General features: G+C 44.1%; 2 protein-coding genes across 2 annotated transcripts; both read left to right on the top strand.

The window, feature by feature from the left end:
* The first annotated feature begins 51,648 nt into the window (after positions 1-51,648).
* Positions 51,649-52,947, top strand: LOC309886088 (protein SEC13 homolog). The gene has a single exon (XM_082776637.1). It carries the CDS (start codon positions 51,682-51,684, stop codon positions 52,642-52,644), a length of 963 nt encoding a protein of 320 aa, XP_082632763.1. The 5' UTR covers positions 51,649-51,681; the 3' UTR covers positions 52,645-52,947.
* A 10,091-nt stretch (positions 52,948-63,038) lies between these two features.
* Positions 63,039-277,094, top strand: GALNT17 (polypeptide N-acetylgalactosaminyltransferase 17). Its single transcript, XM_082776615.1, has 11 exons — positions 63,039-63,615; positions 121,081-121,264; positions 142,829-142,995; positions 151,507-151,681; positions 154,396-154,593; positions 199,094-199,211; positions 258,559-258,744; positions 262,050-262,187; positions 263,373-263,468; positions 272,979-273,146; positions 273,801-277,094. The coding sequence occupies exons 1-11, from the start codon at positions 63,378-63,380 to the stop codon at positions 273,927-273,929; spliced, it is 1,797 nt and encodes a 598-aa protein (XP_082632741.1). The 5' UTR covers positions 63,039-63,377; the 3' UTR covers positions 273,930-277,094.
* The last annotated feature ends 11,264 nt before the right edge of the window (positions 277,095-288,358 follow it).

The raw sequence follows: 288,358 nt of genomic DNA, 5'->3' as shown, positions 1-288,358 counted from the left end.
TGTGCTCAGCTTATGTTTTCAGACTGCATGTAGATGCCAAAAGCCTGTTGTTTTGGTATTTTATTTTCATCGCCTCTCCTTTTTGGGTATGTTTAACTTTAGCCTCTTTCAATCTTCCTGTTTTACTACTATCCCGCACATTCGTTTTATTCCACTCAGCTAATTGGATTAATGCACTTAGTGTATTTATTGCACAGTATTGATTTGATAATACCTCTCATACACTCTTCACCATAATCTCTTATTTTCTTTGGACAACACTAAATGCTTCTCCACCCCCACCTTTGCACTTAGACTTCATGTGTAAGATCACAGCAGTGATTAAACCCCCCTGAAGCTAATCATGCTCTGCCCTGCAGGCCTGGTGTGCCTGGCTGACTTCTCCGTAGCCTTCAGTGCTTAGGAAAGTGTTGGATAATGCTTTCAATAGCTGCTCAGTGCTGATGTAGGTGATCTCACAAAATTTGAGGCTTGTGTCTTTGCAAATGGTTAGTCACTTGAGTGCATAGCTTTGGTGCCTTTGGGGGAGGTTAAATACCTCAAATTTTTGCTTGCCTGTGCTTACTTTTCAATGTTCAAACTTCTGGCAAGAGCTCAGCATCCAAATTCCCTGATGACCTGTGAAAATCTCTGCCTAAGTGTCTAAAGCATGTAAGTCTAAAGCTTTCCTAGAGTCAAGAATTGTTTGCAACATGCAAAGTCTAATTCACCAGAATTATCAGTGGCTTTCCAGAAAGTATGGCAAAACAGAGCCTGTGTTGATTCCCTCTCTGTTGTTGTTTGACAGTCAGGTGCGTTTAAGTATGTGTGAGCTATGCAGAGTTTTCAGCTTCACGTGTATCTTTATTTTTATCCCCAGTTCCTGAAAAAAACACGTTCGTTATATAGACAGCACTCTAAAAACCTGAAATGGTGTGCTGGGCTGGACAGTGGTTTTCCCCAACTGAGCTAAGGCTTTCTTCTACCTCATCTGCCTTTGTGTGGCCATGCTGAGCGCAGCCGAGGCCTCGTGTGCTGCTGAGGCTGTCTGAGGCTGGTCCTGTGCAACGAGCTACTTGTACACAGGATCCTGGCAGTTCTCCCATCTCCTCCAAACAGCAGCATGATGATGAAATAGTTTGGTGCAGAAGGAATGGGTAGCAAAATGGTCTGCCTGCCCCTTTTTGGAGTTGATCTGACACGTTGGAAATAGGGTTTCCTCCGCTCAGAGAGGTTGTGTAGCCCAGAGCAGAGGTTAATGCTCTCTCAAGCAGAGAGCGTGCTCTCCAGGTGTAGGCAGTTTTATTTTCTGTCTCACTCTGCAGTTGTTGCTGTGTGTTAAAAGATATTTTCATTATACTAAGGCAGTTGTAAGACATTACCTCCATTTGACAGCCTTTACACCAGCTTGCTGCTCTCATCAAGCAGATGCATTTCTTTACTTTCAGTATCAACACGTCACTTGTCTGAGATCCAAAGCTGTGGCATGAGGAGAGGACCATCAGAAAATAACAGGCTGTGTACATGAGGTGTCTGGGAATGCTGTCACACAGGTACCAAAGGAAGGTGGGATTGTGAGGGGATTTTTGTGTGTGCGCTCTATATGACAATACATTGACTGCAATTTTAGGTTAAAAAGAAATCTTCTTGAAGCTAAAACTGCAACCCAGGACAGCAAGTTCCTTGGGGTAATTTGCTTGTGTTAGTGGGGAGTTAGAGCCCCTAACTCTCCCTGGAGACTGGCAGGGAGGTTGCTTTTTGTTGTTGTTGTTGTTTTTTAAGATAAGGCAGGGAAGAGAAGCCAGCAGTCTCCCAGGCAGTGTCGTACATCCTGTAGAAAAAGAAGCTGAGCCAAAGCAATCTCTCTAGAGACAGTTGCACGTTGGGTTTTTATAGCCTCATCTTCTACAGCTTATCCTGAGCCAGGCTCCCCCTGTATGAGGCTGTGACCTATTTAATTCCAGACCCAGGAGGGAGGTGAGTGCTGGGTTAGGGCAGTAGATTTGGGTTGTGCTGGGCTTGCTGCTCTGTGTTCCCATGTGCCCTTCTGCTTTCATGAAGCAATTCAGGTAGCACTTCATCTTGAAAGCTCAGCATTGGTGCGTTTTTTACATACAGCAGACAAATACCTCATCAGTGCTTTGAGGTGCTGCCATGAGTTGGTTTCGTGACAACTTTGAGGAAAGAAACATTTGGGATGCTTTTTTTTTTTTTTTTGCTTTAAAATGTTGCTTGAGAAAAAGTAACTTCCAAGTGAGTTTCTGCTGTCTGTAATGCTTCTTCCAGCTTCTCTCCAACTCTAGGGCAGGCTGTCAACAATTATCTGTCGCTTTCTTTCTTTTTCTTCCTCCAAAGCATTTTCCAGGTTAACTTCCTTCCCCCTCCCTTTTTGCAGGATACCTGTTCTCTGGGAGCCCCGTGCAATACTCGGCACAGCCTCAGCACCTGGAGGAGGGCAGTGGGACTGGGGCTGGGTGAGCTCACAGCAACAGCTGGCTGGGGGTGATTGCTGGTGATTTCCACGCAGCCTGGGGACAGGGGTTAGCAACCAGTCCTTTTGCATTTGGGGGGCTGGAGCTGTGCCTTCGGGGCAGGAGTTGCCAGGCAGTGAGGGTGTGTTGCAAAGAGAAGGGCCTGGGGAACTGTGTGGTGCTTTGAAAGGCAGGAGGGCATCATTAGGTCAGATGGTGCATGAGCTGGCTTTTTTGGAGCAGTGGTGGATGTATTTAAGACAGACCATTTGAAAAAGGCTGAAACTCCTGTCTAGGACCAAGTAGAGGCCTAAGAAAGGTAGGGCAGGGTGCCTTCTGTCTGTTACCATCAAAAAAAGGCTAATGCCTGAAATAACTCTGATTTTCATCCAGAGTGAGTGTAAATACATTTCTAATTGGGTTGGGTTTGCTGTCTGACTTGAGCTCTGTCACCATATAGGGCAGGAGAGTAGTGGCCTCTGTTAGAGCTGATGGGAATGAAGGGTTTTGAGTGTGTGAGATAGCTTGTCTTTTAATAGGGTTGCTTCCTTTTGAGCTGGGAAGAAAGCAAATATTAGCTGCTGCTTCAACAGCTTAAGCATATCTGAAGACATTTTGCAACATCTCATTTCATGTCCCCTATAGCCTTGCACGGTATCAGTACTGCTGTCATCATCAGGTGCTGGATGATTGGAAGTGTTAGCAGTGGAGCTACTTTAATGCTGAAAAGCGAGGTGTCAGACCCTGCAGCGCAACGCATGACAAATGGCTTCTGCTAAAGCAGGCTCTTCAAGTTAAAGCTAAGGGACCTTGGCCCTTTATTTTAGGATGAGCTTGGACATGTGGCACTAATTTTAGTTGTAGTTGTGTGCAGTTACTAGTGTAACGGCAGATGAAACCATTTTGTTTTAGGAAATTTCCAGTTTTCTATGCTGTAATCCACAATGATGCAAGTCTGAGGAAACGGGTTATTCAACACAACAAAACCCTGTCTGATGAGAGTTTTCTTAGGAGCTCTAGCTCCCAAGCTAGATTACAAAGGAGGAAGACGTGCTATTGTAGCCATGCTCCCATGAGAGCACCTGTATGATCCTTGTTTTCTATTGACCACAACTGTAACCTGCAGAACTCTGCACAGAAATAATCCTACTGTAAGCTGCTTTTGATGCCAAGAGATGATTCTCAAATTGTGCAACTCCCTGTTTTCTATTCAAAGATTGTGCCTGAGTTGTCTTTCTGCATTTGATCCACTGAACCTTTCTCTTTTGTTTCTTTTTTTTTTTTTTTTTTTTTTTTTTTTTTTTTTTACCAGTTTCTGTTGCTTTTCTACTATGTGCTTCAGAGACCGAAAATAGCTACACTGCTGAGAATGAGTGGGGAGGCAGAAAAGCAGCAGGAAAAATTGCTAGCTGTATCTGCCTAACCTTAGCCATTATTTGACAAAATAAACCTTTTTCACTTCCTTCCCTTGTGACAATTTATCTCTGACCAAAGTTTTGCTTTTATTTCTTTATTAATAAATCTATTTACCCCTTAGTGAAGAGGATTACTTACTACTCTAATTTGCTAATTCTTCACACCTTTTTTTTTAGCAGTGTCATAGCCGATAGCCTGTTGTTTATGGGAGGCCCAGCCTTGGGCTGCAGCTAGCTCCTGAGCTGTGAACAAATGTTTTTCTAGTCTGGGAACTGTCTTAAAACAGCAGTGCAATGCTTATGAAATGGGAGTATGAGCTAATTTATAACATACTGTTCTTCTGTTGTGAGGAAGTAAATACTTTGCAAGGCAACCGAGCACCTCCAACCGGCTCAGCTGCCTGCATCCGATGTGTGTAGCTGTGGGTGGAAGTTCTGGTGGTGTTTCTGAGCAGCGTGCAAACAGGCTTGTTACTGCTTAGCTATATTCACATCACTGGGTAGAAATAAGTCTTTGTCAAACCGCATTGCTTTGTAGTGGCTGACCTTGTTTTAAAACCTGAACTTACAAAATAGATTTTGTTTCTGACAGTAGTTTCTCGGCAAGTTAAATCATGCTCCGCAAGTATCTGGGGGGCGGGAACATCCTCTTGTAAAATTTAGTATTGGCCTGTTTAAGGAGAGTACCACTTCAGCTCAGCAGAACCAGCAGAAGAGAGCCTTTGAGGTGCTTAATCAAGGGATTGGTATCAGCTTTTGGGAAACAAAACAACCATGCATTCGCATTAAATAAATATAATTGAAAAGCTGCAGTACTGTATATTTTTGGTATACTTTGCCTGTAAAATGTCTTGAAGTTTGATGCAAGCTCTTGAGGAGTATTTACCAGAGAATGCATTCCCCATATAATGAGTTGTCTCATGGCTTCAGTTAGGTTAGATGGAAATACAGAAGCCCTTAAATAGGAGAAGTGGCTGGGGACGCTGACCTGCCAGGGCATGCTGCTGGATAAGTTAGGCTGACAGTTGTCTTTGTGCCGCCTGTGGTTTGTGTGTAAGTCTAGCACCAGACTGTCTAAGCAACATAAAACTGATTATGATTTTAAGAGCCATGAAAAATGTATTAAGAGACAGGTTATAACAAAAATTGAAAAGTTTACATAAATGGAAGTGTCTGGTTGCACAAAAATAACAGCTAACAGGTGGTTAGTACTAACAAGGTAAATAGAAATAAATTATGGTTTGGATGCAGTGCTGTTGCCTTGTTGAAGATACCTAGCAATTTAATAAGCTCCAGGAACAAATTCCTAAGGGCTCGGTCCTGCATTGCACTCTGCAAATGGATTTAATTGAATTGTAATGAGGCTAGTTATGGACAACTGTTCCACTTACACACAGCTTATTGCAGGATTAGGTTTAAACTCCTCAGTACAACATATGTTAGAGTGTTACTTTAAAATTAAAAATTTCAAGCTTTGGGGTGGGCTTGTGGTCTTCAAAACCTAGGAGGTTGACAATATACTAAAAATGGTGGCATGCTTTGTGTTCCTGTTATAAGCAAGGAACTTCATTAATAAAGAATATGTTCGTACATCCTTAAATATTAATAGCCAAACTTATGCCTGTGAGAGAGATCATTCTGAACAAGATGATTTTTTTATTCCTGGAAGTGTTTGCACATTGACAGTTTTAAAAGAGCAACAAACACCTCCAAATATTTGTTTAGAAATAAAATTGGCTATAGGGCTGACTAATGTTGTTGAGGATTGGGATCCAATTGTGTGACATATCAAAGGAGACTGGCAAGCTCAATTCCCTGAATGGGAGCTTTGAGGGAAGAAGCGGTCCCACAGTGGCAACTTGTGCCACACAATACAATTTTCATCCTGAGATGTTTTCTCTGGAGGTGAGAGAAGCATGTTTTAGTAAAATGTATGATTTCATCATCTTTTAGGTGGAAAGCAGGCAAAGTCTGAGGCTTCTATAGGAAGGATGAGCTGAAGTCATTTAACCTGCATCCTGCACATCAAATTATTTTCTTCTCACTGCAAAGTATTTGTCCACTTCTAATTAACTTCCTCTCAGGCTTATGTATAAACCTGTGCTGAAATATAACACTATAATTACTGCCCAACTGTTTTTAAATAGGTAAAAATGACCTATCAATACATTATAAACAGAGATAACTGAATATTTTATTAATGTTTTCTGAAAGCGTCAATTATTTCTATTTGGATATCAATTAGTTTGCTTTTAAACAGAATTCAGAGTAGTAGCATTCAATTCACTTACTCTAAATTAGATGGCAGTATGTTTCACTTAATATAAATTGTGTGTGATTACTTACAATCAGTTTAAATCGATAAGTTTGTGATGGATTTTTACCCTGTGCTGTGGTTTCCCAGTAATAAATCCCTTGTTTAGTCCAGAAGGCATCGCTTCTTTTGGCAGCTTTCCACGCATTTCAGTAATGAGTATTGGATAGGCACAGTTTTAACAAATCAGCGTTTAAGAAAAAAAAGTCCCTGTAGAGGATAAATGCATTAAAAAAAATCAATTTAACTCAACTAGCCCCAATTCAAATGAATAGAATACTCAGCTTTAAGAATCTTAAGAGACTGTTCCGTGTGGCAGGTACTTGTACATGTCCTGGCCTAATAATTTTAAATTTATTAACCAAAATGCTTTGTCTGTAATTGAAGGGTTGGAAACTGCTGTAACTTTACAAAACTCGTGGAGGGTAGGTGCAGAACGTTATTTTAGTTTGCTTAATTGAGTCACAAGCTGGGGTGACTTGTTCCTGAGGTTTCTGTCTTTACCCCACAAGAGAAGGTTAATGTGAACCAGAGGAGTTGTTCTGGAAAAATTGCATCGAGGTCACAGAACATAATAAAAGACAATCCTCTAATCTCCAAAACTGCTTGTTTGGATTTGGGTTTTAATGGGAGTAGGGAAAAGAGCTCCAAAATCATTGGTAAGGCAGCAGGCACTTATGGATGGTGATGCCCTGGCTTTTGTGGATGACTTTGAGTGATAGCTGGCTGGTGAGATGGGTAGGAAAGCTGCTTGTGATCTCCTACATGATGAAGGAAGACAAGGGCACTAGTGGTGATGGAGCACAGTGAAAGCCAGCCTGGCTGTGGCACTGCACTGGCAGGAATGACAGCCTCCATCCTCCCGTACTGTTGAAAATCCTGGTGGAAAATCTGTTGGTCTACAGCATATACTCAATTTAATCACATGGGAATGGCTTTGGTAATTAATTGAACTAGAATGCAGAAATCAATTTTCGTCTTTCTGGAATGGAAAGCTGCTTCTAGGCCAGGAAGCTGTTCCCCATCTCTCCTCTGAGCTCTATTCTCAGACTCATTTATGCTGTAGTGTGAATATACGTATGCTCAGTCTTTCTCCCATTTCATGCTTCAGCTCCTGGTTATAAAAGGCACACACTAACAGAGTGTTGCTTCCCAAGCCTGAGCAGACTTCATGAAGCAGTTCTTAGAAGAAATAAAGCATGGAAATGAATTAGTGAAATTCTGAGCTTCAAAGACCACCAAAAAAGCCAGGCAGGGCTGAGCACTGCAAGGTCAGGCAGTTGGGAGGCAATAATGTTGTGAAGATCTGCAGGAAGAGAGCAATGCAGTATAAATCACCTGGTTGTTTTGGTGTTAGCACAGTGGGTTAAGGATAACTTGGATAAAACCTCTGAACTTTAATGCAAGCATCAGGGCTGAAAATGTGCCAGCGTTGGAGGCTCCTCTGAGGAACAGGTAACTGTTGAACCAGCTGTGCCAAGACTGCATGGACAACTTTCTGGGAAACGCTGTGAACCCGCTGAGCCTTTCCCTAGGATAAAACTGCAGCTTTCTGCTGCAGTGCCCCGAGTGACAGCCTGGGCCATTGGCTAACAGGCCGTCAGGGGAGGCATGCGCTCTGCAGCAGCAAGCCCCATGCAGGTGCCTCTGGGCTGGCCGTGTTTCACCAGCTGGCTGCTGTTCCTTTGTATGCAATCGGTCCATTTTTCATGCTATTCTTGAGCACTTGCGTCCTTTAGGAAGCAGGTGGCAATCATGGAGCTCCTGCAGCCAGGAGGGTGGTGAAGGGACATTTAACAGCATGGGTTGCCTTTTGTTTTTAAGGGATCTGCTGGCTGCCTTGGCAAGAAATAGAAACTGTTCGTGGCTATTTCTCTACAGCAGAACAAAGTGTGCTGGGTTGTACATTCTGGTCCTTCATCTGTTTTCCCTGGGATGGCGCAGGGGTTCTTAGCGTTTGTTAATAGACTAACCTACAATCTCCACATATGTGCTCTGTGTGTTTGTGCCAGGCTTATGCCCCCAGCCTTCCTCCTGCTGCTTTTTCAGAAATATGTTATTAGTCCCTCAACACGAAGGATTATTTTTTATCTGGGCTACCTAAGTGCTCTAATTTGTAAAGTAATTTCTCCTGAATTCAGGTCTTGCATCAAGGCTAACGCCAAAAGAGCTATTCAAGGTGTGCATGCATGTGTATAATTTTATGCTTTTAATTCATTTGATTTAGCTGAGGCTATTAGATTCCTGTTGTTCACAGTATGGCTGACTATTTGTAGACTACATAAATTAAATATTCCTTTCCTGGTACTGTGTAACTTAACAATTAAAACTACCTAATAATATTCTCCCATATAATTCCGTCACATGCTCTTTAATCTCAGAAATACTTCACAGGGATAAGGTGCAATGAACCCCCAGCCCCTCTGCCCCAATTTTTCCTTAAATGGCCCAAAGTTGTATTGCACTCTGATCCAACTGCCTAACAAACGTGATGGCTGAGCTAATAAAGTCACAAAGACCAAATCTGTAGTCAATTCTTCCCATGCAATGACTTCACTAACCTTTTTTTTTTTTCTTTTTTTTTTTTTTTTTTTTCCCACTGTACAGACTTACTGGCCAGCAAAGAACAACATCAAAACTTGTGTGTCACATTTTTGGGATCTAAGATTACTTCAGACTCAGTCATTTTCTTTGTAATGAGGATGGATCCTCTTCCCAATAGCAATTCTCCTGGACTCTGTTATAATACAATTTGTATTTATTCTTTAGGTGAACCATTTTAATTTATTTTTGGTGAATAGCTTAATGATAACCAGCTAATGAGACGACTGCGCATGTTGAGAATGCTTGTTCCGATAGGAATTGTGACTTTGTGTGATACCGTTTTTTCTATCCTGCTTTGTTTGTGTGCCAAATGGTAGTTGTGTACCATGCTCACCTCTCATGCTGTTTTTCAAAAGCTTCTGATGGTGGACACCACACATGAATGCTAGCTGAATCTGTATGTATTCTATCATTTGTGGAATTAATATGAAAAATAGATATATATATGCAAACTAATCTTTTCTGTATATCCATTGGAACTTTAAATTTAGGGGGAAAACGTTTGTCCACGTTATTGTCACCAGTCCTCTCATGTTAAAAGATTTGTTGCATCTTTCTGTTACTTCTAAATCTAGAAAGCTACCTAGATTTGGAGGGTGTACTTTTCGCCTTAAAAACAGGGATGTGGTAGACTAGACCAAACTGCCTATTTGCAAGGAACACCTCTGGAGGAGCTGTAGTCAATGCCCAAAGGTCTGGTACAGTATTTCTTCCTTCTGGCTGCATGTACTAAGGAATTGTCTTTCCATTTCAGGCTGCCTGCAAATCTGTCTTCTCAGGCTGCTGCACTGGTGTTTCAGAGCGGAGAAAACTTCCTATCCTGGACACTTGCAAAGGATTTGTTTTTTCTAAAGTTTCAGTAGGAGTGATTAATTGCTTTGTAACAGGCCATAATATGGACATGTGCTCTTAGGTAGTCATCTTTCTCACTCGTGTACAGTAACCATCAGAAAACTTCTCTTCGTGTCCAAGACTATTCACGGGGAGCTAACAAGCTTGCTCTCCCACTCATAAACTTCAATTGCAACATCGCTTGTGAGACGTGAAAAGTGCCCCACAGCCTGTATCTCATGGCTTCTGTGAGCCAGGGCACGAGGAGGTTTGTGTCCAGCTTGCAGTGTGCGTGGCAGGGAGTCAGTCACTTCCACTCGAATGGAAACTGGTTTTGAAAAATACTTGCCCGAGAGCAAAGCTGAAAGTAATTATAGCACATGAGACCAAAGTTGGAACCGTTGCTGATAGGCAATGAAAAATGACTGTCTGTTGAAGACAGTGCCCATCCTTTTCTCTTTATCACAGTGTCTGGTTTACAGTCACTTGGCTGTAATTGCAGCACTTAGTATTTCTCAGTGTTGGAGCCTTTCAGGTGTCATTCCGTCAGTGCCATAACTACTGGACTTCTTGACCTGTGCTTTAAAGCCCCTCTTGAGGTGTTGCAAGGCGATAGCTTAGGGAAGAAATATGTTCATTATTACTCCTTTTTTCTCTGCTTATGGAATCCACAGCAATTGCACAATAGCAACTGATAAGGAGCCCTGTGATCTTAAGTGGAGTTGCAGTGAGGTACACAAGCCTGTCGCGGTGGTGCCTAAGGGTTTGCAGTTACTTTCAGCATGTTTACTGCATCCAAAGCAGGCCAGATGAAAATGGATTCTTGTGATGGGTAGTGACCAGGCTGCCATCTTTGCTTTTTTTTTTGGTGTTGCTCAAGACCGTTTGCCAGTGCATCACAGTTCAACATGCTATTTTTCTTCCTGTGCCTTTTAGGCAAGTATCTGAGCCAATGCCTGCAAAAAGTTTTGCATAAGGCTGTTAGCAAAATTCCTACCCGTAGCCACCTACGCTCCTGCTGAAGCCTCTGGCTGAGCAATCCTGCTGTCTTCGGTAGGAAAGGCAGCAGCTACAGACTGCAGCTGAATCCTGAGAGGTAACAAGCCTGCAGTCAGGCTGTGATCCCCAGCAGAAGCAGTTAGTAAACTCATCACCCAGGAAGGATATGTGTGCTTAGTGGGTGCAGGATGCCCTGAACAGTGGGGCATAGGTCTCCTCTCCCACATCCCTTTGCAAACTGGTGTGGAACAGTATTTCTGGCACATTGTTAAACACTTTGAGATGCAAGGCTGGTCCTTTGCTCTTTAAAGCTGCTTTGTGTGAACAGACTGTATGCTTTCTCCTGGCCCTTGCATGTGGCTTGAAACATGCAGATGGTTCTGGTGGAGGTACGCTTGAACACGTTGAGATTAGCCCCTTGGAAGTCTGATTTCTCCATGCCTTTTAGAGCAGCGGTTCTTTCCAAGGATTCATTAGTATGCTGCTGTGTCACCTCCCAAATGCTTTTCGTCTTTGGGTAGCAGTGCCCATTACTACAGGCTTGCCGAACATCTCAGATCTTTGCCGTTGTTACAGCTGATCCATATTCCTATGGATGATTTTGCATTTCAGTGTTGTGAAATTTCAGAGGGGACTCAACTTGCCTTCTGCTCATTAGTTGTTTCTGGAGACATCCCTGCTGATGTATACTGAACTCTGACAGGTAATAGGGCTGCAATCAGAGGAGGCAAAAAAGTGTTCTCTGCAAAAACTCTTCCTCCCCTTGTTCTCCTTTCTCCAAGAAAAGGTACATGAGCTGGAGGATGCTGAATCCGAAGAGCAGAAGGTGTTGGGTCCTGCTCACCTCCCCAGGAGAATGGGGAGTGACAGGTTTAAACTCCCTATTGCTCTCCTGGCTTGCTGCAAGAGTTGTGTGCGACCTTGTGTCAGAGGCATGGGAATCCACCCAAATCCTGCACGTCTGTGCATGTGACAAGTAGTGTTCTTTAACCTTGGCTTGGTGTGAAGGCAAACTGCCTGAAGAAAGAACTGGAGTCAGAGGAGAAGGAAGCATTGCTCCACCAGAAACTGGGAGGTCTTTACTTGCTGCTCTTATTTTTATGCTTTACAAAGAATGAACAGGGAGAGCGTAAGACTCCACTCATAAATAAAATCCTTTACGTAGTTTGCAAACTCAGGCAATTACATTTGTGTTCAATTAATGTTAAGCCACTGAAGATTCAGTGCAAGTGCATTCAAATTTCCCCTTCTCCAGTCTAAAACCATTTATCTCAAGTGAGACCCGGAGGTAGCCTCTTGTGAACGTACCCGCTGGTTAACAAGTAATCTGCTAAAGAAAATAAGTGCTTCTTTTACAACAGTATTTTAAAGATTTCTGTATGTGCTTTCTTGTGAAAAAGTGTTTTCTGCAAGGATCTTGTGGTTCCTTTGGCAAGAGGTGACTTGACAAACTTGCTGTCCCTGTAAACAAAACAGCTATGTTTCAAAACTGAAGTCTTTTGATCCGTGTAGAAGGGATGGATTTCCCCCCCTACACACAATTGCATTCTTAGGTTAAGTTGCAAGTCTAGTGAATGAATCAAAGAGTTGGCTTTAACAAGTCCCTATCTTTAAAAAAAAAAAAAAAAAAAAAAAAAAAAAGGAGGGGGGAAGCATTGGGATGAGATTTATGACATTTCTTCTCCCCCTCCATCTCTTGTTGTGAAGGTGATAGTATTAAATTCATGTTGTCAAAACATTTGACCAGTGCCTTGGCCTCTGTGTATCTAATGACCAGTGAACTTGAGTTGAATGTGGAAGCTTACAGAAGCTTAGGTGGGAGCTTGTAGGTTAGCTACAAGACAGAGCTGCTTTTCATAATGGTTGTATGCTCAAATAATTTTTTATTTTATTTTTTTTGCCACTGCTATGCTTCTTGACGTTTTGCAGCTTGCATCCTCTCTCTGCCCTCTGACTTAGAAAAAGGATTGTCTGCATGGTTTCTGCTGTGGTATGTTTTCATTTCAATTGCAAGTGGCTATTAGTATTCCACAAATAACCATTCAGGCACTTGGGTTTCTAAGCAAAAGGAGAACTTAAAACAAGAATGAATGTGATATTTAAGATAGATGTTTTCAGGAAAGCTTATGGGTTGTGCCCAGAGACTGCCAGACTTCCTTAGTGACCTGGGTTGATTCTCTGATTGTCTCCCAATGGTTTTACGTGCAGTTTTTCTCTTTGTAACAAGGACAGATCATCAAACTTGTGTTGTATTCTTATTTCCCTCACCACCCTCCCCCCTAACACCACCACCATTAGGCACAGGGAGATTTTCTATTGCTTAATTACCTAAAAGCAAACTGGAATTAAGTGCTTTTTCCTGAAGGAGTTGGGGTAGCTTGTACCCTTGGGGACTTCAGGAGCTCAGGGTGCTAGGAGGGAGCCCACTGTTCCTCTTAGGCTGTGGCACTTGGTAACCATCCCTTGGCTCTGTCCTGTGGCTTTCTCCTCAGCCTTGTCTTCTGACTCTAGTTCATCCGTGTCGAATAACCATGGCTAAAGCTGAATTGCCGAATCCTGGGGACTGCAGCGGAGTTGGTACGTAGCAGCTAACTCCTCGGAGAAGAGGAGCAGTTGGTGCTCGCCATGGCTGAGTGCATCTGAAGAACATAAAGGAATTTGGGATGCACAGACTGTAATGTCTTTCATCTTGCTAGTGTATTACCCTACAGGATCCTTTCTGGGAGCTTTGAAATTTTTCACGATTAAATGGAGCTCTCAAGTGACCTATTCACTTGTCCTCCCGTTCCTGTGAGGGAGGGAGTCTTGGATCACTGGACTGTTAGCACAAGGACATTTTTAATGCAGAGAAGTTGTTTGTTGTGTTTTCTTTCTATTTTTCTAATAGTTGAATTGGGCTGGTTCCAGCCCAAATTTATAACAAAGCCCTTCTGTATGTTTTGAAGGGCTGAAAGCATAATCACTACTTTCTCATTTAAATTCTAAAATTACCTTTCAAATCTTACCTTTGTCATTTCTTTTGTAAAAGTCTTCTCTGGCCTTTTGAGGGATGAGCAAACACAGTTTCAGTACTGTGATTTCTGTAAAAGGCTATAAACGACTCCCTGTGCTCTTAACACAAAATTTACATAATCCCAAACCACACTATTGAAAGAGTAACTTCTAACCACTTAACTACATTTAACTTTTGTAAAGTTGGATTGGTGTCTAGGGAGTCTTGGGGGCTGTGGTTTGCTTGTTTGTTCTTCATGGATTACATTATTTTTAGAGCTGTGTTGGGGCAAAAGAGAGCAGGGTGCCTGTCTGCCTTTATTCGCCTCGGTTGATCCTGTCCAAGAGAGATGCTCCCTCCATGGAGAGTCGCAGCACTCAGCTGGGAAAGACCAAGGTGCATGGCAAGCACCCCACGAGCTGCAGCGAGGGGAATGGGGAGCAGGCCCACAACCCAGCCTCAGAGATGGAGCACCAATTCCTAGAGAAGACTGAAAAGGTGGCAAGGAGAGAGGGGCCCCTCAGTTTGCCCCTGCCTCCCCTTCCACGTTTGCCCAGGAATGGTGATACTTGTTCCATACCTTTTATTTTGATTTGTCGCACTCAGTGCATCTGCATTTTTGCTGTTACAGAATTTAACCTGCTTTGGTTTGTGTTATCCAGGTAGCTCTGGAGATTCAACACTCTTTTCTGTCTTCACTTTAAAGGAAAGGTGTAGGCAGATCTCCCAGCTGCAGTTGATGCAGGATACTGTCACATAAATCAGAGCGTCAGAACATGCTCACTATGGAGGAAGGTCTGCTTTTTGATTATACTACCTTATTACCAAATATATTGCTCAAAGGCAAGTGTGGGGAGCCTTTCCCTTGCTAAAGGCTACGTAGACCTTTCAGATAACTTTGACAAGCTATACATTAAAACTCACAGTTGTGGTTTTTACCCTTTATGTTACCGTTGAACGATTTTGCTGTGGGCTTTCTGAAATAAGTAGCAAGCTGTAGTCAGCCAGAGGGTTGCAGATTCACCACATAGGCTTGACAGACTAATAAGCATTCTCTTAATAGTGTCTAAGAGCTGATTCTGCTGGAACTGCAGTGTCATTTCTCAACCTGAAGTCAGGTACTTCCAGACATGCCTGCCATGCTTTCCCAGCTGTGTTAGCCACAGCAGAGCAGCCACACCTTGTTGGCAATGTTGATAACTGAGGGAATGTCTTATAGGGGGATGGCCAGGTATTTTTCTGGTCCTTAACAGCCACTCAAGCTATGTCTTAAGGAGAAGAGAGGTTGTTAATGCACACATGCATCAGAATTTTGAAGCTGGGAAAAGGAAAAATTACCTTGTGAATAGAAACTAAGTGTGGCAGCTATCCTGTGGGCTGTGTGAATCCTTTTGAAAGAAATTTGGAGGGGGAGGAGGGCAGGCAAAGGAGTCTTGAGTGAAAACAAAAGGCTTCAGATATGTCAGATCTTTCCCATTGATGGTTAAGTGAATGAGGTACTGAAATGACTTGTCTTTGGAGGTAGTGTAGTCTTCATCATGGGAGGCTGCTAAGGTCAAGTTGGGTAAATGCCTTTGAGGAAAGGTGTGGGTTGCTGCTGATCCTGTCTGAGGCAGGGGGACCAAGGAGGAAACTTCTCTACCTACTTCCTTCCTTAGTATCCTGGGGCTTGCAACTCTGGAAAGTAGCAGTGGCCTAATCTTCTTTGCAACTTCAGAAAGTAGCAGGGGTATCTTCTTCACGATACACGGTGACCCAAACCCTCAGCATTTTTCCTAAAGAGTATTTTGAACAATGGCAATATGGTGCTTGCAGCAACTGGTGCTTCAGTGGTGAAGGAGTGCTGGCCGAAGGTCAGCAGCGCTGCTTGCTTTTGGAGAACAGTGCTGGGGAAATATGTTTCAGGATCTAAAACTGTGAAAGGACTTCTCTACTTGTTTGTTTTGTCAGTTTGCAGCTTGTTAGAAAGCTTGTTAGGAAGGAGTAGGTTACGGGTGAGGTCTCTAAGTGTTATGTTGGAGCTTACCTCCCTCAAAGTTTGAGGGAGAAGTGTCCCTCACGTTACTAGTGACTTGTATAAAGGAGTGCGAGAGTATGAAAACACTAATGAAAGTATATAATGGCTTTTGCAGACAATTAAGCAGGAGATAGCTTTTTAGCTCTGGAGAGAGTAAACAACTGGAAAATTATGGTCATTGGACAGCAAGAAATCTATTTTTTTGTCATTACTGTGTATTGAAGAGATCAGTAAATGACTGTTTAAACCTTGATCAGTCACCAGCCCACACAGGATCTCTTTCTTCTTCATTTAATTTCATTGCTGAGATTGACAGGTTCAAATATGAACAGCTTTAAGTATGTGATCACTCCCATCTCGAGGATTTGCCTGGCTTTTTAGTTTTCAAATCTCATTTCAGAATACATTGCATTAAATGACATGAAATTACCAAGCACTTTAATTACTTTTTTTGTTGTTGTTGAACAAACTGTTTTTATCTGTTGCTATTGCTTACAGACTCTGTGGCACAGCAAAACATAATAGTTTGCTGGTATAATGCCCTGTTCCCTAATTGCATTATGCTTCAGGATGTGAAGTTACTCAGCTACAGCTACTGAGGGATGCGCAGCACAACTTCCAGTGCCAGCACTAGCACTGGGTAAGACTCTTTCTTTGGAAATATCTCCAAATCTGCAGAGTATGGGAGGGCCAGCTGTGTGTCTTCAGTTTCTTTTGCAGGAGAGAAGCTGATCATTGATTTGGAAGTGAAGATGAATGGGTTGTATTATACTTTTAGGTGTTGCTTCTAATATTGTCAATGATGACTTGCTGCTGATGTAAAGTTTTGTAACCCAGGAAGGAGAGAGGAACAAAGGCAGGACAAAATGGAGTGAAGGATAAATTTACAAAGCTTCTAATAAAAAGAATGGTGATGAGGAAAGAATTGTTGTTTCTAATTGGAACGGACAGTGGGATCTTCCCATACGAATTACCATATCTAATTGACTTGTAGCAGAGTGCTTGCTGTGGTTTTCCTGCAGTGGTGTTGCTAGGAAATGTTGCTAGGCAACTATTCAATGACTGAACCGACCTTTAAGATAAATATATGTATTTTTTCCCAATTTTGATGTTGGAGAGCAAACCTCTATTTTGTGTCTTGTGCTGGCCTTTCTTTGGGTGGTAGGAGCTATTTGGGCATGGGGATTTCTTAAATAACAGTCGGCTTAAGATTTGGCAGAGCTGTTTTGCAGGCACAACCTTTATGTGTAACGTTTTTAGGAGCTCAATTTCTTCCTTGTAGCATGAGCAGCAAAAGTTAGTAAATAATGTTTTGAATAATTTATCTGATTAATTTTGTGTTTTTTATTAAATAAATCATTGCAGAAACATTCTTCCCGGCTACACGGGGACAGGCAGGGTGACAGGAGAGCACAAGATGACTTGGTGCAGTCTGACAAACAGGAATTTAAAGGTTCTCATGTTGACTAGGCCTTCTAATAATAAGACTGGTGGCAGAGCACAAAACACAGTCGGGACCTACTGGGAGTGTTTTCTTTTCGCCAGCTGTCTTTGAAGCAAATCCCTTTGTTTATTACCATGTTTGAATGAATTATTCTCTTAATTTTTGGAATGCTTTTGCTGCTACAAAGTGAATTACTGCATTTCTTCCTCCAGAGGAACAGTTTGAATAGTCTCTGAGCTTCATAATTTTAAAAGTAGCTCTAGTTACAGACAACTTGTAGAAAGCTACAGAGATATTCTGGGTTTTTCCTTGGCTAAGGATGAAGTTTCAAAATGCTGAGGCTTGCCGAGTGAGCACTGAATGCCAGCCTGTATGGAGTCCTATATGGTGTCGCATCAGAGAACTGATACAAGGGTTGCAGCGTCTGCTCCTCTGACATGCACAGATATCTTTGAAGCCGTTGGGATCAGGTGTGCTGTCCCTCGCCAGCACAAAGCCGCGAGGAGGAGGAGGATCCTGAAAGCAGAGGCAGAGCAAGTTGGTTTGTTGCTAGGAACTGGATGGTGCTGCTCCCTCTTGCATCCCCTCGAGTAGCACAGTGGGAGGCTGAAAGAAGAGGGTAGAAGGCAAGGGAAAGCACAGACCACCTGCAAGTGCCTCTGAGGAGGGAAAAGGGAAAGCAGCCAATGTCTGCAGGGGAAGCAGGTTTTGCTCGGCTGATGCCCAGCAGCCCTACCCCATCACACACCATATGGCTCTGCCCCCTTCTCTTCTCCCACAGACCCTGACAGAGCTGTGAACAAGGATATTCACTCCCCACCTCTAAACTTCTGGGTAACTTCGCAGCTGTCCCGGATGCATGTGCAAGCAGTCTTGGAGGATGCTGGCTTGATTTCCAGGCCCCCGCTGTGTTTTTTTTTTTTTTTTTTTTTTAAGGAAGGGGCTATGGGCACAGTACATGGGTGAACAAGAGTCCGGAGAACTCTCCCTTGTGCTGTCTGTCTTCCTTTGTCAGCCTCATCGAACTTCAGATCTCCCCTTCCAAATGTATTGCCTCCCTCCCCTGTATACATGCTATGTTGTAAAGGGAACTGATTTCTCTCAGTGTGTTGTAGAGGCACCCTGCTGGTGCGTTGCCTGTTTTGAAATAAACCCAGATATCCACCACTGTCTAAATTAAACTAGATTTGTTCCAAGCTTTACATTATCTGATACAGATTACCCAGTGCTTGCCTCTACTGTGCTTGCTGCCAAGGAGGTTGTCCTCAGGTTTTGCTTTTCCAGGCATTTCAACCGATCTGTCCCTCACTACAAAAGAGATGGACTCTTCCTGATGGAGATTTATCCATCCTTTGCACGACATCTGTCATGGTGGAGGGATTTGTTTTCTCCCCTGGTTGTAGCTAGGTCAGAGTATCTGTGTCCGAGCAGAGCAGTGGAAATGAGAATGAGACTGCCGGGGAGGAGGAGGACAGTCTTGCAGTGAATACTTCCGCAATAATTCCTGAAAGAAGGCAGTTTCTGCAGCACTCGAGGTGTGGTAGGTATTCCTGCTACATGTAGCAAGGACTTGGGATGATTAGCATGGAATTGAATTTTGTGTTAATCTAAGGCAGCAGTAGGGTGCAGAACCAACTAGCAGATGATTTCATTCTGTCTCATCCCTTAAATAACAAGAGAGCTTCAGCCCAAGGTTGAAGCGGGACCCTCACTCCTGTGTGGTCGTGGGAAGGAGTCAGCGCAATGACTGGCCTTGGTATGGGAGCAGAATTCAGGTTCTGTGAGGCAACCCAGGGCTTTACTTACGTTGAGGCAGAGGCTGGCTTATTAGCATTTGTTTTTGTCCTTACTTTATGCTGTATGCCTAGGAGCAACAGTTCTTGTCAATTTGGCCAGAATGGAAGTATGAGTGGATGGTGACAGGGGATTTAGTAGACATTGTAACACCAATTTTTTTAAACATAATCACATTTAGTAGCCTTCTGATTACAAAAAGAAATGAATATAGTATTCACTTTGAATGTAAAGATGGACTTTCCTTATTTCTTGTTTGGCGAAAGTATCACAGATGATTGTAACACCCTGTAGAGACTAAAGGCTTAAGTTTCTGTAGAAAGTCTAGAGTTTGCAAATACTGAACTCTTGGTATATGTTTAGTCACAATGAAATTAGTGACTTTAAACTTTTTAAAAACTTAATTTGGAGGAGAGAGGTCTTCATTAGCTTTCACTGTAGAACGCCAGTCAGTTCTTAAGCGCTTTAGCAAGCATTTATCATTGCTTTCAAAAAACCTACGGAAACGTAGTTATTTGAGATTTTGGCTTAAATACCCATTTAATACATAGACATTACTTGGAAGTAAAGCATTAATATGTATTAGGCTTTGCAGTGTTAAGTAGACTCACTACAACATCCCTCAGTCCTTCCTGCAGGCTACTGTCCTCTAAAATAGTGTGCTGTTGTGGAGAAATTACTATTAATTGAAAACATCAAAAATGAGTAGCTTGTGTAGCTGTGAGAAGGATTCAAAATTCTACAGCTTGCCATAGACTACCCCAGCTTTCAGAATATATTGATTTCACAGCATTAAACAGTATATGTGGTGTCAGGTCATAGATGGAGAATGTGTAGAATGAATAATTTACCACCTAGAGAGAGCGAGCCTGTCTACAGGAATAATAAGAAAAACAGCCTTGTGAACTGAGACTCTGATCTCAAAGCTGAGAGCTTTCTTGGAAGTGGGAGCATCTGATGTTGAAAGACCTCTGGAGGTTTGTATGTGAGAAATTCTGCGCAGCAAGCAGGAAGAAATGAATCTCTCATTTTGTGGTTTCCCTTCCCTGCATGAAAAGATAAGCTCTACAGATGCATCTTTGACCTGGACAAGGCTTCACATTGTCCTCCTTGGAGGAGGCAGGCTGGGGTTAAGGTTCAAACCCTCATGTGAACCCTCAGGTTCAAAACTGCCTCATGTGGTCCTGGGGCTTGGCTGCAGCCACAGGGTTAGGCAAGGGGAGATGGATTAGTTGCACATCAGGGGAAAGCCCTCATGGAAGGACTGCCTCGTATTTAACTCCTTCAGGTTTTGAGGTGCAGGTTTGTTGCCACAAGCACCTGGATGGCTGTTACAGAATTTGCTCTTGTTTCTTGTCAGTTGGGTTAAAGGATGAATCCATCTGGAGTAGTGGAATACCTAGCACAGCTAGTCAGACCTGAGGATCATTTCACAAAAAAATGAGTACAGTGGATTTTTCTGGTTCTGTAGAAACATTGAAAGTTGGTACCCATGCAGAACTTCAGCAACAGAGGTGCTTTTCCACGAACCTTCTCGCATTGTTAGCAAGGCTGCTTTCCAAGAGAGGTTTTGGACCGTTTTCTTGTACTAATTTAATTGATATTGTTAATTAAAAGAAGGCAGTTCCTCTGTCCTTCTCCTTCACCCAGAGCATACATACTCCACCTCCCCACACCATTCCTTTTGCTAATAGGACAGTACAAAAAGAATAAAAACAAGGCAAGTGGTAACTGGCAACAATTAACATACCTTTCAAGTAAACAAGCAAGCTCTCACTTAGTATGATAAGTGAAGGAGGAAAGCAGAAGTTGATAAACCATGAAATGAGGATATTTTTCTACAAGTAGACTAGGTATGGAAAAAGATCTGTCAGTAAAACATTCCTTCCCTCTTTTCTGCTCTGTCTCAAAGCCTCCCTTTGCTTGGACTTATGTGGACGGTTGTGCTGCAGAGGGTGTTGTGTCTTAGCCAAATGACCAAAATTGAGGAATATGTGGATGTGGGCTCATATCCTGTTCCACTATTTTTCATGAGCACAAAGTTTCATGTCGCTGGGCCATTAGTTCCCCTCTCTCTGTGAAAAGGGGGTAACCTCACGTGGCAGTTCAGATGCAGACCTTCAGGAAATGTATAGAAAGAGACTTCCAAAACCCAGCAGGCTGTATTTGAATCTCTGGCTAGGATCCCAATACAACTAACTTTTTGACACTTTCTATCTGCAATTGCACTCAAATGCTCATGTCTCTTCTGAAAGCCAGCTTACACAGGGAAATTAAAATATGTGCTGTGAAACTCTCTGGGATGTTTAGAAGTGCTAATAGATATTAGTTGCACTGAATGGGTCAGTTTTTGGTTTTCCAAAATTAACACCACCACACTTTATGTTGACTTGTGTCTTAATTTAAGGCACAAATTCATCACAGCACAGATTCTTCATTGCAATTACTATTATCAGTGTAAAAATGGAGAGTCCAGTGTTCTTCTTAGTTCACCTGAACGGTAAATGTGAAGCAAAGCTCCAGTAAATTGAAGTTCTAAGTTAAATTAGGATCAAGAAAAGGTTTTTACTTGATTAACTTGTGCAAGCTGTAGAGGGTGTTAATGTAGATGACAGATTGTGCTATTTGCTTGTGGGGCTGTAATCAGATAACCTGTAAGCAAATGAAAGTCCTTACTGACTTCAACAGTTAGTGCCCTCCTTACTGTCCCCATTGTTTCCTCTTGCACCTTTCAGAAGCTTGTAATGTCCCTATAAAAATGTTTTTGTACTATTTGAAAAAGGTGGTGCTAATTCTACTGCTGCTTAACAAATGAAGAAAGCTCTTTTTCCATAATGGCTGCAGATTTTTAATTAGAGGCAAAGGTATCGCCACTGCTTGTTGCACGAAGGGTTGGAGCAGTACTTCACTTTCCTTATCCTCTTGTGTTACAAGAGGGGTAAGAATGTAGTGTAATATGAAGGCAGATCTACAGGAGCTGAAGCTGGAGAATTATGCGCGTGCCTTGGTACAAATGATAAGAGCCTCAGGTTGTACCAGCTCAGCGGGAAGAGTCCTGACTGTGCCGCGGGTGATACAGCAAGAAGGTGATATTTGAGAAGACTATTCTCAAAGCACCATTCTGTGAAGTACTACCTTGCATCAGGCACGTCAAATTTTGCAGTTTCCCATTCACTTCAGAAATCCTTGCTTTCTGAATTTCTTTACTACATTGTGCTTTTCCGAGCCACTTTTTCCATTTTCCTTTACGGGTTTGTTTCTCTAACTGGGAATAAGTAGTTTAACTTCAGGTTTTGTTAGTAAACAAACCACATGGAAAACTAGCATTTCCCAGTGGGAAAAACTCAAGAGCTAGTATCTGCACTAACCCCTTGCTCTTAAAAACATTCCCCAAGAAAGCAAGCAAATGATTCTCTGCAACTGCATTTTTCCTGATCAGCAGGAAACTGATCGTGCAACTGTGGCAAATTTTTTCAGTCCAAGAGACTGAAGATGCCTGAACTTGTGATTCCTTAGGTGACCCAGAAAGAATGTGGGTCTACGTGTATCTTTGCAGGGTAGGTGACATGGAGAAAACAAGAAGGGACCTATATCTGATTTACACCCGCTGCTTTGTGATGAGAGCACTTTGTTCTAGAGGTAATTGTGTGGGAGGGGATGCAAGTTCGGAAGGCCATGCGGGTAGCTTTAATTCTCATCTTCTTGGGCCACAAGAGGTTACAAACAGGTTTGGTTTGTCGCTACTAAGCTCAGCCCCAGCCCTCTTCCCATACTAGTTCTGAACCCCTGCAGCTCTATTCAGCCCTTTCCGTTCTCTTTCCTTGTGCCCATACCTTGAAGAACGTCTGTGCAAAGCCTGGCTGTTCCCACCTTGATACTCAGTAGTAAGATCTTGCCCTGAGCCCTTTGAAAATACTGGAGAAGGGAGAGCTGTGCTAGGGCAGACCTGTGCAAAGTATCCCACCAGGTTACGGCTGTGCTACCAGCTGCAGAGCTGTAGTGGCTTTGCTGGCTGGGAGCCCCCTGGGATGTACCAAGAAGCTATGCTGGCTCTACTGCCTGTGCTTAGATACTCAAACCCTGACTTCCCCCATCACACAGCGGGACTACTGAAGTACTTGCAAGAAAGCACAAAGTTGCCTCTTCATTCAGCCTTGGACCTGGGGCAGCCTACATTGCATCAGGAAGGTGTGTTCTGAAATTAAAACAAGCATGCGATACGTTTGATAGGCTTCATGAGTTTAATGCCTCTTGACAAACTGAATTCATCATGATAGTAAAATACTGGAGTTACTAGGCAATTAAATTGTTTTAGTTTCTAGGCAGGGTACTTAGTGAACATATTTGCCCGATACTGTGTTTTAATACCAGATAAAATTATTTCCTGCCAAAATTTTTTTAAATGTGGGAAGCTAGAAAATATCTTTAAGCCTAAAAGTGTTGTTTAAGAATTCATGAAAGAATATTGGAAAAATGCTGCAGAACATATTGCTAACTCTGCTTTCCTTTTTAAGGGAGAAATCTTGTTAGTTAGAAGACCAAGTATTCATTTTTCTGTTAAAAATTAAACAGGGCTTTCTGCAAGAAGAGAGATTTCTGGTTTTAGAAATCCATGCTGAAGCATATCAAATACATTGGTTAAAACTCAGAAACTGCCTATAAGCCTCTAGCTCTAACATCTGTTCAAGAATGAATAGAACAAAGAAAACATAATGGCTGTGAACAATATGAGGGAGATAGTATTCTTTCTCTTCTGAATAGGATTGTTTGTACCACAGTCACTACAGTAACATTTGAACGCTTCCCAGTAGTAAATTAAATAATGGGACTAACATCGGTGTTCTCTTATCTACTTTCAGACTGTAAAGAATTCATCTGGCTTGCACAAGTGGCTATCTTTGTTCCTATGGCCACACACAAGGTGGTTGCATATCGCGTTACTGGCAGTCAGGACTCTTCGAAACAGCCTTTATCTGCCCATTTGCTTTTGATACAGTTGTTCACAGCACTGCGGTGATAAGTGAAGAACAAACACGTTGAGCCTGTACAGTTCAGAAAACACGCAGGACATGGGAGGTTGCTTGAATACAAGTCTGCCCGCAGCAGCATCTGGCTCTCACCTGAGCAATGTCTTCTAGAATGAACCTCTAAGTGATACAGGAGGGCTTCCACATGCTTCATGCCAGAGCTTCTCATCAGTATAGATCCTTGCATACAGCTGAGTAGAAGGAAGAGGACAAAGTCTGTACTAAAATTCTCCGTATGCTGTAATGAGATACCTACAGTTATGTTTGACTGCAAGGGGGAAAAAAGCTTTGAAAAGTGAAGGAGAATGATTACACTGTCACCAGCAGTTTTTTCCTTCTAACCTCAGGGATGGAAGCGGTCTAATGACCCCCTAATGTCTTCAGTAATCTACTGAAATATGTCAATAGTATATAGAGATGTTGCAGAACCAATTTACCATTGTTTAAGTGCACTGTGGGACAGTAAGAAGTTCACAAAGCTATTTTTTTTGATTGCTTTCTGTTTAATCCCCAGGGAGAAACTTCAATGACCTGCATCTGCAGTGGGTGTAATACTTTGTCATAACACATTGTAGTCATATTTTTGAGTCTGTACAGATAAATATTTTAGGAAGCATAACTAAGGAAGTTGAATATTTTTTCTTGTCCACAAGGGACTCTTTGGCCTCTGGAGAGGATGCTTCCTGGGTTAAAAATGAGACATTCTTTGGTTGTATTTGGCTAAAGTTCATTGCATAGACTCTGTGACTTGCTTATGAATTAGCATGAAAATTAATCTCCTTCTTAAGAGGATATATAGATTAGGGGAAGCTTGAAAGATTATTATATCCTGTTTGAGAACACACCAATTGAATAGAGCTTAATATTTTTCATCACCATACATTTCTATCTGGCATTAGCATAATATACCTGTATAGTACTTAAGAATCTATTACTTTATTACTGAAGAGCATTCACATGTTTACTGCAATGTTTCAAACCATCACTTTTAGCTGTGGGTAAAAGTACAATTTAATGCAGTTGTATTTTTGACTGAAGGCAGGTGAATATATTGCTAATAAAGTCTGTTGTACCAGTACATCTCTCTTTGAGAATCATCTTGGGGTGAAGTTCCTGTATTAAAGGCCGTAGCCACACAAATGAGCTGTGGATAGAGAAAATGGTGCATCTCTGTTAATGAGGGAAGATTGGCTGCTTTGCTTTATGGATGAACGGGGGCTTTCTCTTAGGTTACGTTAATTGAGGATAAATGGACAGACTTATGCCTGTAACTATGAAAAATTTAAGCCATTTCTATTTAACCTCTATCATCTTGTGCTCCATTATTTGTTGCTTCTTTTGGTATAGTCAAAACAATGTCCACAGAAAACAGAATGGCTCAAAGTACACTCAGGAAATGTTGAGACTGTATTGTTTTTTTCCTTTTCTTTCTCAATACCTAACTAAAATATTAGTTACCATCCTGTTCTGACTTCATCTTGTAAGTAAGGGTTTGTGTAGCTGGGAATCTGCAGATGTTGGGAAAGCAACCTTTAGAATATTTTAGGATTTGTTTTCCTTTTTAAAATCATAAACAATGTTAGTGTTGATCTATGTGGCCTCAGATTTTTTTTAAACCTAAATTGTTGCATTGGCTACTAATTACAGAATACTCAAAAATAAATTAGTAAGCCCTCTGTAAAATTACATCAGAAGCAACATTATTTCCCATAACATTAATAAGCACTTTTTGGGTGTGATTTATTTTTGCAACAATTACTGTAAAGTCTCCTGGAAGATGTATTTCTGTGTAGTTAATGTAATATACGTGTATGCAGTTTTCCATTTTAGTGCCTATTGATTGCTTCATTTTTCATCTATATTAGGCTATTCATATAATTTCCTTCAGGCTTTCAGAAATGGCAGACATCAAGGGAAAATTTTAGTGGTAATGCCCTATGGAAAATGCAAAAAAGCAAATAGATGAGTCTCAACGAAAGGATTGAGTTCAAGTGCACTTGTATTGTGAGAATTTAAACTGCCTTTCAACCTTTTAGAGATCTGAAAGTATTTTATTGAAGCAACTTTGCTTTCATGTATTTTACGGCGAGATGAATTCTAATTGTGAGTGGAATGCGCATGTAAGAGAAGTGTGTCCGTTCTGTTCTCTTTGGCAATCCGTAAGTTCAAAAGGTGAAGGTTAATGTTTCTCAGTAATGAGTTTCGTCTGAAAACTTAAGTTCAAGTTATGAGTAGCTCATGAAATGTATTGTAGATGAAGAGTCCCTCAAATTCAGACTTGCTACCTTAAATGCCCAAGTTTGTAAGGCATCCTGGTACCGGAATATAAGAGAAGGTAAAAATTCTACTAGTATCCAATATTTGTGCACTTAAAAACAATAATAAAAAAGGCATACAAATCCTTATAACTAATTATAATTAATTGGTTCCTCTCTGCTTTCACCTCTCACAGGCTCCCCACAGCAGCGTGTTCAGAGGGGACACGTTCCGTTTTCAGTTCAGGTGGTGTAATGGTGGTTTGGACTTACAGAAATGAATTTATCTTCACTGCACCGAATAAGGTAATTAAGTAACTTCTCATTAGTGTATCTTTAGTGCCACAGTATGTAGCTGTTTATAATGCAGTTTGAGATAATGTAGTTAATTTATGGTACAGTGGCAGTTGTAGCCCTAACTGTTTGCTGTTTTAATGGTAACTTGTGTTTTTACAATAACTTCACAATGAAAAGGGTCAGGCAGCAGATTTGGCTGAAATTGAAGAGCTTAGGATCAAAGTTAGAGTAAAGGAGCTGACACCTAATCTTTTAAGACAACATTGATCTGCTGAGATTGTAGGCGTTAATTAGAGGCACGGGTAAGAACTACTAACAAACTCATGCACAGCTCCAGAGAAATCTCTCCATCCTAAATTAGGTCTATGTGGCCAGTCGCTTCCTGAGGAGAGAATTGGGTGATTCACCCAAACTCTTACGGGAAGTGCCATAATTTCAATTGATGAAGGTAGGAGAGAGAAAACCAATGTATCCAGGTTCAGCTCTTCACCTCTATAAACATTGTCAGTTTTGTCACAGAGAACAGTAGCATCAGAATTGATAAACTAGTGTACCAATATGAATGTATGATTTTCAGAGGGGCTAATAAAGGAGTCAACAGATACCCAGTAAACATTTTTAGAGGGATTTGCAAACCTGACTTCTTAGCTGACTTTGAAAAACCTAGTAGCATTAAGTTTTCTGTATTGAAGACTTTTGCAAGTTATGTGGACGAAGTGTTGTGCCTTTTTTCACTTGATGCATTTTTAGTGCACATAGCAAAATGTTTTAAAGAGGTGTTTCCTTGAGAAGAGTAATTTGGAGGTTATATTTATGCTGTTCCAGAAAGGTCAGCTTCAGAACTCCCTTGTGAGATTAAACATGGGGTCAGGAACAGGTATTAAACAAATTATATAAAAGGCAGAAGTTCAGCAGTCTCTTCTTTGAATTCCTTTACAGCTCTTGGGTGAGCACTGTGTCGTGCTTGTGATATGGCACTGTGCTTTCTACCTTTGCTGTAACCTCTACTTCAAATTCAGATAAGTCTTCCAAGGCCACGAGCTCCAACTGTCTCAAGGGAGGAAAGGCTTCTAGCACTGAACCCTTTCAACTGAAAAATACGTATATGTCTATATTTATATGTCTTTTTTATAATTATTTTTATTGCGACCGTGAAAGCTTCTTTTCCAACCTGATCTTCCATTGGCCCAACAGACTCTCTAACAAGGATCTGTCTGCACAGAATCATAGAATCACAGACAGGTTTGGGTTGGAAGGGACCTTACAGCTCATCCAGTTCCAACCCACTGCCATGGGCAGGGATGTCACCCACCAGGTCAGGTTGCCCAGGGACCCATCCAAACTGGCCTTGAAAACTTCAGGAAAGGGGCATCCACAACTTGTTTGAAGGGTTTGTTATTGGATGTTACAACTTTTGCAAGTTGTTTCTCAAAGCATTTTTGGCCTCTTTTGTGTTACCTCTACTGTCAGTCTGCCGGAGTAGCATACACTATTTTCTCTTTGGGGTACAATTTCATTTTCTTGAACCTTCCATGTAGTGTTTTTATGTGACTTCTCTGCCATCTGCAAGGATCTTGCTCTTTCTGAGTGTGCTTCTGAGGTTTATGGAGTTTTTCTGAATGTATTTCAAGCTGCTTGATTGCAAAAAGTATTTTTTGCTTTTGTTATTCCAAGGTGGGCCATGAATTTAAACACACAGCAGTCCATGGGCCAAAGTTGAACATGAACAGGAATGAAAACTGTGTCCTCAGTGCTGGCCGGGGCCAAGTCAAGAGTTGATTTTCATGTGGTTCACTAATCAACCACCTTGTGAAACAGTCATAAATGGTACTGAAAAAATGGGTGTTGGCATTGTGCCAACATGCTATGTCAGACATTTATTTGACATTCATTTGTATGTATTTGACATTATTGTATGACATTTATTTGATGCATATGGGGGTATCCGATTCTCCCATTACAGCTGTGTTTGTTGCTACCGTGTTTCTCTGTTGTCCCTGAACACTCCAAAATTGTGGCTGCTCTCAGCAACATGCAGCTGAGAATATTGATCTGTTCTTATATTTTTCTTTTAATGCCTGGAAGGTGCTATTGTATACATTCCTTTGTGTTGAGAACAGCCACCTGGGACAACTGTCTGTCCAGCTCTTCATACGATGCAGCCTCATCAAGCAGACACTTGTGTGCATAAAGCAACTGCATTGGATTACCAGCTTTCTATACCTGAATACCTCTTTTCCTCATATACACCATGCATTTTAAGAGCAAGCTCATATAAAGCACTAGATGTCCTCAGGAAAAGAGATCTTTTGAAAGACTGAAAGATGAGGCCTTGCAGAACACGTTTCGTATGTAACAACCTTGAAACCCTGGTTAAAGCTATTGGGAAATCCTCACTCCTTGAGTGGTTTTTGCCATGCTCATGATGTGGATAACAACCAACCTTTTTAGTGTCATTGACTCTTCAAATGTTCTGCTGCATGAATGTGCCAATTCCAACTGCACAGACCATGCTTCTGCTCCCTAAACTCTCATCCATTCTTGTCCTTTGGTGGGGCTAAGGAGCTTCATGATTTGATTTATTTGGCCATTTTTAAGCAAGTTTCTTAGAGTAGCACACACACATGCTGTTCTACATTTTTCTGGGGGTGTCATAAAAATAAAGAAGGGATTTTTCCCAGGGAGAAAACAAGCTCAGAAGACCTGAAGATAGGAATATTTAATTACCACACTGCTTATGGCTTGACATAACCCACTAACATTTTCATTGACTTCGTCAAAGTGAGTACAAGTAACAACTGCAACTTTGGCTGTTTTTCTAAGTAGCTGAAGTTATGAAAGCCTGCCTAGCATCTTCCTACACTATGGTCTGTGGCAGTTTCTTTACTGGGAGAATATAACCTTATATTTCCCTTGAGCAGGGAAAAGTTGCTGAAGTAAATTTGTTGAGATAAATCTCAAATGTTTTGGTGATGAGTTTGAAAGGGGCACTAAAGCGGAAGGCAAGAAATGGAAAATTAAGAAGGCAAGCTATGTCATCCATGAGCTGACTGCTTTCAGGAGGACGAAGACTTTTTTTTTGTAGCATACCACAGAAGTTTTGTACAGACGCAGATTCAGGCAAAAAGCAGAGCAATTCAAAGATCATCTGTCTCTTCCAGTGATAATAATTTCTTAGCTTTTATATCTTTTGTATCTCCGTGAATCTAAAAGCACTTACAAGGAAATTGATATAATTTTTCTCCATTAGCCTGTGGTCAACTAATAGCTGCACTAGAAATTGAACTTGAGTGCTGGGTTGTCAGTCCAGTGAAGCACACTGGTACTGGGGCTTCTGCCAAGCTCAGGAGAGGCGACTCCTGACTGTCAGAAGTAGTTATGGCACTGAACTTAGCTGGCTTGTATTGCTGTAAACCTCCTGTTCTGAAACACAGGTGGGTCAATATATGGGGTGTATGCAGTGTGCTACTCCTGCTCCGCCTCAACTTATGCGCCAATTTGTTCAGAATTTTGAACTGGGCAAAATGGTAAGGAAAGCAAGTTTTTTACAAGACCTTCTGGTGGCTGTTCTGATTTGTTTTGGGAAGTGAGCAACCCTTGTAAACGTTTGTCTCAGTATTATTATAGCTATCCAATGATAACGAGTGAAAAACCCTGATTTCTTTTAATCTCCTGAATCCATTGTTATCAGATGAATTCTTTTTATAGGTCCCAAATTTATTCAGGAGATTCGTAAGGAAACCCTTGTAGCTATAGTTGAAATCCTATATGTCTGAAGCATAGGCTGGTTGTTTTTTAAAGAAATAAAATACAACACTAGGAAGCTAGTAAAACAGCAATTTCAATACATCAGAGAGTGGTGCAGTGACTACAGGCTGATTAGCTATTTCTCGTCTTCCGGATCAAATTACTTGCATGTAAGTAAATCATATCTGAATCCCCAAAACAGGTTTTGATATTATCAGTGGATTTAGGCAACTCCAAATGCTTGTAATAAGCATGATGAAGCAGGTATTCTATCTTTACCCAAGGAGCAGATTAAAACTTACCCTAGGTATGTGCAATAACATAAATGTATGTCATATCTGGTTTACTTTTATATCTTCTTACTCCCGTTGACAACAAGAGTCAGATGTACCAGATATGCTTAATCTGGAAAAGTGTCAGCACTATCATTTTTTTTCTGCTTTCATATTTCCTGCACTTCTGGAACTCTAGCCTGCTGATCTGATTTCTCCTGGCTATACTTTTCTGTGTATTCTTTTTCCTATTTCTCTTACTTTGTGCAACTCACTGTATATAATATGCCTATACCTTTACATAGCTCTTCTCAGAGGAAAAGAAACTACAATAGGAAATGAAGTCTGGTAGGTGGAATGAAAGTAGAAATAACGTACCTCGTGTTTGTGACTGTAGGCTACTTCGTGGTAGATCTGTGTTTATTTTAGAAGTGTCTTAGTTACTGTTAGCTCTTCTATGTTTTAAGAAATTTACTAATGCTTTTCATATAGTAAATGGAATGATAACATCATATGGGTTTAAAAACAATTGGAAGAAAAGCCACTGTTTCATACTGAAAACATTTTAAACTAATAAAAAAAATCTAAATCAGAAAAAACAGTTGAGAACAAATGACACTTTTTGAGAGGAAAAACTTGTAATTTAAAATACTGAATTCAGAATCTCTCCTGCTCTACGTTTCCTGTGAGAGTCTTGATTTCCAGGTTATTGATTATTTGGAGGTTGGTGTATCATAATCTCTGCTCATGGAATATATTCTACTTTGTGCAGTTTGAATTAAATCTCCCATGTAAGTGAATGGGCACACTCATCGTAAGTCTACCAAATAAATCCCTCGGGACTGATTTTATAGTAGCCCTCTGGAGGGATGCATGAAGGTGACGTCTGCCAAGGTTGAGGTATTGCAATACTACATGTTGTTAGGTGGTTTGGCCAGAGAGTAAAACCTCCCTACTCTGTCTCCATGGTGTTACTCTGAGATGTTGTTTCAGAAAACATTTGCAAGGAGTTGTATTCTGGAAGGTGGGTGATAGCCAAAACCATGAGTATGAGAAGGCGTTGTAAGGTGGAGCTGGGGATCTTTCATTGGTGGAAACAGACCTTGAATTTATGCTTAAGAAACGTAAGTGAATGAGGAAGAGGTCAAGGTCCAGTTCCTCCTGTAGGAGGACACCATTCAGGAATCGAAAGCAGATCTTGGTGTAAATCTGTGGGAGGGACTGATCTCATGTCTATGGAGAGAAGGAATAGTCTTTAGTGCAGAGGGACTGGAACTTGCATAAAGATGCAAGGTGCAGAGAGCATCAAGCTGAAAGGGTACAACTTAAGAGTGTGTGTGAGACCATCAGTTCAGCTGTGTTGTTTGGGCAAGTTGAGCCAGGGCTGCAAAAGCAGTGAAGGCACAGGGCTCTCTGGATTTTACTACAGAAAACCTCTGCAATGCAACCACACATCTGATCACTTCTACCAACACTGCATGTTCTTATGGTCCTTGAAATGAACCAAAAGTGAAAAGAAATGTATTTTTTTCCTCTCTGACCTACCAACCCCCCTGTTTTTTGTTGTTGTTGTTGTTTTTTTTTTTTTTCTCTTCATACTGGAACTAGTACTAAATAATTGAAATTGAAATCATGATGAAAAGTGAGACTGCATTATTTTAAGGACCAAGCTATTTGTTTCTGAATGGAGAGGAGAGGGTGGAGATTTGAGGAGAGTTTCCTGTTATGCTGGTTTCTAATAAAGTAAAACTGAATGTTTACATAAGGTAAAGGAACCAGAGAAGTCTTAATTCTGGTATTCTGTTTGAAAACCAAGTTCTTGTGTTAATTAAACCTCTGCAGAGCAAACCTTATGTATGACATTTGGTATTACAGATGGCATGGACTGGCTTCCTAAATCTCTGGTTTGAATCATTACTCCTATGCAGTTTATGGTGGGCCAACCATGCATGGGATTCTTGACAAGGATAAACCCAGCTGGCTCATATTAGCAGAAGCCAACATTTATTTCAGTCAGCTATTGAGTGATAGTCCTTTCAATGTTGCTCTCGTTGCCAAGTCTACTTTCCAAAACTCCTGTGGACATTGCTGAATATTGTCGGGACCAGTGATTTTTAACACTCCTGCGACTGTCTCTCTTCTCTTACCCTTACTTTCCAAGTGCAAAACTGTTTTCTTCATCATCTAGGAGAAGCGTTTCAGCTGAATTCATACAAGAAATCTGGGAAACTCTTCCCGTTTTTTCTGAAAAAGCTGTATTCCAGATGTTGCAGGATGGATTTGTGAAAGGGAGAGTATTTGGATGCAGATGACGTGTGTGTGTGTGTTTGGTGTTTTTTGTTTTTTTTTAAGCAGTTGAAAGAAGTCAATGAACAAGAATGCAGAATTTCAGCTCATAAGAATAAGGCATTGAAGTGTGTCCAGGATCTGTGGGTCAAGAGGCAAACATGGTGAACTTCTGCATATAATAGGTACTTCTGTACTTCATCTGTCCTGCAATGTGAACTGTACATTGTGCAAGGAGCACCAAAGCATGTGCAGTGACATCAGGGAGGAAAACAACCAGGGAGGGAGAGTAAACCTGTTTATGTTGAAATACGTTGAACAACTGGCATTTACTTGAGCGTATTGAACTGCAGCCTGATTTTGTTCCAGAAGACCCCATCTGGCTGAGAACTTGTAAGCAGTCCTGTTACATCTTCTGATCTTGCTCCTGGCTGATTAATCTTACTGAAGAGTAAGAGGTGTGTACGGGAAAAAAACAAACTTGAGGAAAAAAAAAAATAAAAATGTTTCTACGGTAACCCTGAGAAATCTCTTTAAAAGGAATTTGTTTCCTGTTTGACCCTCATCTGTGAGTACATTTGGATTTCGTTGTGCATACAAAATATCTGGTGGTTGCATTTCAAACACATCCTCTGTAGAACCACTGGAAATGTAAACAAGGTGCCAAAAGCTGAACTGCAGAGGGTGTGTGAGGAATCTCTCAGCCTGGGGACATGAACTCGTTCTGCTAATCAGAGGAACAGGACTGCATCCATTATCGCAAATTCCAGTCTCCCTTCTATCCACAGAAGAGCTGCAGAGCCCATAACAGGCAGGATGATTAAACTTTCTTTTTCTTTTTTTTTTTCTTTTTTTTTTTTTTCAGTCATTGACCCATTCTTGCTCTTTACCATAATACTGGAGTATCCCAAAGTTTCTGTGTATAAAGCTCAAGTCATTTTAGAGGAAAAAAGCCATATTACAGTATCTATCTAAGATATAAGATTTCTATCATTACAGAAATGATAGCATCAGTGACCTTGAATAGAAACCTTAAGGTGGCAACTGGTTGCGTTGTTCTGTTTGCCAGACAACCGCCCCCACGACCACTCCATACAGAGCTATTGTGGCCAGTTTTGCAAATAATGTGCAAAAACTCTTGTGCTTGGTGGGAGGGGGCGTCAGTATGTGTCAGAACTGAATGCGTCACCTAAGTGAATGCTTCTGGATCCACTTGGTTGTGCTTCTCTGTAAAGTGTTTACATAAGTGCACCCAAAATAAATTCATCACTGTGAAGTTACTGTAATTGAGAAGATGGTCAGAGAAGAGTAGCTAAGAAATTAGCAGGAACCTGAAGGATTTGATTAATAAGGAAAATTGCTAGAAGGTGCTGAGGGTGACGGAGGAAGGGATGGAACATAATACACTATAAATATTTGACGAACAAAAATATGGAGAGGAATTATTCAAGACAGAAACAAGGTGAAACTGGAGAGGTATGAAATAAATGCAAGGAAGAAGAAAGTTCTTGACAGCAAGATGTTTCAGGCTGTGTACACAGTAACCCTGAGGGACACATGACCAATAGCATGTCTGAAAACTAAATTGAATAGACAAAGAACAACAACCTATAGCGGGCAGCCCTTTTATGGAAAGGCAGAAGGAGGTGATAAGTGACTCAGACATTTGTGGCAAGATTAAGTACAGATAGCATGGCCAGCTCTCTGATATTTTGAAGTTAAAGCATCATGTAGGCGTGCAAATGGGAACAAGACAGTCAAGCAGTCTAGTGCGTAGACCTTGTGGAAGGGAAAAGCTGAAAGCTGTTAGTCCTGTGATTTCTAGGGGGGGGGGGAAATCTGACTGTCAGTACAGCTTCTAATTTCATCTTGAATTAATGAAACATACCTCTGTTGCACCAAGAAATGGATTTTTAATACCTACAACTGTGTGTTAGACCTGTTCCAGTTGTTCTAGAGTGACACAGCTGCTGGAGGTATGTGAGAATTCCTGAAACCATGTTGCAGGAGGAACCTTGTGCTTGTGTCTCTTGGTTTTGCTGTAGGGTAGTCTAACAACTGTTTGCTGTCTGCACAGCATGCTTAACAGAGAGCACATTCTCAAAGCAACTGAAACAACTTCAAAAGGCAAACCAGTCAGTTTGCTATGTAGGCACACAACAAGGTTTTCTATGGCACGTCAAAGTGCTTAACTTCTTTTAAATGATCTCCACCCCTGGATGGGAAATCAGAGCTCCCATCAGCTAGAGACAGACTCCTGCTGCCCTGAAGAGCCACGTCTCTACTCCTCCCTCCTTCAACCACCTCCTTTCATTTAATTTCATGCTATCAAGTAGCATAAAATGAAATGGATAATCCCAGGGCTCTGTGATGTGTGTTTATATTACAGTGTTCCTTAGTTCTCAAGAATCTTCTGCAGGAACACATCCCAGTAGATCTGTATAGCTTGTCTTCAGTATTTAGTATAAATTCAATACTGTCCACAAGAAAGATCACTTACAACACTCACATTGTATTTTTACTTTCAGTGAAGCTGAAGTCACGTCTTTTATTTATACGAGCATGTTATTATCTATAACCTAATAAAGATGCAAAATGCATGAAATCAATTACCTACAGGCTTAAGAAATGTACATACATGATTTTTTTTTTTGTTTTGCTTTCACATTTGTTGAATACAAACCTTGTATTAGTTTGAATGTGAAAAGTCAGCTGACTCCTGTATGAAAATGAGTTTTGTCTTCCCTCTTTACCATGAGCTAGTTTTAAAATACTTTTTAATCCAGCTAGAAAATTCACTTAATTAATAAAATTTTCAAATTATAAGGCTTATTAAAAATCCTTTGTGCTCTAAGAGCTTATTAGTTTTAAGAACCTTATTTTCAAGATAACTTTCAACTACATAAAAGGATTTTAATTTTAAAAAGAGTTTTATTTCTGTTTTTCATTAATTTGTAGCTTGAGACAAAGTGTGGAAAGCATTTAATCCAACAGAGCATTTCAAAATATGACTAAGCCTATAGTTTTTTATGACATGCAGAAAACATTGTCTGCTTATTTTGCAGTATGTTGTGCAAAATACTGAGAGCTCTGTCTATACATACCCAATCAAAATAGGTCTGGTAGGAATAAGCTTTTCCTGCTGTCTAGCTGTCAACCAGATTTCCATAATGTTTGTTGCTGTTGAAAGCCCTTTCTGAACTGCCTATAGCCTTAGGAATGCAAATAGCGGTAATGGAAAGCAATCAGAAAAGTTTTTACTGGAGTCCTTTTGTTTTTTTGGATGGTCTTTTTTGTTGGTTAGGATTTTTTGTTTGTTTGTACTGACCATGAGCATAATGCATGTTCTTTAACTTTGCTGACAAAATAAGCATAAATGAGTCAGAAAACTATCTGGAGATCCATCCTGTGAGCAAGTCATGTGTGAAGGGTTGCTAACGCTACTGCGCTGGTCTTGTTAAGATTTCTGTACAATGCAAGTCAGACGGGTTGTATTGCTGGCTGGTTAATTAGCCTCTTATTGCACGGGATGAACGAGCAGAGTCAGTTTGGTCTCTAGGAGCTTTCTGCTAACCCCTGGTTACCTGCAGCCAAAAGAACCCCATTTGTTTCCCAGAGTGAGGGTGCTCACTTCATAGGAGCCTCATTGTCCTACTTCTTGTGTAAACCTCCTCACGTTTCTTATAGATTCCTTACCAGATTTTTGCAGGTTGTATCTCTCCAGACGGAGCATCTCAGCCCAAGCAGAAGGAACTGCTGCCTGTCCATCCGGTGAGCAGACCTCGTGTGCAATGAGAGATGTTACAGTCTCTTACTAGCCCCTTCTTCAGAGCCGTGTGGCATGGTTTTGGGGTACCTGTAGCACAGTGAGGATGAGGCCAATGTGCCTTCTAACTGCAAGAGTCTTTTAATGAAATCCTTTAAAACCTGGATGTCTAATGTATTGGGACAGAGCACCTGAGCAATGTTTAAATTTAAGGAAGCAAATTCTTGCTTCCATAGGCTTCACTGGGACTTCTTCCATGTGTTGATTTCAGTGAATACTTAAGCGATGAGTTAAGGGATTGGAAACTGGAGCTCTTGTGCCAAACAGTATAGCATTGAGCCCCAAAGACAGCTGGCAATCCTAAAACCCAGAAGGGTTTATTTTTACAATTAAAAAGTCAAAAGCTCCTGAATAATGTATGTGGTTAAAACAATTGTGCACATTCAAAATGCCAGTTAATCACAGAAAGAATCAGGCTGTGTACTATACTTTAATGTTCACCATTGGGAAAACTGGGGAGGGAGGGGAAAGGCTACTTCTGTTCACACAGCAACAGCAGCTGTACTTGGCTGGGGCAGAGGCTTGTGCTATGAGATCATTCTGGAAAACAAAATTAGTAATGGATCAAAGTTGTAAAGTTGTGATCTGACCTATGGTTGTGTCACCAAGAGTTTTCAAGGGAAGTGCATTGAAGTGTGCTTTTAGATGCTCATCGTCTAATGACAGACAGAATAAAGAGTAATTCATTAAGGAAAGGACAAATACAACATGACATATGCCACACCACTCAATTCCCAGTAGATAGCCAGAAAAATGTTTAAATTTAGATCTTAAAATCCAAAATGGATTTAAAACGGGTTTCTAAAAGGCAGTGAGGGTATGTGTATTGGTGTTCTTAAGTGGGATACAACATGCTGGGATGATCAAAGTTTTTATGTCAATCAGGCTCTGTACTGGTTGAACACATCAACTGTAACAATGATACTGATCTTGTAGACCTACAGCTAGACAAGTTCGGGGAGTTACTTGTTTTGTGTGGTGGTTATTTTGTTTGTTTTGTTGGGGGGGGGGGCATCCTTCATGGCAGCTACCTTTGTACTCCAACTGGGAACAACTTCAGTAGATCTTCTTAAAGCTTTAAAAAATCTTAGGGCTGTCTGAAACTGAGGAACCCCACAGCTGCGGATGCTGTCTCCCAGTACAGCTGGAGGCAGCGAAGACTACAGGGATTAAGAGAAAAATCTCTCTGGGACCTTGCGTCTTGTAAAAAACAAACAAGCCAAAAAAAAAGGTTATAAGTGACTTTTCCAGTATTTGACTAAAAGTCCTGTGGCACAGCAGAGAGTTGTCATGGATACTCTGACTCTAGGATGCTATAAATCTCATCTTTCATTGCATTTATAATATCTTCAGCACTTTTAAATCTGCTTTCAGTGCCATTACAAAGCTACATCAAAGTAGATGGTACAGTGCTATAGGAATAACTTATTCTCCTCAGGCATAGTGAGGGCTGTGTTGTGTAAAGAACTCCCATAGTGCCAATGAGCCATCACCTAAGCACCATTATGACACTCTTTTAATATAAAGAAAGGTAAAATTTTTCGTAGTTTGAGTAGAGATCCCTTACTGCTATAGATGTGTGACTGCCTTTTTTTTTGTCTAAGTGTTCTGTATTCCCTCATCTGAGGTGAGCTATTTTGGATACGTGACGTCGGTTGATGAGCATGAGACCTGCAACTCCAGTGCTGTTTGGTGTGTTTGGGAAGCTGGGGAAGTGTTAGGATGAAAAGTTGATTCCTTCGTTGTTTTTGTTTATTGTAAGGATGTGGGGAGAAATTTTCTGTGGGTTAAAGTTGCAAACTGGAGAGCATAAGAAGTTGAAAATAAGAACCCTTCTTAACCTGCCTTGGATTTGGAGTGGGTCTATATTTAATAGCCTGGCAGGCTCTGTTAATTGCCAATTAGTGCAATAGATCTCTATGCATCTCTCTAGAATTAATTTAAGCTGGGATCAAAAGAAGAGGCCAGGTGAATAGAGGATGGGTCCTGAAAGGCGACTTCTTCCATTTGTCCTTAACTATTATTTGTACAAGCTGAGAGGAACAATAAAAGCTGTTATTTCTAATAAGCAGATATGAGGAAAATGGATGAAGTCTTTCAGAAAACTTTCATGCTAGATCTTAGTAAAATCCTTAAGCTAACTCTCCAAATGAAGAAGCAGTGAAGTGCGCCAGTATTCACATAGGACTCCCTCTTTTAGCGTTACCAATAATGGATTGTAACTTCTGTGAGAGCATGGTATGATTCTTTGTTGGCTTGAGTTTAGTGGGTAGGTACCCAATGAAGGTCTGATTGGAAAAAAAAAAAAAAAAAAAAGTGCTAATAATAATGCCTTCAGGCTGCAGTTAGTATACACTAATTAATCTGTGACTGGAGGTGCTGTTCACATTGAGCTCTGCCTCTCTGTAGTAAAGAAACATGCCTTGCTTGTCGTTGGCTGCCATGATGGCCTCTGCCATTGCCTGTAACTCTATAATGTGCACGTCCCGAGTCAGAGCAGGCCTGGGGGCAAATACCTGGGGGCAGGTCATACCTGACGGGTTCACATCCTGTCCCACGACAGTCACGGCACACCACAGACTGGTCTAAGAACAAAGATGTCTGTGTGAGGGTTAAAACTGCAGAAGAGCTGCAGACAAATTCAGAAGAGAGTTGTCTGCAGGGGAGGACTCCATTCCTGATTCGGAGAGGATGACCACATTGTTTCTAAGAAAGAAAACAGAGGGGATGAGTTGGTACATTTTCCTGATGAAAGTGCACACCACACTGACATCTTCTGCCTCATCCTGGCCCCGAGCTAAGCGCTACAGGCACAGAAGGCTATGACCCTTCTCTTTGGTCTGTCTGTTCTTAGCTCTGGGAAGTGAATCCAGTGACAGCACGTCCCTACAGAAAAGATTAAGAACAAATACAGCCTCCTCCAGAGCTGTGCTTCAAGGTCTTGTCCAGGACCTGTTAGAGCAGATAAGAAATTTTCTAGTTGCCTTTACTGCGTTAGGTGCTTATTTTATATATGCAATGCATTTTTGCAGGAGCCCTCCATTACCTCTAGCTTCGTCTTGGTTTTAGCTGTGGTGTTCATTATATTATATCCTACCCAAGTCAAATCCAGTACTAGTTTGTCTCACCTTTTATGCAGAGTATTATTCAATCATTCTTTGTGAAGTGAAGATGAGCAATAATATAATATCAGAGATGATTAAGCAAGGGGTAAACCTTCATTTCATGCTGTCAAAAAAAAAATCCTGTTTGCACTTTTGAACTTTTAAGTACATAAATACAGGAAGTTAGCATTTCTTTCGATCAATATCTGAATTGGATGATTTTTTATTTTTTTTTTTTTTGTGGCTGAGATGTACTAAATTGCATCAAAGAATTCATCTGTGCCATAAAATCAAAAATAATGGGTTTTTGAAAACGCTCATTGAAAATGGTCTGGTCTTACTTGGAACAGTAGTAATAAATACTGTAAGCCACACATCACACTAGGGGATCCGACAGACCCATTAGAACAAAAGACATTTGAGAGTGCTTTGCCATATGTTTCCTTCAGAACAGAATATCTCCAGCTGGGAGGGACCCACAAGGATCATCCACTCAGGTTGGTACCAGTAGGACAATGGTGCTTCCTAATGGATCAGATCAACCTCTTGCAGGTGCTGGCATTATCCATGGGGACAAACCAATGTAAAGACCCAATATTCTTCTGTAAAGAAAGAGAAAACTTTCAAAAAAATAGTAACCTTTATAAAACAGTTTTGTAGGTTTGAGGGGTTACTGCATTCTTGAATATCCAGGAGAAGCTGTAAAGCTGCCCTCATGATGGGGTTGAAAACGTGGTTATGGTAAATCTCTACTTCAGTGGATTTCCAATCATTAGCTTCAGCCTCAGGTAGACTAACCGTTCAAGGAGAATAAATCAAAAATGCTTAAAAGTTTCAGATATGCTGATAGCAACACCTACCTTCTGCATAGTAAAAACATCAAAAGGGAAAAGCAGGCTTGATAATAATGAAGTTTGGGAACTTAAGAAATTACAGAGGTCACTTCAGATCCCATTGGCCCCTGAGCAAAACTGTTTCAAGGCATTTTAGTTCTTTGACCTTCTTTGTACATATTTGAATGCCACAGCTTTTTACCTAAAGCATTCAAAAGAAGATTAAATAACTTTTTAACATCTGCTGTGTTCATAGTGTGTAGGAAGAGCTATCAATTTTGGTTGCTGTTAAGATGGGTGGGTTTTTACTTGATTTGGAGAAGGTGTTTAAACATACTTTATCTTATGTTTGTGTGTTCTATTATAGTCTGAAAATGGGGAAAAAATAGCTTGCTTTAATTTGGTGACTTTCATTTAAAAGGAAATAAATGCTTTAAAAACAAAGCAAACCACATCTAGAGGTCAGTTCTCTCGCAGGCATGAACAACAGCATCTGTTTAACAGCAAGCAGCAGCTCTACGTGCTGGTGTAGTGTAGGAATATGTCAACACAAAAGAACACTGGGAAAAAATAGAGGATAAAAATACAGAATATTTGTTTGAGCTCTTGAGTGCAACTAATATGTAGCAATTGTGTGAGGAACGATGAACTCCTACTAAGCTTTGTCTGCTTTTCTAGTTTTATATCTTGCCTATACCTTGTGCAACTCAGAGAGGTGATTTTGCTCAGGATGAAGCTGCTCAGGGTAGAAAGCGCTCCCAGGGCATCAGGACATTGTTGCAAAATCGTCAGCTCTTGTCCTCATGGGGGACTTCAACTTCCCAGACATATCCTGGAAACACAACACAGCCCAGAGAAAGCAATCTAGGAGGTTTCTGGAGAGCGTGGAAGATAGCTTCCTGACACGGCTGGTTAGTGAGCCTACCAGGGGAGGTGCCCTGCTAGACCTTCTGTTCACAGAGAGGGACTGGTGGGAGATGCTGTGGCCGGGAGCTGTCTTGGGCAGAGTTAGCATGAAATGGCGGAGTTTTCTATTCTTGGTGAAGTCCAGGAAGGCTGCGCACTCCTCAAGAAGGAGATCTTAAAGGCTCAGGAGCGGTCTGTCCCCACGTGCCCAAAGACAAGCCAGCATGGAAGAAGACCGGCCTGGCTGAACAGAGAGTTGTGGCTAGAGATTAGGGGAAAAAAAAAAAAAGAGCGTTTATGATCTATGGAAAAGAGGGAAGGGCACTCAGAAGAACTATAAGGATGTTATAAGGATGTGTAGGGACAAAATTAGAAAGGCCAAAGCTCATCTGGAGCTCAATCTGGCTACTGCTGTTAAAGACAAGAGAAAATGTTTTTATAAATGCATTAACATGAAAGGGAGGACTAAGGGAATCTCCATCCTTTACTGGATGCGGGGGAAAACTTAGTGAGGAGTCTTTACCGGCAAGAGCAGTTGTTCTCTGGATACCCAGTATGCTGAGCTGGTGGAAGGGGATGGGGAGCAGGATGTGGCCCTCACAATCCACAAGGAAATGGTTGGTGACCTGCTACAGCACTTAGATGTATGCAAGTTGATGGGGCCAGATGGGATCCACCTGAGGGTACTGAGAGAACTGGCGGAGGAGCTTGCCAAGCTGCTTTCAATCATTTATCGGCAGTCCTGTCTATCAGGGGAGGTCCCAGTTGACTGGCGGCTAGCAAATGTGATGCCCATCTACAAGAAGGGCCGGAGGGCAGACCTGGGAAACTATGGGCCTGTCAGTTTGACCTCAGTGCCAGGGAAGCTCATGGAGCAGATTATCTTGAGAGTCATCATGCAGCACTTGCAGGGCAAGCAGGCGATCAGGCCCAGTCAGCATGGGTTTATGAAAGGCAGGTCATGCCTGACGAACCTGATCTCCTTCTATGACAAAGTGACGCGCTGGGTGGATGAGGGAAAGGCTGTGGATGTGGTCTACCTTGACTTCAGCTAGGCTTTTGACACCATTTCCTGCAGCATTCTCCTCAAGAAACTGGCTGCTTGTGGCATGGACTGGTTTACGCTTTGTTGGGTTAGAAACTGGCTGGATAGCCGGGCCCAAAGAGTTGTGGTGAATGGAGTCAAATCCGGTTGGAGGCTGGTCACTAGTGGCGTCCCCCAGGGCTCGGTGCTGGGGCCGGTCCTCTTTAATATCTTCATCGATGATCTGGACGAGGGCATTGAGTGCACCCTCAGTAAGTTCACAGATGACACCAAGTTAGGTGCGTGCATCAATCTGCTCGAGGCTAGGAAGGCTCTGCAGGAGGATCTGGATAGGCTGCACCGATGGGCTGAGGTCAACTGCATGAAGTTTAACAAGGCCAAGTGCCGGGTCCTGCACCTGGGGCGCAATAACCCCAAGCAGAGCTACAGGCTGCGAGATGAATGGTTGCTACAAGAAGGACATGGAGGTGCTTGAGCGGGTCCAGAGAAGGGCGACGAAGCTGGTGAGGGGCCTGGAGAACAAGTCCTACGAGGAGCAGCTGAGGGAGCTGGGCTTGTTCAGCCTGGAGAAGAGGAGGCTCAGGGGTGACCTTATCGCTCTCTATGGGTACCTCAAGGGAGGCTGTAGCGAGGTGGGGGTTGGTCTGTTCTCCCACGTGCCTGGTGACAGGACGAGGGGGAATGGGTTTAAGTTGAGCCAGGGGAGTTTTAGGTTAGATGTTAGGAAGAACTTCTTCACTGAAAGGGTTGTGAGGCACTGGAACAGGCTGCCCAGGGAAGTGGTGGAGTCACCATCCCTGGAAGTCTTTAAAAGACGTTTAGATGTAGAGCTTAGGGGTTAGTGGGGACTGTTAGCGTTAGGTCAGAGGTTGGACTCGATGATCTTGCGGTCTCTTCCAACCTAGAAATTCTGTGATTCTGTGACTTGGCATGTCCATGCTCATCTCCATGGTGGCTACTGAGACTGGCTTCTCCTGGCCTGAACTGCTCAACTGCAAATGTTTCCTTGGGTATGAAGGAGAGAGAAGTGCCTCAAGAAGGGGTCCCAAATCTTTGGATGCACACTGTGCTTTGCTAGGCAGAAGGCTCCAGAGGGCTCGTCATTTGGGTACGGGAACTGTTCACAGGCACTTCTTGGCTGCACTCATCCGTGGCATTTTTGAGTCAACAAATAGCATGTAGTGAGGTGATGACTGCTTCTGAGGGACATTGATCAGAGACTGCTAATGAAAAAGGGCTTGACTGGATCAAGTAGCGAAGCGCAACTGCGACTCAGAGCTGGGGAATTTGTCAGCACCCAGAGACGGCTCGTAAGTAATGAGCACCAGGGCCCTGGAGAAAGGGGCTGGGCATGGGGCCAGGCGGTGTGGGTGAGAAGGTCTGAGGAGAGTCCAGAACAGCAGTCCTCAATTCCTTCCTATTCTCTTTTTTCATTTTTGGGGCTGTGCATGACCTCAGTCAGTAGAAAGCATCTGGCAGCACATAGCATTGAGGCTGGAGGGGAAGCCACCTGCACCTGACGGGACCGCTACCACGTCACTGGCTGTCTGGCCTAAAACAGAGCTCCCGATAGCATGATGCTGGTGACTTTTTGGTGTGACTTTGGCTCTGATCCAATGGAGGAGCTGGTGGGGTTTTCCCTCTAAGGCCTCTCATTCCAAACTCTAATCTGAATTCAGGGCTGTACTCTGCTCAATTTATGAATTCCACAGGGATCATCTCGTGGGACAGAAGAGCAGCAGACATCGAAGGAGAAATGGTGTTGTTTGCAGTACACTCTAGTGCTGCTAATTAGAACCAGTGTTGCAGCGCTCTGATTCCTTGATGTTCACATAAATTCCCACTTGGGTTTATAACCCAAGCTTCCTGCTTGAAATAGCCTCACAATGAGATCGGGAGAAACTCCTCTGGAGAAGTAAGTGCAGGTTTTTAAACTTCAGATGAAAAGCCTGTTGCTGAATCTCTTTATCCAAATTTTCCTCATCTTTAATAGCAAATTTAGCTGAGCACAGAATGCCGAGATTCACCCTGAGTTTTCAGGGATTCAGATTTGCTGTTTCTTGATGTACATTGCCTTACACAATCAATTAGCCTGTATTGAGCATTGATTTTTCTTCCTGTTTTATATTTACATGCCTTGCTCAGAGCTTGCGTCTGCTGGGATTAAGGAATTGCATCCTTGTGAAGTTATTCTGGTGATGAGGATAAAACTAAAGTTGAACAGCACTTGTTTTGTATCTGGGCTCTGATAACAGTGTTCTGTAAGTTAGAGCGGAGGTTGTCTCAGACAATCTGCATGCGCAGGATTCTTTTGCTGAGGAGCAGGAGGTTGACAAGTCTGTGACCAGCTGCTTTTGTACCCCACAGCTTCTGGGACAGGTTTCATGTGCAGCTGGATGGGACTTTGCATGCAGGCTTGAACTTCTTGGAATATCCTTACTGTCAGAGCCAGCAGGACTAATCATGCTTCCTCAGTTCTGTTTAATGAAGGTAGTGCATCAGAGTGCAGTGTGCTTTGTCCCACGGATAAAAGCTTTTACAGCTCAGCATATTTGCTAAGATCTCCACTACTCTCTCAGTAAGGAGATTAGTTGAGGAAATAGGTTTTGCTCCCTCAGGAACTGTGGTGCATTGCCAGTTTGTAAATACACAGATGCCATAAAAACAAAAAAAAATCCAAATATTTTATCAAGCTGTGATGTCTCAAACAAAGCTTTATATTCTAAAAAACTGTCTTTGTTACTGAAGACTTGGATCTTGCAAAAGTGAATGTGTATGATTTAATTTTTTTACAGGGCTACAGCTAAAGAGTTGTAAAATTCTAATGGTGTCTATTGTTAGCGTATTTGCAGGGGAAAAAAAAATAAAACACAACATAAAACATCCTTCTATTGTAAACTTTATGCTGTATTTTCTGGACTGTGCTAGTCACAGTATAACAGTCTTCAGAATAGAGAAAATAGGAACATAACCAACCCTTACAAACCTTTGTAATTGCACGTCTCCTTTTGCTTTAGCTCTTAGCTTGAGTGTCCCAGATGATTTGAATTCTTATGTTGGAGGAGAGTGATGCTGCCAGATATTTTAATGTAGCTTTATATTTGTCACATGAGATATTTGGCTCAGAGAAATTGATTCCACAGTTTTGTCTTACTCAAAAAAGGGAAAACGTGTAGCACTCTGAGTGCCATGAATAAGCTTGAATTATTTCATGCCTGAATTTTCTTTCAAACTATAGCGCAACAAACCGCCTTCTGCAGCAGTCTCCCTAAAACCTGATGGTAGGTTGGGCTGTTGACGCATGAGATGCCACCTGGTGCTGTGGTCTTCGGGACCTAATCCCCTGCATTTCTGCTCACTTCTCACATAGAAGTAGGTCACTGCTCAGTTGCTTCTGGCGGTGCTGTATTAGGTTCCATTGTTCACCTCATTTTTCTTTGAACTGAGGATAAAAGATATAATTTGCACTAATCTTCTAGAACTGATGCAAAATTCCAGTGCTGAGGCAGGACAAAATGAGGATACACGAATCTATGAGGAACTGTGATGCAAACGTGTCGGAGATTCCAGAGGTAATGTGAATTTAACAAACACGTTTTGCTGCCATCTGGCTAAAAAGGTCCCTGCTGCAGCTTTGACATAGGGTTGACTTCTTTGAGCTTTATTGCCTTTCTTTCTAATTACAAGCAGATACAGTATTGCGGAAATTCATGGACACGGTGGATGCCCAGAGAGTCCACCCAGCTTATTGCCTGCAGCCAGTATCTTGGTGCTGACTGCGTGCCCTGCCCGTGCTGCTGCACCATGTCCTGCAGCAGTGCCATTTGTCCCCACCTCCCAGGGACTGAGAGCGATCCTCCTGCCCTCTTGTCTCTCCCACTGGCTCAAAAAGCTCAAAAACTTTGGTTCACTGCTTTGTGAGAGGCCCGGCTGTTTCCTCCCACCCTCCCCGTCCTTACCCGGTTAAACAAAGCCAGACTCTCCTGGGAGCTGTGTTTAACAGTTCGCTCTGAGATCCTCGGCAGGAAACGTAGGTGGGGGGGAATGGAAAGCATCTTTCTATGCCTCACGATTTTAGAAGCCATAAATAATACAGTAGAACTTAAACTTTCTTGGAAAGCACTTTGTGTATGTAATCTGAGCATTCTTCACCCCATTTCTCATCTCTGGGAAGTATCCCATTTTCTTGCACATTTGTTGTTTTCCTTTGGCCTAAAGCCTGCCAGTGTGCAGCACCTTATTTAATGTGTAATTTAATTTAATAAAGGTCTTGTCAATTAATAAAGAAAACAACAACAAAACAGAAAATACGTTGGGATGATGATGAGTTATTCAAATTGTTGCCTTGTCCTTGTAGAGAGTCTGCCACTCAGACAAAGAAAATTTCTCAGGTTTGGTTTGGCCCCTTGGAGAAGAGTTTTGGCGAGGAGAATGAAGGAGGGTCTGCCAGCTGTGATGTGGTCTGCACTCCTGCTGTCGCTGTAGGACTCTCGGGAGACCTTGGCAAGTGGTTCAGAACTGAGGATCTGATATCCAAGATACCCCCTTTGGGCCGTCAGATTCATTAATGTTGTGGGCATGATCCCTTAATAAAAGTAGCAATATGAGGTAGTTTAATAGGTAATTAAACCTGATGAGCCAGGAGGAGGTCCCTTCCCATGCTGTGAAGTGCTCTGTGGCAGAAGGAAGCTATTCAAATCAGTCTGAGAGATGTAGGGTTTGCTGAGGCTCTGAGGGCAGTTCAGTGAGGACGCTGTATAGAGGACCACACAGCAGCTCTAGATGTTTAAGGGCATTACTATTTTGGACTTTTTGCATGGTTTGAGTGTATGTAAGCCACAGAGAGTGCAAGGTAGGCAAAGCATCAAATTAAAATTAAACAAAAATATTCACCCTCCTTGGACAAGTTAATGTGCACTAGACAAGTACATACATGAACTGTATGAACACCTCCCTTCAAATACTAGCCAAAACCATTTTCCCTGTGTATGGGCTATTTTTCTTCTTCTTGTTCTTTGCCTCTAGATTTGAGATGTGCTATAAGCTCTGGTTTGCTACAGGATTCCACGTGATATCAGAGCTGGAGTGCGAACCTGCAGGCTGCTGGAATAGGCATTGGATCTTTATGGGCTGAATCAGGTTCACTACAAAACAAGCCTCTTGCTGGCTGAAAAGTATGGCGTGCTCTGTAATAACCATGGAATTATGTGCATCCAGGATTTGGAAGAGAGCTAAAACTGCCAGTTTTAAAACACTGTAATTGCAACTTACCTTTAGTGTATGTTGTATTTCAGGTACATACAGAAGACTATGCTTTGCTTTTCTTATCCATGATGTGTTAAAAGTTACTATGTGTCTGCTACAGAGATACGAATGGGATTTCTCCCTAAGTAAACTGCTATCTAGTATAAAGAAAGATGTCAAATACTAGTCCACAACAAAAATGCAACTAATGGGTATCCAATGACTGCTTTTACTGTGTAGCTAGGCATCTTACATCTCATAGGCCATAAAACTGTTGTATTTTGTATCCATGCCTAGTACTGAAGGTGAGAGATGTTAGATTTCTCATCCTCCAATATTCTGTTTGAACATGCCTTTTATCCTTAGCCATACATCCAGCAAATGCAGAGCCCAGTAATGTTTTCATTTAAGGACCATATGGGAAGCATATGGGAAATTATCTCTCTGGTTGACCTGCCGTTTATTAATGATGCCTTATGAAATCTTTTTGTTCGTCTTTTTTTTTTTTTTTTTTTTGCCTTCCCTTGAAATTCAACTCCCCTCCCCTGAGCAAATTGATACCATTGTTTGTTTGCTAGGGAAATGAAAAAGATGTGTCTACTGAGGGTTAAACTTCAGTTTGGGGAATAAGCAGCAGTAGCAGATGAGATCCCTAATAAGGCTCTTGCTTCTGTGAAAGTGCCCTTGATGATGCAGATGGAAGGTAGATCAGTATGGAAAACATGACCTAGATGTTCTTTCTAAGCAGAATACTTGCATACACATACTTTATATATATATATTATGTTGTTCCAGGCATTGGTAGCTCTTTAAAGGAGCAACAAAAGCTCCTTATTTCAGAGAAATACCACATCAACAAGCTTATTTGCCTCAGTATAGTCCCCAGTGATTAAAGGTACACCTACAAGAAAAGCTGAAAGCTTTGCCTACAAGCCTTCCTCCTTGCTAATACAGCCGAAAGACCATTCATTATCCCACCCAAGGCAGAGTTTAAAAAACAGATTCTTTCCAGACTCATTGCACTGAAAGGGAGATATTCAGGCATGCTCTCGTTCAGCAGCAGAATCAGCTATACACTGAAATATTTTAGCATTTCAGCATGGGTTTCTCTGTAGGTTACTCATACTATACATGTATAGACTCTTCACACTTCCTGTGAGCAGTCAGTTATCTGCTTATTCAGAGATTTTGCAAAAAGCTGTTTTGAATTATGAGCATTTTAACAAGTCTAGTAGTCAAGGGATCACAGATAATTGATAAATTATAGACATGAATAGTTTGAATATGGATAGTTAACACTAGCTAGAGAATATCATTTATATAAATAGATCTATCGAGTTATTAGACTTCATGGTTTTAAAATAACCATTTACTAAACATCAACTTAGTTAAAATTAACTCCTTGTTGCCTCATTACATGGGGTAAGTCAAAGTTTATTTTCTGTTCCAGTTGAATCATAGTCCAATTTAATGTTGTGACCATGTAGCTGTTATCAGAAATAATCTCCTAAGCCAGAATGGAGCTAGATAAACAGCAAGACAACTCAGGCAGACTTGCACATATGATTACTGATGTGATTCAATTCAGTGAGCTACTGTAATGAAATTTTAAATACGGGGTTTAAGTAGGCTTGAGTTATATGCAGGTATTATCCCGGCCCTTTGCACAAGAATAAATAGTAACTTCACTGAATGATTAGCAGGCTATAATGTGTGCCTTCAGAATCTTACTGCGCTACTGAGGCTATCCACAGAAATAAAATGTATCTTTGCATGCAATCCACAAACAAATGGAAGAATTAAATCCAGTAAATAGTATTTGCTTATTCACTTAATCGTTCAATTTGAGTAACTTTTGTCTTCCACGTCACCAGTAAAAAGTTAACTCCAAAGCCCAGTACTTGGGATCCCAGTTTTCCCAGTAGACTTGTAGGAGATCTTGTCTAAGTGAATGGAGCTGCTGACCTTCAACAGGACTGTCTGCGCTCTTGGAGTCAGGTGTGGTAAGCATCAGGAGTCTCCATGTAGTAAGTTTTCTGTGTGTGGATCTTTGACTCAAAGAGGGAGAGACCAGGCCTTCCAACTGGTGGCTGCAACTGGTAAGCTTAAGACCTATGGTCTTTAATTCCAGTTATCTCAAGGGTTACTCAAACCAGAATTCAGAATAATTTGTATGTGGTTCCTCTCTCTATTAATCCTAAAAATTGATAGCTGTGTGCTGCTTTGAGCCTATTGAATTTAAGAAATTGAGTAGTTTCTTGTGATGCTGTCCATGATTGTTCCTTCATCTGTAGTGAACTACCTCTGGCAGCTTAGCAGCTAAACAAGCAAGTAGCTTTTCTGGTGGGTGGGCGTTTATTATTTATTTATTTATGCATATATGACACTTCCAAAATGATCTACTCAGTTTTTACCTAATGCAATTTTGTACAGGCATTAAAAAAAAAAACATCCACAGAATTTTTCTATTCAAGATTACAAATGCTCAGTTTGAAAGCAGGTTTCTGCTGTTTTATCCACAAAACAGATAGACAGTCGTATATGTTTGCTCAGAGCTATGCCACATCCGTCTCACTCTCCAAAGTCCCAGTCCCAGTGCCTTTCTTACCAGCTGGTACAAGAGAGGGCTTACAGCATCAGAGGTGGGGATGGCTAAAATTATTACAAAGAATCCTTCTTATTCCTTTGTGCCGTACTGTTTCCGAACACCAAAACAATGAATACTGAGAAGGAAAAATATGCATTAGCTGTCTTGTCTTATCTGGTGTGAATGTGCCCTGAAATAGTTGTGAGCAGCATTTATGAGCAGCCAAACATTGTGGTTTTTCTATGTGAATTCTGGAAACAGGAGATTGTTTCCCAGTGAGAGCAAAGCAGTTTGCAAAGCTGCTATTGGGATATGTTCAGCCTCTCAGGCCTGTGAATCTTGTTACTGCTTATTTACTAGACCTTTGTGGGTCATAATAGCTGTTCTTTCTTTCCAGAACTATCTCCTCCTTACCTCAAGTACTTTCTGTTTGAAATATTTATAATACTAGTGACAGCACCATGGAATGAGTCAGCTCCATGCTGCTTACACTTTGTTGAATGAAGGGATGCCAAAGGCATAATTTCTTCATCACTGAAACCTGTTTTTGACAAAACTTAGAATTCAGCTCCTCCTCATAGGTATGTATGTCTAACTGATTTAAAGCAAATACCAAAGACTCATAAAGATCAGAGGCACACCACTACGCTGATAGGTTGTGTGCACCAACGCTTGCAGGTGCAGGACCACAAGAGCAGCAGTGCTCTGGTTAATTATTCTGACACCTCCTTTCCTTAAATGGCTCTGAGATGAGAACATTTTTTAGGGGGAAAAACTAAATTGTTGCATACTGTAGGTTATTTGCCAAGGAAATACCAAAAATATTTTTCCTGTGAATATTATCCTTTCTGCAGTGATCACTCTACAGAAATGCAAATACACTGTCCAGGCCACAGACAAACCCATGTTGGAACAGCACTGCAGACGGTGCCTGGGCTTGGCCCCGCTGTTGGGGTTTATCGGCCCTTCTGTCCCAGCTCTGTTGCCCCTGGCAGGAGATTTGAGCATGTAGACGCAAGCTAGAAGCTTGCCTTAAGTCCTGATCACGTTTTCTGTTTCTCTGAGGTTGAGGAGCATAAAGATGACCTCACCCAAAATGTTCAACAACAGTATCTCTACCCTGTGAGAGGACAGCTCTTGCAATCCTCACCTGAATCACTTTCCATCTGTCTGGTCTCTTACACCTTCTTTCCCAGAAAATTTACCCTCTTCCTATTTTGTTTCATAACCCACATCCACTGGAAAGAAGAAAGGACAAGTCCAGCCTTTCATAAGGCTGGACTTTGGACATAAGTAAGGCTTCTTTCATAAGGCTGGACATTGGGAGCCCAGCGCCGTGCGGCTCTGTGCAGCGCCCCGCGCCCTGCCACGTCGGAGCTGCCGGCCGCAGACATGGTCTTCGTGATCAACACTGTGGACACCTCCCACGAGGACATGATCCATGAAGCTCAGATGGATTACTATGGCACCCGGTTAGCGACCTGCTCTTCAGACAGATCCGTAAAAATCTTTGATGTTTGGAATGGAGGGCAAATCCTCATCGCCGACCTAAGAGGGCATGAAGGTCCAGTGTGGCAAGTTGCCTGGGCTCATCCGATGTATGGAAATATCTTGGCTTCCTGTTCCTATGACAGGAAGGTCATTATCTGGAAGGAAGAAAATGGCACGTGGGAAAAGACATACGAGTACACGGGGCACGACTCGTCAGTGAACTCCGTCTGCTGGGCGCCACACGACTACGGATTGATACTGGCCTGCGGGAGCTCTGACGGAGCCATTTCGTTGTTGAGCTACACAGGTGACGGGCAATGGGAAGTCAAAAAGATCAGCAACGCACATACTATTGGATGTAACGCAGTTAGCTGGGCTCCTGCTGTTGTACCAGGCAGCCTTATAGAACAACCATCTGGTCAAAAACCAAACTACATCAAAAGGTTTGCATCTGGTGGCTGTGACAACCTTGTGAAGATCTGGAAAGAAGAAGACGGTCAGTGGAAAGAAGAGCAGAAGCTGGAGGCTCACAGTGGCTGGGTTCAAGACGTAGCCTGGGCTCCATCCATAGGTTTGCCAACAAGCACCATTGCTAGCTGCTCACAGGATGGCAGAGTGTTTATCTGGACGTGTGATGATGCCTCTGGAAATTCGTGGTCCCCAAAACTGCTGCACAAGTTCAATGATGTTGTCTGGCATGTGAGTTGGTCCATTACTGCAAATATTCTTGCAGTGTCCGGAGGAGACAATAAAGTCACACTATGGAAAGAAGCAGGAGATGGACTGTGGGCATGCATCAGCGATGTCAACAAGGGCCAAGGAGGAGTGTCTGCCGTTACAGAGGGGCAGCAGAATGAGCAGTGATGCAGGAGTGAGCAGTCCAGCAGCAGGAAGTGATCACTAATACCTGATTTGCAATGTTTCTTGACTCAGGTAAGAACTGGTTTTATCTAAACAGGATGTGAACTTGGGAAAAAGTTATCCAATTTTATGAGCACTCTATAACCAATGCTGGGAGGCTACAATGTGTTGATAATCAGCCTTAACTGACATTCCCTTAAATTAAAGGTGAATATCAGAGCAAAGTACTGTGCCTTGTGCTACTCCTTGGTGCTGTAAAAGTTGTACCCTGCCTTCTGGTTTAGGGATCAGATTTAATCGCATATGCTGGGGTCAGACTTCCCGCACTTGAGTAGGAGCAGGAGGAGGCAGGCTGTCACAGTGCCGATGCCTGAACCCTTCTGTGCACGGGGACGAGTGTTCTGGCCATTCAAGTGGGGGGGAGGGCTGGTGGAGTTACCAACAGGAGGTGATGTCCTGGCAGTAGTGAAGTGGTGCTTAGATCCTCCCGAAAATAACATGCTTTATGTGGGTATGTGAAAGTCTCCATGTTTTCCTGAAGATGAAAGGAATAGTGGAATGCATATGTATTTTGCTTTATGGTAATCTCAAACCTGGTTATTTAACCAACATCAACAAATCAAAATACAATTTGGAGGTTGGTTTGTTGTTGTTTTTTTTTTTTAGCCATACCACACTTCTGTACTGTACCTCAGGTTTTTGTTTAGATACCAACGGAGTAAAATCCTATTGCTTAAAAAAAAAAAAAAAAAAAAAAAAAAAAAAAAAACAACCCTGGAGAAGAGGAGGCTCAGGGGCGACCTTATCGCTCTCTATGGGTACCTCAAGGGAGGCTGTAGCGAGGTGGGGGTTGGCCTGTTCTCCCACGTGCCTGGTGACAGGACGAGGGGGAATGGGCTTAAGTTGAGCCAGGGGAGTTTTAGGTTAGATGTTAGGAAGAACTTCTTCACTGAAGGGGTTGTGAGGCACTGGAACAGGCTGCCCAGGGAAGTGGTGGAGTCACCATCCCTGGAAGTCTTCAAAAGACGTTTAGATGTAGAGCTTAGGGATATGGTTTAGTGGGGACTGCTAGCGTTAGGTCAGAGGTTGGACTCGATGATCTTGAGGTCTCTTCCAACCTAGAAATTCTGTGATTCTGTGATAAAGGCTGGGGAAAGAAAAAGGTAGGAAACAGAAACAAGTTCAGGCTTTGGCTTTACATGTGAGAATCGCAAACTGTATTTCATCCTTGCATACCTCAAACACTTTTTTCCCTGTCCCAGCATCCCTCATCAGACCTGCCATTCCTGTGGCAAAGCCCTTCAGAAATAGCCAGGCCCTTTAGGATTAATAGGTGTGCTTTAGTGTTTCCATCTGCAGAATGTATATTGCTCATATCTGGAGGTTATGGTCAGTGCTGATGGTTCTAAAGCTCCTTCAAGATATGATGCAATATAAAAATGCAAAAGCTATTTATGGCTTACTTTTTTATATGTAATATTTACCACTTTCCCCTGCCTTTTCATGTAGCGTAACAAACAGTGTTCTGCTTCCTAAAAAATGTGTGGTAAATCAATTGCTCAACAGTTTTTCAAATATTCTTACTTAATGTTAGCTTTTATATGCAGATTTTGGAAACTGTGTAAAATGTGCCTTAAATGGCAGAATAAAATAAATACCAGGGCTCTTACAGCTTTTTTCCCCCTGCTTTCAATGCTGAATTGCCAAACAATTTCAGTGTTTTATAGCCTGTTGCCCCAAATCAAATTCTGTGTTGCTTTTGGTTTAAGGGCTAATAGCTTTTTGAAATATATTAGTGCTTTCTGGTGACAGATCTAAGATTAGCTGTTTATCCATAGTTCCAAGAGGTATTCTGTAATCCTGTGCCACAGTAAACTTTATGAGGAATTTTACAAGCTTTCACGAGTGCATTGTGTTTTTGAAATGCTAAAAAAGCAGTTCAGGAGAGAAGAAACCAAAGCACTGTGGGGTCTCCATCTGATGTTCCCCTGGTCTTTCAGGTGCAGCATTGCTAGCGAGGGGGGAAGGACTGCACAGCATACAGTGAGGAAGGAAACCAGCAAGCCTAAAGCTTTAAGCGCTGCATAACTGGTTTACTAGAAGCATATAGGCCTTATAATTAACAGCAAGCATGGAATAACTCTTCCTTCAGCCAGTAGTTGGCAAGGCAGCAAAGCTTGAGCATGCACTCAGTAGCAGTAGCGCTCAGAGAACGATGTCCCTTCACTGTTTTTTTTTTTTTTTTTTTCACTTAATGGGATTTTTGAGGCAGTGTGAAGACCTCTGGTCTGTACACAGTACTCTGCTGCAGTGCCTCAAGCAGGTGGTTAAGGCAGGGTGAGGACGAGGCAATGCGCTTCTGGGGCAGGGGCACTTCCCTGGGGCTGAGCACAGCTGTGTTTCTCTGCAAACTGGGGGTGCAGTTTGAATGAAGCACGCCATCTCCTTATGCTTCATTCTCCTTCTGCACTGAGTGACAGGCAAATACGCAGGCACTATGATAACACAGATCGAGAGAGACTCGGATAGTCTCTCATAGACTTTTTCCTTAAAAAAAATATTCCTCTCTGGAAGATCTTCAGTCCTTTGGGGATGCATTTCAGAAGCAGGGACTAGTATATAATTCGTTCTCTGCTTCCTTAAAGATGTCATCTTTCACCCACAACAAATGCTATTGCAGGGGAGAAAACAGAAAATAGTTGGCCATTCTTCTGAAATGAAAGCAGCAATCTTCTAAGCTGAAAACAATTGCTTCAGGGGAACTCAATAACTGCTTGGACCATATGAAAACAGGCAGTTTGTATCAAGATCAGTAACTGTGTTATCAGGCTGGAGCTACTGGTGGAGATGTTTGCATCTAACCCCAAGCAGCAGCTGGAATGGTGCTTCAGCAGGGCATGGGTGGTCTATGTTTGGTGACAGAGAAGATAGCTTGAATCATGCTTTCATAACCAGGGAGAAAATAACAGACTGTTTTGAGCACTAGCTTTCGTTTGGTGGAGCAAGTTGTAGTTTTTACTCAGCATGGATGAGCCTGACTAGAAAGCACAAGTCAGCCAAAAGTGACTTGGGCTGTCCCCAGTCTCCTACAGCAGCTTCATCTGGACGTTAAACAAGAGGAGGAGGAGGTGGCAGGTTTTGCCCTGAATGACTTGCCAGCTGAGAATAATTGGAATAAAAAGGCAACTCCTACCTGAAAAGAGCTGCTTTAAGGAGCCTCCACCCTGGGTTTTGCACTTTTGTAGCATCTACCTCCCAAAATCCCCACCCAAGGCCAGAGATGGGGAATATTCTGGCAGCATTACTGAGCTGAGGGTTTCAGTGTGCTTCTCAGGGCTGCTTAACAACAAGAAGATACAAACAGAAAATGTAACTTTGTGCAGTATTTCTGCAAGAGGACAGACCTGCCCAAGATCTCCCTTTCCCCGTAGGCACCAGCTTTTCAGAACTGCTCAGTGTGTTGGGATTTATGTGAAAAGTGGAGTTCTGAAAATCTAGCCTCAGTTTAATGCCTGTCTGGTCCATGACTACCCTGAAAAATCACCTTGCCCAATGGATACCCAGTGAATCAACAAGAAGTCTGGAATAAAACCTGTTTGTGTATTTTTTTCCCACTCTGACTTTCATTGCATCCCACAGTGAAACAGTACCTTGTACTTATCTATGAGGAATTGCTGAGACGTGCACTTGGTATGTTTTTAAAAAGTGCTTCAACAAAACATTTATTTTGTTCCAGGGAATCTGTATATGAAAAGGCTTTGTGATAGGAGGGGATTCAGTTAATTAATTCAAAATATAAACATACATGTGTCTGTTTCTTGACCTACTTACGCTTCTAAACATTAGAACTGCTTTGAAGTATTTCTTTGCTGGGATGTAGACCTCTTGAAATTTTTATGAGAAGTATCTTTTAAATTCTGTAACAAGAACTTTTACTAATCTTTATCAGTGAGATTTAATTAGGGTGATACAGTACACACATTGACATTCATTAAGCAGTGTTGCAATTTGTGGTACCTCTTTATTGGGAGGTTTACATTTTTTAAGGTTATAATACTGGGTATTACTTCCAGATGGTCAGCCACCATTCATAGTCGCAGCAGGATAAAAGCTGCCATAACATGCCTGTAACATAGCTGAAGCACAAATTCAGTGCAAGAGATATCTTAATTATCTAAAAAAGAATTACACAGAAAAGACTTAAAGAAACAAGTTATCTGTGTGCACTGCCTTGTAAAATTCCCAGTATTTTTTTTTGTTGCTTTTTGTTTAAGATGACACTATTTTTGACTTCAATGGATGGAGAAATACGTTAGATAAGGATGAAAAGGCAGGTGTTGGTTTCCCGTTCATACCTGTGTCTGCCCCATGTCCAAGTCTCGAGTGATGCATCCTCAGCGCAGCCTCTGTGCCTCCTGCCCTGTGTGGCTCTTGGTACTAAACATTCTTGGTTTGAGCCTGGCCAGGTTGTTTTTAACATCTCTTAATTTTCTTGAGAATTTAGAGCCCATTTTTAAAGATCTTCAGGTATCTTTTTGTTTGCACATGTAACATGAAGAAATAATAGTATTTCCTACCTCAAATGACGGAGTATGAGGTGGTTAGGTGCTGTAATAACATTGGCAATGTTTGTTATCTAGTATAATACAGAGAAGTAAATGGGGATTCTTTTCTGGTCACACAAAAAGCCAATTTTGTGTTTTAAATGACTTTTTTATTTTTTTTTCCCTATGCTTTGTCAAAATTTCAATGAACTTGCTCTTCTCCCTTCCTCTCTTTTTTTTTGAGAAAGAAGCTGAACCTTTTGAAACCAACTTTAATAAGAAAATTATGTAGGAGTTAGCATTCAGAGTGATGACCAGAATCTGAAATGCAAAGCAGCAAAACAAAAGAATATTTGAGCTATAAGCTATGATTTTGCCTTTTCTGAGTGAGCCCTTTCATTTCTAAATTCAGTTCAAGATTTGAAGCCATTCTAGAAACTTCAGGAGTGCTGATCCTGGAAGATACTTATTGATAATCCTTGCAAAGATCTCGTTTTAATATCCTTGAGGGAACTATAAAGCAACCTCATAAGCTAAAAGCACAATATGTTGCTTGTTTTTCACAGCATTTCACTGATGTGTCAGTGATGAGCTGTCCATGCTCACAGTCTGAACTTAAAAAATCATGAAATATGAATAGAATCATTGTAATGTAGAACTAAATGTGTTTCCAAACTTTGAGGATGAAACAGGGGAGAGCTACTTCTGTGCATTAGCTAGCCATTCTTGTGGAGGAAAATCATAAGGCTGGAGATAAAGGGCTCACTCCTTAGCATTAAATACATGCTTAAGTTACTGCCAAAAATGAATCCAGAAGGAGCACACAATGTACCATCAACTTTTTGTATTAGCTTCTAAAGAGATTTATTTATTTAGTTATGTATGTATGTATGTATGTATGTATTTATTTATTTATTTCCCCCCCCCCCACCAAGTGCTTACTCATTTTGTGAGATCGGGCCTCACGTGATCAGTGAAATTTAACACTGTCACTGACCCTTGCTATTCCGGCACTACTGCATTTTCTGGGCCAGCATTTGGACTGCAGTTCCCCACAGAACAGCTTTATGCTTTGGGTCAACAGCTACAATTCCCGAACTGAGTGCATGCTGTGGGCATCTTACAGCAAGCTTTTAGCATTTCACGGGGCAGATTCCTGCATGGTGAAGACACCAGTGTGGAAAATAAAGAAGACATAAGTGATAGGGATGCTTGAATTCATCTGACCTGTCTCGAGGGAGGAGTCGCTTGGTAGTTTCAGACAGCAGAGAAATAAAATTACGTAATCAGGAATTCTCAAATGTTTGAGAGAAAAATGAAAGGCTGGCAATCTCTTTGCATCACCTGAAGCCTGCAAACAAAGAAGAAACCCAAATGTGTTAACAAATACTCTAGGCAGATTTTGAAGGAGAATCTCATGGCTTTAAATGGAAGCCTTGTTATTAGTATTTTTTATTCTCTTGAAGATCATGGTTCTTGTGGTGATTCAAAGTCACAGTGGGTCAAATGAATTCTTCTAAGACAACCCAAATGTCTGCTTTCTTATGCCACAAATGTAGACATTTAGGCTTCCCGTGTGGGTGCAAAGCATCCTGGTGACACCCTCAGTCTGCCGGCCTCTGGGAGCAGATGGGAGAGGACTGAGCTGGAGCTGAGAGGAGATGCCTGTGCTGCCTGCCCTGGAGAACATAATGCTGGCAGTGGCTCCAGTAAGTAGCATGAAAATGGATTTTTCTGTGGAGCGGCAGAGACGCCAGGGATGTACAAAGAGTCTGCCTAGCAGACATGGCATTGCACTGCCGTTACATACTTTTAAAGTGATTTGGATGAGATAACCTCTGCAAACTAAGTTATTTTTGTATTTTTAATTCTTCTTGTAACTAGCAGCTACCGTTCGCTGTATTTTAAGGAGCGGAGATTTTAGCTAAAGGATTACTATGTCGTTAATCAATCTATTGAATATTCATGATTTAGTGGATTTTTCCCCCACAGAAGGAGAGAAGTAATTATTTTGGCTAGCACTTGAAAAGCGTGTTTAGTGTTGATAGAAACTCTTCTGTACTAGGCAAAAATAGAAATTTTTCAGACATGCAAACTGATCTTTTCTCCCTGATACCAATAAATAACCTTTAGTTCTTTTTTCTGTTTTGTAATATTCAATGCCTTTTTTTTTTTTTTTTTTTTTTGGTAAGTAAGGAATGGACTTAAGTAAGGAAAGTGCACAAACTGAGGAAGAAAAGGGGGAAAAAAAAGGAAACAACCTCCAGTGAAGGTTGAGCTAGTCTTTATTGAAACCCTGATTTAGAGAGTGGGGTCTTGACAGCCATTTTCACATTTACTGTACACTAACACTTTGCATAGACATTTACATTTTCTTAAGTCTCTTGCTGTGATGCAAATCTTAAACACTGGTTGGTGGAGTGTGTGAGGCTTGTTACTGTAAAAGCAGCGAATAAAACTCTCTAAGACTTACTTTGAAATCTTAGAAAGTGGGCATTCTTTATTATCAAAGCTGTAGTGTTGGAGACACGGGGATTGCTCCGCCAAAGTGTCTGCCTTATCAATGCTGACCAAACAGCCTTAGAATCACAAGGTTTACATGTTCATTACATTCATGGAATTATTTACAGATGTTCCTGCTATCTGTGCAGACTCAACGAATTGAGTCAGTGGTCCTGATGGTCATTGAGGCCTCTTCACCTTTGCCTGCTGGCTAGCCCTGAGCTTGGTTTTTGCTTTTGCTTCCTTAAATGTTATTTTGCTGATGTGCCAACTCCAGTTGAGTTATGCACACTGCTCCATTTCCTTTTTATTTTCCATCTCCAAGGTCAATCAACCACATGTTGCAGCCCTTCCACTGCTTCCTTAGGTTATTAGCACTTAACTACATTGAACGTAAAGCACAAAAATTCCTTACTAGGCAGGACGTATAGTACAAGGGTTTCTCTATTATCCCTATCAATTCCTTCCTATCAGTATTATTCAGGCCAAGAGATCTGTCCGTACCAGGCTGTTCTCAAGACTTTTATGACACAAAGCATATTTTCTGGTGTCCTACTGGTGTACATCTTCAGTATATTTTGTCCTTATCAGTTTATGCTCTGTAAAGCATACTGCTTTCTCCCATGTGGGGAAGCATAAAGGTATCTGCTGGCAGATATTACTGCAACTCAATGATGCAGATAGCTTTAGGCTATTTGGAAATATGGTAGAGTTGGCCAACTCTTGTGCAGAGCATGCTAGCAGTTGTTACTCCAGAGAGCTTAAAGGCATGTAATGATAGCTGCTAATTCTTTGGAGTTTGAGCCCTAGCAGTTTCTAGGATCTTGATCATCAGACCAGAAGTGATTGGCTCTAGAAAGCTGAGCAAAGTGAGGTGGCTCCCTGTGAATAAAGCAAGGGCAAACTCAAACTGTTGCTGCTGGTAAGAAGTAGAAAGGTCCTGTGAAACGTGTAATGTTGCAAACCAGTTAGGGAGAGGAGAGATCAGTTTTTTTGTAAGGTGTCCCCCTGTCCCCACTGCTTCCCAAAAGGCCAATGCTGATTCACATTAGGAGTTTTGCGTAGGCAAAGAATGTGCCCAGTTGCACCTCTTCCCCGGAGGCCAGCAGGAGAAAACCTCTCTCCTGTGTAATGGAGATGCTTTGCAGGTGGGCTGGCTGAATGTCCCAGATGATGGCTGTTTGTCAACTAACACAGCTTCAAAGTCTGTACTGTTCAGTTCTGCCTTTTATATAAAGAAAAGCAGCAACAATAACAGATACCTGGGAAAGTCTTTGAAAATCATCCTCGATACGAGTGGCATTGTTGAATGTGGGTATTCTTAATTATTTACAGCTCATGCTGTTTCCCAAACAATATATAACTTCAATTTATTTTTCATACAGGTCTTTAGATTTATTTATTTTGTCCTGGCACACCACGTGCTGTCCACAGACCCACCATAAGGTGGGTTGTGGCTTTCTTCTTCCATCCCTGCTTTGTCTGGGGACTTACTTGTGCTCCTTTCAGAAGGGGGATGGTAAAAAATGCTCTCCTTCTCCTTTAGCTAACTGAAACCCTCAAATTCAGTCTGTGCTTGCAGATTGAATTGTCCAAGGGGGGCAGTCTAGAAAACAAATGTGAAAATGGGAAGGTTATTGCTTTAGTCAAGCAGCTTTACAAAGCCTTTTATAATACCAGCTTGGGTTCCTTGGACTTGAGCTGCAAGGATTTTAGCAAGGTAAGAGTTAATGTTTCTTTTGTGTCAGTTGCATGGGGTGGTTTTTATTTTTCATTTTTATTTTTTTGGGGGGAGTTTTTTTTTTTCCCCATTAGGGTCGTATTATATAACAGCAATGTGCCAAAATTTCTTAAATCTGTTTTTTTACAACCAGTGTTTTATAATTAAAATAGATCTTGCTGTTCCTTTGTAATGCAACAACGCTTAATTCAGTGGGAGCACTGTGTAATGAAGGACTTGCAGGAATGGACTCTACATCCAATACTGCTTTAAAATAAGCAGCAGGTAGTTTTCTGTTTATTTCTGAATATTCTGTGTCCTATTTCTGTTTTATTTCTCAATATATCTGCCTCCTGACAGTCTAGAGACTATGTGGCCTTGCTTTTTGGTAAACAACTCTGCAAAGTTGCTTTTTGTTTTTGTGCATTTTTTACATTGCTATTATTGATAGAGGGAAAAATAGTATCAGTAGACAGCTGTGGAGATTAAACTCTTACGCTTACCATGTGCCAAAACACCCCAGACAACCCCCATACCTGCAGGTGTAATGGTAAGCTTCCCCTCAGTGCCAGCAAAAAGCTTTCATGGTTTTCATGAACATCTGGGGTAGAGGAAGCTTCATATCATTAAAATCATTCACAGTTTTACCCTCTTTACCCTCTCAGGTGAAAGCCCTGTAAATGCGAGCATGGATGACTGACCAACTGCCTTATTTCAACATGTCTACAAGAACTGTGCCTGACTCCCTTTTCTTTGGGATTGTAGCAGCATCCTGGATCTTAAGGTAGAAACCATGAAAGGTTGCACGTACAGTAAGAACTAAGTTTAAACTCCCAATCCTTTAAAACAATTTTAGTTTTTTTTTTTCCTTGGCATTATTTTTCCCCTTTTTTAATTATGGCTGGAAGGTGAGAGGGGGTATTCTTGCACCTCGAGAAGGTGCCTTGTATGATCCAATGAGTCAGTGTTCGAGCTTCTAATCCATTTTCATGTCATCCTTCTGAAAAGCAGGGCTGACTGTGGCAAACTGATAAAGCTCTAACGAGAGAGGCTTACTGCAGCTGTTCTGGTAGTAGCTGCCCTCTCGGATGAGAACTTTCAATATTCTGGCACCGAAATGCTGGATTTGAATTCCTGTTTGGGGTATTTAGCATTACAGCAATGTAAACCTGGGAGCGTAGGAGATAGGAGCTGACCACCTCGGTGCTTGATGCAGGATGTTTGGGGAAGGCAGCACGGTCTGCAGCTCGTGGCTAAACGCTGGCGTGGGCTCAGCCTCCATCCGTGTGGGACACAAGCCCAACAGCCAAGCTGAGGCAGGGACCCCGAGTCGGGCCGGGGGCGCCTGAACCCCCCCCAGCACGGAAACTTTCCGAGCATCCTCTGCGCATCCCAAGCAGCCGGGGCAGGCCGGGGGGGGGCTGTTTTGAGGGGGTAGGGGCACACGGACCCCTCCAGCGCGCCTCGCCGCCAGGCCCGGCCCGGGGCCGCTCCCCCGAGCGTGCGCTGAGAGGGGCGGGGGCCGCTCCGCGACCGCCCCCCGCTCCCCGCTCCCCGCCCCGCCGCGCTGCGGCCGGGAGGCGGCGGCTGCGGCCGGGGAGGGCCCGAGAGAGGGGCCGGGAGGAGCCGTGCGGGAGCGGGGAGGGAGCGGGAGGAGCCGCGAGGGGCCGCCAGGGCCATGCCCCCCCCGCCCCGCACCGCGCCGCCGGCGGAGGCAGGCGCGGCGCTGCCGCAGGGCGCCCTGCGCCGGGCATGAAGTTACGGCGGAGCGGGGCGGGCGGCGCCTCCCCCGGGCGGCCGTAGCCCCGGGGCGGGCTCGGCACAGCCTCGGCAGCCGCCCCGCAGCGCGGTGCCGGTGGCGGAGCCGTGCCGGAGCCGAGCGATGTGCGCGCCGCGGCCGGCACCTGCCGCCCCGCTCCCCTAGCGCCTGCTGGCAGCGCGGCGGCTGGAGGTGCCCCTCGGGAAGTTTGATGGCTTCTTTGCGGAGAGTCAAAGTCCTGCTGGTGTTAAACTTGATCGCGGTGGCCGGCTTCGTCCTCTTCCTGGCCAAGTGCAGACCCATCACGGCCAAGAGCGGCGACTCCTTCCACGACGTCCATCCCCGGGCAGAAGTGGTCAACTTGACAGCCCACGGCATCGGCTCCATCCAGGATGCGGTGCTGAAGAGGCTGTCCCTCCTGGAAGACATAGTCTACAGGCAGCTCAATGGTAGGAGCGCGTCTGCTTTCAATGCCGTTTGGGCACGGGTGGGAGTGTGAGCTGAGGCAGAGGGCGAGCGCGACGATTTTGTGAAGTTTCTGTGCTAGAACCGTGCCTTTTCCCGTGTTATCGTGAACATGGGGCTTCAGCTGACTGAATTGATTTGGTATCCGATTTCCAAGTTCTGTTCGTGTTAAAAGCTCGGAGTACCTTGCACAGGATGGGAGGAAAGCATAATAACATAATGCTGGCTTTCAGGTTTGTAGTACCGGCCAGGAAATTACAGTGTCATGATTTCTACATCAAATGAGAAGGGTGTTCAGTGGCCAAATACAGGGTTGGAGCAGCACGGCTTATATTGATTGAGGGAATGACTTTAACCACTGCCGAGCTGTCCTTTTTGGAAGGATCTTTTAAATGGCTAAAGCACATTGCGTTGTTGGAGTGCCGAAGGTCAGAAAGCAAATTGCTCTTTCTGTAATAAGTTAAGCAAACAATTCATTATTTCCTATGGCTTAGCCTTGACAGCTGCTAATTAAAACCTCAAGTAATGCTTCTCTTCATAGTGTAGCGAAGGGATTTCTATTAAAATCTCACCAGGTTCAGTAGTTGTGAAATGTAGAAAGGGAGTTTCAAAGATGCCGTGTGGGATAGAGAAACATGCTGTAAAGATGTAAGAAATCTAGGTGAGCTATCTAATTAAAACACTGACTGTGGAAGCTAATTTTTTTAAAAACTGTTCCCCGTGGATTCACAACTGGGAATGTGATCTCAATCAAGTCTTCCACTTCTTCCTTTGCATCTCTGTAGCTCTAAACGACTACCAGCTTTTGTATTGCAGAATTAGCAGAGTTAGTGTTCTTGGCAGTGGCAGTGTGATTCCCTCCCTGACTTTTGAATATGAAGCTAATGCATGATTCTGTGCTGCGTTCAGCTGAAAGCTGGCGTGCATTGTGTCTCTGTGCTGGATCGGAGCTATTGCTGCTTGCACTTCAGCACTGAGGATGTGAGGCAGGTGGGGGAATGCAGCGTACCCTTCCTGGTGTCTGATAGTTGTCTTGGTCAGCATCTGTGCTTTGTTGAAGGTGCTGTATGAAAGGAGAAGCACTCAGCAGAGTAGGGAAGTGTTATTTATACTTTTACTTTATGCACTTGCATGCAATGCCTGTCCTGCCCATGAGAACAGCTAGCACCACAAGATGTTGAGGCAGCGTTGTAGGGCGACAAACAAGGTGAAATGAAAGAACGGTAAGGGATAAGGTGGAGAAGTGTGTGTCATGTACAATGAAACTGAAACTCAGTGCTGGTGGATACTGCTCAGGGCAGAAGTTTCCAGGAAGGTTTTGGCACTTTACCTAAAAAGGGGTGATAGCTGCAGTTCAAGATAGGAGACCACATGCTGGGACTGTGGTATCGGACCTATAATCATGATGCCATCTACCATCCCCCAAATTCAGAGGCTAGTGAAATTATAAGCTAGTGCTCTTCTGTGGAGGTAAACAGGGGGGGGTCCCTGCTCTGATGTGCTCTGAGGGATGCTTTTGGAGCTAGCTGGTGTGCGAGCACAGCTCTGGATGTGCTGTGTTGGCGGGAGGCTGCTTAGTGCTGCGGAGCAGCCGTGCACCTGGAGAACAGGGGAGGCAGAGAGGTGCCAGATGCGTTGCCCGTATCGCAAAGGTTTTCTTAGGGCAGGTGGGAAGCTGAGCACATAAATGCGATGTCTTGCCTGGCCTCTGCATACTGGGGTGATTTATGGCATTGCTGATGAGTCTGGCTGAAAAATAGCTCTGGTGTAGCAGTTACATAACTTCGGGCCAAGTATATATTTGGTATGCGTGGTTTTTAGAAAAAGTACTATGTGCTCTGTTCCCCAAGTAATGTCTGTGTTGTGCTTCAGAAAGGCACGGAGTATGATGCAGGGGGGCTGTGTGAACCCCGTCAGCACCCCCAGCTCCGAAAGGATGCAGCCACAGCCAGGTGTGCTGAGACAGTCCGTGGGGTGGAGGATGCGGAGCAGCTGAACCAGCTTCCCCGCCAGGAGTTTGCTGAGCCCCCATCGGAGCTCGGTCTTCTCCTGGGTGCTTGTCGAACAGTTAAAGCTGAAATCCTAGTGTCTGTGTGAAGTGCGCAGATATGAGCTCATTTAATTTTTTCTCTTTTTAGGATAGGAAAGTAGCATGCTGGTGACAAGTGCCAAACAAAGCCCGCCATATGCTCTTCAACAAGTTCTCTACACAACGCGTCCACTGAGAGAATTTGTTCTGGTGCTTGAAGTTGTCTTTAGTTTTCAGTCTGACCTGTGGTTTAGCATGTATGAAATGTTTGAGTATCCTGTAGCATAGCACAGGGGAAGCCTGCAGCTCAGGGAGTGTTGGGAAATGTTTAGCCAAGGAGAGAAACTGAAACAGTTTGGGTGGAATCAGCTATGGATTTTTGTCTGTGTTATAGGACTTGGCTGGATTTCCGTGCAAGCTGAAGCCATCTTTAAAAAAGTGAATTTTTTTAAAGGCTGCAATTCTGTACAGATCAAATGAGCAATCTGATCATGCCATTGCTGTATTTTTAGGTTTTTGAATCGTGGTATAAAACACATCAGAAAGAACAGATCTCTCTTGTATGGCAACCCTCATTTTATATGTGCGCCTGTTTATTTCTGTAAGTGCTGGCTATAAAAGCAAGCTAAACAACACTATATGCCTCTGGTCTGGTAAAGGAATGATTTTACACAATCATTCCTTTTGAATGATGTTCCTCTGCATTGCCATTCTGGAAACAGCACCAGGACGGATCTTACTCCTCAGAGTAGATGCTCTTTGTGCACAAACAGCTGTCCCAAATGTGACCTGATCTGCTGCCCGCAGTGACATCTCATTTTCCTGGTGATACATCTTGCTGGTCTTTTAGTGTTTTATGGCTGCAGTTAGGTGGTTTTGTCATTGCACAGCTACGGGACGCTTGTTTCAGATGCTGGAGAAAAAGAACACTGTGGGAATACTGAACTGGGCTGGGGACTGGCGATTAATTGCATCAAATGTTGCCCTTGCTTAGTTTTTGCCGTGGAGTCATTCGTACAGAATCTGTGAGAAGACTTAGACCTGTGCAAATTTGTCTCTTTGCTCTTTTTTTTTTTTTTTTTTTGGCCTAAATCAGATTGAAAACTATACACACGCTTTGTTCTTTTAAAAAATTGGTTATTCCTCCTTAGTTCATTGCACAAGTCTTGTGTTTTTTGCCTCTCGATTTTCTGTTGTTTTTTGCTAGTCTCTCATCAGATGGCTTCCACGGTCACAAAGAAGTATGTGGGTGACCTTTGAATAGTCTATTGAAATGGAGGTTTTTGTTTGGGCACGCGCTTATCTCTGAATTCAGAGGATTTTTAATTTCTGTAGTCATTCTTTGGATGGAATTTTCTTGTTGAGCGGATGTTAACAGAAAGCTAATGAAGGTCTGAAAGGAACATTTGCATTTTATTTTGGGTATTAACCACAACTTGTCTTTTTGATACAAATATGGTTTTTTAAATTATTTATTTTTATTTTTTAATGGTAGCATTTAAATAAGTGTAAATTGTGTTCCATATTACCTCCAACTTCATGGAGATTCACACAAATGAACTTTCAGTTTGGGTCCTTGTTCACAAAGAGGGGGTCTCTGTGCCTATGTAAAAGGCAAGCTAGTTAGCTAGGGAGGAGCTGAAATAAAGACTCAGAAGAGTGCAGTCAGTATCTGCTGCAACCGTACGCCCCCTGAGAAGCGATGGGGTAAGGTTCTTTGATTTACCTACCTTGCCCCTCTGGGGCTATTGCTGAATCTCACTAATGACCAGGAAGAATTTGAGAAATGTGTTTGTAGGATACTGAAACCACAAAGGCAGGTCAAACTTCTTAACAAAAAATTGCTGAGTCCTGAGATCAGTGGCATATGTGATGAGTGACGTGATTTGAGGAAAGCTACAGCTTACCTGAAGAGACAGCTTACAAAGATTTTTCTTACTGTGAGATCCCTCTTGATGGGATGTGTTGCAGGGCGAGTAGCCGCTCACCTTCTCTCCTGCAAGCAAGAGCCGTGGGGGAATTGCCCAGCTAGCTTTGTTTGGCTGTTTCTTCTTCCTTGAGCTTTTGCATTTCTCTGCTCCGCTTCCCTTCATCCTCTTGAGGGTGAGCTCGATCCCAGCCTGGGTGTGCAAAAGGGAAATGTTCACAGCAGTGCAGGATGTGTTCACCCTGTGACAGAGAGGATAAGGGTGCTGTGTGCCCTTGGCAACGCCTGCCCAAGGTAGGAGGTGCGTTAGCAGGTTGGGTGTCGCCTGCCAAGATGCTGGTGGGATGGATATGGCCCATAAGCAGTTTCTCTTAAATGTGCAGGTTGCTGGTGTTGCACTGATGAATGTTCATGCCAGACACAAGGAAAGAGCCTGGATATGATTTTGTGTGTTAGTTGTTTTTTTTTTTTTTTTTTTTTTTTTTGTCTTGTCCCTTTCCCTCTGGGTCTGATCCTACACTAAAGTGGGCAGTCCACTTTTCTAAACCCTGCTTGCCAGATGCTCTTGAGGTCAATATAGGAACAGTGCAGTTATTGAGTAGTGCTGCCTATAGGAGAATGAGAATCGCAGAGGGGAGTACTCCAAATAAACCTGTTTTGCCTGTGGGGAAGCCATCACCCATGTCTGCCATTGCAAAGCACCCTGAGCAAATACAAGTAAATTAGTTCTGCTGCTCACGGGCTATCTGAGGTAGTTATTTAGCCGCCTCCTTGGTGTGCTGGGGTAAACGTCTGCATGGCTACTTGGGCCTTTTCAGCAGAGCTCTGGGTCATGGGTTGAAGCCTCCAAGAACTGTGAAGGCTGCGAAGTCCCCATCCAGTGCTTTTTGGCTGATGCACAGCAACAGCTAAACCTAGTGAGCAATCAGCTGCCTTGAACTCAGTTAGACAGGAATGATGTGGTATCTTTTGGAGGAGAGTGGAAAAAAACAAATTTCAATATCAAAGTTCTTTAATTTGTGCTAAATATTAGTAAGACAGAGAATGCTCTGAAAGGACACTGCTGACTCACCTGAAACCTGTCATTTAAGTTTTACTTTGTAAACTCCCAAGAGATGATGTACAAGATCAGAAGGAATAAAAGGTATTTGCAAATTGCTAAAAAACATCACTGGCATTGCTAGAGTGGCCAGCAATGAAGAAGTGCAGGAGTGGAGCTGGCCAGAAAATGGGTGAGCAGTTTTTTTTTGTTGTTGTTTTTCCCTGTGCACTCATGAAGTCCACAAAGTAAACTGCTGCTGTAGCAAATGTTAAAAGTTGAAGAGGAACTTCAAATTCTGTGTCAGTTAAATAAGCCTATGTTCATTTTTTTTAAACAAGCTTGCATCTGTGCTTTTGCACACAGAATTATTTGCACATGCTGAGATATGAACAAGTGCATGCCAGCAGCCTCCATGCACACAGATTGTGCTCTCGTCTGCTTATCCAATTAGGAAATTAACTTTGTGGGGGTTGCATATGGGCATGGAGGCAGATACTGAAACATAGCCTTTTGCGTGGTCTTACTATCCCTCTTGTGAAGTGGCACTTAATTAACTTAAAACACTTTAGAGATACGTGGATTTACTTCCCATAAGAATAAGATAATGCTTATCTTCTATAACACTTATCATCTTCAGAGTACATTACAAACTTAGCTAACTACCAAGTATAGAAAATTATATATGTAAATAAAGCAGATTAAAAGCTGTTCCATCAGCCGTTTAGTAGTATGTAGTAGTGTTACACCCATAGATTAGCAATATTAAAATTTCCTAACAGGTAGGTAATATATAACTAAAGCACTAAGAAATTCTCTGCAAGAGAATAAGCAGCTGAATGTAAAGAATAGAGAGTAGAGAAATGCTGTTTATAGGCAGAATGGGCCAAGCTTTAATCACGTTAATGAAATCATATCAAAATTGCTCTTCATAGGAGCACAGCCTTGCTGGGCAAAATCCTTTGATATAAGAAATGATGATGTAGAGATAAAGTATACAGTGATATGCTGTGGTGGATGTGAGTGTTGTATTAACTGATGGTTATCACACAGGATCTGATAGACTGTTTTCCCATTCTATTCCACTGCCATGATGTTTTTGAAGTAGAAACTAACTGTATCATTTTACATAGCCTTATATAGCAACCTGATAAAAAAATTACAGCTTTAATATCAATTGTATACCCAACAGATTTGGCTGTCATATTCTCCATTGTGAATAATGCAAATTATCCACATTTTGTACTTGCTTTTAAAAGTTATCAGCCTGAAATTGGTAACTGCTGGAGCGTGGTCTGCGGAGAGGGTCTTCGGGCACCTGAGAGCTGCTGCCTGTAAGTTATCCTTATCGGGTCCATGGAAATTGCATCCGATACTGATCAAAGAATGAATAAAACAATAAATACTCTTTGGAGAAATAATAGAGTTAAAAGATGAAGCTTCAGATAGTCACTTAGGAAGCATCTGGAAGCTGAGACGTTAACGTGACATTTAGTTTACAACCCAGCTGACTAGGAACTGATAGATAATTTTTGTTTTCGATAGTTGTTTGGCATCATCAACCGAATATTCACTGTCATTGGCAATGAATGAGTAATAAGCCACTAACACGTTTATCATGCAGAGACAACACAGGAATCATGAGATGCAACAGCAATGACTAGAAAATAGTGACAATGTTGGTATTTTATTCTTGCATATTAATTCATGTCTGCCTGACTGGAGAAATGGAACCTTAGCTCAATAATAAATTTTCCTAATGTACGTTAGATTTAGGCTACCAAATGAGTTACGAGAGCTTGCAGGGGTATATTTTTAAGGATACAAAAAAATCCAAAACAAAGCACAAAAAACAGGTGCTGCAATTATTATGTGAATTCCTATATTATTTCCCACCCTCAGCCCCAGTCAGTAGTGAGCTTAGTAAGAGACATTTGGAATTGGATGCACTTGGCAAAACATGGGCATGTAGTGACATTTCAGTGCCTGAAGGCATCCTGCCCGGCTTCCAGCTGCCACTCCAGAAGGGCACGACTCTGCTGTCGGTGGAGTGTCACATCTGCTGGGCTCACGCAGCATCTTGGATACCCCGAGGCCTTTCGAATGGCAGCAGGCATTGCTTAGACAACAGTCCCGCGCTTGTGCCTTGGAGATCTTCTGCTTTGATCAGAGAGGACAGACAGACGAAGCTGGCTTTAGGCGTACGCTGCCAATGCTCTTGGATTTTGGGGAGACCTTCTGCTGTGATGTTGGCCACCATTTTCTCTCATCACTTCTCTCCTGGCAAAAGTTGCACATTTCCTGTATGGAAATGCTGCACATAGTATGTGAGGAAAGCTGCTGGTTAGTAAGGCATAGCACAAAAGAGAACAGAAATGAGTGTTCTCAGGTAATTAAAAATGTTTTACTCATTTTGTGATTTATGCCACTAATCTTTATATAAAATTCAACAATCTGGTCCAGATGTTACGGCGGGCTGGCAGGCTGCTCACTCATAGCTCCTACAGATGTGCTTGGATCCTGGGGTAGGTGAGGACATTCTGCACGTCAAAATATTAAACTTAAAAGGGGGAAGTTTTCTGCAAGATGTTTGCATTGAAGTCTGTAAGCAGCTGTTCAAACTGAACGTGCACAGTATTGACCCTACCAATCAGTCAGCAGCAGCGATTCGACTTCAGTGATGTATCCTAGTGGTACAATATTATTTTCCCTAAACAGTTCTGGGAGTACTAGCAAGTGCATTCTAGCCCCCAATCCCCATGGTCAAATTTCTCCAGGAAATTGTCGAATGCTTTTACATTTTATTGCTACAAGCATGGCTAGCTCTGCCTATAAATCTAATAGCTTATCGACCCGCATTCTGACATTCACTGACAGTTATCTAAAAATAATGCGGTAATGATGCAACGAGAGCCCCACGCACCACGCTACGTTAAAGGAGAGTGCTATGCAGAGCCTCGCGCTGCTGACATTGAGCAATTACACGCTGTGCCTCCGATGCAGCCTCGTGGCTTTGATGCTTGCGTTGGTGGGGAGATGCAAAGTTATCTGAAGAAGAAAGACAATTCCCTGGAATCAGGAGTGAGTTGGATAAGATCACAGTGCTTGCCTTTTCCTATTAAAATAACCCTGATCTGTACTTGTCTGCATGTTACAGTGCGAGGAGTACCGGTTCCTAGGGTGCTGCCCTCCCTGGCTTTCACTCGGATGCCCAGTACCCACAGACCGTGAAGCTGTCGGGTATCTGCCGTATCACAGCACTTGTTTGGGCCTGCAGTAGGAAATGCCTGCAGTGTCACGGTAGCTGTAATACAACAGTGATATGATAACTCGTGGTGAATGGATTGTGTAAAATAGGGATCTTCCTGGGTTGCATAACCCAGGCTGTTCTGTAAGGACACTGCTCTACCCTGATAGAGAAATGGATGATCTCTCAAAAGCCGGGGCTGTGGCACGCAGAGTAACTCCCCGTGCCTTGTTGTACCTGGATACCTTATCGTAGTGCATGCAGTAAAATGACCTGCGTCACGTCAGCATTGCATGCTGAGGAATGGAGGGGGATCCTGAGTCCCTCTTCCCCTTGGCACCCTTGCCTTCTGTGCAAATGGGCATCTCGTGCCCTCCTCCCCACCTGCAGCTTCTACAGGGTGTGGGTGACAAGGCTGGGTGGGGGCGCAGGAGGGCTGTGTGCCAGCCTGCCCTGCGCTGCCTGCAGGCCCTGCAGCACCCCAGCTCCATCCCCCAGCGTCCGAACGGAGAAGAGTTGGGGAGAAAGCAGCAAAAAACTCGAAGGGTTTTCTTTTTTGCTCATGTCCTCTATGTAGCAGCGGTAGGGTCTTGTTGTGTTTGCAGGCAGAGGGAATCCAAATTGTTTCTCCTCGGCGTGTCTGAGTGCTGCTGAGATACAGAAAGCAGAAAACTGTTACAAGAGAAAAATCAACAGTGGATTAAGGTCCGCAGCCTCGGCTGAGTTATTTTGGATGTTACTTCAACCTGCAGAGGGAGTGAGCAGGCATGGGAGTTGAGTAAGTTACCTCACTGCTGGGAGACTTCATTTAACCTTTGTTTTATTTTTCATTTGCACGTGTAGCACTTCAGACAGTGTAACAGCCCTCCGTGGTTGTGCGTGTTCTCAGAGCATGAAGATGAAGTAAGAAGGTTAATATTAAGGTGAAACAATTAGAATTCCTTTCTGGGTCTTTGCCCACATTATACTTTAAATTAAATCATAAAAGCAATCGTGTTTGCACCAAATTACTAACTTTTTTTTTTTTTTCAAAACAATTACTTGATGGTACTCTCAAAAACACAAAGGAAAAAAAAGTGAAAATCCATTTAATGATAGTTAAAAGTTTGCATATATTCTGTTATTGTGTTTAAAATAACTTTTGTTGACCTTTAGCCTTTTTAGTGGAGTGTGCTGGAACGCTGAATGCTTTAAATAGGTCAGAACATAAAAACCCTATTCTGCTAGATTTTATTTCATTTTTTCATATTTGTGCTGACAAGACAATAACAGTAATAACCAATACACTTTTCTAGACCTGCAGTCAAGGCTGGGGCCATGTTGTGCTTTGCCCTTCGTAAGTGTAAACCGAATGCCATAATGCGAAATTTCAGTTCCCTTGAAGTTGTTACTCGTATAATTAGAAGGGACTGGTTTCACCATTAAGGGCACCAGGCATTCAGGAGAAGAGATGTACGTCTCAGTTTTGCCTCCAACTTTGTGTGATGCTGGACAAATCTCTTCGAATAACATGAGAAAAAATCTGCGAGGCAGGGGTTCAAGTTCTCTTATATATTGCTGAGCGCATGCCTCAAGGACAGAACAAGATGAAGAGTTTATATGTGGGAAATGGGATGAGAACAAAGAAAAATTGACCGATGTTGTGGTGGTTTTTAAATGCTCGCAATCGGCATTAAAGAGGTCGGAACAGAAAACATGAGAGAACAGAAGAGGCATTTGCCTTGCTTCCTATTCCTTCCCATAACAAATGACTGGAATTTAGCCTTGATTAAGGGGTTACCACTTGAGTGCATTAAGACCTCATTCAGTGGCTGGTTCACATCCCATATATTCAGTGCTATAAACCAGTGAGAAACAGGCCGTTCCCAAAGTGCTTATCATTCAGCAAGACAAATCATGCAATGGAATGAGGCAGAAGATGGGGGAGAATTAGACCTAATGTTGTGTTAATTCTCTCTGTTTTTTGGGTTTTGGTTTTTGGACTCCCAGCCCAAGGATCTCTATGGGCTTCGAGGACTGGGGAGGAGGGCAGGCAGCAGCGCCCATCTGACGGCTTCCTCAGGTTTCTGCCCCCAGGAGGCTGTCACAGAGGCCTCGGTCCAGAAGGATGAAACTGTCCACTGGGCATCATCCCCTAAAGGGATGCGTGGTGGCATCCCGGTTGTCAGAAGGTGTGGGGTATGGGATGCTGGTGATGGGGCCAGTGCTCATCAGGTAAGGCCGCTTTCATTGACCGTATGCAATGCCCAAGGGGGGACAGCTGTTTTTAAGCCCTGGAGGTGGAGGTCAGAAACAAAACTGCAAATGACATGAATGCTTAAAGGACTGGGGGAGGGTGAGCTGCTTCCTCTGACGCGAAGGGGTCGGTTCAAACACAGTGTGGTTTGGTTAGTGCTTGTGGTAGGAAGGGGCAGTGTGACAGTGTAGTTGTTCAGCTGATTTGTGGGCACGTGGAGAGCTTTTGTATGGAAATCTGCCCCTGTCCAGAGTGCTTGGAAGGTGGTTACTGGCCCTTCACAATGTTGTACATGAAAGGTGTTACTGGGGTCAGGTCATATTGACTTCAGTTGTCTTTGGATCAAGCGCTGAATCAATAAGCAACTTTCTGAGGGAGTTCAGTGTCTGTTCTGCACAGACATTAAAGGGGGATAGACAGTAACATGGGACTTTACACTTTCATCAGTCTTTTCTCAGGATGTTGCTCAACTTTCCAATACTAATTAATGCTGTGTTCCTTGTACACATTTCCTCCCTACTGATGCTGCCTGTTTGATCCAACATCAGACCTTGCAAATTAGAACCAGCTGCCAGGCTGCAAGGAGGAAAGAGGCAATGAATGGCAAGGAATGGAACTGTGACATCACATCCCAGCTTGAGGCATGCGGCATAATCTGTGGGTTTTGTGCAGCTGTATGGAAAGTCCTGAAATTCCTCTGAATGTCCAGCTCCAATTATAATTACTGGAACTGGATATCCAGAAATACCTGGCTCCAATTATAATTAATGGAACCAGATGCCCAGAGAAAGTCCTTCACTCCAAAGCCGCAGACCCAAGTGTAAGCATCTCTGTTAGCATCTTATTATGAGGCTGCCCAACCTTTCCCATACTGAGAAATTGCTTTTGTTTGTTAATTGTTTTTCCAATTAGGCTGAAGTGGTCAGATATTGTCAAGCTCCTGTTTATCTTTAATCTCAGCAAACTGGCACAGATGTTTCTGGAGATGATGTATGAAGAAAACGCATGCCATTGTTCTCGTGGAGGGACAGGAGGGACAAACGTCGTGCAAAGGGAAGAGGAGCAGATGGGCTGAACTGGCAGCCGTGAGAAATGGGGCTGAGCAGCCAGGGGAGCGGAGAAGGGGGGAGATCAGGAGGCTGACATGGGTCGGTGACGCAGAAATTGGTGGGGAGGAGGAGAGGAGGCATAAGACGAGGTGTCCAGGCAGGGAACAGCACCTGCCTGTGTGAGGATGCCAGGGGCATCTCTGTTTTTTACAGCAGTGTTTGGATGCAGCACGGTTGCTTGGGGGCTTTGTTACAAGTTGGGGAAAAATGGTGATTTGAAAAAAAAAAAAAAAAGTCTTATTTTCAACTAGATATCTCCTCTAAATTAAGTATAACTAAAAAGATAGGTTCCTTCCAGAAACATTAATACTAAATGTATTTTTGCAGGTTTCATGATTAAAGTGTTAGCATGGTAGAGTGTTCAGGAGATGTGTGGATATGAAGCTTGGGCAGGTATTATTAGCCATGTAAAGCAAAACAATACAGTCACTGTGGAGAAATTACGGGTTTTGTGCTGAAGCACATTTTTAACCTTTGTTTTTACTACTCTAAAAATGAAGCAGTTTGAGCATTAAGCCTACATTAAGAAACAAAGTGTATGCAGGCTGGATTTTCACGTCTGAATGTATGAAATGCTGGGCTATTAAAATCTGTTTTAACGATCTCTTTTCCCATAACTCCTAATATTTGCCATTTACTAATTATGATGTGCCTAAGTGTTTCTCATTTGTAGTACGTATTTTAAATACTGCAGCTGTCCTAGTTCCCAGCTAACTGCTGGTGATTTTTTTTTTAATTGAGTAGTATTGGCGATTTTTGCAGGTTGGCATTAAGTGTTCACCTTATACTGTTATTCCTTAGAAAGTTTGTGATATAAAGGTCCCCGGTGGAAGCAGACATAGTTGGACTTGGCAGTGGAGCAGCAGTGCTGGAGAGCACATAGATTTTCAGTGAGCATTGGTTTATGTCTTAAACTCATGCTGAGTCAGTGAGGGCATACCCGGGGGCGGTTGGAGTGAAGCAGTTCTGGATTTGGGATTTCCTGTTCTATTTATCTTTATTATTTTTTTTTTAATAGCTCTTAGGATTTTCCAACAAATTTGTAACAGGTGAAACGTGATGTGGAAGGTAGCAGCCAGAGCAGCAGCTTTGCAAGCTCCCCAAGCTGCCCATGGACACAAAAAAGGCAGGGTTTTCCTCATGGTCTGCATCAAGGGCCAGCGTGATTGGGGCTAAAGGTAGCAGGCAAACTAGTTACTGAGTTACCAATATTACTGAGGACGTTGACCTTAAATTCTGATGGACCTCTCTGCAAAACAAGGAGCCAAGAATGCAGGGAAAATGGAAAGTGATAGTAATAAAAAAATAAAATAAATAAATTTAAAAAAAAAGAAAAAGAAAAATAGGAAGCAGGGACCATACATGAAGGACAAGGGGGAAATATGCAATTCAGAACAATTTAGATATTCTGCAAGCAAGAAAAGCCCATTAGCTCAGCTGTCTGTCCTCCTTGCATTTCATTTTACCTGAATTTTACCTGTTTTTCCTTAATCCCATTTCTCGATCACCTTCACCAGAGGCAACTCCAGCTGTGATTTGACAGCTGCTACTGTCTTCTTCAGCGTGTGCTGCCAAAAATCCCAGCTGATTCTAGGGCTTAAGGCACAGTGCTGTCTATTTTCCGTATTTCTTCCTATTATAAAATGATATATTAATATTAATAATGTCCTTTCTAAATTCAAAAAACTCCAGGCCTTTTGCAATTATGTGGGTTTTTTTGAATGCCAGTCGTTGGGAGGTGCGTCCTGGCAGCAAGCACGGCAGCATGAGCATGCCCCAGAATAGAGGCAGTGCTTTGGGGCTGGGTGGGCAGGACTCACATTTGGAACCGATCCGTTAAAGTTTTAAGGAAGCTTGAATACAGGTGAAAGCTTTAGGTATAATCTGGATTTTTAGGATAGGCTGAATCTAAACCCTAACCATGGATGTCCTTATGGATGCGTGTGTGTCTGAGCTGTGCTGTTCAGACCTAGCTTTACATGCAAGGAGAGCTGGTCAGGCATTTTTCTGTGAAACAGATTTCAATGAAAAATGTCATTTCTCAAAACGGAGACTTTTCGAAGGGAATAGTACAGGTCCAGCCTTGAAATTCTGGTCAAAGAGCAGGAAGTCTCTTCCACAGCAACCAGTTAATGAGACCTGGGTTCTCGGTACCAGGTAGTAAATTCAGTTTCATTCAGAAACATGCAATAAGTGGATCCAGGAATGCTTTTGGTTCATCCAGACCCTGTAAGGGTGGTATGTGGGATCGCCCTTCTCTTGCGCTTTGTTTTTTTTTGGGGAGGAAAGCCATACACACGTTTTGGACGGGATCACTGCACACCATGGTCCTAGCAGCCAGGGACCTCAGTGCCACAGCGTACCTGGAGCCCTCCTGCCCCTGCTGCGGGCTTGTCCCAGTCCCTACCCTTGGGGAAAGGAGAGCTGAAAGCTGTCCCCAGCTGGGTCCCTTCGCATACCTTAGCCTATCTCTGCAGGAGACAAAACCGGCCCCTTCTGTGTTCTGTATGGGTGCACTGTGGAATGAGGCTATAGGAATCCCTGCAGCTGGTTAAGGATGTGCAGGAGGGAGAAGGGCTGCCCTGTGCCTGCTCGGCTGGAGGAGGAAGGCAGAGAGGAGCTGCACCAGGCGGGGTGTGTGTGTGGGACTGGGGGCAGCACTAACAAGGTGTAAAGAGGTGGCTCCCACCAACAGAATTTCTCTGCTTGAGCTCATCTTAAAAATCAAAGTCTAGGCAAGTAATTAGAGCTCTATTATCATTGCATGTTGTTACGGCGTGTTTCCGAGGAGTTGATCTGCAATGGATTTGTCAAGTTTGTTCCCTTCTGTCTGCTGTCCAGGCTGTGTTTTCAGTAGGCTCCCATGTGTCCATCTGACGGTCTGCCTGCAGGGTTGAGGTTCAGCATGTGAAGTTGAGTCCAGACTGTCGCTAGCCCATGCTGCTCCTCTGGGACACACAAATGTGTCCCTCAGGAGACAGGAAGCTGTTAATAGGAGTTGGATAGTGAAATGATGAGCTGCGTCCAGCCTTTGGGTTTATGTAGGGACTTGCACGATTTCCCTGATGGGAGACATCTTTTGCCTTATTTAGTTGGAACAGAAATATAAATATATATTTATACTCAGACCTACATACCTGTTGTGCTTGTCAGTTCTCCTGTTTTTTCACTTCACATCCAGTGAAATAATTGCATCTGATTTAAAAGAAAATAGGTGTGTGATGTGCTGTAGGGCCTTCTCATGCTGAATGTTACCAACCAGCCATAGCTCCTTCTGCACATGTTGGCAGTCCTCACGTGGCTGCTCAGCTTATTTCTTGCTTCCTAGCCATCGGCTCCCTTTCTGCTGCATTGAAGGCAAAATGCTGCTCCTGTTAGAGGCGGTATCTGACCTATAACTTCTTGCTCTCTCTTTCCTCCAAAAGGTTTTCTTCAAAAAAACAACAACAACCAACCAAACAAATAAACAAAAAAACATGAAGCGCACACACACACACAAAACAGCAACAAAAACCGCAACATTTTTATTTTTTGCTTGCTCCATCCTTTTTTCAAGCCTCCATGCTGAGTCTTGGCTTAAAACCTTGAGCTGAAACTCAAGAAGTTGAAATAAAGCTGATCTAGGAGTCTTCTGGCTGGATCAATGGAGCAAAAGAACAGGCTGAAGTTGCACAATTGTAAGTTAGAGCTTCGTGGAACGTGCTGTGTCAGGATCTTGTACCATGTGATTATCTTCAGAGGTGCACAAAGGCAAATGCTTTTCCAGTCTTAGGAAATTCCTTTATTCGTGAATTTTAAAACGCTGTTTTTTCTTTTTTAAATGCTGATATGGACATTCAAGTAATAATGAATTTCTTGTGGTTCATTTTCTTTAACTCATTTTTTTGATGTTATTAGATAAGTCCTTTCAGTATTTGCCTTCTGTGAGCACTGGAATTTCTTTTCATGCCTTTTGAGTTGCCCTTTCTGCAATTCGCATACTCAGTTGCTGGGAGCTTCCTGAAAGGAGCTGAGTGGCAGCAGCGGGGTGGGATTGCAGGACCTGGGGTGCCCTGAGGGAGCTCAGCTCCCCCCCTGGAGGTTCCTTGAGTGTTTAATGCAGATGAATTTAGAGGGTGCTGCTTGGTTCAATCACCACCACCATTTTCTGTGTATCTGTATAAGGACAGCTCAAACTGCTGGTTTTAAACCCTGTAAGCCTGTCTGGGTCATGAATTTGTCTGACAAGTGGATCCTGCCCAGTTCCCTCCATATGGGTGAGCTGGGAAAAGCCCGAGGAACCCCCTCTCATCATCACAGGTGCACACTGCATTGCTCCCAGGGGCTTTGGCAGGGTCAGGAGCAGGCTTGTCTTAGGTGCTTCGTTACTTGGCAATACGGATTGAAGGCTGGATGCTGAGATTAAAGAAATGGAAAGATAAGGTCTGATTTTCAAGCCAAAATCTGTATGAGCTGGGCTTCTCTCACATCAGTCCCTAGAGCATTCAGTCTAATTGGAGAGATTTTTTTCCCCTTGCTATGTCACTAAGGCCCTTTGTATTTCATGTGCGTTATGTTATGTCAGAGACTTGGATCTTCAGCTATGTACCAAATGCAGAACTAACTGTGTGGTAGATACCTGGCAAGCTTTCATTCATTTGTCACATTTCAGGGTTTTTCGACAAATAAATACGGTTTCATATTTATACCCATGCCAGGAATAAATCAAATTAGTTTGAAATTAGCTTTTGCTCTTACAATGGTTTGCACATTTCTAATACTAAGGAGATAAGGAAAGAAGAACAAACCTGCTTTGAAGACCAGCTGATTTCCATAGCAGGCAGAGTGACCTACTTAACAGGAGAGGGAGAGCGAGCTGAGTCAAAAATGGACTGCTTATTTATTTATATAATTTTAAAGTATCTGCGTCAGTGCTCCTCTGGCCGAGTCCTCTCCTGGCGCTCACCTGACAGAGCTGAAGAACTCGGAGCTGAAGAAATGTCATTTGTCCTTCAAGAGTTCTCTTTGTGTTAAAAGACTCGTGGTGCTGCCTGGGCAGAGCTGTGCAGCTCAGTGCAGAGGCACTTGGTAGCTGACAGGATTCAGATAGGGCTTTGGGGGAATGTGAATCAGTTTAACATTTGTAGGAAATCTATTCCATTGCTTCGCTTAAATGAGAAGGAGCAGCATGCCTTGCATTGGGGCTTTTATCCCGTGCTCTTGAAAACCACGCTTATTTGGGAATGTCCTTGTGGAGAGCTGCCAAGTGGCGCAGCAGATCTGGAGATCCCCCAGTAGATGGGCTGGAACAACAGATGGGTCGGGAGATGCATTAGCTTCTATTTTTACCCACTCCTTGTTGGTAGCCAGGAGAGGCATGAAGTTGTATGTATATATGTGCCATCAGATAAACAGAGAATACACAACTTGTGGCTTTTTATCTTAAAAGAGAGCTCCCTCTTTTCTCAGTCTGATTCAGAGCCGGTTCTGTCTTAGGAGGAGGTCTGGCAGCTCTGCGATGCATGTCTGGAAGGTTAGGGGCTGCTCGTGGGGCTGCAATAAGCAGTGTGAGCGTGCACAGCTGTAGCGCATTGCCCTGGCTCTAGTATGGGCATTCCTTTGGTGTAAAGTCAGCATAACGTGCACCCAGCCCAGAGTGACCGTGACTTGTATACCAGACAATGAAATGCATGAATTTCTGTGGGAAAAGGTGATTAGTCAGTACCAGGGATCTTATAACTAGCTGGAGAACCAACACTTATATTGGTTGCTGGAGGCTGTTGGCTGTGTCCTGCTCTCAGTATTTATTTACCCCACTGCAACCAGGCTGCCTTTATGGCTGTGCCAGCACCCACAGGTACTGGCTTGTGTTCTACAAGTTGTGTTTTGCATTGCTACACCTGCTGACAGTAGGCTCATTTGGCTCTTCCTGGTTCCATACTGAAAATGGAACGGCTTGGGTTGGGAGGGGCCTTACAGACCATCCAGTTCCCCAGCCACAGGTAGGAACACCTCCTGCTAGATCAGGTTGCCCAAGGCCCCATCCAGCCTGGCCTTGAGCACTTCAGGGATGGGGCATCCACAACCTGTGTGGGCAACTTCATTGTATCCAATCTAATCAATCTAATTGTATCCAATCTAATCCTACCCTTTTTCAGTTTTACTCATAACTTGATTTGCAGAGCCTGTGGAATTGTTCACGTATCTGGGACCTGAGTTGGGTACATCTCATGGATTACAAGAAACGGTGATGATCTGAGCTTTAAATGCTGCTAAATTGATTGATACTCTGCTCTTGCATTTAAAGGAACGAGATGTTCTGGTATGCAGAATGGGGAGGACAGATTGTTGGTCTGAGCTTGTGATTGAGACAGTCTTGACAGAGCTGTAGCAATAAAAATTTGTTCATTTATTCAGAGAAGATACTATAAAGTTTTCTTTGCTAACCCTGCGTAGTGGTAATATTTTATAAGAGCAATGTGTGCTTTGTCTTTGGCTGAAATATCTTCTTCCTTTTTCCCAACACTGGAGTTCAATGAGCTGAAAACTTCCCTGCCCTGTGGGCAGTTGCATTTCACTGGGGCCATATGTTGAGTTTGCAAAGCTCATTGGGAACTCAGCAGGATCTCTGAACCAAGTTAAAAATTAAGAACTGACGAGTAGGTGAGAAAAGACTGCTCGCAGCCACCTCAGGGTGTTCATGCTCCCATATCAGCTTTGCTCTACACAATTACTGTGCCCTGTTTCTTTTTTAATAGCACTTCTATTTCTGTGAGTCAAAACTCAGCTCCTTCTAAATTCCACTATTCACTAAGAACAGCAAATCTGAGAAGACTAGAGGAAGTCTTGTGGCCTGCTTTAAATGTTTTATATGTTTTAAGTTTCATGTAAATGAAAAAAGTGTATTGATCTGCTGCAGAGAAGAAAGCATTTCAAATCAAACTAACAGAGCAATGGAGAGAGCAACTACTCTGCCTAAAACACCGCCTGGTTGGCTGTTCCTCAGCCTGTCCCCGAGCTGCACTACGCGGGGGCTTCTTCGTGCTTTTCATTCTGTGAGAAGCAGACTCTGGACTTCATGATATGAAGAAGAACATTTGTCAAGACTCGTGAATCAAACGCTTTATTCCAGTGGGAACCCTTTGCAAGGAACAGCTAGGTTCTGTGGGAAGGGCAAAGTGACCTGCAAGCAGCTCAGCTGGCGGTGCATCTGGGAAGGGGCTGTGGCAGCAGCAGGAGGTGAGCAGCAGAGCCACGCATTCAGTGGCAGCAGGGGCTCGTCCCCCTTTGCAGTCCTGTGTTTGCAGGAGACCGTCATTTCCAGACTTGGCCAAGCTGAGGGACCACCTTCCCCAGGAACAAAAGAGTTCTTCCTGTTAGCTTTTAGCAAATCATAAACTTGCTAACTGATAACGTCTGAGACGCTCCCTGCTTCTGGTGTGGCGCAGTGTGTACCTTGCTTTCTGTGTATCTTGCTTTTCCTTTTTACCTACTTTTTTACCTAGATTTAGCACTACATCTGGCACATCCGCTCAGATCATCTACCTTGTTTCCAGGGTTCTAGTTATTTAAATTCTCTATACAATAAGCATTTTATTTTAATCTTTGCTCCCCCACTGCTCTGTATTTCTAGATTTACTGTACTCCATTTCTGAACTGGAATTGACTAGAGCTGCAGCTAATATTCTGCATGTGAGAGCAAGGTCTACAATAAGGAGAGATGATTTGGCCAGACATTGGCAAAATGGCATCAAGTGTTTGTAGTATGGTTAAGTGTAATTCCCATGATTGACGTTTAAATTGTGGACCACTGTCCTCAGATAGACAGTTTTTCATACCCTTGATTGAATGGTTCTTATTTTTCAAAGTCCTCCTCTTCTCACTGTCCTTCCTGCAGTGTCTTGGTGCTGCAGAAGGCAAGACTGGAGGATTCCTTTGGTCTCCCAGATTTTTGGGTTGCTTCACAGTATCTATAGAGTCTCAGTGCGTCAGAAAAGGAGGTAAGGTGCTTAAAGCTGAACACAAAATGACATGGATCATTTAAAGCTGCTTGTGGAACTTCTGACCATTAATTTTGTTAGTGTGAGAATCTAAGTTCTTAGGAGCAAATATTATCCACCCCCGAGGATGTGTCTTGCCTGTGTAGGTGGGGTTGCAGATGGATTTTATCCCTTTTCTCTGAATGTGCAAATTGTGGAAGTTTTGGAATTCTCTCTGAGCAGAATTTGGCAAGTCTGTGCTCGTTCCAGCCGCCGCTCTGCAGCTATTCCTCTTGCGCAGTGATCCTTGCAATTCAGTCTTTTCCAGTCTTGCTTGATGGACTCTCTTGTTTAATTTCAGAAACCAGTAAGGCTTTGATATATATATGTTTTTGGTAGCACTTGTACTTAATGTGTATGTCGATATGATGCACTTCAGATTTGTGTGTGCCGATGCTGCAGAGTATAAACTGCCCAAACTGAAACGTAAAACATAAGACGTTTTACAGCATAATTGTGTCACTAAAACAAGTTGCGTCTATGGTAAGAATGTAATGATTCCTCTCAGAACGATTTATTTTAATATAATATAAAAAAACAAACAAACATATACACACAACATTTAATAAGCTGAACTGTTGCAGAAATAATAAGGCAATGCTTTCTTAGCCATATAGCCATTTGTTTAAATACTAAAACAGGTTAATTTTAAATTAAAAAAAATATTTTCACAAGGTGCTTTATGTAATTCTGAAATGCCAACTAATTCCATGCATAGCCCTGTGTGGCCAGTTAGAGAGAGGTGTAGATTGGCGATTGATGTGACAGGGCTCAGGGCCACGTTCAGCATCTGTCTGTCCTTAGCAGCACAGATACCAGTACTGACATCAGCCAAACGCGTGGCCTCAAACCCGCAGGACTTAGGGCCTCAGGGTGCTCATGTCCAGGTGCAGGTTGCCCTTCTGAGCCCTGCTGGGGGGAAGCTGAGCCCTGGGCCACGTCCTTCACCCCACTTCGGTCAGGCATGGGCAGGGCTGAGCACAGACCACAGAATCACACAATCACAGAATTTCTAGGTTGGAAGAGACCTCAAGATCATCGAGTCCAACCTCTGACCTAACGCTAACAGTCCCCACTAAACCATATCCCTAAGCTCTACATCTAAACGTGTTTTGAAGACTTCCAGGGATGGTGACTCCACCACTTCCCTGGGCAGCCTGTTCCAATGCCTCACAACCCTTTCAGTGAAGAAGTTCTTCCTAACATCTAACCTAAAACTCCTCTGGCGCAACTTAAGCCCATTCCCCCTCGTCCTGTCACCAGGCACGTGGGAGAACAGGCCAACCCCCACCTCGCTACAGCCTCCCTTGAGGTACCTATAGAGAGCGATAAGGTCACCCCTGAGCCTCCTCTTCTCCAGTTTTTTTTTTTTTTTTTTTTTTTAAGCAATAAGATTTTATTCTGCTGGTATCTAAACAAAAACCTGAGGTACAGTACAGAAGTGTGGTATGGCTAAAAAAAAAAAAAACAACAAACCAACCTCCAAATTGTATTTTGATTTGTTGATGTTGGTTAAATAACCAGGTTTGAGATTACCATAAAGCAAAATACATATGCATTCCACTATTCCTTTCATCTTCAGGAAAACATGGAGACTTTCACATACCCACATAAAGCATGTTATTTTCGGGAGGATCTAAGCACCACTTCACTACTGCCAGGACATCACCTCCTGTTGGTAACTCCACCAGCTCTCCCCCCCACTTGAATGGCCAGAACACTCGTCCCCGTGCACAGAAGGGTTCAGGCATCGGCACTGTGACAGCCTGCGTCCTCCTGCTCCTACTCAAGTGCGGGAAGTCTGACCCCAGCATATGCGATTAAATCTGATCCCTAAACCAGAAGGCAGGGTACAACTTTTACAGCACCAAGGAGTAGCACAAGGCACAGTACTTTGCTCTGATATTCACCTTTAATTTAAGGGAATGTCAGTTAAGGCTGATTATCAACACATTGTAGCCTCCCAGCATTGGTTATAGAGTGCTCATAAAATTGGATAACTTTTTCCCAAGTTCACATCCTGTTTAGATAAAACCAGTTCTTACCTGAGTCAAGAAACATTGCAAATCAGGTATTAGTGATCACTTCCTGCTGCTGGACTGCTCACTCCTGCATCACTGCTCATTCTGCTGCCCCTCTGTAACGGCAGACACTCCTCCTTGGCCCTTGTTGACATCACTGATGCATGCCCACAGTCCATCTCCTGATTCTTTCCATAGTGTGACTTTATTGTCTCCTCCGGACACTGCAAGAATATTTGCAGTAATGGACCAACTCACATGCCAGTGCCACCCTGAGCTGCAGGAGGATTAATGGTCGCGGCTGCAGCTGTAACATGTTGGTCACAGGCCGTGGCTTGTTTTCATCTGCTCGCAAATCTGGTCTGACCCTTACAGTGCTGTTGGAGCCAGCAGGAGAATATATTGGGGAAGGAGGATGCGTGCTGCCTCCCAGCCCTGCAGGGGAGCCTCGTACCTCCTGCACGCCCAGCAGTAACACAGCCGGTGGGCAGCACTGTGCTTGCGCCGTGTGAAATGTTTGCAGGCAAGAGATCATTGCCCTAGTGGTGTCCGCACTGCCCAAGGAAGGAGTTGAAGAACTCATTCATGTTTGGCACTGAAAATGGTCATGAAAGACCAAATATTGTCCAAATAAAGCAGTTACCAAAATGGGATGTTTAGTACTCATCACGTGGAGATGTGAGAAGTGTCTCGTGTACGTCAGGATTCATTCTGGGAAAGGCTGGTCTGAAGGCAGGACTTGCAGATCAGTGCAGAGTTTGCCAACTGGAAGGTATCCTAAAAGGGAATCTAAAATCAAAGCTGTTTTACTGTTTGTTGTTACATATCTGTCTTCAAACAACTGGTAAATGAAGTCTGAAGTCTTGGATTTTAGTACGGTACCCTCTTGCCTTTAGCTGAAGGCAATTTGTTCTGGGTAATGGCTTCAGCTGGCTGGCAAACCATTTCCAAGGTCTTTCAGGTCCCTCAGCCGGCAGTGACCAACTCTCACAGTGCCCAGAACATTAATCTGAAGTCAAAGGTACCAAAGACATTATGGGACACTGTGAGTTGGTTTCATTTCACAGCTGAAAGCTGAGGCATTGGGGAGATGTCTCCTAGGGCTGTGATTTAATCTGTAATACAGCTATAATACACAGATGCGGGAAGAATAAATCTCCCCACATCACGACACTTGCTTGGGGTCAGCAGACTGCTTCTTTCTCACCATATTTTAATGCAGTTGTTTTGTTCCTGGTGAGGTTATGAAATACAAGGATTATGCTTTATGTTTTGAAACCTAAGCGCGTCCATTATCAGTTGCTCCATGTGGCCAGCAGTGGACAGACTGTGCTGAAGCCTGGTGGTAAATGCCCCAGAGTTTCTGTCCTCAGTATTTGGTAGCTGGCAAAGTTCAGCTCCAGGGAGGGAGAGTGCAAAGACAGTTGAGTAATGATGATGACAGTGTCCTTTTTGAGACATGTTTGTCCATGCCATAGGATAAAGACATTCCTATGGGCACAGTGATCCAAATAATAACAGCGGAGCTCTTGGATCCAGTTGTGAGCGATTGAACAGATGGGCCCTTGTGTGCAAACAGAGCGTTTTATGCGTTCGCTGGCACAGCAGCCACTGAGTCTGTTGTAGGAGTGGAGCTTCAGTAATGCCAGACCCTGTAAAAGCCCTGAAAAGCATGTTTTCTCGAGAAAATTAATTAACTAGTTGTTTTTTTTTTTCTTTCCAATACATGTAGACTTACAACTTGTGCTGTTACATGTAGAGGTTCTGCATCACTGAGCCTTATGATTTCTTCCCTCTTGCTCCTGTGATGCTCCTGTGGCTGCCTGGTGCTGAAGAGCAATGAAACCACCGTGCTGGTGCCCGTTGGACGCCCACCTCCGGCCTCCCCTGCCTGCAAGAACGTGCACTGCTTTCCTCGTGTGTATGCTAACGAAATATAGCAGCTTTCTGGAGCCATGGAGTGGATAAATAAATGCAAAATGACTAAAATACCTTATCTTGGAGTTTAAAAAGGATGGGTGCAACTGCTTTAAAAGGGTTTGTGAGTGGCTGCTGGCAACCTCAGAGCAAGGCTGTATCATGTGAACTAACGCTGTGCCAGCTGGTGCTGCTGGACAGGGCATAGCATCTGTACCACTGGAAGAGGGAGAAGGACATTTGTAAGGGTCCCATTTGTATCCCCAGGATACATTTAAAAGGGACATTTGTATCCCCAGCAAAATGGGGTTGGAGAGAACTTGTCTCTTAGGTGCGAGACGAGGATGCAGGTTTGGATTTTGAAGGCAGAGGAACTTACTGTGTTGTATTTGTGCTCTTAAAGCCTTCTAGACCGTGCACTTCGTGCTGCTTGACGGGTCCTTGCTCACGTGCCTTTCCAAAGAGATCGTGCGGCTGGTGTTACTACATGATCTGAGAGCCAGAAGAGGTGGCTAACAATTCAGTGCTTCCTGTTCAGACATGCAAATAAAGGGGCAAATACTTCAAGCAGCTCATTGCAATTTAGCTTTCCTGAAGGGTTAGGAAACTCAGAATGCTGCAATATATAGACCTTGAAGAAGAAAGGAAGTAGAGTATCTGGGATGCAGCAGCGCCCAAAATTCTCTCTGGTTTTGGAGGCAAAGTGATGAGGAGGGGTTTTGTTGTTTAGCTTTGTTTTTAGCACCCCCAGCTTGTGGCGCAGCACTGCTGGTAACAGGAATACAGCAGTGGCGGTGCAGCAGAGGTGGGATTTGACTCAGTGAAACACCCTGGAACCAGTGCTATCTCCCTGTTAAAAACAAAACAAAAATCCACCCTGCAGTTAACGACAAATGCCCATTCTGTATGAAATTACATGTAGAAACCTGTAAGAAAGAAAGAAAACCTGTGCTTAGGGTCTGTGAAATCAGGCCTTTATGTTTTTGAGTATCCTTAGTACCTGTTTTCCAAGTGATGCTCGATAGTTGCTTTCACTTGCTGAAATTTGTGGTCTGGCTGTAGCATACCTGAGAGCTTTCAGTCTGTACTAAGCCTGTGATAAGCAGCTTCCTTTTGGCAAGAGGTCTCTGCATTCCTCCCACTGCTCTCTCTTTACGGCTTAATTTCTTCTGCTTTGCCACAATTTGATTTTATTTTACGGCTTGCAGCATGAGGTCCCTGAATCGTTTGCGTCTGTTAAACAAACATCTATTTCTGGGATTGATGTTTTAATTTAATAAAACACCTTCTAATGGGGGTCAGCTGCAGCTGTGAATTTGTAATGAGCACTTGTTGGAAGCCCTGTCAAATGGCAGCGTGTAGCAGAGTGCATGCAAGGGTGTTTGTTCCAAGCCCCCGCAGGTGGGTGATTTGTTGGAGGGGCTTCCCGTGGCTCCCGTTCCTCACTGTGCTGCTTGTGTTGGATCAGCCGCTCGCACTAGTGCTGCCTGAGCCACCTTTCATGCAATCTCGGAGCCATACAGGACCAACATCTGTACAAAGAAAGTGGTAGCGGAAGCCCAGGTTTTGGATCTGGCTGGATATGGTTGCACATGGAAAGAGCACTTCTGTATGCCAAGGAGTTGGATGTTAAAGGAGGTGCTTCTAGGAGCTCAGCTAGGGGAGGCTCTTTTGTAATACACAAGGGAAATTGCTTTAAAATGGCCAAGAAAATTCAAGTTTGAATTACAGCAGTTGGAGCATGCAGAAACAAGCACTACTTTTGTGCCTAGTCTCTGGGAAGAGCCCCAGACCAACTGTTGTTGACTGCTATCTTGGCTGGTACAGGTCAGAAAGTCAGAGGTGCCTGAGAGCACATAGTGCTGGCTTGGGCTTATTGACCTGTTGCTTAGCATAAAACATTTTGTGATCATCTGTGAGGATTAGAAAAGCACCAAGACACAGACTGCTGGTCCAAGTCTTTAGGTAGAGAGAGTGTGTAAGCCAGCTCACAGGATTTTCGTCGAAGTCTGCAGCTAGTGATGTTAACTGGGGACTGGTTTTGTTTGCTAAAGCAGCACCAAGTGATTCCAGGCTTCTGGCTTTGTTCTTGGCCCTCAGGACATCAGGCGGAATGATCTTGTATAAATTATAGAAGATATATATATTAGTTTGTGGATTCTTTCAGAATGTCCTTTTCCATCTTTGCTAATCTCTAGTAAATCAGTGTTTTGGGAAAGAAAACAGAGGCATGAAAAATCTCATAGCAATGCGTTATTAATAAATTCTTCCTTAAGCCTTTCGTTTCATTTTTCACTTTAATGTGCTCTGTTCTACTGCCAGTCTTTGGTTAGCGTTTTTAAGTGTTATTCCTTTGCCAGAGGTTTCCAAATAGACCTGGGATGGAACATTAAGCATCTGATAAAATTTTGTGGTGCCCCACCGCCCCCCCACATAGAAAATTTGGACTTACTCCAGGTGGAAACAAACTTCTAATGAAAGCCAATGGGCTCTTTAATATTTTAATTTCTTTTTTATTTTTTTTTTCCCAAGAAATAATTTGCCTAACAATTATCCTGCCAGCTCTAACCAGGATATCCCTAGTGAGATTTGCAACCAGAATAACAAGTTAATTCTTATAGTAGTGCTGCCTTCTAGGTTATGAATTTCCCTATAACCTCTGATTTTATTGCAAGAGAGCTGTCAGGGATGCATTGGACAACAAAAGCTTTGATTGTCTGGGTTAAATTTCAACCGGCAGTTTTAATCAGTGAGGTTTTTCACTTGTAAAACCCACTGACTTACTGCAGTCAGTTGGTACAGGTGATGCATTGTGCTGTACCTACCCTGTTCCTGTTTCTTCTGCTGTTCTTCAAGAGGTCCGTCACTGGCTTATTTGTCCTTGATGAGCGGTGTTACACTTTAAATCTTTTTCTTCACTCTTCATGTCTTCCTTTTCCTTCCTATTTCTCTTGTTTTATTTTTTTCTTTCTTTCTGTTCTTTTTACTTCTCCCCTCTTTTTCCAACGATTATTGGAGTTGTGCTTTAGCACTGGTTTAGGGTTTATCACAGGGCTGAAACCTCAGCAAATTCACAACGGTACAAATCCTGCAGTGTTTGGGATCTGTATGTCTCCACAGGGCAGTTGGGGAGGAAGGAGAGGAGTGATGTGATGGGGAAGGTCTAGTAGAAGACCTCTGGATACAGGCAGGAAGACACTTGTCTTCCTGCCTGAAGGCAGAACCGAACTTGTCAACAAATGTCATAATTATTTTGATTGGTTTAGCTGTGTTGGTACCCCAAGTTACGTAAACGGGCCTGAAGGCTTAACGTTACCGTCTATTGACCACCCATGGGCACCTGTTCTCCTCTAAAAACGTTGTTGATAGCTTGCAGTGAGCATTATGTTCCACTTATGACTGGAGCTTTGCACATAAATAACTTGTTAAGAGCTGTGGGAAACCTCCTGTTGTAACCATGGTCCTCTGATTGCAGGGAGTTGACTCTTCCCTGCGTTTGCCTTGTATTTCTCTATTAAGGACATACGATTATCCTGTAGCAGGTGGCATTGCTGTGCAGAGAAATCTATGCTTGCTATCTCCAGCCTTAACCATTATCATGAGAAGAATAGATTTCTCCTCTTCTGTGTATTAAGGACATGTTGTGACTTTGTGGAATCACTGCAGGAGTAAATGATGTATGAAATGAGAAATCTCTGCTCAGCGCACACAGACACAGCCAGGGCTATAAAATGTTCAGCTCAGATGCAGCCAGAAAAATCTCTGAAGTATCCAATGTGAGCCCCAGTTCTTCCTCTGGTAAAGCCTGTTTCCACCACTGTTGGCTTAAATCTTTTCCTGGTGCCGTCACAAGTCTTGACTGATCATGACAGGGAGAGATGTCGAGGAGTTGGACTCGATGATCCTTGTGGGTCCCTTCCAGCTTGGGATGTTCTGCGATCCTCTGTCTGCTCCAAATGTGGAGACCTCACCACGTGCACATGACGTGACTGTTTTCCTTGAGGCTAGTAGTCAAGGACAGATGCTCCCTAGCTTGGGAGCTGTGGGCCCCACCTTCCTCATTTTCCCCAGGTGGCTGATCTGGACAAAGCTGGCAGATGTTACGTGCAACTCAGTCCAAGCGAGTCCTGGAAAGTTTTGCAGTTTCCTGGGTTTTATTGCCATGTGTGGATAAAGCCTAAGGGCTGAGGCTAAATCTGTATATTGACACGCAGCTGTCTTTCCTCTGGCTGCTGATCCTCCTCCTTTATCCCCCAGGAAAGCACGTGCTTCCCTTGCGGACAGCTTGCAGGGCAGGGCGAGAAGCCGATGGGTAAGCTCACTGCTCGGGCTGCTTTGGCGACCAGTGTCCAAGCTGTGCATGGAAAATCGAGCACTGCTGCCAGAGGGCTCAGTAAGGCACCACCTCCAGATACAGTGCTTGCTGACTTGATCTTATGAGTGTGTGAGGGGACGGCAGGTGACTCAGCTCAGACACAGTTTCTTTCACTGCTGTTACTGCTTTGCAGACTTATCCATATGTGCTCCTCTGGTGTCCGAGAGAGAGATGGGGCTTGTGGAGAAGAAAGAAGTACTGCAAGTGGTGACAGTCCTGCAGCTCAGGCCCTGTGTGCTCAGCCCTGCAACCACGGGAGGCAGCATGGGAAGGAAGGTGGTTACTAGAAAACATGCAGCAGTGATTTTGGGAAAACTTCAAAATTTACATTTCAAATCTAAGAAATTTTAAGGAAAAAATCTCAGAAGCAACTGTAGAAAACAAAAAAAGGTTCGCATCAAAAAAGGATGCAATATATTTTAATGGTTATTTCAGTGCTTTGGTGCATGGAAGAGACAAAAGTCATGTAGTTGTTACACTGAGAAGTGGCAGCAGCAGGAGTATGGAGCCCCTTGTAAGGTAGGTTCACTGAGCTAGAAATGTAGCACTGTATGTACCTTCTAAAATAAGCTCAGCTCCCTTTCTGGAAAAACAGATGCTTTGGTTCATTTTGAACCTGTAAGATCCTTGCAGATAATTCAGTTGGAGAACAATTTGGAATAATTCACGAAGGACGTTCTTCTTCCCATGTTTAACAATGAGGTAGAACAACTGAGAGAGAACTCCCTTGGCTTCATGCCAATAAGCTGCATCAGTGTTCCTGGGAGAGTGCCTGGAAGTTGCAAAAAATACATCATCTTCTTGGCCAAGGCTGGATGAGCTATCAGTTGAACAGAAAAAGAACATTTCTGTGCTGCTCTAAGTGGCTGCTTCTTCCTACTCTGGTGTTTGAGGTGAGCCCTTTCCCTTCTTCAGACTTCCCTTGTGACAGGCAGGTCGCAAGGCTGTAGGATGCTGCTGCTCTGCCTCACCCCAAGGCCCAGGATGGTGTGAGCGATTGCATCTTGCAGTGGCACTGACTGTGTCGCCTCCTGTCCAGCTGCCCTGCAGAGCCCTCTGGTTGCCATCGCGCCTCCCCTGCATCCTTCTGACCCTGGTCCCCAGTGGCAGACTCTCCTTGCTATGCCACATGGATGGGAGGCTGGGACGGAGCAGTGATAACTGCTGCTCCAGTGCCTCTTAACGTCACTTTTCTCTGTCAAAATGTTAGGTGTGGATAATGTGGGCACTGCTGGTTTTGGTGGTGCTTTCTTGCCACATTTGTCACGTGTGGGGAAAAATAGCCGTGTTCTGTGCCATCAGCTCCTTAGCTATCACCCTTACCAGGTCTCTGCCAGGGACAGATAAAGCTAGTGAGGGAAAAGAGGTGGTGGAAAAATATTTTTGTTGTTGTTGTTGACTCATGGATGCGGTCCTATGTGCTTTGCTGTGCTTTTTAGGCATGCCTGGTAAGCTATAAGAGCTTCTTCAGGGATTGCAGAATGATGTTCTTCTGAGACTTGTAGCAAGGGTACCTGCCAGTTCCTTCAAGGGTTTTCTTTAAAATCACAGATCTGTAGGATTTTCTGGTGAGAAGAGAGCTTTATGGAGAACTCATCTGGGGGCTTCCAGTAGGCTCTGTGAGAACATTTTAACATAGATCCTCCCACCATCTGATCTGTTATCAAGGACTGTTCTACAGCGATGCAAGCCTGGCTCTTCTGCCTTAGAGACTTTGGAAGTGTATCTGTCTGTGCATGCTTGTGTGGAGGTCAGTTGGTTTTCTGCGTGGCATGTGGTGCTCTTCATATTTTTGCAGTGCCCTTTCACCCTTGACCTTCTCTGCCTCTGTGGATTGAAAACAGCTAAGCTGCCTGTCCTCCAGCTGCTCCCGTCTGTGCCTGAGCACGTGCTCTAATGCTGTTGGGTGAAACCCAGTTTAAAACTTCCACACTTGTCCTTTGTGTTTCTCGGGGGAGACAGCTCTTGTGGGGCTTTTACCAGCACAGCAGCTACTTGTAGCTGTGTACTGCAAGAGCTTTTTCAAGATTGCTATATCCATGTCTCAGTTTTTTTCTACTCATTGCACACCGTAGTAGGGTTACTGTTGTGCTGAGACTTCTCACTGATGTTATGTAGCATTGGTAACATTTTATATTCCCCTTGCACCGCAATGCTCTGCAGAATTTTTTCAGTGTTATGAGTTTGTTCTGTGCTGGCAGAAATAGCAGCTCCATAACTCCTGATTAGTTTCTGACCATCCCTCTTTTAACCTTCCACTCAAACGTGGATTATTTTGGGTACCAGACAATGCAATGTACTGCAGTGACTAATTGAGCAGATGATATATGAGTAGATGGGGAGGTATCTGCCGTATGGAGTTCCACTAGCAATCTGCACCGACAGACCGCTGCGGCTGGCGGCACTGCTGGCATCTCCTATGCAGAAACGAGGTGCTCAGCCCCGGGCTGCCACACTGCTGGGGTGGCCTTTCTGGACCTGGTTAGCAGGTACGAGCACACCATCATTGATAACGTGCCAATTGTCAGGGCATTTACATTTTGAGTCTTTTTACTGTTTGCATTTTGTAATGCATGAATGCTAGAATCTTACAAAGTTTGCTACAAACAGAGAAAAAAGCTAAGTTTGCATAGCCTGATTTTTGTTGTTAGAGTATATTACAGCCCAAGTTGTTTTTCCTGGTAGACTCTGATCAATACGTCCCCCAGAGCAATGGCACTGAATTTCCTTGTCCTTTAACAAAAACTTAAGAAAGTCTAACTCGAGTCATGTAGAGTTAGCCAGGGGGAGATACCTGAGGACCTCCCTCTTGGGAAATACATTTTATTTTTCCCTGTGGTAGACCTCCAAAGGTCCCAGTGTAGTGAGCACAGCAACAGTGCACAGTGAAGTCTTTCTGAGGCTTTTAATTCAGTAGCTTTGCTTTTTTCTTTCTTTCTTTCTTCTGTTACAAACTTATGTGTATGAAAAACGATAATTAGCTGCTTTGGTTTAGACTTTCATCACAGTCTAATGGGTTTAGATGCATGTTTCATAATAAAATTCATAGATTGTGTTAAAAATACAACCACAGAACTTGACTGGGGTAATGTAGTAATGTTTGTAGAGAAATGTAATAAGCTTGTGGTAGAAACCACATGTGCCTGAAAGTTGCAGAGCATGGCTGTGAATGGGAGCCTCTCTGCCTGGATTTTGAACCGAGGAGGGGACGATCTCTCTCCTGGTTTCTGCGGAATGGTTCAATAAAGCTAATTTTGTGACATTGGACAGGACCTCTCCATCAGGGCAAACTGACAGCCCTGGAGGCTCAAAGCCCTCTTTAAATAATCCACAGAAGAAGCATTGCATGGTCTGTAATTGCAAAAGCTTCCCAAAGAAATTGATGTCTTTCATAAGTGTAGTTCACGGAGCCTCATTTTTTGTGTGTGTGCAGGCTTGCTTCACCTAATAAACCCAGCTGTGTGTTGTGCTATAATTGTAAATCCTGGAGATCAATGTATTTCTTTTCCGTTTAACAACTTGGGAATGAATGCAGCGCTGCACAAAAGGGGATGGTTAATGGTAGTGGTTAAGCAAGATGTTACAGGCAGGTGTGGTAGTTAGATAAGGCAGCAGTCCCATGGGAGAGTCTTGGTCCTGATTTATGCCATCCTCTGCCGGTAGCTAAACCTTGACTTTGTAATGAATGTCTGGGACATTTTGGGGCATTAAGAATTGGTTTTGTCTTTATTTTCAGGAGGGAAAAATGCATTTCACCCTTGTGCAAGGAGCATAGCATTTGAGCTTTTTTCCTTCCCTGTGGGGAAGGGAAGGAGGAGGCCAGCAGTTACCGCCCGTTGGGCAGCTCTCGTGCTGCATTTTGGTGTGTGCACCGGGACAGCCAGGCGGCGCGGCTGCCAGGAGGCTGCATCTGTTCCTCCTGACTTGCGTGCCAACTTCTCCTGGGAGCTCACACAGCTCCCTCTACCCTGCTCCTCTGAAGGAAGGCAGGATTTTTCAACCCACAGGAGATGATGATGTGCTCAGTGATCATTATCCTGTTAAATCTGTACCCTTTGATTCCTGGCTTGCCAGGCAAATGCGCCTCGCGGTGTTTCAGCCGCAGGCGTCCTTCCCCAGCTCCTCCGCCCCGTGTGAGCCCTCCTCAGCTTTCCTCCTTTGGCCACCTCCTGCGGGAGAGGTCTCCCACCAGCAGCACGTGCTGGCAGCCAGCCCTGGCTGTGTGAGGAAGGCTCCATGCCGGGGCGGGATGTCCTCGCTGGAGCTGGGGAAGGCTTTGGAGTCGGGAGCTGTGCTAACTAACGCTTCTGCGTTGTTTAAGGCTCAGGGAGCAAAAGCTGTGCACAGGGGCACTGAGCGAGGCTTGCGTGTTGCTAGATTTTCATATGGGGCTGTAACTGGATTAAATCGTTGGATACACAATTTAAATTCTGTCTGGTTTGCCTAATCTTCAGAAATCCTGGATAATGGTTTGTGTAAGTTTTCCATGCCCAGGGTAAGTGAGTATTTGGGGCATGTGCAGCTCCCCCTGTCCCAAGCAGTAGGCAGAGACCGCAGCTGAGAAGTGCTGCAGCCTGCACCTCCTGATTTGTTGTGCTGCTGTTAATGCTAATGTTGCACTGTTTACGTTAACATAATTACATTAACATAAACAAAATGTTTATATTAAAGTCACTGCAAGGGAATAATCATTCTCCTTTTCCTGTCTCACATCTCCATGTTGCACAGTCTTTTCATACCTTTTAACAATAACTTGTAGCAAAACAACAACAAAAAAACAGATCTGGAAAGTGCAACTGATAAGCAGTGAGATAACTCATGCTGGAGCAGGGATGGTGTCAGTCTTTCAGATACGTTTTTGAAAGCAAATGCTCCTGAATCTTGTTTTCTGCATAAAGAGATTCTCAAGGGGATGGCATCAGATGATCAATTCCAATTGAGAATCAAAGGGAATTAAAGAATAAATTTTTAAAAGAATTTGTGGTCCAAAGGCCAAATTTCATCAGAAATCAGTAAGACTTAGGCTTTTTACACAGTTCAGGCCTAGATAGTGGCATGTGCTTAAAATAAGTTCATTTTATCAGTAGGGCTTCTCAGCAGTGTATTAAGATAAAAAAAAAAAAAAGATGCACAAGTTTCTGCAGGAGTGCAATCCTACTGACTTTTGTAAAATTAAAGCATTTTATTTTCATGTCTTTGGAAATCTCTTCTTTAATCTCAAGGTGTAGGTTGAGGAGCCTAGCTTTAGCTATCCAGTATTAAAAATCTTGATCTAAAGCAAGTTTATTTTGCCTTCAGAAAGCAAGCTTTTCTTTCACTATATTGACCCCAACAGTTACAGTAATTATAATTAATATTAATAGTCTCTGATATTTTTTCTATCACTCTTTTCTACCACAGCAAGGGTTTTAATACATTTTCTAAAACATTTGCTCTGAGACGGAAGCTTGTATGTCAAGTTTCACCCTGGAGCAAATTCCTATTTTCAACTTGAAAATACAGATTTCAACAGAAATGCTGACAGCCTTCTAGCGGCACATCTCCCACAAGAGCGAGGGGGATAACGCATGAAGCTCTGGATCTTTTATGACGTTAATCTTTCTGAGAGAAGAAAGAGATTTGATAATCCAAGTACACCAGTCAGGAGCTGTTGGTCTCTTCTGTGTCTTGAAGATGAGCGTCAGGAAGTACCTAAGGCAGCCCATGTCTTTAGACTTGCCCACTAAATTATTTAGATATTATTTAGATATTCATATCTACTTTTGTACTGTATTACTTCTGCGAGTGCTAGAGAGACTGATTTATGTAGAACACTGAAACAAAAAGATGGTTTACAAAGTGGCCACTGGAAAGGGTACCTTTATTTGGTGCACCTTTTCCATCGTTACTGAGGTATCTTGTTAAAGGCTGCAGTTTTTATTTGCTGTCCTTACTGTTAAATTATTACTTCTTCTTTCATTTGACCTCGTTCAGGACAATTTGAGGTTTTTGCTTGTGTGTTTGTTTGTGTTTGCTGTTAATCCTGGCTCTTATATATATATATGTTTGAAGTTAAGTAAGTGCTTAATGGCTTTTGTACAGCAAAGTGTACGGCTTCTCTTGGACATGCAGCTCCAATCTGGGGGAGGGCTTTTTTATTTTTTAAATTGACTTTTGGGGGAAGATGTGTTGCATGCAATGGGAATATTCATGTTTTAAAAATGAAACACAAACATTACACCCAAGTAGCTGCTGAGCCAACGCTTCTGGCCCTGCTGCTGCAGAGGATCTATGTGTACTGACCTCTGTGTCCCCGTGGAAGGCCACTGGATGAATGGGATCCATCCAGACAGGCAGGAAAGCAGCTCAGGATGTGGGAAAAGGTTGTTTAAATTGAGTTAGAGAGGAAAAGCAGAGAGGATCGAGTGTGATACCTTGGGTAATGCAAGACCTTAGTGTGGCATGGCAAGAGTCTTCTGCAGCTTGTTGAAAAGCCTTGCCTTCTTTTAGACTGTAAACCTCACAGACTCTGCCAGTCCTCAGAGATGTCTGTATGCTCTTGGGTTTTCTTGCCTCCCTTTTCCCTCTTTCCTTTGACCAGAAGCAGAAAACAGAGCAGATGCAATAAAGCACTTCCATCCAAGTGAGCATTTGTGAGCTGGGAGTAAGCACGCAGCAGCCACCTGTGGCTCTGCTCCCCCTCCATGAATTATGCAGCTCTCTCCTTCAAAGCGCTCTCTTCCACACAAAAAATGGCTCCTGGGACGGTACTCGCCAGGATTTAGGTTTCCAGGAGCATCAGTGCAGTACCTTCCCTCAGACTTAAATTCACTTTAAAAATCCATTACAGGCCCTATTATCAAGGGCACCATTAAGCCTTTGTAGCATTCATCTCTTTGGTATATATGTTAAGTGGATGATCTGTTTCCAGACTAGCAGGTAGTATGACACCATATATCACAAAGCTGCAGATACATCTGTGCCAGCAGTTAGATACTTGGCTTGATTTGCTCAGATGCTGAGCACATGTAGTGTCCTTCGGTGCCAGATGTTGTCATGTGTCCAGGTAGATTTGGTATGAGCATTAAGCACAGTGGGGCAGATTGTGTTCTCCCATATAAAAAAAAATGTCAGTCCTTACTGGACAGAGAGGGTGTACGTTTCCAGGTATAAATTGCAGCAGGTACCAAACCCGTGGCTGTCTTCTAGCCAGCCATCAGACTTCTTTTCTGGCCTGTACAAATCTGCCCCAGCATTTGTTTGTCTTTCACTGGCAGCATAGCAGTGTTTTACTAAAGATCTACTAAAGCATCTCTTTAGCTTTAAGCTTGTTAATAGTCATAGTTTCATGACTTTTTCCATGCATAGGGAAAACCACAGTAGGCTACCAAAAGCACTAACTATCCCTTCAACTCTTATTATTATACTTTGGAGTAATTGCAGTTATTCCCTCAAACCTACGTATTTCTTAGAAAACCAAGGGCATGTCGTGAAGCTTTATAGAGTTCATCCACGTTGCCAGCAGGATTAGTTTTCTCCCTGCCAAAGGCTTTGTGCATCAGAGTCCTCTGGTTTGACCAGCTGAAGCATTCACACACATACTGTTTAGGCTGTAGGGTTCTGTGTGGTGGGGTGCTCGCTCACCCCTGTGCTCGCAGGGGACAAATGCAGGGTTGGCACCAGCACATAGGACCCCAGACCTTGATCTGAGAGATCTGCATTGAGGTTCTGGCACTGTCGCAGCCTGGGACAAGTCGGTGGTGTGTGCTGGGGATGTGCTGGGTGAGCGACAGCCAAAACTGCAGTGGTGCTGCACCTGTGCTGTGGCAATGAAACCAGGTTTGCATCCTGGCGAGAACGATGCTGTGCTGTGCCAAGAGGAGGTCCCTGCCCTTATGCATCACCAGGGCAGTAAATGGGTCCCCAGCTGCAAGGGTCAGGCACTGCAGGGGCTGCCAGGTTGCCCACTGGACTTCTTTTCTTGCCCTCCTGGTGTGGTGTGTTGGGGGAAGGATTATGAGGCATTAGGTTTGCTGCTGGACAAATCGGGGTTCTGCCACTTTCTGCTGGCATTCTCTGACCTTAGGGAAGTCGTTGGCCTCAGACCCTTGTAAATTAATGGTATTTTCAAATATGATTTAAGATGTAATAAAATCAGTGGAAATTGGAGTCTAAATACACTTAAAGACCTGGATATTGGTTCCTGTCTCAAAAATCTTGCAGGGTATGCAAACGGTCTCACATGCCTAAAACAGGGCTCTGTCTTGGCCAGAGGATGGGAAACTTTTGTATGTCTTTCTGTGCCACAGCTGGAAACATCCAGGTTATAAAAGAAATGGTTGGTAAGAAGAGAGATGATAGATTTTTTTTTGTCAGCCCGTATAGCCACCAGCTGGCTCTGTATGTATGCATTTTATATGCAGCACAATTCAGTATGGTCAGGCTTTTTGCTGTTTGCACTGAACTCCATTCAAGGTAAGAAATATATTTGTGTTGCCTCAGTGGGAAGGAAAATCTGTTGCTTCGAGGACGTAGGCTGCTTCAGTGTGCTGCGGCACGTGTGAGCATCATGCACCGACACAAGATGGAGTGGAAGCGAGTTAAGAGCTCCTGAGATGACAAATTTGCTGATGTACACCGGCTTCGAAACGTGCAGCTCGTGCTGTGAATGAGGCCAGGGTGTGTAACAGGTTGTGATGTGCTTCAGCAGTCTGATGAGGCGATGACATGGGAGATAACTTGGGATATAGTAATGTGCTTGGATCCGCTCCAGCACACATGCCTTCTTGCTTCTGTAGTGCCTTTTCTTTAATCTCCACACATTCTTCTCCTTCCTTATCTTAATCACGTCTTGCCGCCTTCGAAAAGCAGTGCTCTGATATTACTGGTATTTTATTTAGTATTTGTGCTAGCATTGCACCAGCTAGATCTGTTGTATGGTTTGTTTATTTTCAAGGGGTGCGCAGACGTGTTGAGATATTCGAAAAATAGCAGTTTTTCCAGAGAAAAAATCTCCCTATGAAATTGCTGATTTTCATTGCGAGTCCATTAAAGTGTCACTTAGTGGTGTGTGTTTTAGAGCAAAGGCTTTCTTCCTCTGCCATTGCGTATGATGTATTTAGATTTGCATTTTAAGATCTGAAATATTTGTGCCTCAAAGGACAAAGTCAAGAGGTCTGCAAGTAAATTTACTGTTGAGATAACATTGAAATAGGAAGAATGCCAGTGAGCTCTGGCAGGCACGTGTTGGGCCCCCGCTTGGAGGGTTTGCTTCAGCCTCCCCCTGGCTTTCTGTGCGAGCCCTGGGTGCTTACTGGTTCTTTTTACAGCCAAAGATGCTGAATCCAAAATTAAATACAAAGAAGCATAAATAGCCCTAATTCTTGCCTTTAATTATTATCATTGCTTATTACGGACTGGATGCCTGTGTCCCAGTGCTGTCACTTCTCCTCTCTGTCATCAGGCTGCTGTTGCAAGGGACAGCAGCAGCCCAACAATGGCCTTAACGCTGCTGTACTGCCGGTAGGCAACTCATCTTCCTAGAGTCCAGCGCTCACCACCTCAAGAATAAAGAAGGATCCTTAATTTTGTAGTGTCTTAACAGCTGAACATGTTTTGTAGCCAAGTTCTGTTGAGATGTACAGCAAGATGCAAGAAACCAGTGGTTCCTTTGCCTAGCTCTGTTGTTACACTGCTCGTTCCTCCATCGGGCTGCTGCTCTCGCTGCTCGGCGCCTGCCTCCAGCTTTTATGTGTGTGCGTGCTCCCGGGTGCTGCGAGTGCTCCTGCTCCAGCAGCTGGGGAACTGAAAAACTAAGGTTTGACTTTTCAGGGTGTGACTGATGCCGCCTCAGGTGGGAATGAGTTGGGTATCTGCTCAGCAACCTGCTGAGCTGCCCTACTGGGGAGCAGCAGCATGTGGATAACCTGAATGTTTTTGGGAGGGCAGCAGCTTTCGGACATCCACACCTTCCTAAAGGTCTGGCTTTGAGGCTGAAATTCTCCAGACTTGGCCTGGACTGTGCTTTGTTAATTTAGTGCATGGCTTTGTTAATTTAGTGCATGTATGCCTGTGGACTATTTCTTAGGCATAAACAGACGTAGTGAGCCTCCAGTCTGAAAGTGATTTAACCAACCCCTCTGTATTTCCATAGAAATAATAGAACACACAGAAATTAGAAAAAGGTTGTGGATTACTTGCCTCTAAGGATGTTAAGGTACAAGGGGGATTCTTGCTCTGCCTTTAGCTGGAATGATTGTGTGGGGTTTAAGAATAACCCCAGCCCATTGTGGTGCAAGACTCGTGCAGCTGCTTGGTGGTTTGGGGTGGTGACTGCACCAGCCGGCCGGGCTGCTGGGGGGGACTGGGAGAGGTCTGTTGGTGGGCTCTGCGCAGCACTGATGGAAGGGGTGATTAGACTGTCTTCCTTCTCAGACAGCTGCAGACAGCTCTAATGTGTTAGATAACATTGCCATTCAATAACTGCATGCTAATACAAACTCATCTATCTTCATTTACTATCCTGCTGCTGTGCTTTCCTTTTCTTTTCTCCTTTTATTAGTGTTTTGGTTGGTCGACATGATGATAGTTTATCAGCTCAGCAGGGGGAAGCCTCGGTGTTGCCTGGCTTGGGAGGGTGCAGCAGGGATGCCCGTGGTGTCAGGGAGCCCTTGAGTCAGCAGCACCATGCCTCTGCGTTACGCTGTTGCTGGTGGTAATAGTTAATTTAATTTGAGAGAGTTTTAAATCCATGCACCTGATCCTTTGTTCCTGCTAAAGAGCTTTGGGCTCTTCCAGGAACCTGGGCTCAGCTCAGCTGGCTGCATTCAGGTAGCAGATTTTCTACCTAAACCTCTGTGCAGAATCGCTAGGGATTTTTATCCCCCTTCTTTGCCAACAGGATGTTGCAGCTGCATGTTGTTACTTCCGTGTGGCTCTATGAAGCAGCCTGTTTGAAAGACTGGTATGTTAGAAGTAGGTTAAATTGAACTTTAGGGGACTCTTTTGGTAGACTGGGCCATGAGGTGTTCGCTAGCTGATGCCAGTGTATGGATGTTTTTTGAAATTAACATGATTGGATGTTGTTAGAATTTAACATGATAATAAACCACATGAACGGAAACATGATGTACTTATTTTAGACAGAGGAACAGTGAAGTGACTGTATTAGTCTGAATGTAGGATTAAACCTGAGGGAAAAAATGTGGCTGAGTTTTTTTCTTGGGCAGTGATTGGGATTACCTGAAAACTTTTACCAAAGTCTCAGAATTTCATCTGTCACTAATAGCAGGAAATAGGACTTAGCGCTTTATTGCTAGGTCTGGTATATCACGGGAGTAGACCATATGCATGTGTAATGATTTGCAGCTGTTTATTTTAATTTCATTTGACTAACGTATAGACTAACACAGAATTCACAAAGGCAGTTTTAATAAATGCCAGAAATATGCACAGCAGGGTTCTTCTGTTTTTACATAAACAGCAACTTACTTTCTGCAGACAATTACAGGCGTGTAACATATGGGGAATTATGGAATGAGGTCTGCAATTGCCCCGTATTTATTTCAGAATTCATATGGGAAGCATTTATCTTGCTTCGTTGTGGAGAGGCATGCCTGTGCAATCTGCTCTTTGGCACGAACACCAAGGGTCCTGCGTGGCCACTGTGCCGCCCCGTGGCTGACGCAGCCCACCCACAGCCCTGTGTTTGAAAAACGTTTCTGTAAGGGCTTTCAGAGTGGCAATTTCACTGCCTCATGAACTCCCAGTACGGTAAGAGGTAGATGATGCCTAGAAAAGTTACATTCATAAGCATAAAAGTCAAAGAATAAGAGTAAAGTGTGGTTACAGACACACAGTTTCAACTGGTCAGCCTACCCTGGGGAGCTACGTGAGCTTCTGTGACAGTGATACCAAGAAATCGGTACGTGTTGCTCCTCAGCCACTAATAAAAGTATCCTGCTGGTAATTCATGATGTACTTGCCTTTCCTTCCCCTCCTACCTCGTATAGCCCAGCCATGGTCAGCAGATGGGATTTTTTTTTTTTCCCCGTATGTGATGCATCTCTCGTCTCCAGCCTTGATTGCAGAGGGATGTTCATTTTATAAAACTCAGGCAGGTATTTTAAAATAAGTCAGTGGAGTGGCAGCCAGTGTTGGCTGGAGATGTGAATTTTGACATTACAGAAGATAAAGGCAGATCTGGGAAAACTCACTTTAGTCCCTGAAATCTAACAAATACAATAGTCAAATTGCATACATTTACCATTCTCAAATCCAGCATAGTTGGTGGTTACTGTTATTTTTATGTTTGCCGCTAGCACACAGAACCCTCAGACCAGGTTCAGATCCCTGTTGAGGCACACACCGAGAGATAAATTTGTACTGATTAACATCTTCCCAGAGTCTTGCAGTCACCTTAAATATATTGCATTTATTGCTGTTGTCATTAGCTATTTGTACCTAGGTAGTATTTAGGAAACCCAGTCATGTATCAAGATCCCATTGAGTTAGGCTCAGTACAAATAAACAATAAAATGACTCACACTGCTCCACAAACCTTACAGTTAATGACTTAACTAATTACTCTAATTAATCTGTGCAAAAATTGGAGAATTTGCCCTGAGACCTATTGAAAAATTAGTAAACACGTACTGTCCTTTCTTCTGTCATATATTCTCATCCTGAGGGTTTTATCTCTGCCCTTGATTATGTGGAAGCGCAAGAATAGCTGTGCTGGGATGTAGGAGTAGCCCCAGGTTCCCACTTAGCCTTTGTTTACTCGGAGGACCTTCCAGCATCCATGCATTTTTGAGCCAGGGAAAGTGAGCTGGTATTTAACAGTGCTCAGTGGATTGTCTTTGGATTTGCAGGGAATCTGCACATGTTGGCTGATGCAAGAACGAGGATTATTTTGGTTTGTGTGTGGAACATGTTGGCTTTCATTTCTCTTTGAAAAGGCTTGGTCCAGGAAGGATTTTTTATTTTTGAGGCTGGTCTAGTAGAGCACCTTGTTTCTTAGAAGAATGCATGTATCTCGAAGTGTGATAAATTATTTGGCCTAAAGGACATGATACTTTCCTTCTAAAGGTATCCTCTCAGCAATCTGACCTTTTAAAAATGATTTTTTTTTTAGTTACATATTTTGTGTTAGCTCATACTGTATGTGCCTTTCTTTCCAGCCTTATTTTGGAGCTTAAATCTTGGTTAGCAGAAACCCATTTATTGTACTGCATTTTTGTGCATCTTCTTCACTGTAGTGTACATCACTAAGCATCTGCATGCACATAGAAAAACTCTGATTTAAACCACCGCTTACCTGCCTGGGACCAAAATTAGGTTTGTACCTTCAAGAATTGATGACAGGTACAAGTAAGTAACAGTGGTGATTTGTCACTGAGAAAACGTTTCCTGTATCTGAAAGGAGACTCATTAACTATTCAGTCCCAAATGGAAGTGACCCTTAGTGAATTGCTCACAGTTATGGAGAGAAAAGGATCTGTCTTAAGGCTTTCTGTGGCAAGGTGAAGGAGTCTCTTCAAGTCAGACCACCATGACGGCATAGCAACTTAGGTTCAGTAGTTCAGATACTTTTTTTTAATCTGTAGAAGAAGGTATGGAGAGCAATTGCCAGTATTGCAGTGTCTTTGGGTGCTGTCATGCAGGCTCCAAGCCACGTACTCTTTTGCCCAGAGATTGTGACTTTGGTTTGTGAGGCATGTAATGTACTTTAACTCACACAAATTAATCTAATACTTTGCCTTGAAGTTCATGCAGAGCATAGGAAGGCATCGGCAGCATGTCAAGTTCACAGGTTCTTTCTGTGTTACGTCCGGAGAAAGCTTTCATGGGGTTCTGAAGTGAAACTCAGATTTCAGATTTCAAAGTCCTACAGTCTTTGTTTTAAGTCCATGTACATACCTGAATTGCATATTGATGCCAAGCACTGGCTTCTGAATGTATTTTACTTGGTGTTTTGGAGTCTGGATTTCTGATAGTGATATGTTTTGTCAATAATCTGAAAATGGAGTAAGACTATCTGGAGGAATATATACAGAGCAGCCTGAAATCACACTTAACATGGTTACACAGGAGAAAAGGTTTTGGTACCCAGGGTTATCTGCCCATAAACTTGCTGCAGAGGTGAGTGAGAGAGAGATGAGCTTATGAAGAAAAGGCTGAATATTGTCAGCAATTAGATACTTTAATAGCAGTGACCATCAGTTTTCCTCTCTCTCACAGGAAGGAGCTTTGTCATGTCAGTGTCATTGGAGGATGCTTCTGAGGACCTTGAACACATGTAGGGGTAACGTGCCCAAGATAAGGTTTAATCATGGTACAGAAAGCACAGGAAAAAGGAAAGGAAGGTCTGGGTGGCCAACAGGCAGGCTTCCTGGCTGGGCACCCAGGGCTGTGGTCTTGAAAGCCACTTGACCATGTAGACAAAAGAAAGATCTTGAGCTCAAAGTCATCTTGGCATTGCCAGGTTGTTAAAGTGGAAGCAGAGATGTGAACTTTTGTCATGATGCAAAAACTTGACACAGGAAAAGGAGACATGAAGAGCAGTTGCTTAGAATATTTTAGTCTTCGTCTTGCACTTTGAGAATATGTACTATATGCTAACAATTTAAGCCCAAAAGATGAGTTGGGAGAGCATCTTGCTCTTGCTTCCTGCTCAACATTTCTTATTCTCTTTGAATTTTAGATCCAAGTTGCTCTCGGGTGTTGTCAAAAGGTGGCATATCCTTAATAAGCAAACACAGGAAATGAATGTAATGCTTTTGTCTTTTCTCTTGACCTGCATCTGAAGCAGGAGCTATGTTTTGCTCATAAATAAATTATTTTCCCAAGGAGAATTCGATCTCTGTAAACTCACGGTGTGTGGGAGGCTTTGTCATGTCAAGAAGGAAGAAGAAAGTCACAGATTATTGAAGGACAACTTTGGGAAAGATTGGGGGGAAAACTGATGACCTCCAGGCCTTGTGTGCATCAGGGGAGAGTTGGGACTCTGTCCTGCTGGAGGAAGATGTCCCTCGTTTAGGTCCTCAGCTCCTTTTTCCTACCCAGAGCTCCCAGTAAGGTCTGGTTTTCATTCTTTTCCTTTCATTCATCTCCCAAGAATAGGATTCCTGATCTTTTAGGGGACAGTAAAGTACTACCTCCCTCTCCTGAGAGGAGGCATCTTTTTCATGGCATCTTTTCTACGGCACCTCCAGGACTTGTTTGAGCTGTGAAGGGATGGGGCTCAGGATTTGAAGGCTCAATGTCTACCGCAGCAACGTTTTCTACTGGGAATCTGAATCCATGGTAAGCCTGACCTGGAAAGGGAAAGAGCAGCTAGATGAGGCTGATGACCCTTAGCATCTTACAGCCACCTTTTATTCCCCGTAAGCCATTTAATTTGGTTAAGGTGAAGAGGGCAGACTTTGTGTGGTGGGTGTTAATTGGATTTCTCCCTTGATAGAGCAAGAGGAAGGTATAACGCACTGAGCGGTTGCAAGATACTTCCCAAATTGTTTAGGATGCTGAATTGGGAGATTAATTAAAATACAGCCTTAATATCCTGTTTTCTTGCTGCATTTCTAGAACAAGCAATGGCAAAAGGTATTTTTTTAATTTAATTTTTTACTGTGAGTGTCAACACAAAAGAATAGCTGATTTCTGTATGCTGGGTAGCAACAGGGTTACTCATTAGCACAGTTTTTAGGGGAGAATTAGTTTATGGTCATGGGCTCCCCTGGCAGACTCAGGGGCACAGCGCATGTGGCCCTGGGGACAGCGGGTACTTGGTGGGGGCTGCAGCCTTCCAGTGATGTGGTGTAGAAGGGAGACTGCCCTGATCAGCGGGGGCTTTGAGGGACAGAAATGAGGTGCCAAGAGGAGTGGGATGTAATAATAAATGCCTGTGTGCTAGAGGGCTTGGGGAATGGGAGAGAGCATTGAGTTGAGAGCTGTGTCTGCATGGGAAGCTGTGGCACCACACACGTGGCAGGGCTGTTCTTCCCAGAGAGAAGGTTTGGCAAAGACAATGCCTCAAGAGACCTCTCATTTGCCATCTGGGGACCAGAAAGAAGAGAACAGTGTCAAGTGTGCTCTGTGCTGACACTGCTGGCACTGGGTACGTCCCTGGCAATCTCTGCCATGGGGCAGGAGGCTTGCAGAGGCCTGTGGACACAGAATGCACCTCAGTGCCAGCTCTGTGTCTGGGGGCTTCTTGTTGTCGTCTTAATTGAATGCATTGCTCTTGAAAAAGGCTACAAACACTCTGCTTTTGCAACAAACATAATCCTGTCAAGCACTGTAAGGGTTGGGGCTGGCCCTCTGGATCCATCTGGTCCTTCCCAGTCACCGTGCTCCCTGTGGGCCTGCTCTCAGAGCGAGGTGGTCAAAACGCAGCCTTCGTGTGATCCGTACTTGGGTGTTACCTCGTGTTACCCTTCCTTTGGTGCTGGTTGCTCAAGAGGGGAGGGCCTCTGGAGGAAGGCATCCTTTCTTCTGGCTGGAGAATATGATTCGGCCTGTCCTAAGTCAAGTTCCTTTGCCCTTGGAACAGACCGTGCTCTGCAGGATTTGCTTTAGGATTTGGGTGGCTTTTACTGCAGTAAAGTAGGCCAGATTTTTGTTCTGGAGGCAGAAAATTTTCTAATTTCACAAGAGCTCAGATTCTGTCTCTAAACACTAATCTTTTCTAGCTAAGTCACCTTGAACAGATTATCTTTCATGTTTGATCATCTAGAAAATTAGTGAGGTATGCTTTCAGTTCTGTTCTCTTGGAGTACCAAACACAATGGGACCAAGATGCTGTTGTACCATATCCCCTCTGTTACCAAGTGGTTTACAAAATGAACAGGGACAGTCCTACTTCAGGTAGGATAAAATCAGAGTCTCATATTTAGTTCCCCCTCAGGGTGCTTTGAGCATTAATTATGTTTTTAAAGCACTTAGTGCCTATCATCAGAAGCTCTCTATAGAAACACAAAGTTAAACAGTCACATATCGGTGACCTCTTAGGAATTGTTCCCGATGTTGCACGGCATAACCATTCATAAATTCACATTAACAGCAGAGAGCAAGCTCCGGTTCTCCTTCTTTGAGACTCCTGTCAGGCAACACATTTAAGCTTATGCTTTACTTAAACACTTGAATAGTTTCCCCAAGTTTGCTAACTTGTGTTTGATAGGAAACTAATTAAGTCTATGCCTTCACCTTCACCTTTAGCAATACTGAGACTAAGTCATGATAGAGCAGTTCTAGCTTTGTATCTAAGAGGTGATGCTCATATGTTCATTACAATAACACATTACTTAAAATACCTTGGACTTACTAACAGCAGTATTACAGAGAATGCAGATGTGTACAAGAGCAGAGGCATCACAGTGGAGAATATTTCTCTCTGATGATCAAATTAACGCCTTTATTTCTGTTCTTAGATGTTGCAAGTCATAGTGTGTCACCCCTCTGACCTATTTGCAAAGCACAAACAGATGGGAAGAAATTTGAAAAGCAAAAGCACTCTCTGGGGTGTCCTGTGTGTCTGAGAGCACTGAATGCACACCAGTAAACCAACAATAAATTGTTTCGGTTGCTGAGTGAGAACAGCATCTGAGCACAGCCAGAGCAAGTATTATAAAAGAAATTAAATGCACTAAGCAAAACCCTGTAAAATAGACTTTCCTGACCTTAAAAAGTAAGTAGCAAGTTTATAGCTCAGTAAAAGGCAATTAGTGCAAAGAAGCACGTACACACTTGAAGATGCATGTATTAACCCTGAGTTTCTCCTTTTACAGATATGCTAACATAATAATTACATGTTGGCTTCACTGTGTTCTTTCTGTTTCGGGGAAAGCCCTCTGTGGGCAATGTCATCTCTAATACCTCAGTCTTTGCTAATTTAATGAGCAGGTTTATGGGTAGCCCAGGGAGGGATGATACTGAGTAGAGGGCCCCTGTAGAGAAACTTGGAAACATGCTGAGGACCTGTCTGAAAAGTGGTACAGTCCCTCATACCTTTTTGTCGCCGTTTCCCAGCTTTGTGGTTTGTCATCTCAGTGACATAAGTGCTCATGGGTTAAAAATAACCCCAGCACTCCCTGCCCTTCCTAAGAGAGAATTAGGGACAGAGGAGGAAGGCTCTTGGTTGACCTCATCAACTGTGGAGATTTTATAGCCTAATGCACTAGAGCAGTTCAGTTACTGACTCCAGTTTTCTGCCCTTTCCCTTTTTTGGCTCCCAGAGGCTCTGCAGAGGCGTTGCCTTGTGCGTGGGGCTGACACAGTTTGTGTGCTGAGTGTGTAACCTATCGCATAGTGACAATAACCGAAATGGAGTATCCACCTTTGTGCTTATGATGGCTATACTAAAGTGTGTTATTTCCTCATTTCATTCCTTACTAAGTGGCATCCTTTGTTCTCTTTATCAACAGACCTATCTGTAGAAGAAGGAAATGTTTTACAAAAAGGAGAACATGAGCATGCATTAAAGGAAACCACAAACACCAACAGCAAGTTATGGAAACATGATTTAGAAATAACAGATTCCTTGTGGCAATGAGAGTGCAGAATATGATTCTTAAGCTTTGAACGGGACTTAAAGAATGTTGGCTTGTGCTTCTGTGGGCTTTGTTCTCTTTGCACTTCCATAGTTTTTCCTCCGGTTCCTGGGGGTACCCTGCTGCGAGTGTGACTCTGGTCATGGTTTCTGTGGGGGCAAGGTGGATTTAAGAAATTCTTGGTTCTTTGTTCTTGGCTGCATGGTCCTGTCCTGGGACTGCAGCTTGGCACTTCTGGGACGTGCAAGAAGCAGCTCTGCCTGGATGCGAGAGGATTGTGATGGCGTGAGAATGGACTGCATTGCCCAGAGAAATTGAATTTTACACTGAAGCATAAAAGTAGCTACGCTGAGCCAAACAAAAGGCTCACCTGACCCTGGGTTTCTGGCAGTGGCTGGTAGGAGTGACTGCCGAGGGAGAATAGTTTGCAGAACGGCCCCACAAACCTCTGCAACAACACAAATGAGAGAGGTGATGATTTGCTGCTGAGGGCAGAAGAGTTTGGTAACTTCTTAAGCTGTCTTTACTAAGAGAGATGGTATAACGAGCAGTATATCCTAATTTTCCTTTGTGCTTTCTGATGCTTGGATTGGGTCTCAAAATAAATGAGAAGATCCCAACGTACTGCTCCTGCCATCTTTCCTGAGCAGGTCTTGCATGTAGCCCTGCCTACTGCCAGGCTGATTTCTGCACTGCTCGAATGGGAAAGCAAGATCATTTGTGCTGGCTTGTATTGCAATCTAGCTAGAAAGAATATAGTTACAGATAATTGCTTAATTCTTCACTCAAATGGGATCTTGGCTGATCAGTATAAATATGCTAGGTTGCTTTTACCCTTGATCTTTCTCATTCAAGCTTCTGTGTCCCCAGCTGTCTGATATGCACCGAGTCAGCCGGCATGTATGAGAATAGCTTGGGTGCTTCAGCAAAGTCCATCAAGCGCAGAATTGTACTTAGGTGTTTGCTGAATCAATACCCCATTAGGTGCAAGGACCAGGGGCCTTGTATTTCTTTTGAATGGTGATGTACCCTAAATTGATCTTTGAAGTTACTGGAATGGTATCAGGCTTTTCATGTGAGGTCCTGCCATGGTTTGTGTTGTATTACGTTGGTAAGCTACATACATAGACTCCTCTTATGATATTTCATCAGGCTTCAGATAGTTGTATGTTAACTCATTGCGGAAGTATTGCTGGACAAAACTTCTAGTGTTGCTCTTTAACCTCGCTGCTGCCATCTATGGAGAGAAGCCATGACACCATGTTCCTGGACAGAACATTGACTTCTTGCAGAGCATCTGTAATAGTATTTGTGTGCCTCGAGTTCCTTGTCCTGGAACCTCAGCAGGTAATTCCCACACAGGTGGTTTGCAGTGGAGCAGCCAGGCCTGCTCACATGTTGCTCACTTGGCCTTAATGGGGGAAAAATATACAAGTGTTACTTGCTTTCTAATTGCAACCTGAGCATGATGGTATTTTGTGATGTCTAAAGACAACTTAAAATAACAGCAAGGAGATTTCTTTAGATCATTTTAAGCACCTGATGGAAATCCATCCCTGTGTGTTGGTGGGGAAATGGTTGTGCCTGCATCCCAATAAGATCGAATCCTTGAAAGCAGGCCTTAGGCAGGGCTTAATAAAGTGAGCTCTCTGAAGCTCTTGAACATGGATGCAGTGTGTCTGGAGTCAGCAGTCTCTCTAAATGATCTTAGTGATGGTTTTGACCCTGATTTTTCTTTTTGTTATACATTGTGATCTACTACTACTTGTGTTGTTTTTTCCTCTCTCAAGTAAACTGCATGTATTTCCAGAATGTGATGGTCCCATGTGCTAGTCAGAGATATAAATTTGTGTTCGTGTCATAATGTGCAAGTGAGATCTCTACAGCACATTCTTTTCTGTGCTTTAGTGCAAATGCACTTCATCCATCCTCCTTTGCAGATCCATGTGTGTTATCTAGAAATGAGAGTCAGCTGCTGGTGCTGCATATGTCACTTTACTACTTGGCAACTGCCTCAAAGATATCGATACCTTGCCTGCAAAATGTACATTCCTTCTTACAACACATCTTGCACTCACTGATATAATGATGCAGCTTATTACAGCATATTTAATTCCAAAGAGCATTTTGAACTGCCTGTTACAGGAATCCCTCTTCCTCCAGCTGATTCAGGATGCTTTGGGTACAACCACAGCTGCTGAACACCATGTGCAGTGGGGCACATAGTGAAGGTGGGAAGAGCACAGGAAAGTCAGAGCCATCAGAAATCCCCACGTTCAGAGCAGCAGAGCATAACTGGTCAGTTTGAGACAAACCTTTAATAACCGCGAGTGATTGGCATCTTGGTTTGAGCCTTTCGTTTGAAAGGGGGGGCTCCCAGCAGCACGGCAGCTCCTGTGGTGGTTGTGTTAGTACAGGCATGGGAAGAGCATTGCTCTAATTAAGTTGCTAGGAGTGCTTCATACACGTCCTGGTTTTTCCTTAGGATATAAATCACCTCCAGTCTTGTCTTTTGTATCTGAATAAGATATTTATGCGTAAGTCTACTGTTTGTTCTCCCTGCTGAGATGCAGAAAGCTTTACTTAGCTGGGTCTCCTTGGTCTTCTGATTCTAATCCAGCTATGTTGCTAAATCCTGCCTTTTTTTTTCTTTTTTTTTTTTCTCCTCTCAACAAGTAACTTAAAAATGTGCAGCAGAATCATAGGCGCTAATATCTTTGGACTTTCAGGGAGCATAGATCTATGTCCAAGCTCTTCTACTAGTCCCAGGTTTTAGAATCAACTATATAATTCCTTTGAACTGAATGGCCTCAGCCAGCTGAAGGATTTCTGTCATTTTGTGCCTGAGGTGAATCTTGATCAGGAAATTCTTTTGCAGCCAGAACTTTGTAGTGTAATGGCCTAAACAGGGCAAGACTGGCTTTGAAATTCTCCTGATAACTGTATTCTCCTTGCAGCAGATGCCAGTCCTCCCTCTGGCTCTGAAGGTAATTTCGTGTGTTTCCATTTCCATATAGATAAGGAAACTTCAATTACCTGTATGTTTATGTGTGTGTATATATATATGTATATATATACACGTGTATAAATATATATTTATATTAAAACATTTCTAACCAGAATCAAAACTCTGTGCAGTCTGAATGTGATCTCTTCTCCTATCCTTTCTATTGAGTACAAGGTGGGAGGAAACCTTGGACATTGCCTTACTGCTTCTTTCATGATGTAATCTCAGCTGTGCTTAAATCATAGATGTCGATCCAACCTGTCATTACTACATTTAATAATAAGGAGCTGTGCCTGTCCTGGAAAGCCAGTTTTGGTGCTCGCGTAGCTGGGCTGCTGGGAAATGCATACAATTCTCACCCATCCAGCTGTCACGGTTACTTAAGTGAGCTCTTAATGGTCTATTGGACAAGCTTGTTTTAGTAAGAATTATTCAATTTTATCTACACAGGAGCTTTCTTATAGATTAAATATATTGGATTACAGGTAAAATATGCTGTGTTTTCAGTTTGTCTGTGCCTGGCTAAAATCCCTGTTTGCCAAGCGTGGGCCCAACAGAATTCATCTGCTGCTTTTTTGAGTTCACATTTGTCATTCAGTGTGAAGCCAGAGGTTTGAAATTTTCTTGAAGCCACCTTTTGCCAGTCATCATTTTTGTGTTTATCTCTGCAGTATACCAACAAATCATTTGCATGGCAAAGGACGCCAGACAGCTCTGTCGGATCATTGCAGCTGCTCTGAAGGAAATGTTCAGATGTGCTAAAATACATCTCACTGGAAAAGTACTGTCCAAATGGAAGTTGATAGCATTGATCCTTTAGCAAGGGGGATTTGTCAGAAGCCTGCTGCAGCATTTGATGTTGAGGATATACTGGCTTTTGATGAGTGGTCAGCCCTGGGAAAAACATACCCAACACGTACACTGAATAAAATCGTGGAGTGTTCAGGTGAATACTGATTTATTTTTTTTTTCCACTGGACTCTACTAAATACCATTTTAAGTTAATTTTTAAAATTTGTGTTGTTATTTTTTTTTCCAATAAAGTTATCTTCTGTCTTCTAATAGCTTTACTAGCACATTTGGTTTCCTTTGCAAGAGTTTAGGGATGCTTTGGGAAAGCAGTGAGAGCAGAGAGACGGTGATAGAGCCAGTTGTGTTTTGTGCTACCTGGACACCTTCTGCTGCCCCCGTACCGCACAGAGTTGTGTGCTGTGTAGGTGCGACCTGCAGTCAGACGAGTGGGCAATATTTAGTGTAATAAACAGCAAGTGTGAGCGAAGACTGAGTAAAAATTGTGTAAAAGCTGCTGCAGGGAGAAAGAAGAAAATGTATTGCCAGGTCTCAGCCTCCACCAAAGCTGAAAAGGAAAATTGGTGCCTGTTAGTCTGCCAATTAGCCTTATCTTTAATGAGTCCTCCTTTTAATAGGCTGTATTTGCAGCATTCAGCAAGTCAACACTAAAAACTTAAGCGGTTTTCCATAATTTCTAGCATTACCTATGACATTTGCCCTTTGGTGTCTATTCTGGTTTCTCGTAAAATACCCCTAAAAGCCTATTTGTTGTATCCTTTCTTTCCCTCTTCACCAAGAGGTCACACAGAAGAGCCGTATCAGCAGTGTGACACAGCACATACTAGGCCATTTACCTATTTTTTATTTATTATTTTCCTGAATCAGAAATTTCTTTTTAGGCTTCAAATCTCTGGCTGAAGTGAGGCCAGAAGTGCATGTCCCCGTGAGAGCCATTTAGGCTGGATGGTCTGTGGAGCTTAGTTTAGGAAGAGCTGTACTTTTCAAAGCCGTTTCCTTTAATTTTCTCTTTAGGCTTCCCTTATTTTCAGTTTCAGAGGGTTGTTTTTTTGTATTTATTTCTTCTTGAGAAGGGGTGACTTTGTGTCCTTTCTTGGTGAAGGTATAGCACGTGCCTTTAAATCCATACTGCATGTACTGTCTCATGTAGTGGGATGGCATAAACAAATGATGAAGGATGCAACTTACAGTTCTTGCCTTTTATTTGCCTTTTCAAAAATCTTTCCTATGTGATTTCCTCCCATCCTTTCCCTTCTCCACCTCCAGTGTTCAGGCTCAGGACCCCTGTTTTTCTGAAGAGACGTTCAATTTCAGATGCTTTTCTCTATTCCCTAGCCTTCTTAATGAAAGAAATTTCCTTGGCTTAAGTTTGTATAGGTAGGGTTAACATTTTCTTTCATCTAGGCTGACATGTAGCAAAATGCTTTTCCAACAAGCCTGCTGCCTGGGGAGCCTGTTTGGCTGGGCGCTTTATAAATGAAGGCTGTGTATCACATTATATTGTATTTTACCAAAGGTTTTCTCTATCCCTGAAAGCTCCTGTCTCCTTATGAAACATGCTGCCAGTTTAAGAAGGGAATAATATATTTACTGTAGCTGTACTCAGTCTAGGAATAATTTGGCTTCGGAGATTAAATTTTTATATCATCTTGAAGAAAACCAACTCTTTGTCAGCCCTCAGGGAATCCAGTGTCTGGCCTTTTCAGCAGGAGGGACTCAAATATTAGCAGATAAAAAAAAAAAAAAAAGACACCACTTATAACTTCTATTCCTGCAACATGAGCAATGCACTCCTATTGTTTCAAAGTTCAGATGTTTTAGGAGATTTTGAGAAAAATCGTCTTTTCATTTCTAAACTACTTGTTGGGTGAATGTGGCTTAAGGATGACTGAAGCTCAAAAGTGTTCAGAGCTCTGATCCATACCAGGCATCTAATCTAGATGCAGCCCATTACCATCTTATGAGCTTGCAAAATTCACTAGGGAGTCTCCAAAGATCAGGCTTTTTGTGGGGGCTTAATGCTGTTTATCGCTATAGATAGGCTGGAGCAGGCATCAGGAAAGATGTTTTGGCAGCAATTCAGCACTTCTGCTTTGGTGCCTGCCCAGAATGATAAAAGATTTGGTCTGTGACTTGGAAAGGGTTCTGACTGTTTTTACTTTTTAGCCCAATTCTTCAAGGAAATAAGCTGACGCGATCACGCTCTTGCTCTTTCTTGCTCTGTGTGTAATTTCTGGCACTGTGGGCCCATTTCAAGCAGGTTTGGCAGAGAGCTGGAAGTTTTAAAAGCGCAAAGATGCTGCAAGCACATTGCTAGTAAGAAGCCACAGCAAAAGGCTGTGCTGAAAACCAGCTCTGGACAGTTGTGTGTTGGGAGCGACCGGCTTCAGAGGCGATTTCGCCTCTGTTTCTGCATCACCAGAGGTGCTTAATCGTTCATTTGCAGCGTTACGCCATTTGAACATGGTACAAGAGATTGCTGGTCCTTCGAGAACCAAATGGTGTTTCCATGCAGGCTGTGAAGGGCAGACAGAAAACGAAAGAAGATGCATGTGCCACCGCCAGGAACCTGCACGTGTAGCTCTAAGCTCCTGAGCAGTTTGCTTGGTTCTGCTGGCTGGGAATCGGAGGGGTGTCCTGGGCTGTGCTGGCTGTGGTGACTTGGGAGCACAGTGACTAGGCACCGCAGGGAGGATTTGGGGTGTTTGCAGCCTCTCTGCCTTGGGAGAGCCTGAATCTGCTGACCCTGCACGTCGTGACCAGGATTTAGACCAGGCTGTTGTCCGTGCAAGCAGGGACTGGAAAAGCAATTCAGAGAGCAGCAGGGGAGACAGGGAGGAGGAAGATTTGGGGGACTGGACTAGATGATCTTTCAAGGTCCCTTCCAATCCTTAACATTCTGTGATTCTGTGAAGGAGAGCAAGGAGAGGAAGGGACACGGTTGCACACAGGAACCCTATCTGAAAGGTTTGCTCCTGGGAAACACAGGGGTGTTTCTGTGCACCTGGCTGTGGGTTAATGCAAATCCCAGGATGCTCTGTGCTGAGAAGCAGCTTTCTGTGGGCTGAGGCTGATTTCTGAAATTTTGTCAAAGATGCGTAAGGACTGTGGGATTGTGTCCTTTGTGCAGCCCTAAAACTGAATGAGTACAAGCAAATGAATGGATTGATGGGATGAGGGTTGCTCTAACAGTTTGTTTTCAGTCCTGCCTCTTCTGAGGCACCTTTTCAGCCCATTGGAAGCAAACTTCTTCCTCCTCTGTTTGGATGTGAATTATCTTTCTTGCCAGACATTACTTGAATCTTGCATCTCAGTGTCATAAACCAAAGTGGTACTCCAGCTGCACGGCTGAACCCTTCTGACAGCCTCAGCTGGAGGGTGACATGCTAACCAGCACACACACATACATGTAGATCCTCCCCCTTGCATTGCACTGGGGAGTTGTGACTGTCCCTGTGGATCTTTTTGCTGTTTTGGGTAGGGAGTGGCATTGGAAGAGAGGTGGCCTCGTGGCGTTGCTGTCCCCAGTGCATACGGATCGATTGCCTTCATTGATGCCTTTGGTTAAAGGACCCGGGTTTACCTCTGCTTACCGAGACAGGGTTCATAGTAGTAGAAGGGCTAAAGCAAGGAAATGTAACACGGAGAAGTTATACGCAGAAATAAGCTTCAGGGAATGTACTGAGTGAGTAGAGATAAATGTGTGCTGGTATGTTGGTGTGTTTATGCGTCTGCTTGTCTCGACCACAATCTTGGGAGAAAGCAGTTAATGGCATTATAAGCTTGTCAGTCAAAGCTGCTGAATATTAAGTCATGTCTTGGCCTTCCTCTGCAATAACAGGTGCTTCATTTTGCCAGGACCTGGAAGTCCCGGCAGAGCCTGCTACCTCGGGACAGCTGGGGACAGGGGGTGCAGCTGGGTCTGCTTTGCTCTGCCTGCACCCTGACTGCATTTTGGGAGAGGTGAAACACACACGTCCCCTTTTATATCTTTCTTCTGGAATAAGGCTACAGAGGGGAAGGGAAGGATGACATCCTTGTGCTCCCCAGCAGTTCCCACCCTGTCCTCCATGGTATACCATGCTGGTGGGTGAGGATGGAAGGTTTTGCTGGAGTGTGCCAAGTTCTTGCAGCCTGCAAATTTCAGTGCAGCCAGCCTGATTCCTTGGCAAAATGTCCTTGCTCCAGGCATCTCCTGCTGCTGCTGCTAATCCCAGCTCAGGTCGACCAGGCTGGGCAATGCAGGACGAGCTGGTATAACTTGCTCCTGTGGTTGTTGGTGTTTTGAATGCTGAGAGCCAGATTCTTCCCATCTCATTTCAGGTATTGTACTAAGGTAGCTGGGAGCCCAGTTACCTCAGTCAAGACACAGACGAGCACCTCTGGAGACTGGCTCAGGTCTGGTGGTGGATACATTAGCCTTGGAGGGATAGTCTTTCCCTGCTGACTTTGATTAGGGACCTCTGCGAGGGCTGCTACCTTACTCTGCGTTTAAAAAAATACAAACAGTTGATAATAACCTGGTTTTGGCTAGGATGGAGTTAATTTTCCTCCTAGTAGCTGGTATGGTGCTGTGTTTGGGATTTAGGATGAGAATAATGATACCACGCTGATGTTTCAGTTGTTGCAGAGCAGTGCTTACACCAAGCCAAGGACTTCTCAGCTTCTCGCTCTGCCCTGCCAGTGGGCAGGCTGGGGGTGCAGCAGGAGCTGGGAGGGGACAGACCCAGGACAGCCGACCCAAACTGGCCAAAGGGATGTCCCACGCCACAGGATGTCATGCTGAACAATTAGTATGGGGTGGCTGGGGGAGCGGCTGCTTGGGGCTAGGCTGGGCATTGCTCAGTGGGTGGTGAACAATTGCAGTGTGCATCACTTGCTTTGTACACTTTATCAGTAGTAGCACTATTAGCATTATTATTTGCCTTTCTTTTCTGTCCTAATAAACTCAACCCACAAGCTTTCTTTTTTTTTTTTTCCCTCCAGTTCTCTCCCCCATCCTGCTGAGGGTAGGTAGGGAAGGTGAGCAAAGGGCTGTGTGGTGCTGAGCTGGGTTAAACCTGCCTCAAACAGAGCGTGGTGCTGTGATGTTGGCAGCTCTGACAGCCCACAGGGTGGGAACCCCAGGGACTGCAGCCTCGTGCCCAGGCCCTGTGTCCACGGACCCTCTGCCAGCCCTCACCCAGCCCTGAAAGTCCCCTCTTCTGCTCAGCCCTTCTGGCCGCTGTGCAGTTCCAAAGCACCAGTAGCAAAAGCACCAGGAAGTGAGAAATCTGGTGAAACAAATGAAGAAAAGCAACATTAAGCTTTTAAAGCCGGCTGGTAGATTTTGAAGATACCTATAGTGGCAGTAAGGGCAGGCTTTGAAAGGATTTTATAGCTCTGTGTTACAGTCTTTCTGGCCAAGAAATATAATTGCCAGGCAGTGAGATGATTTCTTACAGATAGGTTTTGGTAGAAACATTTCATGGGGAAGATGAAGGAGGAGGAATTAAATTTATGAGCTGAATTCCATTGTAATGTATCTGTTAGTGATAAAACCCTCGGCTGAGCAACTAAGGAAGATGTTTTGTCTTCTTAGAGTAACAAGAAGCAGGACATGATCTGGGGTACTCTGCGGGAATTTGTGCATCGGCAGGTACTCTGTTCCTGAGTAGAAAAGGTGTTTTTGATAAAAGTAATAGACGTTTCAGAAAAATTGCCTTTTTCTGAAAATATTTTTTAAAAATATTGGTTTTGTTCTTTTGGAGTCCTTGTCTGAAACCCTGGACACTGCCACAAAAGGAAACTGGTGCCTTGTCTGTTTGGAAGTGAGCTGATCCTTCTCTTTCCCGCGGCTTGGGGTTAGGTTTGCAGAGCGGTCTGTTGGCCTTTTGCAGGCCCAAAGGCTTCCCCTTAACTGGCTTTCTTGGTGCACTCCTCTGGCTGTTGCTGAGCTTACAGATGGAAAAAGGCAGCTTGGGTATCTAATCCATCCCCATGTCACAGTCAGCTTCTCCTCGCAGTTGATTTGTTAGTACTGTCCTCGGATAAAATCTAATCAAGCCCCGTGCGGTCAGAGAGACTCCATCAACTCTCAGAAGCTCTCTAGCAGGGAGGGCTGTTTAGAGGTACCTTGTCAGAAGGAATAATAATAATTTCCATTCAAGTGTTTCAAACTGTGATTTATATTCATAGGTGATTTTCTTACTGCCTCGCAATACTGCTTTTTAAGGAAAATAGTGTTAAAATCTGTATTGTGTAAATGGTCAGGCAGCATTTGGTCTGGGGCAACAGAAATCCACAGCAGGTTTGGGAGCTGGGCCACACGCTTGGACAGCTGTGCCCAGGGAACAACCTGAATGTTGCTGTCTTTTCATAAATACCAGTGGTGAGGACAGTCTGTTCTGCTCTCAGAATCAGGACTCTGCTATTAAAACAAAAAGAAATATATTCTGGTGTCTTAATTAAAAAAAAAAAAAAAATCCATCACATTTTTTTTTTTTGACAAAGAAAAGTGTGAGTCTCTGCTAATGAAAAATATTCAAATTCCAGGTGTCCTGTGTAATAAATAATAACATGAGCATGAACTTGGCTTGCCACAATCAGCACCAAATCATCAATATAGCTTCTTTTTGTGCAGCTCATTTTGAACTTTACCTATTTCCTTGAGCTATGCAGATATAAATAAATAATTCCACTTGATAAAGGTCTGGGAATGCTATACTTTAAAAGATAAGAAAGCTTTGAGGGGAAATTGTTTTTAAATCCATAGCATTTGTATGCTGTTCACTGTTCATACCGAGCAAAAATTCATTCAGCTGGCAGTTAACCAACCCAATTTTATTCTTATTCTGTGTTCAACCTATCCTTCTCCTGGGGACATCTAACCTTATATGTAATTACATCTCGTAGAGTGGGAAGGAGGTCTAAATAACCTTCTGAACAACTAAATAAATGCACAGATCCCTAGGACAGGTTATCGGTTGGATGCAGGTGGTAGAGCATTGGTAACAGTAGGCCTGAGCTGTGAAGAATTTCAAAATTTGAGTCATTTTCCTTCCTACATTGGACCAAAAATCTAGAATTAGAAATATTTTCAGAAAACCAAAATAAAAAACTCTGGCTTTTCAGATTTTTTGTTTCTTCGTTGGCTTGGAAGTAACAGTGATGAATTTAACAGTGATGGTGGCTTTCTTTCTCTCGAGGTCTGTCCAAGTCACTTGGTCTCATTGAAGGCTATGGTGGACGTGGCAAAGGTGGGCTTCCAGCCACCCTGTCCCCTGAGGAGGAGGAGAAAGCTAAGGGACCCCATGAGAAATACGGCTACAACTCCTACCTCAGTGAGAAAATTTCACTGGATCGTTCCATACCAGATTATCGTCCAACCAAGTAAGTACCAGTTGGTTCATGAAGGAGGTGTTGCTCAAGAGCTAGGAGTGGTGGTTACCTTCATGTTCCTGGGCAAGACTGCTCTTCCCTGCTTGCTGTTTGCTGGGCAATGCTCAATAATGAGCAGCCAACACAGTTTGACTGAAATCAGGATTGTTCATAAAGACAATTTATCAGGGAAAAAAAAAAGAAAAGGCTGGTTTCTTCCCACTTTTCTTTCTCTCTCTCTCTCTCTCTCTCTCTCTCTCTCTCCCTATTTCCCTGAAGCAATATATTATTTTGGGTGGTAGTAATGTGGTCAGAAGCTCACATCTGCTCTCGTCAGCAAAGAGCTGTTCACTGAGCTATTGGCCTGTGGTGTTTATTACGCTGTAAAAGCGTGCCAGGACTCACCCTCCCTCCTCCCCTGTCAGCTCCTTCATGTCCCTGCAACACCTCTGGGGCTCTCCGGCTGCCTCTGCGCTCCTCCAAGCGCAGTCCTCCTGTGATGCTGCCTGGGGATCTCCTGTTGGGCTTCAGTTGTCCCCAAAGGGATGCTACGAGGCATGGGGCTGGAGCACTGTAACCCTCTTGAACTGCTGTGGCAGGAGGATGGCATGGGAAAAGGCTTAAAATACTGAGCAGAAAGAGTAACAGATATCTCCTGGCAGTGACACCGCTGCGCAGATGCCTGTGAAGGGATCCCAGTGGATTCAGTGGCAATATGCTCTCTATGCTATTTCACCAGAATGAACTTTTAAGGTGGTGATGATGATGATGATTACCTACTAAGCACCAACTCACTTTAAATGAGATGCCAAATCATTGTTAAGAGTGTGAGAGAAGACATACTGTAAGTTTATCTTCATGAAAGTTAATTTTAGATATGGCTAGTAAAGTGCTCCTCAAAATAGGAAAGTGTCAATTTGTTAAGGCTGGAGTGATAGCTCTGATTAAAAAAATAAATAAAAATAACACGACTGAGAGAGATTTAGATTCTGAAAAATACCTGTGTCATTAGGGTGGTGACAAAGCTATTGCTTGGCATCTGCAAACCACTGAAAATCATGCGGCAAGGGGATGCAGCTACATGTCTCCAGCATCCTGGCAAATTGTTAACGATGTGAGAGCATGGAGAGCTTTTGTTCCGTCACTTCTCTGCATGCTGCATGAATTTCAAGCAGCCACTCATAGTTTCCAAGGCTGTCAGCCACTGACAACAGAAATATTTGGATGAGTTTTCAAAGGAGTGGAGGCCCAGCCTCCAATTCTGCTGGTATGGTTTGTCTGGACAAAATGAATTGCAGGTAGAAATTGCACCTTTGGCTGTATGATATGCAAATCCCAGTACAATGACAAATCCTTGAAGTGAGACCTTCTCTAGCAGTTACCTGAGTCTGAGCTTCTTATTTTCATTTCTCATCCAGAACTCTGACTTCTAGCAGAGCCAGCATTACTTTGTGAGAATTAATTTGAGCATTAATGTTTTTTCAGATCTTCCAGGGAAGAAAAGGATTAATTCTGACATTTTTAGGTTTGCATTGTATTTTCCTCAGTACCACTATCAGTCATTTCATAGGAGGGTGGTGGAGAGGACAGAGCAGACACAGCAATTTATTAAATATGCATCGTTTTCGAGCTAGACTAATATTTCGGAGGAGAGAATTTGTGGGTACTGCAGTTGCATAACTTAGTGTATTTTATCTATGCAAGATCTTCAGGATGGTGTTTTGGTTATTACTGCTTTTTTATTTTAAGAGTTCAGTTGTCTTGGTGTTGTAAGAGAGCAGTTGGTCTGGTTGTGAAATAGGTTTTAATTTTGCTGGAAGATTTGAAAAGTTTCAGCTTTTTCTGCTTCTGACTTCAAGATCCATTCGCTATTTTGTGCATGCAATTTTATGGCTGATTTTATGAAGGGTTTAATGCAAACCATTTAAGTCAAGTATCCTGGTCTCTGATTAAAATAGATTCAAGTCAAAGGAAATTAGCCTAAATGGTTTTGAAATTGCAGCATTAGTGGGAAAAACTGTTGAAAACCCTCCAGCTGATAAGCATTACAAAGCATGTATTAGTTTTAAATATAATAGTGAGGCTTGTTTGGTTCCACTAAAGGCTGTTTGATGTCTGGAATGCCGATGGTCGCAGGCTGCTCCTAGCAGTGGCTGTCACTCTTGTGATTCTGTCCTTTTAATTTTCTCTTTTTTAAAACAAAAAGATGAATGAGATCGAGTGGTGCTCTCCTGAGTGCTGAGCTGTGCTGGGTCAGACCTCGTGGTTCTTTTTCCTGCCTCCTGTTTGTGACTGTGGCTAAAGTGAAGCGAGCTTTAGGGGGAAATGTGACACGTTTTATAATTGCACTGCATTTAAATACTCTGCACCTTGTGGTCAACATGGCTAAGGGGGGGTCAGAGACACATGTGTCCCTGCTCAGGGTGATCAGCAAGCAGACATTGGCAATGAAAAGGTATCACGAGTCTCAGCAAAGGGCCTTTCGAGTCCCTCCCAGAAGCAGTGGAAAGGACAGAGGCCACTGGCCCTGGAGGACATCCTCCAGGATTGCTGGGTTCGGGAGGGTGCTTCCAGAGAAGCTTTGGAGAAGGTAGGGTTCTTCCCTTCTTCCCTTTGTGATGTCTCATTTTAGTTGATCAGCAAATTGTGGCTGTAAAACGCAGTTTATTTTAGATAGTTTCTTTTACTTAAAAGCTGAGGCTGCTCATCTGGGCTGGAAGGTAAGAAATCTCCTCTGCTCTTCCCCCCTTGAGCAGTATTGGGCTTTACCTTGGAAGGCTTCCTGAAAAGGTGTTGCTGATTACATGGATATATGAAAAGTATGCGCAGTGCTAATACCACGAGGCAGTTGTGCCTGTAAGACCTTGAGCTGGTTGATGTTGGTGATCCTGGCCTTCTCCTGACTAGGAAGGGTTGTGTTGGGTGTGCAATGCAATGTGCTTTTGGAGTGAGTCAGGGAAGTATTCTGCTTTCCCCCCTCAAAGCTGCTTCTTTGGCTAAAGGAAATCAGGACTCGTATTTTGGGGCAAGGGGCCCTAAGTTTGAGTCAGTGGGGGTACAAGATGGGCATAAGCAATGTGTTTCTAGCTATCTTGGTTGTATTTTTGGACTTTAAGATGAGACTTACGCGTGTTCCAAAAGTACCTAAGGTGCTGCTGGTGGACTACAGAGCTTCTACACACATCTTCCAAAAATGAGCTGGAGATATTTTGTCTGTCCGTGTTTTCCTGCAAAAACTGGTGAGAATGGGGCTGGTCTGTGAGATTTCTGGTTGATCAATTCACAGCGTTTTCTGCCTGCCTGTGAAGGTTTTGGTGTGTGTGTATGTTAAGATGTGTTATGTTCTTTATTGGATGTGAGGCATATTTACATGGGATCCTACGGGCTGCTAATGTTCCCCACTTTGATACCAGATTTTACGCACCTCTATTTTTATTCTGTGTTATATGATTTAATGGGAGCCCCTCTTACATGTAGCAAGAGAACAAAAAATTGCTGCGTTAGATCAGCCTGGCAGTCCATCTTAACTAGTATCTAATCTCTGATAGTGGAATTACCAGATGCTTCAGGTTGAAGAAATCATATTAAGGAGAACTATGAAATAATCTGCCCATCTGGTGCGTTCTTCTCTCTTCTCTATCCTATCTAAAATAAATGTGAAGTTCTCATTATCGCTTTAAAAGTCTGCTCCTGTCTGGAATCCTGCTAAGCTCTGATTCAGTGGTGTTTTATGGCATTATGGGATTAAGGAGTAGATTTAAGAAAAATAATACCCACAATTGTGAGGACTATTGAATCATTGGGTGAAGATGATATATTCCTGCTGCTGCCAATCTCTGAGCAGCTGTTCTAATGCAAGCAAGCTTCAAGTCAACACAAGATATTAAAGTAAGGAAGAAAAACAGTGCAAGTGATGGGTAATTTCTTCAAGTTTAGTGTTCAGCAGTTTTGAGGGCTTCCTAGCTGGGAGCCCCTACCCCTTCCCACTGCCTGCCTTTAGTTCCTGTATGTGGCTCAGGCAGAGCATGGGAAAACATTGGGAGGTTAGGGGATGGTGGTACATAGGGAGCATGATCTGCTTTTGTTTTCTTCACAGCATGCAACTGGTAAAAGGTTTGTGTTTATTAGCTGGTCCACGTGGCCTTAGGGAAGTGTCCTGGGCAGAGCTCAACCATCACCGAGGCAGTTCCTGAAGATTAAACAGTTACATATTGCTGACTTGATTTTAATTTTTCCCAGTGGCGTGTCTGGGGGTTGAGTCAGAGCCATTACGCTCAAGTGTCTCAAGTGGCTGAATCACCCTTTTATTTTCGTAGCTGCCTTCCTTGGGAGCCTGGGAGCAATTGGGCTTTTTAGCACCATCTGGCTTCAACTGGTTTTATTGCCAGAGACTTCTGTGTAGCTCCTGGTTGAGGCTCTTTCTTTGAGTGGGGCACAGTGGGAAAGACAGAGTTATAAAGGAGACTTTGGGCTGTTCTCTCACAACTTAAAGGAACTAAGCCCATTCTTGACTTTATTTTTATTTAGCGATTGAACAGATTCTGGGGTGGAGAAACTGCTGTAGCAGGAGGCATTGCAGACTTTGAAGTCTTTGCACCTACGGAGAGCCCCTTGGCCTCTGCCGTGGGGGTTCCTTGGGTCTCAGCCTCCACTTAAGTTACAGAGGTGTTGAGAAACCAGACTTTTTTTTTAATACTCAAAATTGCATACAACTTTTGGAAAGTAGTGAATGTGGATATGACTTGGTTACATCAGGACTGTCCAGGAGCATGGGCCTTAGAGATCAGCAATTCAGTCCCTTGCCTGTGAGATCTGCATTTGTGTCTCTCTTATGCTGGACCCGAGATGCTCTGATCCTGGTCTGGATGCTGGCTGTCTCTGCCTCCCACAAAGATGCTGAGGTCAGCAGTGGTTTGTGCCACAAGGCTCAGCCAGGGCCAGGAAGGTCTGGAGGTTTCGTGTCCTACAGTATTTATTTATTTTCTTGTGAATAAAAGTAGGTCTCTGCCACTGTGGGAATAACTGAAATGACCAGGTTTTGCAGGTGCCTTGATCTCGGTTTTCTCTTTGTACCAAGATACTGGAATGTGATACTTACTCAGGATTTCTCATGATTTGGGCAGGAGACTGCCCTGTGCTTCATGCATCTGGCATCGTGTGTCTTAGCATTTCATTTCCTTTCAAACTGGAAAGCGTATGAGCTCCTTCAAGGTTTGCTTGAAACAAGTGTTTATTGCCTCTTTCCCCCCCCAGCTCCACTCCCTCCCCCCAAACGAGCATATTCTTCTTGTTAAGTGTGGCTGAGATCTGCAAATATTATTGTAGCACGTGAGAGAGCTCCTCACTGGTGGTTTCAAGTTTCTTTAGTAGCTGAAACATTTCTGGAGTCACACATTTGTGATATGATGCAAGTTGCTTAGTCATGCTTAGCCCTAGGGTGTTTAGCCAGGCTTGATGAAATGAGTCTGAGGAGAAGGACAGTGCTTAAAAGACGAAAACAAATTGTTTGAATTAACAATGGTGATGTTTGCTGAGAAATAGCAGTCCTTGCTGTATATTGCAGACCAAGGAGATCAAAAGAGCCCTTTCTTTTGTGTGCACAATACATTATCATAGCTTTTGCAAGGGGTTTCTTTTTTTCTTTTTCTTTTCTTGTGTTCCTGTCTACAAACAATAGCAAGGAAGAGGCAGGATGTATTAATTTTCTTCTTCAAGTAAGTGAAGGAAAAACTAGCAAGGAACCAAGGCCATATAAGAAGGAGAAAAGCCACGATGGTGTTTCAGATGAGAAGTCCTGCTTTAATGGTACATGGGAGTGTCTTAAAATATACTTTCATCTCTAGGGAAAACAATCAAACAAACAAAAACAAAACAAAAACAAACAAACTACAACAAAAAACAAACAAACAAATAATAAATAATAATAATAAAAAAAAAAAACAACACAGAAGAAGGGGGTGTATCTTCTCTCTTACTTGCAGCGCTGACACGGGCTGCTTAGAGAAGCTGTGGATGCCCCATCACTGGAGGTGTTCAAGGCCAGGTTGGTGAGGCCCTGCGCAACCTCACCTGGTGGGAGGTGTCCCTGCCTGTGGCAGGGGTTGGAACCGGGTGAGCTGTGAGGTCCCTTCCAGCCTGAGCCATTCTGATGCTAGATGCTTGTGGTCTGAACCATCACTGTGCGCAAAACTCTTGCCCTTGGCATTTTGTGGCTGCAGCATGGACAAAGTAACACATTCCAATGCTTGGAAAGATGCCTCCTGAACATCTTCTGAGAGAGAAAGTAAAGAAACCAAGTAGTGAGTGTCAATGTCAAGACTCTAGCCAAAAGGAACCATTCCTTATAACAGGGTTCTGCTTTGCTGTTCAGAGACTGTTTGCTGGATGTTTTCTACCCAAGCACACTGTCTTGCCAGGTCTGTCCCATCTCTGTGTGTTTCTAGGGCTCTGTGTTGCTTTACATGTCTTTAGCCTGCCAGGCTGCACGTGTTCCTTGTGCTCTCCAAAGGAATGCTTGAGATTGTGCCAGATCTGTCCCCTCTCTGATGTGAGGTTCACGGGCATAGGAAGATACCTGCAAATGCAGCAAATCCAGCTTCAGAGCTGAAAGGTCGTGGCTCTTCTTCCCCTGCTTCATCAGGTACGGGAGAGGTGAGGAGCAGGCACCCAGTCTGCACACAGCCTGGCACCACCTGTCCCTGGCTGTGCTGCATCTCCTGCGGGCCTTGGGGTGGGTTGCGCCAGGGAAAAGCCCCACATCTGCCTGCTTTATCCCTGCGTTGCTTTTCCAGCACTGATGCAAACCACTGCACTGTTGAATACATACTGATACTGATCTTTATTCTTTAGTGGTATCCCGGTACGTATGTATGCAGGGATTGGCTACTGGACTTCCAAAAGTCAAAGTGGAAAGAAGAAAAGTGTTTTTTTCTTGAAAACTGGGCAAGAGAAGTCTCTAAAGACATGCTTTTCTAGCTGTGCTTGGTGTTTGCTGGTTACTTTAACTTCCTACTGAAATGTTTGTTTTTACCTTTTATTCTGGATGTACATAGAGACACAGAACAACTTTGTTTTTCTTCTGAAGTAAAGATTCTTGCAGTAGGGTTTGTCTGACAGCTACATGTGCTCTGCATGAAGTCAGTGTCAAAAGCCTTTGGTGCTTAGAAGTCCCAAGCATCTTTTTTAACTTTATTGGTAAGAAAGTGCTTCTGGGAAAGTAACTCTGGAGTTGTTTAGTGGCTATTACGGGATTCTCTTAGTATCATTATTCTGCATCTGTGTAATCTAGAAACACCATGACCCTGGCTTTGTATACACAGTACCTGATTTTTTTTATGCAATGGATTCCACTAATTGTCATATTTCCCTTCCTGACTACAAAATTATTCCCCATTCTTCTGAGTTTGGAACATGATGCTTCAGGGAAGACTAATGTATGTGAAGTGTGCCATAAAACATTTACTGGTGTAAACATAAGTATTAAGCACATGCTTAGGAGGAGGATAGCATTAGTATAGTTTAACAAACAGCTTTTGCCCTCTTCTGAACTCCTGCACTGAAAAATACCTGCGTTAGGAATACTTCTGACTAAATCATACTTAGGGAAATAAGTAAACCAAATTAAGATTTGGATATGCTTCTTCTAAATTGCCTTCCAAAGGAAACAAAGCTTGTGTGTTTGTGCTACCAACCTGTCTGTCTTGCAGAGAGCTTTTCTGTTGCCTCAGGAGCTTCTGAATCAGTTGTATATGCACAGCCAAGGCAGGCAGAGGAATGAGTCAAGCATCGCTGTCTGCCAGCATTGGTCCTGAAGCCGTTTATTTAGTTCTCCAGCATCCAAGGCAGCGCAGTGTGTGTTCAGCTGGCTGGAAGGGCGCAGGGATGGGTGGCAGAGCCGAGTGACACGGGGAGCTGGGTGAGTCTGTCCTGCAGTCGACGGCATGTTTTGGAGGATGGTCAACCACAAAGCTTGAATCTGTTGAAATAATTTAAAAATTCATTATTTTTTTTCTCCTCCTCACTGTCCCTGAGTTGGGGCCATTCAATCAATCCTCCACTGAGGGTCTCCCAATGACTCTTTTTCTTCATTTATGTGAAATAGCTTGTGTGCATGGGGAGAGACGGGTAAGTGGATGTGACACTCATAATGGCTCTGGCTTTTATGTCCCTTAGACCTGTCTGAACCTAATAACTTTATTGCAAGAGCCTGTCACAAAAATAAATCCTATTCTGCACATCCTATTTTTCCAACTTAGGAGATCGTTTCTTGTTAGAACTTGCTGAGTAAGTAATGTGCACTTAAAATGTCTGTATGTACCTAAATATATAAATTGTAATGTATATTTTTGATACCCGCAGTTGTAAAAAATATAAAGCACAACATTTCTGAGAAATAGTTACTGGAAATAAGGTAGGAATTAAAAACAAAAAACCTTTCATGAAGAAATTCAATGAGTTTTAGAGGTTTAATGATCAGAAATTCAATTTATGAGAATCCTGTGTTCTGAATCTATAAGCATAAAACTGTACCAGACAGCGTTAGGTCTTTTAAAATTCTTGGGTAATAGAAAATGGTTTTCTGTTCCATGTACTTCATAGGGTAGATACAATTGATTTAATATTGATAATCTCTTTTGCAAGAAGACATGTGCAACTGAATCAGCAAAATAGGACCTAAAATAAGCAATCAATGAATGGAGCGTGATTAGGAAGTGGCATTTTGAATAGCAGTCTGAACACTTGCTTTCTTTTAAGCTCGTTCATAATCTTTACAAAAGCCAAATGAAGATCAATTCATTTCCTGGTGAAGCTTTATTTTTGTGAACGGAACTTGAATGAAGCTTGTTTGAAGTCAATAGCTTTAGTTTGTGGACTTATTTGTCATCAGTTCAGAAGGATATGGAAGTCTTTGTTTTTCTACTGAGATTTAAAGACTGAACCTGGTATGGATATATGAGTAAAAGCTGAGAAGCAGTAAATTTGGCTGGATTAAGGAAACTTGAGCATGCTTGAACCTGCCTGGATGCACACAATGTGTGTGCGGAGACAGCAGAAGATTGTAACATGATTTATAATGTATTGTGTTTTAGTCACGGTGCCTTGCAGCCCAATCCTCAGTAAATCATTCAATCCAATCAGTGCACCATTGATATATAAGAATTTACCTCCCAGGTTTTCAGCTGCATCGATACAAAGTACATAGCTGTTTTCTGTGGCAAGGCAGAGCATGTGCTGGGCTGGGAGAGGGTCTGTGAATATCTGCCGGCTGCAGGGACAAAAGAGAAGTCAAGTCTTGGATGTATATTAATTAATCTGTTGAATTTGGCTGTGCAGGTGGGATATGATTTTGTGTGTTAGGTTTTTATTGGCTCCCCATGAGACCTAAGACAAAAGTCAGACAGCATTCATGAGGTGAGGGAGAGAGGGAAGAAGACTCCTGAATCTTCTGGTTTTGTGGCTTTTGGGTGTTTGCTCATCTTTAGCAAATATCAGATGTGGCCCCAAATCTCTGATAATATATATAAATAAATGACAAGTGTGTATTGGTAAGGTGTGGACCATGTATCACTATATGTATTTCCAAACATGTTTACTTCCTTTTTGGTGTTTGCTCACAGCAAGTATATCATAGCCATTGCTGCCTGAAAATGTACCTAATAAGCTAGTCTGTATTTATGGCCTGAAGTTGCACTGTGCTTCTGTCTCCTTTGGGAGTTGTTGGTTGTGGCAGGGTGAGAAAGGAGCTGACTTCCAATGTGTTGGCCTTTAGATACTCCTGTTAGTTTTTCAGTTGCAGCAGCAAACAAATCTATAGTCTTAAATCATGTTGTTTGGGTTTAAGTAATAGTAAAAGACTTTTCCAAAGTGTCTGTGCTAGATAGCTGTGAACCTGTTGTCATTTGGATGTCTGTAGATAAAGGCAGGCATTTAATAGGCTTAGCAAAAAAAGAGAAAAGGTCTAATACCTAAACTATGGGGCACACTTGAAATTCCTCACTATACCGCCTCCAGCTCATAGTTAAAAATTACAGACAAGTTTTTTGATTCTTAACCCTGTAGCAGTTCAGGTTGTGTTTGGCTGTGTTGGGTTGGATTCCTCTCTGAGCTGCCTAGTAGGTATGCGAATGGCGTTGTGTTTTGTGCCCGCCTAAGCTGGATTACCTCTCTTCTGCATGCTTGGTCTCTGTGCCTGTCAGTTTTGTCTCCCAGTGTTGTCTCTCCTGTGTTTTCGTTGTGTGTGTGTGTGTGCTTTGTTTGGTTTTTTGTTTGTTTTCTCCCAGAGGAGAGTGCAGCAGGTAAGAGTATAAAATTCATCCAGGAGGAAATTTAACCACAGAACAGCAGTGGTGGTGTGTATTTTTATCTGTGGAACAGAGAGAAACTTCTGGCATGTTGGAGTGTATTCTTGGCCTCTTGTGCTTCTTGCAGCAGAAAACAATTATTTCATGAAAAACAAGACTATGGACAATGTGGCCAGTCATTGCTTTTGAACTCTGTCCCTAAACACCTCTCCAGTCTTCAAGAAGCTTCTTGCCCTCTCTGTGCTTAATGTCCACTGCCACTAACAGGGGACAGCAATATTTTTTAGCCAGTTAGTTGAATTCAGTTAACAGGTAACCAAAAATGGAATACAACTAGAAATGCAGACCTAAATCAACCTAATCCTTTATTTTACATCTCTTTGGTATTGCTTCTGACTTGCTTTTTTTCCCAGACCAAGTGACCTGTGTCTGTTACCCAGTGGTAGGTAACTGTAACCTCTGTGAGCAGTCTGTGCTGTGCGGAAGGTGGTGGTGCTGGCTCCAGCAGGCTCCTGCTGGGGCTGCAGAGCTCCCTCTGTTGAATTTTTCAGCATGCAGAAATTTGCCACGCAGGGCTGAGCAACACCCCTTTGCTGGACCTGGTCCAATTTTGACAGGTTATGTAAACTTAGGAGGTGATTTCTGTACATAACGGAAGAGGTTGGTTTAAAACCTCTTCATCTTGCCAGTTCATAAACCAGTTAGCAGAATGGAACTGCTATTACCCAGAAAAGTTATCTCTAAAAATCAGCTATTTCTTTTAAATTCATCACTTTTATACTACCTGTTAGAGCAGTAGCATTGTTCCACCCGGTGTTCAAGGCAGCACAAGTGTTAGCCACTTTTCTTATTCACTGCCCTAAGTACATGCAGTGGATGTCAAAATCTTGAGTTTCCATGAGATCTATTCTAGTAAGAAGCTCTGAAGGTAAGGCCATATAGGAAGGACTGAATATTAAATTTGGCGGGCAAGGCTTATGGCTGTGACAGTTCTATACCAATGTACCAAAGCAGAGCTGTGAAGCTGTTTGTGTAAGGCTGCTGGGTGCTTGCTGCCCCAAAGTTGCTGTCCTGAGAGATGCTGCCAGGGCTAGAATTCACTTCCCAGCAAGTGAACCCCAAAAGTAGCAGCATCAATTACACCTGACAGCAGGATAAACATACCTTGGAGAGAAGGGTGGAGTAAATTGTCCTTTGGCAATACCAGTGTCTCTGTGCTGACCTATCAGGAAGCTTTGACTTCTGCCTTAGTCTGAACGTCTCTTAATTAGCCATATCCAGTGTGGTGTCTGCGTGATCGGCTACATGAGCAGCTGACACCTCTAATAGAGGGTGTCAAAACATACACTGTTAATTCACAGTTTTACATTACTGCCTTTCATCTTGTGACCTCTGAGCACTTAGAAGCCTGTAATGCGAAGGTTGTGGTTGCCCCATTGTAGCAGAGTCAGCGTTCCCATGCTGGCTGGCACAGTGCTGCTCCTTCCTCAGTGGATGTGCAGGGGCTGCTCAGCACAGTGCTGGTGAAATCGAGAGCAGGCTTTGCTTTGGATCTGCACCCCACAGGAGGTCAGGGTGCTTCTCGCCTTGATGACATGATGCCTGTCTTTGTAAAACGCTATAGGCAACAATTTTCAAAGCCTGTTCCCTCAATCCATGCCTATTTTGACAATATTCAGCATTCAGCTCTGTTTGGAGTAGACCATTTTCAAACAAACTGACAAAAATCTTAATTTTTCTTCCTGTCTGTTGTGCATTGCCTGGGGTTACAGATAGGTCAACAGACTGGCAGAGCCAGTGCTGTGGGACCTGTGGGTTTTGTTGCTGAGTCCCACTTACCTCCTTTGGACTTGGGGTTCACCACCTAATTTCTTCATTCCCTCATTTAAAAAGAAGATATTATCAACTTTGAGTGGCATCAAGTACTGCTTGAATTATTGGTGTCTTAGCTAAGAGGAGAGCAAGCTCCTTCTCCTGAAGACTCAATGGACCTCAGAATCCCCAGTTCTGGGGATTTCCATGGTGTCCAGGGACATCCAGGCTTGGTCCCAAGGGCGATACATTTGCCTCCTTGCAATGTGGCCCCATGGGATGAAAGTACTGGTCTGTGTCTAGCCCTACCTTGTCATGCTGTATGTTGTCCTTGTGGGACTGATGAGGAGCAGGTCAAGAGCCCAGGGGCTCTAAGCAAGAAGCAGAGACAGTGGATGTCATTACCTGAACTATCCTGAAAAGTGTATACCTGGTGATAGGCACCCATAGGCTGCCTGCAGGACTGTAAGCCAAACTGCATTAACCTGCTGCTCTGACCCTGCTACACCAAAACAGTCCTGGTACCCTCTCTGGATAATGGGTCAAAATTTATAGCATGTTTTGTATGGGGACTGCTCTGACAGTGCAGCCTTGGGAACTAAAGGATCAGAGCTTCCTATGCACTGAGAGATGTATTGATGATTCTTTTAGTTGCAAGACAATGTTTGCTCCAGCTTGGCTTTACAAGAGCTTAGGAAAACAGCAATCTATGTGATAGTAATTTAGGGGAGAATTCCACTGAATGTGCAGAAATTCTAAACCAGTTTTATTTTATGCACCTTTGCTTTAATGTTGCAATTCCATATATCATTGTAGGAGACGTATTTAAAAATATACGAGCTTATTAAGTTGAACTCTCTCTTGTGCTGAACCACACTTTGTAGGAAAATCTACAAAATCCTGTAAAAGCTCTGCCAACATAGTTGAGTACTTTTGCAAGCCTAACTGTTTTTAAGGACCATAAGTAACAAGAATCATTTATTCTACTAATCAAAAGAATATTTGCCTATTTAAATATTCAAACCCTCAAGCCTTATACGAGAATGAAATGTCAGCAAGGGATAAGCACGTTAGCTGGATTTATTTTGTGTGATGGCCAGCAAAGAAATGATTAACAACTAACTTCAAGAGCCAGATTTGGGAACTACTTGGTGCTCAGAATTAAAAAATAGGGGAGGAAGAAAATCTAGCCACTCTAATATGTAGGAGAGGAAGACAGCTGTGAAAAAGCTATCATTGAGATCTTTTATGAAGAAGTGTGGTCTCCATAATCAAAACCACTAAAATCTTTGCCTACTTTGTCCCTCTCCATGGGCAAGTTGGAACAGGGTTGTGCCCATTTTGTGCAACCTTGCAACTAGCATGGATTTTCATGCCTACTTCTTTCTGTTCAGTTCGTGGCTATTTATTGTGGCTGATCATATACAAGAGATGGAGAGGGCCTAGAAGGGACCCCCATTAGTAGCTGCAGGGGTAACTTCATAGGATGCAGAAGCAACAGAGCCCTAAAAATGTGGGATGTTTTGCAGGCATGGGTGTTTGCCCTCCTCCTGATGTTGGCATCCCAGAAGGGCACGTAGAAGGGATGTGCTTTCTGGTCCTTTGTGTGGTGCAGGAGAATGGTGTGTTGAACAGACCTGAAGGGCATTTTTTCAGAGATGAGTAATGGTGTGGAGTCAAAGCTAATGATGGTGTAGCCATTAGATAGGTACGCTGGTGATCAATCAGCCTGAACAGCTGTCAAGGCTAACTTGGAGGGCTTCTGCTGCTGGGACCCTCTGCCTGTGGCAGCCACCACAGCGAGTCCAGCACTGGCTTGTGGCCATCGATGCATCCCTTAAGCTGAGAGCAGATCAGAGCTCCTTGTGCTTCCAATACTACCTTGTGTGATGCTGCCTAATGCTTTCCTGGGCCAGGCATTAGTCAGACCAATTAAATTGTTCAAACGTTGCAGGAAAGCAGCCTACTGTTACTGTGTTGACCTTTTCTTCAGTGTGTATTTTTCATACTTGACATCCATGCAGAGCAGAGCCTGCCTGTCCTGCGTGACAGCACACAGGCTGTGCGTGGCATCCTGTCCTTCTGTGCTGGAAGAGCAGGATGGGGAATGCTCCCCCTTTGGGCTGAGGGGAGGGTGCAAAGCAGTGGGCAGACCAGGGAGGGTTGAGCATCAGCAGAGAGAAAATAGGAAAAGAACTTACTCTAACGTGATAGAAAGGTCATACAGCAGACTTTTAAGTTCCTGGTCTGCTGGTAATTCATTTTTGGGCAGTTGCATGCATTCTTCTGCATCACCTCTTCGTCTGTCAAGTAGTGACTGTTCCTGCTGTGGTGGAAATGGGAAACTTAAAGCCAGCACCGCAGGTAAGTCTCCAAGTAGGGTGTGCTATTTTTCTCTTAATGTCAACAGTCACGTTGCACTGATGTTGAAAATCAATCGGAACTGATGTTAGCTGGTGCTGTCTTACAGGGTGGGACTCGTGTCATGGGGATTTTCAGCCTGTTAGTGGCCTTTCCCACTACACAAAGTATATAAAAAGTTTTGCTAGCTTGTCTTGGTTATTGAATGTATGACACTGTAAAACTCTCCTGTGCTTTGTGGGGCACTGAACAGGGATGCTTCTGTGCACAGAGGCGGCTGGCTGTCTCGGTGGTGGCAGTGGTGGCGTGGGGCAGGATGCGTGCCATGGCACGAGGTGAACGGATGCAGCGTGACTGCCCGAACGGTTCCCGTGCCTGGCACCAGCCATTCCTGGCAGGGTGAGCTCTGCCCTGCCTGCGACACGGGCTCAGGAGCTGCACCCTCCCTCTGCAGTTTGCAGTGGTGGCACCTGAGCCTGGCCCATGGTGGCTGGATTCCCTTTGCTGCCTTTCTGCCCCACGTATCTTTTGCCTTGAAGACTTGCCTGCCTGATGGTCTGCGCTGGGACACGATGCCCAGTGTGTTCCTGCCGGAGCATCGTGTGCCTGTTGGGCAGGCTTGCAGGTTTGTGTTGGATCAGGAACCACAACTGCAGCTTATTTGAAATCAAGGGTAGGCAAGTGGGGGGGCTGAGACCCCTGTACTGCACTGCCTCTGGCTTTCCCTCAATTTTTGCTGCTCTTCAGGTGCTGGTTAGCTGCGTGTTTAAAAAATAACAATGCAGCTTGGGGGAAGATGCAGTCATCTCTTAGCAGGCTTTGATGTGGCTTCTGCTGTCTGGCTTGGGCACTGTGGTCTTGCCCAGGACCCCTGTGTGGTGTTTGTCTTGTGCTGCAAGGCATGTGTGACTGCTTCCTTTTATGTGAAGGTTTTGGTTTTTGTTAGCATTTCTTAACACCTTCTCTTTGGCTTCACTCGCTGATGCACCTGCATCCCATACAGCGAAGATCTACCAAGTTGAGAGCAGGAAATGACCTTTGGAGAAGGGTTTGTGCTGATGAGGCTGTTGCAGAGATCAGCTTTGGGGCATTTGCAGCCCAAAGGGACAATAGGCAGATCCGTAAGAAGAAGCTCTGCGAATGCTCCAAAATGTGCCTGGGGTATTGCTGAGGTAGCACCAGCCTGGAGGAAAACAGCTCCTGGCAAAACTGTTGTGTCTGGTTCTGTACAACGCAAAACTGTCTCTCAAAGCAGATGGTGAGTGTTTTGCCCTTGTGTCTTAAGGCACAGGGGGTGTGAGGTTAGGTTTTTCTCTGCTTTCTTTAAAACTGTGGATTAAAAGCATCATCAGGGCTCCGTGTCTGCAGCAACAGATACTTTTCTTTCAGTGGTGGTTTTCCTAATATCTCTTTACCACCTGATATTCCCTCCAGCTCATCTGTGTCTTGATCTTGACAAAAACCTCTGCATTTTATTGCACCCCCATTGTGCAGTTGGAGAGATGGCTTCTGACAGCTCCAGGCTGGATGATCTGTGGTGCTTTACAGGCATGAGGAATGATTCATTAGAAATACATCATTAGGAAATTCAGGTTACTGATGGATCATTTTCAGACAGCCTGTTGAAGCCTACTTTTTGACTAGATCCAGGTATTACCCTTAAAACACTGGGCGTATTTGGGACCCAGGGCACATCCATCCAAAGCAGACTTTTCAGATTTATGGAGTTCTGCTTTCTCACTAGGAACGAGAACAGCTATACTTTCTGCTTAATGGTTTTTAATCTTCACTTAAAATTTTGGTAGGCATATTTATATATGGATTGGGGAGGAAGGACTCGGAGACAGTACAGCAGGGACAAATTAGGAAAAAATGATGGTCTTAATGATTTGAGGTTCTGTGCAAAATGGATGCATGTGCTGTCAGGAGTGGATGACTTGAGTGAGGCATATCGCAGAATGTAGCAGATAATTTCTAGAGTCAGTGATGAATACAGTCTTTGATGCAGCATCTGGGATTAGTGGTTACTGGATCTCAGCACTAGCAATATTTCTACTTTTGGTATCTGGAGAGCAAAATGCCCTGGGAGCAGAGTGAGCTGCAGGGCTGTCCAGCTGCTTCTGGACTTCTTCTGTGGGCTAATGTCTGCTACTAGTTTTTTCTGGAGTACAAAATGACAGTGCTGTTCTCCATGGTTAGGGGCTTTGAAAGAATATGATGTGTTATTGTCTTAAATTGTCGTGTTTCTTTTGTTACATTTTTTTGGTGAAAGGTGCTACCTGACGGTGCCTGCCATCCATAGGAGATGCACCATGTGCAGTATATCGAGTCACAGCATAGGCACAAAAATCTGCTGCTAGCTCTGTGCCAGCGTGGCTTAATCTGGAGCTGAAGGATCAGGCTGCTGTGACTGACGGGTGCCTGCTCTGCGCTAGGATCCAGGCGAGGTGTGCTGGTGGCGGTTTGTGCTGGGGCAGCAAAGGTGCAGAGACCGCCTGAGGTTGGTTGTCAGTCGCCTGAAAGCGGACAGCGTGACTCAAGGTGGTTGGTACAAGATAGAAATAGCTTTGTGCTCCAGGAGCCAGTTGATGTGTATTAATTAATAGAGTGGATCACGTTAAATCACAGAGCAGAGAAGCGTTTTGAAATGTCACTTGCCATCTTGTGGCCTCCCTGTGCTCCAGGAGTGCTTGCTGTGATTCCAGGTTATTTTTCTGCCGTGGGATCACGAAGCAGTAAATGACATGATATCCCTTTTCTGTCACCCAGACAGCCAATAAACATCCTAATCTCAGTTGCTGCACTGAAGAGTAGATTTACAGCTATGTGGTGGGCATAAAACAAATGATCAGAGGATTCAAAGGCAGCCTCCTGCAGCAGACAGGCCTAGTAGCAAAACGTGATTCTTTTTGTTTTGTTTTAAAATTTGCTGACTTGATTAATACAGCCTGACGTATGGCAAGCTGTTCGGCATAAACTCAGACATATTTTCCCTCCCCCCCATCTCCTCTCCTCATCCTTCATTTGTTTCTGAATGGCTTCTTGCATAAAGAAGTCACTGTGAAAGATACCCCCTGTAAATATGCTATATTTCATGTGCTTCCTTGTGTGTTCTCCTGATTGCAGAGTTAGGCTTTTGTGTAAAATAAAGATCTTGGATCCGAGAAAGATGCAAGTGTCCACAGTGAGGTGGTGTCAGGTTCTGTGCACCCATCTGCCTTCTTGCTGGACCAAGGATGGAGTAAAACCTCATTAAACCCCATTCTTCCGTACTTCAGGACAAGCAACACTTCCCAATCAAAGCTCAGAGAGGTCCGTAACTTAAGCCCCCGATGAGATACGTTAGTAAGACAAAACTTCCTGAGAGTTTTGTCAGCATGATTTAATGGGACATAGTCAAGCATGATTTAATGGGGCATAAAATGCCTCTTACTCTGATATCCCATTGATCTAAATGAGACACAAAACCGTAAGGGATCTGTTTCTTTTTGCTATTGATTCATGGCATTTTGATATAAATCCTGAAAGCAGGTTCCAAACTACATTTAACTGAGCAGAGCAGGATTTAGTGGGGAAAATGCCAGTGTGTAACCTGTGCTAATTAGTTTACAGGTGTTGGCAAGTAGCTGGTGTTGTGTGCTTTACCAGTCAAGTGTTTCTTACTTACCAAAGAGGGAAGTATGAGGGATTAACTGCAGTCTACTTGAATTTTCTCCAGTTTGTGCTGCTTTCTGAAGTAAAAGGCCAGGTATTGCCCTTTTGTAAACTGGCACAGTGCCTGTGTCTGGCAGCACTGCCTTGGGTCCGTAGGCTGATGTGCGCTCTGCTGCTGAGCACCTGGTACCGGGGGCACAGAAGTTTCTGAACCAGGCTTTTGGTAATGATGGAAAACTGGAAGTGGGCAAATGTCAGTTTAAGAAGAGGTGCTGGTCTTTAAGTCTATGAATTTCAATGGATTTCAGTACATGACACCAGCAAATGTATATTGTGTTCGTCTCGCCATTGTAATTTTTTTTTAAATGTAAAAGTTTTCACAATGCATGCAGTTGTTGCTTTGGAAATCCAGTTTTACTGGACTCAGAGTTGCTTGCAAGCAGACTGGCCAGGGTGTGAGCAGAGCATTAGAAACAAAACCTAGGATTGTCCTCCTAGAACACACGAGAAGCTGCAGAGGTCTCCCAGCCTGTGCAAAAATTGATTTCCTTTGGTGTTAGTTCAGCTTCTGAATAAGCTTGGAAAAACCTCAGCACAACAGGCTTATTCTAGAGCTTCTCCCTGTTGCTGGTTAGCCTCAAATCCCCCTGAGGATGTTCTCGAGTGTCACATTTATCTCATTAGTTGCAAGTCCCTGAAGAGACAAGCCCATGGTCTGGGCCAAGGATGGCAGCTGTGCCAGAATCGAGCTCTGGCTGTGTGTGTGTGTTCCCTTTTGTATAATTAGCCGGTCTTGAATCCTGAGTCTAGATGTATTTTGGCCTGGGAGCTGAATTTGGAGGGTGCTGTCTGGTGATTAGCTGAATGCTTTCTTACCAGAGGGTGATTGAGCAGGGGCAGGAGGGATGATACCTCAGATGTGGTCTGGTAGCCGGCACGTTGCTGAAAGGCATGGGCATGCCTGGGGACTTGTCCCTGAGCCCTTCGTCATTGCTCCTACTGGGACTCAGGCTTGGTGCTGGCTGGCTGTGCTGTTCCTCTATGTTTCACCTGAAACACTGAGCGCTGCAGAGTCCGAATCAGTCCCTTTTGTGTTTAAAATGCTTAGAAGACAAAACAAACCAGCTAAACCGCTTCCCATCTCTTGTAGTCATTATTCCTGCTGTTTTAACAAGTTCTCTGCTGACCCTTCTAATTATGTTTGCGATTGAGCTCTTCTCCCGCCTCCCTGGCCCCACGAGAGCACAGAAGCACCAGGTGTTCTCCTGCACGAGTGTTTGTCGACATGTCAGCTCGACAGTAATGAACCTCTGCGATGAAGCCTGGGGGCTGAAGTCCAATAGCACATGGCTGTGGGCAGAGAGCTTCCCTCAACCCAGCTGCTTTTTGCGCCAGAGGCCCGTGTGAGGAAGGCTGACAAACCAGAGGTTAATTTGTTTTCAAATTGCTGCCTTTCCCGTTCCTGTGGTCACAACCAAAGCCACCAGAGAGAGAGCGCAGTGTTTATGCGAAGCCTTTGCCTCATTCCTCCTGCCGATAGAGAACGATAGCTCTGCGCACACGAGCAGTGCGGGTATATGAGGTCCCCACTCCTTCCCTGACTTATCTCTTCTCCCCATATCTTTGCTTGCCTGTCCTTAGCAACCAGGTGAGGAGAACAGAGATAAGAGGAGTGCAGGGTGAATGCAAATCATCAGCACACGAACCTCATAGGGCTCGGTGTGAATTTTCCTCCAAACCACTTTGATCACAAACTGAGTTCTTTGTTCCCCAGAAGTGTGCACTGGGGGGAGGCTTTTCAGAGGTGTGCACTTGTTAAAAGGAAATACTTTTGATCCCATGACCACTATTCCTTCAGTTTAGCAGGTGTCAACATATACAGAAAGCAGATTTTTAATCTCATAGTCTGTTCAGTTCAACTTTTGTGCAAGGATTAAAGAATTGCCCCATTGTGACTGTTCATTCTTTTTAAAGAGAGATCTGCTTCTTGGAAGATACTTTTTGGCATTCAGTACGTTCTTGTTTGTAGAGAGCTTGGATTGCTTTAGGGTATGCAACAGTTAAATCAGGAAATACATCCTTGTTTTCATCCAGCATAGTTGTTTAACTAAAGATTCATAAAGAACCATGCTTCTGTTAAAATCTTCATCTTTAGCATCTCATTTTGGAGTCTAAAGAATGCCTGCAGTTGCCTAAGAAACGCCCAGTACAATTAAATACAGAGTCGTTGTTGGCGAGTCAATGAGCTTGAAGCTACGCCTGGATGTCGTTCCTGCGTTTGTTCTTTCTTTGCTTATCAGGGCAGGATTTACTTGGTAAACGCTCATTGTAATTCTACGAACTCTGCTAATGTTGCATGTCTAATCCAGCATGAATGGGGAGAGGGAGCAGCAAGGCTCATTTTCTTGTTCATCCTTTGCATGTATTTATTACAGGGAAAGATGGAGAATTTAAGTTGCTCAAAGTAGTTAAAGATCACCTGTTTGCTTTCTGCAAGTGCTTAATTAAGGCTAGGCTTTTATTTAGGGTGAAGCGTGGCATAAAACTTCATCTGCATCTCATTGGGAACTGCATGTACTCCTCAGAGAGCTCTGGGTTACCTGAAAGATCTCTTCTCCTTAGAGCTGCCACAATTCTGCTCCATGTATGTCCTCGGTTGTGATGCCTGGTGTACGCACATAACGTGAACCTGCTGCTTGCCAGGGATGAAGCTGGCTGGTAGGTGATATGGGAACACCTTCCACTTCTGTCTGGCTCTGATACGCAGAAATGTGCCTGAGTAGATGCCTAGCCACCAAAACGAAGCTCGAGTTAAGCAGTTACTCCTGTAACCCAAAGAAATGATTGCAAATCTTTGTTTTTAACTTACAGTGGCTGCGAAGTACAAAGACACCAATTCACAGCAGTGCTCTGCTGGGATACTCCAGAGACTGAAATGTATTCAGAAGAATCTATAAAGAGAGTTAAAACATTACTAAAACTATTTAACCAAGGGTCATTTTGTATTCATTTCATTCCAAGGCAAATGGGAAGAAAATTCACAAGTGTGGTTTAAGAACAAAACTAACTTCTGAGCAGCTGTTTAATCTTAGCACAGAACAGGAAGGTGAGGTTTCTCTTTAAATGAGGAAAGACTTTCTCTGTTCTAGCAGCTGCCTGTTGTTATGTGCCTACAGACATGCATGGACACACAAATGCAACCTGAATTAAGTGAACTGTGGCTTTGCACCCTGCCCTTGGTGCTCTCCCAGCCCAGAGGATGCTCTGTCACTGCTGTCTTCCTGGAGAGCACTGCTGAAGTTATGCCCAGGCACTAACACACACATTGTGCAAAGCAATGTAGTGTTGGCCCTTGTCCTTGCCATGTATTAAACATGTGCCTAGCTCTAAGTGCTGCAGCGTATGCTCTGCTAACCCCGTCTTTCTCTTTTTCTCCTTTGTGCTGCAGGTGCAAAGAGCTGAAATACGGCAAGGACCTACCCCAGATCTCCATTATCTTCATCTTCGTGAACGAAGCACTGTCGGTTATCCTGCGGTCGGTGCACAGCGCTGTTAATCATACACCAGCTCACCTGCTGAAGGAGATTATCCTTGTGGATGACAACAGTGATGAAGGTTAGTAGTGCTGGGATCTTGGATCTCCAAAACCCTCAGGAGGGTGTTTAACTTCTTCAAATCTCATGGAGGAGTTGTTTCCTTTGGCAGTGGTGATGCTGCAGGGAGGCATGTGGCCTGATACGATGTGGGTGCTAGCTAGCACACCGGTTCTACCCTGCCCTGTTTCTCCAGCTTTTGTAGCAAAAAAGCAATGGGATCAAACTGAAGTTAAAATCTGAAATAACTTTTAATTGGAAGCATTGTTGAAAACTAGAAGACTATAAAAAACGCAGGGTGTGACCTTAACTCTGTATTCACAGTAGCATCCACCAGTTCTGGTTTCAGGTGTATATTTATTTCCACTCGCAACACCTGGGTTGTTGCAGCAGTACACCTCTAAATGCTTATCATGGAGCCAAGGGACAAGACCCTGGAGACCATGTCTTATTTCTGCTTTGGCTCCTCACAGTGGTGTTAAACAAGACATCTTCCCCTCTGTGTGCCTCAGTTTCCTTATCGGTAAAATCAAGTCCCAGACTGTCTTTTTTTTATTTAATTATTTTTTAAAAGTCTGGGATCTGCAGAGATGCTGCTTCCTCTACAGAGGACGCTGCAGAGATGTTATATTTCCGTTGTGAGAAAGATGAGTAAAGAGGAGGGAATGAACACACTAAGACCTGTAATGGTTTTACTCATCTGGGAAGCTGAGCTCCATCACAACTGCGCTCTCACTCTCCCTCCTCAAAGGGAAAGGGGAAGAAAATATGATGGGGAAGAAAAACAGGGCTCACAGGTTGGAATAAGAACATGGAGATCACTCACCAGTTACTGTCACAGACAAAACAGGCTCAGCATAGGGTGATTATAGGCCCCTGCTCCTGGGTGGGCTCCTCTCCACGGGCTGCAGCTCCAGCCTGAGGCCTGCTCCTGTGGGGGCTCTCCATGGGCCGCAGCCTCCTCCAGGCCACATCCACCTGCTCCACCGGGGGCTCCTCCACCCATGGGGGGGCTGCAGCGTGGAGATCTGCTCCATGTGGGACCCATGGGCTGCAGGGGGACAGCCTGCTCCACCAGGGGCCTCTCCACAGGCTGCAGGGGAATTTCTACTGCGTGCCTAGAGCACCTCCTGCTGCACTGACCTTGGGGGCTGCAGGGCTGGCTCTTACTCCTTGCTTCCCAGCTGTTGTTGCACTGCAGTTTTCTTTTGCCCTTTCTTAAATCTGCTCTCAGAGAGGCGCAACCAGCCTTGCTCACTGGCTCATCTCTGGTCCCTTTAGAGCCAGATGAAACTGGCCCTTATCTAACATGGGGCAGTTTCTGGGCTCTTATTGCAGAAGCCACCCCTGCAGCCTCCCTGCTACCAAAACCTGGCCACGTAAACCCAATACAGACCCATGTAAGACAGGCCATGAAAAAATGTGGAGGAAGATGTTAGGTTTCCTGTGTTAGATACTTGTGTTTTGGTTCAACCTTCTTGCAATCTCACCGTCAAAATGCCTTCCCTTCTGGCTTTTGATAACGCAAATTTTCCAGAGGTTAAATGTCACATGGAAGCATTTTCAGACTTGAATTCTTCCCAGATCTGTTCTTCCAGTGTGCAGTTGGTATCACTTGAGCAGTTAAAATTTCACGAAGATCAGCAAATGGTTGTCACTTCGATTACTGCCACTTTCATTTACATTGCACGCTTCCAATATTATTTAAAAAAATAATAGACATGGGCTGTGGATTCTGTGATGAGAAGGGAAGAACAGGGAGTCTGAGAGGTTACTCGTCTGTCTGCAGTGAGATGAGATGGTACACAGCAAGCTACTCAAGCCTGCAAAAATAGGCACTCAAATCCCACAGTAATGAGCACCATAGAAAGCTGATGAATTATAATTACTAGTAGAAGAAACAGGAGGCCAGCTCCACAGCTGATGGAAATCACAGCAGCTCTAGTGCAGAAGCTAGGGTGATGCACACCAGTGAAGCTGTGGGGTTTCAGAGCTGGAACAATTCAAATAGTGAAGAGGAAACACAGGTGACCTGTTATTGCAGTATTTAGTATTGCCCAGTTTGAAATACCAAAATGAGATGCTGCTACTCAAAACTGAACCATGCCAATGGGGTGAAGAGAAGAGCTCTCTTTATTAGAGAACCCCTTGGTAATAATTACTGAGCTTTTGTACCCACTGCTATGCACAAAGAAATATGTTTCTGAACAGCCTCCACCAGCCATTCAGTATGCAGCACTAATATTGAGTCAAGGACTCTGGAGACACTCATGAAAGACATGAGACAGTGAAATGAATGCTTTCAAAAAGCTTCATCCCCTGAGTAAGCTGAGACTGCAGCTGGTGTTGAGGATGTGGAATGAAATCTCTTTATCCACCACTGAGGTTGCAAGCCAATGTTTTCCCTGGTGGCTTGCTGCAAGGGCTGTGGCAGTGCTGGGGGGGGTTTGGTGGTGGGGCTGGGTGGTGGCAGGGTGTTGACAGGACAGCACCACGATGGTGGCTAAAGCCTGGTGTGTGCTCGAGCACTCACAGCTGTGGGATTTCCTCTTTGTGCCTGTTTTAGCCGGGCTGACCAAGGTGCTTGGGTTGTGCCAGAGTGCCTTGTGGCACCCACCTGGCTGGGGAGGGAGATGCAGGTAGAGGAGCTACACTGAGGGAGCAGAAATGCCTACAATGTGTGCGGGAGCTAGGAAAAGCCAACCTCCTTATACACGGTGGTTGCATGCTCTGTGCATCCCACCAAGAGGGTGCATTGACTGCATCAGGAGTGTGAGCATCCAGAGTCCCTTGTGAAAGAGCAGGGTTTGACAGAATGTGAGCACCAAGGTGGTTCTATCCTTACAGACCTTCCTGGGGAAGTATAAAAGGAGAATGGGAGTAGGGAACAGTTTGAGGGAACCAGGCGATGCTGTTAGCCAGTAGGGTTAGTTAATAATGTCAGCACTACGCTGTTGTCTTTGTAGGCATCATGACAAATGAGATTTTTAAGGAGGGATTTGAGGAAGATAATGAGGTAACTTGGCAGATGTTTATGGAGAGCTCATCCCAAGCGTATAATAGTCTAGTTTTCTCCTGTAAAAGAAATGATGCAAACAAATACATATCTCTTGGACCTATGCGTTCATTGTCTGCATCTTCAAGGAGTTTCAATGACAGCAAAAAATTATTAATGGCAATAACGTTGTCACATAGTTCACACTAATGGTAGGAAATAATTGTGAGCAGCAATAGCAACATCTTGCAGTTCATACTTCGGATATTGCAAACAAAATCATTGTAATACATGGATTTATCTTCAATAGGAAAATAATTACAGGAAAATAGATTCTCATAAGCTGTAAGATTTAGCGATGGCTCCTGGAGAAGCAAGTGCTAGTGCCAAGCAGCAGGGGTGGGATTGCATGCGGGTGGCTTCCATTGAACGAGGTGAGGAGTTACTGGAGCCTTTTGGTGAGCAGCTGTGTCTGTTTGAGGGGTGGCTTCTGTGGGTGTACGGCTTGTCACAAAGCCTTTGGGCTCTGTTTTGTACACCAGGCAGGAGACTGACCTTCAGAGAGTGGGGTCTCAAAAGCAGTAGGAATATTAAAACCAGGTGGGCTCCTAGGAGCAACCTCTGGGCAAGTCACTGAAGACTTACGAGAACCTGTGGCTGTGGGCTGCAAGCCGGGGGGATGCGGGGTTCTGGTGCAGTTTTTGCTAGGAAATACTTCTCACAAACATAAAGAGGAAATAGAGGTTGGGAATATGTATAGGTAATGTAAGAGTAACATGTTTTCCCAACCCAAGTATTAAAAGACCCCTGGGATTTTCAAGTCAGCTTCAAGTTTTAAAATTAGTTGCAGGGATGGAGGTGAGATGTGTGTACTCTGCGCACCTCGGTCTGGCGTCTGCCCTTCAGGCAGCCCACTGAATGCTTACAGAGATGGGAGCAAAGCCTCTTGGTGTTTGGCAGTTTCAGACTGGAACAAACTGCTCCTGAAGGCTCCGTAGATGCTTTTTGCCCTCAGCTTTGTTGTAATGTGATTTGTACAACAACACTGCATAACTTAAAAGTATGCAGTGAGAGATTAAAAGTTAATAGATGTGGATGTTCTGATTCTTCCTATCTGAGCTGTAAATAGATAAAAGATAAGAACGTATTGTAACTGGAAGAAAATCCCTTCGTCAAGGAAGAAGCTTGTGGAGTTGTAGTTTGAGTCCTTTTCCCCCTAGAGCTGCACGTTATACTTTGTAAAGACTTTTTTTGGAGGTTGCTTTTGTTTGTGTTTGTTGTAGGGGTGTAATTACAAAGTGAGTGCACAGGTTGTGTTTCTGAGTGATAACATGTTTCGTAGGTTGTTGGAGGGATGCAGCAGCATGCCCCTGAGATGCTGCGTTATCTCACAGTTGCACACTTTGTCTGAGTCTGTTGCTTAATCAACACCTGTTTTTTTTTGCTGTCTGCCTTCTAATGTTTTTAATCTGGGATAATATCTCTTTGAAAAGCAAACCTTCTGGTATAAAAGAAAACCTTTGAATAAAAGTCTGCTTAGAGTAGCTGACTACACCCAGGTACACATGCTAGCGGTTGTAATTTGCCTCCGTGTGAAGTATTATTGGTGACTTGATGTATCACTGTCTGGTTTTGCAGCTGGTTTCAACACCAACAGCCGTGGTTTGTGTGCGCTCTCCCAGGAGCTGGCTCGCTTGCAGTGTGTGTGCATGTGTGTTGAGGTCAGTTTTTACCAGACTTGCAAGAAGCTGAGTCTTAGCTTTTCCTAGATATTGGCCTAATTATTCTAGTTGCTCAAACCTGAAGATGGATTGTTTAATTGCAGCTGACCTGGTGCCATCCCACTGACAATCAGGACTCAGGCTTTCAGTCCCTGCTGAGGTGGGAGGGGAGCAGCAAGCCTTGTTGGTTTGTCCCTATTTCTTTGGCTTTAGTCAGCCATAAAGTTAAGATCTGAAGGCACTTTGTGGGACCAGCTTGGCCTCTATCTCCATCCAAGAATTGGTTCACACACCTACTCCCTTTTCACAGTTTCATATTGAATATTTACATGCAAACATTGAAAGCTTCAGAGACTCGCCTGGATGTGAGTCTCACTGCCAAAATTTGCACCTTCATTTATTGACCACTGAAGGAGTTTCTTTTGTAGGTTGCTGTAGGATTCCAGCCCACAATAGCTTCAGCATTTCAGGCAAGCAAGAGCGCGGGGCAGAAGGGAGTGCTGGTGTTCCCATGGCACTGGAGCATTCCCAGCTCCGACCCAGGTGTCCCCCAGCCTGCAGTTTCTGATAACAGCCTTAGGCTCTGTGGACTTTTCCCACCTGGCTCAGCCTTGCAAACACTCCTGTGTTTTCCTTAGGGGCATAGAGGACACATGGTCCACTCCCTAGGCCTTGGTCTTTGCTCCTTTCTTTCTGTGCCACTGGGTAGTTCCCACCGTTGGTTCTGGGGGCTTTACTGGGGACAGGAATAGCAGCATGGAACATGGAGCAGTGGATGTTCCTTCAGTTGTTTCAGGGCTAATGTCCGTGGCATAGTCACTTCTAGTGGCATCAGGTGGTTCAATTTCTCTGGCAGGCCTGTTTCCCAGAAAGCTCATGTAGGTGACAAAATACTTTGCAATACGTAACATAAGTCATTATGGCTGACAGCTGAGCTTTTTTAATAGAGCAACAGGTCTATTGGATTCTACTTTCTTGGACTCGCCCTTCAGTGAAGATCAATACAGACAGATGGAGAACAAAAGGGAGGATTGAAATTGAACCTCCTGGCATTTTCAGTATGGTTTCTTTCTGCAAATCTTTCCCGTAAGTGGCTTGTGCAATGGCAAAGACCAAATGTTCACAAATGCCTCCATGTGCAAGTATTGATTGCATCTGTAACAACTGAGATTCAGGAATGATGTGGGTGTGTTGTGAAGGATGGCCCAGGTAGGCATCTGTGAAGGATGCATGGGATGCCATGAGATATATAAGAGAAAGGGGTATCCAACTTCCATTGCAGTGCTCAGCTGGGATCACATTGACAGATGTAGCCCCTGTAGATCCACCCATACAGATATCTCATGGGTTCGTGGGCTGCTTAGACACTCTTTTGATTAGGAGGAATGAAGCAGTGGTGTTTCTGAGCTGGATGTCATGCTAAAATTGTCATTGGTGCAGTATCTTGTGGACATGCTAATTTCCAGCAGTGTTGCTGTTGATGCTTTTCAGCACAGCCATGTCAGTCCTGCAGGGATGACTTGATACTCAAATGGGAATTTTGCAGAGCATTCCCAGAGAGTGGGATTTCACGCGTGGTCCCTGATACTGTTTTTTTCACACCTGAACTTCTGCACATGCTGAGAAACAACATCCAAAGCCCACCGTGCTGGCTGGATGCTGGGGAGATACCTCCTCATACCAAGGCAGATGTGCCACATGCTCATGGCCTGCTGTGCAACGTGCCCTCCTCCTGCAGAGCTGCTCACAAGTGCGAGAGGCTGCCTGAGGCTAACACAGGTGTGCAGCCGTCCTGTCGTGAGGGCTTACACAGGCACATGAGAAAAGCAAATTCTTGTCCAAGAAGGCAAGTGCTGAGGCAAAATGAGAGGGAAGCAGGGGAACTAGCCCAGAAATCTGTGCCAGGTTGTGCAGGAGGCCTATAGCACAAAGAGATGCCACGTTTCCCATGTCTGGTTAAAGCTTTTGTCTCCAAGCATTTCTCCACTTGGGAAGCAGTCCCTTAGGGATACTTGTTGTGGGCAGGGGAGGGCAACTCTGACCTCTGCTGATGGAGGTGCAAGGTTAAAATGATGCTCAGTCCCAAACATCTTCAGCATCCCTTCCTGGTCACAGGGGGTCCAGCCTTGTGATGTTTGACACGTGCACAGCTGTGCTGAACTGGCCTGTGTGCTCTGTACCTGTTGGCACCCAGCACCCCTTCAGGCAGGAGGAGGATGCAGCTATGGCTCCCCTGGGGGTTTCTGCCCATTACACAGCACCATGGGGTAGGCACCTCCCAGGCTCCACCTGTCACCACACTCAGGAGGTAAAGTTACAGTTCTTCCTGGCTCACTAGAGCTACACTCTCCTTCAAGCTGCTCATGAATGTTTTTCCTGTTTCCCATCAACGGGGTAAGCTTAGAACTTCAATTTTTTAAAATGTGTTTTAATTGTTCAATCTATTATAATGCTGTGGTCTGCAGTATTAATGACAAAACAGGTGAAAGGCTGGTACTGGACTTGTGGGGTTTCATATGCCAATGTCCCTGTCTCCTTAAAACCATTCAGAAGAGTTGTTGTCTCCATAAAACATTGGTTTTTCTCTGAGTAGCTCAGCATGAAATGGAAGTTGCTGAGTTATGTATGTATGTGATGCAGATGCACTGAGTTGAGGAAGGGGCTCATTTGCTTTATTCTTTTTATTCCCATTTCAGCATAAAAGAGAAATGAGACTTTGGGGAAATTGGTATGTGAGGGGAACCATCCCAAAAAGGCGGTTTGAAGAAAGCACATTTTATTTACTTGGCAGAAGGCGTGGAGGGAAAGGGAAGAGAGGATCCCGTATCCTTTGATGCAATCTCGAGCTAAGCCCAACAGATGGGACTTAGTGTTTACTTTTCTGCTCTCCACTGCTGTTTTCTTCACGTAGGAACCACTTTGTTGCTATAACCTGTGGATTATGTTAGTGGTGATCTGGTGATCTTTTTTTTTTTTTTTTTCCTCTGGAAAAGGGAGTGTATGTGAGGGGTATGAACTGACCAGGAGGTAAAAGGACCAAGGCAGAGCACTAGAAAAGCCAGGCACAGAATGTGGCTTCTGTAAAGGGAGGCTGGTGGCTCTTCTCACTGCAGTACGTGTGTAGTGGGGCACATCTGTTGGAAATTGGTATTTATTTGTTTGTTTTAAGTGTTGGGCAGAGTGTTTCAAAAGGTGGAAGGGTGCACGTGACAGGTTAACGCGTTGTGCCCATACATGGGATGGTTTCCAGTCTTATGAACTGAAACTAAATCTTAGTCTGAGAATCTCAAAGATTCTCAAATGGGGCAGTTGAAATTTTGGACGCTTTTCCAAATTGTTGAGAAAATATACTGGTATTTTCCACTTATTGCATGCAACCCTTCATATGCTTTCACCCTCAAAAACCCAGAGTGTTGTTTGTGCTCCGCTGACAACTTGTAAGTACAGCAAAGTTTGATGCTGGTCATAACTGCAGACGGAGAAATCCATGTTGTTCTCAGCCACAGCCGTGTACAGGCATAGGCAGCGTAATTACATGATCTGCAGTTCCCAATGAACATAAGATACATGGTTCTGAGGCTCTTTTGTATAAAGCCAAAACATCTCTAATCCTATCAAGGTCAGTCCAAAGTCAGGTCTGTGAAAGTGGTCTCTTGCAAGGCAGCGTTGACTGAATCTTAGTTACCAATAATTACGTCCCTTCCAGGGGTGGTGTCTGGTTCCAGTAAGTCACACTGGTATCCGTCAGTACAGCCGGCTGGTTTCAGGTGAAAACTGTTGTGCCTTTACAACGGGCTCTCTGGTACTTCTCCTCTAGAGGAACTGAAGGCGCCGCTGGAGGAATATGTCAACAAACGATACCCGGGGCTGGTGAAGGTGGTGCGCAACCAGAAGAGGGAGGGCCTGATCCGTGCGCGCATCGAGGGCTGGAAGGCTGCCACGGGCCAGGTCACTGGATTTTTTGATGCCCACGTGGAGTTCACGGCTGGCTGGTAGGTGCTCGACCTCGGGGTCCCTGTTAGTGTGTGTGCACGGGGTGTCCGCTGCCATGTAGGGTGGTCTGTCCTTCTGTAAGGATGTGTGTGAAAACCCCTGGCTTATTAATCTTGGCTTTCTGTACCAAATGGCCACTGATGAGATACGTTGAGATGACATAAGGAATATCTTTCCTTGCTCTTGTTTTCTCTAATCATTTCCTATTCCCCCCTTTGATGGACACTCCTCCCCCCCCCCATCCACTCTAGTTTGTTTTTCGGGTAGATTCAGGTAGATTTCCTGTTCTCTTAGCCCAAAGTACTTTAAGTTTAAAAAAAAAAAAAAAGCAGACAGCAAGGGATTGAAAGAGAAAGCATTTCCCGCATTCTTGCCCTTTGCAGCTGGATCCCACTGGGGAAGGCTGATGTTTTAGATTGATTTGTTTCTTCTGCAGCAAAGAATAAGTGCAGAGGCGCAGAAGCAGCGAAAGGTATTTCATATGGACTTTTTTTGGAGAGATTCAAAACATTTGAGTTCAAGTGGTTTAAGCTTCTGTGAATCTAAATCATGAGAAGAAACTGAGAGTGGTTTTTCTCTCTAACAAAGTTGTCGTGGTTTAACCCGGCTGGCAGCTAAACACCACGCAGCCGTTCGCTCACCCTCCCCCCTCCCTCTCTGGGACGGGGGAGAGAAATGGAAAGTGAAGCTCGTGAGTTGAGATGAAGACAGTTTAATAAGACAGGAAAATAATAATAATAATAATAATAATAATAATAATAATAATAATAATAATAATAATAATACAATGATGATAATAGTACTACTACTAATAATATGTACAAACAAGTGATGCACAATGCAATTGCTCACCACCCGCTGACCGATGCCCAGCTTAACCCCGAGCAGTCCGGCCCCCTCCCCCCGGCTAGCCACCCCTATATATTGTTTAGCATGACGTCAGATGGTATGGAATATCCCTTTGGCTAGTTTGGGTCACCTGTCCTGGGTCTGTCCCCTCCCAGCTCTTACTGCACCCCCCCAGCCTGCCCGTTGGCAGGACAGAGCAAAGGCTGAGATGTCCTTGGCTTAGTATAAGCACTGCTCTGCAACAATTAAAGCATCGGGGTGTTATCAGCACTCTTCTCATTCTAAGCCAAAACACAGCATTCCACCAGCTACTAGGAAGAAAATTAATTCTGTGCTAACTGAAACCAGGACAAAAGTATAAAAAATAAATGGTCCAAGTTTAGAGAACTGGAGGTAGAAGCTACTAACTTACGTCTAATTTGACCAGAGAGCAACATCCACTAGAAAAAGGCTTTAACATCAACAAAGAATTCTGTGCAGTTACGGGATTTTTCATAACAACAGCACATGTGAAGAGTGTATTTAGGAGTTGTTTCTTATGTTGATATCTGTATTCCCAGCTAAACATTCCTTTCAAGGTCACTAAGTCTTCACACCGAATTTTATTGCTATACAGAGGAAGCTACAATTTACTGAGCTCTTGAAACAGCTTTTCTAGGGATAGAGAGGGAGCATTTCTGCAGCATGGGCATGGCTCTCTGATATTTTGTACCTGCTGCTATTGCTGGAGGCACCAAGAGTGGAAGTTGTTCCTTGTGTTGGCAGACCAGACCTGCTCTGTCACTGGTTCTTGGGCTGCTGAGGTGAGGCTGAGCATACCCCTGCTCTGGGCACATTTGCATGTCCCCAAGATGAATTTTGTAGCTATAGAGCCTTTTTCTTGAGCCTTCTCCTCACCTGTCTCTTTTGATGGTCCATATTTCTTCTATGGAAAGTGTCTATTTCTTCTGTGGAAAGTGACCACTTTTTCAGAGCCTTTCCTGGCTGTTGCATCAGTCCATACTGCAAGTCTGGCCCTTAGGTAATGGTTTGGCTGATTTCTTTGCTACTTTAGTAGCAGTATCAGGAAAGCTCCGTTTAAAAAATAAAGAAATTTTGAAATTTAAAAAGTTCTGAATATGGAATTACTCTTTAATAATGCTTTTTTAAACCAGCATACCAGAGAAAACATGGTGTACTGGCTCTGCGGGAAGAGATAAGTTGTAGTTTTAGAGGTTTAATTCATTTCAACAGCTTAATGCCTTAGTTTGTGAAAATCATTTTTTCCTTGCGCTGATAGCCTCAGCTTGTCCATGAATTTTCATAGAAGTAGTCAGTTGTGTAGGAGAGTGCTAAAACTCCCCAAACATGCAGGGCTGCATCTGTGTACTCCGATTGCAGGCCCACGCAAGGGATGCGTCCAGGCAGGAAATCCCATCAAATGCAAGTGCTGAAACCTCTCGCTGCATCTCCCTTGTGGCTGACAAAGCTTGGCAAGCCTTTCAGGAATAACTTTTTAATCCTGGCGGTGTAAATGCATTGTCTCCGAGCACAATTTCTGTGCTGATAGAAGCAGAGGCGAGTGGATCAGTAGGACAGGGGTAGTGCACTGCAGTCCAGGACTGCTCGCTGGCGCTGCGAGGGGCCTCGTGTTGGTCACCGACCCCCACTGGGTGGGTTTTGCTATATCTCTTTGAAGGCAGGATGCCACTTGTGAATGACAGCAGAGAGGGGTCCACGAAATTCCCTTTTAGGTACTGAACAGTGACAAGACACATTTCCTCATCCTCATTTAAGTGTACAAGCTGTAGAAAAGCAACAGTGTGTGCAAACTGGGGAGAAATTAGTGGTCTTTTCCTGTACTTTGCTTCTTTTTACCACCCAGGGCTGAGCCAGTACTCTCACGAATTCAGGAGAATCGAAGACGGGTCATTCTTCCCTCCATCGACAACATCAAGCAGGACAACTTTGAGGTGCAGCGCTACGAGAACTCTGCCCATGGGTACAGCTGGGAGCTGTGGTGCATGTACATCAGCCCCCCCAAGGACTGGTGGGACGCTGGGGACCCCTCACTGCCCATCAGGTATGTCACAGAGCTGGGGACCATTCCAGTTCTGTCAGTGAGGTGTGACGGGGCAAAATGGGGAAAGATAAAATGAGAAAGCCAGCTTATAGAGACTGGATATCGAATGGTAACAGGAGGCAGCTCAGAGAGGCTGCCTGTTGGGCTGTAACACAAACCCAAGCCAGGGAGGGTTTTTGCTGGAGTGCTTTGGGAAGAGGTGTTATTTGGTAACGATGTGCAGAAACACAGGGGGGTATAGGAGCTGTGTAGATCTATACAGTTTTATGTTTAACTGCATTCGACAGTCGCTTTACTTCAATTATAGCATTAAGTTTTTGCAAATCATAAGGAATGAGGTGATTATTCCTGTATAATGAACTAAGTGTGAATTCATGAAATATGGCACCGTGTTTTCTTGAATAAAAAGTGCATTTCCTTTCCAGGCAAACTTTATAAAAATAAATCTTAGCTTGTTCCAATGCTGAGAGGCCTGCATGGTCGGCAGCTCTGAAATGTTGCCCCAACCCCTTCAGGCTTTAGGTATGGGACAAGTCCATTTGGGAAGAGAATAGCTCAGTGTAGGGGGGAGGCTGAGGTTGTGCTGCATGCAGAGTTCAGTTATTTCCTCTTGACAGCCCCTAAATATGGGGGATGTAACGTAGACACTGCTGCTTTGGGTTGTGGCACGTGGAAATTGGGGCACAGGAGTTAGAAAGAGCCAGGGCGGATGGGCAGTGCCTCTGTGCCCTGCTCTGGGAAACAGCTTCTGTACCAGACCCAGTAGCCTCATGGTGATGTTAAATAATTAAACAACTTACTAAAATAACGTTGTTAACATGCACTGGGGGAAGGATTATGAGAAAGATAAATGGGTAGTGTCCACAACAAAAAGCTAATGGAAAAATACTGTCTCTTTGCATTATGTTGTGTAACCACATACAGACCAGAAATAAATGACTACAGTTATTTTTTTGTCATATAATGCTATGAAAACTATGCACTTCATGACAGTATGTGTATGAAAGGGATGCCAGTGCAGTACTCCATGTAATTATGCGTGGGATTAGAGGAAATTCTTAAATTACCATATACAAAGGTACATTAGTTTTAGGGTGACCTTTTAAGATAAGAGTGGGAGTGGAAAAAGGCAGTTTGTTCCTTTTTGGGGGATGTGTGTGTGCGTGTCTTGGTTTTCTTTGCTTGTTTCATATCGATGGTGCACGAGTTTTATGGCAGCCTGAAGAGCAATTCCCCTGCCTGAGACAGAGGCTCCAGCGTGCCCGTGAGCCCTGGTGTGACAGCCCCTACCAAATATTCAGCAGTGGAGACCAGAGACAGACAGCTGTGGGAACACGTTTGGAGGCAATTTTCTCTCATGGATTATTCACAAGATATAATTATCCAGGCAGAGTGCTGATGGCATGAAACTCATCTAAAATATGGCCTGGTCCCAAACTGGCTCCAGGTTGCTGCTCTGTCCAATAATTTTCCCAAAGAAAGTCTTTTTGAATGACTAGGACTGCTATAATACCTGGATTCTGTAATACATCTCCTGGACTATTTTTTCTATTAACATTTAAAATTCTGATACACAAAGACACCTTCGATCTTAGCACTCTGTTGTGCATGCATTTCACAGCTAGACTTTCCTTGCCAGGCTTACGGACCTCCTCTGACTACTTTCTGCCCAGAAGATAAAATTCTGCCCAGCGTAACATATGATGTCTAAATCAGTCCTCATAGAAGAGGCAGACAGTAACTGACATTTTAAACAGTCGTCATATAGATCCTTTTCTGCATCAGCATGAGCTCTGGTGAAGATATTTGAATTTTCTAGTTCAAATGTTATTAATTTGTATGTATAAAGGAATCCATGCGTGCGTACATATCTGGAAGTTCTTTGCACTAGGAGATGTAGCCAAGATTTATCCAGTCCTTTGTTATTATTGTCCTCAATAAATGTTTACTGAGGGTCCAGAAAACCTGAGTATCAAGGAAGAACAGAAGAAAGCTGATGCTTTCTGTGTCCTGCCCAAAACAGGTCTTTTGGAATGCTGTGAAATTGCATGTTGACCTGATCTGGCAGCAGGTTATTCCCAGGGTGGGATCTGCCTTCTTGATGTCTCCAGGACAGATTCATTTCCCACCTGGCAGATCATGATTTTCTGGGGGCTTTTCAGGGTATGGAGCCTGTCTGCTGCTACAGCAGTGCTGGGCTGTGAACTCCAGCACCAGCGATTTCTTCTGCTTGACTCATTTAGTTCATGCTGCATCAGGTTTTGTCAAAAAGCAGCTTTGGAGAAATTGCTGATATCTGGAAGATTTATGGCTAGATCTGCTGATTGCGCTCCAGTTGCAAGACTCATGATTTATAATTACGAATGTGACATATTGATGGCTCCAGGGGTCTGATTCAGGAAAACAATTAAATGCACTCTTGCATCTTTGTCTCTTCAAGAAGCCAAGTAAGCAGATAGTGCATATTAAGCAGACTTGAGGATGAGGACACTTACCTGAACATGGAAATTAGGGGTGTCATGCTTTCCTACTGGCAGTTGAGCGCATGAGCCTCCAGAGAGAAGAGACTTGAATCTTGGTGCTTGGCTGGTGGGTCCATCAAGAGTGCTGTGACCCTGGTGGTCACACTGGTAGAATATTTGGAATATAATGCATTTACTGGCTTTGCATTTTCTGCACTTTTCTGGTGGATCTGCTCAGTCTGGGAGGCAAAAACATTGCTGAATAGCTGTAGTAATTAGCAAGCCCCCTTAACTGTGTTGAGGCTGAAGGAAGGGTCCTGGGTGGCTTCAGAGGCGACAGAGGCATCTTTGCAGGCACGTGGTGTGCTGGGGCCAGCTGGGAGCCAGCTAGAAGGTTAAATTGGACTTGGGATGAGGCTTGGCTGCGGCTGTTTTATGTGGTACTTAATCTTTAGTGGTGTTGGAAGGCAAAAGCTCATGTAATTAGTATTAAGATCACTGTGAGGAGGAAATTGGTTTTGAGAGCTATGGATTGTAAAAGAACAGAAAAGCTGGTGGTGTTTGTTTCTTTTTCCTAAAGATGAAAATAATTTGAGTAAACCCACCCAATTACCTGTTATCTCAGCCTCAACTGCTAATGGATTTGCTCTTGCAACATACTTATGAAAGAGAGCTCTCATCCTGGTTGCGTAAATGATGCCGAGTTTGAGATGGAAGAAATAAAAGGGGATTTAGATTATTGAATGTCATGTGAGTGGAGAGAAGGTGCCTAGTTCTACAGCTCACCAACATGCTTGTGGTGTTCCCTATAAACTGCCCCTTTGGACACAGGCTGCAAATAACATTGAGGTTTCCCACTCTTGGCATGTTTCATTTGTAGTAAGACCATAGGGATTTGTGGTGGTGGTATTACTATTATTTTATATATACTTACATATATTTTTTCAGAAACAGCTAGATACTTCCTTAACTGCTTACAGCAGCCATCATCCCCTGATGGCTTTCACAAGCACAGAAACGTGGTGTTTTCTTTATTTTAATTGATTGGTGTGTTCTTTCCTCTTTAATTTAGCCATTGAGACTTTTTCCAGGCAGCTGTTACAGCCTGAAGCTTTTGTACACACGGGATATGCTCAAACCTTTAAATATCCACAGCAATAAAGCAGTTCTCAGGAATAACTTTTCCTTTTCCCATCATGCAGAATGATGCAAGTGAGCTTTCATGTTTAGGATGACATTCCTGCATCTGCACCTTTGCAGGGACAGCATATTACACCAGCACATCAAAACCTCTAGAAAACTCTAGACAGGCTTGCTTAAACTGCTGTATTTTCACCAACTTTCAAGTACTCGGCATGGCAGTCTTATTAGAAGGCTTCCAGCAAGTCTGAGTTGCTGCAGACTGTTACATGCCGGTGATGTTGTGAGGGCTGGGCAGAGTTTCAAGGATTATTTCTTGGGGGTTATGTTTTTGAAAAATCTCAAGCTCCCTAGGAAGCTGTTTGTACAAACACTGCATATTCTTAAAAATTAGTGCTTCCTGACTTTAACTAGCATCTCCGAACTGCAGGAATGTTCCCATTTCTGTGTAAAGACAGGTGTAAAATGTTCTCACTCCTCTGGCGTTGCTGCTTTGGAAGTCAAAGGGAAAGCTGATTTCCATAAGAGCCAGACAGGGGGTGATAATGCTAACTTGTGTTTGGGAACCTCACCTGGTATGTCTGAGAAGATGCTTGTGTGCAGGTGTTTGCTTAGAGGGATTGGATGTGTGTGAATGTCACAACAGCTGCAGAACACTTACGGAGCTCTGTAATGGCTTTATATAAAGTTTAAATCAAACACAAAGATAAAATAATGGTTCTGGTGATCCGTCTCTGAAGCCCCTTTTCATAAGCAGATCAAAGAAAACAAAGCTCTGTGTTGACCATACAAATGCTTTCTGATCTTTGAAGTCTGATTCCCCTCCAAGCCCTCTACTTGCTGCAGTTGCTTGTCCAGGGGAGCGACATCCTGCTGCCAAGTTTATAGCAAAAATACCCACGTCCTCCGTAAACGTTGGAGCCAACCTTAGACCAGTCTGAGATCAGTGTGGATGTACTGCCACAGGTTGTGAGTGCTCCTGGGAAGAGCTGGTACGGGCACCTTATGTAAACATCTGAATAAATCAAACCCTGGCTGTCTTTGGTGTGCTTGCTGGAGACTCGCGCTTCCATGTATATCACTTTTAAAATTAAGGCCACTCCTGGCTGGCACAGGTCAGAACAGAGGCCTCTGACAACTTGTAAACAGCCTACCAGAAGACATAGAGGGATTTTTTTCATCAGTATTTAATTTGGGGCAGTCTTGCTTGGACCTATATTCTGGGAAAGAGAAGGTTTAGGTCAGAATCCTGATCTCAATAAACTTTGTCATCCATCTCTGGATTAAATTACAACCATCAAGCATTTTACCAGCTTCAAAAGTAGTTTTACAGAAACCTTTTTAGTTTTATCAGTGTGGGCTTGCCATTTAGTTATGAGTTTTTTGGTGATGATTTGAAGCCACAGAGGAAAAAAAAAAAAAAAAAAAGGTCTAATTGACTTTCCTGATTTTGACTTTAAATGTATTGGGGAGAAGTGAACCCCAACTCACTGCACAAAGTGACTTTCACCAGAGTGCTAATTTTAAGCTCTCAGACTTCACAGAGATTCCCTGTGGTGTGAGAAACCTGCTATGAGCTTTGGATGGTTCGAAGCTCAGATTGCCTTTTTATGTCATGCCTTTTTTTTTGATGAATTCTCTGTCTGGTCATTTTTAACATTACATAATTTAGTACAGAGCATAAAAGAAGGGTGTCTAATAATTTGTAATAGTGTCAGGTTTTACAGGATGAACAGATTTATGTCAATGCCTGAAACACTATAAAGCTCCCGCACCTGAGGTTTAAGCATATGTAGATGGTTAATGGTAGCCCATGTGCTGACCAGCTGTACACGTTTGTTAGTGCCACATCTAATTTCAGAACATTTATGATTTTTAAAAGACTGTCCTTGATTGCGACTGTTGGTCTCAGCCAGGAGCTGGGCTTGATCCAAACCCCACTGGCAGGGATGGCGAGGTTCCCACCTAACACCAGGTTTTGGGAGCGGACCCCACAAGCTATGCGAATTTTCTATAAAATAGAGAAAAGCTTCTGGAAGAAAGGATCAACATTTCTGCAGTCTCTGAGCATCGGGGCCAACGTTGTCACTGTAGACAGCAGCGTGTTGTGACACAGTCTTGATGCATGGACCTGAGTGGGCTCATGCTTGGCCGTGTTATAAATGAAGTCTCAACTCAATCTGAATTTAGTAATATTTATAAAAGGCAAGTAAACAATGCTGATTGCGTGGAGAGTCTATGCTCTACCAACATGCACACATGAATATCGAACCTTCTAAACATACAGAACATTGCTTTTCCATACTAAACCCGAGTATGCCTATACATACCCGCACCTTGACCTCAATTTGGTCCCGTATTTCAGGCTCATAAACTGTCTGATTGTTAATAAGGAGAATAAGCTGTAAGGTTACCAGGACAGTCTTTGTTCCTAAGGACGTATGATTCCCCATAATGCGCAACTGCTTACCAGCCAGGGGCAGTTGTGTGCACAGGTCCACTTCTCTCAGCTTGAGCTTCTTCCCAGCTCCGGTGCACCTATTTCCAGTGACTTTCAGTACGAGCTTTGAGCGGTTTGCTGAGTTTGGCCGAACCTATCTTCATGAGGCGATCAATGTGCCTGTTCCCATCCTGGTCTCCGTTCTGCTAGCCGGTCCCTATTCATTCCTTTTTCCTGCTTCTTTATTGATGACATAACTTCATTATATCGTGTTGCCTTTTTCATCTTGAGAGCAGGCTCCCCTCTTATACCCTTCTCCCCACAGCAGTCCTTTTCAAAAACAACTCTTCATTGGTCAAACAACTTTGCATATAATAGCAACAGCAAACACCCAGCAACTTCCATGCCTTAATGGCTGGAGAACAAGCAACTGCGTGGTATCTCCTGAATCACCCTTCTTTGTTCCCTCTAAACTCTTTTACATTCATGATGGCCTCATCATTAAGAGTCTGATGGTATCAACCATGGGGCTTGCCGACCCCCATGGCCACACTCGCACATCTCCCCCTTCTTTATTAATATCAACCATCTTCTTGACACGAATTGTTATGCCATATCTCACAGCCAGTTTGGCCAAGTGACCGTCCAGAGGTGGTTTTTTTTTGTACACTTTTAGGTAACAGGGTTTGGGTGCTGGTTGCTGCTCTGGAGGAGGCTGGGTTTCTCCTGGGATGGAGGGGAGCTCTCTTTCTAGTCCCAAGCCTTCAGACCAGCTTGGTGCAGGTTTAAGTGGGGGCTTGTTTTCACTGAAACCACTGCTCCGCTAAACTGAAGGAGTCTTGCATATAAAGCTTCAAGACCTTCTTTGGGCACCAAAGTCAACAGCGAATTTTCCTAAAGTGCCTTTATAACTGGGTCAGGGCCAATTAGCCTCCAGGATTGTCCTCTGCGGAGGTGAGCAGAGGGTGGGAGAGCAAATCCTCCCTCCTGAAGGGAGTCATCATTTATTGATATAAAATGCTAATACAAGTCATTTCCATGAGGAAAGGTGGCTAGCCACCCTGGAAGAATTTGCCTTTGTGTTTTTAAGTCTTTACATAAGAGAAGTGTTTTAATTAAAAGGAAGAAAAAAGAAAAAGCATGCTTCTGATTTAAAAATAAATAAATACTTGCACTGACAGAACTTCTAATCTGAGCCCTAGTCACAAAAACAGCCTTTATTGATGTCAAAGTTGCTTTAGAAAAGGAAAGAGTAAACAGGATTTGGCCTTTAATTTGTGAAGGGTTTTGATTTTTCAGAGGCATTAAAGAGACAGAAAAGATGGGTATTGAATTATTTAACAATTGCTAGTAAAATTAAGCTTCAGTCAGCCTGCTTTCACCGAAATAATCTTATGAATAAAAACAAAACAATCTGGGGCAACACCAATATACAGTGCTCATATCCCGCTGGCTGAATTGTTTCAAAGTAGTCCATGAAGTGGTTTTGCAAGTCAAAGCCAAGTGGAGCCTTTTCTGTGGTCTGTTCACACTTCCCCTAGGAGAAAGCTGCTGCTGATGGATTATACAAACGTCTTTTCTCTCTAAATCTGAAACCGAGGGGAAAATATGCAAAAAGGAATTGGGGGAATTTGGCTCTTTGAATTTCTTTTTTCTTTAGCAGATGTCATTTAAGTGATTTATTGTCTAAAACCAATCTTTTCTCATTAAGAAGCAAGTATTTAATGACTTCTGAGGTGGGTATTCAAAACAAAGACGTGATAATCGAGGCAATCGTGCTCAGTGACAAAACACAGCAGCCCTTCATCAAACAAACTTAAAAGAGTGTTTGAGAGCAAGTGCTGAGGGCTATGATTTTCTTTCATGTGCACTTTAATTCACTGTCCTCTTCAGTCAGTGGCACATAAATAGGCATAGTTTAAATTAAAGGAAAAAAAGATCCCTATTATCATACCCATCGGTTGGAGCAATAAGTGTTTGATGCCGGCGAGCTCCCAGCTGCCTCTGCTTGGGATCTCTGGAGGCTTTTAGAAATTCTGCCTCCCAGAGCACCACCCTGCTGGTGGGCTGTGCTGGGGAGCCCCAATGAAACCTTGAGGTTACGTCTCCTTCCCAGTGCTTGCAAAGCATGTATGCATGGGTGCAGGCAGCAGGCTGAGCATCGCATGTTTAATGGCCAGAACCTGTCCTGGGGGTTGTTCACTAGACCTGTGTTAGCAGGCACGGCACAGAAGGCTGCAGCCTCATCTTGGTGTGCTCGTTCTGGCCATCTGTGGCATTTGCAAGTGCCCGCTTTCCATGCTGGCTGGTGAGCTGGGCTAGCTGTAGCCGCTCTTCCTTCCCTCGTTCCAGAGCACAAACACAGCTGTGGAAACTTGCAAGAGGAAAATGCCAGGGAAGGGCAGCTTTGGTAGTTCCTGGTGGCGTTGCTGCTGTCACCTGTTCAGGTCACTGCTGAGCCTGACTGTATGGGATTTTCTGAAAATTTCTCTTTTTTATAATTTTGGCATTTCAATTTGTTTTCTTCTAGCTTCTTGGAGAGGTCAGAGCTAGCATTGCTGTTGGGGCCGTGGTGCTGTTTGGCTTTGCAGCGGGGCAGGGTCAAGGGCACAAACCTCCCCGCGCAGGGCAGCAGCCCCTTGCCCTCTGCCTCGGTTGTGGCGTGGGTGAGTGTGGCCCATTGTGGGGACCTGAGGATCGCGGTGATGTGGAAGGGCATCTAATAAGGTAAAAGTTACCTAGAGAGCAAGAGGAGTGGATGAGGTGTCAGAGTGTGTCTGTAGTTAGGGGGTGATTTGGTGGCAGCAGAGGAGTGACTCCACAGTGTGCGTGGTGGATGTCCTGGCTGCCGGCTCTCTCCTGCTGCTTACTCTGAAGACAGGACTTTTCCTGGGAGGATTTGTTTTACAATCAATTCAAGCCCAGATCAAGCAGTAGCTTTGAGAGCACTGTTAGTTAGGTACAAATTTAGTTTTTAGCAAGCATTGCTGTTCTTCACGGCGGGCTGTGTGCACGCGTCCTGTGGATGGAGGAACACCATGCTTTGAAGGAGACAGCTTGTCTCCAGAACACAGCCCCCACGTCCCCATCGCTTTTCACAGACAGTGACACATCCGAGAAATGCAGACTTCAAGCACTGGAAGTTGGAATCGTGAAGAGTATTTCAGGCTTTGAGAAGAAGCTTTTGGGTTTGTGGAGTCAAGGGACTCTGGGGCGGTGGTCTCCCATCCCCAGACACAGAGGTGCACCCACCCTGATCTTCAGGGAAGAAGAACTGAAAAGTTGATCTTTGCTGCCTTCTGCAGCTAGGCAGGCGCTGTGGTGCTTGATGGAGTTGTGTGTTATGTACATTGGGCTCCTTCAAAGAACAGGCTGAGGACTGGAAGACAATGTTATTGCTGAAGATTTTTGCATTCATATGGAAATAAAAACACTTTCAAATGTGTTTTAATTGCCTTCTTTTTTTTTTTTTTTTTTTTTGAGGCTCCAGAATGCAGCTTTCATCAACACCTCTAAATTACTGCAAGTAGTGACAGCCTGCTGCCTGGCTGCCTGCAGAAGCACTGCTGGGTTGTAGAGCCCTTCAGCGCAGCAGCTGTAGAAGAGCAGTGTCTATAGAAGCTTTCTAGAAGAGCATCAGCTGAGCTGATCCTAAAGGATCTGGTGAGGGTCTGAGTTGTCACTGCCCGTGCTTCCCCCCGGCATGGGGAGCAGCCCCCTCTTCAGCTTATGTATTTCAATCCCACATGAAGGGAGGATGTGGTGGTGGAAGTCCTCACTGCTCATTAAGATTTTTGGGGTCCCCAAGTTGGAAACCTGCTTTGCTTCCCGTCCCAAGATGATCAAGGGAGAGCAAAATGCTCCTTGAGGGGTATGGGAGGCTGGGAGCAGGGTTTTGCTCTGATTAGCTCTGTGGCTGAGCCTCTCCCATGACATGATGGCTGAGGAAACCTGTTTTTTCTATGCCGGGCACCTTTGTGTTTAATGAACACCTTTCTCAGATCCCAATTGTCTTGTAGCTGCTGTGATCCTTAGAAGACGAGTGGGTACTTGCTAATGAGCAGTCAGGCTGGAGGTGTTCTTAGCTTGATCTGACAAGCGCTCGCTTTGCTCTGATTAATGCCTGGGTGAACTCACTTTTTTTTTTTTTTTTTTTTTGGAAACTAGTTCAGACCTGCTGTGTTGAAGCAAAGAAATGGGGTGCCTGTAGGGACAGGTGGAGGCAGGGCTTTGCTCTGGGCTTGTCTGCCCTGGAGTAGTGGCCCTGCAGCCTGTCCCCACTGTTCTTCAGCCCTGTCTTTAATGCTACGGGCATGGAGGCAGGAATGATAATCTGCTGTGGAGTCTCTGTTAGCCCAGCACAAGCCAATAGCAAAGCATCGCTGCTCAAATGTCAGTGTAGCACGTCTTCTATTTCCTTGTCCTTTCTGTCTATGAGATTTCCTTTCAGGAAAAAATAAATCAAGAAGGAAGAAAAACAACTATTTAAGCGAACAGCTGTTGGTGGCTTTGCATGGTGCCTGAAGACCTCGAAGTTTTGTGGCTGCAGCCAGCCTGTCTGACCGATGGGAGAAGTAGGCTGAGGGAGGCTTCTGCCCTGCAGGATGGGAACATCGTGGGCTGGGCAGAGGGGTGGGCTGCTCTGTGGCACCCAGCCTGCTGTCCGGATCGGCCCTGAGAGGTTCCTCGCTCCCTGGAGAGAGGGAGGCTCACATGCGACAGTCCTTGTAAATTCTTGCCCAAGTTGCTGCTTGGAGGTGTTTTGAAAGAGGTCTTTCCTCTGCTAAGTGTTAGATTGATGTCAGCAGAGGCAATAGTCCATTCTGTTACTGTCGCTGCCGCCGACACCACTGCTCTATTTTTCTTTGCAATTAGAAAAACCATCAATCATTTTCACAGATGTGCACCTTATAATTGCCTTCTCTTGCGCTCCCGGTTTAGCGTAGATGTTCATGTCAAGTCCAGCCCTGGGAGAAAAGAGCAGCTGACAGGTTTCTGAGAGCTCAGCAGAGATTCTCCATAAACTCTCTGTTTCCACGTGGGATTTAGCGACCATGTGATTTAGTGTTTCTGCCTTCTTTTTTTAGGGGAAATAAGTGTTGTGTTTTTTTTTTTTTTTTTTCTTCCTATTGTAATGACAGAAATTTTTCTTTAAGTGTGGCAAGGCTGGGTGCCAAAAAGCAGTGTCTTGAATTCCTTGCAGTGCAAACTTTCAGTAAGCAGAAAAACAGAAGAGTGTGAGAGCTGCAGGCTCTGGGCATGGGCTGCTTGGGATGTTGAAGCCAGTGGCAGCCCTGAGTGAGACTGGAGCTGGACCTTAGAATGCAATGAGAATGGCTGTGGCCAACGAGACAGACACAAAGGCTGATGCTGAGAAGAGCCTTGGGGATGCAGTTTAATTTTTTTCCCTAGGAAATCAAGAAGTTCCTTCGTGCCCTGTCAGTGGGCTGCTTGCACTGGAAGAGAGGAGACAACAGAGTTTGATGCGAGGCTGTTTGGGAAGAGCAATGCACACAGCAAAACGGCGGCATTGGAGACCGCTCTGACTGCAGAGGGATCAGATGGTTGGTCCTGAGTGGTGCCATTATAGTGTTAATTACATCAGCCTGAAAAGCAGGTGTTACTTTGGTTTAAAACAGAGCATGAGGTGGCTCAGAGCAGTTCCCCCGAGAATTTTTCTCTCTTCTCAGTACAGCCGTGACTTTCACAATGATTTAGGATGTGTTACTGCATTTCCTTTGCTTCTTGGTAGAGGAAAGGGACATGAACACTTACTAATGTTACATCACCCCAGTGTTTAATCCTGTCTTTTTGGTTTGGTTGGCAGCTGTGTGAGTATCATCTCAGAAGCAGGCTGAAAGTATAAAGAAAAAAGAAACTGCATGAGCACTGGGTTTTGTCCTTGCTGTTTGTCCGTAGGCATCTGCACTTAGATGTGGGCAGTTGTGAGTCTGGTCACAGCTTCCAACAGGAAAAAAATCTGCTTTTCTTTGAGATCACAAGGTTTGGTGACGGTATTTCACCTTCATCTGAGTGAGTTTCTGGATTTAGGTCTGTCACATCCAAATGCTATTTTGTTCTGTTTGTATTGTAAAGCTCTCTGGCCGCTGGTCAACAACCGTAATGTTTCTGCTGTAATATTGCTGCTGGAGGAAAATGCAGCTGTAAGGAGAGAGGGAAGCACGCAATATGCAGTCCTGCATAGTTTTGGGGAATTGAGCTCTGACTGTAGGATGGTCTAAAAATAAGTGGAAAGTGGAGGGAGAGGAGAGACTCCATTTCTCCATTTACTTTAGGAACAGAAATGAGGAGATTGGGGAAGCAGATGGCTGGCTTGCTGCTAGCCACAGTTGATTGTTCCAGCTGATTTGGGGATGGGCACATGTAGGCATTGCCAAGGAAACTCATGTGGGTATTCATGAAGACAAGTATAATAAAGGGTTAGTAGTTTTTCTGGACTGGCACAAGGCTGGTGGCCTCTTCAGGCTTGCGACACCAAAGCGATCAGAAGGGACTTAATGCTCTGTGTGGTGAAATACTTATCGTGTCGAGATTGCTGCAGAGGTCTTGACATAAACTGAGGAGCTTTGCAGGCCTGTTAGTTATCGGGGCTGTACAACAGGTACACTCCATTTTAGCAAGAAATAGCCTTGCCGAAAGACAATGCAGCATAACTGTGTTTTTTTTTTTTCCTTTTTTTTTTTTTTTTTTTTTTTTTTTTCCCAGCGAGCAGTCCTTCCCTTGTTGATTTATGGTTAGCTTAGTCAAGAAATTCCTGCATGCCTAGTGAAATGGGTTCATTTTTAACTGTGAGGGAGCATTTTCTTTTTATGCAGTAGCTTCTTTTTGTGCTTTTGTGAAATAGGCTTTAACATAGAAATAAATCATCACAGCATTACTAAATTAAAAATAAGTTTAAAACCAGGCAGTGCCGCAAGCCAAGGTTAAACTTGGATCAGGAGATCAGATTATAGTTTCATCAGTCTTTCCTCCCACTCTTTGCTTAATTTGGTACTTAAATGAACTTAATAACCATTTCAAAGATATGTACACCCAGCTGCTTTGGAGAGCAGTCTCCTGGTCCTCATGTTCTTATTTTGGGTCACGCGCATCATTGCACTAATGTGCTATAACTGTACTCCTAGATGCCACAGTTTATTTGGATGTAGAAGAATTACACTTGCTTGGAGCAGAATTAACATTAAGTTTACCTATCTTTATAAGGCAAAAGAAGTAAAACATTTTCAACCGGCAGTTTTTTGGTTGATTTTGTTTACTTGCATCTCTGTCCTCATAGCTGCCTTTTAAAGGGTGTTGAATGACACCATTATTTGGAAGAAAACTTAGCACCAACAGGCAACTTGGCAACTGAACAGTCACAGGGGACAAACTGGCAAAGGTATATATGTGCCTGGTGATGTACTGGTGCTGTAGGGGATTTATAAAAATCTGTCCAAGAATGTTTTATTCCTCACAGTCTAGTCCAAGAGATGTTTTTAACAGTCTTGCCTTTCAGAAACATTTTATCCCTTGAAAGGCTCATCTTTAATTACTCTGCACCTCCATTCCTGTCGGTTAAATGAATGTGATGATTTTTTCCTCCCACTTGTCTTCTTTCATTTACTGGAAGTGTGATGTGGCAAAATACTCAAGCATGCTCCTAACTCAAAGAGCTTAAACAGGAGTGTTTAAACGGTGCTAAATGTGAGCTACTTGGTGAACTACTTTGCTGAACCTTGACCACTGTTTATAGTGGCTTCTGTCTGGGTCTTTCTGCTATTTGTTTGCTGTTATCTCGATCAGTTGTCTAGATGCCGTTGCTAAACAAATGAGATGATAATTAGCATAGCAACATCAGAGGAAGTTGATTTTCCATCTGTAATAAAGATGATGATAATTAAACATGCATGACCTCATTGGATTGAATATGAATCAATTAAAATTAAAACTGGCTGGGAATTATTTTTCTCCCGTGATTTTTTTTCAGAGAAAGCAAGAACAATATGACAACTCCTAATGGAAAGAATTTGAGCTGATATGCACCCTTGTTATTTAAAAATGAAAACGTCATGATTCTTCAGGGGTGGTGTATTTAGTGGTACCTCCGCCACCCTGCCTGGTGCAAATGTCCATTTTGATGAAGTTTTTCACCTGGGGGGAAGAAATAGTGAAAAACTTTTCAGCTATTTCTAGCACTGTTTAGCAAAACTCAGATCAAACATGTGCAAATGCTTTCTGCGTGTGTGTCCAGGGAGGCATATTCCACAGGCACTGCGGCCAATGGGGTGCATAAATTACTTTTATAACACGTTTTAATTTCCTGTGCATGAGTGAACACCGCAATGGAGCAGTTTATTTTAAAGGAAAATGATTTATTAGAGGCAAACTGCAGAGATGAAACAAAAAGGGAGCTGAAGTTGGAAACCCAAGTTTGGTGCCCCATCAAGGAGCTGGTGATGCACTTGCCCTCAGCACTTGAAGTGGGACCCAGGAGAGCTTCTCTGGAGCACAGGTGGGAAAGGATTGCATTGAGTTCCTTTTTGCCATTTTTTCAAAAATGAGATTGTGGTGGCACTGGAGCAGTCACGGCCAGACCTGCCTGGGGCTTTTGGTTTTGTTTTTTGAGAGCTGTGTGACATGTCCTAGCTGGCAGCAAGATACAGCCTGGTTTAGTTCAGAGCATTGACCTGGAAAATGGGAAACCAAAGCCTGTGCAGTCCTAGGTCACTGTTTAGCGTTTTGGGATATGCTTCCAGGCCTTTTGGTTAAAGCTCTTCTAATCTGTATAATTTATCAAACATGAGAAGGGGTTGAAAGCAAAATGCAGTAGCCCTGCTGCTGTGGTGAGGACGCACACCCCTGGCAGGGAAGCCCTGAATTCAGCTGCTGCTTTGACTATTTGATGTCTTGGTTGAATATCCTGAACAGCAAGATACTCAGCATGTGTGCTTTAGGTTAGGGTCATCTTTTGGTCCTTTTCCTCCCTGCCAGTAGTAAAAATAAAAATAATAATAAATAAATAAATCCCATTGTATCTAGTGCAGAATAAAAGCAAATGCTAAAATATTGCTTTTCCCTTCCCCTTCCAAAAGAGTTTTTTCTTGACTGTCCTCAGTAATTGGTAATATGTGGTGTGCTTAAAATCTGAATACGGTCCCATGTGCTGGTTGGGGTTTAGCACTTGACTGCACTTGTGATGGGGACATTCATGATTCAAACTCTCAGATTGCCTTGTATCTGATAAATGACTGGAACACAAAGTTGTATCTGCATGGGCAATAGTCCTAACCGTACACTGCCATGCATTGCCTTGCTTGAGGATGACATATGACAAAATAACGTTGCGGGGTTTGTTTGAATACATCAATTTAAAGTTGTGTGTTCTCCAAATGGATTTGTTTTTGCCTGTCACTTACATCTTCCGTGGACACGGAGAACTGTTTCTGGAGAGAGATGTAAGATGTGTCTCTGATAGCATCAAAGAAATAACCTATCTTAGACTAGAAAATCCTGGTTTTATTTCATTTTTGTTTCATCCTGGAATCTATCTCATTTAGGCTTCATTGCTGCAAAATGGCCAGTTATAACTGAGTGTGATTGGTGTATTTTCTGTTATCTTTATAGGCTTGGCTAAAATGCGGAAGCTACTGTCTGCAGGTATCAAATAAAAAGGGTTATTGCAGATACAGAAATGGACGCCAGCTGAGTGCAGACGAAGGCTGCATAAAACGTTAAATCATTCTGTTTTGAATATGTTATCTTCCCATGTGCCAGCCCCCACCCGCTCTCATCTTTCATTTGGCCATTTCTACATAAGACAGCTCTTTACAGTGGCTTCCCAGAGAGGAGGAAAAAACTTACATGTTTTCTTCAGGAAATGTTTACCCTGAGTTGTTATCAGGCACTATGCGAGTTGTTAATGTAAGTAACATTTGAATCCAGCCCCACATAAGCAGCAGGGCTGTGTGTGTGCTTGGTGCGCAGGGATACGGGCTTTGACAATAGCAGTTGGCTATATTCTGAGCTACATTTTAGGGGGAAAAAGGGGATAATGGGGAGTGAAGAAAGCTGTGCTTGGTTAGGAAAATCCTATCTGCTCCTCAATAGGCCGAGCTCTCAGCGATGCTGGAGGAAGAAGCTCCCCATGCTGAGGGGTAATGCCCAGCAGGGTGGGTACGTTCTCCAGCTGGTTCTGTGGTCTGACAGCAAGGAAAAAAAAAAACACTTTTTTTGGTTACATCCGTGCTTTTTGCTGTTTTCTACTGGTATCCTTGGGGCAAGGAGGTGAATCCAGCAAGGCGTGCTGGGTTGCTGCCATCATGTGTAACCTGCTGAGTGTCTCTTCTTGGTGGCCTCTAGGGATGAAAGAGAACAGAACTGACTCAAATGGAAGAGATCTGCAGTGCTAGTGGTTGGGAGAGAGGAAAAAACATTTTTCAACTTGTAAGCTGAATAAGCTTTGCAGGAGGTGCAAAGAGACAGTGAATGTTGCATCCTGCCAGGTGTGCTTATGATCAAACTGCGTTTTAGTCTTGGAAGAGGAAGCTAAACACGTCCGTTTGAAGCAGATATTGATAAAACATAATGAATTTGATTGGAGTTCAGGGCTATATTGGGCTGGAGGCAGCAATCTGATAAAATGACAAGGTTTAGCACTGGGGCCTCTTACTCTTCATTAGGACAAATCTTGGAAACGAGCTCTCCCTTTTGCCTCTTAATTGCACTATCAAGGCCAGTATCAAAAAGGCAGGATGCAAGTGACTGCTGCTGCCCAAGATGCTATTATAATTAGAGTAGTCCCTGAACCTCATCCAAACTTACAATGTAGTATCAATTCAGGTTAAATTGGGAAACTGAGCAGAAAATTGCTGTCTGGTGTTTTGAGTGTTTTTTTGCATCTTAACATTATCTGATATTGGATCATTATGTAGTGATGCAAAATGCCAACAAGTAACAGCACAGCGCGGCAAGTAATGACGCTGGGATATAAGAGAAGTAAATAGTGAGTGAAATTTAATTTCTTATGCAGTTTCATGAAATAGAAGTCAACTCAGGTACAGACTTGTTCAGATTAAATATAATGATCTGTGGCTGCAGCCGAACTCTGCAGGGAATGCATATCTATAAGTTGAGGGGAGCGGGGAAGAGTTGCCATGGAAATACAACCGGTGTCATAGTTGCGGTGCATCACAAATGCCTCGTGTGTCGTGGCTCATTTTCCAGAAGGCTCAGGGAAGACCAGGAATTAAGGAGAAATGTCTTCAAATGTTTGCAGCAAGACACGTCTGGGACTGTGCAGAGACAGCTTAATAGGTAAACGTTTTGAGTCGTAACTGCTTTGCTGCAAGAGGGAAGCTGAAGGAGGGCTTCATGGCTTTCACGTGCTGCTTCATGCCATCTCCTTCCTGCCTCGAGGCCAGGGGTTAGACAAAGGCCTGGCAGCAGGGCCGCCTGGCCTGGCCTGGCCACGGTGATGAGCGAGGCCTCCTCTGCAGGCCCTTGGGGCACAAGTGCTGGCTCCTGCCATTGGCCGGCCCTCACGATGCACTGAGCCAAAGGCGTTGCTTTCAAACTGGGTGACATGTTCTTTATTTGTAAAGATTTATTTAGCTGAGAAGATCTGTAACTTCATTGGTTCTTTGCTTGCACGGCCTTGGGTTTGGGTTTTCTTCTATGTGTGTTCTTGAGATAGTCAGCTGCTGCACAAGGCACCACCGTTTCCCACAGTTCAGGCCTTCCAAGCCTTTGGCAGCCCAGTTTCTTTCTGCTTGTTTTTATTGCTTTAGCCTGTGTACTCTTTTAGCCCATGAAGGAAGCCTCAGGTGAGTTTCTTGCAGTTGCAGAAATGTGCCTGTTTCTTTCCAAGTAGCTTGCAGGATGCCAAATGGTCCAGAATTATTGTTTGATCTAATCCTTTAATTGGGAATTAAATTGCTCACTGTTGTGTGAACTAGCACATCGCTTATTGTAAAATGGGATGAAGCACTCAAGGGTATTTTTCTGACTGGGGGGGAAAGAATACTTTCTTTACCATGCAAAAATGAGTAAGGCTGCTGGACAAACATCTTGGGTCTTTATAGCCTCTCTTCAGGTAATTATGGTATAATTCAGGCTTCTGAAATAAGAAGCAAAGAAATAAATGATTAACTTGTCTGTATAGTATTGAAATCTCTCTATACTTTAAAGCAGTCCCATTTGCCATAGTGGCTAAATACAAGCAAGTGCATACTTGAAGCAGAAATCTATTGGAATGACAGAAAATCAGAAGATTGGAAGCCAGAATCCAGCAGGGTTCACCAGCTCTGGTTGTGCCTGATTTGGGTTAGCTCTCTCTCTTTCTGGCATCACAGTTTTTCTGTGGTATGGGTGTAACAACCCCACGGTTCATATGTGCTTGCAAAGTGGCTTTCAAGGCATGTGCTGGTTGCTTATTCTGGAGCAAGAGGAGTAGAAGGCAACAGTGCTGAAGTCTGTGAAACAGGTGCTGAACTCCAAGCAGGATAAATTGGTGTGTTTTCAATCAGTAATACAACTGGCAGTGAAATATCACAGGTTTGTCTTTTGAAATGTCTGTTTTGTTGAAATTTCAGTAACTTCTCAGCAGGGTGAGACCCTGTGGCGTAGCACAGCCCCCAGACAGCATCTCAACTGTGCCTTTGAGTTGAAGTCTGCAAAATCTGTGGGTACAGCTTGTCTCCTGGCTTATAGACACTCTTGCTGCAGAAGTGGTAGCAAGAGCAAAGCTAGTGCAGAGAGCACGTACATCTCTCATTTTTTCCTCCATCTTCTACTCCAAGCAACTCATCAACCTCAACACTGTGAGGTAAAAGTGAGTAAAATCAGAACATAAATCTTCATTTCCTCCACCGTAGTGATGATGCTCTCATTTTAGTTAGCTGAAAAATGCTCAGTTTTTGCCTAATCCCACCTGGGTGTGAATGGTGGGCAGATACCCTAGAACTGCAGCTCTGGAGCCTAGTTTATTTTCTGAAGCAAAGTGATGCTCCTAAAAATTAAGTGTCATTTCTCTTTTCTTGCTGATATATTTCCTTTAGCAGCAAAGAAAGGCTGCAGAAGAAAATTGAGTACTGAATTCAAAAACACTGTAGTGATAAATATGGTTCTGAATAAACCTCCTTGTAGTCACAAATCAATTAATCTTTTTTTGCCCTGTGCACTCCATCCTAAGGATTTACTTTTTCATTGAGCTTTTGCTAGCTAGTGCAGTATACCTAATTCTTCACCTGGATAAATAACTAGTGGCATTTTTATTCTAAAGCAAACTGGCATTATCTTTCTTGCTGTGTACAAGCAAATGGAAAATAACCTTCATTTATTTTTTATTTTTTTATTTTTTTTTTCCCTGAGCAGCCTCTTGTGATTTGTGGCTTAGAATAAACAAGAGTTCCGGGCCTGGCTCTGAGCAGCAGCATGCTTGTCCTCTGAAAGCACTTTGCTTTAGCCTTTTTGTTTGCAGTTACCCCTCGGCTAATGATACACCATGGATTTGGGTACCAAGAGCTGTCCCACTAGTTTGGAGAAACATGGCCAGTGCAGTGGGCAGGGGCAAGTTTGCTCGTTTTGTGCTTTGAGCCAGCTGAAAACTCTGCAATGGGTTTAGCACGGAGCCATGGAGCTCATCAGCTCCAGAGCCAGCAGTAGGATGTGCGACCTGAACTCAGGGCAAGGATGGAGTGGACACGTGTGTCCCTGTGATAAACCATGGAGGCACACTTGGGGTGGTGGCAGGCTGCTATAACAATAGGACAATAACATCAGTAGGGCGCAAGTCCAAATGATGGCATTACCAACTGGGTGGGTTCCGATTTCTGGTGCAGGTCTGTGCCCGTGCTGCGGCGCTGGGAAGTAGGGCAGAGCTTGCTTTCAAGTTAATCACTAGTGAAGTTAGCTGGAAGGGGAGAATTGCAGTGCGTATCCTGACTGTGTCAGCTGCCTGCACCACCCAGCACTGGAAGGCCTGTAGAGAGCCCCGTGTGAAGAGACTCCTTGACACAACCCTTTCCCACACCTGGATGTTGTGATCTGGACTCTACCCTTGTTCTTTGCAGAATACAGGGGAGAAGCAATGAGAAATCCCTAATAATCCCTAGTGTTCCATTTCAGGCTAAACTTCAAAATTAATTCTGAAGGTCTTCCATATGACGAGCTTAATTCCAGCTGTGAACTTGTATTATTGTGCAGCTTATTAATTACCTCTGCAGAGTGATTTTTTTTCAGCTCTCTTTTTCTAGTGACTCCATATCTGGGAGGTGGCTTCAACAAGATGATCACCATCGTCATCCCGCAGCCTAAAAATTGAATGGCCATTCTGTTCTCACTTCCATCCAGATGATAAAGGTGAAGGATGCTGTGCCCCACTTTACTCTGTTGCGTGTAGGAAAGGTAGCTGAGGAAAGTCAGTGTGACATCCTTTGTGAGTACAAAAGATTGTGATGCTAAAGTGTGACAGAGAATTTGGATCATGAATTGCAGCACCACCTGCATTTTGCCCCTGTGGTTGCCCTACAGAAATATTTCTAAGAGGACAGGACACGGTAGCAGGAAGCTGGAATTCGGATTGCAGAGCTCGCAAGAGTTTTTCTTTCATCCCTTGTAGATGCAAAATGTTGATTGAGTTCTAAAATCCCAAGAAATAGAGATATTTAAAATCTCTGAAGAGCTCTTCCGCTCAGAAAGATTTTCTCTCATTAACATCCAACATCAAGGATGCTCCCTGAAAAGAAGAGTCTTCCCTGTATATAGCTATAGTGGCCCATTAAATATCCTGCTTGGTTTGTGTCCTGCGGTTTATGAAGGAGAGATTTGCTTTCTGGTCTCTTAGTGGGAGAGGCAAAAAAGGCAAGGGAATAGTAATTAATTGCAAACACTCTTTCAAAAGTCATGCAAAGTATTAGCTGCTGTAAGTGATCTTTGTGGAAAACACCGTGTGTTAGATTTCCAGCTGGTGAAAAAGGGGTTTTTCCACCCCAGGGTCTGGCTTATTAGGTTTAACCGGCAGATGGTAAAACCTGTTTGCTGTTAGACATGATGGAGAACAAGGTGGAAGAGGATGGAGGCAGTAGGATGCGGAGAGGCTGGCTGGGCTATCTTTTCTGTCTCAAAGAAGCATCCTGCTAACAGCAGTGTGAGTCATACGAGCTAAAATTAATTTATAATAACATGAAACTGTCTTAAAATGACAAAGTTTAATAACTGCAAACGGTAACCGCATCTAACAGCAAATTTAAGCCAGTAGCAGATGGTTCATAAAAGTATCATATCGGCTGTGACCACGTCAGTTTAATTTACGGATGGAACTGCAAGCCTTTATCGTCAGCTTGACCAGCTGAATCTCATTCTGGTCAATGAGATATTTTTTTTCTCTCCTCTGGGGGTGGGGAGAGGTTTTCAGAGTTAACTCTTATTTATAATGCATGGGCTGGTCATTCTTTCCTTGACCTGTTGAAACTATGATGGGTGCTTTTTCTCTGTATCACAGTAATTCTCATAGAGATGGCAAACAAGATTAAGCTTTTAATAGGCGTGGACCAAATACGTGGCAGCTGTGATCCTTGTTGCAAAGCCTTGAAGACTGAATAGCTAGAGAAGGGTGTGCACAGGTAAGTGAAGCATAGGAAGCATAAGTGGCTTCCCAAGGCCACACATCAGGCTGTAAGGAAGACAGGAACAGAGTCAGGGGCTTGTACCCTGGGGGCAAAACACTAATTTATATAATCTCTCAGCACATTTATTTACTGTATCTGTCTATTTTGCAAGGCAGTGTATGCACAGTAGGAAAAAGAGCAAATGATCGTGTTGGGAAAAAGTGCATTGTGATATATGTCATTCCATGAAAAATCTGCCAGGGCGTGATGTGTCTTCCTAGCAGCTCCACATGGTGATGCAGGCAGGAGCTGGATAGTCAAAAAATGCTCAGGACTATCAGTAAGTGGTGACACTTTTCCTTGGCTGACACCACCACTGCTGGTGTGACTTCACAAATAAGAACATCCCTCTCATTCCGGAGCCAGTTCCCTGGGGCTGTCGTGCCCTGAGCCAACCCAGGGGTCCCACAGGTGGTTTCACAGAGCTGAAGTCTGCACTGCTGCTAACAGAGGAGATGCAGAGGTAACAGGTGGGTTATTTTTCTCATCTGGCAGCAGCTGGCTGTAAAACACATGTAAATGCACAGGCAAGGTACACAAGAAGGGTGGTGTTTTACATCTTTTGTCCCCGAGTCACTAATGGTGTTCACTTGTGGAGGGGAGAGGTGTTAAGAAGTTGTGGCCAAGTGCAGAGAGTTTGTACTGATTTCATTCAAATCAAGGCTGTTGGGACAGCCACAAACATAGCATGCCTTTGGGAAGATGGAGAAAAACAATGCTGCCTTTCTGGAAAGCCTGTTTCTTCAGGACAACTTTGGAATAAATGTCCTTCTAATTACTAACTGTAGATTGTGGGTGGGATAAGCCTGTAATGGCTCGGAAGTCAAAGGTGTGGAGTTGACCCAAGCATACTTACGACCAGCCCTTGGATGAACACCACTTTAGGATTTAAGAGTGGCTTTCAAGGGCTTGGGAGGACGAGGTGAACGTGGGGGTCCCATGTATGGGAGATTTTCTTGGCCCTAAGGACACAGGAGGCCTTGCTGTCACTACTGCGAGCTCTTGGGAGGTTCCTGGCTGCAGAACTGGATATGGTGGCTGTTGCATTTGTTATATCAGGGCCCAACCCCAAAAGCACAAAAAAAAATCAGCAGGGAAGAAACCTGAAAATCCAGCTTGCTGCTGGTATACCTTAACATACTTCAGTAAAAGAGCTGCATTGCTGAGAATGAACAGTTGACCAGCTTAGTTACCTTATGGTGGTAATGCCTCGCTGTTAACAGTGAACCTTTCCTGCAAAATTGGGAAGGCTAATGGGATTGCAGAACCATTTTCCTCATTCCTCATAGCAATAAGAGAAAGGAAGGGATCTGCCCCAGATTGATGATATTCAGGATTGTAGGCATCTAGGTCGCCTTTGAAGTTTGTCTTTTGGTTCTGAAGACCTCTAAGCACTGTTAAGTAACTTGCTTCAATGCGTCAGTTGAGGTTTTAGGATACGATTGCTATTCATTGTGAACTAAAACTTTGTAAAATACAATAATCCGTTCAGGGTAAATGAGAACACTTGCAATAGTTCATGAAGGCCAAGCATTTGGTGGGTTTGTCTGGGAGCACTGACAGTTTCAGTGAACAAATCCTCTATAGGCGACTACTCCTGCTGTGAAGTTTCAGGCTGTATCTCGTTGTTTTCTTACCAAAACGAACATGTTCTCACCCAACGTGAGCCTTTCTTTGCATGCTGCTGAATATTCAGCCTCTGAAACAAGAGAGGGGAAATAAGTGAGGCAGTGAAGTTGAAAATGCATCTTGACAAGAACAAGGAGAGCTAAACTCTCCCAGCAGTTGAGCTGGGATGCTGATGGACAAAATGAACTGAGCATCCTCCTCACCTGTGAGATTCAGCTCTGTGGACAGGTCTCACAATTTTGCTGATAACGGGCACCTTGCAGTACTTGTCCCTTTCAGCACTTATAATTATCAGTCAAATACTGATGTATCTATCTCTTTTCTGAAGTTTCATCAGAAAAATGGATGAGTTCTGAATTATTCACCATATGTTTCACATTTGGTCACCAGGCTTGCACTTCTCTCTCCTTTGCCGTTGGGGACTAGAGTGATGGAGGAAGGGTGTATCTCAAACCTGGCTACCATAACCTTCCTCCTTTGCTCAGCAACTTTGAAGCACTAATATATAATGCAGTGTCTTCCCTTCCTTCTGCTGCTATCCCCCCTGGACTTTTCCACCCACTTGCGCAGTCAGCGCGTTTTGCTCCCCCTCGCATATGGCGCGCATAATTTCCCATATATTAAAAATCCAAACCAGGAAATATTTAATGTTCCAAAAAACATAACAGTGAAATTAGAAACATCAAAATATGAAGGCTACTGAAGTGGAAGGGGATTTTACCCAGGAAATAACAAAGAAATCTGTCTGTAACACATCCTGTTGCATTAGCAAGCAGTATCTAGATGGAGCTCTTTGAAGAGCTGCATATTTAATCATGGTAACTTCCAGTGTCAGGCTTTGGGAGGTGGAGTGAAAGAGCCTGGCTCCATTGTCTTGGTAAGTGCCTTGGAGGCATAGGATGCTGTTAGCAGGTCTTCTCCACAGCCTCTGCTCCAGCAGGCGTGGAGTTTGCTGTGGAAGTGTCCTTGGTGTTAAAAAGCAAGAGGTTTTGGGAGGAGTGGTCAGAGGTACTTGGGGCTGTGTTTGTGTGGTCTTCAATCAGTCTGAGACAGCTCTATGCAGTGAGGATGTCTGTCTTGCTAGGATAAAATGAGGGTTGTTTCCAAGGCCCCTTCTCCTCACGGTCCTCTGGGCCCTCTGTGAGCCCCCACAGCTGCCCCTCAGTAACACAGATATTTGTCAGAGGTGGGGCAGAAGAATGTTATTTAGAGGTTATTTCAGTTTGTAGCAAATAATGCTCCAAATCAAAAAGCTCCAAATAATCTGAGATTAGATCTGAGATCTGTTCAGTCCTATTATTATCATTACCATTATTCGAAGGCTTTTCAGTTAAGCAAGTACATCTTACATGCTTCCAACATATGGCCTTAGTAAATGATTGCCCTATTTATATCCCTGGAGTTTTGTCAAGCATCTGTTCCAAGCACAGTGTGGCAAGCATGAAATTTTTGGTCCCACAAACGCAGTGTACTGTATATATCCGCTAAGAAGACAGATGTGATTTTTAGGTCAAATGTCTGGAGCAGGCAGTTTTATATAGTCATGTTGGCAGTTGCCCATGCATTGAATAATATTTGCTGTTAATCCTGGGACTCAAATCTGGTTTGTCTTTATGTGATTCTGCACTGGCGGGGGAATGGTGGACTCTTTTCCAAAGATGTAAATGTGTTGGATCTATGTGACTCTGCATACAGCCTGCCTCAGATGGGGGGCCTTCAGTGAAGTTGAATTATTTTGAAAATTTTGCCTAGTTAAGCTCAAATTCTTGACAGGATCTAGCTTTTAACTAGCATGCTGGAGTTATTGCTGCTGTGTTAATTCGCATGTAATGGGAAATGGTACCAAAAGAAAGCAGAAATAATGTGTGTCATTGGGATAGCATTGCACTCCTGAATAAATCTCATGAACGTTTATGAAATTCCTTTTGCAGATTGCCAGTTCATCTGCAATGTGCTTTCTTTTTAGATCACTCATGCATGGAGTAGCACAGAAATCTTGTGCTGGTTGGAAATGTCAGAAGTCAAAAGTTTGATGCCAGGTTTTTTGCTAAAATGTTGCATTTAGTAAAGACTGAAGGGAAGTTCCTTTCCAAGAAAACAATATTGGAATATATGTTCCCTCTGTCTCTTTATGACCTGTTGTAATAAGGAATGTATTGATTGTTGGGGCATTGAGGATCATGTGAGAACTATGACAGCTAAAAAATAGTTTAGGCAATTCATTTTTCTATCTATGGAGTTTCGTAAGAATAACCATATTTAATGTAATGAAAATTCCCTCCAGCTTAGTGTTCTGCCTCTGCCAGTGGGTGACAGAAAGTACATGTGAAAAATGAGTGCGTAAGACAAGCCCAGCGGGTGGTTCTTCTCCCACCTTGTGCTGCAAGTGATGCCAGATTTAGCACAATTTGTGCCTATGTTGAAAATGGGCCACTGAACCTATGCTTCAGACATGCTAAATATTCGGCTTTTCCTTGTCTTGTGTGGTACCGCATGCCCAGCATCACTTACATTTCTGATGACGTTTTCTTTGTGTAGTTCCCTTTACTACATTCCTGCCTTGTAGTCTCTTCTCTGTAAAAAATAGCAGGTAAATTCTTCCCTACTGGAACTTTTAGTCTTCCAGTTCACTTCGGAGCATTGCACTCGACTTATCAATTTTTCCTTTTTTTTTTTTTTTGTTGCTTGGGAATGCAAAACTGACATGGTGGTGGAAGAAATAACATGAAGAAGTGTTAGTAATTTGCTGGCAGTATTCATGTTCCACAAAAATTTCCAAGAAATTTTAAATCCCTTTCCTGGGCATAGGAGATGCAGTGCAGGTGTGGAACAATGAAGCAGAGGGAGCGCACACTTATCTGTCCAGCAGGATGTTATTTTCCAAAAGCACGAGTGCCATTGTTACCATTCAGAGTTTCTAGGTGTATCCTTATACAAATTTTACTAAAAGTGGGCTTTAAATATATGCTGGTATTATAAATGCTATTCTCGGGTCCCTTTCTTCTACTCTTTTGTTGATGGAAAGACCTCTTATGCTATAAGTATTTTTGAAGTGCTGTATTACAGTGCATTCCATCTTTATGTAAATGAAAATATTTAAAAAAATAAAACTGAATGTCTGTAGCTGTATCGCAAGGTAGTATTTGCATGGAGGTAAGTACATGTCAGCGCTCAATACTAAGATCCTTTAAAAAGAAAGATACTTAAAGTAGAGACTGAAACTTTTTGGGATGCTTTGGTCCATGCTCTGGTTTACCTGAAGCTGCTTACTGCAGGGCTGGGGGCAGCTCGAGGTGTGTGCTGGCTGGGTTGTCTTCTGCGCTGGGTCTTTCCTTGGAGCAGCCGTGTCACAGCTGTGTCCTCAAAGCGGCCGCGTGCTGCCAGCAGCTGCTTTGGGCTGAGATGGAGCAAGTGGTCAGGCACTTTTGGTTTACATGTAAGGCTGAGGGCTGGCTCTGGGATTGCTCACCATATGTGGTGGCTTGTAGTGCCCGTCCCCTGAGCACAGCCAGCCATGCGCTGGCTTGTGCACTGAGCCCAGGCTGGTGCTCTGAAAATGCCATCTCAGGAAGGACAGTCGGGATGCAGAATCCTGGGTGTCTCTGTGTAGGTCATCTTCCTAGTGACTTATTCTCCCTGCTGTGGGGAAAAACAACCCAACCTCAAAGGCAGTCCTCTCTCCGGCACTCATTTTCTTTCTAATCCATGCTAAGCCACTACATGGTGCTTGTGAGAGTCCCCAAGCAGGTAGCTCCTGCTGTAGGTGTTTGGTTGAACTAAATACATTTTTGGATTAAAGTCTTTTGCGCAAAGGGTTACCCATCTCTATCTATGAAGTCCACATGTTACTTGCCTTTGATTGATTTTATGTATAAGGTGTTTGTTTCTAGGTGAAGATACTTTTAGACAGAGATTATAGAGCTGCAGGCAAGTGGCTATTATTGCAGTGGGTAAAATAAAACAAACTGTTCTGATAAATGGCTGGTTGGGGTTTTGTAGAATATCTCTAGATGCTACCTTCTCACAAAGCCACCAAAGATCCCAGTAGGCCCAGAGGCATTTGAGTCTCTGCAGATCTGTGTTGTTTGACTCAGTGTGGTTAGTCCCTCAAGATCAAGGCTTAGGAGGTCAGTGAGAGATTTGTTTTGGCTTCTTCTCAAAACGCATCAACCTCTTTTAGCCACAGACTATTTGTCATTTCCCATAGAAGTGTCTTGTTGATTGTTTATATTGGCCAAGTGGGCGGCTGATAAAACTATATAAATGGTGAAGCAGCTGGTGTTTAATTGATGTGTTCCTTATATAGCTGATTGGCCACGCTCTGATCTCACTTCAACTGGGCTCGATCCAGAGCCATTCGCTTTGTGCTGGAGGTTTGCTGGGTTTGGGTAACTGAGAACACGAAGTTGTGTTACATGTTTCTGTTTTAATTAAAACCTGCTGTTGCTGAGAGAGGTGGGGACGGACACAGGGGGCTTAGCTTTTGGATGAAGGTACCAGACCACTGTCAAAATCCTGATGGTGGTGGCTAAAAACCTTTTCCCTCTCCAAGCCAATTGCAAAACTGTCTTCTCTTGAGCCAAGGTTTTCCTGTTGTGGGAGGGGCTGGGGGGAGTGTTATGATGAGTGTTATGATTTCTGTTATTTGTTGTATCAAGGGCTCTGTGAAGGGATGTGCTGTGCAGGAGGAAAAGCTTGACTTGCCTGGTTGCATCGGCGTATCTCAGAGTTACAACGCCTATGCTCAGCTTCAGTCGGCAGAGAAATTCCTGTTGCCCCTTCCCCTCTTGGAAGCAGTGAGCTTCCAAAACAGGATTGAGAATAGACCTCCAGCCTCTGTCAAGTCTGTATGCATTTCTGTTTGGCAGAGATATCTCCAAAGAAATAAAGGAGCCTTGGGGCTTGGAAAATTTTGTGTTCAAATACACTGCTGAGAGGTCAGAGACGTTCACGTTGGGCTTATATTTGTTGCTGTTTCTCAGGGTGTAAATCAGGTGTTGTCAGCAACCATTGCTTAAACGTGTCTTATTGTAATTAAGGATACCTGCACCAAATGAGATGCTCTGCGTTGTGTGTTGCCTGCTGCAATTTGTACAGCATCTCTGCCCACACTGCAAAGTATTCAGAGAAATAACAAACAAGGTTTTAAGTGCTCCTCTGTAAGAGTAGTTGCGATGCTAAATTCATGCAGTTCTGACTACAGAGCTACGGAAATATTTTCCCATTAAGGAATTATTCACTATTGCATTTTTTTTTCTGAAGCAGCAGGATTAGGATTTGCTGCTCTTGAGTCTGGCTTGGGTGGAGCTGGGGGCGGCTGGGCAGTGATGGAGCGCTGCCTGTCCTCCTACAGAGTCCGTTGTGGGAGATGACCTTCCTTGAAGAGTGCTGTGTGTTATTTTTCCAGTCAGAATGGTCAAAATCAAATAAAACGGTAATTCGGAAAGAGGTGAGTGGTAGGCATGAAAATAGTCTCATTATAACATGCAGAGCACATAGAGTTGGATGGGGATAAGGAGGCTCTGCTTTGTTAGGAGGCACAAAGGGCTGTTTGCCGTGGCACTGGCCTCTCATTTCTGTTTAGTTTCAGCTTCCCTTAAAATTCCTGCTGTTTATCCACTTTACCCACACGGGAGCCAGAAGCCTTCCTGCTATTTTCTGTCAAATTAAATTAATGGGAAGAAAAAACAACTACACAGATGCTCTAAATCCCAGGCTAATACTGCTGAGTTTTGGCCCTTGTATCTTCTCAGTGCGGTTCAAAAGCAGCCCTGGAGACACTGGGGCACTCGGAAAGCCAAAAGAGCAGCAAAAGCTGTGTTTAAACCGAGCTGGATTTTTCATTTTAGTTCTGGAAGGTGAGATGTGGGGTAAAATCCTTGATTTGCCTGTGATCTCTCTGCACGCATGTGTATGACCAGGCTAATTTGCTGCGGGCAATGGACAGGAGGTTTTCATTGAATACGTTGATCAGTCGAGCTTTTTGGTAAAATTATTGTACTAAAAAATTTGTTGGGAAGCTTCTGTTAGTGTGAGGGATGATTCTGCCCTGTCTGCTGCTCTATTAGTCCAGCAAACCACTGGGGACAGACAAGATGGAAACTCAGCTGCTTGCACAGAGCAATGGACCTGCACTTTGGGGATTTGACATTTCTGGGGGTTGATCTGAGTTTTTTAAGATGACTTCAAGCTTTCTCTCTGCCCTGTAACTCTTCACAGCCAGCAAGGGAACCAAAGAATAGCTCCAGAATAAATTGCCTCAGTCACAAATAGTGTCAGGAGCTTCTGCAGCCACTTCAGGGCAGAACCGCTGTGTCCCACAGGCGCAGATGCGGTTTTTGTGCAGGGAAATGATTAAGGCAGAGGTTGCGACAGCCGCAGCGTGGCACCAGCCATCTGCTTATTTTTTTGCTTGTTGTATTTTCAAGTATGGAGGAGAGCCAAGGGAAGAGGGAAATGGGCTTCTGGTTTTAACCATATCTAAGAAGCCAGATCATCCTTCTCTAAGCTGCTTTTATTTGGCTCTGTGTAGACAGCTCAGACCTTCTCCTGGCATCATAGCACCTCTCTGATAGCAAGTGCTGTGCTCTCATAATTCCTCGTCCTGCACTTTCTTTCCTTCTCTTTCTTGTCACCTGGATTATTGAGTTATAAAGGAAGTTCTAACAGGCTCCAGATTTAGGGCTGGAATCCCGTGGCACTGTTGGGATTTTTGCAGAAGTGAAGCTCTGTGCATGTGTTCACTTTGTCTCTTAACTCCCACCCCCTAAGAGTTTGTTTGTTTTTACAAACCTTCAGGTGGATGGTAGCAATTTTACGAGTATTAATTATAAAGAGCTGTTCTGGCCTCAGTGAAAAGCTGAGGCTCTGGATCAGGGTAAGAGCAAAACATGGAACATCAGGGATCTGAAGCTGTTGGAGCTACTCTTGGTCGATGCCAAGGACGTGCTTAGGGTTTTGCTCAAAGGACTGATCTGGTAGAAAATATGTACTCTGAGCTTAGTTAGCTGTCAGATTTTCATTGAAAACATATTACTAAAGGTAGGTACTGTGTGCAAGATAAATAGCAAATTTTGCCAAACTAAATTTCTAAATGCTAATGTTACTTGAGAGCATTTTTTTTGTGTGTTGTTTTTATTACAGTTTGGGAGATACTCTTTAAAATGGCTGCCAGTAGGACACTTTGTTTCCACAGTGTCTTTTGCTGTACTCCTGCTTCTTCTGTTAATGCAGCGCTTCTAGAAGCATAAAGGAGCAATTTTTAAGTGTATACACTATGCAGTGTTTTATATGACAACATTCTTTTACTTTTTGAAAATTGCTAGGCAAAAATCTCTAAAATACATTGTGAACCATCAATATGCTTTTCTTAATTTAGATAAAATTCTGCAGCGAGAGCCTGCTGTCCCCAGTTTAGTTTGTAAATGTTAAAATGTCAGATTTTCACCTCTTAATTAAAGTGGTATGGTAAAGTGGGATACCGGTGAAGAGGTTCTTCAGCGTAGCACCAATGCTGAAGTGTTCAGATAGTTTTCACATACAGACTATGAATCTTTTCATTATATCATGTCCCCTGTAGGTTGCACACAGGTTACAAGGTCTGGCAGCCAAGGGGTTAAAACTTCTCTTGCTTCCTTTTCTCTGCTTTTTACTCAGAATGTTAAAATCAGCGCGTGTTTTTTGTTGTTTTGTTTTCTGATTAAAAGCACAAATGGACTGAAAGTGCTTTTCTCTCATCTGGCATGTGGCACTCTGTAAGGCGAGGGCATAGGGGCATAGCTGTTTCACCATGTAATGAAAGTGGCAGTCATTCCTAGCACATGCATTTATCTTCTTTTTTCCTTTCCACTGATAATTTTGCACAAACAAGAAGTCTCTGCAAAGAATCTTTACAAAATGCAGTTTAACTTCATACATGGTCTTCCAAGAATCAGCAGTGTGGATCAGAATGCATGGAGCATGTTGTTACAGCATGAACTCATTGCAACTCTTGGTTTGGTTCAACAATCTTTGGCTGGATTCATCTCAGATTTGCAGGATTCCTCAGACAATCTGCTGACAAAAGTTCTTTTCTGACTTCTTTTATAGGAGTTCATACACTGGCATTGACTCCCTCCATTTTTTTTCCAGACCATGGATTCAATCACAAAGTCTTGATTTGTTTAAAACCTGCAGCGTGCTGGAGGTCTGCCAGGGCAAAATGCAGATCCTGTCCGCCAAGGAATCTGGTGCTACTTAACTTTTAGGCAAAACACAAATAAAAGAATCAGCCTTTCTGCTGGGAACATTGCAGGGTAGGACAAAGGCTTTGTTAGCAAAGCACGAATGGCAAAGCACTTAAGGTTCCGTGTGTAAAAAATTCACCATTCTCCAGAAAACACGGGCAGCTCCCTTTCTTCCCCCAGTTGCATTTGTATACACCAAGCTACAAAACTGCAGCTGAAAGACCGACAACCTCGAATACCCTTCTTCCCAACCTGCACCGTGGTGGGTGCTGCACTTTTGTGTGCATTGCGGTATGTGTCTGCAGCGATGGAGTCCCCTGCACCCTCGGTGAGGGGTCCAGGGGAGAGGAGCCAGCCTTCCTTGGCCTTCCTTTTAGTCTTGGGAACCTTGTTGCCAAAGTGGTTGCAAACTGCAAGAAAACAGCTGCAAGGGCAGCTAAATTAACATATATGCTGACTTCTCCAGTTTGGCTGTGTGTAGTCAGTGAATGACGTTTTATTCCTCCGGATGACACTTTGAAGGGGAAAAAGGACCTGTGTTCCTTTGCTTCCTGAGGATGCTGACTTCAAATGAGCTCCCGTGGCATTTTGAGTTACGTGTACAAGTGAAATCCTGGCTCTTCATCAGGTCCAATTCTTCTTGGGCTGATGCTGACTGTACACGTGGCTAAGCCCATTCATCCCCATTTGCACAGTTGACTAATTATCAGCAGCCAGAGAGCGCAAGCTGGCTGATGTTGTGCACTGGCTTCTCACATGAGCAACCCATAATTTGAGTACTTTTTTTTAATGTTGAAGGTGAACTCTTGACACCAAGGAGTTTGCTGATAGCTTTGCCAACAGCTTCACAAGGGCTCTGAATCCATGTTCTCCATGTAGAAAATTAATACATTTTTATTTATATTTTTTTTTAAGAAAACCAGCTCTGAGGGGGAATCAGATTGAATGTGCCTCATTCCAGCAGAAGTATATTATAGGCTAGAGTGCCATGCTGGGCTTTGGGACTTGTAGGGATAGGTGATCAGATGCGTAAGCACCAGCTTGAAGATTATCTACCGCCAGCAGATCAACTATAACAATTTCATTGTTTGCTCTGTAATCTGTGTTGTTTCTTGGCACCTTTTCAAGGAGAACTTGTATCAGAAGTAGTGGTCCCCAACCTGATGTGCCTCTATGGGAGGAAATGCTCAGAGACTTAAAATTTTCATTGGGGTGATGAATGCACCTGGGACCGGATGTGATTACTGCTTTTGAAGCTGTTGGCTCAAAGTTGCCTGACCCTTAAATAGACAGTTTGGTTAAATCCCTTCGTAAATATCGGGACATTTGATTTGTGGTTGGGTAGATCTACTCTAATCCAAATGGAGGTGAATCCAAAACTGCTTCTGCACCTCTGCATTTCCTTACCTGGCAATCATCTTTACTGACCTTGCTTTTACATTTTGATATAGTTCTTCCCATATTCATTTTTCTTTTCTATCTGCTTGGCTCAGTGTTTACAATAAACCCCAAACCTGGAGAAATGAGAATGACATTTACTATTAAATGCTGGAGGCACAAAATGTATCTGTTATATTTCTCAGGAATAGTGCTTCTGTGCTGTGGATGCGTGAAGGGTAAGATAAACCTGAGAGTTGCCCTCCCTACGAATCAGCTCGTATCAAGTAGTTGTCAAAATAAATGCATTACTCAGCTTCTTGGAGGTGCTTACAGGGCTATTTCGGTGCACTCTCATTTACCCACAAAGTGAAACTGCTCCATCTGTCAATAACCATTACTCACGTCCCTATTCTTAGTAACAGCCTATAGTGAAAGCAAACATGTTTGCCCAAATTCTGTCTGCAGAAATATCCATGAAATTCCCAATAACTTCTGTCTCCTGAATCTTTAACTTCAGCATCCATTACAGCAATATATCTGAAAGCAATGTGGACCTGTGCAAAACTAATTTGTAGTGAAGAGCTCAATCATCAGCCAGTGCAGACTTCTGATAGTGCCTTTAGTTTAGTATTTAGGAGGAATTTAGTTTAGTATTTAGTAGGAATTTAAGTTAAGTTTAAGTAAGGAGGTACTTCTATGTGTCTGAAGGAAACTAGGGCCAGTACGTGCTGTGGTTCCATTGTAGGGTTGAGAGTGATTGTGCAAAATAACTGTCTAGTGGAAGAGGTGCTGGGTGCCTGCCTTCACGAGCATGGCTCAGTGTAATGATGGCATTCGTCTTTCACTGCTCTGTCATTCACATTACTTCTTAGGGACCAGCAGAGCTGGCAGGGACTTACACTCTGTTCCTAGCTGAAAAGGGAATTACTTTTTAACTCTAACTTGTGACAGTCCATAGGGCAGTTTCATTTGCGTGTGTGTCCCCAGATGCATTGCTTTGGCCTGCAGCATCTTTGTTACAGGGAATGATCCATGGCAAGAGAGAGCTTTGTCTTGACTGCTGGGTTTTGGTTTGAGTGGTCAGAGCTCAGAGTAAGAATACCATTTCAATCATAAACAGGGTAGGTTTGTTCTCGAGTGATGCTCACATTCATAATTGAAAAGCCCATCTTCATATTATCACAACCTTTTCAAAGACAGTTTAACTGTAGAATTGTAGTTTTGTTTGTTTGTTTTCCATTTAGTAGTTACTTGAAGCATATTTTAAACCTGAGGAGGAGTACTTTGGTGTAAGCGCTGCCTTGTGCAACTCTTTTTGGTTTTGTGTGATTAGTCATGAATGCCTTCCTTGGGTTTTTGTGTATCTTCATTATAAAAGGGCAAAAAGTAGCTGCACGGTCAGGATGGAACCATCCCATGTGTGGCATCTCCCTTCTGAGAGTCTCAGCTTAGACTGGTCTGTATACGTGCATATCAGTGCAGATGTGGGTGGTGCCACAGCCTCCCCCAGCTGTGTCTTTGAGAAGAAAGCAGTTGTGGCTCGTTTTTCTGCACTGAGCTCATTCCTCTTGGTGCGTCTGTGTGAGGAGCAGCAGAGTGCAGAGCCCCAGGAGAGTGTTTGCTGTGACATGGTAGGCTGGTGAATTGATAGGGTTGTGCTGATGTTCCTGTCCTAGGCCAGGACATGACATGCTGCCTAAGTCTTGGTTTGGGTCCTGAAGGAGTCTGCCGCAGCTGAGACCTTCAGCCCCAATCCTTCAGGCCCAGCTTTAACCAGGCACAACCTGTTGCTGAGTTGGGCTGGGAGTAGTGTCTGAAGCAAACGAGAAATGTGTTTACCTGTGAAATTTGTTCCTGTAATTTTTCTGCTAGGTGGAGAGGAGGAACATGACTGAAAGTCAGCCACTTTGCTGCCCTTGAGAAAAAATATATTCACGTTAAAAAAGAAAAGTAAATAACATGTTCCTGTTAAGTGCCTGTTAGTTATACATATTACATCTAAAAGTAATTATCATTTAATTAGCAGTCTAGCGGCAGTGGAAGGAGATGAAGTTACAGTTGCATTGCATTTATTGCCAATAGCAAGCAAAGGGACGTGCTCTTGGCAAAGCAGCTCCTGCAGGAGCCATTCTTACGGGCTGCTCACTGAATGTGAGCAGCTCTGTGGACCTGAACCTGTGGGGGTCTGCAGTGTGCAAGACAGTGGGGACCCAGCAGTGGAACCCAAATGTGCCTGTTGCAAGTTTACCAGTACTGATGCCTATGTTTTCCACAAGGGTTTAGTTGTTCCCATTTGAAAACCCGTGGGATTAGGATTAGGTGCTGGATGAGGTAAGCGCGTTCAGCCTGACACACAAACTCTGGCCTCCATCTCGGGTACTTTTAAGGATAAGAATTTCCTCTTTTTTCTTCCCCTTCTGCTGCAACAAACATTATGTTCTAATAAATCAGGTGTTGGAAATGCCAAAAGATCATATTGAAGTGAATAAAAGTCCAAGAAGTCTTTCAGCTTCATGCAGTTGAGACAGATTTAGTCTGTCCTCATGTCACTCTGATTTCCAAAGTGGTGCAAATGCAAGTCCCTGTGTCTAGAACTACCTAAAAAATACTGTTTTGAAGAACTGGAAAATGGTTTAAAAGTGTTTGCTGCCTAGCTCTGTGTGTTAAATCTAAGTGTCTTGGAGAACCGATGAAGACGTCTCCTATTCTCTGCTAAGTGAGGTGGATTTTGGTCCCTGCCAATTAGCAGAAAAGAGGTTTTAAACTTCTTCTAGTGAAACTTCAAAGCTAGTTCCTGACATTGCCCTGGGTAGTTCTGCATCTCTAGCATGGAATAAATAGGTCTGATTTGCAAATACAAACACTACCCTTTTAATGAAAAGTTCACATGAGACTGAAAATCCTGAATAAGCTGTTCAGGAGGGCGCTTCCCACTTGCATTGAAGAGGCAAGTGATAGTCGATAGCAGGAAAAGACTGTGACCTTCTCTTGATTAATCTTTAAAGGTGCGTGCTTGCTGTACCTACCGTGTGTTAAGTAGGAGCAGCTTTCTCGTGCACGGCATGGTGATGCATACTGTGGGGAAGAGATTGGGGAGTGATTTACTCTTACCTCCCAGCTCAGATGAAAATTTCAAGCTGCTTTGTTTTACTAGAATTTTACCTCATGCTGGTTAGCATGTTTTAACTAACGAGATATAGGAAAGCATCTATTTTCCTAGGGCAGACAAGGCTTTGTTGCTTAGCTCCTGGATTTGATAGCAAGATGTACTTTGGATGCTCTCCGTGTAAGTAAAACATAACAGCAAGTTCCATATCTGCTTTGAGTGTAAGACCTCTAGGGGACCAGTCATTTAGGAAAAGTAAAAACAGGTTAACTAAATTCTGTGCCTTTCTGACTCTTCATCCATGCTAATCTGTGCTCCCTTGTATTCTATGTTGATGTGCAATAGCTTTCCAGACAGGGAAAGTACTTTTCATGCTATCTTTTACATATTTTTCAGTGGTTTCCAATACGAGCTAATATATGTGTGAAAATCATGCTTTCTTTTATCTCATCCTCCAAGTCTGAGACTGTGGCCTCTCCTGTATAACCGTCCCTAATAAATCACTATGAGGGATCACTATTGTTTTGCCTAGTTCTGTCTTTGCGGATAAACGGGTGACCATAAACTGATGTTTACAAGCATGCAGTTGTGCTACAGTGGCTTGTGGGACAGCGTCTTTCCCTATGCCTTTAGTGTAAAAGACTGGGTTTCCTCCAGGCATCTGTCTCTGTGCTGCCTCCAGCAATAGCTCTGCAACTGCCATTAAATCAGCTAAAATGAAGAATCATCTTTTAAGTTTATCCCAAGGGAGAATCTCGTAATTGCAATGATTTCCTCAAAACCATTCCTGAACAGATACTGAGTCCCATTTGAAGGGTAATTATCAAATTAACCTTCTCCAAGGTGTCTTCTTCAGTGCTTGTACTCGAGTTTGCCATTTTTAGGCTCAAAACCACACACCTCAAACACCGTGATGCAGCATTGCTCCCTGTGCAGACAGCTCAGAAAAGAACCCAAATGTGCTTGTGCTTGTAAAGCTTCATGTTTCTGGGCGAGGATCATTCCCATCTCACAGACACTGGTTCAGAAGGGTTTTTCAGGGATGGTTTCTTCTGCTGGGGTCCCTACAAGACCACTGTGGGAGATGGTTGGGCAGCCAGCACGTGACCTAAAAGTCCTGCTTCCACATTGCATGTGGAAATGGGGTTATAAGCACATGGGGCCTGCAGGTTAAAGCTTTCACTTGGCCTCTCTGACCTGGCACACCGTGGTGTTGTTCAGGTTTATGCCTCATTCAGTGTGGGTGATGTTTGTAAAATGGTAAATAAATGGCATTTAGTCAAGTTCTTAAATGTTTTGAGGGCAAATGAGGTGCTGCTTCTCCTTTGCTGAAGGTAAAGGGCAGAGGGTTGGGAGTGCAGGGACCGTGGTGCTGGCAGATCGGCTTCAATGTTGGCATTAGTCAAAATCTCTGCAAGCAAACAGTGCTGATCCAGGTGAGGGAGATGTTTGGGGCTGGAGTTACAATTCATATGAAAAAGTACAGGTGGGGATTGTTATTACCTGCACATGAGCAGCCATATTTTGACAGCCTATAGCAGCACACGCCTGCAGGAAAAGCCCTGCTGAAAGTCCTGGAGAAAGTGGGAGCGTGGAGGTGGGTGTTCAGCAGGCATCCAGTGATGTCAAGTGTTGGGACATCCTCGGATTTTCCAAAACGTGCAAGGAAGGAAAATGCTTTTAGATGATGACCTTGGCAGCATTTTTTTTTTTTCTCCTGAGGGGAAATTCTACAGTTGAGTTACAGTCCTGAACCTTGGATGTGTAATAGTGATCTGCTTTAGACTCACATGCTTTATCTTAACACACCTGGGGTGCGGTCAGGGTGTGCATGCTGCTTTCATTGCTGCTGGTGGCCTAAAGCAAGGCTTGAAGCAGAAAACTGTGTGCACAGTTCCTTACGTGTAAGGTTATTATCTACCAGTGTTTTTCTCACCATAGATGGCTTAAATGTAGGAGGGGTCCAACATGTGTAACAACAGTGGTAGATAATTCAGCAACTTGAATGCAGAAATCTAAAGTGATTTATTAAACGCTGTCTCTCAAGACCTTGTGGGTATTATACTCATCTGATAGATGAGGTACAGAGAAGTTCAATGATTTGCCTGAGATCGCAGGGTGTGTCACTTCTTGACATGGAAATCAGAGCAGGCATACAACAGCAACAAAGTCAGATGTATCTTGAGCAAGGTCACAGATGTGGTAGACGTAATAGATATTTTCAAAAATACAGAGTTTTCATAGCTTCTGTGTCATTAAAAGTTAAAGTCGTATTAATCTCCAATAAATTCAGGGAAGGCATTCAATCTAGCATCTCTTTTATGTGGTATCTCTTATTTTTAATTTGTTTCACAGATTCAGTAGTACTTAGCAACAGTGGGAAAATAAACCCATTCGAAACAGACAATTAAACAAGGTCACTGGGGCAGGGAAGCTAGAATTATTCAAGAAACAACTATTGCAGATGCCATCCTGGGAATAATATTAAGCAAGGTACGCTGCTGTGGGCTACAGTGCCTTTCCTTCCTAGAAATTTTATTGCATTCTCTTGAAAGACATTCAGCTTTTATCTGCCCACACCATTACACAGGCAGCGAAGGGAAGCTGAGAGCCTGGCTCCTGCCTGACTCTGCATCTGCACTTAGACGCCCCTCCATGGGAGGCAGAAACAATATATATTTCTCCTTCAGAGAGGCACTTCATCTGTGACATTGGTTTTTGGGCTGTTGTGATCAGCATCTTGCCCTTGTGCTGGTGCGCTGTTGTTGGTCCCCTCCCGCAGCTGCCCTGGCACTGCAGCACCTCCATTACTGCAAACTTCTTGAATTAATTATCTGAAGTTCATTGTTAAAGCAAATGCTGGCTCTATAGCAGGCATGCAGGCCATGTCTGCCCTATGTATTTGCATTTTGGAGAAGATGGAGAAAGGGAAAGGGGTGAGATGGGCAGCACTGGATCTTTTGCATGGCTGTTGTACTTGCAGGGAGGAGGCTGGGGGGGATGGTTCCGCTCATCCTTGTACCCACTGCTGCCTCCTGGAAGTGGCTGAGCCCTTTCTGAGGACACGGAAGGCAGAGCAAAGCATGGTGGGGGGGTAGAGCCAGTATGGGGACAGAAGCAGACAATCCCTTGCTGGGGGAGGCCTGGCCAGGTTTGCTTTCGGGCCTATGTTTTTTTCTGCCTGGCCCCACCACCTCTCTTGCACGAGGAGCTGTCCTGCTCTGCTGTGGTCTCGTTGCAGAGAAGAACAGGGTCACGTCCAGCACTGGTCTGTGCCCGAGCCCGTCCTGTCACAGCCTCACCACCCTCGTCCCCAGGGCAGCTCCCAAGGGTCACCAGCTCAAAAGCGACTGAAGGCCAGGCTTGTTGTTTTACCATTCACTTGTAACTCATTCAGTTCCTCTCTTCCATTTCTGACTGTTCCTCAGCCCCAAATGAGAAGAATTTTCCTCTGTGACCTTGCTGTAAGACATTGCAGGTCCCCATGAGACCAGCATGTTGCCTGGGGATGCCCCAAGGTGGCACTTGCAGTGCTCAGCAGAGATGCTGCTCCTCCAGCACCCCTGATGGTCCCACAGCATCCAGACTGGGCCCAGTGCCACCTGGCTGGCTGGGGTCTCTGGTCACCTTGTGGCCAGACAGTTCCTGGGCCACAGCTTGTTGCCAGAGCAAAGGGTTTTGTATGGTCTCTGCCCATAGAGCTCTGCTGCCCACGGGCAGGAGGTTGGGCACACGGGAGCTGAAGGGATTAACCCTGTTTTATGACCAGAGGGGTCGATTCGTAATGCCGCATCATTGTATTTTATTTGCACACACGTATTCTCTTGCTATAAACCTTTGTGTAATACATCTTGGTCTTTATTCTATAATACGTTCACCATACCGCAAATTAAGAAACATAGAGGTGCACAGCGCCGACAGTCTTTTTTTGTTTGAAAATTGGGTTCTTAATTTCATCTGGGGCCAAAAGAAAATTGCTTTATCACAGATTGCCATGTAAAATAAGTAACGATCGTGTTCTCCTTAACCCTGGTGTACTCAGGGAAATAATTCACAGGCTACTGTTGGAAGCTATATGCTTACTTTCAGCACATTTGATAATTTAACTTAAATTTTCTACATGTCATGAGTCTGTTTTCAGCTCTCCTGAGGCAGATGTGATGGCTGCTGGGTGGTCAGTGTGGGATCCAGGTGTAAACCCAATGCAGGACGGGGTGAGATCAGAGCTGATGCTCCTCAACTGGTAAGTTCAGGCCACAAGCTCAGGGTCTCCCTGTGTCTCCTGCTGAGATGCTGGATCCCACCAGTGACCAACCACCAGCTGAAACGTGGAGGTGCAGAAGAGGAAAATTGTAAGTAGTTTGGACAAGTCTGAAACCTCAAGATGCAAGTGAAAATGTTTGAGTTTAGTGCATTAAATGAGGAATGCAAGTCTAGGAGAGGTTAATAAAAAATTACATCTTTCTAGGTATTTAAAGTACCGTCGCAGAAGTGCTACATGTGGTGCCATGTCTCCTAAAGGTGTGGGATTGTGTTGTTGAAGGTGGAGCAGCTCCTTGAATATTTATTAAAAACAGTGGCACTTTAATGGAAACCAGACACCCCAGCAAATTCTTAAAGTATGTTCTCAGTTCTCCTGTACTCAGTGGTATGACCACTAATTATTTTTTTAATATCTTTTTTCTACATATTTTATAACTTGCGCTTTAGCATAAAATTGGAAGCAAAATCCAATTGTGTAGGAAAATTAATTTCCTTGAATTGAAGAAGCAATCTACTTGAGACTTTTTAATCATTAGATGGTAACTGTGCACTAAAGAAAGGAAGACCATTAAAGTAACTTAATAGACTAGGATAAACGTTTTCCCCTGTATCTTCTTCATCTTTATTTAGAGATTCATGCTGAGGATATTTCATAAAAGCTGTTCTTCTTGACCTTTTGTCACTTGCTGTATAGAGGAGCCAACAGAAATAACAGCAAGGAACTAACGCTGTGGGTTTTTGGATACAAAACCAATAATTCTGCTAAACATCTCTGTTCATCCTTTTCTGCCAATTTCTGCTTTTCCTTTCTCATTAAAGAAAAAACAGCTATCGGGACAAATAAATGCATTGAGCTGAGCTGAGCTGTGTGATTTTTAAAAACAAACTGTGTTAATGCTTTTAATTAAGGGGCAGAGGAACAAGAGGCTTTATCAGCTCTTTGTCTGCAGGCCATAATTTCATTGTGGATGGGCTATCTATTATTGTAAATGTCCACCTTTTTGAAGGATTTACTACAAAATCAAATGGTGTTTTTATTTAAATTGTTGAGCACTGCATGATTCCTCATTTATTTAATATGGAGGCATTGTTACAAAGAAGAATGTAGCACTTAATTTGTATTGCTTGAGGGATCTCAGATCTGCTTGGGAGCACTGCTTTGCATGCTTCATGGTTATCATTTGTTGAAAACAGAGTGTGCAGGAAAATGAAGAAGAAAATGTGAAGGTGAAGTTGCAAAATCCCCATCAGGCTGTTTCTGTAAGCATTTTAGGAAGGATCAGTGACTCTCTGGTCTACAAAGAGAAGGAGTGTTGCAAAATAATGACAAAAAAAGTATTATTGTGTGGCAGTCTAGGGCAGGAGTGGACAGTTTGGGGAATTTCTTAGTCCTTTAAATTTGTGCTCTATGAAGCTGATAACAGCATGGTCAGCTCCTGGAACCGCTGGCTTTTCAAATGTTGGTATCTGGAAAATAAGATTATTTGTACTAATTTAAAAGAAAAACAAACAAAAACAACAACAACAAACAAAAAACATACACAAAAAACACTGAGTTTCAAATCCTTTTGGTCAAGAGGTTAGATTTTTGTTGTTAAATGACTGTGGCATGCCCTCACGGTGGGAACATGGGGCTCTCCATCTCTACCGAGTCAGGCTTTGTGGCTGGCACCCGGTCTCTGGTATACAGCTCCCGTGTGTGGCTGTTGAGGGGTGTCTGTTTCAGAAAACCTTGCTCACCTCGTGGTGAGCTCCCAGAGATCCAGGTGATGGAGTCAGAAATGCAGATGTATTTGGCTGAAAACTTTGTGCTTATTTTTCCTGTCAGCGTGACTGGAGAAGTCAAAGGTCCCTGCGTCCACCACATCTATTCCCCGTGGAGGGGACAGGCTGGGTTGTTCCTGCTCAGTGTAAAACCAGAGACACTTAGCTTCTATTTAATTCCAGCAGGTAATGTAGGATAATGGAGCTATTACATTTGGCATCTCTAACGTGGTTATCATTTCAGAAAGAATTGTTTCTGCTAATGGCAGTTAAGTTGCTACAAATAAAGCAATAGAATTGAAATCTTAAGTACTAGAGTGGCAGCAAACCATGAAACATTACACCGCTTATTGGAGGGAGGGCCGAGCAGGCTGTCAGGGAAGAAATCTATTGAAAAAAAAACAACTCTCAGATGGGTTCTGATGCTAACTAATTTAATATGGCAACAGCGTTTAGCTGTTCTACCAGTCTATTAAAAGTATTAAAATGCCTATAAATAATAATACTTAAGTGGCTAGAACTTTTCATCCAAGGAGCTCTGGGGTTTCACAGGGACAAGCATGGCTGGCTGTTGGCGGAGCTGTGGCGACGCCCCTACGGGGATACTGTGTGCTGTGGCCACCCGTGTGCCACGGGGTCCCCCAAAGGCTGCTCTGGGAGGTACAGGCGTGTTGGGCAGCGTGGGTCTGACCCTCGCCATCCGTAACCCACATCTGGGTGAGTTTGAGTGTGCTTTCCTCCTTTGTAGTCTCTAATTGCTTGGTTCAGCCCTGAGTGTGCCCCACGGTGTGGACAACCCATGAACTGTGCTTTGTGCCAGGAATTTGAGGCCGTCATTAAAATATGCCATCCCATTGCCATATTTCTACCTCAGAATCCAATTTCCTCCAGAAGGCACGTGTTTCTAAGTAGCCTGAGATCCCTAGAGACGTGGCCTACCATTTGTGTTAAGTCCTAGAAGTGTTCCCCAGGTAGCACAAGGTGGGCGTCCTCAGGAGAGGAGCTGCAGAGATGATGGCCCTCCTGTCCCGCATGGGGCTTCCCCTGCTCCGGAGCAGCATCGTTTTGTTTGCTCAGGGTGGGCAGGAGGATCCTGAGAAAACAGCGGTACCTTGGCATGGCTCACCTGCAAAATTCGTCATCTCCTCCCTGCTGATCCCTTCAAGTGGATCTTTGTTTTTTATCCTGACAGCATGGATTCAAATGAAAGCAGGTTAAAGGGGCAAATGGTTTTTATATTTCTATTTTAGTACAGAAAATATCCCACGGGGTAAACTCTCCACATACCATAACCACAACAGATTAGTGTATCCCCAGGCAGCAAGGGCATAATGATACGGTTTTGTTCAGTGCCATGCTCTGTAGCAAAGCATAATTTTATGGAGAGGGTCAGAAGTGTTTAACCGTTCACAGAATACCCCAAACATGATCTCAGCTTGTGGAAATCAGAACAGAATCCTCATCTCTGGGAAGCTGTATCAGATGGAGATCTGATGAGCGCTTTGCAAGGTAACGAGGGAGGGACGGTGTGTGCACATGTGACAGCAGGGGTGGTCAGTAAACACAGCCATCTACTGTGTCCTTGAAATTGCATAGTTATTATAAATTAACCCCTGACACTGAGTTTTCTCTCAGTCTTTCTGCTTATTACACTGATGTTGTCAGTACTGGTAGTACTGCTCCCATTTTCCTGTTATTTTCCTTGGCTGGACTTGCTTGGCTTCCTTTCCTTACCTTGCTTGGGCTGCTCCTGCAGAGGTAGGGCTGAGCAGCACTGTTAGGTGGGTGGCATGATGGTTAACAGGGTAAACACGAAAACTTCCTCACCCTAACATAGAGCACCGTAGATAGCAGTGGAACTGGGCAAAAGACACAGCAATGATTCTGTAAACAGTTGTCCGCAGTTTTTGAAGAATCTGCTTCTGCATCACTCTTGTTGATAGCTGGTGGCAACTCCTTCATGATACGTTATAAAGATCTGAGGTAGAAACTTCATTTCACAAATACTAGTGTCCATGCCAAAGTCGACTGTGTTACTAGACATGCTAGAAGAAAGTATGAGGAAGGAAATACCAATATTTTATTTCCTTCACATATGGCAAATGGAAACCCAAAGAAGTTGTGCCCTGCTCACAGACATAGCAAGATGTTTGTGACAGAGCCAAGACCTGAAGGCTTTTCAGTAATTTAATCCTAGAAAAACTCTTTGTCCACTCTATACGTGTTGATGCAAACTTGCATTTTGGACAATTTCATTGCAGTGGTGAGATAATGTCTCCAAATGCACAGAGCTCACTCATTGCTGCAGAGTCCCTGCGATAACTGATGGTGGGGACACGTGGAGCCAATGGGAGCTTTGCAGAAATCAACGCTTGATCCACTAAAAATTAATCTGTTCCATTTCTGTTGTTTTTCTCTTCATACAGAACACCAGCGATGATTGGTTGCTCCTTTGTTGTGCACAGGAAGTTCTTTGGAGAGATTGGGCTCCTTGATCCTGGGATGGATGTGTACGGAGGGGAGAACATAGAGCTCGGCATCAAGGTGGGAAAAAAATGCACCCAGCATTATTTAAGGAATCAAACGCAACGCTTTAACAAGTTAACATAAACAGTTGCTAGAATGCTTCAGGGGAACTGAGCATTGACTTGATTTATAGCATTTTAAATTTAAAGGGGAATATGATTTGGTTTTAGGGGTGAGTGCAATTTTTTTTTTTTTCCTGGGATGCTTATCTGTGTGACTTCATGCTCAAAGCTACTGAGATGAAATGGCATGCTAACATAAACAGGCCCCAGTCAAGCTGTCACATTGGTTACTGTAAGTTATAGTTCTCTTAAATATCAGGAAAAAGATGGTGCTGTTTTGTCATGAGAACAGTCTTAGGGAGGCTTGTGGGACTCTTGTGAATATCTCAAGAAGACATGATGCCTGAAAATATTTTACAGGCATTTCACAGCTGCAAATAAAATATGTTCTTAAACAGGCAAAATGTGCTTTTAAAAGTGAAACATTAATAGCCACGTTTTCAGAGCTGTCTCAGTAAATCCATACAGACATCCGTTGTTACGGCATCTACTGTGACAACATCACTTGATTACTATGTACAGTATTAGATGTGGTTTAGCGATTTGAGTGTTTACATACAGTGAAGTGATTCATAAGCAATGAATTGAATGTTCAGAAGCAACATGGGATGGCAAAGCCTATGGAGATTTTTCCAGGCATGGTTTAGAGTACAGCACTTGTACGTTACCAAGCTGATAGGGAGAGACTTGAGACTTATAGCTGGAAAATTGAATTGACTGTGGTGTTGTAAAAATGAAAAATCATTGTTCAGTTCACAGATTTACCAAAGGATATTTGCTTTGCTGGCAAATCAAAAGAAACTTTAAAAATCTATTGTTATTGGCTACAGGGAGCAATAATCTCGTTTAAACAAGGGAATAGAAATTAAAGGCTTTAAATATGCCACATAGCTCTTCCCCTTATGAAGTAATTATTGTACATCATCATGCAGCTTGCTTCCTGGGTCTAGAGAGATCCAGCTCCAAACAAAGCTTCTTTTGTGACTATTCTTATTTGTTTGTCTATGGGATTTTTTTAATATCATCATTGTGGAACTAGCCTCCTCACAATTAATAATTCAACCCATCTGTTAGGTTTTGGGGGGATTTCATGGAAGATTGGCTTCTTAACTAGAAAAATAAGATGGATATCTCAGGGACAACTGATGAACATATGTCCTCTTCTTTTTCACATGCTGAACTTTTTAGAAGAAATATGTAATAAACATCCTTTTGGAAAAAGATAATCCCTCTCTTCCCCCAGTGACTCTTCCAGGCTTCCATTTCCAACCCATATGTTTCACTGCTGTTTGCATACCCGTGTGTTGTGTGTTCTGGTCAAGGCTTTAAAAACATTGCTGGTTTTGACAGCTGAAGTACCTAGGAAATCTACCTTGTAAGGTTGTTTAAACAGTAGATTTTCAAAGATTCCTGAGCTATACAAATCCATCTCAGTGCAAGTGTCTTATGTGGGCAACCAAGAGCTTTGTCCCATTTCATGTGCAGTAATATGTGTTGGCCATTGTGTAGGTAGGTCAGGTAGCTCATGTGGAGGGAGCGTTCTGTAGATGGTGTGTTTATGATTGCCAGATATTTCAAGTTCCGCTTTACAGTAAGATTTCAGTTATAAATAGTTTACCCAAGGCTAGATGTTGCTTGTATAAGGAAAGAATCATTATAAATTCAAACAGATGTCAGGTCTCAGATGGATTTATCTGTTTCTAATAGTCCTGTTGTACACAAGCTGCCAGCCCTTCCTCACAAGCTTGCAACTTGCCATAGCTGGCTCTGTAGCAGCCATCTCACGTTACCAGTAACATGGGACTCTTTATATTCAGATGGAACCTTTAAAAATAATTATTCATGCAGTATTGAGGCTTTTTATGCTTTTCTGTTTGTTTGTTTTGGCTGTTAAATAGCTGGCTGTAGTTGAAAAAGCAGTTCGGTGGTTCCTAGTTTGTTTTAGTGATTCTTAGATGAAAATATTTACAGAAAATATTTATTTTCCTTTTGATGGTGATACAAATTCTATTCTGAGAATCATGTGGCATTTTAAAAACATAATATTCTTGTATTACAAAAAATGCTTAAAGAACAAAAAATGAGTTAATAAACCCATTGAGGCTATGAGAACAAAATTGAAAAATTACAGTGTTTCAGGCAAAAACACAAGCCAACTGTATTACAGTAAAATTAAAGGTAAGTAATCTGAATAACAAACTGAAATAAATAACTGAGGAGGTTGGGCTGTCCTAACCTAGAAGGATGGCCCAACCGTATGCTAAGCAAGACACTCATTTTATAAATATGCTTTGCATATTCTAAAATAAGCTATATGTGTCTACATATAGTGAAATATATGGGCCATGTGCTTCTTTTGGTTGCCGATTTCAGTCGGCTCAATGAGAATATTTCTATGTGAGCCACTTAGAAAAACAAAACCCCATTACTCACATTCACAAGGTAACTCGGGGCTTGCTGCTCTCCCTTACGTGCCGGGGAGCATCCTTGGGTTGCTCAGATAATAATAATAAAAATAAAGCCATTAAGTGTGTTGTTGCCCTAGGCAAATTCTTGTTCTGCTCATGGGGTAGCTTTGGCCCTGACAAGGGGAACATGTTGTTCTTTGTTATTATTGTATTTTCTTGTATCACACTGGAGTGTCTCCAGAAGGTTGTGCTTATTCTCCTTCTCTTGTCCCTGATGTCCACTACTTCACTTCCTGAGGCAGAATCGACTCTAATTCCCTTTTTCTTGGCAGAGAGCACAGAAGTGTTTGCTAAGCAAGGCAGTGTAGGTTAATATTTCAACTGAGAGATTTTCAATGCATTTTCTTTTTCTAAAGTGTGCCTTGCAATCAAATTATAACAGTGCTGGATCGGTCTTATTGCAGTGACAGCCACAAGGACCAAACGTTTGATCAGCCTGTTCCTGAGTTCTTAACTCCCCAAGGCAAAGTGTTTGCGGAAACCTTGTCCTTGTGCCGAGCTGGTGACTGGGCACCGATGCTGGTACAGCTGCTGGAGCCTGGGTGTATGGAGATCGTATCTCATGGTAGTGCACTGGCTTTTAACTTTTTCAAATTTCAGTATGGTAGGTACTTGGCACTTGGGACTGAGACTCCCAATTGCATTGGTGGAAGATACAACTCTTGCTTCCTCGTGCAAGGCATCTGTAGCTTTCATGCACTCTCACTTCTGTTCAGAAGGGGCTAAGAAACACAAACATCTCTTGAAAAATTGCCATGGCCCTGGTGACTAACCTGCTCTTGATCTTGCCATAGAAGCACATTTTGCCCTGGCTCGCCGAGCTCCCACCACCTGTCCTGGGAGCACACGGGTATAGTGGACCTGTCCCCTGCTCCAGGCCCACCTCCCTTGTCTTGGGCTCAGGAATAACAGCCTGCTCTCCCTGAACAAGCTTTGTTAACCTTTGTTAACCCGTTGCTGCACTGAGCAGGTTTCTCCTCTGATTGTATGAATCCAGTACTCAATTCCCATGGCTTGAAAGTGCTGATGCTGCTCAGGGTCTCCACAACTCCATCTGTGAATTTTGGCACTTCTCTGACAGTTTCTGCATCTTTCATCAAAAGTTTTTATTTTATTCTAAACCCATTTGTGGCTCTGGCTTTTAGTGACTGTGTGACTAAGCAGGAAGACTGCTTTTGTGCCATGTCTGGCTTTTTCTCTGCACAGAGGGTTTCATGGATTTTCATGGCTGGTCACAGACATTTGCTAAAGATGCTCCGTAAAATTTCACGTGTCTATTTGAATAAAGATGCAAAAGGCTATTGTGTGACTGTTGCCATGATTTCGAAGTCTGGGATGGGTTACAAGGTTGTTTTCAGAGGATTTTGTGCTACTGTCATGCATTGCTAATTAAACTCATTTGAGTTGTCTTTTAGAGATTAATTTAATCAATAAGGATATTATTACTCCTTTGATGGTATCATTTGTACGAATTGTCACTTGAAGAAAGCAATTAACTGAGAATGCTTATTAGCTGATCCATCCCACACCTTATTTGTGTAGTAAGAATCGATTATTGAATTCATTAAGAAAAGCACAGTTCAGGGATCCCTTTGAGGTTTAATGACTGACTCAAGCCATGTTTTCTTATGAATGTTAAATTGTCTGAAGTTTGGGTTGGGTCTTTAAAAACTGTTCTAGAGGAAAAGAACAGTGTGCCCCCTTGTATCCCAGATTTTTTTTTTCCCCCAAAATTTGTCATCTACCTTCATCATGCCATTCTCCTGGTGCCACCAAGCCAACAGTTGCATCTGTAGAGCAGGCAGAGTTTCAAACGTTTATAGCTTTAAGGGCTGGAAATATTGAGCTTGGAGAAGCAAATGGGAGCAGTGAGGGCACTGAGCATTTTGTTGTTATTGATGATTTCTTTAATAATCAGACTTTCATCCTGCAGCTGCTCAGGCACGTAAGTAACCTCATTGCACTGGCAGTGACATTGATCCTCTCCCAGAGGGTACCGTGCCTGTGCACCCTTTGGTCTTTCAGAAACCCTTAAAATAGATGAAATAACATTTTAATGCTACAAATCTCTTGTGTGCATTTCATCTATGAAGGAGCCCATTTTGTTTATACAAGTACAATTATTCATATGCTGAAATGTTGAGAGGGTCAGGCCCTCAGATGTAAAAAAGGAAAAAAGAAAAGCCACCAAATAGTTATATGTAGACTGCACGAGGGAGCTTGACTCTTTTTGCATTTAGAAAATCAAATCCTTCTTTTCCTGCATACATTTTCCATAATATTATGTTACATCTTTTTGTTATGAAGAATGCAGGTAAGATATTAAGAACAAGTATTTCTTCTGGCATCCATGGCTTTGCGGGCTCCGGGATGACATGTGGAGGAAGGGCAACCTGTACGCAGCCCTATGGGAGGCAGGAAGATCCCCCATGGGATGGCGGGTGGGAGCAGAGGAGGGATGTCAGGGCAGGGCTCTGAGTCAGGAGAAAGCAGCTTTGACTTTTTTTTTTTTTTTTTAATTAAATATTTGAGAACAGGCTTGCTTTCCCAGCCTGTCTGGGAACACAGGCTCCCCATATTTTTCTCTGATATTCTGCAGATCCCTGAAATGGAGAGTGGTAGATGTGAGTGTGGTGGGGAGCACATAAAAGGATGGATATTTGGGTAGGTTTTTACTTGCACAAACCTAATATTGAAATTGTTATTGCCTGTCATCAAAGTGTAAAGACTGTCCCCAGTTAGGGTAGAATTTATTTGTGTAACGCCAACCAAACACACAGACACCCAATATCAGGTGTCGTGTTTTGACTCTGCGATGTGTGCTACTGCTGTCATTCCAAATGCGTTTTGCCGGGGCTTTTTCTTTGATCATCTTCAAATGCTTCTCTCTTTCAGTTCTTCTGATTAATATATTAAAGCCTGGGTGCAGACAGAGATAACTGGCGGTAGGCAGCACCTGAAATCCTTTTTTCACCGCCCTGTCCATCAGCGTGGGTGTGAATTACAGCATTTCTCCGGTGCCTGTCACGTCTGCTGGCTTCACCAGCCGCCGCGCGAGGCTTGCGGGATGCGGTGTTTGGTGGGATCTGGCAGATCTGTGCTGATACATCGTTACATTTGTTATCACTTTGAAAAATAGGAGGCTGAAAAGCATGTAATTTATTCATAAGGCTTTATTAGGCTTGTGAGGGTTCGCTGAGATGCAGTAGTTAGGGTTGAATCAAGTTTCTCATGATGTGCAGGGTTTTTTTCCCCTGTCTGCACCTACCTTTGCCGAGGCTGAATTAGTCATGAAATTATACACGTGGCAGCGAATGGTATTTTTGGAAAGTGTGGGGACAAATTGGCCCAGACTTCTGAGGGAAGGACTTTCAGGTGGGGTTTGCGGCAAGACGCCTCCCAGGCTTTATTTGTGGTGGGTTATGGGAGGTGTCAGCGCGTCGGCAGACTCGCGTTTCTGGGTGCAAGAGAGAGGACGTCCCTGTGACGAATGGAACGCTTTGGGGTAAAATCAGCAGCTATCAGTCGCTTACTGTTCCTGGAGACTGTACTGTTCAAATATCCCCTTTTCTGAAATCCCTGAGGATTTCTGCTGCGGAACTGTGAACTTCACGATGTTGGTTGGATGCAGATGGTGCAGAGGAAGCCCCCGTGGTGGGGGATGCTCAGGTGGGGCCTTTGGCAGGAGGGGAAGGGGACAAAGTTCCAAGCTCACCTCCTAGGGTAAGGGATCTTGGAGCTGGGGCAGGACCCAGTTTGAAAAGCTTCGGGGGGCCAAACCTCGGTGAGAGTAATGGGAAGAGGCATCTAAGGCAGGGAAGTTTTGTTTTACAGACGTAGGAGCTATGGTTGGCCCAGCCTGGTCTGCAGGATGAAGCTGAGTGTGGAGAGGAATTGTGGCTCCTGCCTTGGTTTCTAAGTTTCTAAGCACAAAAAAGCCTCTCTGTGGCTTGGAGCAGCTGTGGCAGAATGGTTTGATGCAGGCTATCACAGATCTGCCTATAGCTTTCCAAGACCCCAGAGACTCCTGCAGTGTAGGAAGCGTTTAAAGAAGAAACACAGAGAGAGAGAAAAAAAACAAACCTGCCAACAATATGAACTTAAGACTAGCTTTTAAAAAGTACTTTATCAGTCAGGCACTGAAATCCACTTAGAAACTGGGGCTTAAGGCTCTTTCCAAATGAAAATCGAGTTAACTTGGAACAAAGTAAGAGGCAGAGTAGAACTGACCTTGGTAAAGGTCTCAGAAATGTAGCTTCAGAAATAGCAATATAGCAGCAATACATTACCTTTGTGTACGGCCACAGTCTGTTTATTTGTACCTGTATCCCTGCTAGGGAAGTTGATTTTGCTCTTCAGAGTGATTGTTGTGTGGTTGGAAGAAATATTTCCACCATTGAACAATATCCAATCACTGCATGCATTTATTTTAAGAGCAGAAATCAGTACAAGTATGACTTCACATCCTATGTTTGGCATTTTAGTTGTCAGCTCAGTATTTACTGTTGGTGCTTGAAAATGCTTTATAAAAAGCTCTGGTGTAGTTTTCCAAACTGGTAAAATGCGTTTCATCAAACCTATCTCCATGGAAATGGAGCCATATTTTGATTATTTTTCTAAACAGGCTATAACCCTCTTCACCGGGAGCCGGGGAGCAGCTCTGCTCTGGCAGCCGCAGCGCCTGGGCGCTTTGTAGCTATCCCTCCTTGGGAAGGGAAATTGCAGGCAGGCAGCCGCAGAGCTCCTGTCTCTCTCTTTCCTCTTGATAGAAAATGATTTGTCATCTCTGCCTGTTACCCGCTGACAGATGGGGAAAGGTAGAGGAGGGGGAAGAGGCCGCTATTTTCACCCCAGTTGATTCTAGTATTTTTACTGACAAGTTGGTTTTTAGGCCAGGAAGACACCGATCATCTTTGCTGGGAAAGATGATAACTCTTTGTGGGCAATAGGCTGTGTATTGTGGTTGAGATTCACTGGTGGATGAAGAAATCCATTTTAGGACTCAGCCATGCCTTATGTTCACTTGAAACAGGCAGATGTCAGCTATTTACTGATTTTTCATAGGATCGATGTGTGCCTTTGGCAAGCAGTAGTTAGAGATCTCCCAGACCTTGGTTTAACATGCTGGGCAGGAGGTGGAGTCCACCCTGTCCGTCCTGGGCCTGGGCAGGGAAAACCAGATGTGAAGAGCAGGCACAGCACCACAGTGGCTAAAGGGGCTGCGGAGGTTCACAGAGCCCAGCAGTGTGGGTTATTCGTGCTTCTGGGAGGGGCTCGGAGGTGCTCGTCCTTGGCCCCACTTGGCTCCTCTTGAGCAGAGCCTTCCCATGTTGTTTCTTCCACTGAATTTGTTGCAACAGGATTTCTTGTCACAGATGTTGTCTGGTGAGGTTGCTCCAGGAGCTCCTCAAGCCCAGGTGCTCACAGCCCTGCCTACGTCCAGGCTGGGGGCATCAGACACCTCCAGTACCCTGAAGACAGGTTGATTTTTTCCATCACATGCTGCATTCGCTCTCAGTCTGTATTTTCACTCTTTCCTGCTTGTTGCTCAAGGGGTGCATCCATTCCTGGCCACGTTCCCTCAATATTCTGTGTGGGGACACCTGAACCCCTCTAGGCATGGAGCAGTACCTGCAGCACAGCGCTGTAGCAGGAGCGATGCATTGGCTGGGCTGGGCAGGGACACTCTGAAATATGGGATCCGGGTTGTGCCTTTGGGGTATTCATCACATCACCAGGCATTTTAAGGACTGCGTGACCCAGGGGCTTGTTGGCAGTTACTGTCAGGTGTTGTGTCTGTGAGGTAACGGGATTGGCATAGGTGAAGCCATCAGGCTTGGCATAATCATGTTTTGGATTTCACCCTCTGTTCTTGCACAGAAATAAATTTCTTAACTCCTCCATTAGCAATGGGCATGAGAGCTAAAAAAGGATTCCCTTACCATTTAAACTGACGTATTCTCCTCTGCACCACAAGGCGCTTTGGGTTGGTTCTTTATGGGCCTTCTGGGTCCTACTGAGTGGAAGCAGCCTGGGACATCCCTTCCTATCCTCCCTTCCCTGGCTGTGGTCACGTTCCCTGCACTGAGCCCTCATTAATGTGGGGGATGATGCATGAGCCAGAGCAGTCCTGGCACTGAGCGCCTGGCGGCTGCAATTCACTCAGGATTTGCTGAGATGCAGCAAAGTTGGACCCCCTGAAAGCCAGTTTTTTAACATTGCTCCCTGGAGAACAACTGTCCTTTAAGTATTTCTGGGTGCTTGAAACAATAACTCTCTGAAATCCACTTTCTCCTTTCACTCGTTGCTATACAAGGTGAGCAGCAGCACGTTTACTCTGTGCATATGCCTACAATGTCTGGAGTATAAATTACCCTATAAAACAAAAAACAGGCTCGTCTCATCCTAAAAACCAACTCCAAGCCAAACTGAACTTTGTCTTTTCACAAAAAGCACGCTTGGGAAATGCCAAGAGAAAATTTGACATGAAATTACGTGCCAATAAATGAGGCTCATATTAAACTGAGATGAGAAATGTTTTTTTTTTTTTTTTTTTTTTTTTTTTTTTTTTTATCCCATTATATTCATAAAGCTTTCAGAAAGCTCCCTGTTCATCATGAGTGCAAAGGCAAGGTTATTTTTTTCTTTTTGTCTGTCCTTTCTTATGAGAAAGCCTGACTTGTGATGCACTTTCTGGGACTGTGGGACACCCTGGTCTCTTCCCTACCTCATCCAGAGCCATGGAGTTGATTTTATTACTCTCACCAGTCTCTGGTGAGGTGGTGGCGTCAGACCTTGGAGCGGTCCAGTCTTGTCATCACTGTGCTTCGGTTTTGATTTTTTCCCCCAAGGATACGGCTCTCTCTCCACTGATTACAGATTTCTCCTAGGCCTGAGGATTGTTCCTGTTGAAAATGTTATCGCTGCTGTTACACTCCTGTGATTTCCAGCCAAAAAGCTTGTAGTTAGAAGCTCCTGACTAGCTTTCAGTGTGTTCAGTGTCTTGGTAAGGCTTTGCAGTCATCCTCTCTCAAGGACTTTCAGGTCAAACCTGATTGTTTTTACAAACAAAAATGTTGTTTTCCAAGAGCCCCTGCTGCAGTTGCAGTCTCAGCTCCAAGAGCAGTTCCAGCCATATTTCATGTTCATCTGGGCTCCTCAGAGACACAACGCGCAGCTGGAAGGCAGCTGACAGCCTGATGGGTGATGGCAAGGAATGGGGACTGCTCTGCATTTCCATGTGTGTCAGTCTCAGCTCTGCTGAATCAGCAGAAGATAATAGTGACAACAGTGGCATAAATGACCAAGTTTTACCCTAGCCCTGTAGCAATGCCAGTTTCTTTCCCAAATTAAGGAAGCCCTCTCTACCAGGAACTCCCTGGCCTCCTGCAAGTGTACTTGAAACATCCCAGTTTTGCTGGAGGACCCTGTGGAAGACCCCTCCTGGACTCCCCCTTGAACATCCAAATCCATTTGAAGTTAGTATCCTACTCTCCTTTGGGATTGCTTTATATCATTTTCGTATGTCAGCTTTTGGCCAGGTTTGATGGATTTTTCCATGTTAGTCACCTGTGTCTCCAAGAAATTCAGCCCAGCATGTTCATATGCCAGTCACCTGCCTCCTGACCTTTTGCTTTTTTATGTTACTGGGCAGGATTTGCTGCTGTGCTGTCACAACCTTCAGCAAGCAGTGAGTACAAAGCAGATGAAAAACACTTAATAGGGACGGTAACACTTGGTAAATGATCATGCCCAGCTCCAGAGCTTTGCAGAAAACCCTGGAAGATCTCCGTGTCTGGCCTATTGTGTTGTATCCAGCCAATGGCTTGCTTTGATCAGAAAAAATCCCATATACTCAAGCTTCCTTTGCTTGTTTTAATATATTCAAGTTAGCTTTTATGTGTGTGAAGCTTGACTGGGGTAGGAATTGCATTGTCTTGTGTTGGGAAAAGATGTTGATGTCTTTGGGCGCTGTCAGCATTAATGGCAATGTTGAGAATGATCAGCTTGTTTGGTCATCTGCTCAGATTGGCTGGTTTAGTTTTTCTGCTGCTTTTTCAGTTCCTGCAGACATGAGTGACTGCATCAATGTGGTGGGGGAATGGGGATGCAAAATTCCCAGCAAAATTCAGTGAGAACTGATCATTTATCTCCTTCAGTCATTCAAGAAAATCTTCTCTTTCCTCTTGTGACATGCAAGAACCTGATGCTGGATGCACATCTCTTGATGTGCCATCGCTTGAGACTTGTCCTGTGCATCACTGAGAATAACAGTGGAAATAACCAGACATGATTTATGTTTCCCAGTGCATTTATCCTTCAGTCTGGTGTGTCCTTGTGATGCTCAATGGAAACTGCAGAGGTGGTGCTCTGTGGGACTCATTTTGAACAGCATTCACAGTCAGAGCTCCCTGTAAAGTGAATACTATCACAGCAGTGAACTTTCTGGCTTCCCCGTGGTATATTTATTATTCATAGCAAGACAATTGCCTCATAGATGATCTAATCACTATGATGCACTGCTGCCATAATGCCTAAAGGGTAGTTAACCCCAGTAACACTGCACACTGCTTTCATTTGTCTCCTTGACTTCAGGGTTTTCCCAGGAGTCCAAGGGCAATGGAAAGCATCGCAGCTTGACCTCCGTGCCGCGAGCTGGTATTAAGCTGTCAGCCAAATCCCATCCTCAAATTCTGTAAGGGTTCAGGTGTTTGACCAAAGCTTCCTTGGCTTTGCATAAGAACTCAGTCACTGAGGTATGAGCTCCCATGGAATGAAGGTATATATTTGTTTTTTTTCTGCACTAGGGATTTTAGCAATTCTTTCAGCATCCAGTTTCTCCCTGAACAGTTTAGAAGCAGCCAGTACAGGAAGCCAGTGAGGCCAATCATGGAGTAAAATGAAATTCTACCTTTGACTACCCAGGCTGTGATCCAGCAAAGCACTTAACTTTTAAGCACCTGGGAAGTCCGCTTAATTCCTATGGCATTATTGCTCCTTAAATGTAAGTGCTTCTTAAGTGCATTTCTGGATTGGGACGTTCTAGAGTTGAACTTGAGCCATAAGGGTTAATATTTGCAAAATGAAATACGCAGCCTTATTTTATTGGAGGAAAGTGTTTTTTTCCTCATCATTTATTTTTTTGCCCTCCAAACAATTCTTCCATTTTATGAGCTAATTAACTCATCTAGCTTTAAAATATAAGTGCATCCTTCTTGGATTTTGTCATGTGTCACCACCTTCTAGAGAGTTATTATATCTTATTTGCACAGAAGATACTGGGAGAAGACACTGGGAAGTAAACTAACCTGTTCATTGAATAAATTTGTATCTAAAGCTGCAATAACAAAACTATTATTTCATATTCATCTACAGACACGAAATATGTATTAATTAACCAAAGTACTGCTAGTGGGCATATGCAAATGAAGTGGCATCAATCAAGCCAAGATCCCTTTCTTTTGCATTTTTACTTTATGGAGAAATACTTCTTTGTGCTGACTGTAGTTCCTCAGTATCAGATCTGTGCCTTAAAGCTCAGTGCTAGGACCAAAAAGAGAAAGAATCAGAATTTCCTAGCACTGCAGAAACTGCTGCAAATAATGCAGTTCATAATGAAGAATTCATATGTAATCCCATAGAGGAGATAACAGTCTAGATCTGCCTCAGGCACAAAGAACCCAAGTTTATTTTCACAGAATGGGTATTTCATTCTGTCAAAGCCATAGAGTTAAACAGAGGGGGACAATTAGAGATGAATTCACATTTGGACTATATATATCTAACTTAATGACAAAATAGGAGTTTTAAGTCTATAGCTCAGCTTTTCCAAGTCTGAAGGTGATAGCAATGCCTGGAGCAGCACATAACAAGGTCTCCCACACTGGCCTGCCAATTGTTTTCTTTAGAAGGAAAACGGTCCTTCCTGTCCCCAGGGTGCCAGCTGTCGGGACATCGGGTGCTTCAATGTGAGGAGGGGTGCTGGGGATTCTCCTGGTATGCCAACCCTTCAGTATTTCAGGTCTTTGCCCAGCATTTTGCCCATTACACACAGAGGAAGGTGGGTACTTCTCTGCAGGAGCAGGAAGGGCACTAGTCTCGTCTCTGAGCCACAGAGCGTAGCAGCCTGCCTCCACTATGTTTTTTCTTATTTGTTGCTTTGGTGTCATTCAAATATTGATTGTGTCAAGGGCTTATTGGTGTTTTTATAACCGCTTCTGAGGATGCATTTTGTTTACCTTACAAATGAAGGATCTAGGCTGGATTAATATTCAGCCAGGTGAGCCAGGACTGAGGGTAGGGGCAGTAACTTAAAGTGCTTCGGAAGTGCTAACACAAATGTTGCTGGCAAAGACGTTGACTGGTAATGAAAATCCTTACTGTAAGGTCTTTCTTATCTAGAGATGCCAAGCCACCTACCAGGGTACCTTTCAATATTCTCCTGTTGCTTATGGGATCCCATAGTACAGAATGTCTCTTAACCCTTGACACAGGTTAAGTGCTCTGTTTGTCCCTGGTATCTGCCCATTTTGTCCCTGCAGATCTGAGAGAATGGATGGAGAGAAATGGTCTAAATCCTGGGTTTGGAACATCCCTGTGAGATTTTCCATTGGTCCTCCCTGCTGGTGGGACACATTCCCCTCTCCCAAGCCCTATGCATGCAGCCATGAAATCCAGGAGACCAGATACAAACCAAACCTGAAGATCAGCTGTCCACCATCACTCTGGTCTGCTTTAGTTGGCATTGCAGCTGTAGAGTTACAAGCAAATGCAAAGGGGGTCTGCAGGAGTGAATTGTTTCCTCTTTCCTTCCTGGGATTTTGGGTTTTAAACTGTAAAAATGTACAGAATTGCATCTGTTTTCTATTGAAGATGTTAGCTTTGGCCATTTGTGCTTGTAACTTGGTCTGGGTCTACAAAAGGCTTATGTTCTTCCCTGGATTTTTCCAGGATCGGGAGCTAGTCCCTGGGTTTTGGCTGTGAACATAAAAAACATTCCTGTAGTTTTCTGCTCAACCAGCTCCTATAACATATCACCATCCTGGTGAACTTGGATTCTGGCAAGCTTTGCTTTCTGTTCATCTGTGCTTGATCCTGTGGCATCTCCAGTGGGTGCTTAGAAGCAGTAAGTCGGAGGAGATGACACATTGTTCCTGCCCCAGGGGTTCCTCTATCGACTGTTTTAATGGCCATCACAGATGTCTCCATTACACACAATCTGAAAAACACAGAGCTGGAAAAAAAGGTAGAGCTTTCTGACCTTTCAGCCAGCTCTTGCACTGAATTATCCTGACAGCCCCCAAGCCCTTTGCAGCCATTTCCAAAGCCACAGGCAGCGCACAGTCCGTGGCCACGAGGCCAAGACCAGCAGATTCAGCTGGGGCACCCAGAAGGGTAACCTGTCACTCTGTCCATCCCAACCTCCGTCACAGCTCTTGCAACCCATGTTATCACAACCTCATCTCTAGTCCAGGGTCATCACAGCCACCAAAGACCTGGCAGTTTTCCTGCATTTCTGCTGCCCAATGGAGGAGCCACTGCCTGGTACTGGCACCGTTCACATGCCGTGGTGCTGTGTACTGCCTCTGCTTGCTGCCCAGCCTGTCAGAGCTGTGGCATTCCCTGCTGCCTTACAATAATAATGAGCATGTGTCTTACTGATCTTATCTGCTTTGCTTGGACTTGACTTGTTGGCCAAGGGTTAGCTGAACCTCCGTGAGTGCCCCTGTGTTGTGCTTCTGGGGCTCAAAAAGGTTCAAAAGCAAAAGGTTCAAAAAGCAAAAGGTTCAAAATATCAAAGACAGTAATTAGACAGTTTTTTTTTCTTAATAGTCACTTCTTAGGAGGTCTTAGTTACTCAGATTTGTACAAATTGTAGGAATACAGACCTTTTTATGGTACATTTTAATGGTAATTTTTGCTGACAGTCAAAAATCAGCCAAGTGAACCATTTTGAAAGCCTTTCAAAACTGTTCATTTATATCATCTGCTGCTTTTGTCAAATACATGGAAGAATGTCTTGTCATGTCTTTTACAAGAGTTATGTTGTCTACTTAGATTACAGTAGAGGAGCAAACAGTTGTTCAGTGATTATAATTTGTATGATACAAAGAGAACATTCAGGCTCACTAACAGGTTGGTTACCTCCTCAGCTGAAACTGCCATTAAGTAATTTCTTTTTCCTACTGCACAAGCTCAACACTAACTAAAGTGGCATCCACTGTTGACTTTAGTCCCCAGTGCAAGCAGGAGGCCATGGAGTTGGATTCTGGTGAGCAAAGCATCCTTTTCCACAGCCTAGGTGAGGTGAGGGACCAGAGGCAGGTGTGGCTATAGCAAGTCCCTTTATGGAGCAGGTTTTGGTGTGCTGGTGTGTGGTGAGGCGATGAGGGGGAGATGTCCCCCCACAGAGGGCAGTGCGGCCACTGCAGGTGGCCTCTGGCAGGGCTCCCTGTGGTGACTCTGGGGAAGGGACCCGGAAGAAGGTAAGGAGTGTCCTGTGTGGGCAAGACCCTGTCTCCCTAGAGGATGGAATGCTTCTGACAAAACGTGCATCGATGGGATAGAGGAGGAGCAGGTGTGCTCTTCTCAGCATCTTCCATGGCTCCAAAAGCTGCAGCTCTTGGTTGAGATTTACACATCAGGCCAGGGAATGTAGCTGTACTACTTCAATTTCAACCAAAAAATGCCTCTGAGGTCTTCCTAAAATCTTTGCTGACCTTAAAGGCATTTACGGGTACAATATTTTCAATATTTTCATTTTTTGCAAGGGACACGTAGATATTGAATTGCTCCTCTCCTTGTCTCTTTGCAGCATATTTCTGAAAAGTAAAACTAGGAGCTATCATAAACTTGACCTAAAAACTGAGTGCCCAGGTGACACACGTCTGTGCTGGCTTTGATTTCATTAGGTCTGGGGGAACGTCTCATTCATAGCATAGCAGTCTGCGTGTTTAATGGATTTGCTTGGCTCTTTCTGTGACATACATAATGGGAAAAATGTGTTTATTGGTATCAAATTTAGAAGACCTGAAATGTTTAAGAGGGAGATATGTTCAGTGCTTTTGAAAACACAGTATGAAATGGAAAATTGTCAGTTTTGCTATCTTTGCAGAAGTTCTCTCAGCTTTACTGACCAGGCTTCTGCAACGTGATTATAATCCAAGTCCTAAAAATGTGAATGCATAATAAAATGCCTATGGCATGTCATCATTTTCAGCTATATTACTGTAACTGGTGTATATATCTAAAGGCTATAGAAGGGGGAGGAAAATACAGAGAGAGTTTTACATTTTGTAGAAGTTGAAACATCTGAAGGGTGAACTGTAATGGTAATACATGATCAACCTCTTTTTTTTTTCTTTCCTTCTCATAAAATTACATCTTCCTTTTTCTTCTACAGTTGATCTGACTTGCAGTATGCAGGTTTCAGAAATAAAGCAATGATTAATGAAACAACAGGTGTTTGTAAACTCTCCTGGTTTTATAGCACCATTTAAAGTAATGCACACCAAGTGTGCCTCAAGCAGATACACTTAGGTACATTGTTTGAACTGCTGATAAACGAATGGTTATATCTGGTGTTATATCTGGTAGAGCTTATGTTCGGTTGTACTTCTGCTGCTGTAAATTTGTGTAGATTTATTGAGGAAGAGGAACAATATTTTTTTACAGCTGCAGGAGACCTGGCTTAAGGCTGGAGATCTCTGGACATTGCACTAAGGGAATGTTATTGCTTTCCCTGACTTTTTCTGGCTTAAGAGCACATCTCAAGAAGTGCAAATGAGATTCTTTTTTTTTTTTTTTATTCCCCCCCCACCCCCCCCCGACTTTCTGTATTTCAATTCCAGTTAAGAGTAAGTCCTGAAGCAGTTTGAAATCAGCTGCTTTCATTACTGGAAAGCATTGCTGTAAAGGAAAAAAAGAGTACCTTATTGCAAATGAGCAGTGTGTAGTAGATTATTCTCATTGAAAGCATTTAGCTCTTGGCAAATGTGTATCATGTATATAGAGCAGACCATAAAGGATATCTGATAATGTGTCGTGGTTCCGCTCGAGTGGGCAGCCGAGCTCCACCACAGCCGCTCTCTCACTCCCCCTCCTCAAAGAGGAATGGGGAGAAAATATGTGAAAAGGACTCAAGGATTGAGATAAGGACGAGAAAATCACGCAATAATTATTGTAACGGGCAAAACAGACTCGGCATAAGGAGATAGTAAGATTTATTGCCTACAACTAACAAGCGAGAGAAGTGAGAAAACAAAGGAAAAAAAAAAAACAAAAGCACCTTCCCCCCCCATCCACCCTCTTCCACCTCCTCCCCCCGAGCGGCGCAGGGGAACGGGGAATGGGGGTTATGGTCAGTCTACAGCACTTCTTCTCTGCCGCTCCTTCTCGGTCACTCTCGTCCCCTGTGCTGTGGGGTCCCACCCACGGGATGCAGTCCTTGATGAACTGATCCGGCGTGGGCTTCCCACAGGCAGCAGCTCTTCCAGAACTGCTCCAGATATGGGTCCGTACCACGGGGTCCATCCCTCAGGAGAAAACTGCTCCAACCTGGCTCCCCTACGGGCAGCAGCTCCTGCCGGGTCACCTGCTCCTGCGTGGTCTCCTCTCCACGGGCTACAGGTCCAGCCCGGAATCTGCTCCGGCAGGGGTCTTCCACAGGCGGCAGCCTCCGTCGGTGCACGGCCACCTGCTCCACCGTGGTCTCCTCCACGGGCTGCAGCGTGGAACCCTGCTCCACCGTGGTACTCCATGGGCTGCAGGGGGACATCCTGCTTCACCATGGTCCTCACCACAGGCCGCAAGGGACTTCTGCTCCGGCGCCTGGAGCACCTCTCCCCCTCCTTCTACACTGACCTTGGTGCAAGGCTGTTCTCCCACTCCCTTGACTCTCCCGGCTGCTGTGTGGCGCAGCGTTTTTTCCCTGTCTTAAATATGCTCTCACAGAGGCGCAAAACAACATCGCTTATTGGCTCGGATCTGGAAAACAATGGGGCCCTTCCCAAACATGGGGCAGCTTCTAGATCTTTCTCACAGAAACCACCCCTATGGCTCCCTGCTACCAAAACCTTGCCACGTAAACCCACTACATAATGTTGACTGAAGAGCATGAAAAGCTCATTGTACAAATGCTCTTGGTAATCACCTGGAAGGGTCTGTGGTTCTCAGAAGTAAACATATATGCAGGCTTCTCGGTTGATGTTGTTTCGGAGGCATTTGGTACTTCAAATGGAAAAACATTGTTATGATTGACCCACATCAGATATAGGGTCGTATGTGCCCTGCTGATTTCTCTGTCAGTATCTTTCCATCTTCTTTATGAAACACCCTGCTCTGTCTTTAATGTGGGGACTTGGGGATGGGTGCTACAGTTGCTCGTTGTGGGCACCTTCTGAAAATATCATCTCTGCACCAGTAATGATTGAAAAGGCAACAGAAACACAGGGATTTATCAGGAAAGGAGCTGAGAATAAAAGCAAGGACATTGCCATGGCTCCCCCCACCCTGACTGCGCTGCGTAGCTCGGGGCCTCTGTCTGGGAAGCAGTGAATTAGAGTTGGAAACGGTTCAGAGAAGGGCAGTGAGGGTAATGGGGGGCATGAAGGGGCTCCTGCATGGAGAAGTGCTCTACGGAGAGGGCATGCAGAGCCTGGATAGCAGAAAAGAACTTGGGAAAGCTGCAAAATCCAATTTCCATCTCATTTTACTGTGCGTGCGAAAGCGGTGCCACTTCGGATGCACGAGCTGTGGCCATGTGGTGCTGCTGTTTGTGCTCCAGGCTTCCTTGTTGAAGGGTCTCCTCTTGCACCTCTTGCTGTAAAATCCTGGAGGGGGATGTGTCTTTATAACAAGAAGAAAGAGTTCGAGTGATTCATCCTGCTTAAGTATAACTCCTGCAGTGGGAGTTAGGATAGGCTGCATGCCTACGTTTTGGATTGCTGAGAAGAGATGCATCACGCAGTCCTTATCTGACCTCTGTATGTGTGTCCTTGCTTCACAACTCGTGTGTGTTTATGGGACGACTCCAGGAAAGCCATAAAGCCTAGAAGATGCACACAAGTTTACAGCAAGTAATTTCCAAGTTGTTTCTATGCTCTGCCGCTAGCTAAATCATGATATGCAAGGAAAGCGCTCAGCAGCAGAACGATTTCTTCTGACAGAGCAAATCATCTCAAAATCTCCTTGCAGGAGAGGTTAAGCACAGCAGACCCAGATCTGTCAAAACTGCACTCATTTCATCGTTTAGGCAGACAGTGTCCTCTCCTCTGCTGTTGGGAGTGTGCTGTTCGTTAACCCCTTACCCCCTGCCTTTTGCAGTCCCTGTCCTTTAACCACCTGTTAATCAGATGAGCACACCTGACTTCCTCCTCCTCCTCCTCGCTGCCGTGTTTGCCAGCCCACTGGAGCCACTTAAAAGTCAGCATTGACAGACGTTACAGATTTTTCTATTTCATTTTTTTCCTGCTGTTGCTCCTCATTTGACCCTTCACGGCATCACTCATAGAGGTGCTCAAAGATTATATCTGTTTCCGTTTGCGCAGATCCTGCATTTGGCACTCCAGTTCTGCAGCAAGGGCTCATGCGTCAGCGTTTTCATTTTGAACCACTTTAGAGAGGTTTAGATGTGCTGTAAAAGTGTGCGCTAATCTGGAAGCTGATGTACAGGTAGCACAGACATTCACACTGGCATCGATGAGTTGTGGAAATGCAGCTGATGGAGTAGGCATCTCAAATGCATTTTTTGGCACTGCTGTTACTGCCGAAATCTGTTTTTTTCATATGAACAGTAGGTTAGAGAGAAAATGAGCAGAATCAATGCTTCAGTGGTGTTTAGGTGAAAAAAATCAATGCAGGAGACATTTATAGTCTCAATAAGAACAGCTTTGAGAAATTGTCTCTACCTTAGAAGAATCGTTTCTCTTGTAAGAGCAATTGTTGCTTTAAAAGAAAGGAAGAAAAAGGAAAAAATTGAGGGCTCCTGAAGTGGAGAGAGGAACAGCAGACCTGCTGAGAGGTCTGGTCCTGGGGCTGGGTCAGGGAAAGACAGGTCTCAGCAAGCTCAGCACCAGCAATACATGAAATGTCTGAAGCCAGCAGACCTGATATCGTAAGCCTAAGCTATCAGTGTGAAATGGTGCCCGCTTTCCAGTGAATGTTGTGACAGTCAGTCCACTTCCCTTAAGTACTTACTAACACACTGTATGAGCCAGGCATTTGGTGCCTAAGAAGACCAGTTGCCTTTTTCTACCTTGTCTGTCATCTCAAATATAAGTTTAGCTTTTCCATGCAGTGTTGGACCACCCTGTGCTCTAACTGATGTGTCTCCTCTTTTGGGTAAGCAGCTCTTACCCTAATACGGTGAGGTTTGGGGAACTGCCCTGTGCAGGGCTCTGCAGAGGTGGGAGGACCTGCCTGTAAAAGCCTCATTCCCAGTGTGTCGTTACCTGCTTTCTTTTCTGTATCAGTTTCTCTGAATGGCAATGCTATTTAAAGAGAATAAATGTTCCTCCCAAGCATGTACAAATATAAAACTTATTTCATAACATCTTGCCTTGCAGTTCCTACACATTGCATAAGAATTGCTGTTTAAATTATGGTGATGTCCTGGAAGTGGCGTGGTCAGATCTTAAAGGAGTAAGCAAACTTACTTTCCTATAAACATGTGCAGGGCAGCAAGTACTAACTGAAGGTACTAGAAAAAGTCCATTTTTCTGTTCTTACGCTTTTTGAGCTGAACCATAACAAATTCCTTGTAGACAGAAAATTGCAACTCCTTGGTGTTAGCTAAGGGGAAATCTTAAAACATAAAATAGAGTGAAAGCACCTGTTTTTATGAGTTTCACATGTATAAAAAGGCAGTCATTATCCAGGCATTTTCCTATTTCTCTTGGTTATCATTACAGTAGGTAGAAATTTTCTGTCAAAATGGGATATGGTATTACCTGTGATATCCAGATCTCTGGGATTTTTATCATTATTAATAGCACATCCTCAGAGCAGAGTACTGCTGAATTTAAGGAACTGCAGAACCCAAGTTTATTGCTGAGGCTGTTTGATGATGAAATAGTGACGGTTAGTATGCAGCTTTAAAATACAAGGCCTCATACCTGCTCAGAGCACCCACAGGAAATCTTATGAGTGTCCAGAATGCGTTCATAGGCTCTCTTCATATCCAGGGCAGGGACTGAATCCAGCACCACGCTGCTCTTTGAGTTCTGCTCCTCTCCCTTCAGGAGAGCAAAATGAGATGGAGACAGGCACACAGATTTCCTTTATGATCCAGTTGGCTCATCCTCGTGAGGGTTTTCCTGGCCTTCTGCTGCTTGTGGTGTAAATGTTTCCAATAAAACTGAGTGGCGTGACATCAGCCTTGTTCTGCTGTCAAGGTCATTGGAAGAGGTGTGATCCTGCCCACTCATGACACAGAACATAATCCCCTTGGGTGAGGGGGATTTAACAGAGTGTTTTCCCTGAATGTTTTGTCAGTCTTCTGGCTTCTTTTTTGATAATTACTATTGCTTTGATTTAATGCCTGCGGATGGCACGTGAGTCAAACCGCTGGTCCTGGTGGAACTGAACCTTCGTCTTGGTGGTAGGATGAATACTGCTGGTAGTGATAACACTTTGCACTTCTCTAGGTCAGATTTTCTGTAGGAGAATCACACAGCCCTTTGATACTTGCTGAAGCCTCCAGTGCCTGCTGGTTTCCAGGAATTGGGATCAGGATCTGTTCTCCCAGCTTTGCATCTCACAGGACGCATGCTCTGGAGCCCCAGTTCCTCTCCAGTCGTGCATGTTGCTGTAACACCTACTCTGCAGTTTCACAGGTGGCCAGAAGCTAGCAAGGAGCTTGGGGCTGCTCAAGGGCCGTTTGTGAAGGTAACAAATGCATGGCCTGATGTCAGTCCTTGGGACCACAATGCGGGTGAGCTGCACCTCTGAGCAGGCAAACCCGTCTCTGCCCAAACTGCCCTGCAGCACCCGTTCCGGGGCTTTCCTGCCCTCCCTCTGCCACTGCTCTGGCAGCTCTCAGGAGCACAACCTGATCAGGTTGTCTAGAGGCAGGTAGAGGATTCAGCTAGAGTTATTTCTAGGCAGAATAAGGACAGTGAGATTCCACATCAGACCAGGAGTATTATCTCAGGGTGTGAGCCACAGGTGGCTATTGTAAGAGATTTTCATGTGCAGGAGCTGTGTGAGTGTCCTGTGTCAGGCTGAAGCTTCAGCTGGGGTTTTGCTTAGTCTGTAGGGTAGCTGCTGGGTTCAACAAGGATAGCTGCTGTGCCTCCTTGTACGAATGGCTCCGTACCAGCATCATCATCATTTATGTACGGTCTCTGGATGAAATATGCTACATTAACAAATATTTCTTGTTCATAAAAAAATGCCATGAGAAAAATTATCTCCCTGCCTGGTGTTGCTCCAACCTGCGAAAGCATAAAGAGAAATGGAGACTCGATACCTCTGCCCTGCATCCCGCAGTTGAGTCAGATGTCACAGAGATGCTAGGCTGTTTCAAACAAGTGCTTTTTGCTGTGGGTGAGCATTACAAGCTGAGATGTTTGTGACCTGTGAATATCTGGGGCTGGGCAATATATTGCATGTTATAAAATAGGTCTAAGAGGGAGGTGCAGCAAACGTGGCAATGGGAAGGACAGCCACAGCTGTGTGTGGAGCACTGCAAGCCTGGGGCAATGCATTACTTAAACCTCTTGCTGCTGTGGACAAAGTAGCTCCTGGTGTTTTTCCACAAAACGTCGTCTTAATCCCTAGGGAAGGCAGGTTTCTAATTGAGGAGATGTGTGCTGTGTGTTCACCCCGAGCTCTGATTTATGTGAGTTGCTATCGGAATACATATTCATGACACTCTTTGCATAAAGTAAAGCAAATTATTGTTGTGAAAATATATAGGGCAAGAATCGGTTCAATTTGTTACCTCCTGAAGTGTCTCTTGTGATTCTAATGAAATGCAAAGTGGTGAATTTGGTTTTGCATTAGTTTAGTGAGGAGGGAAGGGTCATATGTTACAGAGCTGTACTTCTACAGATGGGGCGTGGAGGGTTAATAAATACTTACTGGACCCTATCGTTTGCATTTGGTCACATCCCCAGATCACTCTCTAGATGACATCCGTGTGTGACACCTCATCAGTTACCAAATCCATGCTGTGCATTCCCAAGGCGTGCGTGTAATGCATGCTGATGTGGCTCTGAACATACCTGAAACCAGCAGTGCTGCTCCCAGCCCACCCCCAAAGCACATTGGGGTGTGCTGGGGCTTCAGGGCTTTGGCTCTGGGGCTTCGGGATGCCACAATGCTGTCGCCTTTCACGGTGTTTGCATCAATATGCACGTGTAAATATTTTATGGACTTCTAGCAAAGTCTGTTCGGTAGCTCAAGAGGAGGAGTTTGAAATAGTCTAAACTGGATCAGTTGTTCCCTATGCATCATTTGGCCAGCCCTGCAGCTGCCCAGTGTTGTTTAATATCAGTTTCTGTGTCTTGGGTAACTTGCCTACCTGCATATGAATAAAAGACCTTGTCCTTCATCAGCACTGCCGGAATCAGGCAAATTAAAGAAACGAGGGAGAGGTGGTGTTTAGCAAGCGTGAGCCTGATTTCTGATTAAATATGAGCTTTTAGCATACTATGTAGATGAGATCTACTGTCAAATTAATACACTGTGAACGCTAAGTAATTACTTGAAAGAAAGAAAAGCTTGAAATGATGGATTAGTTGCTGGCGTGCCGAGGGTATCCCAAATGGAAGGCAGGTTGCTGCCGCTTCTCTCCCAGAGGGAAAAATACTTTCTGAAGACCGAGACTGGGTCTGTCTTGTGCAAATTCAACCTTCTTTCCTTTTCCATTTGAATTATAAAATGTTTCTGTTTGTTTTATACACGCATTCAATTGGCTTTGAGAAGGAACACGATGTTATTTACAGTGCTTTAGCCTTGTACTTTAATCTGTTTTTTAGTAGCAGAACAAATTAACTGCTTTTTCCATCTCTAGAAAGAGAGCTCTGGTTCAGAGCCAGCTTAGCCTCAAAACAAAGGATGCTTTTAGTCACCGTATCTTCCCAAGCTTCCCATCTTTAGTGGATTATTTTATTATTCTTCCTCTGATTTCAGATCAGAAGTGGATATGTTTAAAGCTGTATATTTACGATACGCTAGGCATAAGCCTCTGAGAGCTAATGCATCTGGGCTTTATGTAATTTAGGGCGCTGCACGTTACTAGAGATCAAATGCTTTTCCAAGTAAGTGTGTTCTGATACATGTAAAATCCTTTTAAGTGGCAAATGCTGCACAAGAAACCAGATGCAGCGAGCGATTATTGATACTGGAAATTAACACTGAAAATTAGAAAGCTAAAGAAAACTCCTGAAAGGGGGTCACCCTTTGGAGGCTGGGTTTTAGAGAGAGAGTGGCATCCTGCAGGCTTAGAAGGAGGTGAAGCCTGATCTCCCCTGGTAGGGGAGAGCACGCAGCTACTCCTACACCACTGCAAAAGACAGTAAAAAATAATGATGATAACAGTAGTACAAGCACTAAAGAGAGGCTTTTTTGTGGAAACAGTGGTTCAGGATGCATCAGGCTCATCTTCTCCAGGGGAAGCTCTGTCAGCCTGGTGTTACAAAGATGCTTATAGTCTGGGACACTGAGGAGAGCAATGCCAGTGGTAACACAATCCTCTCGTGCCCTGAAGTTTTATTTCAGGAACTTGGAAAAAAAGTGATGGAGAACCTGAGGGAGTTGCAGGCAGCTAGCTTTGGATAAAGCTTTCTAAGCAGACCCTGCCAGGAGGAATTTCATGACCTAGTGGCAGCGAAGTGCCCCAAAACCCATTTTCTTCTGCCACTGCCCAACATTATCACAGAATATATTCTCTCTGTGCTGGAAAGCCGCTTATTGACAATTTGCCAAGCTTGATTATTTCCTGATTCCTTGGAAAGGATTTAAAGAAAGATCATACTTATAAATTTACTTGCATTTTTTCCCCTGCTGCCTTTACCTCACATAAAATGTGGTGTGTTTTTTTTTTTCAGTTTCAAATCATTGGATTTCATGTGCTTTCCCACTTGCATTGTTCAAAAATAGATTGTGTCATGCATAAGAAGGCTTAATTACTTAAGACTCATTAAAAAAGGAGAATACAAACCTTTCCTTAGTTTATCTAGGTATTTCTTTGTTCTGGTTTCAGGAGGAAACCAGTGGAAGCAGAAATCACATCCCCCAGCCCAAAAGTATAGTCTGGACCGTAGTGAAGCTTTTCAGAAGTTAGAGTAAACACTGTAAATTCTAATCCCCTTTTTAGTTCACATCCCTTGTCTCAATTTAACAGTTGTTTGGCAAAGCCAGACACAAAATTCCTGAAATAAAACCAGATGCAGCAGGAATTTTGTGAAATAGTTTTACTGGGGAGAGAGGACTCTTGGAATATTACTTTCCTGACAATGAAATGGAAACCTTTTTTAGAAAACTGAGTGTTTTTCCTGCTTACAAAAAAGAAAGGCATGATCTGTGGTCATTTGAAGAGGGACCTGTTTCTGTGCAAGGTTTACACTGAATTGGCTGCAGAGTTACTTGGAAGAAAACATGAAACTTTTTCAGCATGGAACTGTTTGCACTGGTTTCATGCAGCTTCTTGGGTGATGGAAAAACCATGCTGCTAATAGACCTCTTGCCTCAAAAGAAAATGTAGAAGAGAACTTTTATAGCAATTTAAGCTCTTGTTTGAATATTGCATGATTTTCCAATAGTTCAGGGAACGCTGAGGTTTCTCGGTGGTCCTTTCCTGCTTCCCACCAGCACTGAAGATGGGGACAGACCCATCTGCCTCTGCTAGCCATGCCACTTTAAAGCACCAGGTACTTGCCAGCAGCTCACAGTTTAACAAAATAACATAAAACCCCCTTGTGGGTGAGTGTGAGTTATTTGGATCCAGCTGGGTGAGAGTTACAGCCACAGACACCTTGTCCAAGGTCTCAGTGCTGCAGCAGACGCCCTGCTTCTGTAGGCCACAGGACAGGGGGAGATTTGAGTTGGGATTTGTGGGAGCAAAGCCCTGTGAATATTTACAGCAAGCATCTTCTCAGCATGAAAGTACATGAACGAGAAATGTTATCTGTTCCTCTGGAGAAGCCCCAAAATTGGAAGAAAGTCTTCCAGACCTTTCCTTCAGCTCATGTGAGACTGGCTTCTCCATCAGCCAGCTTAGTCAATATCCTTGGTCCCCAAATCTCAAATAAAAACACTTGGGCAAACACTTCTCTGCAAAAATAGTCCTGTAGAAATATCTTTCATGAAAGCTCATATATATAAACAAGTCCCAACTTGGCACGGTGCTAATAGTTATAAGCAGTTATTAGAATTAATTAAAGTATAATACATAGTCTGGGAAATGAAACTCAATTTCACATTCAGTCTTTAGCCTAGTTATACCGTTATGAACGTGCTAATAAGTGTTGAAAATGCAGGTGAGTATCATGCAAATTAAAGGGAGGATGAAGTATTTTCTAATTTTATCTGGGAAAACACATTAAGAGCTGCAGCAGGTCAGCTGGTAGAGAATTAATCACTTCCCAGCCTCTGTGGCTGGACTTTTGGGGAGCTTGAAAAGCTGCCTATTCAATCAGGGAAAATAAAGGGAGTTTTAGGCGTTCTAGGCGTTTTGCCCAGCAAAAACAAAAGGTGTCATTAACTGGCTGCTAGTGCCTAGTTTTTCAAAGTTAGTTTTCCTTTAAAACTTTTATTGAAGCTATTTTTTCTTATTTTTTCTCATGTAAAATAATCCAAGCAAGAAGCTGAAATGTTTGTGTAGTGCAATTACTCCTTATTATCTTTATGAAGTCTGAAGTAATACAAGAAAATATTGACCTTTTATGCCGAGCTAGCTAACGGCATTTTATTCTTACCATACAGCAGCCAAGAAGTAAGCTTTCTGGCTCTGTATGTTACAATTTTTTTCTGTCATTTTGTTGTTACAGTTATGAACTCTTGTTGACTCTTAGGCTTATTTTTTTGCCAGAACAGGCATGTCCTATTGAGCAACTGAGCTTGTGCAGAGTGGTCTGCTAAAAAACAAAAACAACAAAAAAAAAAAACAACTCTGGCCTGGGCTGCAGGCTCTTGGATGGGTGCAAGCCATTCCAGAAGAGGTGAAGCCAGCTCACTGCTTTTATAGCTGGTCTACATCATTGAATTTGGCACAGAATAAAAATCCTACAGCCTGCTATGGCCCAGCTCAAATATGAGCCACCCAGAAAGGCATGGCTTGGCGTGGTGGCTGGGATGCTCTTGGGGACACTGGGTGAGGGCTGGGAGGTGTTGGGCTCCATTTGCTACCTGCCTGACGCTCCTCGCCCCTAAGCTTCATCCCCTCTGAGATTGCTGGAAGGTGTTGGGGTGCTGGGTATGGCCAGGAACACAGTGTGGACGTGGTTTAGGTCACCTGTCTCAGATCCAGGTCCTAGTTGCCTGATGCGCCTAGGGCCACGTGTGTCCCTGGGCTTTCACTTCATGTAGGGCTGCAGGTACAGGGCTGGATTTGTTGTTTTGCAGTTTGGAATGGCAGTGGATGTGTACATGTATGGTCTTACCTGTTGCTAATTCGATAGCTTGGGTCACTACTCCAGTGTTTTTCTGGCCTGGCTTTTGTTCAGATGAATGGAGTCAAAGTGCTTTGCTCACTCTCCTCTTCCTCCTCCCTCCTTACACCAGCGTGTTCAAACAGGACTGAGCCCACAGTCCTCAGATTTTCTTTCCTTAGTAAGAGAAGTAGGTCAGTGTTTTGGCCTCAGTCTGACCTTGTTTTCCTCAAGCCGATGTGTCGTAAGGGTTTCACCATGTCAGATGAAATCACATCTGACTAGAGTATCTTATTACGGCTGGTTCCTGGATGAGATGTATCATTATATATATTTTATTTTGTGATTTTTGCATAGAAGTAATGTTAGTGTGGCTCTTCTACAAGCAGAATCTGTATGGACTTGCCTGTGTTTTTACCATCTAAGTGTTCAGCATTGCCTTCTAAGGGTGTCCTCAATGTCTCTTGTTCTTCCCATCTCTCAGGGGCAGCTCTGGAGTGACTGTTCAGAAAGGCAGGTTGTTGGCTGGATGATACCCATTTCAGAATGTGTTTCATCACATCACTGCGACAAGAGTATTCTACCTCTAATGCAGCTTTCTCAAATAAATAAAAATTTCAGCACTTTTTCACTGCAAAGTGGCCAACAGACACAAGTAAAGTATTCCTTGGCGTGTCAAAGACAGAGAAGGAGTCTGTGCTAACACCAACGTGAAGGGAGGCTGCACAAATCACATATCACATATACCTCAGCTGTTAGGATCTGCCAGGGTGTTCCTGTGCACAGGTGGTTCCTGTGGCTCTGGGGTGAGATGGAGTTGTTGCTTGATCTGATATTTGCTGGAAATACCCATTTCAAGCTCTGTTTTTTTCATGCAGTTTCATAAATATGAATGAAAAGCAGATTTTGTGTATTTAGAAGATGAGGTTTAAAAAATGTGGACTGTTCAGAATTTAATTTCAAAGTGAATTGTGTTAGGTTTTGTGTTTTTATTTATAACTTGCACATGGTTGCGAAAGCCACAGGCAGCCAGCTATTGAGGCGAATACCGTGGAATTGCATTACAGTTGTGCTGCGTTCTTGTGTTCCACCTTCTGCTTTGTGTTATCTTTTATTCCAAAAGATGGGAGGATTCCTGTGCACACTGAACAAGATATCTTCGTGTCCAGAGCAGACCACCTTTTGCTTATTTTTCAGTTAACCATTTTAAATGCTAGAAGTGATGGCAAAATGATTAAAAAAAAAAAAAAAAGTAAAGGAAAACCGTGAAAACGATGATTTTTTCATTTTAAAATCACAATGGGAAAGTGAATTTTTCAATAGCCCGTTTCCTGAAATTTTTCAGGGACATATTTATTGTTGCTTTGCCTCTGAATTCAAACAATTCAAAGTGTTAATGTTTTTAGTAAAACCAGGAGCTGCATACATGACTCACCTGGGATGAAGCTCATTTCTGGGCTATTCGAGCCAGTCAGTTGTCAGCAAATGTTGATATAAGAAAGGAGGGGGTCACCAAACTATAAGGCTTGTTGGAAGCAGTGAATAAAATTAGTTTTATGATCTGAGTTAAATCTTTAATGAACAATCCATGTTAAAAAAAAAAAACAACACAGCACGTCCAAAAGGACATTTTGATTAGCAGTCTTGGCTCTGGTGGCATCTCATAAGTGAAGCTGCGAGAAGAATAAATGAGTCCTGTCTCTTGCTTTACCTTTTCTGTTAATATCACAGCTGATACATTTTAAGTACTAGCAGTTAAAATAAAAAAAAAAGAAAGAAAAGCATTTGTCAGAGAAGCATCAACGTGGCAGCAAGGACTGCAGTCCTCATGCTTTCATCACTTAAGTGCTTCTTCCAAAGTCTGTATTAAAGTCAAAATAATTTGGGAAGGGGACTACCTGGGAAAAACAAACAAGAGAATGTAGAATACTGAAGAGAAATAATATATATTATTTGCAAGAAAATATATATGTTGCATGCAAGGAAGCAAATTGAAGATGTAGCCTGTCACAAAGAAGAGTATTTGTCTTCAAGGTTGTTTAGATAATCCTGTTCCTCTCTGCGGTTGTGTAACCTGCTGTCACCCTGCTTCCCTGCAGCCTCTTCATTCCTCTTTCTTGTCACTTTGAAGTTCTCACTGGTTTGAATACCAGGTTCAGTGTTTCCTGCTTTTGATGCTTATTCAAACTGGTTTGGACAAAGCTGATAGATTGACAGTGGCCTTTATCTAAAAGCAAAGTATGAATTTTCGTCAATAGAGAATGAGGGTTGCTCTCAGATTTCATTTTATTCTTTCACCCTAGTTAATTGTGGGCAGAAATTGATGTGCCTGTCTGAGCAAAGTGGTGCGAGAGGCTGCCTTTCACTTCCTTAATTGAATTCCTACATGCAAGGAACCTTTCGGACTGCTGCGAATTCAAAACCTGATTGCATCGCATGTGAAGGACTGAGCGTCCCTGGTGAGTGCCGACCTCGGATGGAGCTGGTTGTGCACCAGGTCTGATCGTGGTGCCCCGGTCCTGCCCAGCACCTGTGCTCCTGGCAGCTGCCCCAGCAGCTATGCTTCTGCCCTTCCTGATAGGTGATCATATGCTGGAACTTAGCATCACTGCAAGTCATGCCTGCTTGGATTGGGGGAGAGGTAAATTGGGGTAGGGCTCCTAATTAATATAATGGGGAAATGGATACCATGCATCTCCCTGAAGGTGGCTGATTCCGTGGACTGGGTCTTGCACCAGCTGAAAATGTTTAAATCTGGGAGTCTTTACTGAAGCCAGAACCAGCATGGCTATTTGTTTCTCTGTTTTCTCCCTGTTCACAGCTGTAATATGTTCAGAGAGTAAATCGAGAACGCAGGCTTTTCTCCTCCATGATGATACTTAGTGCATTTGAACATCCTGGCCAGGTCCAGGCTTGCATTTCATTCCAGGGGTGTCATGTGTGCTGCAAAGCAGTGCTCAAAGCTGCAAAATGACTTCTCTGCAGCAAGTCAAACTGACTGCCGTCAGTTTGAGAATCCTGATCAGGAAAAAAAAGATCCATTCCATGTCTCCTGTGTGCCTTTTATAGGGAATTTTCCTGTCTGGATGGGGTTCTTTCTAGGGTACGAGCAGGAACAAGCTGTCCTGTAATATGGAGAGGGGCTATAAATAAGCAACAAGCAAGGTGGGTTTTTTTCCTCCCCCCCCAGTGCTTCCTGTCCTTGCTTACTCTCTACAGTAAATGCAAGGTACCACCTATTTCCAGTGCATCAGAAAGGTCAGTCCTTTGCACAAAACCAGCCCTTGAGATTTGTTTCAGACACCAGCTGTTTCAGGATCCTTGTGTAATTCTGAATAACACAACTATTTTCTTCTTCAATTCCCCATCTTTATAATGATAATAAGAAACTTTCTATGGTGTCTTTTTGTGCAGCAAGTGAGCAGTAGAGAATATCCTTGGACATAGTGCTCAGCAAATGCAAATTCCAATTACTTTTTACTAATTTGAAGAATAATAAGTGCACATCCCCTGAAATGCCCAGCCTTCTGCAGCGCTACCAGATGATGATATGCAAGGTTATTGTAACACCATGTAATTGTTACAGGCTTATTAGTGTCACACTTACTGTCAGCATGGAGGATCGGGTGAGCTTACCACCCCATGATCCTGGCTGAAGGCCACCGTGGGTGTTGGCTGCACTTCTGCCAAGCTAAACTCTGCTCCTGGCTGCCCAGCTCTTATTTCTCTTCTCACTTCTCTGCAGATCAAGTCACAGAATCACAGGCTGGTTGATGTTGGCAGGGACCTATGGGTCCATCTGGTCCAACCCCCCTGCTCAAGCAGACCTACCTACAGCATGTTGCCTAGAACCATGTCCAGATGGCTTTTCCCAAAAAAAAAATTTCCTAAAAAAAAAAAGTTTCCTAAAAAATATCTTCACTTGTCCCATTGTGGCACCTGCAACAATAAAGTGCCATCAAGAGCATGTTTCCAAGAGCTTGAGGCTGTTGCAGAGTGGTCAGCACCAGGCACGTGTCCTGCCTCAGCCCTGTCAAAGTGTGGGTGCTGTCTAGGTATTGAACTTACAATGTGTTTATAAGGCAAACATGTATTTTGGGAGGGTCTTGAATATAGTTAGAAGAGACTGAGCTTCCATGTAGGTTGAGGATTTTTTGAAGTGCTCAGCCCATGGCCAGTGCTGCACCAAAAGCCAACCTAGTGGTGGCTGTGCAGTGATGACAGCCCACTAACACTGTCATCTGTGATGGGTGTTTTGGGCTGTTTGTGGTCTATTTTGGAGCATTCGTACTGTTACAATATTTAAGGAAACAAGATAAAGTAAGCTTGAGCCTCTCTTAGGGCTAACGTTGATGAGAGTCTGTTAGGGGAGGGAAGGAAGGTAAAAAATCGTTCGGGATATCCTCACTGATTTTGATTTGCAGGGTGCATGTGCTCGCCTCGACGTGCACGGCGGCGCTGGGAGCCCCTTTGCTGAGCTAGGCAGCAGAACGGTACTTATTCATGGGCTTGCTATTAATACATGCAATAACTCATCATGGACTAATTAAGCAGCTCAATTTGTAAAGGAGGCATAAGGGAATTGGGTATTGGGCATTTGTTTAAAGAGCACAAAGCAGTGCTTTGTTTTGGGCAGCCGACCGTTGTGAATCCCGCTGTCCCCTTGACACTGACAGCAGTTCCAGCAGCGGTGCCTGTCGGCCGCATAGAAGTGCTGTGTGCTAGGCTGTCACCGCCTTTCAGATAGCAAATACTTCTGACTAATCTGGAGTACCTCTGAGAGCAACAGGGAACACTTATTTTCAAGGTGACTTGCTACATCCTGGCTTGGAAGCTGCCAGCTCTGAGCCCCAAAATTCCCGATAGCAATCACGCTGCCCACCTCGATAAATAACGCAGATGTCTCCGATGTGAACAGATTGTCTTTTAAGCAGCTTTCCTAATCCTAAAGCTTTGTCAAAATTAACTGAACTTGGGTTGCGTGGCTTCAGCTGAATCTCAAAATGGGCTGAGATGCCAAGATTGTGTGCTTTTTCATATAAAAGCTGTCATGAAGAAGGAATTGGTCACAAGTGGTCAGAATCTCCCTCAAAATTCTCATCCAAAAGGTAGAAGGAACCCTTGGGAGATATAAAACTGCCACCAGCTTGCAAGTTTTTGGCTGGTTTATAAAAATAAATAACAGCCTCAAGGCCTTCTGGTGGTTCTAGTCTGTTCATCTGAAGGTGTTTGAGAGGGGAATGGCTGGGGAGAGCCCGTTTGGGACCAGCCACAAGACGGGAAGATGGAAACAGAGCAGAGACTGAGGGCGACAGCTGAGATGGGGAGAAAAGAAGCAGCACCACTGCTAGTGCTTGCAGGAGAGGCTCTCGGCAATTGCTAAAGCTACTTACAGCAGACTTTTTTGGCTAGAAAGGACACTAGCAAATATTTGTGAGCTTTTCTAATACCTGGAGCGCTGTTTAGAAGGTGTGGACCTAATGGTGTGTTCATTTATCCAAATTCTTCTGGGTGCTTCTGTCAAAGCAGCAACCCTGGTTGATTTGTCAGCTGCGTAGTCTCTCACACGCATTATGTGGGTGTCCTGGAAATTACATCTTGTTTACTTGCCTTTAATAGACAATTAGGATGAAGTGTTTTTACAAAGAGGATAAAGAAGTTGGCAAGTAAGAAAATTAAATTCTCCTTACTGGGGAGACATCTGGAATGACTGGCAGTCATAAGTGTGTACCTGTACGGCGCATGGGAAATATTATGACAGTTCAAACTGAAAGCAGGCTTTGGTGTTTGTACTTTTTTTTTGTATATATACTGATTTTTTTTAAAGAACTGTGGTGTGGAACATGGCTTCAATGCTTTAATGGAATCTGGAGAGCTCAGTAATATGCCTCAGGTCTGGATAAAAGAGAAGAAAATTGCTTCTAGCACTTTTATGCTCAAGAAAAACAAAACCAAAATCAGCCCTCTGTGATGTCTTATCTATAATACGTTATCAGTGTGAGATCTGTGTGTAGCTTTTGTAGAGCTTGCTGAGACTTCTCAGCTCAGAAAAATTGCACAAGGCTGGACTATATTCTGAGTTACATTTAAGGAAAAATAAAAATTAAAAAAAATAGAGGAAGGGTCTAGGAGGACGGGTTGACTTTCAAGGACCACCTGCCCATGGTCTGTCCTGACACACAGGGAGTAGAACAAAGGTGGTAGGAGCATGGAGGTTGTGGGGTCTCTGTCCCTGGAGATGCTCAAAGCTTGATGCAGTCCTGAGCAGCGTGCTGTAGGCTGCCTGGGCTTGGACTGGATGGTTTCCAGAAGTCCCTGCCAGCCTCTGCAGCTCTGTGACACTGTGAGAAAGAGAAATTAAAAAAAAATAATAATTAAATCCCACTGGATTATATATTGTCACCAAACAGATGTGTTTTTTCCAGCAATGGGCATTCTGAGGGCAAACACATAGAACTGCAGGGGGAATTCAGCAATGTCCTCACCTTGGTTGGGCATCATCCGTGGCACGACCCCACTCAGCATCAACTTCGGGGTTCACTGAGTACCTCAGGACAGATGGACAGACAGCACTGCTCTGCTCAGCTGGGCTGAACTGGGACAGTGAGAACTTCAGAACAGCACGGCAGTTCAGTGGCAAACGAGCATTTATTTAGCACTGGGAATTAATCTCCAACTCCCCCCCATTTGCTTTAGCTGCTGATAATTCTGTCCTGTATGATTTTCAGCGTGAAGCCCTATTAGCTCAAGCTGCGTACAGCGCCTTCATAAAACCGAACAACAGAAGTTAATCTCTTCCCTTTCATCTCTGTTCCTGTGTTGGTTCTGAGCAATAGCTGTGTAAGTTTTCACCCTTTTTAGCATGCCAAGCATTTCCCCCATCTCTTTATCTTCTATTTTCCTTTATGTCCTTATCCTCCTTCTTGAGACAGCCTCATCTACAGGGACCGCTGCGCTGCAGATGCAGAACAGCTAGTCTGAGGAGGTTTAAGAAAATAGTTATCTGAAGATTAAGAGGAGATGGCAAGCAGCCGGCTCTAGTTTTATCTGCTTTTGCTCCTTGTTAATTGCCATTGGAGAGAAAAAGGGGTTTTATGTTTCCAGTGATGGGGAGCCGATAACTTGTTTAATCTTCCAATCTCACTTGTTCCAGTCTCATGACTCACACCAGAAAGGAAAAAGAAAATCTCTAAAAGATCACACAAAATATCCACCAAACTGCTTCTTTCTTTGGGCCAAGCTTCTCCCCCTCGTTCCCCGGATCAAATTAAGCTGGAGATGCCACGCCAGCTCCAAGCACGGCAGTTGGTGAGCTATGAGTGTGGGACTGAGGTCCCCCGAGCTGGCGTCACGCTGCTCCTTTCACGGATCCATTTTGTCCCTGATGCCTCTTGCATGATATATGTTAATTTTGAAAGGTGGCTTTAGACCTGAAGCCTTTCTGGCTGGCCCAGAGTGGAACCGTGTGTCGGCAGTCGGTGTTGTGGGTGGCTGTGCACACGCAGGCTGTTTCTGCAGCAGGGTGCAGGAAGTGTTTGTTCTCCTTTTTCCTTTGCTTTGGATGTACCCTGCTGAAAAGACACGTTGACACATGCTGCACCCAGGTCTCCTCTCCTTCTTTTCGGCTGCTACTAAAAATTCCTGCTGGAAGGAGCTCAGGAATTTCTTCCCCCTCGTGTAGTCATTTGCACTTAATTATTTTTATGAAGAAGAAATAACGATTTGCAGATGGCAATGGAAGAACCCTCCAGGAATGTGCCTTTTATTTTGGATGTGCCTTTTTACCGTGGTTTGAAGCCAATAGATTTAAGAGTTGGAATGAAATCACATGAGGCCAAGTGGCGACTGCCAGACGCGATCTGCCCAGCTCCAGATTTTCTATTCCTCCTCTGCTTCATTCAGCCCGACAAAGAGAAGTCTCAGGATGTGCCTGGCCTGCCCCTGAGTTTGCCCTCATCGGCTGCAAACCTCAGCAAAGGGACTTCAGTGGGGTGGGGCTTATGGGAAACTACCCAGTGATGTTAACCAAGGATTAATAGTTCGTCCCTTAAGATTTCGTTTTCCTGTGTTTTTTCTTATCCATTGATTATCCCAGTTCTTACCAGTTCTTGCAGTCCTTAAGTGAGTACCTTTTTCAGGTCTCAAAGATGTTTTCTTCTAGTGTCAGTCTGCACATTTCCTGCTGTTTTAATGATTTTCACCTTTTTTTCCCCTGGATGAGCTCTGAAACCTGTAATTGTTCGGCCAGCAATGGGCATGGCAATGTGAATCTCACTGTGGCTGCACTTGTGTGGTGTTAGGGTTTGTTCCTGTAGTTGCTGTAGCTGCAATAACATCTACAAGGGGGCAGAACAGCATTTGCAGTTCAATTCCTTGGTCTTAAAGCAAGCAGAAGTCCATTCCATGGCAAAGCAACACAGTGAGTGGATTTGTTGCCCTGAAACAGAGTCGGGTAGAAATTTGGCATTTAATCCCTATTAGCCTAACTAGTGCTGGAGAGGGGAAGTGGGCACCTCGTATGGCACTGGGAGCGAGTGGTCCCCAGCAGTGCCAGTGGCAGTACAGCAGAGGGAGCCCAGGTGACCAGTGGGGACGGGGTGCCTCTTGTGAGCAGCTAATGGCAAACAGAAACGAGCCTGGCTTATAGCTTCATGCAACAAATCCCTTAGTGCTCAGCAATTTGGCTGCTTGTGGGAACAACGCACAGAGAAGAGGTGTGGCTGTGGGGAGCAGCAGGGCGTGTGGGCTGGATGGGGTCCTGAAGTCTGTTTAATAAGGACCCAACAACAGCTTGAGCTTCATTCTGGTGACTGAATATTTCACCCCTTATTCAATGTCTGGTGCGGTTAGCAGAAATTTATTCATTGATTTCCATGGGCATCGCCTTAGGCTGCTCCCACGAGGTACATGCTGAAGTGCACTTGTCTCTAGAGAGCCAAGAGCATGGGAGTGCCAACCCTGACCAAAGCTCTTTCTAAATAATCCTGTCTGTGGATGAGCTGTATGAAATCCGTTTTGTCTGGCCCTGTGTCTGGGCTGTTGTCAGAAACAAGTGCCTTCTGAGGGTGATTTATCACACCCTGATGTCAGTGGGGAATGCTCCTTGTGGAGATGTTCCTACTTCTCCATGTGCTCAGAAAGAACATCAGATGAGCTTGGGATGGAGATCTTGGTATTAAAATCCGAGAATGGAAGAGATGCTCCTTGCTAAAAGCTTTCCTGCTTTATTTATTCTCATGCAAAATCAAATGTAGATGTAATGACTAGAGCCACAGAGGAATAGCATAGGTTGGCCTTGAATTTCAGGGAGGACCTTTGGTTGGACCCCATGCACAGGTAGGCTTGATGACTGCTCCAGACTGCACAGCTGTGCTTGCGGGGTTCAGGCTGCCATTTTGGGTAGTTAACTCAAATCTAGCACAAGATTCAAGGCCTTGCAGCAGTCATGGCCCTTGCTGCAGCCATGGTTGGGCAGGATGTGCCTCTGCTTCCCAGCTCATGGACAGAAATCATCTGTCCATGAGTCCTGTGCTAGCTCAAGCCAAGGGGTGGGTGTGCGCTGCAGAGCTGTTGGCTGCGGCCACCCCCTCCCAGCTGCTGCCAAATCTCCACCTCATCCTCCTCTTCCAGCTTGGGCAGACGAACAGTGTTATTCTTACAAATGCCAAAAAAAAGCACAACAGAACCCTACGAAATGGTTATGAAAGTATTTGATTTGTCAAAAGATTTTAAATACATCCTTTCTGGAACGGGGAGGGAAAGGCAGAAAAAGAACCATTTTCAGCTTTCTTTTCCTTTTTTGGTGTGTGAAAACTTTGGGATTTGGTTTTCATTTTGAAAATGTAAAAAGAGAAACACTACCAGTGTGAAAATGAAATACAACAATAGGTTTTTGTTCAAAGCAAAGTGCTTTCGAGAAAACAGCAACTACAATATCATTGTCCTAAGTAATTGTTACTGCCTTCTGGAAGGATTTAAATGCTGGATAATTGTTGATCTGCAGAAAGTGTGGGGTGCGACCCCTGACAACTTGTAAATTAATTGCTACCTTTAAACCATACATTTGCTTAACGGCTGCTATTAGTTCATTTTAAGAGATTTTACAGATCTGGGACTAAAATCAAGTCCCTTTGCTATTGTCACTGGATGTCTTTGGCAACATCAAGGCTTTGGCTACGTTTTGCTTGGCACTTGTGTGACCCAGTAATATATGATCTTAATGCAGATGAAATTAAATCCTGTCTCTCCCCTCTATGTGTATGGAGCTTAAGAGAAATAAAAAGCAGCTCTTTTTAGACTGGCTTGCCACCACTGTTGCTGACTGAGGGGTTAATCACAGGCTTTGCTGTACAGGTTTGGTGGGGAGCATCCATCATTAAACACTACGTGTGTATTCCCCCAGTGCTCCCTGTAAAGCAGTAAAATGACTGGTCAGACCTGAGAAGCCCTGAAAGAGCAGAGTCAGTGTTTCTGTTCTGTTCTGATGCCCTTATCTGGGACTTGTAAGAATGAAAGGAAATTTCCGAACTGCGGTGCTTATCATGGAAACAGAGTTCCCGCTATCTGGCGAGCCTGCCTTGGGATTCCTGATGGGACTTCTGCTGGGGATGTCTGTGTCTGCCCCATCCCTGCTGGGCTTGGATGAGTGGCTGGCACCCAGCTCCAGGCAAGGCTGAGGTTTTAGGCAATGGCTTGCCCCAGACATCTTCTGCAAGGCTTTTTTATAACAAGGGGGTATCAGAGAAACAGAAAGCAGTGCGTTGTGCGTTGGTCCCTGGGAAAGCTGAGTCATCTCCCCCTGGTGAAGGAATCTATCTCAAAAGTAATTATACAGAGATGAAAACAGTCAGCGACGAGCTCTGTACCAGCAGTTTGAGTTCAGATTCTCATTTCATGCCGCAGAAGGATGAGTAATTCTAAATAGCTCTAAAGACATTTAAAAGCACCCAAACCATAACAGATAGAATGCAGCAAATGAGAACAAGGTAAGTTATTATATGCTTTGTGAGCATATACAAAGCCCTGTTATCATCGGTACATTGGTACACACGTTATCATTGTGTGTGTACCAGTAATGTGCTTTCTCTGGCGCGGGGCTGACAACAAGCCTGATCTTTTCTTTCCCCAGCACCGCTGAAGGCTCAGGCAGTCTTGTCGGCTCTGTGCTGGGTCAGGGAGTAATGAAAACAGAGGTGCAGCAGCTCCGTGGCAGCGCTTTCGGCAGGTTACTGCTTATTCAAAAATATGTAGAACTACTCAGTGATGGCAGAAGAGTCTTGATCTCTGTGCTCAGACAGAAAGCTAACAGTGCGTAGAAATGCCAAGGAGGCAGGAGGAGAACCCCAGCCTTTTCCGATCCAGGCTGCCCATGGCAGTAAGAAGGATGTGGGCAGCCAGGCAGGCTTTTTCTCTGCCTCCAGCACAATGTGCATAACTCTGCTTAACAGTGTGCTAGAGCTTGCTCATTTACAGGAAAGATCAATGAGCAGCTCATAGTTAAACTAATGAAGCAGAGCTCAGAGGCACTTCTCAGACCCAGAGCTCTCCACATGCCTCAGAGGAGCAGATCCTTTTGCACCTGAATGCACCTTTCTAATTAAAGTAAAGTTTTACTATTGCATTCTGATTGAAATCTCAGCCCTGGTGTTTGCTGACTGCATTGGCATCTCCCAGGTGAATTGCTGCCGAGTATGGCATGGGGGACCACACTTAAGGCTGATTTAAAACCTATGGAAGTGGATGGAAACACTTCCATTTTCTTTTAGGGATTTGGCTCACACTTTACAAGTATAATTTGAAGCTGAGCCAGGATGTGGCCCAGGCTTTATTGTAGAGGGGATTTAGTTGCTTTTTCATTGCTTTAAGGTTTGCAGAAACTTGAAGGCTGCCCAGTTACTTACAGTTGTGTTTTGTTTTAGTTTTTGTTTTTTTAAAGCTAAATTTAAAAAAAATATGCATAACATGCTGGTATGACTTGCCAACCCTCAAATAGCCTCAGAATGGCCCTTCTGCATAACCTTTCTAGAACGGAGGGACGCATTGAAGGCAACCTCTGCTCAGCATCTGATGCTTCGGCAGTGGGCGTTTCCAGCAGGTGTCAAAGAAAAATTTGGTAATAGCAATTTGGCAGGAATCAAGGTGAGATCTTCTGATTTTGTTCTTTGTTTTCCATCTCTTACAGCTTTGTGTGTTTACAAGGAATCACTATATTTGTCATTTTAAACACATACAGACCACAGGAATGATGATGAATCAGGCAACTAATAACAATTGGTGTTGAAATCTAAACAAATGGAACAAAAAGAAATGAGTCATAGTGTTGTCGTGACCTGAAGACACAGCACTGCTCATTGTTTTCTTCAACATTTTTACACTCTCGTTTCCAAAACTCATTATTTTGTTTGGGTTTTGAAATGTGTTTCAAAAAGTACTGAAAAGTTTCCAAAATTGAATTTAAAAAATGCTCTAGTTGATGAGAATGTTTTGTTTTGGTAAATCTGAAATTTTGCTCCAGTCACAACTTTTATATTTTGTATAATTTATTGGAACTTTTGAACTCAATGCAAAACAAAAAAATACATTGACCGTCTGTTCTTGGGGGGGATGGACAGCCTCATCCAGTTGGGCTGGATTCATTATCTGCAAATGCTCTGTTTCCTTTTTTGGCAAAATTTCATTGAAATCAACATATTCCAGATTTTTAAAGAAAGATGTTTAGATCCTTTTGACTCATCTCTGGTTTGAGATATAGCCAGACCTCTATATGCTGAATTCACAATAAATGTCTGTAAGCTAAAAATACGAGAAAACAGCTGGGCACTTCACATCCGTGTCATTTGTATTCTTGGTATATTCATGAAGCCTCCTAGGGTGAAATGTACTGTATGGATGCCGTAGGTCTGTTCGTAAAAAACATGCCCTGTGCTATGGGTCTGGGTTTTGTAGCCTCTGTAACACATTTAAAAGGAATAAAACAGAAGTAGCTGTTTCAGCAAAAAAGTTATTAGTGCTGGTGCACCCTTGAATGGGAAGCTTCATATTCGGATGCAGAAGCTGCATTGAGACATTTTCAATTTTATGATTTTGTCTGTGGAGAGAGTCCTTTTAATCTCAGTTTGATGAAAGCCAGCTCAAGATGTGTAAGTGACTGCTTGGATATGGCAGGAGTAAAGCTTTAAAGGCGCTCCAAAGTGGGTTGAATCTTCTTTAGACGAAGCAGAGTTTGGTATATGGCTGGGTAACTACCACATGCTTCCTTGTTTATAAGTATGTGATAGTTCATGTAGATAAATGGCTTGGGAAATACTTCATAGACGTGAAGGAAAATGTGGCAGAATAAATTATCTCAGTGACAGTTACATCAGGAGCACCCATCTTTTTCAGTCTCTCAGACCAAAATAGCTGAGAACAGTCTGGCCTCGTTAATTGTTTACCGCGAATGGGTGATGTCTTTCATCTTCCTGCACTCCTACGAAGTGACAGGGATTGCTTTTCCCACAGCACAGCCTTTATCCAGATAGAGTATTTTGAATAGATTGGTGAGAGCGCTAGCAGAGGAGCATCCCACCTGGGTCATAGGCAGACTTCTAGGACTTGCTCTTGTCCTTGACCACACCGCAGGGAGATCCACAAGCCACCAGAAGGCCCTGTGCAACAGGTCACGTTGTCCTTTCCATCTCTGGTGTGCCAGGGCATTCTAACAGGTGACATGCAGTAGATTTAGGAATTAAGCTATCTGAGAGGGAACAAGAATGTGTCCTCCGTGGAGCAGCACCATTGCAGCAACTGATGTCCTGCCCTGTACTAGAGGTATATGCAAGCAGATCTGTGCTGGGAACTTGGACAGATGGGTGGACAACATCATGAAGAACTTAAAACTTGCTGGTTTTTGAGGGTGTAGTATCTGATAACGGAATTATTTTGTCCCCACAAGATCTGGTGATTAATACGTGCTGTTAAGTTGTGGTTGTGGAAGCATGCCTTAGTGTCCCTATGCCAGGAGCTGTCATGAGTACTTCGGAGGTAAGTCCTGGTCCAAAAAGAAGTGTCTGTTGCCTCTGGGGTTGTTGTTTCCACCAAACTCCTGTAGCTTGGTGGCGTGGCAGCCAAGTATTGGAGGTCCTCCTCTGCTGAATTGCTTTACTGTAGATGCAGAGTATGGAGAGCACAACAGGACCATATGCTGTACCATCCCTGCTGCACCGACACCACTTGGGCTCCTGCTCCATCCATTTTATCCCATATGTCCTGACTTCTTTTGGCAGCTCTCACTCTTCATCCCCTTCTCATTGAAGCACCCTGCCCACGTCTTCTCAGCCACTCTCTGGAGACAGCTGATGTGGAGGAGCTGTTGTAGCACTGAGCAAAACCTGGCTGCGTCTGCCAACCCGGGTAGGATTATCTATCCTCCTCTTTTAAGAGAGCTGCTTCTATGAAAAAATTCAGGCTCTTCCCAGACTCTGCAGTCTGGCTCTAACTGGGGGTTGGGGGAGTGAATTGCTCCTCTTTGGCAGCCTGGCTTCCTTCCCTGCCTCCTCTATTTATCCCTCCCCAGCCTTGGAGCTGCTGGAAGAAAGGCTGGAGGAAATCACTTTCCCACCAGGCACTAAGTCCACAGCGCAGATGTGTAATAAAAGAAAAAAATATGTGTTGCTGCTAAGCAATTGCAGAAGAGCTGCTCTGGCCTTGTGTGGCAAAGGCAGAGAGAAGGAAGGAGTGAAGCCCTCAAAGTCAGGCCATTGCTGCTTCTCTTAGAGGCCAAAGAAAAAAAGGGGAAATCTTTTCAGAGAGAACAGCCCTTCTCCATGAGAGAGCATGCACTATGCCAATCAAGGGATAATACTTTTTTTTTTTTTTTTAACAGACCTCTTCCCTATCCTTTGTTGGTGCCACCTCAAGCTGAGCACACACAGGTGGTCTCACAAGGCCAAGAAAGATGGCCCTACATGCAGGGATCACCTTGAATCCCACACAGCACTGTCAGATTAAATGCCATCTTCTGGCAGTGGCCTGAAGCAAATTAGAAATGCAGCCACAAATCATGATGTGCAAGGTATATCATGGTCATGACATACAAGAGCCCTGGCCTGGCTCTTTGCCAGTTAGAACTTAGAAACAGTGAGCTGCTCTTTCTATGCTTGCCCATGGAAGAAAATATGAAACGTAAAAAAATCCACGGGGAGCTATTTGAGGGAAAGGACTCTAGCTCTTGCTCACAGAGTCCTTAAGCCACTGGTTGCCTGAAGCTGGGAAGGACAATGAGCCAGTCATCACCACATGCTTGCCCTGTTCTTCTTACCTGTGGATTGGCATGTGGTTGGCATTGGAGAAGCCAAACCTAGTGTACAAAACCAGCTCATTGTAGTCTGCCTGGCGTAGATTAGGCACGTGGCCCTGGAGATCACACTGCAGAGGATGTGATTTTCCCTCTGAGTCAAGCACTGGTGGGCCCTGCACTTTTGGGGCATGGGAGACAGTGGTCATAGGCCAGTTGCTAAGGATGCCTGGAGCTGGCCAAAATGGAAAAGGAAGAAAATGTGCAGTCAGTCTGCGTGACTGCTTGGTGTAGGGCAGTCATGACACTTTTGAGACATTTACAGCCAGAGTGGTGTGGGTCACAAGGGAATTTGCTGGTGGGTGGGAGATGGGTGCCATTGCATGGGGCAGCCTGAAGTGCAGCTCCATTGTGGATGAGTTGGGAAACGGCAAATTCGACTTAAAGACCAGTTTCTACATTGAGTGTTTTCTTTGCTGTCCCAGACTTCAGCTGAAAGAAGTAGGAATATTCTCCATGGAAATGCCTGCTAAGAATATAATCACCATTTTCGTACTTACCTGGTGCCTTTTGAGGCTCTCAGTTACAGAGAAAGGTAATTGGTTTCTTCGTGTTAGAACAAAATATTTGAGTATGTGTTCATAAGTATGTATACATATAAATAAATGAAAACATTCATTGTTTTCATCAACATGCTTCATTGGAAAAAGAATTCTTATGAGCTTTTTATTGCTCTCTAATAGCTATTCAGGTGACAGTCTGTCTGAAACCAGCATTGTGGGATTGTATCACTTCTACTGCAGTTATTTCTAATTGGCAAATCAAGGACAAGAGAAGTCAGGGAAGAATGGATAAGGACCGTGCTCCTGTTATTAAAATGCAATCTCGAAATTGGACTGTGCTGAATGAAATGTAGTGCCACTAACTAGGCTTGCAGTTCTTTTGCAGGAATTGAGGGCATCATTATTCTACAGAGGCCTTTTTTTTTTTTTTTGAGGAAGAGTAAATTAATTAGTGATTTTAAAAGGGAATCTAATATAAAAATAGAAGCTGATGGATATTAGATGCTCTTAAACAACGATTAGGCATTTGGGGAGTTAGAATGGAGATTCTTAAAATCTATTAAACATTTGGCAATAGACTTTTATAGATAACAGGAGAAGGGAAAGCACAGAACTGTGGTAACCGCGCTATTATCAAATAAATAAACAGGATCCTACCAGATTAAACACATGAAGGTGCTAGTGTATATTTTTATGACACCATTCTGCATGTCATGCAAAATGCGAAATAAATACTATTAGTCTCTAAACTTTGTAAATACATCAGCAAACCAAGTCTAACACCCATTCGGAAGTGTTTTCATTTACTTTGGCCCAAAGACGTCAGCTGAAGTTCCTGCAGCTAAGCTGTAGAGGATGTGGGAAATGACTGTTCTCACCATTTTCCAGCACAGAGCTTCACTTGAGAGAATCAGCTGCTCAGAATAGCAGTGCTTTTATTGCACATCTGAATTCCATAAGGTTTATCCTTTGAAACTTGGCAATATGCTTCTGTAGCCTAACTTTCTTCTTCTGATCCAGCTTCTTTTAACTTTACTGGGGATCTTTGATCAGCTGAAGTAGAGACTGACCTTTAAAAGACTCATAACCACATCTTCCTTGTCCACCAACCTGTTGCTCTTACAGACCTGTATTTAGTCATCTAGTCTAGTGGAATCACATGATGGATGTTCCCATTTCCTCTATGGTCCAGGAAACCTAGAAGACATCTCAGACCAGGTTTTTAGTCTGGTACCTGTGGACACTGGCTGTCCAGGAATTACGTTACAGCATCTGCAAACTGGGTAGGAAACAAAAGTTCTTATATGCTATGTGGTAGTCTAAGTGGGACAAGTTCCTGAAGGGCTCTTCTCCTCAACTGGAAGATTTTACAGGGCTCAGAGATTAAAAACATATGAAAAACACCCATAGTATATATATGTATATTTCAAAAAGTCAGAAGAGTTCAACTGTACAAAGCATTCCTTGTATTTCAGTATCGTGAAGGGACCCAGCTGAGGTCCAAGCACTGTGGCACTAGGAGCCATCTGCATGGGTTGTGACAGCCTCTCTCCTCATGAGACTGTATCTCAGTTAAATTATACCATTTGTAAAAGGGGAGAACAAAGATAGATTGCACAGAAACAACTTGTCAAGCTGCTCAGTGGAAGAGCCAAGATGATATTTCACAACTTTTCTACCTTAGCCTAATGATGTCCTCACTGGGATCTCTGTATATCTGTACAGCTCAAAGTTGGCTGTGCTTCAAGGTAGGATCAGCTTCTTCATGAACGTGCCCAGTTGAGGTTAAAGGATGGAGGCTCCACAACCTCTTGTCCTGGTGCTGGATGCTCCCGTTGTGCATCCTGACTGGGATGAGCATAAGGAGCGCATGTGCATTGTAGTATGGATAGTTGGAAAGCAAAATTGTTACAGATCCGGAGCTCACTGTGGGGTGCGCATTAGAGAGAAGACAGCAGCCCTTTGGGGCTCACAGCCATGTACCCGATCAGCTGGTGCCATAGGCATGGAGAGGCTCCAGCTCTCCTATCTACCCCTCCACTCCCTGAGATACTTCCAGGACAACATTGTACATCTGCAGGGGGGAAATAAGGAATTTGGGATATTTCATTTTTTTTCATAAACACAGTCAAAAATCTAAGCACCAAAGTGGTGGCTGGACTGTGTGGAACTTCAAGTTGGGAATGGCAAAGTTGAGAGCCTCCGTGTATGAATTAAGGGATGAACAAAAAAAGTGGATGTCATTGTGGGAGTCTATTTCAGACCACCCAGCCAGGACGACAATGCCGATGAGTTATTCTTTGCGGAACTAAGAGATGCCTTGTGATTAACTCCCCTTGTCCTTATGGAAGATTTCAACTTGCCAGACGTCAACTGGGATCACCACACAGCTGACACGAGCAAGTCCAGGGGGTTCATAAAGCACCTAGATGATAACTTCTTGGTGCAGGTGCTAAGGGAGCCAACTAGGAAAGGTGCCCTCCTTGATCTGTTGCTGGAAAACAGAGAGGGTCTTGTGGGAGACGTGGCAATTGGCGTCCGTCTCGGTCATAGTGACCATGAAGTGGTTGAGTTTAGAATTTATGGTGACAGAAGGAAAACTGCCACCAAAACTTCAGCCCTGGATATGGGGAAAGCAGACTTCAGGTTGCTTCAGGGAACTAGTCAGCAAGGTCCCCTGGGAAGCTGCTTTTGAAGGCATTGGCGTCCATCAGTGCTGGTCAATCTTTAAGCACTGCCTCCTAAAAGCACAAGATCAGGCGATTCCAAAATATTGGAAGGCAGGCAAGTGGGGCAGAAGGCTGTCCTGGCTGACCAGGGATCTTCTACTGGAGCTTAGATGGAAAAAGAAAGTGTACAGCTGCTGGAAGGAGGGTCAGGCAATGAGGAAGGAATACAGGATGCTGTTCATGTTTGTAGGGAGAAAATTTGTGTGGCCGAAGCCCAACTAGAGTTGAATCTGGCCAAGTCTGTGAGAGACAATAAAAAAGGTTTTTTAGATATGTGAACAGAAAAAGGAGAACCAAAGAAAACATAGGTCCGCTACTTGACAGGGAAGGTCTCACAGACAATGACATAGGTAAAGCAGAGATGTTTAATGCCTTCTTCACCTCTGTCTTCAGTGCTGATGTTGGCTTTCGGGACCCTGGGTGCCCTGAGCGGGAGGACCATGACGGTGGGAATGACAGACTCCCAACCAACCCTGAACATGTGTGGGATTTGTTGCTCCACCTGGATCCATACAAGTCCATGGGTCCAGATGGGATCAATCTCAGGGTGCTTAAAGAGCTAGATGAGGTCATTGTGGGACCTCTCCAAATTATTTTTCAATGATATTGGGAATCTGGAGAGGTCCCAGTACACTGGAAGCTGGCAAATGTCGTCCCAGTTTTCAAGAAGGGTAAGAAAGAAGACCCCAGCAATTACAGGCCTGTCAGTCTCATGTCAGTGCCTGGTAAAATTTTGGAGAAGATGATCCTTGAAGTTATGGAAGTGCACCTCGGGGACAATGCAGTCATTGGTCCCAGCCAACATGGGTTCATGAAGAGTAGGCCCTGCCTAACAAATTTAATTTCCTTTTATGATAAGATCACCCATCTAGTTGACCAAGGGAAACCAGCTGATGTGATCTTTTTGGACATCAGCAAGGCTTTTGACATGGTTTCCTATAGGATTCTACTGGACAAAATGTCCAGCATACAACGTAACAAAAACATCATACGATGGGTGAGCAATTGGCTGACGGGCAGGGCTCAAAGGGTTGTGGTAAATGGGGCCACATCTGGCTGGTGGATGGTCACTGGTGGGGTCCCCCAAGGCTCCATTTTAGGGCTAGTCCTCTTCAATGTCTTTATAAATGATTTGGATGTAGGACTAGAACATGTTTTGAGCAAATTTGCTGATGACACCAACCTTGGAAGAGTTGTAGATTCTGATGGGGGTGGAAAGGCCTTGCAGAGAGATCAGGACAGATTGGAGAGCTGGGCAATCACTAACCACATGAAGTTTAACAAAGGCACCACAGTACAAGAAGGACATTAAACTGTTGGAGAGTGTCCAGAGGAGGGCAACGAAGATGGTGAAGGACCTAGAGGGGAAGATGTATGAGGAGTGGCTGAGGGCACTGGGCCTGTTCAGCCTGGAGAAGAGGAGGCCGAGGGGGGACCTCATCACAGTCTACAACTTCCTCGTGAGGGGGAGTGGAGAGGCAGGTGACCTATTCTCTGTAAACACCAGTGATAGGACCCGCGGGAATGGTGTTCAGCTGAGGCAGGGGAAGTTTAGGCTGGCCATCAGGAAGAGGTTCTTCACCGAGAGGGTGGTCGCACACTGGAAAAGGCTCCCCAGGAACATAGTCACTGCACTGAGCCTGTCTGAATTCAAGAAGAGATTGGACTGTGCACTTAGTCACATGGTCTAAACTTTTGGGTAGACCTGTGCGGTGCCAGGAGTTGGACTTGATGATCCTTATGGGTCCCTTCCAACTCAGGATATTCTATGATTCTATGATAAAGCTCTTGCACGCACCCATCAAGTGCAGCCTTGTGCTAGATGGATTCGCAGCAGAGAGCCTGGTTTGTGTGTGTGTAGCTTAACCTTCAGCCAGGACCCAGGGCGGTGGCTAGGCACTGTGCCAGTACAGAGACCCCCTCGTCCATCCCTTCTGGGAAGCAGGACAGGAGGGATGTCCTGGTGGAGCAGCTTGTGGCCTCTCTTCTGCCGCACAGCAGCCATGTGGTGCTGAAGTCAAGCAGGGACAGTACAGAGCTAACGACTCACGGGGGTCTCACTGCCACCAGATTGCCCCGAAGAGGTGCAGTATAACAAGCACAGTGGCTAGCTGCCCTTTTGCTGCGTGAACAACCATTAATGGTCATGCTCTGTGGTGTCCACGCTGTGAGCAGACCCCAGGTAAGCAGAGAGGTGTGGCAGAGGCTTTGTGGCTGGGATTTTGGGAGCAGGGCAGTGCTGAGATGTGCTCCTGGGGAAAAGTGCTGGCTGAACAAGGTGACAAGCTCTGCAAGCAGCCAAGGTGATTTTTCAAAACTGTTCTGATTTCTATTGTGGCAATTTGGTCCCACAGATCAAAGGAGCAATTTGTGGTGTGTGTTACAGGAGGACTTAAGGTGAAGCAGCATGCTTCCTGGGCAGCCACAAAGGGCACCATCCTACTGCAGCATGGGGCATAGGAGCATGATTGATATTCTGTGGGGGATGGCCGAGGTATTTGTGGCTGTGCTGGGAGTGGGTTACTGCTGTTCTTTGGGGCATTAATGCCATTTCAGATCTCCTAACGAAGTTGTGACCATGCTATTTGGTCGGGCCATACTCCACAGTGCAAGTACGTGCTGCCTTTGCTGGGTTGGGCTGAATTAGATTAAGGGAAGGCACATGCAAGCAGCTTTGCCAGCAGATCTGGAGGATTTCCGTCAGGTACCCTGTGGATCTTTAATTATGACTAGTAATCCAGATGCATAAGTTCATTGGAGGTAGGGAAAAAAAGCTTTTGGTAAAGAGGATCCAGCTGGGTGCTGGGTAGCACCTGAGTGAAAATGATCAAGATGCCTTTGCCTCAGTCGTGCCCCTGGCACAGTCCCTCTGTGACTGGAGCACCTAACACCCAAACACACAGATGTGTTCACAGCAGCCCTTGTCAACACCATGTGAATCCTTTGTGAATTTGGCAGAAAGCTCTGAGTGTTGGTGGTAAGAGAGAAAGAGCTGAAATCCAGGCTTTGGGAAAGACACCAGGAATTGTGCTGCTGATCTTAGGGAAAGCGGGACTGCATACCCAAACAAGGCTTTGATCGGGGTTAGGTTGTACAGGTGCAGTGTTAATTAAGGTTGGTATTAAGAAAAATAGGAGTGCAGCTCTGTTCTGAGGTGGTGCTGGGTGTAATAGGAGGAAAACCCCACTCTGCATTAGATGCATTTTTATTTCCATCCTGTCCAAGTCTGTCCTCACTCACTGCACAGCCTCCGTCTTTTTGGCCATTGCTTTTGTGTGGTAGTTGAAGGGTTGAGCTTCTGGCTCCTGTGCGAAAGTTCAAGCCCTCTGAAATCAGAGACCAAGTGACCATGCAACCAGCATATGTCCACACCAATGGAATGCCATGGTCTTGATTAAACCAACATCTAAAGATTGTGAGTGTGAGCCCTGGCCGCTTGCTCTGGAAACTTTAGAAGATGAAAGGGAGAGTCCAGCTGGACAGGCATCAAAGAAACTGGATGGTCTTGGAGTAGGTCATGAATATATCAAGCAGCTGCGCTGCAGTTATCCCCCGAATGCTGCCCCCAAAGACAAGGCTTCCAAATGTAAAATCACAGCTCCAACTCGGCGGCTTTTCTGCCCTGAAGGGAAATGCTTTGGGAGTTGGCCAGACTTGAAGGAGTTCAACAGATGAAGGCGCCTACCACTGTTGAGCTGAGCAGCTGTCAGTAGGTTTTCCATCTTAAAGAGCCTTTGCACAATGCTTCACCTGCACGTGTTCCAGAATTTTAAAAGAGATTTTTAGCGGAGGCCGAAGGCTGTCTGTGACAATCAGTTATCAGCGGTTCTGCTGATGATAGCTTCAGAACCACGGCAATTGCTCAGGCTTCAAACTTTCCCACTTGCTTTGACTTGCAAAGTATTGATTATTTCAAAGCACAAGACGACTCCATTGAAGAGGGGATTTGAACAGTGCCATAGAAAATAAGCAGATGGCAGAGTGAATGGCAAAAATATGACCGAATGGCCCCAGTCTCTAACCATCTGGTTTGGACCTGCTTTTCCCATTTTAAACTTGCACACATTAAGTTTGCTTGCAGGAGACATAGTGCTGCAAGGGGGAGTGTGCTGGGCAGTAGCATGTGATAATTTTATGCTGGGCAGATTTTCCCCTCTAAAACAAGGGCCAGGTGACAACTAGCTTCCAAATTCTACTTGTCCTATATGAGCTGCCCATAGATAATGGCTAAAATGATGGTCAGGTGTGTGTGGCAGCTTTGCATCGCTCCCTCTACCTCTTCTGGGCATCAGTTCTGAGCATTTCTTCCTGTCTAACACATGGTCAACTAAAACTCAGCAATAAGGTTTGGAATGGAACATTTTTCAAAGGAGTGTGAATTCCGTTGAAAAAGGACCCTCTGGTCCCAGTGTATCCCTCCTGCTTGGAGGTGCCTCTGCCTGGTTGGTGGTTGGGTGGCAGCAGGCTCCGTGTGCTGGGGAGGACAGGAGCCTTTGAAATCCCTCTTTACAGGAGCAAAATCAAAAACTGAGGTAAGGAGCCTTAGGGAAACCTGATAGTTCGTTTCAACACTTGGGTTTGGTGTTCTGGCCAAGCCTAATGAATGAGAAAGACCATAGCAAAAACATCTGAGAGCTTACGAAGCACTGTCAGTCTGGCTTAGAGCACTGACAGGGCACGAAGTCCCTCATGCCTGTGCCTGTCTGTACGTGCTCACGGGCATTTGCACCAAATAACAGACACACACAGACACTGCATACATTTCCTCCCTCTATATATGCATGTTCTACTTTTGAATTCATTAGCTCTTCTTTTTGATGAGTTACTTGAGCAATTTTCTGCAGCGAGGATAGGCTGAGTTGCATTAAATCATATCCATCTATGAGCATCTATGTAGGAGCTCGGCTTCCTTCCCGTGCCTTCATCCCCCATCTGATGAGAGGATATCTATAATTACCGATCACAAAAGCCGCAGTTGTGATGTGCTGGAGTTAAGACAACTGGAAGGCTAGGAGAAGTCGGTGAGCTGTCAGCTCAGGAGCTGCTCTAGCACGCTCTGCCTCTCTGTGCATAAATAATTCTGTTTCAGAACTGCCTCTTATGGTTAAAATGCTACATGACACCTTCCCCCCCTCCTGCCGCTCCCCACGTGGAGTCATGTTAGTCCAGAGAACAGTCTATGGGTAATTTTCTCTAAAGGCTTTTTGTACATGAAAAATAGATCAAAATTCTGTTGAACTATTTATGCTATTTCATTTTTACAGCTTTGACAGAAATGGTAGAAATGGTAATAGGAGAATGCGATCAAGATGCTTTTGGTATGTTACTGGCAATAAAAACAAAAAAATGAGCAGCCTCCAAATAGATTGGGGTCAAATCCTGCAGGTAAGTTCTGTCTTACGAGCGTGTAAAGCCTGAAGTGTTCTTTGCCTTCCAACAGGGCTTACAGGTATTGTTGATGCTAGTTTTAGGCACTTGTCTTTTATGGGTCTGTAATAATCTTTGCATTATACTATTACAACATAATCAGGTCCTTGTCGTGCTGCCAAGACTGATCAGATAACGCAGTGTACTGAGGAATTTTCATACTAAACATATTAGGAGAGGCCCATATTTATACCACAATAGCTGTGAACCACTTCAACACATAGTTGAAGCTCTGTGCTCTGCAGGACTGAAGGTCTCACCCATTTGGGAGCTGGTGATACAAATTTTGGCTCCAGCCAAGGCATGGAGTTCGGGTACGAGAACATCTCTGCAGTTTCATCAATCACTTGTGAGAAGTGGATTTAAAAATGCTCCATTCCTCTTTAAAAAAAAAAAAAAAAAAAAAAAAAAAGAAAAACAAAAAACACAACACTTTAGAAAATGTTAAAATGACAAAGCTACGGTAATTCTGGTTGCTGTAGTTCAATTTTAAAGTAATTAAAGTATCTGTCCTGGTGTGCTGAGAAGTGAAATGCTGCATTTTCTGTTTTTCCGAGCCAGGGGGATGTGGACACTTGCCCTTAAAGCTAATCCTCCCTGAGCTGTGCTTTGTGATTGGAGTGTTTTAAATATAGCCTGCCCCCAAACCCATTCTTACGCACCTTATCAGGCGATAAAGCCAAATCAATACCTATTGTAGCCAGGAATGATGCACTATTTAGAACAGGTTGTGTTGGAGTTGTTGGAGGAGCACAGCATAAATTTTTCATTGGAAAAGCCTCAAGTTTGAGCAAACACAATTATGGTTTGGATGTCTCATTCTCCTTGAACTGTGGCAGCACAGAGAAATCACTGCTTTGCATTGACTTGAAGCTTGCTTTATTCTAACATCTCCAATATGTCAAATGTTAAACTGTTTATGTTTCTTGCAGAGTTAAGAGGATGAAAACCATTGCTATTACCTAGTATTGCTGTAGGTTAGATTTGTGGAGTGAATTTTGCACCTGGGTTCCACTTCTATTTGGCATTTTTAAATGGCCAATATAGCAGGAATGACTTCAGTAGTCCCAGCAGAAAAGCTAAGACATTTGGACACTGGATAAGCTGGGCAGTTCTGGGGTTGATCTGACACAACATAAACAAGAATCTGTCCAAATCACATCATCCAAGAGGATAAAATGTGAAACAAGTAATACCCCGCCCCCCAAAAAAGAAAAAGAATTTATTATTTTAAATGTAGTATTACCCTTTCATCTAACTACCATGCTCTGCTTGACTGGATGTTGTCTGAGGTAACCAGGCTAGGATATGGACCACTGAGGAGGGAAAATCATATTTGAAAGAAGTAATCCTGTTGGAAAGGGTTTCCATGGCCTCATGGAGAGACAACACGTCTACAAGATTATCAACAAAAATCCTTTCCCCGTTTCAGCTGTAGGATGCAGAGTCTCTTTCACTTCTTTGTGGAGGTTTCAGAGATAGTTTATTGGTTGATCAGGATGAGCTTGTCTGAAGATTTCCATCATGAGGAGGGTCCCTGTTTGGTCTACAAATACAGACATTGCCCACATGGAGCTTCCTTTTTCTAAAGGCAGTGTACCAGATGGTCTGGTTGTTGGTCTTGGCTATAGCTACAACACTGCATCCCTGCTGGATGGCTATAGCACAGTGGCCACAAAGGTTCACTGCTTTTACATAAATTATCACTCCACCAGTCCTCCTGCAATGTGATCTGTGAAAATCCAGATATGCAAAGTAAAAGACAATCCTCTTCAAGGAGTGCTTGTGTCCACCTGCAGAGATTATGAATACTATATTCTGCTGCAATGGAAGTAAAACATCCCTCGAAAGAGATGGGTTTTCTTTTCTTTTTTTCCCTGCTCTGTGTGGTTTCTTAACTGACTTTCATGCAATTTAAAGTAACATTTCTTCTACAGTTCTTGCTGTGATCACTATGGTCAGGTAGCAACATTCGCAGTGGCTTGAGGCAGCACTTCACTGATGGTATGCCATACAGCACGTACATACATTTATATTTATATCTATAAAATAAAACATAACCCAGTTTGCTGTTTATGAGTCTTGCTACTTCAGATTGTCACCTGCATGACAATCAGTGCTGTGACTGTAGTGCTGTGGAGCTGTGTGTTTACCAAAACAGGTAAGTCCTTTCTAGAGAAGATAAGGCCAGCACAGCACCTTTGCTCTGTGCTGAGGGTGTTTGGTACCAGGCAGGCACTGCGTGATCCCTGTCTGCGGAGGGACTTCAGCTGTAAAGTGTGGTTGTACCCGCTTCCATCCAGGGAACAGCAGCGGCCATGCTTTGGGTACAAAGGATCACGGAAGTTTTGGGGAAGACCCTTCTTGATCTCATTCCTGACCTCTCTTCTGCTCTGACAACTTGGGCACCAGGAAGCTGGAGCAGAAGGTTGGCTTTGGGGACGTCCCCCTGTGTGCCCCTCTGCGGGGCAGGTGCTCCTGCAGGGACGTGGGACAGAGCACTGCCCTAATGGGAGTGGAGAGGGCAGAACCGCTTCAGATACAGTGCTAGAAATGTATCTGGGAGCGTGTTGTTTCTTCTGACAAAGGAGTAATTTGGAGAGATACCCCATCTCAGAACCATATGAAGGAGCTTGTGGAGAAATGATTATTTCTTTGCCTTTTCTTTTTCTTCCTTTTGTTTTTTTTTTTTTTTTAACGTTTCTCAATTGTATTATTTAGGTCTTTGTTCTGATGTGTTCCATATTATTTTAGCTGCCCTGGCTAATTGTGTTTTTCCCTTAACTTAGGAAGTTGCTTTTGAAAGAAAGGAGGGGGGTGAAGATAAGGCAAAGCTGTTAAATGAGAAATCTATTGCTAATTAAGGTATGGTTTTGCTAATCACCTTAAAAATGAACTTATCAGCTGGAAAAGCCTGGAGTTTGTGTAATGAAAGTTAGGAGCATTTTTCCCCGTTTCCTTCCGTCACAATACATTTGGAGATTAAAAGTTTACCTTGTAGACTTATCCTGACACCATTAGACATGATGTCTCTTTGCATTAACTGCAGGCAGGCTCGAGCTGTTCTAGGATATAGTTTAGTCTGAATAGTTAAAATTTGGCAAAGTTATAAGCAACAGAAGTCAGGATCCTGTAATGGGAGCTGTCAGTGCTCATTGTGGAAATCACACCGAGCTTCAGCTCAAACACTGCGTTCAGGACCCAAGATAGCTGCCGTCCCTTCTTACTTTTTATTATGATTATTATTAATGATATCCCATGGGTGAGGAGGATGCACAGCATTATATAAGAAGCCACCCAGGCAGTGAGATGGTTTTTCATATTGGGAGGCTGATGTTTGAGAGGAGGAGGTGCTACACTCTGGCAGGGACATGGTCCTGATGCTGGAAGGGGCAGGATCCTAATTTTGCCCCTGATGTTGCAGAAGCCCTTCTCTTTTTCTGCTGTCAGCTTTCAGTGAAAAAATAAAAAATAAATAAAAAAATGGTTAGCCTGAATTCCTTGGTACTCCTTGTGGCTATAGGAGAAGAAGTGCAATGTATGACTTGTTCTCATATCCCAGGGGAAGCAGCCCCTTTGTCAGTATTTTATGATTAAAATAATCTTAAGGATTTTATTTTCTGCTTCTCTGCCGGTGGGCACCATGGCATAGCAAGTACTGGTTGTAGCAGGCTGAGAAGGAGAGCGAGGTTTTCTAATTGCACCAGCACTGTGAACCCCAAGGTGGGACTCACATTTCTAGCCCTGCTGGGGACGCCAGATAATGCCCCAATCCCAGTGTAGTACAGGACAGGCTCTCGGTACCCTCCTGGGCAGTGAAGCTCCTCTGTGGCACCTTTTTCCACCTGTCTGACTCCGTTGATGGTAGGCAGATTGTCCTAAGTCCTTTTGTTTAAATAACGCCCCTCAAGAGTAATTGCTGCCTGTGGCAGGCAGGAGCAAAGCAAATTGATAGCTGCAGTGATTTTTGAAGGCCAAGGGGATCATGGACAGTAATTGTTCTTAACTGCTTCCTACCTGGGAAATTGTTTCTGTGGTTGCTGGAATGAGCAGGTCAAGTGAAATTGGGATTTTCTTTCTTTCTTTCTTTCTTTGTCTCTATCACTCACACAAGGGACCACCTGTATGCTGTGTTTTGTGGGCAGTGTCCTGTTCTCCCTCCTGTACCAGGAGTGCAGTAACAGTGGTGGATGCCTGGTGCTCCTCCCTGGGCTTGCCCGCAGACCTGGTCTCCCTGGAGCCCCGGGATACCCGCAGCCTCTGCAGTTACTGACGGCGTGGCCATCATTAGGGATGAAGACACATGAAGTGTTCTGCATGAGCAACATGAAAAGAGCTCTGATTTTGCCAGTGGAAGCCTGCAGGCTGATGGCAGAGGAGATGCTGGTGCCTTGCCTGGGAGCTGGGGGAACGGGATGCTGTTGATGTGGCCGCGTGCTGCGTGCTTGTACCAACTTAGAACCATAGAAGCATTTAGGTTAGAAAGGACATCTAAGATCATCAAGTCCAGCCACTAATTTAGCAGTGCCAACGTGCAGGTGCACCTGCACAGGAGAAGCTCCTGGACTCACCTAGAAGCCCTACTGCTGCACTGCTGTGTGCCAAATCTGCTCCCCGTTCTGGTTACCCGTGGTGCAGGTCAGTGTGATGCTGGCTCTTTGGTGAACGCTTTCACACGCCAGTGACACCTTCAGGCTCCCAGAGGGTACTAGAAAGCAAAGCTGGGTTGCCCCAGCAAAAGCAAGGCGATGCAACCTCATGCTAACCCAGGGGTTGCCTCCTACATGTGCAAATGCTTCTAGAAAGTCGATGCCTTGTGCCATTTCAAGCCGCAGTCGGAAATTTTGCAGCTTGAGAATTGCCGGTTTTCCAGGCTGAATTCTTACAACAGTGACACTCTGCTTGGGGAGTAATTGCAAGTGTTTTACCCAGCAGCTTTTTGTAAAACACATCGAAGATCTCTGGGTGATGGATTTGTTTTCTGTTTGTTTCTCAGGGACTTCTTTACTAGAATGTAGTGTTAACTGGTTATTTATAAACGCAGGCATCTCTCTGTACATTTGATTACTCCTGTGTGTAGACTGATGGAGAAGTTACTGAGTCACTGTCATTTACTGGAGGGGAATGCTTCTATTTTTAATCCTGCATCTTTTTACGGGTGGATGAATGGCAAGCTAATGGTTGTGTTGAAATCTGAATGTCAGAAAACAAGGGAAACTTGTGACTTGCTCATCATGTTTAACCTGCTATGTTGCATACTCCATCTTGAGTCTTTAAGCATGCCTTTACATGCTATCTATTCATATTTTTGAATTGATTTGATTGCAATTTGTTCCTTTGTAGCAAGCAATATAAAAGAATCTGCCACATTAAAGAGGCTAAACAGGAATTAATTTTACAATAACTTATTTTTCTCATAGGTCTCAATATTTTACTTCTCTCGATTACCCATCTTCTAAGAAACAGACAATTCTCAAGAAATTATCAAAAAAACCCAACATGCTGGACTGATGGCCCAGCTATAGCTGTTAGTTGCAGTAAACAGAATATCCTAAGGGATTTCAGGTTTATTTGCTATGAATAGGATAGACAACACCACAAATAAACCTGCCCTGAGGGTCTGTGTGCCAAAGGAGAGCGCCTGGCCCTTGCCCATGGCACGTGGCCACCAGTGGCCAAGATGCAAGTCAATGGCCTCCAGCCCTGCCGGCGGGGTGGAGAGCCCTCTGGGACCTTTTGGTCACAGTGTCTCACAGTTCCTCTTGAGTCGGAGCCCAGAAATCAAGGTCTGGGGCATTTCTTGTTGCCTTTTACTGCTCCACGGCTGTGGTTGTTGCAAGGATAAGGCATCACACTGAACATGTAGGGCCAGGGCACCTCTTGCTCTGTGCCCACAGGGGATGTCTCCTGCATTGCCATCCCTGCAGACCTGTCCGTGTGTGGTTCTGCACGTCCACAGGAACAAAATGTCACTGCCAGGCCACCTGGGAGCAAACAACATCTTCCTGATCCACAGCTCGTTCCTCTGCTCAGTGGAGCATTGATGCCAGGGGTGACTCAGCCACTCCCCAAGGACTGTTCCCATGTTCTCTTTGCTCCTGTTGTTGCCAGCAGAAAGGTTATAAAAGCCTTGTAGAAGCAGTTAGATGTTTTTCTTTATAATGACAATATAGGATTTATTTAGGAGATAATAGAAGTATGGTCTTTCCTCGCATAAGTGCCTTTTTTGAATTAATTTTTTATTGATCTCTCTGGAACTGGCTTGTGGATACGTATATAATCAATGCTGTTTTCACAAAGCCCAACTCTCTCTCAGTTTATTGCAATATGCGTGTTTCAAGATCGTTTGTACAGACATTCCAGAAATCTGGGAAAGCTGTCTAGCATAAAACTATGTGAATTATTTAAATAAAACACAAAAAGGCAATATTGCACCCTCACTACCAGAAGCAAGCTTGCTGGAAAATGTCATTATAACTGCGTGATGGTTTTAAAGTTTTCATAATAATTATTTTGCTCTCAAATTGTGATAGAATCTTACAAATCCCCCAGACTACAAAACTGGGTGGTGCTGGATATCTCCCAGGACTGGCAGCTTTATGCAGCATTATGGATGAAGGCAGCAGCTTTGTGACCACCACAGGCAGGGCTCAACGCTCCTGTTTCACCCAGCCACTGAGAAACTAAAGAATTGACCGGGCAAGAAACGTGGATGGTTTCAGTCAAAATCTTGCCTTGGGAATATTCCTTAAAAAATATATCTGAACTTGCACCAGAGGTGCTCCAAAATTGTGTGTAAAGTCTTCAGAATGGTCAAACAGCAGAACTGGAGTAAGACCAGAGGTTTTTTGTTACGTGCCAATGCAACAGCTAATAAAAAGGCACCCTATTTTTATGACGTGAGCCCCTGTGTTCTACAGCAATCCAAGTGATAACAGCAGGAATGCCCAGATTATCACAAGGAAAAATGTTTACCTGCTGCACTGCCTGTTACTGTGTCACTGGTGCCTGGAGGTGCATGTGCCATGCACTTGGTGTGCTAAAGCAGCCATTTCTTGGATTTAAAAGAGCAGCTGATACAGTAGTTAACTAGTTAAGCCTTTCTAATGTGTTTCAATTCATATATGTGTCATTTGGATGTCATTAGGATGGGAAGGTGCAAACAATGGGTTTGGGCATACCATGGCTCACCCATTGCTAGATGTGGGCCAAAATGCCAAATGCCAGTGTGATGCTGCTCTCTCTTGGCTCTTTTTTTGACCCCATGAGGCAAATGGGGTGAAGATTTTATTTTATTTTATTTTATTTTATTTTATTTTATTTTATTTTATTTTATTTTATTTTATTTTATTTTATTTTATTTTATTTTATTTTATTTTATTTTTTGGTAAGGCAGAGGCGGCCTGGAGGCTCCTTGTGGTGCTGGGAGAATGTATAGAGCAGGGTCAATAAAAATTTAGGGAATACAGATGGGATAAAAGGTGGTGAGCCTGGATGAGAGCCCAGAAACACTGGGTGTTACAACAACTGTGCAAAAGGATAATGCAGAGCAGACTGCAAAATAGGCGAAACTGGGATTATTAGGCCTGCCTGGCATATGTATTTATAATGATTGCCCAGTGCCTGGTGTCCTGGCTACGGGTCTTTAGTTTCTGATACATAACTTCTTGGTGAAGACAAACAGGGAGCGAAGAATTCAGGTATGGTGAGTCTTTCTGCAAATTCCCGTCATGTGTGAGAAAAAGAAGATCTCAAAATATTTTATTAACTTGTAAACTGTGATTTAAGGGAATTTTAAACAGCATGTGAAAGAAAAATAATGAACAAATGTTTTCAAGTGGGAGAAATCTGTCCCTGCCATATGTTTCACTGAGTCATCCCTTCCACAGAAGGAAATGTTGCAATTGTTTGAACTGTTCGAGTCACTAATCCTTTTTATTTAGTAGAAACATCTCTGTAAACTCGGCACCCAGTCCTACAACGCATTAGTACCACGTGTTGGATGTAGTCCTGATCCCACCAACATCAACGTGTGCTTTGCTCTGTCTGGGTACAGGTTAACTTCTCCCTCTGGCTTGCTATTGACCCAAGGCCAAACCTGGCCATGGGTTTCCACTTGCAGCTAGATGATGCGATGTTCTGCACTCATCAGGACGCTGTAGATACCACAAAATCTCCTTTCTGTTTCATTAATGGACCCACTGCAGAGAGCCCTGTGCTGATGGAAGTGGTGTTCGGTTCTGTTGCAGGTGTGGCTCTGCGGCGGCAGCATGGAGGTCCTGCCCTGCTCCAGGGTGGCTCACATCGAGCGCAAGAAGAAGCCCTACAACAACAACATCGGTTTCTACACCAAGCGCAATGCCCTGCGAGTGGCTGAGGTGTGGATGGATGACTACAAGTCCCATGTCTACATTGCATGGAACTTGCCTCTGGAGGTATGGGCACTGCGCCCTTCTCTGAGTTTTTGCTTCACTGGGTCAAAATCGTGAATTATACAGCATTTGGTGCCACTGGGTGAAGGAAAGCCTTAAATACCTTGGGTCACATCCTTAGCTATGGAAGTCAGCAGAGCTCCCTCAGCTTTGATGGAGATGCTGCAACACCTGCAGAATTTGAGGGGCTACTTATGGTTCACATCAACTTTGTCGTGGTGGTTTCTCAGTATTAAGTCTATTGCAGAGTTCATCTCCCCATTGAGTGTTTACACAGCAAAAGTTTATGTCATGATGCTGCTCTGCAGGTGGAGTCTATCAAATAGGTTGGCAGATGATGACTAATGATGGTATCACTAGTACTTGAGTGTTATCCCCTGGCTTGGGCAGGTCCATGCCATGTGTGGGCACACTTTAGCTCTCCCAGCACTGGGAAACGTGAGGCCATTGGCGCTTAGAAACCATGCCCAGAGGTGAGGGATCAGAGGCTGGTTGGTCACAAAAAGTTTCCCTCCCAGTGGCACCATGTTTGTGCAAGTAATTGAAGAACACTCTTTCTGAATAACTTATATTGATTCCTGTGCAGAAATGTTTAGACTTTCCTAGATCTGATATGTTATTTTTCATATAAATCCTGTCTTGGTGCAGCATGGTGCATTCGAAAAACCATGGCCAATGAGAAAGGCTGACCGTGCCCAAGGGACAGATGCTGCATGTGGATCTCTCTAGGTGGTTCCCTGCATTTCTCCATAAAGATCTCTAAGCTCCAGGAGGACTTACCTCTGCTTACCTCTAGTCTTTGTGCATACTATGTCTAAATCACAAAGCCCAAGACCATCTCCTGCCTCCCGGCTCCCACCACTGCTGTTAGGACTCCGGGAGCAGCCCGGGGTGGGCCAGTGCCCCTGTCTGCAGCCTCTGGTCCTGCCAGGAGGAGAAGGGGCTGTGGAGGAAGCTGTGATGCTCTCCAGGTGATGGGGACACAAGGATTTGGGGTGCCCTGCAGAGCCTGATGCCATTCATTCCCCTTGTAGCATATGTTAGCATGAGCATCTGGCTGTGCTGTAGATATGCAAGGAAAAATGATGCCAGGAGTGGCCTGACCCCTTGTGAGCAGTTATTTACAGACACTCTTTTGGTGCTAGACATAAACACAAAATAGTCACACCTTGCAGATCCAACCCGGCTGAGAGCTGCTTTGGGCCCGATCCTGCTGCAGCAGCATCCCCAGCTGGCAGCACGGTGCTTCAGGGCATTTTGAAAAGCATTAAACTCAAACTGCTGCTGCTGTTAGAGGAAAGGTTACATCTGGGGAGGTTTCCTGGCATTTAGAGCCATGGTAGTTGCAGCTTTGTACTGCATTAGAGAACAGCGGGCACCTGGGAAGGGCTGATGAGCTGCCTGTGCTGCCGGTTTGTTGTACTGGGGTGGTGGAGAGGCTGGGATCAGTTTGTTGTTGGGGAATAGGTGAGTGGAGAGGGAAGGAGATGCTGGCTACCCAGTGAGTGGCAGGAGAGCACTGGGTGTGCTGGGTGCTGCTCCAGCAGAGAGTGGGACTGCGAGCTTTTAAGCCCTCCTTAAAAACAGGCTGCAAGATCCCAGTGTACGTGGGTAGGGCTGGAAAGCTGTTGTGGGTTCAGACCTGATGCCCACACTGCTTCAGGTTGTGACATGAGGCACCCCGCTCCTGCTCAGGAGAGGCTTTTGGATGCAGCACAAAGGGATTCACACACAGCGTGGAGCCACAGGTCCCCTACATTTCTGAAAAGGCAGTGTCACATGAATCAACACTACGGGTGGGTTTTCTGAGTTATCCTAAGAACTATTTTTTTTTTTAATGTAGGTTTTATCAGTAAAATCGAGATTTAATTTCAGAGAAGCCTTGTTTGACAGGTGGTATTGTGCAGGGGGTTATGAATATACATTGAATTATTTTGCAATGCCATTATGTACAAAACAAAGCCGATCCCCATGCTCTGAATATTTCAGTTGTTGACTGATTTGTGCTCCTGCTTAGCCTCACATCCCAGCTCAGCTCTTCAGATTTCAGCCTGTCCTACCCGTCTACACTGAATCAACTTTATTTTTACCTGTGAGCTACCAGTCACAGATTAAAATGGTGTCTTTTCTAAAGCAGAGTGAATAATTCATTAGAAGATCATTACAAGCATTGTAATGGAAAATTGCTTTTCCAGCTATAGTTAATGATCACTGGAAAAGACAAGAGCAGGAGCTAAAATAGAGTAGAAACCCAGACACCTGTAGGAAGGAGGAAAAGTGGCTGCTTCTACATTCCTTCACCTGTCTGCTGCATTAGTTCCCCAAATTCTGTAATGGAATAAAAGGTTAAAGAGGAGCTGCTCTCTTCAGCCCCTGCTTCTGGCTCCTGTAAAATTATTCTCCCTGGGACAGATATTGCAGCTTTGTCTGCTTTTAAATCAACTTGAGCAGTGGGGTTCCTCTGTGTCTCCAGGGAGACTATTTCACCATCTAATTGTCCAAATTGTCAAGAGGTTTTTCTGAGGTTCAGGCTCATCTTCCATTCTCCTGTGATTTTTATCCTTTGTTCTTAGCTGATTCTTATATTTGAATCTTAAGTCTTCCCTTTTGTTAAAAATTTTATTTTTCCCTTATTTTATACCTTTGTAACCATTCTGTCCTCTGAGTTGCCTCTTGGAAGAGTCTCACACCCTTGGCATGTAGGGGAAGGGTTTTGGTGCTTGGTGCAATGACGGGGATTTTCTTTCTGAAGATTCAGCACGTGACCATCTTTTAAACCCTGACATAAATTTACTGTTAAGCTCTTCTGGAATTCTGCTGTCAGTGGGAGGTGAGATATTTTAAAAATATCATTCATTGTTCCTTTTGAAAAATTCCATCTTTTCCAGACTGTTCAGAAGCTGCGGGGAGTCATGGGGAAGCTTTGCCACTGCTACCCTGTACTTCTCGTATTTCCTTCACAATCTTTTCCTTGTTTTCTCCCTTTGGGTTCTCTTTTTAAATTACCTCCCAGGACCAAAGTGCTTCCAGCTTTATTCTGGTGGCTGTGAGAATGCCTTCACACCCTGGCAGGGAAGTACGTGTCATCTCCCCACTGTGACTCTCTGAAGTCAGGCTTCTCGGATGATAATTTCAGTCTTGGACACGCCTGCCAAAAGTCCAGGGCACAGCTTCTGTGTGGAGTTACTTAACCTTTGGCAGTTTTAAAGTTGATTGGAAATGATAGCAAGCACCAGTGAAATGCACTCATTTTCTCTTTTATTTTAAAGAGGAACCATTCAGTGATATGATATGTCTCTGTTTTTCAGAATCCAGGTATTGACATTGGGGATGTCTCTGAGAGAAAAGCTTTGAGGAAGAGCTTGAAGTGTAAAAATTTTCAGTGGTATCTGGACCACGTTTATCCAGAAATGAGAAGATACAACAACACTGTTGCGTATGGCGAGGTAATTACAGCTGGTACATTCCGTAGATGTGACTGGTAATTTTTACAGCTGGTGAGGCTCTGATGACAAAAAGCCTCAAAGGAGTTGAGCATGAATCAAACCTTCTTGTTTCTGTGTAGTTGTATAGATGTTTATAAATCTGCTCACAGTTTCTTGTGAAAACCTATTTGGGGATCTATTTCTGATCTTGGAGACCATACATAGTAAAATATTTTAATACCTTATTTACTGAATTGACACAAAATTATCTGTATTACCTATTGAGTCAATGGATTACGCAGCTGAATGTATATTTTTAACAAAAAGTTGTTTTATAAAACCCTTTGGCCTACCCTCAGCCTAATTTCTCACATGGTCTCTATAGGATACAGTGCATTGTCACAACGGCTTAAGGATGAGATAAAGCAAGGAGACTTAATTCAATCTCTATTGGCTTTGAGACAGTACTAGGAATATAAAAACAGGCATTTATGGGGACTAATAATACTCTGTTGTAGTAGGCCTCGCGGAATAGTGGCAGTTGAAGAAGGCTTTTTGAAGCACGGCCGGAGTACCCCGGATGGGCATTCATTTTAAGAAAGTTTTCTTATCAGAGTTTAATGACTTCAAGCTGACCTGCCCAAACAAGCAATATTTTAAAGGCATTATTTCATTACAGTTGCCCAGCGTAGCGAAACTGGAGAGAGGGCATCTTTGCCTTCACAGACCTGGCGGTAGGGTTTGCAGCATGAGTCCAGCACTCTCATGCTCCTTCTGAAATGTGTCTTTGAGTACTGAGCCACCTGGTTTGCCAGCTCTGCATCTCCTCTTGCATCTTTCTGATGATTTGAAGGGGTTCCTTGTGCTTTGGCATTTTGACGGAATACAAGCAATTCTGCATTGATTTCAGGCTGTTGGCAACATGCTGACAGTAATCTAAAAATATGTTTGTTACCACCACACATGACCAAATACAAAGGAAACTGTTCAAGGAAAGTTGGTTCTTTTGAATGGTGATTATTATATAAAAGCAGTCATCATTAGGCCTGTATTTAAAGAAAACATATGGCATGCTAAACCTTTCTCTGCCTGATTATGGCCTGTGATATAGTACCATGTACTCTTTCCATGGCCAGACATTGCTACATATCAATTCATAGCTTATCTCTGAAAACATGTAAACGTGCCCTATTTATTTTTTTACAGCTTCGAAACAACAAGGCGAAGGATGTTTGCCTTGACCAGGGCCCACAGGAGAACCACACAGCAATATTGTACCCGTGCCACGGCTGGGGACCGCAGGTGAGGAGTCTGCATGTGCTGGGAGCAGGCAGAACCTGGCAGAGGCTGGATGGACCGAAGACAGAGTATGGATGTGCAATGTGTCTGTTGGCTTCACTCTCAAATGTTTAAGGCCATGCTTCTTTCTGATTTAAAAAAAAAAAAAAAAAAAAAAAAAAAAAGATAAAGAGATGCATTTTCCCAGCTACTTTTAGAGCTATTTTCTGGATTACCATAATCATGGCAGAGTTGCAAGTAAAAGCGTAATTTGAAAACATTTTCCAGACAAGGGTAAATAATGCTGAAAACAAATGGCCAATGAACAGAGCAGAGCACACACCAACAGAGCATTTTAAGACTTTTCTTTTCTCCTACCCAGCAGACTAAAAAGGTACCAACAGGGAAAAGAAAGCAAACAGTGCTTTTTGATGGGATGATAATTTACTATTTCAGCTGGGCTGGGCTTCACTATAGTGTTAGTTTTCTAGCACTTCTTTTGTCTCTCCAAAATCTTACGAGCAAACCAGAAGCTTTTTAACCTAATTTCAAGCTCATTCTAGATAAAAAGTCATGATTACAAGATTCACTCTACATCTCTTATCTTTTGGAGGATTAGTGAATGTGTCAAATAATCAAAGTTAGTGATTATGAACTGATTTGGCCTTTTTCATAGTTGTATCTCTCACTGTGTTTTAAAAGAAGGCAGCACGGGAATGCTGCTGTTTCAATAGCTGTAGAGAATAGAACAAAACAGAGTGCTCTGCTCTCTCTGTCATTGCTGGTATCTGTAAAGCAAACAGCAGACTCTGAGCTGGACTTCCAGGATCTGCAGGCTCCAGATGTAACTTAACCATTTCCATGTAAACTTTTCCTGTCTGTTTTTCCTCTTATCTCTGCCTATATCCCCACCTCAGTGTTTTGCCTAAATCACATGATTTCCTTTATGTTTTTCTTTCTGTATGCCCACTGGCCATCTTCTTGACATGCAGATCCCCTAGTACAATGCCCTTATCCCCTCCAGTCTTTAAGGAGAAAATACAACAAGTCTTGTTTTAGTCTGGAGGCAGAGTGGCTGTCTTATGATACATGTTTTTTTTTTTTCCAAGAATGAGGATGTGATTTTGTTTTTCTTCATTGCCAAAATCTTCCCTGGCCTCACTAAAGCCACAGTGTAGCAGCACTTGTTCTTCCAGCGCTTCATCTCTATCTAGTGAGACCCTGGCTGGTTATCACCAGAATATAACAAGTGTATCTGACTTCAGCCTCCTGCTTTTGTTTGCATTTCCTATGTAAATGCTGTGGCTATTTATACTGGAAATGTAGCTGAGGTGGGGAATTTGCAGGTAATGGGCTCTGCAGTCTCTGTGCTTGCCCAGTGACTACTGGCAGTGGGTGGAAATGGGACAAACTCCTCTGTGACAAAGCAGTTTCTTCCATTGCTTTTATTCCATTAGTAAGTCTGTGCACACTACCAAACTGGGAAACACTTCCCGGCTGCCTTCTCTGGATCAGCCACGTTTTTACTGATCATCTACTGATCTGATTAGAAACTCATGCAAAACTGTACCTGAAAAGCTGTCTGATAACTGAGTTGCTAGGCAGAAGCCATCGTCCGCGTTCTCTTGAAAGAAGGTAAGGTGTGCCACAGGAGCAGAGCCAGGACACTTCGCATGGTGAGATAGGTCCTGCCAGTTGCTCTCCATTGCCAAGAGGTTGAGTTTTACACAGGAAACTGAACATGGATTTGGGTGAGGTTAGGTGAGACAAACACATCCCAGTTGTGCCAGGATGCTGAGCTGGGTATATTTAAGGCATAGACAGAGTTTTCTATTTATTTGCAGGAGAACATCTGCCTTGGCATGTTTTAGCAAAAGTTTGCCCTGGCAAGACATGCATCCTGGTATCTGCACTCTGTGGGTTATGTTCTTCAATCAGATAGCCCCAGCGTGTCATTCCATCCTTTGCTAGCTCAGTATCGTGATATATGTTAGTCTAACATTGGCCAAGCCTTCCAACATGTTCTTTTAACATCATAACCCCAAACCAGAGCTGTCTGTGCTGGCAGATGACTGAGGGTTTAGGCTGAGATCAGCTCTATAGGCATGTCTAACGCGTTGTGAGCACCTAAATCCTGTTAAAGTTGTTGTGTGACAGCGAAATGCTGCAATGAAGCAGCACAAGAGGTGACACAGCAATGAGTAAAGACTCAAATCCAGCTTGCTGATAAACTCTGTTTGACAGATTTTCTATGCCCTTAAGGGTAAGATGCTGCATCAGACCTGCAGTGTGTCCCAAAAGTGCACAAACTATATAAAAATGCTCAAGAGCAGTGGTTGAACTCCTGATCCCAAGGGCTGCGTAAGCCTGCCCAGCACCTCTGCTCTGGGTCACTTTGGTCTCCATGCAGGTTGGGAGAGGAGAACTTCAGTTTCCTTCATAACGTTGCAAAAGAAAGCTTAGCACTGCATGTGCATTCATTAAGACCAGAACTGTGGAAATAGAACATAATCAAGACCACCCAATTAAATGCCTTCAGGTATTTGCATAATAAAACACTGCCTATAAAATTTTCTCCCATGAATCAGAAGGAAGAGCAGGGAAAGGAAGGTAAGTCCCTGCTGGAAAGTAGAGTTTCCCAATATATCTGGGATGATTTATTGAGCAAATTTCATATAAGAATCAGAGTTTTCCAGGTGAAACAGAAGCTGCTGTGACCTGTTCACTGGCTCCAGTTGAATTCTAACCCATTATGGGTTGTAGCCCATCTTGGATATGGGTGTTGGTTGTTTTGTTTTCTCTTTGAATACCAAAATACTGAATACCAGAGATATGTCAACTCAGTCCTAAAAACCGAACTTTCATTGGCCATTGCAGATGGTAAGTCTGTCTCCTTCACAGTGCTTGTACAACCCATACATGGGAGGAAGTCTTCACAAGGTGGTGAGGAGTTTTGTCTAAATCTCTGCCTGCAAAATAACGCTAGCATTACCCTTCTGCTGACATAGGCAGAAGGGCAAGTTGTAGACTGAGATGGAGCTGAGTGGGGACTTAGAGCTGCAGGGTATGGTAGCTCTGACAGCCTTAGTGAGTATCTGGGGGTCCAGTGTGCTCAAGGAGGGCGATTTTTAGCTAGAAAATGTACAGCTTCAAGTGACAGGAATGTGTAAAGAACCCATTCTCACAATAAAGTCATCGTCAGCTTTCCAGGTTCACCAGGACTAAGTAATTCCAAAGCACACCTCAGCCTGAACTGCAGACTTCAGGAGCCACCTGAGCTGACGAAGGGGCCACGGGGTTCCTTTGGGGTAGAGACAAATCTCACTTTGGTTTATCCTTGCCTTTAAACAGAGATCAGTCATCTGTGGTTGATCAAGTCACTGCTAAATATAACCTAGCTGTTGCTTAAACACACACAGTTTTTTCTTAAATGGCACAAACTGCCTGTTAGACTTTCTGGATGGAAACTTAAGCCTCTAAGTGCATTATAATATGAGAAACTGCATTAGTCTGACATTGCCTGCTAACCCTGGACTTTAAGATGAATGACTAAAAGCAGATGATTTGTGATTAAACTTAACAATGTTTTCTCTTCCAACCTGGTGTTCTGAAATAAAGCACCACAGTGCTCTTGGTTCCCTTCAGTTCACCTGTTGTGCAAGCTCAGTGCAGGCTTTTCTTCCTGGTCTTCCATCTTCGCATCATCTCTTCCCCCTCCACCTAAGAACCAGTTCTTGGTAGTTCTTTTGTTTCACGATACATGCAATTAGTTTAACTCCTTGAAAACGCTTTTTAAAAGTAGCTATCAGTGAGTGCAGAAGCTTTGAAATCAGCCTTTTGTAAAAACACAGGTGCGGCACAAAAGAAGTTGGACTTTCATTACTATAGTTTAATTAATGGGCTGCGTGTTGTAATTTATTACCGGGAATATAATTAGAGGTGATGTAAACACTTCGTTCAAATAGCTCACTTAATGAATATAGATATATATATGTAAAAAACACAAGGACTTGCAATTTCTGTTGGGTTTTTAGCATGCTGGGTGGTGCCTGTGTTCAGGTAGTGGCTTGCAGTTTCCCTTCTCCCTTTGATACTGCGGCCCGTCACATCCACGCTTAAATGTTTCCCAACTGAGGAGCAGGTTTGTTGGCTCAGCTAGTGAGGGTAAGCGTGTGTGCTCTCTGCTGGAGAGCATATTTTTATTTACATTTATTTACATTTTTACAATGCAAGGACAGTGGTGTCACCACTCCTGTTCCCTACCACTGAATAATGTTGGGATTTCAGTAGAAACCTTCACTTTTTGTAAGCTGTCCATCCCCACACCGTGATCCTGTCCACTGTGGGTAAGGTATGCCTGTGGATGAGCAGCCTGAGGCACAGAGAGAGGGCACATGACTCTCTGGGGAGAGAGTTTTTCCATTCAAATCAGGGCAGCTTGCATTATGTCTTGAATTTCTGCTCACTCTGCTGATGACTGATAATCAGTTCAAACTAAGTACGTAGTTTATGGATGGTTGCAGTTAGGTACAATGGATGCCATACCTAGTGCTGAATGTGGGTGAGAACCTGGCTTTTTCTCACAACACTTTTGTTGTAGTATCTGTCACTGGGTGAAATTTTTGGGGTTTTCTTCTGTTTATTTTCCCTTTACCTTCCCAATTTCCCTGTTTTCATTCACTTCCAGGTCAAATCATTCTCAGATTTCAAGATGAAGCATCCTTTTCTCCTGTAATTATATTGAACATGCTCTTAGATTTTTTTTCCTGATGGCTTCATCTTTTAAGTGATACATCATGAAAACACCTTGCTGTAATGATGTATCACACTAATAATATAGTAATACTTCATTGGAGTGACAGAACGATGGTGATATATTAACATGATAGAAAGTACTATAATACTATAAAACTTAAGATAATGTTCACTCAGCAGAGCATTTCATTTAATTATAGGATAAAATATGTTTTGCCCATTTAAGCATCAGAACTTGGGGACAAAACCGTCAATACTGAGATCATCCGGGACACTGCGTTGTCAAGGGTGACAAAACAGCACATCAGATGATGAAATTGGGCTAAGGAGAAAATAAAAAAGTTGCTAATTAAAGATTGCTCACTGCAGAAAGGAAGCTAAACAACCCTAAATTATTTTCCAATAGAGTCAATGAAGGTCATCGAAGATTTTATTTCCCAGGTGCTAAGATGTCTAATTAACTTTCTCCCATCCCTGAGACACAGCCAGCCAGAAACAATAATCAAAGAAGATGTATTGGTGGTGCAGGTTTGTTGATAGGAGATCAGCCTGAGTGATTCATGGGGCATGTGTGCAGCAACAAATTGTAGGGCCCAGAGCCTCATTTCAGGGTCCAAAACCTCTTTTTTTTTTTTTTTTTTTAATTCCAGACCCCCATTGTGATGGCACAAATCCTCATTCTCAGGTTCCAGAGCCTCATTTGTTCAGTCACCTTCTTTTTAGTATCCAGTAACTCAGTTAGAGATCGAAACCTGCCTTTTTATAGCCTAAACCTGGAGATACATTTGGAACATGCTGTAGGTATGGATCTGTGTTTCTCTCTGGGGATGTGGCCGTGGGCTACTTACACAGATCAAAGGTTTCAAGACCTCAAGATAGACCACTTTTAAATGGCTAGCTAGTTAGCATTTTCAAGCTGTTTTTCTCTGGTCTGTCCTTTTTGTTCAGTCTGTTTTGTCTTGTGCCCTGTGCTAGGCTGAGTAACTCCTTCAGGTGCCTTGCTTGGTCTGTGTCCTTGAGGCTAACACTGCCTAACAGGCAAAGAGGTGTAGATCACTGAAAAGGGTAGGTGTGTAATATTTTAGGGCAAGTAGAGCAGAATTTAAAGTTGAATAATTGCAGTGATTTGCCTTTCCTCAAAGCCAGGAAAAAAAGGGTTTGTTGCATGAAATACCACTGGTTCTTACTGGTTATACGAAGTGGACTATACTTACTGTCACTGGAAAACCTGTAGGCAAAACCCCCTTCTTCATCTATGAAATCATTTACTTCATAAAAAGACCCGCTTTTGCTACCTTTAAGCACTGTGATGACCATGTGAGGAAATCATTGGTGACTACAAAGCCACCTTGGGGTCTCCACGGGAGTAGCCTTGTTCCAACACTTGCTGACAGAGGTGCCATTTTCAGGGTGCCTGACGTGAGAACAGGATGGTCAGTCCTTGCAAGGCATTTGAGAGGAGAAAAACAGTGTGGTCCAACAAGCAAACCCTTGGTGGAAGAGCCTTTCTGGCCCCTCCAAGAGGAGCTGTGAGGATGAGGAGGAGCAGAGAAGAGCCAAGACTTTTCAGGTGGTGCCGGGTGTGCTCCTGGGCAAGAGGGCAGGATTTACACAGTTGGGTTACGTTGCTGAGTCTCGCAAACATGGTGCAGAGCAGCTTGGAAGGAGCTTACTGAAATTATGCCCGTGGTCCTTCTTGTACCGCCTTGAGCCAAAGAGCAGTGTTACCTTGGATATCACTATGAGCACCTGCTGTGTCAATCAGGCAGAACGGAGTAGCCTTTGCTCATTCAGCTTTCATATGTAGCTGAAGACCAAATTCTCACTGCTTGCCTGAGGCTGCGCCAGCCGCATTGAAGCAGGAAGGTTTGCTTGAGCTGCTGAGTTGTTGAGATGGTGAATTGGTGCAACTGCTCGGAAGGCTTTAATGGCAATGGCACATGTAATTTATTGATAATATAAAGCATTTGTCTGGCATCTTTGGTTTCTAAATAAGGCTCAGGTCTTATGCAAGTGATGAGCTGTCTGGAGCTGCTCTGTAAGATGTTGGTCAGTGTGGTGATGTGACACTTCCCATCTCTTTTTAGGCAGAAAAAGCTGGTTAGCTCCCCAGAGCAGCCTGTGGGGCCATCTCAAATGTCAGCCTCTGCTGTGTGTTATCTTCCCTTTTACTGTTCAAGAAAGACCCAAGACCCAGTGGTAGCAGGATCAGTGCTTCACTACCCCTTTGCCTCAGTTCTTCACCCCCTGCTTTGGTTTGGGGTTGGGACCCCCAGCTGCTGCAGTGGGCTTGCTCTGGAGAGGAGCAAAATAATGAAAGAGTTAAGACATCAAAGGCAAGATTTCCCCAAATGCATCTTGGAGCTTACACTTATGAGTTAGATGGGCTTTTTTGGGATATCATCAATATCATCACTTTCAGCTTTGAAGTACTGAGGAGGGACAGGCTGGATCCAGTGTGTGACAGTGCGCTGGATCCAGACATGTGTTTAAGACTTTCTTTATCTGGCTATTATACCTAGTAGATGACACATCTAATAGATGCACTTGATGCATTTTTCATAATACCCGTGTTTGTTTTTCAGCTCGTTTAGTCTCCCTGCAGCCCCCACCCCTTTGCCTTCCTCAGGAAAGATTTGATTTTTGCTCTACTTATTTTTCCCAGCACATTAGGCGATAACATGGAAGAGCAGAAATCGTGTTGCCTTATGGGCATGAGGCCAACTTTCTGAAGACAAACTGTGAAACACCATAAAAAAAAAGGAAAAGTGTCTAGCACGCTAATTTTGGACATGGTAGGAAACATTTCAGAAACAGGAGAAGAAAGGGTAACATGCTGTCCATTTGGGACCTCTAGATGATTTTCTGTCTGCCAAGGAGAAGTTGTGGGGTGTTTTTTGTTGTTGTTTTTCTTTTCTTTCACATGCCTCTCTTTTTGCAAGGCAAGTAGCCTCATCCTCTGGGCTGGTGCTCAAATACTAATTCAAATGAATTGCGTGGCTAAAAACATTGTCACTCTGAGAACATCACCTCACCTGAGGCTTGGCTCATTGAAACATCAAACTGATAAAAACAAATAATGTGAATTTGAGCCTTTCAAGCTGAACTGGGTACCTTGCTGGGTACGTGGTGCCACGTGAGCTGAGTGTGGAGGTGACCAGGGTCCCTGCCCTGTGCTTGGGCACCATGCATCCAGGGCAGATGGTGGCAAGGCTGGGAGGAAGAGGAGGAGGAGGTGATGGTTATGGTGCTAAGCTCTGCAGGCTGTGCTCCTTTCCAATCCTGCTGCTCCAGCACAGCAGGTGGGATTGCTGTAAAGCCAGAGACACACACTCCTGTGCACCATTTTGCAAAGGGATTTAGGGGGCAGAAGAGCAGATACCACACCAGGGGATGGGATGGGGCAGCGCTGGGCTGTGTGGGCTGCCATGCAAGCGTGTGTGCGTGCTGCCCTCTGCAATTGTACTGTAGCTGAATTCCCATCTGGGGATGGATACTGCTGGCAAACAGGCCTCCGTGAGCTGTAATGTAGCAGAGGTCTTGCTTTGATTGGCAACACATTGGCTAAAAGTGCAAATCTGCCAGCAGCTGGGAGCAAAACGCAAGGCAGAGGGGCAGTGGGGGGGCTGGTCAGAGGCTCTGGCACCTCTGTCCCTACAACCAGCATGCAGAGGGAAGGCAAAATGAGATTCAGGGACCATAACTGTATCTGCTGTTGCTAGCTCAAGTCAGACCCCTGTACATTGTTTTAACTTGATTTTCAGTGTTTAATTATTCTAACAGAGATAACCCGAACTCCCTGTGTGATTTACTGTCTCTTTTTAAGCATCTGGGTCACAGATATGCTCAGTTAATTAACGTGCTGAATACTCCTCATTTGTCTGCTAGATAATAGATTGATTCATAATTTAAATAAGCAGCTGTGTATGTCTTTCCCCTGAACCATAAAAGGCAGGCCGCTGTCATTCATCTCCTTTCACTCCTGAATTTAAATATGTTTAGGGAAATATTTTGGTGGGATTCCTTAAACAGTGGCACCGCGGGAGCCCTTTGTGTGTGGCGGTGCCAGCTGTGTGCTGCCTGCCCTGGCAGCAGTCCCCGGTGTCCCCGTTGCCTCTCGCTGCTCCCCGGGATAGGGCCGTGGAGCAGTGTGGCTGCCAGAGGGGTGACAGCGGTCGGATGCCGGCAGGATTGCAGTGGTCAGGTGCAGTCCTCAGCCTTTGCTTCCATGCTGAGCCACGGGGGAGGTTCTGGGCTTGCATCCTGAGGGACCAGGGCCAGTTGTATATTGGCCTTTGGCTGGTGTTGCTGCCTGGCTGCTGGTGGAGCTGCTGGAGGGCTGCACCAGACACACCAGCGGCATTGTTTGCTGGCCAAAGCAAGGCTGGCTTGCCAAGAGCGTGAGGAGCCGTGAGCTGGGCCAGCGTGCCCCACCGAGCCAGCTGGCTCCAGCCAAAAACCAGGGGAAATCATGTATTGCCCCAACCCACGGAGCGTTCAGGCCTGGGAGAGGCTGCCCTGTGATGGGTTTGAGTCTTGGAGTTATTCTTTTCTTTTCTGTGTGCCCTGGCTCCTCACCTGCATCTGCAAAATAAACAACATCAGGAGAAAAAGCCTGGAAAAAGGCATATTCTTTTTCCCCTCTTGTTGGTTCTTTCCCTGTTCACCATCCTCACTGTTTTTTTCCTGGGGCTCTGCCTGGTTGTCCTCTCCTGCGTCACTTTTTAATGATACTCCAAAGATACTGATGGTCTTTTTCCTCTCTGTCCCTGCCCCCAGCTTGCACGCTACACCAAGGAGGGGTTCCTTCATCTCGGCGCCCTCGGGACCACGACTCTTCTGCCCGACACCCGCTGCCTGGTGGATAACGTGAAAAGCCGCTTCCCTCAGCTCCTCGACTGCGAAAAGGTCAAGAGCAGCCTCCATAAGCGGTGGAATTTCATCCAGGTTTGTTACGGGCCTGCCATTAATGCTGCCCCTCTCTTTTCCCAAGCCATGGCTGTGGCCTGTTGCCTTCAGCATGGGACAGCAGGGGACGAAGATGAAATGCTGTGTGTGACAGCAGGTGCCACGTCCTGGGACAGATGCAAAGGGTTAAGAGGGATCAGGGGCAGGGACAGTGTCAGCAGACAAGTAATTCCAGTAGAAATTCCCTTTACTATCACTAAGGTATATGTAACCTGCCCTGTGTATGACTTCCAGATTTCTTTGTTTCTTACAGATAACCTGTGGTGAAATACATGAAAACACACTACTTCTGTCCCAAAGCAGGGAGTTAATCATATACAGCCCATGGAAGTGTCACACCTTCCTAACACACAGGATACAGTCATGCTATTTAAAGGTTACAGATGTCTTTTGTTTGCTGCTGTGTTAGGGATCAGTGCTGTCAGTGATAAAGGTTGCTCCGTTCAATCCCATTGATTATTTTGGAAATTATGTTATTGCTTGAATTGCATTACTGCCCCACTAAGTGCTGTGCACTTTACAGCCACGCACGAGGACACAGCCTCTCTCCTGCAGTGCATGGTCCTGGCTTGCTTCACAGCCAGTCTTATGTCTTTAATTTTTTAACTATTTTCTCCATGTCTGTAATTTTAGAATGGTGCCATCTTGAACAAGGGAACAGGGCGCTGCTTGGAAGTGGAGAACAGAGGAATGGCTGGCATCGATCTGATTCTTCGCAGCTGCACAGGACAAAGGTGGACAATTAAAAATTTCATCAAGTAAAAGGTGGAAGACTCTGAGGAGTCTCACCTGAAACACAGCTGACTTGGACTGATCTGACTGGACTCCTTTTGAAAGGACAAAATATCAAAACAGAGCTTTATTCATGTTATTAGGAGAGGACATGGGGGAAATGGGCATTTGTGTCTTTATTTTTATTGTATATTAGTCTCCCGCAGCTGATTCCAACTGTGTGAAATTGGGTCAGAACTGCTATTTTCTTCTGGCAAGCACTCTAAAAGGTACCACTTATTTCTGCTGGAATAAGTGTAATAAGCTCATGCAGTCTTGTGAGCATTTTACTGACAGGGAAATGTTGTTTTCCCAGATGACTCCAAGCTCTCCCAAAGGGCCATAGGTTTGCACCATGGTCAGAGTCGAAAGACCCTGCATATATGTGCATGGCAAGCATAAAAACTTGCCTGCTTGTGAGAGGAAAATGTGGCCAAGCTCCAGACAAGCTGCGTTTGAATGAAGCGATGTTTCACTGGATCCTCTTTCTCTTTTTCCTTTCTTGCCCCTACATTTAGCAGCCCTTTTCTTGAGTCTGGGAGAAGCGAAGCTCTCAGAGACGCCCCAGTAGATCCCACAGATCTTTCCAATCTTTAATCACAGATGTCATTTCACAAAATCCTGTCGAATGAAAATACTGACCTCCTGTTGTCCCCTCTCCATCGCCCAAGTGATGCTGTTTGCCAAACCAGCCCCGGCCCCTCTGCTTATGGAGACCCTGAATGACCCCATGTGACCCTGTGGAAAGACCTCAAAATTTTTCCCCACAGGTGGCTGCCTGCCAGTTTTGGGGTCGGTCAGACGCACAGCAAGCTGTTCTCCAGCTGGGGACCTGGAGAGCTGCAGGTCTGTCTTGCCCCCCTGGTGGAGATGCTGGCCTGGCACTAGCCCCTTGGGAATCCCTTTCTATCTCTACACCCCCCTCTCCCTCCCCCTTTTTTTTTCTGCTTTTGGGATGGGTGTCCTCATGTGTGCAACAGGCTGAGGGCAAGCACCATGAGAGAAAGTCCTGCTCAGGCTTCCTTCCCATGGAGGCTATGGGTCTTGTCCTTAAGGCATCCTTGCTCTGAATGAAGATATCAGTAGCAGTGGTCTCTTTACCTTTGTAGCGGTGTAATTTTCTTCCTGAGGCTTGAGCACACCTGTCCTGAGGCCTGGTCAGCATGTGGCTATGGCCAAGGTCCACCCCAAACCCTGCATGTTTCTGCAGTCCTTTGTGGGTGATGGAGATGGAAGGAGGGGAGAGGGAGGGCAAGAACCAAGAAATGGCAGCTTGGCTGAAATTCCTGACCTTGGAGTCACTTGAGGCTTCTTAATATGATGGGGTGATCTCACCTGCTTTTTTTGACCCACGGTAATCTTGGCTACCAAATCTACCCAGGCACTGTGGGAGACCATTGGTTTGGGGTCCTGGTGTCTGGCTAACTGGAAACTGGAAAAGGGAAACGTCTCACAAAGTTGTTTCACATGGATGCTGGACTAATGGGTGGATGCAGGCTTTGCTCAGTGGAGAGGGGAAGCCAGCCCATCTCCTGTCCTTCTCACAGAATAATACTCTTTCTGGTTGCCCTCTGGCTAGGGTGCACTAAAATATATTAATATATGCGATGTACATGTAAATATGTTCCCAAAGATGGGATGTGCACAGAGTTGTTTGCTGCAGAGCACTCATGCCTGTCTTCCATTTGCATCAGGATAAAGCTACCTGGGTGTTTAATGACTTTAATTTTCAATGCCATGCAGCAGGTTTATAACTGATGTTTTAGTAATTTATTGATCAGAAACAGATATATTTCATTGTTCCTTCTACAGCAATGAGCATCACATAGGACTGATTGTTCACTTACGCGTGACAAGACTCCCTCATCCATTGGAGTTGTCTCTGATTTTTTTCCCTTGCCTTCCTTAATGAAGTAAAACCTCTTAGTTGTCCTGAATTGCAAAGTAGGGAGTCAATGTAGAATTTTGCTCTCTTACTCGCTGTTGCATCATCTCTTGTGTAATAAATTTTAGCACTTACAAAAACTACACGATCACAATGTCTTTAGATGCATGATGTATTTCCCCTTGCATTTGTTGCTGCCTTCTAAGAAAAGCAGTTTGCTAATGAAGTGGACTCCAGGAAACTCTGTGGGATTTGAGACTTCACAGCTAATGGCCAAAATGGTAAAATGCCCTTTAATTGAGCAATCAGTTTGCTGTCAGTCATCAGTGAGAGCCACATATTGTTTAGTGTTGGGAAAAGCCTGCGTGTTTTGGGAAAAAACAACCCAAAAGCCTTTGGATGTTGCCTGTGTTATCATTCATGGTTCTTGGCTGAGCTCTAGTCCTGCCAGTGCTCAGGGCGCCAGCAGATGGGCTTTGTCAGATCTAATCGTGGTGGGACAAGGTGTCACCGCCCCCAGGCATCCATCTGCTTCAACTGTTGGATCTGTCCCCATCAGCAGAAAGTGATGTGTGGCTGCACCTCGGCTACTGTAATTTGCAGGACTGGCTTCAGCCACCAGGCAGGGGGCTTGGCTCCATGAAACACAGCGGATCGTTGGCTGAAGTCACTTCAGGACAGCCGCGTGGCTCTGCTCCAGAGCAGGCAGCCCCTGGCAGCAGTGGGGTGCATCTCCAGCTGCATGGTGGCATTTCTTGGAGGTGATGTCCATGCTCTTGTAAGCCTGTTCTAGGTGGCACAAACCCACCTGGTGATGGTGATCACAGTGGTGATGGGCTCTTTGATGAAAAAATTCAAAGATGCATTTCCTTCGTGCACCATAAAGAAAGGAAATGCCTGAATACCTAAAAGGAAGGGGATGGTGGAGATGAACACTGCTCCAGGACCTCAGCTGGGGCAGAAAGCTTGTTGAGGTGGTTTGACTGTTCTCACTGCTGTACATAGAGTGCTTTAAAATGCCTGAAAAGCAGCGGCATGAGTAAAATCAGGATTAAAATGGAGAATTTTATCTGCTGTGTCCGTGTAAGTGAAGTTCTGTTCTTACATTGGTCTGTGACATGCAGAGATGATTGCTGAGGCAATGACCTGAGGTCTGCACCCTCCTAAACCTTAGAAATCTGTCTTAGGAATCTGGATCTAAATGTTGCATCTTGCGCTTATCTCTAATAATATGTTAATTGCTTTAAAAAGTGATATCGAAGTGGTTCTTATTAAATATATGATTTGAGCCTTGCCTCTTGAGTGATTTTAAAAAGATTCACTGTTGATGAGATACAGAGGCAGTCATTCTTCTCTGTTACTTATTTAATAGAAAAGTGCTGCTGTTTTAATGGAACTTCCATTTTAAAAAGAAATGGAAATGAAGGAGAAATCAAGAGAGATGGCCGATGCAGATTAACCTTCCGTTTCAACCATCCGTGCCGGCTGCCACTCACCAAGATAATGCAATTACATTCAAGAAGCTGAAAAGAGATGTTATGTGGTAAAACAGCATCGCTTGCAAATGTGCCCAGGCTGGATGTTTCTAAAAGTAACCTGAAGCTTGGGGCACTCCTTAGACCCACTTTTTGCATCCATATTGTCCTAAACCACAGGTCAGCTGGTGATGTGGTTCCCAGATAAGGACAGCAAGGTACAGGTAGTTACATGCCCACATAGCAGCGAGGTATGTCTGTGTGTGCACCCTACAATAAAGGCATTTTTTGTTATAAGAGCAGCAGCTCTCCCACCTGAGCTGAGGACACAGCAGGCTGTTACCATGAGTCCAGGTAAGTGTGGCCTCCAGCCTTGAGCTTGTTTCTGCAGAGCGTGCTAAATAGAGCTCCATCACCCCTCCTGAAGAATGACTCGAGATGGATGGTACAAAACCTGTGTTTGTGTTGGGTGCATTTTGCATGCTCAAGGCTCTCAAGGAGAAAAGGCCCAGGCTAGAGAACTGCATGATCCCATGTGGCTTCCACCAGATAGAAGTCAAGCACAAACCTTTGCTCCTTAGATCCCCTTAGCAGGACCTTTGTGTTGGGCAGAGAGCCAAACTTGCAAAAAGTTCCCTCTAATCCCTCAAATGAAGTTAAACTGCTGTCATTTCAAAGTCAAAGGTTTAACTTGTGGATTCCCAATTGCAAAGCCTCTCTACTTTGCCACTGAGCTATTGGGGCACTCATCCATGCTAATGGGTACAGAGTTAAGCATTGTGCAGGGTGAAATCAGGCATTTTGAAATCTGCACAACCTTTGCAGATGAGAAACTATCTTGCTTTAAGTTGAGTGGGGAAAGCAAATGTGACCATTGGGAATCTCAGCTGGCTTTCTAAGGATGTTAGGATGAAGCATTAAGGGGAGTTCTCTGTTGTGGTAAACCAAAATTATCTGCAGATGGTCCCTAAGTATTGGAAAAATTGAGTGCCATGTTTAGGGACATAAACCCTTGAATCCCCATCAGCCAAGTGACAGAAAGGTGTGGTACTGAGCTCCTCTGTGTATTTACTGAGAAGCCAAGGCCTCCTCGTGGGGGTGATCCTGTGTTTCTGGAGGAGGTTATTCCTGGAATCATACAACAGTTCCACTGTGCATATAAATCAGAAAAGTCCCATATTATTAATGGCTTTGACTCTTCCTACAGGCAGGAGCCAGGCATCACATTGAGGCCTGTGAAGCTGCTCAGGTCATTCAGGTTTGCAGCCAAGTCAGTGTTGGTGGGACCAGGGTCTCAGCTGAGCGTTTTGCTTAGAAACAGCGATGGCATCCTTCTAGCACCACACTAAAACAAAATGGGACGGCAGAAATTACAAGCTCGAAATCCACGCTCAGCAGTCTCTACTTACCCAAGACACTTTGGTGAGAGCAAGCAGGTTAACATGTCCCATCCCCTGGGGATCACCGTGATCAGTACCCAGCGATGTCTCACTGGGTGCAGCTCTCAGGGGCCCCAGCTGAGACTTTGGCTCAGGTGCTTTGGGTCACACTTGAAGGTACCAAAGACACCTGCAGGCCGTGTGTGCTCAGCAGGAGGCAGCACTGTTCCTTGGGAAAATAACACTGGGCATTAGCTCTGATATCACCTGAAGTACTCAATATTTATTCTGAAGGCACGCAGGAATTGCTGCCTAGAACAGCTATCCCAGTCCACTGTGTCAAGTGTTCTTCCTCTGGCAGAAGACAAAATAGCAGGAAGAAAGATTGTATAAGCCACAGAGCCTTCCAGAGGAGGAGTTTCTTATTTTATTCCCATCTGGTGGCTACGAGACGTGATGGGTAATAGCTCTCCAAATGTATTTCCTGGCTATTGTAATTCTAGGTTTTATTGTTATAGGCAAGTATTTCATAGTTAGGCAAGAACCCGTGCAGGAACTAATTTCTTACTGTGCTCTTCAGAAATCACAGCCGGGAGGAAAATAACAGCAGAGTGGGGACAAGGTGATTTGCTGTGCAGAGCTGCGGAATTGGCACCCAGCAGTAAACTGGTAACAACTTCTGGCATTTTGAGAGCAGAACAGCAACCGTGAGCATCCTCTGAGCCTTGCGATCCCCCTCCGAGGAGGCGGGGTTATTTCCCTGGGCCCCAAAACTGTGCTCGGGACCTCATCCCAGGGAAGCTCCCTGGCGGCATGTGCCCACGCAGGGATGCAGCAGAGCTTCCCCATGGGTCAGTGGCACAGGCAGGAGCTTCCTGAGGCTGTAGGGATGCTGAGCTGGGGGGGCACCTTGGCTGGCTGCGAGGCGCCCACCCAGCTGCTCTCCCTCTCCTCTCTGCAGCAGGGCTGAGGGGAGATAAGACAGAAGAGCTTGTGGGTGGAGATAAAGACAGGGAGATCGCTGCAATGACCGCCACAGGCAAAACAGACTTGACTCAGGGAAGAATGATTTAATTTTTATGCTGGATAAAAATGGAGTAGGATGATGAGAAACAAAAACTGGCTGCAGCTTCCTTCAGGCCATACCCAGGTGGTGTGGGGTCCTCCCAGCTGCAGTGTGGGTGGGTCTCTGCCCCAGGTTCCTGTCCTCAGCATGGGCTGCAGCAACCTCTGCCCTGGCACCCAGAGCTCCTCTGCCTTCCTCCTTCACCAACCTCGCTGCCTGCAGGGCTGTTTCGCTCACTTTGCTTCTTGCTCCTCTCTCTCAAAGCTGCCACACAGAGCTTTTTACACCTCCTTAATTACGTTATCACAGAGGCAGCACCAGCTCTGCTGCTGGGCTCAGCCTTGGCCAGCAGTGGGTCCGTTTGGGGACTGGCTGGGTCCAACCCTGCCCTGCCCCGTGCCCGCCTGCCCAGCCAGGTTCCTGGGGCCAAGCAGGAGCCTCCACAGCCTCGGGGGTAAAGCAGGGGCAGCTCTGGCGGAGGGAGGGATGACTTTCAGTGCAAAGGTGCATTGCCCCTTGCTATGTTTTCTGCTTTGGTGCTATTTTTGTTTCACTTTCCCTTTGTCTTTAGTGCTGTCGTGTTTTACTTTTTGTGGCTGGGGCGGCCTTGCATTCCTCTCTTTGTTCTCAGCAGGTATTTGCTCCATCTCTGTCCTTGCTTGCTCATTTATTCTCCATGTGTTTTCTTTTATTTGCTCTCACTTTCCTTTGCTATTTCTTTTGATTGCTTATTTCCCCTTCTGATTTTTTTTTCACTCTTTCTTATTCTTTTCTGTTTCATCTCTTCTTTTTTACTCTTGTTGCTTCCCCTTTATGCGTGTTCTCTCTCCTGTTGTTTTGATCTTGGTACATCATTGTTTCACTGCTTAGATTCCCCGTCTCCCATTTTCCTCTCCAAGTTTGCTTTTTGAGTTGGAACTGAGTCAATCTGTGTTTTTTATGTCTTTAAATTTTAATCACGGCGCCTATATGCCAAATCTTTTCTTTTATTGCTCATACATAGGCATCGGCACAGCGAGTTACAGCAGCTGGTACCCATCCTGCCTCTGCCAGCTTTGTGGTGCTTTTACACAGGTGGGGTGGTGATCGCATGGCCAAAGTGGTGTTTTCCAGCCCTTGTGACCCCCCTGCCATGAAAAGGTGTGAGCAGTGAGTAGATCCTGAAAACCTGTGGTCCTTCACTGCAAGGGTTTGGATGGCCCAGGAAAGGGGTTACGGGCAGATGTGGGTCTAAGAACTAAGAACTGTGGGTCTAAGGGCTCGCTGCAGGCTGTGATTTTGAATAAGGGGAAAATACAGTAAAAGCACACAAATACTCTACCAGCCTTTGTGCTTCCTCTGATGAGCTGAATGAGAACAGAAATGTTCAGGTCCTCCCATCCAGACACCCTGTACTACAATAGTCAGCAGTGGGGCCATAAGCACATGGCACACCAAGGGAGAAAACCAGGAGCTGCACAAGGAGGGGAGAAAAGTCAGGAAAGGGAGATGGAGAGACTAGGTCTTGGGTTCAGTGATCAGGAGATGGGGAGATATCTGGGGTAGAGCTGTCTTTGGCCCTGAGGAAGGCCCCAACCCAGCATGGGACCTCAGGACTCAGCCCTGCCGTGCCCAGCCCCAGCCCCCGGGTCACCACCACCTGTGCCGTGGGTCATCCCCAGTGCGTGGGGCTGGGCCGGGAGGCACCAAGCACCTCCTGCATCCCTGCAGGGTGGCCGTCCCCAGGCCCCTTCCCAGCCCACGTTTATCCCACCTGGTCCTGGGCAGCCACTGCTGCTTCCTCAACGCTTCCTCAGGCATCACCATCCTCGCTGTCAGAAATGGTCTTCACACGTCTAAGGTGAGTTTTCCTGCTTGAACAGCAAGCCTGAGCCTTTCTGCCTGCCCTAGGCACAAAGGGGAGGCTGGAGGGATAATTTTTCCTGCCATTTGCATTCACCTTTTTGACATCTGCAGCCAGGTGTTTTGTTTCTCCTGGTGCAGAAAAGGGCAAGCTGTGGCTCTGTCACGCTTCCTAACCCCAAAATCAACAGCTGCCCCTCACTCACCCATGACCACCGGAGCCAGGAACCATCCCTAGGGGACGAGGCAGTGAGGGACCACCCGGCTGCTAAGCCCGCCGCCTGCCCGGCACCACCAGGGGAAAGCGTGGCCCCACTGTAAATCATAAACCCAATTAATTATAGGCAATCTATAGAGCAAGGTCACGCTCTCACATTTACTTTCCCACTAGAATAATTTCGTTGACCTCCCCTGTTTAAGTGTAACAGCTCCTGCTGAGCTGCTTTGTTGCAGTTGATAGCAAGATAATTATAATCCCATCAGTGGTTAAACTGTTTCAATAGGCAAAAGACACACTCTTCAGGCCTTTGATGGATATCTAACAGCTCCCAGAGATTTGATATTAATCAGCTGCTATCTCTTGACTGCTGGGAGGCAAGTGATCAGTGACAATAGCTGGTGAGGGAAAACATGATTTTTCAGAGATGCACATGTAAAAAAAACAATGTTGTGAAAGGAGAATGCTTCTGGGCTGCATCCCGGTGGCTGTTACCCGCTCCAGCATGGCTCACTACAGATGCGGCCTTGGAGCTGGGAATGCAGCTGGAAATGTTGCTCCGAGCCCTTGCTGATCCCTGTTAGCACCAATTTTCTTTTGCTGCGGGTGAGGGGATGTGACAGAGCGTCTGCCTGGCCTGCTGCAAGGAGGGGGGATTTGTCATTAACTGTGCATGAATTATTCAGCGGTCAGAGTTGCAAGGTGGAGTAAAAAATGCTGGTTAAAATGTTACTTGAGATTTAATTGCATATGAAATCAAGGCCCCAAAGCATATGAGTCCTTCCCGGGAAAAGGTGGCAGGTAAAAAGTATTTGTCATTCAAGCCTTTAAAAATCAGAGTGCTTAAAACCTTAAAGCCAAACTAGCTGCTTTACATGTTTTAATGAATCTCCCCCATGCTAAAAATTTGTGCGTGAAATTGCTGAAAGCAATAAGCTCATCCATTTCTCTGCAATTTTGCTATTAAGCTGCAATGAGACAGACAATCGAGTCAATAATGCTAATACTGTTATTTGAAAGAAGTCAGCTGGGCTTTGAACAGGAAACTCCTCTTGCGTAGCAAGGAGTTTTGCCCTAAATACTTGGGACCTTAACCTATGTAATAGCATCCTATAATACATCTTGTTAAAACATGGGGTTTCTGTGAGACTCCAAATAGCGGAACAGTGCCCAGAAAGTGTTACTGTTTTCTAATGAGGCTGATTTTATTGTTGTTGTTGTTATTATTATTATTATTAAATCTTGTTAGGAGTACATGGAGTTCTGTTGCTTTTTCTTTAATTATTATTATTTGTGTGTAAACATTGAGAGAGCTTGTTGTAACCATTGGCCTGGAAAACTACCTGGGAGGTGTTTGCTCTCGCTGCAGCATTTCATGCTTCATGACTGTTATTTTTCAGCTTTGCTGTATGCAGTGTGCTCCAGCCATTTATTCCAAGACCCTGCACACCCTGAGCCACACAGGTATCCTCGTGCTAGGAGCTGCGTGGAGACATTGAAGCACCTGAGATGGAGCCAGGTAAGAGCATTTGGGCACGGTCCTACAGCAGGGAAGAGCTGCATTTGCTCTGAGGCTGGGGAGATGACCCTGGGCAGTGCTCCTCTGCCCACCCTGGTGCTGGTGCCCAGCCCAAGCACCCAACCAGGGGCAGGCTGCTTTAGGCATTTGCTAAACTCGAGGTTCTCTAAATAGCACAGAGGGGCTGCTTTTAGGTGTTTCGTGTTTTGACTGTGTTCTTCATTTGCTCCAATCTTGTGTATGAGCAAGCAAAGCGTGGCCATCTCCTGGCTTAGCTGGAAAGCTGCTGCTCTCCCCTTTGCAGCAAGGCTCCTGTGGGGCCATCAAACTTGTAAGACCCGGTGGTGCTGGCAGATGCCTCAGAGCTGCTTCCTTCTATCGGGTGGCGCCAGGGAGGCCACCTCTTGCCCATGGGGCTGATGTCACCTAAGTGCAGGCCTTGCCCCATGTCCCAGGGCAGAGCCCTGCATGTTTACTTCTCCCTCCTGGAAGTGAAACACACCACAGTGAACGTGAAGAATAATTAAAAAAATAAATAATAATTAAAAAAAAGGCAAGTTGGAAGTCAAAAGTGCAAGAGGAACCCTTTGGGGAGGTGTACAGGATGGGTGTCCCCATGGGAGGCCGGGTCCCCAGTGGCACTGGGAGGCCTCAGCCCCACACAGGCAGAAGGAGCGGCCACACAGGGACTGTCACCAGTGGCATGGGGTGAGGGGTTGTGCCCTCCCGCAGCATTGGTGCCGGCTGCCACCCCACAGGGCTCACCCTGCACGTGCAGTGAGGTGCCACCCACGTGGATGGGGACATTTGTGCTGTGACCACTGGGCTTCCTGCCGCCCCATACCACAGATGAGCATCTCTGCCCACACGGGTGCTGCGAGGGAAGATTCTGTGTGGGCTCGGCACGTCTGTGCGAGATCACTGCACAGCGATGAAAACTGCTTCCTCAGTGCCACCGTGTGCCTGAAACCCTAACAGCCTGGCAGTTCCACAACACTAGAAGCACAGGGTGGTAGTAGGGTTGTGAGCAGCCCAGGACTTACCTACAGGGATAGCGAATCCCAAATGTGGGCAAAAACATGGCTTTGGAACAATGGTGCAAATGGTTCCTTGGTGTGCAGTGGTGCCCTGCTGACTACGTGCCTTGTACTTTGACCAGGGAAGTTGGGCTTTGTCTTACTGAAAGATGTCTGTAAAGCTGGTTTATGCTTGCACAGATGGAGGCAGGAGCATGGGACAAGGCGCTCTGCCTGACATGCACCCGGTCTGGAGTTACCTGCTCAGTAAATACGGCAAGAGCTGGCAATAAATAGAAATGTGGACAGCGTGTCTGAAATGCGGGGCCCTTACAAGGAGGCCTCCTGTGGAGGTGCTCTCCTGGGGTCAGCCACAAGTCCCAGCTTGCTGTATGCAGAAGGCAGATGTGTCATGGTGCACAGCACCTTTCCACTCCAGGTTTGTCTGCCCCCCCCCTTATTTATTCCCAGTCCCTAACTGCAGCAGTGTCCCAGCCATAGTCTATCAAACAGGGATTTACAATTTCAGACAAGGAGGGATGCTGCTCTCTTGAAAGACCCCGTGGGAAAGGAAAGGGAATTGTGCTGCCTTGGGATAGCCAAGCTGGACGTGCCTGGTGGGAACATGGAGCTGCAGATCCAGGCTTCACCTCCAGATCCAGCTCTGCCCACTTTTGACCCGGGTAACTTCTGTGATATTTGCCTGCCCCAGCCCACTGCAGGGAGAGGTGGGGGACACACCACCCCTGATGCTCTGCAAGTGTGTTATCGTCAACACTGTTTTAGTCACAAATCCGAAACACAGCACCATACAAGCTGCCATGAGGGAAGTTAACTCCAGCCCAGCCCAGAACAGCACAGAAGTTTAATGACAATTTTTGGCAGATTCTCAATTAACAAGTGTAAATTCAGGAACTCTGGTGCCTCTCAACTTCCTCACAATGAAGCAGCAGCTGCTCACATGGGTTATAATGCAAGCACGAGGTGCCCAGGAAAAAATCACGAGTTTTTAAGATGTGATGTTGTCAGGTGCTGTCCTGACTGACTCAAATGCTTTTCGTGGCTGCAAATGCAAAGCCAGTTGCAAACCTGCATTGACAATTGCTCTTCTTATTTGCTTTGTGGATGGTGCTTGGATGAAAGCACACGGTATGGGTGGCAGAGCTGGCTGGCTGCAGTGCTTTGTGAGCCTGGAGCCTGGGGCTGCTGCTCTGTGCCAGCAAGTGGGCACTGCAGCTTGTGAGCGCTGGGATTGCAGCTGTGTAAGTGAACCGTGGCATTTCCACATTGCCCAAGTGTGAGAAGCAGGCCAAAAACATCTCTGTCTGCACCCAGCTTGTCCTTTAGCTGTGTCTGGACTGTTGGGGCTGAAGTAGTCTTTCATTCAAGTGAATTTGTTCCAAAAAGACAAAGAGGCTCCATCTAGTTGTGAAACTGAGTATTTAGCAATAGCCTTAACACTTCTGTTTGGTGTTCATGGCAAGTCGGCGTTAGGGAGTGGTTCCCACATGTTAAGGCTGAGGCAGGAGGGAGGAAGAGCAGGTGGGGTGGTTTCTCCTGGCTGGTGTTTGAGCCTATTGCTCACTGCAGGGCCGCAGCAACCTGTGTCTTCTGGGGTCCTGCCGTGCCCTCCAGCCATCCCCAGGACTGCCACCCTTCATGTGTCCCCATCTCAGCCCAGCAAGATGGCCCTGCTCACCAGGATTGGCCACGCTTTTGGGGACTGGCTCTGGAGAGGTCTTGGACTTTTCCAACACAGTCTCATGTGAACCTAATAAAGTCCATCTGAAATACTTGGCAAACCATCAGGGGCAATGTCAGAGCAGTATTGGAGGCACCTCTGCACATTGCAAAATACAGGACGGTCTTTAAAATCTGCCATTTGTACAGTAGAATCCGGGGGGGAAATGCCCGGATTGCATAAAGTCTATAAAACACTCCGAAGACCAGAGCAGATCATCTGGCGTTAGAACAAACCAGCCCAAAAGAAATGTGTTTCCCCTGCTGAGCAGGCAGCGGGGGCTGGCGGGCAGTGGGGACCTGCTGCAGGTGGGCTCTGCGACACTGGCCCCAGGAGAAGCAAAGTCCCAGAGCGCTACTGGTAGAGGTGCTATTAATAATCGATGGCAGGTTAATTATTCAGACACTTGGAGACGAGAGATGGGTGGTTTAATATTTTAGAACGGAGTCATAGATCGTTTGAGTTTCCATCCAAGAGCTATTTTTGACAGCTTGTTGTGCAATTGCAGCTTCACATACCAGGCTGTGATGCAGCAGGGAGGGCTCTTGCAGCAGCTGGGAGCTGAGCAAGGGGCTTGCACGGCCCGTGAAAAGGTGGCTTTGCCTTCAGCAGTGCTTCACTGTGGTCATGCACTGTGCTGCAGCCTCTGCTGTGAGCCACTTGTGATGGCATGGACTATTACAGGGGCACAGACACGTGAACCAGTGCACCTTTGCAAGTCCTGAGCTCCCTGAGATGCTGAGCAGGAGCGCACACTGAGAAAAACAAAACAACAACAACAACAACAACAAAAAACACTTGAAAATTGCACTAGAGGTTTTTTGTTTTTGTTTTTGTTTTCTTTCATAGCAAGAACAAAAGACCTTGAAAAAAGGTCACTGGTGCAGCAAATGAACTGTCTTCTCCACAGGCTTCCCAGCTTTGGTCTTCTCTTCCTTCTCTGGGTCTCGTTTTCGTGGTCTCCCTTGCCAGCACATCTTGCACAGAGTGAGGAGGGGCAGAACCGAGCAGCCACGTGCTGCTGGCTGACTTGCCAGGCAGAGCTGATCATGCCAGCTGAGTGGAGAGGACGTCAAAAACCTTCAAAGAGACTAAATCACCCCTCGTTCCTTAGCAACACACAGGCGTTTTGCAGAGAAAAGATGTAGCTGGAGCTATTTTGGCTTTTCCTTTTTTTGCTTTCCCTGCCCCTAGGTCCTTACAGTCTTACCACAAGTAATTGGATGATGAGAGCACAAGTATAGCAATGTCCTCCTTCCCTCCTGGGTGCCTGTGGTGGACACGGCTGTATTTGAAGTCTCGCTGCTCTTCTCATCCCTGGAGTACTATTTATCTTTGGCCTCAAGATCTCCAACAGCTGAGGTACAGGAAAAAAAGAAGAAAAAAAGAAAAAAAGACCCAAGTGAAATAGGCAGGAAAGGCACCCTCCAGGAGGGGTCCTGCAAGGAAGTGACCAACGAGGACCTCCAAGGCTGGGGACAACTCACCCTGGTGTCACAGCAGCCTCCTTATTTCCACGTTACGTCGTTTGTCAAACAGGAGTCATCCTCTGTGTGCCTGTAAAGGCTGCAGGGACCTTACCTGGAACTTCTAGCATTTTGAAGGGGAAGGTTTACTGCTCTTGTGGGAGCATCATGTCTTCTCTGTTTCTCCATTTCTAAAGTTTCTTTACAGTGGTTATGGAGCCTGCCAGCCTGGACCTAACAGGCCTCTGCTACTCTTCTCAAGTAAACACACTTTAACTTTCCACCACAAGAGGTCCTCAGGATCCTAAGGCAAAAATATCTGCATGTATCCGGGAGCAAGGTTTGGAAATGGAGTGTTATGTTTTTAAAGAGAAAATCCAGCTAGTATCCAGGTGTTGGGCAGGAAAGGTCACTCCCTCTCCCAGACATGAGCCACCCCACAGGTACCTTGCTGTTTGGGTTTGGACCATTGGGGTGAGATTTCAGCCTTTCTTTGCAAATGTGGGAGGAAGCCAAGGTCCTCACAGCTTCTGCTCCAAGAGAAAGCCAAACTGGGGAAAAAAAAGTGAGTTTTAAGCAACAGGATGCAGAAGGGCTGGCAGCTGTAACAAGGTCATTGCCTCTACAGCAGTTGGGGTCACTTCAAATGCTGTGATCGAGTGTCCACACAGTCCCAGCTTTTCTCTCCCTTCCTTGTTCTTCAGTATTTTATATCCCTGCTTTGAGGCCAAATGCATTTCCATTAACACATGTGACAATGTTTTCATGGGCAGTGGAATGAGGAGTGATGTTGCTGCTCTGGGGCTTTCCAGTA

This window comes from Aythya marila (genome assembly GCF_965140915.1).
Source record: "Aythya marila genome assembly, chromosome: 20".
Lineage (NCBI taxonomy): Eukaryota > Metazoa > Chordata > Aves > Anseriformes > Anatidae > Aythya > Aythya marila.
Note: the sequence above shows the minus strand (reverse complement) of the source record. Positions and strands in the feature narration are given on the sequence as shown.

Bases quoted from the DNA above. Each gene is read 5' to 3' on its own strand.
- GALNT17 (XM_082776615.1), top strand. From the start codon at position 63,378: ATGGCTTCTTTGCGGAGAGTCAAAGTCCTGCTGGTGTTAAACTTGATC. The intron at 142,996-151,506 runs GTTAGTAGTGCT...CTTCTCCTCTAG, and splicing joins GGATGACAACAGTGATGAAG to AGGAACTGAAGGCGCCGCTG. The intron at 151,682-154,395 runs GTAGGTGCTCGA...TTTACCACCCAG, and splicing joins GTGGAGTTCACGGCTGGCTG to GGCTGAGCCAGTACTCTCAC.
- LOC309886088 (XM_082776637.1), top strand. From the start codon at position 51,682: ATGGTCTTCGTGATCAACACTGTGGACACCTCCCACGAGGACATGATC.